The sequence below is a fragment of the Echiichthys vipera genome (assembly GCF_963691815.1).
Source record: "Echiichthys vipera genome assembly, chromosome: 22".
In the NCBI taxonomy this organism is placed as follows: domain Eukaryota; kingdom Metazoa; phylum Chordata; class Actinopteri; order Perciformes; family Trachinidae; genus Echiichthys; species Echiichthys vipera.
In genome coordinates, this window is record NC_139847.1 from 22,441,450 (window position 1) to 22,706,791 (window position 265,342).

The 265,342-nt window shown below is 42.2% G+C and overlaps 3 protein-coding genes across 5 annotated transcripts; 2 read left to right on the plus strand and 1 right to left on the minus strand.

The window, feature by feature from the left end:
• Positions 1-34,972: 34,972 nt before the first annotated feature.
• zcchc4 (zinc finger, CCHC domain containing 4) lies at positions 34,973-63,009 on the minus strand (the record flags this gene model as incomplete). Its single annotated transcript, XM_083936827.1, has 13 exons — positions 62,879-63,009; positions 61,821-61,939; positions 61,644-61,726; positions 59,781-60,053; positions 59,505-59,585; positions 50,597-50,669; positions 50,367-50,517; positions 49,785-49,885; positions 38,077-38,198; positions 35,653-35,728; positions 35,519-35,570; positions 35,216-35,363; positions 34,973-35,096 (listed from the first exon to the last, which is right to left on the minus strand). The coding sequence occupies exons 1-13, from the start codon at positions 62,964-62,966 to the stop codon at positions 34,973-34,975; spliced, it is 1,491 nt and encodes a 496-aa protein (XP_083792953.1). The 5' UTR covers positions 62,967-63,009.
• LOC310963875 (E3 ubiquitin-protein ligase TRIM62) lies at positions 51,070-59,359 on the plus strand. 3 transcript variants are annotated; one of them, XM_083936828.1, is made up of 7 exons: positions 51,070-51,151; positions 51,601-51,810; positions 56,706-56,801; positions 56,940-57,176; positions 57,265-57,284; positions 57,387-57,517; positions 58,294-59,359. In XM_083936828.1, exons 2-7 carry the CDS (start codon positions 51,610-51,612, stop codon positions 58,890-58,892), a joined length of 1,284 nt encoding a protein of 427 aa, XP_083792954.1. In that variant the 5' UTR covers positions 51,070-51,151; positions 51,601-51,609; the 3' UTR covers positions 58,893-59,359. The 3 variants fall into 3 exon arrangements, with proteins under 3 accessions (XP_083792954.1, XP_083792955.1, XP_083792956.1); XM_083936829.1 differs by lacking the exons at positions 51,070-51,151; positions 51,601-51,810 and adding an exon at positions 51,856-56,480 and having other exon boundaries at positions 56,631-56,801; XM_083936830.1 differs by lacking the exons at positions 51,070-51,151; positions 51,601-51,810 and adding an exon at positions 51,856-56,480.
• A 51,300-nt stretch (positions 63,010-114,309) lies between the features above and the next one.
• Positions 114,310-233,253, plus strand: ablim2 (actin binding LIM protein family, member 2). Its single transcript, XM_083937209.1, has 21 exons — positions 114,310-114,392; positions 136,463-136,624; positions 170,353-170,536; positions 174,911-175,023; positions 175,316-175,442; positions 183,207-183,300; positions 189,434-189,521; positions 190,477-190,535; positions 193,494-193,571; positions 193,756-193,899; positions 202,413-202,527; positions 204,023-204,307; positions 210,356-210,463; positions 212,662-212,715; positions 217,816-217,853; positions 218,132-218,240; positions 218,345-218,403; positions 224,082-224,142; positions 227,856-227,863; positions 228,000-228,080; positions 230,537-233,253. Exons 1-21 carry the CDS (start codon positions 114,377-114,379, stop codon positions 230,648-230,650), a joined length of 2,097 nt encoding a protein of 698 aa, XP_083793335.1. The 5' UTR covers positions 114,310-114,376; the 3' UTR covers positions 230,651-233,253.
• Positions 233,254-265,342: the final 32,089 nt, after the last annotated feature.

The window sequence follows — 265,342 nt, forward strand, 5'->3', positions numbered from 1 at the left end:
GATGCTTTAACACCAGCCTTATTTAGTTTGGTTGACTGTAACTTGACTGCGCTCCCTCCTTTGCTACGGTTCGTTTGTGCAGGTGGGAATGCAGACATCGTACTCGGGTGCGCACCAGAAATGGACCAAATAAGCGGACAGAGACCTGGTAGAAGAGGTGGTCTCAGTCCGCTTCAAACCGAACTCTGCTGTGGTTTGTTTGTGGTGAGAACGTGATCGGACCTGGGTCCGCACTAACTGCAGAAAACACTGCACATTTTTGGATCAACCTAGCTCCTGTAGGCAGCTACGTGATTTATGTCAAGATTAAGTACCTCCTCTGTCGCCACGACAACAACAACACGCCAGAGTGACCAAGGACAAACCTGGAGTAATGTAATAACCTAGGACGAACGCCAAAATCAGCCCCCACAGCTGTCTCTCTATTGTGACATCACTTGTGGTGGGTGTGTTGTCTGATGTCACTATGTTTGCATCAGCATTTGCCAGAATGGCAATTCTGACCAATCAGAGAGCAGTTCAGAATCTATCTATTCTATCTATTGCGCCTGCCCCAGTGTGTGTGAATGTGTCAGGTGTGAAAGCGCCCTTAGATGCAAAAGCATGAGACTAAACGTCCTGCTGTATTATTTTTTATATATATCATCACTAGCTGTAGGATAGATAAATGTATAACATTTATAACTTGAATGCTTGTCTGTACAGTGTTGTAGAGACTACAGCTTACAGCTTCACTCCTACTGAGTAGGTCCTGTGACAGACACAAAACAGTGCAACAGTACACAGAATGCTCTCTGTAGAGAAATTTGTTTAGTGTGTGTGTGTGTGTGTGTGTGTGTGTGTGTGTGTGTGTGTGTGTGTGTGTGTGTGTGTGTGTGTGTTCGTGTCTGGCCACCTGCTGTGATGAGTGGGTACACTCTGTGCACACTGCCTTTGTTCTCAGCAGACTAAAGCAGATGAGAAAAAGCTGCTTCAAAGGTCAGCGAAGGTTCAGACAGGATGGAAATAGAACTGACATCTTTCAGTGTGGCTCCTTTGAGCTTTTTTAACCAAACACGTATATTCAGCAGGAATAAAACAACTGGTCTCTTTGACCCATCCTCTTTAATAACATTTATTGAGCTGTTTCAGTAATATTTATGCAACCCATAATGCTCAACGCATTTAAGTTTATGGATGAGTGGTATGAGTAAATTTCTAAAAGACAGACATTTAAATTTGGGATTAAGCAGGCTGCAGTATGGTGAAAGCAGAGCATTAATTAAGGCAGCATTACTGATTATTAAACCTTAAACCACAGACTATGCGGCCTTAGGAGGCCTGTATGAAACCCAGAAGCCTGCCACTGAGTTAGACACCGCCAAACTGCATCACCACAGTGACTGTTACCAATAGGAGACACAAAAAACAAACTGGCAGGATCAAGGGGAGGAGACCAGCGACAATGCCACGTGGGGGAATTTCGCCCCCGGGAAATTATATAATAATAATACAAAATAGAAATAAATAGAAAAAGGCAACACAGGTTCATTGACACACAGGACAAAGAATGGGTTCTATGTTACAAAATATACGGTATGTTTTATTTATTCAAATATATTGTTTGTTAAAATGTTAATTCAGTAAAAACAGGCTCTCAACAGCCACTTCCAGTGGACAACCATGAAACAGGGCTGGGGCTTACCACGGCGGCAGAAAATCAAAACACCAACAAAACACCACCCGTGAACACAACACACCAAGCAACATATCTTGTGAGAAGACACCACCACCAGGGAATAGTGTCGGCCATTAGCACCTGGGGTCCGTTTCACAAAGCAGGTTAAAAAAACACTGAGTTTAACCCGGAACTCTGAGTTGATCTACTCTGAGATAGGAAACTCTGAGTTTTCAGTTCCAGAACAGCAGATTTGCGTTAGGTTGATCAACTCAGAGTAGTTTGACCTGGAGTTAAGCGCGTGCACCACAAGTATAAAAAGACAGCATCAATGGAGCTCTGATTCGACGAGTCACCATAGCAAGGGGGAAGCGGAGGGCTACGCTACGACTGGAACTGTAAATATGAATGCGCTCATACGGTGAGTTTGAGCAGGTTTACACCGCTGCAGCGGCAAAAGAGAGGGAGACGGTGCGGGAGAACATTGCTGCTCGGGTCAGTGCGTAAGTTTAAATGTAGTCCTGTTGCAATCACAGTAACATCACAGGGAAACTGCTTGAGTGGGAGCCTATTAATGTATTTAATTTAAGTGCAACCCCGCGGGGGAGAAGCGCACTTTGCAGCAACTTAAGATGAAAAATAAAAACATACAGGTATTCAAACAGGTAAAACATCGGCAAAATCTCATGGTGACGTCTCATTTTGATCATGTTTTACATGGTAAAGTAAATATTACCGTAAGTGGCTGTTTTATATGTTGATTAAAAACTCCCGTTTGCAAAAAAACGCAGCGCAACACAATATCTGCTGGGATATAAGAGCATGACTGGTTGTTAATGTTGGAAATGTAAGGACGGATGAGATGGACAGTGACGTGAAACGGTGTTGTGCGTATTCAGCACCCCTGTCGTGAAATTCACCCCTTCGCATTATAGATGAAATTCTGGATCAGAAGGCTGTTGTTTCCATTTATAGGGGTAGTTTATTTACCGATAACCTGACTAAAAGCACACACTTTTGAACCTATGAATTGCAAGAAAAGCTGGGATTATATTTAGGAAACGCTTAGTCAAATACATTCAACTTGCTCAAAAGATCCATTTCATTCATTTTGTAATTATGGCTGCAGTATATTAAGGACGTCTATGCGCGGTCTGATAATCATCTCCCGACGAATATTTAATTCTCTTTGCGGTAATGCGTCACCTTCATCCACGGGATCGTTATCAAAAGGACATGCCATGGTAGTGGAAATATTCACCACCTAATATAACTTCTATATAGGCCTACTGAATGATTTTTATACGTTGTTTAAAAAAAAACTCCCGTTTGCAAAAAAACGCAGCGCAACACACAATATCCGCTGTGATATGAAACTGTACCGCTCAAAAAGATAATTGCCTGGAAATGCAAGAACATCTATAATCAATAGTTTGATAATCATCTCCCGACCAATATTTAATTCTCTGCGCAGTATTTCTGCAGCTTCATCCACGGGATCGTTATCAAAAGAACATGCAATGGTAGTGAAATAGTCGCCACCTAACATAACTTATAATGTCTGATGTTTGCAGTGATTTTCTTAAAAAACAGACGGAACTATACTACGCCAAAACTCGCGTGCTGACTGAATGAATGAGGAAACCATACACCGTGTGTGGCTGAAAGAGGGCGGAGACAGAGAGAAACTCAAGGTTTGCTGGGAAAAACCTTGTCCCGACCAGGTTAGGTTCAGAGAGCATGTTACCATGGTAACTGACCGAGAGGTTAAGTTACCTCTCTTTGTGAAACAGGCTAGAGTTACCCCTCTGTCTCTGGTTTGAGTTACCTCCCTTTGTGAAACGGAAAACTCAGAGTTTCCCTAATTTCAGGGTTAACAGACTCAGAGTTTTCAATAAACCTGCTTTGTGAAACAGGCCCCAGGTCCCGACCAGGTTAGTTTCAGAGAGCATGTTACTATGGTAACTGACCGAGAGGTTAAGTTACCTCCCTTTGTGAAACAGGCTAGAGTTACCCCTCTGTCTCTGGTTTGAGTTACCTCCCTTTGTGAAATGGAAAACTCAGAGTTTCCCTCATTTCAGGGTTAACAGACTCAGAGTTTTCACTAAACCTGCTTTGTGAAACAGGCCCCTGTTCAACAAAAGAAGAAAATAAACAAATTACTCAACCATAATACTGGGCCAAGAGTAACACAAACAAACAAAAAAAACGAAACCCAAATGCACAGACACTTAAATCTCAAAACACAAATATAACCAAGCTTAATTAACATCCAAAGTAATCGTATAATAACAGAAGATGATGACTACAAACTAATAATGAACAAAATACTAAGAATATCAGGGGTCCGTTTCACAAAGCAGGTTCAAAAAACTCTGAGTCTAACCCTGAACTCTGAGTTTTCTACTCTGAGATAGGAAACTCTGAGTTTTCGGTTCCAGAACAGCAGATTTGCGTTAGGTTGATCAACTCAGAGTAGTTTGACATGGAGTTAAGCGCGTGCACCACAAGTAAAAAAAGACAGCATCAATGGAGCCCTGATTCGACGAGTCACCATGGCAACGGGGAAGCGAAGCGCTACAACTGGAATTGGAAATATTAATGCGCTCATACGGTGAGTTTGAGCAGGTTTACACCGCTGCTGCAGCAAAAGAGAGGGAGACGGTGCGGGAGGACATTGCGGCTCGGGTCCGTGCATAAGTTTAAATGTAGTCCTGTTGCAATCACAATAATATCACAGGGGAAACTGCTTGAGTGGTAGTCTATTAATTTATTTCATTTAAGTGCAACCCCGCGGGGGAGAAGCCCACTTGGCAGCAGCTTAAGATGAAACATAAAAACATTATTCAAACAGGTAAAACATCGGCACAATCTCATGGTGATGCCTCATTTTGAGCATGTTTTACATGGTAAAGTAAATATTACCGTAAGTGGCTGTTTTTTATTCAACATATAAATGTTATATAAAAAACTCCCATTTGCAAGAAAACGCAGCGCAACACACAATATCTGCTGTGATATGAGAGCATGACTGGTTGTTAATGTTGGAAATGTAAGGAGGGATGAGATGGACTGTGACATGAAAGGGTGTTGTGCCATATTCAGAACCCCTGCCGTGAAATGCACCCCTCGCATTATAGGTGATATTCTGGATCAGAAGGCTATATAGGAGTAGTTTATATACCGGTAACCCAATTAAAAGCACACACTTTTGAACCTATGAATTGCAAGAAAAGCTGGGATTATATTTAGGAAACGCTGAGTCAAATACATTCAACTTGCTCAAAAGATCCATTTCATTCATTTTGTAATTATGGCTGCAGTATATTAAGGACGTCTATGCGCGGTCTGATAATCATCTCCGGACGAATAATTAATTCTCTTTGCGAAATGCGTTACCTTCATCCACGGGATCATTATCAAAAAGACACGCCATGGTAGTGTAAATATTCACCACCTAATATAACTTCTAATGTAGGCCTACTGAATGATTTTTCAAAAACTCCCGTTTGCAAAAAAACGCAGCGCAACACAGAATATCTGCTGTGATATGAAACGGTACCGCTCAAAAAGAGAATTGCCTGGAAATGCAAGAACATCTATAATCAATAGTTTGATAATCATCTCCCGACCAATATTTAATTCTCTGCGCAGTAATTCTGCACCTTCATCCACGGGATCGTTATCAAAAGGACACGCCATGGTAGTGAAATAGTCGCCACCTAATATAACTCATAATGTCTGATTTTTGCAATGATTTTCTGAAAAAACAGACGGAACTATAGCAGAACTATACTACGCCAAAACTCGACCGCTGACTGAATTAATGAGGAAATCAAACACTGTGTGAGGCTGAAAGAGGGCGGAGACAGAGAGAAACTCAAGGTTTTCTGAGAAAAACCTGGTCCCGACCAGGTTAGTTTCAGAGAGCATGTTACCATGGTAACTGACCGAGAGGTTAGGTTACCTCTCTTTGTGCAACAGGCTAGAGTTACCCCTCTGTCTCTGGTTTGAGTTACCTCCCTTTGTGAAACGGAAAACTCAGAGTTTCCCTAATTTCAGGGTTAACAGACACAGAGTTTTCACTACACCTGCTTTGTGAAACAGGCCCCAGGTGACCTAAAAAAAACGACCCAGTTAATCTAAAGAAAAAAAGACAAAAATGGCCACCTCTATATATTTGCTGGCTACCCCACTAGCCAGTCACAGATATTGATAATGGTACTAATGATATGCTTCTATCGCCATGCACAAGGACTACATGTGCTCCCTAAAGTCCGTCATCACATCACTGCTTCTGCAACCTCCAATCACTGGTCCCCTAATCTATACACACACGCACGCACACAATGACTGAATCTGATCCGCACCGATCACCTGCACCGAGCTGCACTGATCTCAAAAGTCAAGAAGACCATATGTGAGTATGTAAGTTATGATTTCTTTAGTAAAAAATAAATGAGGGAGGGGTAATATGCATCTTGACATGGGATTTTTCCAGAAGGTGCTATAGCACCCCTAACCGTTACGGCACTGCTGTATGCTTTTATACTTAAAAAAAAAAATTTGGGTCATGAGTTACTGTACGTTGCTAACGCTGCTTAGCTGCTGCGCTGCTGCGCTGCTTGTGGTATATTTGCAGACAATAAAGAGAAATTCGACAGACATATCTTCCTTTTCTAAGAAGAAAATTAACACAGGAGGAGAGAGAGAGAGATGACAGGGGAGCAGCAGAGGCTCAATGAGGAGGAGACGGAGGAGGATTATGGTGGCCCAGAGGGTTCAGGCCAAATACAAAAGCGACAACACAAATAAATGGACTTGTACTTATATAGCGCCTTTCTAGTCTTCTGACTACTCAAGGCGCTTTCACAGTGTTTGTCACATTCACACATACATTCACACTGATGGCAGTGGACATCTAAATACCATCTAATCTAATTATTCACACCACATATACACACCCATGCGCAGCACGGGGAGCAATTCGGGGTTCAGTGTCTTGCCCAAGGACACTTCGACATGTGGACCGGGGGAGGTGGGGATCAAACCGCCAATCTCTTGAATGGAGGACGACCCACCGAGCCACAGTCGCAACAGAAGTCAAAACACAAATACAAAGGCCACAACACAAATACAAAAGTCACAACACAAATACAAATGTCACACCACAAATACAAAAGCCACAACACAAATACAAAAGCCACAACACAAAAACAAAAGCCACAACACAAATACAAAAGTCACAACACAAATACAGAAGCCACAACACAAATACAAAAGTAATCTCACAAATACAAAATCCACAACACAAATACAAAAGCCACAACAGAAGTGAATAGTAACGGATGCAGCTGACGGACTATTTTCATAGACTGTAGGAGGAAGAACACAAGACAGCAGCAGACGAGGGTCAGATAGCAACAGTGGTCACAGAGGCGAGGCAGGAGGCAGCAAAAGCAGGTGTCCAACTTGTTTTGGGACCAACAGGTAAGATTATGAATGTGTGGCCCTACTAATGAAATTGATTTCCAGGCTAGATATCATCTGGAGAAATTATGTGTTTAAAGTGTGTCCATTAAGTATCCATTATCATGATATAATCTCTTTAAAAAATTTGATTCATGTTTATGGTGGTGAGTTTAATAAGTCTGAATATAAATGCCTGGGTTATTATTAATTACTATAGAGGGGGGGGGGGGGTAAGTATTATATTACTATCCTTTTTATTATTGTAATGTCTGAATAATTGTTTGTGTCTCCTGTTTCTTAATAGATATATCCCACTCAAGACTAGAGCAGCCCAAGCAGCCACATCTCAAAGCCTTCCTTTGAACCCTTCAAATTGACAGAAGTCAGTGCCTCTCTAAAGACTGGTACAACAATGGCTGGAATACTCACAAAGTAAAGACTCAGCCTTCTGTTATGCCTGTCGGCATTTCAGTCTCCCTAATTCAGGTGGATTCACTCATCCAAAGAGAGGATCATGAATTGGAACAAGGCAACCATCAAAGATGGGAGACTTTTAGGCCATGCCAAATCTGAAGTGCATACTACTGCGATGTTAACATGGGCAGAATTTGAAAAGTCCACTGCAAGCACATCGTCTCTCTCTCTGCCTCCATAAATGCAGAATATAACAAATTAGCGAGGAAATAGTTGGAGAAACCCTGCTCCTCACAGCTACTCACAGATGAGAATAAAGGAAGTGTTCTCTCTATTGGGAACTGCTTGCCAAACACAACCCCATTGTAAAAATCAGAAAGATTATTCATCCCTGGTGGGAAATAGCAAATCTATGACTGTTTCTGAAACATATTGTATAGTCAAGTCAAGTATTTTTTTGTTTGTGTCTGCAAGTGCCTGCCTTTTCTGTTTTGATTACAATAAATGTGCAACTTTTTAAATTAAGCAGTACATTTGTCTTTTTAAAGTAAAGAATAATTAGCCTATTTTTAAAAATAATCACCTACAGTATCACACATAGCACAAAATGATTGTTGTGGGACTTAAAATGTTAACTGTACTATTATAAGTCTATGCACATTAGATCATTATTAATATTAAATGTAACACAATAAAAGTATATCAGTAGGTGTTTCCCCAAGTCTTTCTCATAGTTTTCTATTAGCCTATATACTCCAGTATAATAAAATAATATTAGTAATCTGCCACCCCAAGATTTTAAGTGGCCCCACCTGGCCACCCCTATGAAAAATTGGGCAGGCGCCACTGGCCAAGAGTGGAGGCAAAGAGTTAGAGACGATGGAGTGATTAGGCCCACTCCTCACATGGTCAAGGAGCCGAATTATTGCCATACACAGCCACGTTATCTTTACGTGGCTTAAACACTGAGGGCGAAACAGTGGTAAACCAAAAGTAGACGAAACAGCAGTAAATTGTCAATGACATTTATAATTATGATTCTGTGTAATTTATAATTATGACTCTGTTATACTCAAAGCACAGGTCACCATTGTGCTCTATAAACGTCATGCCAGCTGGGCTGTTTTGTATCTGTATTTAAACTCTACAGAACCTGACCTTGGACGCACTCTTCGAGACGGGGCCGTTTGTGCAGGCGTTTGAAGTGGCCTTCCTTGCAAGGAAATGATTTGGAATAAACTCACATGAAGAAAGCCGATCTTATTGTCATCATTTTCTTGATTGACCCTTATTGACTTGTTTTCCCACAACACCAAAACATCCAAATCAGCAGCTCTGTTCCAGGCAAGGCGCCAATGACCGGTAACACAACAGGCACTGCTGGCGAACGACGGACAGCCTCTAAGACAGCAGGAGGAACAGCGGCCAAGTCCACAGCTTTTATGAACAGCAAAACAAGACTTCTCAGGTAACAGTTATGGTGAAACAAACCATCGGCAGATTAACAACGAGCAGCTTACCTCAGCGGGGAATAGAAGAGAGTAACCTTACGTCACGTTAAAGGCCACATCCCCTCCCCGGTGAAAACAAAGGACAAGGCCGCAGAGTTCTATTCAGAATAATATGAAAAACAGGAGTGAGTACTATAAAAATAATAAATTATAAAAATAAATGTTATTACATTTGAGGAAATACGAGTAATAATTCCATATTTATGGATAGAATGATGGCAGAGAGATGACAAAATGATGTCAGAAAGATGCAGTGAGTGCGTGTGTCAGAGAGAGAAAGATTATTTAACCTTAGGTGGACAAAGCCTTGGCTGGTTGTTTTATTTCACAGAGCTAAACTAAAACGACAGGATATTAAGGACAGAGAAAGGAATTGTTGTCATAGGCCTGCATTACCTGGTGATTCAGTGAGGTAGAATAAATGTGTGGGGATGTCGACTCTGGCCACTGAGTGGGCTCCTTTACCCACTTCTCCTCTGGTAAACTGGACAAACTCTTTGATTTTATCCATTTAACGACCTAAAATATCTGTCTGCCTGACTAATGTTAGCCACTGCAGGAGGTTTCCAGGCCGGTTAACGTAAAATGGGCGAAATCAGGACAGATTACAGCGGGATTTGTATTTACCGCAGTTTGTTTTTCACCTGAATGGGGACATGGCCTCTTATGTTACTCTATTTAATACCCTGTCATCCGGGAAGCCCCCAACACAGAGCAATCTGCTCCCCAAGCCAGCAGCAGCACCAGTCGCGCTACATGAGGGCGAAACAATGCTCACTACATGTGCTGTGCGGATGTTTACAAACAAGGAAAGGCACCTGACACTAGCAGAGACAGGAAACAGAGGCGCAATGCACAAGCCACACCAAACAATTCACCACACCAACCACAGCCATACCAACCCCGATGTCAGACAGAGGAAGCGTAAAGGGGGGTCACTATTTACCTGGCCCTCTTTGTACGCCACCCAACGCCGCCCATCAATCATTTCAGGTAACCCTGCTTACAACGCCATGCATGAGTTTAAGAGAAGAAACCTATTTGGCTACAAATGTTTGTAGCAGTCCAACTCTTGGCCAAGTTAATAGACTTGACTGCCACAGTGACTTCACTGCCACAGGGATCTCAACTACCTGCAGGAAGAAGTCAGACCCCCTGTGACGAAGAGCACATCGTCACCAGTTTTGCACACATGGCACCACGCACTTTAGACAGAGTATGAATACATATGCACTTTAATAATTGCACAGACACTTTAAGAAGAGCAACAGCACTTTATTAGAGATTTGCACAATACATTTTAACACTATTTTTGGATTTGTAGCCATGTGATTGATGTTTGGCGGGTCTTGATCTGGCTGATAGGTCCTGTGTAGGCCACGCAGTTTACCTAGAGCAGAGGGACATGGGGTTAAATGTGCCTATTAAGTTGTTAATTGATCAAACAAGGAGCTAAGTTAAAAATGTGTATTGTGTTGCTTAATGAGTGTGCAGTGGATAAATCAAGAGTGTTGTGTACTCACCAGTCTTTTGTCTTCCGGGTGTGCAGGCAAAAGGCTTCCCCAGGAAACGGACGCCACTTATATAGTTCCGGGGGCAGCCAAGTGTAAATTGGTGTGGGGGTGGTAAATGTGTGCATTGTATTTTAGTGGAGGTAATATGAAGTGTATTGGTGTATTTTCTCTGTCAGTGGATGTAGAGTAGGATATATATAAGTCACAGATGATGGGGTGCAGATACAGAAATAAAAACAATGGTGGGTTAAAAATGTTTTAGGCCAGGGATCCTGGAGAATGGATTCTTCCAGTGTAATAGGTTGACACCCTATAAATAGGCGCCATTTTGGCAACCTGGGGTTCTCTTTTGTTTGGTGATCGTGATGTGCCTATACGGTTTGCCAAGGGCAATGAATAAAGAATCGCCTTGATGACCCACCTCAAACCTTGCCTATGGATCATTTTTTTGCTGTATCATCCGGCTGTAATTGTCGTCATTCTCACAAGTGGTGTCAGAAGTGGGATCCACGTTACAGTAAATGATGCCAAGGAAGGGGAAGAGCGATGGCCAAGAAGAACCAGATGAGGGGCCAAGCGGGCCAGACACCATGACAGATCCTAAGACAGAAGGCAAGCTGGATGAATTAGCAGGTCTGGTGAAATCACTCATGCGAGCACAAACAGAGAGAGACCACCAAAGAGAGAAAGAGTCCTCTCTTCAAGAACAGCGATGGAGACGCATGCAGTCTCAAGTCTCCCAAATGCAGCAACAAGTAAACATGAGGAGAGAAGAACAAAGAACAGAGCCGGACACTATGGATGGGAGTCGGCACCGACAAATAGATGACGAAAATTATGGTGATTTTGATGACCCAGATGAAATGATGAGCCAGGCAAGTTGGGTTGTCAGACAGAGGGAACCCAAACTACTTCCATTATCTCCAGATGATGACATTGAGCATTTCTTAACAACGTTTGAAAGGATGGCCCAGGTTTGTCACTGGCCTAAAGATGGATGGGCTGTGCGTCTGGTCCCTCTGCTCACTGGCAAAGCACGCAGTGCTTATGTTCTGATGGACATGAAAGAATCTGAAAGATATGAAAAAGTTAAAGCAGCAATTCTGGCAAAATATGAAATTACACCGGATACTTACCGAAGAAGATTCCGGTCCCTCAAGATTGAGTCTGTTGAAACTCCAAGAGAGCTGTATGTGCGTCTAAAAGACCTTTTTTGCAAATGGGTTAAGCCAGAGAAATCAACAGTTAAAGAACTAGTAGAGACTATGATACTTGAACAGTTCCTCAGGATGGTCCATCCAGAGCTGGAGATCTGGATCAGAGAGCATGACCCCAAGACAGCAGAGGAAGCTGCACGACTGGCCGACGTCTTCACATCAGCCAGAAACAGAAGCCGAGCTGCCACCTTTGGCTGGGAGAACCACCGGGACCATTCAAGTAAGTCCTCTGGGGGTGAACAGGGGTTTGGTCAGCCACGAGGTAGAGGGTTTTCAAGTGATAGGCAGTTTACTCCCCAGGCCACAAGCTATGCTAAAAAGTCTCCCCCCCGAGCCTCGAAAAATGATGTCAGGTGTTACCACTGTAATGGTTTAGGGCACACAAAACCATTTTGTCCGGTCTTGAGCCACACTAAACCATCTTTCCTTTGTTCTGCCCCGAGACCAGCCACAGTAGGTACAGTGAGGGATGCAGGCCGTACAGCCCCAGTTCTGGTCAATGGAAAGCGTGAAGTGGCATTACTTGACTCTGCATGTTTTCAGACTGTGGTTTTGTCAGGTTTAGTCCCCAGAGATAAATGGAGTGAAGACAGATCACGTATAAGCTGTATTCATGGAGATGAGCATGTTTATCCTACAGCTGAAGTTTATCGGACGGTGGCGGGACAGACTTTTCTGTTGTCTGTGGCATTAGCGCCAACATTGCCATATACTGTAATTTTAGGCAATGATGTACCCACACTCTATGACCTTATGACCCAGCCAATATGCAAACTTGACAGGAGCAGTGATGGTCAGAGTTCAGTAGCCGATTTCAGTGGGCCACTGAGTGATTCAGTCACGTTGCCTGTAAAACAATGTAATGTCACCACCAGAGCACAGAGTGCAGAGGGAGTCCTCAGAGAGCTGCCTTTCTTTGGGGTAGACTGGGAAGCAGGGCCAGTGAAACCTCACAAGTCAAGAGCACAGAGAAGGCAGGAGAAGCTAAAAGGTTCACTTAGACAAGGAGCACAAAGCCCTCCTAAACCACCAGAACCAGAACTGCTTGATTTTGAGTTTCCCCCAGATCTGAGCTCACTGCAAAAGCAAGATGTGACACTGAAGCACTGGTTTGAAAGGGTGACAGATGTAGAGGGTGTTCAGCAAAATAACCCAAGCTGTTTAGATGATGCCACCTACATGGTGAAGGAGGGTCTTCTCTATCAGAAAAAGGGAAAAACTGAGACTTTAGCGCTGCCACAACAGTTTAGGCAGAGAGTTATGGAGATGGGTCATTCAATTCCATGGGCAGGCCACATGGCTTTCCAGAAAACTCTATACAGGATTGCAAGCCGTTTTGTTTGGCCAGGGATGTACACTCAAGTCTCTAATTTCTGTGCTTCATGTGAAACCTGCCAACTAACCTCTGCTAAAGGAGTCGTACGTGCCCAATTACAGTCGTTACCCATCATTGATACACCCTTTGAGAGGATAGGCATGGACATTGTAGGCCCAATAGAGAAAAGTTCCTCAGGCCACCGTTATATTTTGGTTGTCTGCGACTATGCCACACGGTACCCTGAAGCCTTCCCCCTCAGATCTTTCAAAGCTAGACAAGTAGCAGATTGCCTTGTGCAACTTTTTTCTAGAGTGGGCATACCCAAGGAGATTTTAACAGACTGTGGGACTAATTTTTTGTCCAAACTGTTGCAGCAGGTTTATCAAGTGTTAGGAGTAAAGGGCATTAAGACCACCCCTTACCACCCCCAGACGGATGGACTGGTGGAGCGCTATAACCAGACACTGAAAAACATGCTGCGCAAGTTTGTATCCCACACAGGCTCCGACTGGGACCGCTGGCTGCCATACCTTCTGTTTGCCTACAGAGAGGTCCCACAGGCATCTACAGGTTTCTCTCCGTTTGAACTGTTGTATGGGCGCCAGGTGAGAGGACCACTGGACCTGCTGAAAGACTACTGGGAGAGTTCGCAGCCAGAAGGAGAAAATGTGGTGGCATATGTGGTAAAAATGAGGGAGAGACTGGAGGAGATGACGGCGCTTGCACATGAACACATGGAGTCAGCTCAACGAAACCAGAAGGTGTGGTATGATCAAAAGGCCAGAGAGCGGGTCTTTCACCCAGGTCAAAAAGTGCTGTTACTGCTGCCAACCAGTGAAAGCAAGTTACTGACTAAATGGCATGGGCCATATGAAATCAGCAAACGCGTGGGCAAGGTCACATATGAACTTTTTATGCAAAACAGGTTTAAAAAATATCAGACTTTTCATGTTAACCTGCTTAAGGAGTTCCAGGTGCGTTCAGAGCCTGTGCACCAGCAGCTTTTGGTCCGTGCGGTTCAGGAGGAGGATACTGTTGACAAGTTCTTCCCAGCTACTGCCACAACAGCCGAGGGCCCAGAAGTGGACCTGTCACATCTGTCCCTCACCCGGCAGGCAGAGGTGAAGCCCCTGCTTGACCCAGAGCTCTTCAGAGAGACACCAGGTTTCACCTCACTGGTGCAACATAGGATTCGGCTGAAGGGAGAGGCCCCAGTGCGTCAGAAAAGCTATAGGATTCCTGAGCGGTTGATTCCTCTGCTGCAGAAGGAAATTAAGCTGATGTTGGAGCTGGGAATAATAGAGATTTCCTGCAGTGAGTGGTGCAGTCCCATTGTGTTGGTCCCAAAGAAGGATGGTACACTCCGATTTTCCTCAGCAAGGGCTACTGGCAGGTCGCCTTGGCACCAGATGCCAAGGAGATGACAGCTTTCAGAACACCATTCGGTATGTATCAGTTTAAGGTCATGCCATTTGGTCTCCAGGGGGCGCCAGCCACATTTCAAAGACTAATGGACCATGTTTTGAGGGATTTGTCTGACTGTGTGGCTGCATATTTGGATGATGTAGTTATCTTCAGCCAATCATGGGAGGAGCATATGGTTCATCTGCACCAGGTGCTGCAGAAAATAGGGGCAGCCGGCCTCACCATTAACCCTCACAAGTGTGCTGTTGCCCAAAGAGAAGTGGAGTACTTGGGTTACATCATTGGTTTTGGACAAATTAGACCACAGCTTGGGAAAATGGAGGCCATCCAATCCTTTCCTGTTCCCACTACCAAAAAGAGGTTGAGGGGATTCCTTGGTCTGGTGGGCTGGTATCGTAAGTTTGTGCCTCATTTTGCGGATAAAGCTGTTTTGTTGAATGATCTAACCAAAGCCTCTGCTCCAAACAAGATTCAATGGACTGATGAATGTGACAGAGCCTTCAGGGACCTCAAGGAATCCATCTGCACTCACCCAGTCCTACACAGTCCTGATTTTGAGAAGCCTTTCATCCTGCAGACGGACGCTTCCGGAGTGGGCCTGGGAGCAGTGTTGCTGCAGGAGGTGGAAGGAGAGAGAAGACCCGTGGTGTTTCTAAGTCGGAAGCTGCTGGACAGAGAGACAAGGTACTCTACAGTGGAAAAGGAGTGCTTAGCGATGAAGTGGGCCATCGACACCCTCAGATATTATCTGCTGGGACGGCACTTCCTCCTGGAAACTGATCATCGGGCTCTACAGTGGCTGCATCGCATGAGGGATGCCAACATGCGCATCGCTGGATGGTATCTGGCTCTGCAGCCCTATGACTTCACGGTGCACTACAGGTCGGGGAAGTCAAATGTGGTGGCGGACTGTTTGTCCAGAGTGTCAGAGGAATGAGGTACTGTTCTCTTTGGGGAGAGGGAGGAGGAAATGTGACGAAGAGCACATCGTCACCAGTTTTGCACACATGGCACCACGCACTTTAGACAGAGTATGAATACATATGCACTTTAATAATTGCACAGACACTTTAAGAAGAGCAACAGCACTTTATTAGAGATTTGCACAATACATTTTAACACTATTTTTGGATTTGTAGCCATGTGATTGATGTTTGGCGGGTCTTGATCTGGCTGATAGGTCCTGTGTAGGCCACGCAGTTTACCTAGAGCAGAGGGACATGGGGTTAAATGTGCCTATTAAGTTGTTAATTGATCAAACAAGGAGCTAAGTTAAAAATGTGTATTGTGTTGCTTAATGAGTGTGCAGTGGATAAATCAAGAGTGTTGTGTACTCACCAGTCTTTTGTCTTCCGGGTGTGCAGGCAAAAGGCTTCCCCAGGAAACGGACGCCACTTATATAGTTCCGGGGGCAGCCAAGTGTAAATTGGTGTGGGGGTGGTAAATGTGTGCATTGTATTTTAGTGGAGGTAATATGAAGTGTATTGGTGTATTTTCTCTGTCAGTGGATGTAGAGTAGGATATATATAAGTCACAGATGATGGGGTGCAGATACAGAAATAAAAACAATGGTGGGTTAAAAATGTTTTAGGCCAGGGATCCTGGAGAATGGATTCTTCCAGTGTAATAGGTTGACACCCTATAAATAGGCGCCATTTTGGCAACCTGGGGTTCTCTTTTGTTTGGTGATCGTGATGTGCCTATACGGTTTGCCAAGGGCAATGAATAAAGAATCGCCTTGATGACCCACCTCAAACCTTGCCTATGGATCATTTTTTTGCTGTATCATCCGGCTGTAATTGTCGTCATTCTCACACCCTCGTTTCTTGAGAAAAGGAAGACTCCTTCTTTACACAAAGTCTTCTGCCATTGATTCTCCACAGCACCATGAGAGAGAAAACAGTCCACTACTTGAATGGTACCATCACAGCCCATCTTTGTCACAGCTTCGACCCTCTACTGGACACCACAGACGGACTGTTCCAAAAATGTATTCAAATAAGAGGCTTTGGCTTAGGTCTGGACAGAAATAGCTGAAAGTGTCCGTAAGATCTATTGCACTGTAAACCTAACTCCAAACAACCTAAAAAATTGGTCATTCAACAGTGGTGAAGGTAATCACCACTGTTGAATGACCAATTTTTTTTTTTTTTTTGAATGTAACTTTGTGCTAACCATGTATTATTAGACCTGAAAAGGGCACCACCGCTCAGCCTTCCAGGCAATTTTTTCCATTGGCCACTCGAGGTACTACAACCAAAAATCCCCCTGCAGCCTAAATAGGATTTCCTCCATAGACTCCTACTAAAAGCAAGAAGTATAAGAGTCAAACTGTTGACAAGACACCTCCAACTGCATACAAGGTCGATTATGACTCTTTCTTTTGTGAATTTTTTAACGATGGACTTATATTTGCAAAACTTTCTTTGAGCCCAGAAAACATATCAAGAAAGCTGTTACATCATCCAGATGCAAAGTCCACTAGCTTAGGTGGAACTTGTAGATTGGGCCAGCCAGAGAAACTGTGCATATTCAGCAGAAAGAAACCCAGCTGAAAGGCTTTTTTCGACGAATGTGCCAGGTGAGGAATTCTCACTGGAATGAATGGGGCGCTATTTTCAGTCTAGCATCCTGGTCTAATAATACATCCATGGTGTTAACATGTTACACTGGAGTGGTGGCTCAGAGGTATAGTTGGTTGTGGTCCATTTGGAAGAATACCCCGCAGTAGAGCGTCAGATATCTGCCGAAATCCACTGAATAATGTTAATTGACGGATTTCGCGTCATCACTCTCTGCCAAATGCTGCCATGGTCCTGCATGACCCTGTTAAAGGGAAGGTTTTCGTTGCCACTGTGCTCAAAGGGGTAACTGTTGGGTCTATGTAAATCATACATAAGTCATTGAGTATGGCCTATACCTACTTTGTAAAGTGTCCCAACTTTTATGATTTGGTACTATAAATAAAATTTAATTGAATTGAATTGAATTGCCACTGAGACAGGCACATCAACATCATATTAAAATAAAAACAAAATGCATAAAAAAGTGTCATCTCATCTCTCTCATCTCATCTTCATCCGCTTATCCGGGGTCGGGTTGCGGGGGCAGCAGCTTTAGCAGGGGACCCCAAACTTCCCTTTCCCGGGCCACATTAACCAGCTCTAACTGGGGGATCCCAAGGCGTTCTGACACAGCAGAGGCTGCAGCCCTTCTGGCCTGTCGGTACCTTGCAACTGCCTCCGGAGTCTTCTGGGATAACATATCCCGGAAGGCCTCCTTCTTCAGTCGGACAGCTTCCCTGACCACCGGTGTCCACCACGGTGTTCGAGGGTTAACTGTCCCTTGAGGCACCTAAGACCTTGAGGCCACAGCTCACCGCTGCAGCTTCAGCAATGGAAGCTTTGAACATTGCCCACTCCAGGTTCAATGCCCCCAACCTTCACAGGGATGCCAGAAAAGCTCCGCCGGAGGTGTGAGTTGAAGATCTCTCGGACAGGGGCGTCCTCCAGACGTTCCCAGTTCACCCGCACTACTCGTTTGGGCTTACCTGGTCTGTCCAGAATCTTCCCCCGTCCTCTGACCCAACTCATCACCAGATGGTGATCAGTTGACAGCTCTGCCCCTCTCTTCACTCGAGACACTGGCCTCGGGTGCTCTGGTACCACGTACACTTATGAGCATCCTTATGTTCGAACATGGTATTAGTTATAGACAATCCGTGACTAGCACAGAAGTCTGATAACTGATGACCGCTCGGATTTAGATCAGGGAGGCCGTTACTCCCAATCACGCCTCTCCAGGTGTCTCCATCATTGCCGAAGTGGGCGTTGAAGTCTCCCAGCAGAACTATGGAGTCCCCTACTGAAGCCCCATGCAGGACTCCATTCAGGGTCTCCAAGAAGGCCGAATACTCTGAACTGCTGTCCGGTGCATATGCACAAACAACAGTCAGAGTTTTCCCCCCTACCACCCGCTCCAGAGAAGAATAGGGTCCAACCCCTATCCAGTAGTACGGTTCCAGAACCGAGACTGTGTGTGGAGGTAAACCCCACCAGATCTAACTGGTAGCGCTCCACCTCCCGCACAAGCTCCGGCTCCTTCCCCGACAGAGATGTGACATTCCACGTCCCCAGAGCCAGCTTCTGCTGCCCGTGTCTGGTCCGTCGAGGCCCCCTCACCTTCACTGCCACCCGTGCAGCAGCGCACCTGACCCAAGTGGTTCCTCCTGCGAGTGGTGGGCCTACAGGATGGAGAGGAGGGAGGTGCCACGTCCCTTTTTCTGGCTGCTCCCGGCCGGGCTCCGTGGCAAACCCGGCCACCAGGCGCTTGCCGGCGAGCCCTCCGTCTGGGCCTGGCTCCAGACAGGGGCCCCGGGCTTCCTCCGGGCAGGGTCTCTCTTCCTCTTCCTCGTTTGTCCATTGAGTCTTTGTGAACCATTCTTAGTCCGGCCCCTCGCCTGAGACCACTTTGCCATGGGAGACCCTACCAGGAGCACTAGGCTCCAGACAACACAGCCCTCAGGTTCACAGGAACATGGTTCCCGGAAAGTGATCATCAAAAATCAACATGTCAAATTTAGTGTGAGGTGTGTGTTGTGTGCCAATAGGTGTATTTTAATGTGCCCGATGGCAGTATTTGTGTAATATTTTCGGATTTTTGGGTACATTTTATGCACCTAAAAATAAGATTATTGTCAAATGTATCCACAGACTGCCCTGCCACTGAAACCACTGATAATAACATACAAAACACAAGAAAGTGTTTTATCTGTTACGTTTCATCCAGTGTCTGAGTGGAGGACAGAGGCTGAGTGAGTGCAGGCTGCCAAGCTTGTTGACAACACATCCTCCAGACTGGCCAGGTTTAGTGTGAGGTGTGTGTTGTGTGCCAATAGGCGTATTTTAATGTGCCCGATGGCAGTATTTGTGTAATATTTTCGGATTTTTGGGTACATTTTATGCACCTAAAAATAAGGTTATTGTCAAATGTATCCACAGACTGCCCTACCACTGAAACCACTGATAATAACATACAAAACACAAGAAAGTGTTTTATCTGTTACGTTTCATCCAGTGTCTGAGTGGAGGACAGAGGCTGAGTGAGTGCAGGCTGCCAAGCTCGTTGACAACACATCCTCCAGACTGGCCAGGTTCTGCAAAATTAAGCACAATGGACCAAGTAATGCGTGAGGTAGCTCATATTGTCCTCCAGTCTGATCCAGCAACACAAATCCCACACAGTAACACATGAGAAACACCCATTTTAATTGTATAGCTATATGAAATTGGGGTTTCAGTGGGAGAAAGGGTTAAAATAAGGAGAACCTGCAAATAAATGTTCAGGTAGTTGGGCAGTAGGCAAAAGGGTATTGTTAGGAGTTTATGCAGATGCACAGTGTAAGTTGAAACATGCAACTATCCCTAGCTGAGTTCCACGAGCATGCATCTTCCCTCTCTTGGAGTGGAGAATGCTCCTTTCTTTCAGGTGTGGAGACTGCTCCTCTACCTGGAAGTGATGATAGCCAGTAGAGTTAGTTCTGGCTGAACGCATGGTTCAGCAGGGCAGCGGTCTGGCGATGTGGCTGAAAGGATACTGCATGGGGAAAAGTATTCCATTTGTGGACAACTTTACAGCTTTTTTAAACAGACCCAGGCTTTTTAAACACGACGGCCTGCACCCTAACCAGTAGGGGTCAAAACTTTTATCGGTCAACATTGACCTGACTGTCGGGTCCTGCACCACCACCACCTCCTGACGACAACCCAGTGTTGGGATCAGGATGCAGAGCCACATTTTAATACACCTCTCTGCTCACCACAGATGCACAGGAAGCAGAGTTGCAATCTTACACACCTCTCCATGCTCCCTGTGGAGCACTTTCCAGCTCAGCATCCTATACAAAAAAAACTTGATACAAATCAACACCAAATCTGAGATAATGCAACAAAATTGTAAAAAAAAAAAAAAAAAAGAAAAAGTGGACTTTCAAAAATCAGATCTCTGCCATCTAAAGCTGTATTAGTAAATGATCTGATATCAATCAACCCTAAACCTAAACTAAATTATAATTCATTGGAAAGTCTTGTTCTTTGTCTTTCACATTCAACCTGGAAAACTGTGCAGCCAGTTATACTTGTTATAGTGTACTGTGCTCCTGGTCTGTATTCTGAATTTCTATCTGAATTCTCAGAGTTCCTGTCAAATTTAGTCCTTAAATCTGATAAAGTACTCATTGTAGGAGATTTTAATATTCACATGGACGTTGATAAAAAAATACCCTTAGTATTGCGTTTATCTCTCTATTAGATTCGATTGGTTTTAGTCAGAGTGTACATAAACCTACTCACTGTTTTATTCACCCTCAACCTTGTTTTGGCTTATGGTGTGGAAATCAAATGATTTAAAAGTCTTTCTACAGAATCCTATTTTATCAGACCATTATTAAATGACTTTTGAATTCATATTACAGGACTACTTACCTCTGGGCAAAAGTTTCTACACTAGATGTTTATCTGATAGTGCTGTAGCTACATTTAAGGAAGCGATTCCATCTGCATTTAATTTAATGCCTTATCCTTAATATACTAGATTCCTGTACTAACGTTAGTTTCTCTGAAATGTGTTGCAGGCTCACTAGGAAAAACACTCGACTCTGTTGCACCTTTAAAACAGAAGATAAGGAAACAGAGGAAGTTAGCTCCGTGGTATATCTCACAAACCCTGAAGTTTTTCGCAAAAATTGGAAAGTAAATGGCGCTCCACTAAACTGGAGGAATCTCGCTTAGTTTGGCAAGAAAGTCTAAAAATAAATAGGAAGGCCCTCCGTAATGCCAGAGCAGCCTATTACTCATCTTTTATCGAAGAGAATAAGAACAATCCTAGATTTCTTTTACACACTGTAGCCAGGCTGACAGAAAGCCGAAAGCCGTCTATTGAGCTATGTATTCCTATAACCCTCAGTAGTAACGACTTCATGACCTTCTTTAATGACAAAATTATAACTATCAGAGACAAAATCAACTCACTTGGCACCAATTTTTCTTCAAACCCAAGAACCTTAGAAACAACTGTACGACCTGATATATTCTTGGACTGCTTTTCTACAGTTGACCTTAACAAATTAACCTCTACTATTTCACGCCCGATGTCAGCTGGGATCGGCTCCTGTCCTTGACCTGATTCTATTCACCTTATATATGCTTCCCTTAGAAAATATTATAAGGAAGCACTCCATAAATTCTCATTGTTATGCTGATGATACACAATTATATTTGTCGATCAAACCAGAAGAAACCAATCAGTTAGATAAACTTCAAATGTGCATTAAGGAAATAAAAAGCTGGATGACCTGCAATTTTCTGATGTTAAACTCAGATAAAACTGAAGTTATTGTACTTGGCCCTGAAGGCTTCCGAAACTCAATATCTAAAGATATTGTTACTCTGGATGATGCTGTGTTGTCCTACAGCACGACAGTAAGGAATATGGGTGTTATTTTTGATCAGGATATGTCCTTCAATTCTCACATAAAACTAACGACAAGGACTGCATACTTTCACCTGCGAATATTGCGATTAGGAACATTGTGTCTCATAAAAAAGCAGAAAAACTAGTCCATGCATTTGTTACTTCAAGGCTGGACTATTGTAACTCCTTATTATCAGGCTGCGCCAATAAGTCTGTTAAGATTCTCCAGTTCAGGAGTCCAGGTCCAAAATGCTGCAGCTCGAGTACTAACTACAAAAAACTAAAAGAACATATTTGCGGATTTTTTATCTTTAGACACCCTGCTGGGTCGGGCTGAGGGTTGTGGAAGATAGAGAAATGAGCTGCTCGGTCATATGGCTTTTGAAATGGCTAAACTGAAGTTGGTGCACAGTGGGGTCATGGTACATAAACCCCTGGAATGAGACTAGTCCTGGCTGGTTGAGCAGATAATAGCTTGCATCACAGAGCCTCACAGAAAAGAGAGTTCAGATCTGTGGAGTGTGCAAGATAGAAATCTCGTGCTCTCTCACACATCACCTCGTTATGATTCTAAAGAACAGAGGAATGCTCATTTCCTTATTTTAGGCACACACACACATACTCATTAACTAACAATTTTGTGTGTTGCAAACACAGACACATCTGTCTCTCTACATAGCCATATAGGGACATGCACTAATTTCCTTGACTCAGCTTTTAGTGTTATAATCTGTTGCCAGGCAGATTAATGCTCATTGCCGCCTTTTTTACCTTTAATGCGTTACCATCAGCCCACCAGGGTATTTAAAGCCGCTACCCTTAGACCACAACAGACTCGTCTGATGTATGACCTGGTTTGAGTTGTATAAGAACTTGTCTCCGCTTTGCAAAGTGCTCCAATAAAGATATTGGTGTGATCTCAAGCCATCGTCTCAAGATCTCTCCTTCTATCCTCCGATCAACGGACCCGGGGAGGTAACTGCAGGTTGATCTCAACAGGGTAGAGAGGGGAGAGAGTTCAGCAGCCTAACAGCCTGGTGGACAAAGCTGTTAGAGTCTAGTTCAGGCTCCTGTACCTTTTTCCAGAGGGCAGGAGGCTGAACAGTTTATGTGTGGGATAGGGAGGATGGATTTATTTTATGCTATTTTAATGTTTTAGTTTCTTGAAACACATTGAGTTCACGCTTGCCGTATGAACTCAACGCTTGCCATATAAAATGTGCTATATAAATTAATTTGACTTGACTTGACTTGACCTGGATTTGGTGTGTGACTGGACTAGCCGTTCGAAGCTCTTCATGATGATGGGTGTCAGTGCCACAGGACGGTAGTCCTTGTAGCAGGATGGGGATGATGTCTTTGGCACAGTTATAATGGTGGCAGCTTTGAAGCATGATGGGACAATCAGTTCAGTTCCTCTGCACAGTCTTTCAGCACCCTACCAGGGATGTTGTCTGGGCCTGTTGCTTTCCGGGTGTTGATGGTAGAGAATGTCCGCTTTACGCTGGCGGCAGACAGGCACAGGTCTGTTCATGGGGAGGTATTTGGGTTTTCTGTCGGCGAGTGTTGTTTTGTGCACCAAAGTGTGCAAAGAAGCTGTTCAGGTTGTTGAGCAGAGAGGTGTCACTCTCGCAGCTCTTTGGTGCGGGCTTATAGTCTGTGATAGCTTGAATGCCTTGCCATAGGCTCTGTGCATTTTTGCTGTCATTGAAGTGGTATGTTATTCTGTGTGTGTGATCCTGTTTTGCTTTTCTGATGCCCCGGGAAAGATTGGCTCTTGCTGTTCTCAAGCCAGATTCGTCTCCAGCTCTGAAGGCCTTTTCTCTGGCCCTCAACAGCCTGTGGATGTCCCCCGTCAACCATGGCTTCTGGTTTGCCCGAGTGACAATGTCCTTGGTGTGGGTCACATCACTATGTAGGAGGTCACAGTGTTTGTGTACTCCTCAATGTCTGTGTTGTTGTCATAAGTAGCTGCATATTTGAACATCTCCTGTGGTGTCAAAGCAGTCTTGTGAGCTGAGGAGGCTCCCTCTGGCCACACTCTCATCTGCTTCAGAACCAGTTTGGTGGCTTTCACTGTTTGTCTGGATGCTGGCATTAGCATAAAAGTGAGGTGGTCAGATAGGCCAATGTGGGGGAGGGGGTGGCTTTATACGCTCCTTTGTGTGTGGTGTAGACCAGATAAAAGGTGTTAACTCCCCTTGTTGGAAAGTTAACGTACTGGTGAAATTTTGGCAGTACAGATTTGAGATCAGTGTGGTTAAAATCTCCTGTGAGGATAGTGAAACCATCTGGATGTGCTGTTTGTTGTTCACTGATGGCTTGGTACAGTTCATTAAGTGCAGCGTTCCTGTCACTGTTGTTGTTAGTGGGAGGGATGTAGACTGCAGCTAGTAGCATCACAGTCTTTTCTCTGGGCAGATAGAAAGGACGACACTCTATGATCATAGACTCTGCCAATGGAGAACACTGTTTGCATACCACCGTCGCATCCCGGCACCACACATCTCGCATGTAAACACAGATCCCTCCGACCACGGGTCTTCCCTCCTTCCACGAGGGCTCTGTCCGCTCGGTAGTATGCTAACTGCTCCAGTTGTACAGCAGAGTTGGGAATGTTGTCATTTAGCCTTTTTTTAGTGAATACCAGCACACAGCAGTTACTCACTTTTCAATTCACTGATCTCAATAGTTGGATGTGGTCCATTTTATTGTCCAATGATCGTACGTTTGCCAGGAGGATAGATGGAATGGCTGGGGGAGTGAGACTAGCCTCTAGCCTGGCCCGGATACCTCCATGCTTGCCCCTCTTCGCTGTCCTCGCACACCGCTTCCGATGCCTCCTTTTTGTGTGAGAGCAGGCCGACGGAGCAGTCCGAGCTCTTTTAGGGCGTACTCACACTGTCCTTCCGCACCGCGACCAGGGCTTTAGGGTACTCCCTCCCTCTCCCCCCGCGCCCCAGCCCCGTTTGTACTCACACTGCCAGGGCCGGCCAATGCTTCTTGTTGTCAATACGCCATCACGCCGTAACACGTCACACGCATTGATCGCGTGTGTGTGGCTTTGTTTAGAAATCTTTCCACAGACCTCAGAGTTTTTGTGCGTCTTGTCGACTGTTTTTTAATATTTTCATCCGACCAAATCTGCAGTAAACACTCCACCTCCGCATCACATCAACGTGAACCTTTCACCGCCATTGTTGTTGTTGTTAAATGTCCGCGCATGGTCCGTCCTTCTATTTACATGTCCGAACAGGCTCACATAACGCTACCGCCGTAGGGCTTGTGCTCGTGCTCGTACACGTGCGCACGCTCGCGCCCGTACATGTGCAATCGGCTCCGCTAAAGCCCACCTCTTTCAAGCGGGCCGTGGACGGCCCGCTTGAAAGAGGTGGGCTTTAGCTGGCCGCAGTTATGCGCGGAACGGGTGCACTCACACTGCTTAAAGGTACTAGGCTTAGCTGAAAAAACGGTTTTGGCCCCGGCCAGAAGGACAGTGTGAGTGCGCCCTTAGCGTCTCTGTTGTTGGTTCCGAAACTTTGCAGCTCTTTTTCGGATGTCTAATAAAGCCTGTCGACTGCCTTGTATTCCAACGTAGATTGACAAGAAAAACGTTCAGACAAACATTCTTTAAACAAACAAAACATTGCATGATCGGGAGAGGGAGAGGTCGCTGCGTCTACACGCGCCACCATCTTAAATCGCCACATTTAACCCACATTTTAGATCACTGCGCTCTGAGAATACAGGGCTACTTGTCGTTCCTAGAGTCTCTAAAAGTAGAATGGGAGGCAGAGCCTTCAGCTACCAAGCTCCTCTCCTATGGAACCGACTCCGAAGTGCTCCATATTTATTTGTCCCCATATTTAAGAGTAAACTTGAAACTTTCCTCTTTGATAAAGCTTACACCTAGGGCTTACGAACCCTTAGCTATGTTGTTATTTTTAAGCTGATTTTGTCAACACAGATGGCCGTCCTCTATAGAGCTGGGTCTGTCCGACGTTCCTGCTTGTTATAGGGAAGGTTTTCGTTGCCACCGTACTCTATGGGGGAATTGTTGGGTCTATGTAAATCATAAATACGTCATAGAGTGTGGTCTATACCTACTCTTTTGTTATGATTTGGCACTATAAATAAAATTAAATTGGATTGAATTGAATTCATCATGTGCATGTCATGGGAAGCATAGGTGGCCCACTCTATGCTGGTTAGCAGAAAAACATTTGGAGACCAGTCAGTGCCAGTCTATCTGGCGGTGTGACCGAAAGAACGTGACCCTTCCCTCCCCGGTGGATGGATAAGGAGCATGGTTTAACGGGTGTCTGTGGGGACTCAACCAGTGTAAAGTCCAGAAGAGGGGCATGTTGAAACAAATGTTGTGGTGCAGGTCTTTAGACCAGGCTTCAAGTGTGTATGGAGTCACAATGGTGTTAATGTGTACTCCTCCGACTACACAGGGGCTATACTGTGTTGAGCCTGTGCTTTGAAACAACAGCAAACGAAAGACCTATGACAATGATGAAAATGGGGTTCATGAGAGTCATCCTCCCAAGAAAGATGTCTACCCAAGCACATCTTGTTGAGCAAAATATCCTGTGTGAAGCCGATAGTGCTAACATTGCAGGTCTCAATCTGTAAAGGCTTGCTTAATGGACTGTTGAGTGACTGTAATGGAGGCTACCTGCCCAACATCTAATCTCGGACCTGAGGAGCCAGGGATAGAACCGCTAATCTTCCGCATTGAGGATTAAGTGTCTTTTTTCAGAGCTTGATAAAGTGATGCTCTCCCTCAGCAAGCCTTTACACCATAAGACCTACAATTTGGCACCAGCTTCATGCTGGATATGTCGCTCAAGACATGCTTGGGTCGATATCTTTCTTACTTGGATAACCGATCAAGACCCCCTGAACTGACAAGTCCCACTTCTTGAAATACTTTTGTGATGTACATTTGACATGTTGACTTTTGATGATAACTTTTTGTATATTTTGTGGGCCTTTATTTTAATTTTTATGTTAGCTATATATTTAAGTCCAATTAAAAGTCATTTTACTTTAACATCCTTGTATTTACTCTATTTGTATGTAGGTTTATGATACCACAGATAATCTCCCTCTTTTTAACAACTTAATGTTTGCAGGTATGGTAGACCCTAAGAACCTTCAGTACTGTGCAAAAGGTTAAGGCAGGTGTGGAAAATTGCTGTAAACTAAGAGTGCATTCAAAATTGAAAGTCTTCATAGTTTAGTTGTCAATTATCAAAATGCAGTGACTGAACAGAAGATAAATCTAAATCAAATCAATATTTGCTCTGACCACCCTTTGCCTTCAAAACAGAATCAATTCTTCTAGGTTCACTTGCACACAGTTTTTGAAGGAATCCGGCTCATAGGTTGTTCCAAACATGTTGGAGAACTAACCACAGATCTTCTGTGGATGTAGACTTCCTCAAATCTTTGTGTCTCTTCATGTGATCACAGACAATATTTTAAAGTTGTCAATATTCCAGCGCACAAAACAATGACTCAAGAGCGATGTATTTGATTTCACACGCACAGATATTAACGATCGCGAGCAGATTTGAATCCGTTGAGCTCAACAGTATCTTCTCTCACTCGCGGGAGAGGCAGCTTTGCTGCTCGAGGGTTATTTCTGCGCGTGGGGCGCACAATATACACTCACCAGAGAGGCAGCTTCCGCTTGCTCGTGGAGTGCTTTGAGCTGGCTCCTGGAGTGCTTGCTACGCCTGTGAATAAAGATTTTGACACTTCGGGGGCTGAGCCAGTGGACTTTGATTAACAGCTCTCAGGGAGCCTGGGGTTGCCAGGTTGGAGAGTTTCAGCTTTAGGATACCGGCAAGAGGAGAGACAGTGGCCGTCATCAAAACATTATCGTTACAACAGGTATTAAATAAAGTAGTATTGTAATAATAGTACAGGCAGGAGTATTAACACTTACCAATAACACAAATAAATGTGTATGTGATTGTTAAAAGTCATATCTAGCATTACATTATATAACTTTGGACTTCTTGTTCTTCTTTACGCTGGAGATAGTTCTTACTGAAATTGGCTGTATGTTTGGGCTTGTTGTGCTGTCAAATACATTTGGGGCCAAGCACATGCTTCCCTGATGGTATTGCATGATGGATGAGTAACTGCCTGTATGTCTCAGCACTGAGGACACCATTAATCCTGACCAAATCTCTGAACCCATTTGCAGAAATGCAGCCCCAAACTTGCAAGGAACCTCCACCATGCTTCACTGTTTCCTGCTGATACTCTCTCGGCCTTGTTCCTACGTCGGAGGTTTCGATTTTTGACTCTTCCATGAAGATCACTTCTGTCCAGACATCCTCGGGTCCCACTGGTTTCCGACAGTTGTAAGCTGATGGCACTGCTGGACATCTTCAGATATTGAAGGGAAATAAGCTTGATGTGTCTTTCATCTGCTGCACTAAGTTTCCTTGGCTGACTACGATCCTCAATGTTGCCTGTTTCTTTGTTCTTCTTCAAAAGAGCTTGAGCAGCACATCTAGAAACCCCAGTCTGCTTTGAAATCTGGGTTTAGAGAGACTTTGCTGATGCAGTACAACTACCTTGTGTCTTGTTGCTGTGCTCAGTCTTGTCATAGTGTATGACCTGTGACATGAAAATGTATTTCACAACCTCCCCTTGGTAGCAGTGTTTGGCTGTTCCTCATCCAGTTTTAAGCCTCCTACACAGCTGTTTCTGTTTCATTTAATGACTGTTTCAACCTACAGTTGAAATTGATGATCACAAGCAACTGTTTGGTATGATTGGTTAATCATACACCTGACTCAAATCCTACAAAACCCCTGAATTTGTGCAAGTGTACCTATAAGAATTGATGCTGGTTTGAAGGCAACGCTAGTTGCTGGTTTCCACTGATGCAAAGTGGAAAGGTGTGCTGTGCTACCTGTTGGAAAGTAAAGTTTAATATCAAATAGCCAGTGGTCACCATATCTGCTCATTAAAGTACCAACAACATCATCTCACCATCTCAGCTTTGTAGAAGGGGGATTCAAGAGATAAGAGGTGTGTTTCAAAGCTGCAGAGCAGTCGTCCAGTGGTGCAGAACACCGGCAACCGAGGTGCAGGGCTGGCATAACCAGGTTGTCAGAGGATTCGTCAGAGACCAAGGAGTGGACGGGTTGTCCAACAGGGCGGCATGCGATAGCCTCTAGATAGGGGACGCTTCGCCGTGGCAACAGAAGTTCAGCATCAAGGGTCACTTTCGTTGTGAACCCTAAATCTTCAGCTTTAAGCCAAAAAGAGACTTTCTGGATTCTTCAGCTTCTGCAGCTTTGAGTTAGGTGAATTAGAGTCAGTTTGTCACTTTCAAGCTCTTGTGAAAACTGGACTTTGATATAAACTTCAAAAAGAGTAACTTTGCGCTCTACAGCCAAGATAAAATAAGCTTGTTTTCACAACTTAACACAACGTTTGACTGATTAATAAAATATTAATTAAAAAAAACATTGAACTTCGTTGAAACAAAGTCAGGCAGAAAGTTACAAATAAAGACAAAAATAAACTTGATGTTACAAAATAAAAGACTGTACAATAGACGAGACTAAGTGGAAGTGAAGAAGGAAGAAGTGAGAAGAAGGGAGTAGATGACTGAGGAGACAGCTTGGGTCTACTATCTTTAAGTCCAGTTCTAAGGTGGGGCCTGGATAATGAGATGCATTTATTTTCCTTCCTAAAGTAAGGGAAACGCCCTCTGTCCTTGGTCTCCAAAGACAATAGATCAGTTTTCATATACATATAAAAATCAGGCCAAGTGTACTCACAAACCCCCAGCTGAGCACCGTGTTGTTGGAGTTTACCCTGGTGGACGAGAGGGTCAACTCCTTAGGCCTGCGGTTGGTAGGGGGGAAAACTCTGACTGTTGTTTGTGAATATGCGCCAAACAGCACTTCAGAGTATTCAGCCTTCTTGGAGACCCTGAATGGAGTCCTGCATGGGGCTCCAGTAGGGGACTCCATAGTTCTGCTGGGAGACTTCAACGCCCACGTGGGCAATGATGGAGACACCTGGAGAGGCGTGATCGGGAGGAACGGCCTCCCTGATCTAAATCCGAGTGGTCGTCTGCTATTAGACTTTTTTGCTAGTCACGGATTGTCTATAACGAACACCATGTTCAACTCATAAGTGTACGTGGTACCAGAGCACCCTAGGCCAAAGGTCGATGATCGATTTTGTGATCGTATCATGTGATCTGAGGCCGTTTGTTTTGGACACTCGAGTGAAGAGAGGGGCAGAGCTGTCAACTGATCACCGTCTGGTGATGAGTTGGGTCAGAGGATGGGGGAAGATTCTGGACGGACCAGGTAAGCCCAAATGAGTATTGCGGGTGAACTGGGAACATCTGGAGGAGGCCCCTGTCCAAGAGATCTTCAACTCACACCTCCGGTGGAGCTTTTCTGGCATCCCTGTGGAGACTGGCGGCATTGAACCGGAGTGGGTAATGTTCAAAGCTTCCATTGCTGAAGCTGCAGCAGTGAGCAGTGGCCTCAAGGTCTTAGGTGCCTCAAGGGGCAGTAACCCTCGAACACCGTGGTGGACACCGGTGGTCAGGGAAGCTGTCCGACTGAAGAAGGAGGCCTTCCGGGATATGCTATCCAAGAAGACTCCTGAGGCAGTTGCAAGGCACCGATGAGCCAGAAAGGTGTGAGAGAAGTTCGGAGAAGTCATGGAGAAGGTATTTCTGGAAAACCATTCGACACATCAGGAGGAGGAAACAGGGAACCAAGCTGTTTACAGTAAGGACGGGAAGCTGGTGACCTCAGCCGATGAGGTTATCGGGCATTGGAAGGAGCACTTCAAGAAACTCCTTAATTTGACTAAAACGCCACGCTGTGACCTTCAGCACGCAGGCAAAGCTCTCGATCTACCGGTCAATCTTCGTTCCTACCCTCACCTATGGTCATGAAAGCTGGGTCATGACCGATAGAACGAGGTGCAAGCAGCCGAAATGTTTTTTTTCAGGAGGGTGGCTGGAGTCTCCCTTAGAGATAGGGTGAGAAGTTCAGCCATTCGTGAGGAACTCGGAATAGAGCTCCTGCTCCTTTGCGTTGAAAGGAGCCAGTTGAGGTGGTTCAGGCATCTAGTAAGGATGACCCCTGGGCGCCTCTCTAGGGAGGTGTTCCAGGCAAGTCCAGCTGGGAGGAGGCCTTGGGGAAGACCAAGACTAGGTGGAGAGATTATATCTCCACACTGGCCTAGGAGCGCCTCTGGATCCCCCAATTGGAGCTGGTTAATGTGGCCCGGGAAAGGGAAGTTTGGGGTCCCCTGTTAGAGCTGCTGCCCCTGCGACCCGACCCCGAATAGGGGTTGAAGATGAGAGATGAGATACTTAATGTCAATACTTAACATGATCAGGTTTAATATCATCGCATTTCTGTAACTTTGGCAATCTTGATCATAGAACGGCCAGAGTCATTCCAAACAACACTTATTTCTTTACAGATGAATAAAACACACATTTTATATAACGACAGTTTATATTTCTCATAATAGTTTTCTTTAAGAACATATTAAAGGGTGAGTCTCTGGTCTTCTTATCTGTGAGATAAGAATTCTGTGGGTTGCTCAGGACCATAAAAGTGTCACAAGTTTCTGTGAGAGGAATGCAGGGATCTCGAGTTAGAGTCGGGGTACTATAAAATGTATCTCTTAAAAAGGGTGTGGGGGGGGGGTGTATGTGTGTGTATATATATATATATATATATATATATATATATATATATGTATATATATATATACACAGTATACACATACACATGTGTATATGTTAGCACTGTTGCCTCACAGTAAGAGGGTTCCTGTATATATATTCCTATATATGTATATATACAGTGGAGATCAAAAGTAAGTGAACAAAATATAAATACTTGATTTATTATGAAATATTGTTTTTAATTTAATAGAATATCTGCTGTGGCAATACTGTGCTGTACTAGCATGTGGTTGTTTTTTTTTTTTTAAATAACCAAGGCACCTTAACAAAAACTTTTATTTTGTGAAAAAACATTGATCAAAATTCTCCCAGTTATTGGTGTTAATTTGCACCTGGTGACAATTGACTTCATTGTTGGACACACACTATTTATCTGCAGCTCTCCTGGTAACTTTGAAGGATGACGAGCTGCTCTAAGGTGACTGAAACCCTGAGACAGCAGGTTGTCCAGGTGAAGGCCAAAGGGATGACCCTCTCAGCCATCAGAGAGAGGTTGGGCGTTCACAGTCTGTGATTTCAAGAATATTGAAACTTTACAAGGACACCGATTCATTTAAGTCCCTCACGAGAGGACTATTATGAGAAGACTCTCAATGGGGAATCAGTTCAACACTGCAGCTGGAGTTGGTCTCCAGTTCAGTGCTGAACAGGGCAAGGATCTGCCTCTGTACACAGCTTTCAGACTTTTTGGAGTGAAAGCCCACTCTGCAGTGACTAAACCTCTCATCAGCAGAAAGAATAAAAAGGCTAGACTCACCTTTGTTGAGGAGCATGTTGTGTGGACAGAGGAGAACTGGTCCAGAGTGACTACAGTGATGAGAGGACGTTCAGTTTACTTGTATCTGATGGAATCATTATGTTGGGTGTAGGGCTAGGGAAAGACTGAACACCAAGTGTGTAATGAAGTCAGTTAAATTTGGAGGAGGAAGTGTCATTGTTTGAGGGATGTTTTCTGCAGCAGGAGTTGGGCTTCTTGTACAGCTACATGGCAGGGTGAATGCAAAGGTTTATGTGAACCTCCTTCAGCAACATGCAATACCTTTACTGCAATTGTTCTCCCAATCAGCTGAAATTTTAATGCAAGACAATGTCCGCTGTCACACTGTTAAACAGGTGAAGCAGTTCCTTAAAGCTAAGAATATTGAAAAAATGAAATGGCCAGCCCAGAGTCCAGATCTAAACCCTATAGAGAATCTCTGGAAAATACTTGGCAACAGAGAAACCCACTACAGTTAATGAACGGTGGAAGAGACTGCAAGAAGAATGGACCAAGATCAAACCAGAGCAGTGTGAGAAACTAGTGATGTCCTGTGGGCGCAGATGTGCTGAAGTCATTCAAAGCAAGGGCCTCTACACTTCAATGGTTTCCTGTGGAAAACAAATCTTTTTTGAGCCGAGGCCGTGTTGATGGAAAACCTTTTAAGAACTACGGAGAGAAAAAAAAAGCTTGTTTTTGATCGTGTAGACGTACCCAGAGTGTTCGCACACGGTACAACACATGCCCTTATATAGTGTTTAGGGGTAGTTTGTTAATGAACACTTATGAAGTGTGAATTGTGTACAAGTTTATGTTCACATAATTTATTGTTATTTTGTTTTGTGTTTCTATTATTATTATTATTATTTTTGTAATTGTTTTTAATCTGTGTTTGTTTCATGTATTTACATGTTTGAAATATATAATAAAGAAAGATCATGATCAAGTGGGTAAGAGCAAATTTGGATGGTTAAAAGGTTTGGAGAACATTTCAGAGAATGTTGCTGCATGAGGCCCAAACAGAGGACAGAGTAGACCTGAACAATACTGCCATCATGTGGCCAAAGCTAAACTCACTTAGTGTAATCATGAAGCAACACTGCATGCTGTTTTGAGTTCAGCTCAAAATCAGGAATCTTTTGACATTTGTGAGTCATCTGGAATATACTTTGAATTCAAAAACCAAGACTTTTTTTTTTTGCTCACTTATTACAAGTTAAAATAATATTGTATTTTTTTGGACACAGTGCAGCAAACTATAATCCCAAAAACTGCCACACCGTTATGGTTTAAAGTTAAAGCTACATGACTTCTTTACAAGACTGCTGAATAGATGTGAAGAACTGGATGTCCAACTCATTTCTTCAATTGAACCAAAACAGAAAATCTTGTATTTAGCGATATAAACACTAATATACTGCCCATCTACAGGTATTTGTCTGTCCACGTTAAGCCTGTTGGAAGAAATCTTGGCATCTGGTTGAGTTTAATTTAAGTTCTTGACAACATTTTACTAAACTTGCACAAATCAACTAAGAAACAAAACCAAATTTTGACCTCTTTCAAGCTTTAGAGAAACCATTTTACATGCTTTTATATCATCATCATGCCTGGACAACTATAACAGCCTTTTGACATGCCTAAATAGAAAGTGTAGACCAGCTACAGACAATACAGAATCAGAGGAACCCTTGCTGAGGAAATACAACAGACTGAGTCAGTGTCTCCATTTACACAGTGTCTTCAAATCGAAGTTCAAAACATATTTTTATCACATTTCTGTACCTGATTTTTCATTCATGTTTTTATTCTGTTTTACGATTTGTATGTTGCTCTTTTAGCACAGTTATTTTGTTACTGCTCTGTTGTTCTTTTTCCTGTAACTTTGTGTGGATAAGTGCTATATAAATAGAGACATTATTAATTTCATTTGGAGTTGTGTTTTTGTCCATCTGATAAATGCAGGTTCAATATTTATTTTAGCTGTTTTGTTCCATACCAACTACTGTGAAACAGATCTTTCTCTTTAGCCCAGGGATTCCTAATTCCGGCCCTGGAGGGCCACTATCCATCAGGATTAGGCCCCCTTGCTTTAGCCAGTAAATGCTCCACTGTGTTCACCAGCTAGCTGCTAACCTTCTGTTAGGTGCTGAGCGGGTAGTGTAGAGTGGGTTTATAAGAGCGTTGTTGCTGTTAACAGCTGCCTTTAGCAGTGAGAGGCTGAACCAAAACATTACATCTTAAGATCAAAATGGCTTCCATACCACCTTTGAATGTCTATGCATTTCAATGAAAAATACAAGGCAAGTTCTCTTGTTATATTACTTTTTATTCTACTACAACAACTGCTAACACTGTCACTGTCACAGTCATCACAGTCATTTGAGTTATAATAAAATAAGCAACTGCTTGTGATTGCACACCTGACGACATACTGCATGAAGGCTGAGGTCACTTAGACAGAATGGCCATCTTCTTTGCTCTGCGAGCAGCTCCGGACTTCCTCTTAGCTTTAGGCTTCGGGGGGGGATGATGGGATACATCTTTGCCTCCGCTCTTGGCACTGGGCCGATGCCTGGAGAGGCAAAACACAGATTGATCGACCGATACAGAAGAACAAGTTAAGACATGAAAATATGGACTCTTATTAGTTCAAAGACTGAGCCCTCGACAGGGGCAGTTCTGTAAACTCACCTGCTCGTCCTATGTGTGTTTTTAAGAGGGCAACCTTTGCGTTTGTGCTCCAGGCTGCCACAGTTGAAGCAGCCCTCCTTTCCTTGACCTTGTCCACATGGGTGGTCTGGGAGGGCACAGCGGCCACAGGCCGGGCAGTGTTTCCAGGCTTAGAGGGAAAAGATGAAATAGATATGCACATTAATAAAAGGTTCAGGCTAAAGTAGTGATGCCAAGATTTCTGCGTATCTTGACAAGCAGTAACCACATATCCATGTACATCTTACTACTATATCTGATGTGATTATGTTTACTTTTACGTACATGGTTTCACACATCTCTCACATGTTGAGCAGTGCTTCCATTCTCTGCCGTCCTGGAGACACACAGAGAAAGCAGAAGTTGTAACATTTGATTTGATTAGAGTACATATAATGGATGTAGTTGTGGTTTTATACCTTGGAAGGGCAGACATTGCATTTAGCACAGTGCTTGTTGAAGGAGGAGACAAATCTCTGACATATAGCGCAAAACCTGAAGTGGAAGAGAAGGAGAGAAGATACACGACCTTTTAACACAACTTCAAAATAACTGATATTGACTGCATGGTTGTTCCAGTTTGGTATGACTTTGAGTTCCATCCCAAATGTGTTCCTAATATTCAATGCTTTGTCAGATTTATATATTTTTTGATCACATACCTCCTGATTGACAGTTACTCACAACTTACTGTAACTTATTCCTGTAGTTTCCTTATGTTAGAATACACTTTAATTCTAAAGTTTGACTAGTTTTATTTAATAAACATAGCTATGGAATAATAGTTTAATAACAATAATATTAATATAAATTCCTCAAAGTACAGTATGGTACAGTATTATTTTGGCAGTGAAATTAAAATTAATAGTTTTGTACAGAAAATGTCTAGAGATACCCAGGCCAAATAAATATTTCCATTTTAATATCAGAAGGATAAAGGATATGCTGTATTACAGACGGGCTTTTGAGACTTACAGCATTATCAGTTTAAAAAGTCTGATAGTAAAACATCAGATAATATTCTGTTTTTAACACAAATACCTAACAACATTAATAACATAATAACAACTGTGTATGATACAAATTAAATTAAAGGGAACCCTTTATGCTTTTCCATATTTTCTGTCATGTATATCTTGTAATAATGTGGGATGTTTATGCTAAACATGACCAGACCTTCAAAAAATAAGGTAAACGTGTTTATGGGTTTATGGGTTTTAAAGAATTGGGTTGATTATGGAATACTTCTTCTCTGTCAACCGCTGAACAAGTAGGGTCATTTGTTTACATATAATGATTTTTTATCAGAGAATAACATTCCTGTGCTTCCTTCCATGTCTTTTCTGCAATCAGAGATACTATCCAGCAAACCTCTCTACCAGGGAGGAAAGGAGTCAACGATGCATTTTAAAATGCACGACAAACACTTAGCTCTACGTGAGAAAGGACACAGTGCTGTGATGTTAGTCTTTTTTACCACGAGTATGATAAGTGTTTCATCATAGTTATGTTTATATTTACATTACATTTTTTCACAAATGGGTACTTAAGATGGGCTTTTGAGACTTACAGCATTATCACTTTAAAAAGTCTGATAATAAAACAGCTGATATTCTGTTTTTAACACAAACACCCAACATAACAGTGTATGATTGGAGTAAATTAAAGGGAACCTATTAAGCTAAGAATCTATTTTCCTTAGATTCTGTCATATATATATAATGTTATAATGTTTGGATGTTCATGCCAAACATGAACTGCTCAAACAGCTCTGGTTGCTTGTGTTGTTCATTGCTCCTTAATTCCATATCACACTACTGCTGCAATATGTGCAAAACAACATTCTCTGTTGTGTTTGGTTTATAAAGCATAATTTCAGATTTTTGACAGTAGAAAGTGCTGCTATATTCCCCCACAGTCCACTACTAACAACTTGTAGCTACAGGCCAACAGCAGACAAAGCTGTAATATTGGTTGCTTGTGTTGTCCTTACTCCATATTTTGACCATGGACCACCGTTTGGGAGAGGTGGGCTTTTTGTAAAGCACATGTACGAGCACGAGCGTGCGCACGTGAACGAGTACAAGCACAAGGCCTACGGCGGTTCTGACGTCATTTTATGTGCGTCTGTTCGGATATAGAAAAAAGAAGGACCGACCATGCGCGGACATTTAAAACAATTGCGGCAAAAGGTTCACGTTGGTGTGATGCGGAGGTGGGGTGTTTACTGCAGATTTGAACAGATGAAAATATTCAAAAACAAATGGACAAGACGCACAAAAACTCGGAGGTCTATGGAAAGATTTAAAAAACAATGCGACGCATCGCGATGATGTCAATCAATGCGTGTTACGCGTTACTGCGTGATGACGTATAGGCAGGCAAGAAGCATTCCGCCGAGGCCCAGGTAGTGTGAGTACAAACGGGCCTGGCCCGCGGGGGGGACAAGTACCCTAAAGCACAGGGCAAGTGCACCCTTAGACAGACAGGTGCTGCAACAGAGCAGCAGCCATGAGCAGTATGAGAAAAACAGTGTTTTTTTTGTTTTTTTAACATTAAAGCATGTTAAAATGTTCTAGTAGAAAAAAAAAAGCACATGTATGAAGCTGAAAAAGAGTATAATAGGACCCCAGTAAACTTAATTATTATAGAATTGGGACCAAGATATGAAAACAAACAGTGTTCTCTGCTGGTCAGACTACAGCATGTAATGGTGACACTGCTTCTATATCGAACACATATTTGGCATTGTGTACAGAACATTTGCTGTCATTTTAGTCGACACATTGATAGTGATACATCTGTGATTAGATTCTATCAACCAATCACACAGCTGTTGATACCTGTAGCCCTCCTCTTTGGGCAGGACAACATCTCTGGGTGAAATATTAGTGAAGAGTCTGACAGGAGACTGCTTCCGGCCTGTCTTCATGTGTTTATACAGAGGATGGTTGTCATAATCCACCTGGAAACAAAGCAAATATTGACTTTATTCTTTATGGTTCACAAGGAAAATGGTGGTTTACGTATAGCATATTCTATAAAAGAAGCTGCTTGCCATGGGATTGTGCCTTGATCTGAGTCACTGTGCTGTAGCTCCAGCTTTGAAAAAGGACATTTACACCCAACAATTAAAAATCTCAGTCAGTTGGAGACCTACAGTCAGGGTTCTAAATTAACACCCGCCAACTGCGCATTCAAATTCATTTTATTTTCACATTTTTTTAATTGAGGTTTGCAGATAGTCAAAAAAGAAAAAGTGCAACAGTTGTAAATAATAGTTAAAATAACTTACTAGCCAGTTAAACCGGTGATGTAGAATATGAGGCGTTACATGCATGAGACAAGCCTCTGTTCTCGGTCATTTATCGCTGTTGCTGTACTTCCCACAGTTCCCATGCACGCTGTGTCATAATGCTACGTTATGACGTTTCATACGCCCATTGGCTGTGCGCAGTTTGCAGTGAAACCAGCGTGAGAAACCATGGAAACATGTACAACAGAAGACACAAGGAAGAAGGAAAGAAGGAAAGGAGCCGAAGAAGGAAATTGGACTCAAAGAGAAGGGAGTTAGCTAACATTAGTGAAGTCAAAAATTCAGATTAAACTAAATAACTAAAGAGGAGGGAGTTAGCTAATGTTAGTAAAGTAAAGTCAAAAGTTCAGATGAAACTTAATGATTAAAGGGGAGGGAGTTAGCTAACGTAAGTCAAGTCAAAACTTCAGATTAAACTAAATGACTAAAGAGGAGGGACTTACCTAACGTTAGTAAAGTAAAGTCAAAAGCTCAGATTACACTAAATGACTACTGAGGAGGGAGTTAGCTAACGTTAGTAGGGATGCTCGATATTGGCTTTTCTGCCGATATCCGATATTTCGATATTGTCCAACTCTTAATTTATGATACCGACATAACCCGATACCGATATATGCAGTCTTTTTACACCAAAATTGTTAGATAACAACATGACATATCACCTATTATGGAATTAACACATTATGCCTTATTTTATTGTGATGCCCACTGGATGCATACATAAAGGCAACACGGCTTTTCAAATGTAAACACTGTCTGTGCAAAATAAAAAGGTGAAAAAAGTGCAAGTCATTTATTTGTTTGTGTTTTTAGAGAGAATATTTTGCCTCAAATAACACTACAGACAATATCAAAACAAGGAAGATGTATATCTTCAGTCCAGAGTAGTAAACAAACACAGTCCTTTTTTTCCAGACTGAGTAACTGGCCATTCTTCTTGAGGTGGGTGATCAAATTTGATGTATTAAAGGAAGACGTGTCTAGCGTGTTGTTGTTGTTATACGTCATCAACCACGCGCCTGTAAACGTCCCATGTTGCATTAATGCAGACTCGTAAATGCTGAAGCCTACAGACAAACATCGGTTGTAAAAACCCAATACCAATAATTCCAGACACACGTTTATAAAGTAAAGTCAAAAATTCAGATGAAACTAAATGACTAAAGAGGGAGTTAATTTATGTTAGTAAAGTAAAATAAAAAGTTCAGATTAAACTAAATGACTGAAGGAGGGAGTGAGCTACAGCAGTAAATTCAAAAATTCAGATTAAACTAAATGCCTAAAGAGGAGAGAGTACGCTAACGTTAGTAAAGTCAAAAATTCAGATTAAACTAAATGACTAATGATGAGGGAGTTAGCGAACGTTAGTAAAGTAAGGTCAAAAATTCAGATTAAACTAAATGACTAAAGATGAGGGAGTAAGTTAATGTTAGTAAAGTCAAAGGTTCAAATTAAACTAAATGACTAATGAGGAGGGAGTTAGCTAACGTTAGTAAAGTAAAAAATTCTGATTAAACTAAATCACAAATGAGGAGGGAGTTAGCTAACGTTAGTAAAATCAAAAATTCTGATTAAACGAAATGACTAAAAAGGAGGGAGTTAGTTGACGTAAGTAAAGTCAAAATTACAGCTTAAACTAAATGTCTAATGAGGAGGGAGTTAGCTAACGTTAGTAAAGTAAAGTTAAAAATTCAGATTAAACTAAATAACTAGTAACGTTAGCTCACTCCCTTTAAAGTCAAAAATTCTGATTAAACAAAATCCAGAATGAGGAGGGAGTTAGCCAACGTTAAAATAAAGTCAAACATTCAGATTAAACTAAATGACTAAAGAGGATGGAGTTAGCTAATGTTAGTTAAGTCAAAAGTTCAGATTAAACTAAATGACTAAAGAGGAGGGAGTTAGCTAACGTTAGTAAAGTAAAGTCAAAAATTCAGATTAAACCAAATGACTAAAGGAGGGAGTTAATTTATGTTAGTAAAGTAAAATAAAAAGTTCAGATTAAACTAAATGACTGAAGGAGGGAGTGAGCTACAGCAGTAAAGTCAAAAATTCAGATTAAACTAAATGCCTAAAGAGGTGGGAGTTAGCTAACGTTACTCAAGTCAAAAATTCTGATTAAACTAAATCACTTATGAGAAGGGAGTTAGCTAACGTCAGTAAAGTAAGGTCAAAAATTCAGATTAAACTAAATGACTAAAGATGAGGGAGTTAGCCAACGTTAGTAAAGTAAAGTCAAAAATTCAGATTAAACTAAATGACTAAAAGAGGGAGTTAAATAAGGTTAGTAGAGTCAAAAATCAGATTAAACTAAATGACTAAAGAGGAGGGAGTTAGCGAACATTAGTAAAGTAAAGTCAAAAGTTCAGATCAAACTAAATCACTAATGAGGAGGGAGTTAGCTAATGTTAGTAAAGTCAAAAATTCAGATCAAACTAAATCACTAATGAGGAGGGAGTTAGCTAATGTAAGTAAAGTCAAAAATTCAGATTAAACTAAATGCAGCAGGTTGGGACAGACTTAGAATTTATGAATTAATTTTAAACATGTCAATATACAAAATTAAATTAGTGTTACAAATAAGAGAAAAAAAAAACAAAAAACCAGTGACATATACAATTTATTCTGTCTGAAAAGGAGTGGGAAGAATTTTTCACTTATCCAGTCCTACCCATTTTCTTCAGGGGGGAGAGAAGAGGAAAGAGGCAGGGGATGAGGATATCGACAAGAAACGAAGAAAAGAAAATTGAATAGCTCACGGGTCGAGAATGGCTTGGATGGATGGATGGATGGATGGATGGATGGATGGATGGATGGATGGATGGATGGATGGATGGATGGATGGGTGGATGGATGGATGGATAGATGGATAGATGGATAGATGGATAGATGGATAGATGGATAGATAGATAGATAGATATACACAGATAGATAGATATACACAGACAGATGGATATACACACAGACAGATAGATAGATACTCAACTCAAACTTTATTTATAGAGCACATTTTAAATGACCAACGGACGACTAAAGTGCTGTACAGTTCAGTAAACAGTACAATACAATAAGAATATAAAATACACATAACAATGAGTCCTTACTATTGGACTTTAAAAGGGATATACCAGCAAAACAGTGGAAAGAAACGGTGTGTTTAGCTAAGATGGATCCCAAGGGCAGCAAGTACAGTAAAAATAGGATAGGGCCCAAAATGGAGCCTTGAGAGACTCCACAGGTGAGAGGGGCAGCATATAGATATAGATAGGGAGAGATGGAGAGATAGATAGAGAGATAGAGAGATCGATCGCAAGCCTCAAATTAAATGTTTGCACTTTCTGTGTATATTTCGTTGTATGTATTGTACTTTATATGTGTTTTTCATGCCAACAATGTTGATAAAACCTCTTATCAAGTGGAAATTCTGATTGTCTGGTCACTTTCTAAAGTTTTTTCTTTTCTAAAAATACCAGCCATTGAGGGAGGGTCACGTGATGCGCTTGCACTGAGAGGATCGCTTTTGCCGACCTCCCGCTCCGTCAGCCGATAAAATTAATTTTTGACTGATAAACCTTAACATTTCCTGACTATACTTGCTGGGGAACATGTCCAACACTAAAGGGAATACTTCTCGAGTTGTCCCCGCGTCACAAATACCCGAGCGAACCGTAACTCGTAAAGACAAAAAAAAGTTACTCGCGGCTAACACAGAAGCTAACATGGAAGATGGCAGCAGCACGTCGTTTGAGGAAAACGTAGCTAACACCGTTTCCAACACAGTTACCAAAGAGATTAGCGCTCTCATGGAACGGAAGTTTACAGAGCTGCATTCTACTCTGGACAAACTAAGCCGATGTGTGGAAGACAACACAAAGCGGATCGCTGAGACTGAAGCCCGCGTTTCCGACGGCGAGGACCGCACAGCTTCTCTGGAGAACAAGCTAGCTGAACTTGAAAAAAAAGTGAAGATATTAACCGACCGAGCCGAGGACAGCGAAAACAGGAGCCGCAGAGATAACATACGAATCATGGGCCTCAAGGAAGGCACAGAGGGGAACCAGGCTGTCAGGTTTTTTGAGACCTGGCTTCCAGATACACTGGGTCTGGAGACCAAACGAGGCTCCATTTAGATTGACCGAGCACACAGAGCCTTAGGTCCGCCGAAGAAAAATTACAATCGACCTGTCATCATAAAGTTACACACTTTAGTGACAAACAACGGATCCTTTCTGCTGTCCGGGAGAAACGAGAAGTCACCTACCAAGGAGACAAGATCTACATCCGTCAGGACCTATCACCCCAGGTGAGGGAAGCCCGACGTCAGTTCAACAGTGTTTGTGACCGTCTCATCCAGAAAGGGCTGCGGTTCCAGATGCGCTACCCGGCCAACTTATGCTTCACCCTGGACGGCGAGGACCACTCCTTCAAAAACCCACGTGAAGCTGAGGTTTTTCTGAGCAGAAGCGTCTAACCCCGGCCACAAGATATTGATGACACTTAAGTGTTTAACACGGTCTACACAGCAGACAGAAATTAAACTCTTGCCGAATGGAAGATGAACAGTTCATAATCCACCCCGGTGTGGACCTCATCGCTTGGAGTTTACTTTCAGAGCAACAATACATGCTCAGGTAATTTGCCTACGTTCTTTTTTCTCTTTTTTTTTTCTTCTCTCTCCCAGTATTGAATTATTTCTTGAGACTATATGCTTCAATCACAGGACGTGATTCATGATCAGCTGTCGGCTGCGGGGCGGGGGGGTTGCGGAGAACAGGCATCAGTAGTGGGATGCATGTGTACATTCCTGCGGCTGGTGTGTTCGTTTCTCTCACAGGTGGGAGGATACCTCTCTGCTTCACCTGCCCTAAGACTCTTAACGCCTTTTTAAGGATGTTCTTTGTTATTGTTTTTTCGTTTGGGGGGCTCTATTTTGTTCAGAGTTTCGAGCCTCAATTTTGGGAGGGGTTTTTACAGACAGCAGTAACTATTGTATTCTTTTCTTGTATGTTTGGCTTCAGTCCTTTATTAACTACCATATCAGACACTGCCTTTTTCTTCTCTGTTTCATGGATAGCTGCATAGAACACTTACTGTATAGAGGTAACCCTACATGAGTGATCTTAAGATTGTTTCACTTAATGTAAAGGGCATTAACCATGTCATCAAATGCCAGAAAATCCTATCCTTCCTTAAAAAAGAAAGATGCCAAATTGCCTTTCTCCAAGAGACCCACCTTATAGACCTAGAACATATAAAATTGAGGAGAAGCTGGGTGGGTCAGGTATTTTATTCGTCTTATAATTCTAAAAGCCGAGGTGTTGCAATTCTTCTACATCGCTCCCTGCCTTTTACTCTTGACAAAACATTATCAGATAAAGAGGGACGTTATGTAATTATATCTGGCTATCTTTATGGAGAACATGTAGTTTTTGGTTGTATATATGCACCAACAATATACGAGGCCTCTTTCATTCCACAGCTTATTTCAGATTTAGCAACATTTTCTTCTCCATATTTACTTCTAGGGGGCGACCTTAACTGTGCTTTTAACCCAAATATTGATTTACCCCCCCCCCCCCCCAATCTACTCTCTCTAAGAAAAGTGCAAAAATGGGTGACTTTTGTAAAGATTTAGATCTATATGATACTTGGAGGGTGCTACACCCCTTAGATAAAGACTACACATTCTTCTCAATCCCCCACCAGGTTTCTTCTAGAATAGATTACTTTTTATCTTCAAGAACAATTTTGAACAGAATACTGAACTGCACAATTGAGACCAAGTTTCTCTCTGACCACTCCCCCATCAGTGTAACTATCTCTCCTCCTTATAGAGATCCTGCTTGCAGACACTGGAGGCTTGACCCTACCCTTCTAAGTAACCACTCTGTTACAGAATATATTACATCTGAATGGCGACAGTACATCTCTATAAATAAAACCCCAGATATCAGTCCTTCTACGCTGTGGGAAGCCGGCAAAGCATATATACGTGGGGCTATTATATCGTATACGTCAGCACAGAAGAAAGACGCCCTTAAAAGACAGTTAGATTTAGAGAAGACAATAGATAATCTAGAAGCTCAGTTTAAGATATCTCATAGCAGCCCTCTTGCTAAACAGCTGGATGCAGCCCGCTCTGCTTTGAATCAGCTCTTAACCAGGAAGGCAGAGACACAGATTTTTTTTGCTAAACACAGACTATTTGAATCAGGCAACAAACCAGGCCGATTACTGGCCCGCCTTGCCCGAGGTAAAACCGATCCCAATGTAATCCCATCCCTTATAGACAAAAATGGGATGAGATGCCTCAAATCATCTGATATAAATGAAGTAATGAAACTGTTCTATAAAGACCTCTATAGCTCTGAATGTACATCCTCTTCTGAGGCTAGAACAACATTTCTTAACAAGATAAAATTACCGTCTCTTTCAGACGCACAGAAGGCAGAGCTATGCAAACCAATTACTAAAGAAGAAGTCTTACAAGCCATACACACTCTTAAGGGAGGCAAGGCTCCGGGACCGGACGGTTTCGGCCCAGAATTTTACAAAACATTCAGACAAGAAATAGTTGGTCCCTTAACGGACATGTATTCAGATTCCTTTAATAGGGGTTGTCTCCCCCCCCCCGTTAAACACAGCTAATATCTCGGTTACCTTAAAGAGGGATAAGCCATCTGACATATGTGGTTCCTATAGGCCGATCAGTCTGATTCCTGTAGACAGCAAAATACTGTCAAAACTCTTAGCCGGACGCCTAGAAAAATTACTCCCCACTCTTATAAATCCAGATCAGTCGGGCTTTGTTTATGGACGCTATTCAGCTAGCAATGTAAGAAGGTTCTTGAATATTGTACAATTTACCTCTCAATATAAACAGAAGGCTCTGGCCATTTCTCTAGATGCAGAAAAGGCTTTCGATAGGGTTGAGTGGGGCTATTTGTTTGACATCTTGGGGAGATTTGGCCTGGGGGGGGACTTCCTTAAATGGATCCAAACCATATATCACTCACCTACAGCTGTTGTTATAACTAACGGGCGACGTTCCGAACCCTTCCCAATAGCAAGGGGTGTACGCCAAGGGTGCCCCCTCAGCCCACTCCTCTTTGCCTTAGCTTTAGAACCTTTAGCTGAAACTATTCGACTCCATACCGATGTAAAGGGAATAACAATAGGACATGAGGAACATAAAATTGCATTATACGCAGACGATATCCTTTTGTTTTTATCCTCTCCTCAGCTTTCAACTTCCACAATTATAGATATCTTCAATAGGTTTAGTAATATATCTGGCTATAAAATACATTTTAATAAATCTGAAGCTATGCCACTGGGAACCCTAGTTATTACAGATGTTCAGGAAAACTTTCCTTTCAGGTGGTCAAGATCTGGCTTCACCTATTTAGGGATAAAGGTGTCCTCGGACCTGAGAGATCTGCAAAAACTGAACTTTACCCCTATATGTACCTCAGTCAAAAGAGACCTGGAGCGATGGCAGAATTTACCCCTATCCCTGTTCGGTCGAATCAGTCTCATTAAGATGAATGTGCTCCCTCGACTCCTATACCCTTTACAAATGCTCCCATTATATCTGTCCAAAAAAATTTACCTAGATTTAGAGAAGGCGTTATCCAAATTTATCTGGCAAGGCAAAAAACCTAGGCAGAGGCTTAAGATATTACAATTACCTACAGACACAGGTGGTCTCTCTATGCCCAATATGCTGTTTTATAATTGGGCCTGCCATGCACGCCACTTCTGGCGGTGGTTACATTCATATATTAAGAGAGAGACCTGTATTGATTCTTGGGCCCACCACCCTCATTCCCTATGGAGTTTAATCACTTGTGACGCAAATAAAATAAATCCAGAAATAAAATGTAATCCCATTATCTATAACAGTATTAGGATATGGCGTGATATATCCAAATACCTGGGAAGAAGAAGTACAAAATCTTTACTGTCTCCCATAACCAACAACCCTGACTTTCCTGCAGGTGTTAACTCACCTACATTCCTTTCTTGGAGGGACAAGGGAATCCACGTAATCGGCGATCTAATGAGGGATAACACTTTTCTATCTTTCCAACAGTTACAAGAAACATTCAATATCCCCAAACAGCACTTTTTTGGGTATCTACAGATTAGATATTTTGTATCCTCACGGACCGCCTCTTTTTCTACCAACATCTCTTATAGTGATGTCGAGAGATTTCTCCTAGAGCGCAAAAATAGAAAACATTTTATAGCATCATTTTGTTCGCTTCTGGGCTCTTCTGTCACTTACCTTTTACCAGACATCTCACATAGATGGGAAAAAGACTTGAACAACGAATATCTAGAAGATGACTGGCTGTCAGCTATACACCTGATCAAGTCTACATCTACCTGTAACCGGTTAAGAGAAACTCAGTACAAGATACTTCACAGGCTGCATATTACTCCTATTATTTTAAATAAAATTGACCACTCCATTTCTCCTCTATGTACCAAGTGGAGAGTACCAAGTACCAAGTACCAACTTGGAAAGGGGAACATACTTTCATTATTTTTGGGAATGTAAACTGATCTCCAGATTCTGGTCACTTATCTCAAAGGTACTCAGTGGTATATTTAAGATAAAAATTAAAAAAGATCCAGGGGTTTTCCTCCTAGGCCTGCCCTCTAGGGACCTACATCTCACTGCATCACATTATAAGCTTTTTGAAAAGCTCCTTCTTGCTGCCCGAAAATGTATCCTGCAAAACTGGACCAAACCTCTTCCACCTACTGTCACCTTTTGGTATAGAGAGATCTTTAATACCCTCCCTCATGAAAGGTTGGAAGCTGTTGTGAAGGGCAAAGATGAGTTATTTTTAAAAGTCTGGACACCCTTTTTAGATGATATACCTGTAGATCTGAAAATTCTGCTAATGATGGGCAGACAGTTTTCTGAGTGGAAAAGGACTCCCCCTGTGTGGGGACAATAGGCTACTGATGATTGTTTACTCTTAACTCGTAGTTAGGTACTGACTGGAATCAAACCAGAACTGTAATTATTTTTCATTTAAATTTAATTTCATCTAATTTAATTTACATGTATTTTAATTTATTTTTGGTATTTCTGATCATTTAATTATATATTTCATTTTATTTAGTTATTTTACTTACTTATTTTAATGTTATGAATATCACAGCACTGGTAAATGTAACTACTTTTTTTTTTCTTTTTCTCTTTTTTTTTTTTTTTTCTTTCTCTCTTCTTGTATAACTTTGTATTACATTTGCTGTCTGGTGGGTGGGATGGGGTTTTGTTTCTGTGTTTTGTATTGTTTATGTTTGAAAAACAATAAAATGTGTTTAAAAAAAAAAAAAAAAAAAAATACCAGCCAAATTGGCTGGAAATTACAAAAGTTAATTTAGAACCCTGCCTAAAGCCCTGTTAAACTCTTCCACATGAACAGTCTCCCGCTTGCGGAGGTGCACTACTCGTCCAGAATCTTCTCAGTTTGAGTGAAAACATGTGTTTGTGAAGTACTGAGCATACAAGTAGTGTTGCTTTCGTCAACGAAAATGATGACGAAATATCTTCGTCAACGAACCTCTATCACGTGACAAAAACTAGATGAGACAAAACGAAAATGCTGGGCATGTGACGATGACTAAGACTGAATATATAATGCAATTTCATTACCGAATAAAAACGAGACAAAATGTCTCTTCATTTTCGTTGACGAAAACGAGAAGAAATGTCTCTTCATTTTCGTTGACGAAAACGAGACGAAATAACGTTGTTTTAGGTTATTATTATTATTATTATTATTATTATTATTATTATTATTATTATTTTGTAGTTTTCTCCTAGTCTCGCGTCTGGGCGACGTCACTTCCTCAATCCCCACATGCGCATTATTTGGATTCTGAAGCTGCCGCTGCTATGGGTCAGCGTTAGCGTTAGGGTTAACGACAACTAAAGAAACATGAGAACAAAGTGTGGAACCAGCCGGGGGGCGTGTTTGGGAGCAAAAGAAGAAACACTTTCATAACATAGACGTGGAAAGCAAAACGGAATGTGTTGTGGAAAAAGAAAGGGGAAAATGCGACCACAAAATCACAGGAAAAAACACCACGGCTCTTAAGAGACACCCCAGGGCATCCCATAATGATATTTAGTTAAGTCAAGACATAGCGTAACGATACTTTCTGTTTTATTAAGCTCATGCTACATGAGGCTACGGTTAATGTGTCGGGTTTTAACCCTAGCTTTGGCGTTAGCCACTGGAGATGTGTGTGTGTGTGTGTGTGTGTGTGTGTGTGTGCGCGTTTGTGTGAGAGAGACTAGCGTGTGTGTGCGTGTGTGTGAGAGAGACTAGCGTGTTTGTGAGAGAGACTAGTGTGTGTGTGTGTGTGTGTGCGCGCACATGCGCGCGTGGCTAGCGTGTGTAGCGTGTGTACATGTATTTATTTGTGAGAGAGTGTAAAGTGTGTTTTTAGTTCCTACCTGACTGACTCACTCTATAAGTGCACTAAACTTCCCCTTGTTGGCCAAATACTTTCACTAGTTTTGTATTTCACAGAGCAAATCACACTGAACTGAATTTGGCATCAACATAAATTGGATTACTTATTCTAGACTTGTACATGCTGTAAACTAAAGATATCTGCATGGGTTTGGCTCAAGGAAATGTTGGTTTTTGTCAATACTACTAGGTACTTTTATCATATTAAATATAATTGCATCACTAAAAAGAGACTAATATACAATTTTCTTTGACTAAAACTAGACTAAAATGTCATAAGTTTTAGTCGACTAAAACTAGACTAAAATGCTCAGACTTTTAGTCGACTAAAACTAGACTAGACTAAAAGTAAAACAGGCCGCCAAAAACAACACTACATGCAAGTGGATAAACAAGACTACTGCACAAGTTTTGTTAGAGTTTGTAATTTGATGGTATATGTGGAGCCCTCTTTCTTTATGCATAAGACTTTGCTATTTTTTGGGGATTCTCCGTTCACCGGGGAAGCATGAGACAAAAAAGGTTTCCTCTATGAATTCAAGGCAACACTTGGTGAGTAACTGATATACAAATTATCATTATGAAGGTGAAGTATTCCTTTAAAATGAAACAAAATGGTCCCACACTGGTACTGTACTGCATGATTCCTGAAAGTAAAGCTCTTCAGCTCTTTTCAACAATATCCGTCTGGTAATTATTTCTCTCTAAACCAATGGCTATAAGTGATGCCTACCTGGTAGTCCAGCATCATGAATGAGGGGAGACACTCCAAGATGCGTGGCTCAAAGAAATATGGGAAGATCCACATCATGGGCATGTCAGCATCACTGCTGTCTGCTGACAAAAATACATGGGTGTTAGTGTCAAACACTGGAACATGACTTTTTTTAATACAAACAGACTAAAAGTAGCACAATCATTCAAATATTTTGTATCTTAATGGAACTTGTTGATATAAAAGGTTTAAGCTACACTGATCAATACTTTTAGATGGACAATGGATCAAATGTGTCATGTGAAAGGGGCCTGTTGTTTAATGAACCCACAGAGAATTATCAGCCGACAATTTGGGGTAAACGACTTCTTTTGTTGCCCTTAGTGGCCCGAAAATACATTCATATATAATTATTATATTTTAACATTATTTCACACTCACTATTAACCATTATTGACACTTAAATGTCCTGTCTTTTTGTTTTTATTTTTAAGATACCTTAATGCAAAAATAATTCCTCTTGTGGACCCACAAAGATCAGACGTACAGATAGCAGGGTGGTGAGCTATCATTGAGGATTATATGAAAAATGACATTGACCATAACTCTGCAGCTTCCTCCACGTCTGTGAGATCAGAGAGAAACTATTTGCCAGGGGCTTCACCAGGCCACCGAACGGAGGGTCGGCCACCATCACCACCTTCTGCCCGCCACACTCTCTGAGGAAGGCCAGCAGAACCGCACTGGAAGCCTGAGAACATGAGACAGAGCTTTATTTTATTAAAGTGGAAATCACATATATACTGTAGAATAATTGTTTGAACGCTTACCTCTCCATTGAAAAAGTGATGGTTGAACATGTTGTAGTGACAGAATTCATCCTGGCTGTAGAACTGAGCATATCTGAAACATGAAAACACTGTTGTTCAGCATTAAGGATTCAGAATTCAGACAACTTTCTTTTTTGCGCTGTTATTTCACCTTGCTACCTGTTCTGTTCATTCTGTGGAGTTCTGTCAAGCTTATGATGTTGTTCTTCTATCGATGACAGTAGACTACAGATATACATTCAACTTTTAGCTAATTCTGGCATTTTTAACCCATGTATGATCATGTGTCTTATTGCCCCCTTCCTTAAATAAACTGAATTGAATTTTTTTTTTTTGCTTTTCTTCTATTTCCCATTAACAGCAGGCCCAAAAAAAAGAGCAAGTTTGAACTTATCAACGGTACAGTATGAAAAGACAGGGGAGCGTCAAGTGTGTATCCAGGTAACAGTAAGGTGTGTGACTGTGTGCTGCAGGCTGAAGCTTGTAGGGAACATACCCTCGTTGCACATTATTTAAGGAATCCAACAGCAGAGACACAGCGCAAAGAGACCTCAGGTAAGAAACACTACAAAAACAGTATTAAATAAAGCGAAGAGAATACAGTTTACACTGTATTTGAATATGTATTATGAATATATTGCAGTTGTAGAGATGCAAAGGTCTAAAGATTGATTTCCCAGGGAACTGTTTGACTGAAAAACTTGCAAAATATGCCTAAATTGAATGCTTAACATGCAGAAAGCTGTGAGAAAGGTTTACTTTTTCAGTGGTTCTATTTTTTTTAGTAAAACTGCAGAGAAAACAAGATCATGTGTCCTGGACAGGGTTTTTGCAAAAAAAAAAAATGGCATGGGCTACAAGTTCTCACAGATTTTCCAAAAACCCGAAGAACAGGTTTACCCAGCAAACACAGCTATAACAAATATACAGAAAATGCTTTAGACGGTGCAAAGGGAGAACATGTATCAGGAAGAGGTTTTATACATGGCTGTTGTTTTGTTCAGTCCTCAGAAATGGCAGAAAAAGCAGCAGCATCGGTTTGTAAGGGCCAGTCAACAGTGGCTCAGGCAGCACCCTCTGCAGCCACCCAGACTGCACTGCAGGACGGACTGAGCTTCACTCCGCTGGACTCAAACAGCAGCAGGGTTGTTCAGCCTTTCCCTCGTTCTCCAAAACTACTGAAGAAGATGGCCAAAGCTGGACAGCTGTCTCAAGTAAACATGAGTGTGGTGAAGCACACTGCTACCATGCAGTAGTAATTAAAACAGGGGTTGAATCTTAATGATATATATACTTAAAAAGATGATAAAGAAAAGTTATTATGCACATGTGCACTCTGATAGGAGTACTTCAGAGATGGTCTAGGTCACAACATGTACATGAGGTCCTGTTAACGATTTCCTAACATTCATTGAAATGAAATTCATTATACTTTTTCATGCTGAAACTATGGTGGCCTGGACAGCTCAATGTATTACAACCAAAAGCAAACAAAACACACAAGTAGAATGGGCAGTAACTAGCACATGAAGAACCCAGCATCAAAACACATACATTGCATTTAGTAGAAAACACTGAAAATAAAACAGATACAGAAATTAATACAGAAGACAACAGAATAGATACAACGCCCCCACGCCCAGGCTTTTACTAATGACTTGTGTGTTCATCAGTTTTAGGTGTCTCCAGAAACATCTGTTGTGTTCTGTACACTCATGTGGTGTTGTGTTTTGTGTATTTGCTTGTTTTTTTCAGATGAAAAAAGAAATGACAAATTGAACGAAAGCCAATTGACAAAGCACTTGTTCGTTGTTTTAGTCTTTTTTGGGGGTTCCAGCTTCAAAACTTGAGTTTGATGCTTTTCTTTGGCTTACATCACAGGAATTTATATATCTTTGGGTTTTGTACTTTTGGACGAGGTCATGTGTGTACAATTATGAGGAAAAAAATCAACTAAAATGATTTTAGCAAATGGCTGCAAATTAACAAAGTGTGAACATTTTAAGGGGGTCTGAATACTTTCCGTACCCACTGTATATAGATGGGGAAAAAAGAGAATGAGGAGGAGTGGTTGCATTTCTATGGTATTAAATAGTTATGATGAATATAAATATTATTAAAAGTGGAACGATATTGCACATAGTAAACAGTAAATGGAATGATATTGCACATATATGATATAGCACATAGTAACGTACGAATACGGATAAAGACATGGCGGTACAGTGTCAGGTTTAAGAATGGCAGTTATGTGTGGATCTTATTTTGCGTGTTTATTGTGGAGATAGCACTGGGAAAGAAGCTACAGTGCCTTGCGAAAGTATTCGGCCCCCTTGAACCTTTTAACATTTCGCCACCTTTCAGGCTTCAAACATAAAGATATAAAAGTGTAATTTTTTTGTCAAGAATCAACAACAAGTAGGACACAATCGTGAAGTGGAACGAAATTTATTGGATACTTTAAACTTTTTTAACAAATAAAAAACTGAAAAGTGGGGCGTGCAATATTATTCGGCCCCCTTGCGCTAATACTTTGTAGCGCCACCTTTTGCTGCAATTACAGCTGCAAGTGGCTTGGGGTATGTCTCTATCAGTTTTGCACATCGAGAGACTGGAATTCTTGCCCATTCTTCCTTGCAAAACAGCTCGAGCTCAGTGAGGTTGGATGGAGAGCGTTTGTGAACAGCAGTCTTCAGCTCTTTCCACAGATTCTCGATTGGATTCAGGTCTGGACTTTGACTTGGCCATTCTAACACCTGGATATGTCTATTTGTGAACCATTCCATTGTAGATTTGGCTTTATGTTTTGGATCATTGTCCTGTTGGAAGATAAATCTCCGTCCCAGTCTCAGGTCTTTTGCAGACTCCAACAGGTTTTCTTCCAGAATGGTCCTGTATTTGGCTCCATCCATCTTCCCATCAATTGTAGCCATCTTCCCTGTCTGTGCTGAAGAAAAGCAGGCCCAAACCATGATGCTGCCACCACCATGTTTGACAGTGGGGATGGTGTGTTCAGGGTGATGAGCTGTGTTGCTTTTACGCCAAACATATCGTTTTGCATTGTGGCCAAAAAGTTCGACTTTGGTTTCATCTGACCAGAGCACCTTCTTCCACATGTTTGGTGTGTCTCCCAGGTGGCTTGTGGCAAACTTTAAATGAGACTTTTTATGGATATCTTTGAGAAATGGCTTTCTTCTTGCCACTCTTCCATAAAGGCCAGATTTGTGCAGTGCACGACTGACTGTTGTCCTATGGACAGACTCTCCCACCTCAGCTGTAGTTATCTGCAGTTCATCCAGAGTGATCATGGGCCTCTTGGCTGCATCTCTAATCGGTCTTCTCCTTGTTTGAGATGAAAGTTTGGAGGGACGGCCGGGTCTTGGTAGATTTGCAGTGGTCTGATACTCCTTCCATTTCAATATAATTGCTTGCACAGTGCTCCTAGAGATGTTTAAAGCTTGGGAAATCTTTTTGTATCCAAATCCGGCTTTAAACTTCTCCACAACAGTATCTCGGACCTGCCTGGTGTGTTCCTTTGTCTTCATGGTTCTCTCTGCGCTTTAAACAGAACCCTGAGACTATCAAAGAGCAGGTGCATTTATACGGAGACTTGATTACACACAGGTGCATTCTATTTATCATCATCAGTCATTTAGGACAACATTGGATCATTCAAAGATCCTCACTGAACTTCTGGAGTGAGTTTGCTGCACTGAAAGTAAAGGGGCCGAATAATATTGCACGCCCCACTTTTCAGTTTTTTATTTGTTAAAAAAGTTTAAAGTATCCAATCAATTTCGTTCCACTTCACGATTGTGTCCTACTTGTTGTTGATTCTTGACAAAAAATTTAACTTTTATATCTTTATGTTTGAAGCCTGAAATGTGGCGAAATGTTGAAAGGTTCAAGGGGGCCGAATACTTTCGCAAGGCACTGTATCCCAGAGACTTTTTGTCTGTGTTTTGTGTGACCTGTAACGCCGGTCGGAGGGCAGCACGTCATACAGGTAATGGGATTTGTCGTTAATAATGTTGCCAGCTCTGCTGAGGAAGCGGGAGCTGGCAATGTCCTCCAGACTGGGCAGAGAGCAGTCAGTGATCCTTTGGGAATGTGTTAATCCCTCCCTGCAGCGCTCTCTTGCCCCCTGCTGTGCAACTAGCAGAACACGCCAAAACGCAGTAAGTCAGTATCGTCTCGATGATAGCTCGGTAATAGGTGACATCAGCTTCTCCTTCAGGTTGTTTTTCCTAAGCACTCCCATGGAAGGGGCCTTTTTCACCACCGCCTTGGTGTTAGCAGTCCAGGAGAGGTCGTCAGAGATGTGCACCCCTAAGACTCTGAAAGAGTGCATTCGCACAGTCCACGTTGATGTAGAGCGGGGCTGGGTCTGCCCTGCCTTTTAAATTCCACAATTATTTCTGTTGTTTTTGTGGTGTTCAGTGTGAGACTGTTCGCTGAGCACCACGCTGTCAGTTCTTTGACCTCATCCCTATTGAGAATGATCAGACATGTGATAATTTGGGAGGGGTCTGAGCCTGGCCGCCATGTTGGAATCCTACGCTACTGGTTGCCAGGGCAACACTGCACCAGAAAGTGCTACAGTATGGAGTTTGAATCACAACTTGAAGCACATAGACGTAATCATTGCGTTTAAACTGAGATATGACGAGACAATTGTGAAGAAATGGAGAAGAATAAGGCAAAAGAAAAGGGTCATTACAGGGACAAGCTTACAACCAGCGCCGAGTAGAGGTATTTAGAATAAGGCAAAAGAAAAGGGTCCTTACAGGAACAAACTTGCAACCAGGGCCGAGCAGAGGTATTTAGAATAAGGCCAAAGAAAAGGGTCCTTACAGGGACAAACTTACAGCCAGGGCGAGCAGAGATATTAGAATAAGGCAAAAGAAAAGGGTCCTTACAGGGACAAATTTACAACCAGGGCCAGGCAGAGATATTTAGAGAAGCTGGCAGATAGACGGTGTTGATCCATACGAGCAGTGGGAGTCTGTTGTGGATTTCAAAGTTGATAAAATCAGTTCTGGTTAGGCTAGGGCTATGAACAGTGTGAGCAGGGGTGAAAGGAGTTTCTATTTCTATCATATTGACCAATAGTGCGCACACTATAATATATAATGTGTTTTTTTCAGTCTACTTATAAAGCATTCACTAGAAACTCTTATCACTCAAGTACTTTTTATCACACTGCTAGTGTGAAAGTCTCAGACTTTGCAGCAAACATCTGTCTGCTAAAACACTATGATTACCAGCTGAGCACATTGGCACAAGATCTGGTTGAGCAGTACATGTGCTGCTCGCTCACTGTCTGAATTTGCAACAACTGTATGTTCACTAAAACACTTTGGGAACCAGCTGCATGTTAGCAAAGGATGGTTAAGCAGTACGCGCACTATCTCGCTGTCTGTATTTCGAGTGAAACGCTGCACTGAAGGTTCAGACAATTCAGGGACAGTTCAGAACGAGTCACATGCAATGTATAGTGGGGAAAATGTGTTGCTTCTGGTTATTTGATGTTAGCAGGTGTGCTGTCATACTGAATATGCAATTTTTTTTAAGGCAGTATATTTTTCTTTCCGGTATGGAAAGAAATAATTTAGTTGTATGCCGTACTGGCCAGTATCGGCTTACCTTCACCCCTGAGTGTTAGACAGAGCAAGATGTAAATGTTCTTGTTAGGCTCAAGCTATTAATGTAGTGAATGCAAGGTGAGTTTGCAGGTCCCTGCCAAAATGGGGAATACTATGATGGGCGCTGTATCGTGATGACACATTCTCAATAGGCTGAATCATCTCCACCTGAGTTCAGCCCAACCAAGGTGGTGTTGTCTGCAAACTTAAGACTCAAGACAATTAAACTTGAGCTGGAGGTAATGATGAGGGACATTTTTCAGTTTTATGACATCTTATAAATCACAAATTCGTTGATTATCAGATAATTCTATCATTGATATTTGCTTAGGTTTCATAACATACAATACATTTTGTCAACAGACTGACATAACCGGTGTATTTTCTAGTCCACAGTTCACATCCATCAAAGCTGAAAAAAATCTATTTTCATGGCAACACATGAAGTGTTTGTAACTGTGCAGGAGCAGCTCTCCAAACAGATGGAGGAGCTGCAGGCAGAGAGGTATAAAACTGAAGCTCACATCCAGTCTTTGAAGAAACGCAAAGCAGATCTCTCTGTAAGTATGGAACTAGTGCTTCGAATACACACATATCAGACCACCAACAAGGAGGACTGCAGTAGGCTGATGACATAAATACAGTCCTTTGCTGTGTATTCAACATCTGTCACTCCTGCTTTTCTGTTCCCTCTGAAGAGGAGCACAGAGGTGATGAAGCAGCAGGTTCGAGAGCGCTTCGAGAACATGCAGTGTGTACTGAAGCAGGACGAGCAGGTCGTCCAGGACTGTCTGGAGCTGGACCTGAGGCAGACCAGGACCCGACTGGACCAGGTCCTGAAAAGTTGGAAACACCATCAGGACCACATCACTAAGGCCATCAGCAGCATCCAGAGAGCCCTGAGTGACAGCCCTGCGGCAGAGGAAGACGGGAGGGTCTGTGCCCTTAACGTGGTTTCAAAATATAAGAGCTGAAGGTATTTTTCTGCTGTTTAATCAGTATTTCTGTTTGTCTCATCTCCAGGGTCATTCTGAGAATGTGAGGTAAAACTACAATATACCATTCAATGAAAAGTTCCCAGCTCCTCCTGTACAGCTTTACTTCACACCTCTCTGTCTCATTTGTATCTCTGTGGTCACTCTCAGTCCTAAGAAGCCAGATGCCTCTGAGGAGCAAATTCAACTGAATGAAGAGAGATTTGAAAGGCTCCTAAAAACATTATCCTCCATCTCCAGACACCTAAAGGCTCAGCTGCAGAGAAAGACTCTACTGCTAGGTACTGAGGCCCTTAATTCTCCATTATAGCAATCTCACACACAAGCAAACTCATTTAGTAGGGTGGCTAAAAATATTAATTCATCAGTGCATTGCAATATAATATTTCCCACTTCAATATCGATTCAGAAGATCCTGAAATTGATTATTTCGGTGGTGTAGTGGTTAGCACTGTCGCCTCACAGCAAGAAGGTCACAGGTTCGCATCCCGACCTCAGCCTTTCTGTGCGGAGTTTGCATGTTCTCCCCGTGTCTGCGTGGGTTTTCTCCGGGTTCTCCGGTTTCCTCCCACAGTCCAAAGACATGCATGTGTTAGGTTAATTGATGAGTCTAAAATTGCCCGTAGGTGTGAATGGTTGTCTGTCTCTGTACGTCTCTATGTGCCCTGTGATAGACTGGCGTCCTGTCCAGGGTGTACCCCGCCTTACGCCCGATGTCAGCTGGGATGGGCTCGAGCACCCCCGCGACCCCGACCCCGGGATAAGCGGTTGAAGATGAATGAATGAATGAATGTTATAATGAAGCCTTATTTGATTGGGGGCTCTGTGGGCAGCTTTCTCTTTGTATGGAGGCCCTACTCAACCAAAAAAACGGTTATTCAAACACAGGACTTTGACCTAGACAAGATTGGGGGGTGGCCGTTCATTTCCAGGTGCATGTCTTGACACTACCCAGCGCTATAAGAATGACCTGCTGTGAACTTGTTTGCAGTCACACTGATGTATGGCCAAAGGTCAAAATCATCAACAAATCTAAGGATTCTATGTGTCATTTCAGATTCATACCCTATGGTGATTGACGGGCAGACGTGCCACAGCCAGATCTCGGTGACCTCAGAGGGGCGAGGCATGTCCTTCTCAGGCTCTGCCCATTCATCCCCGGAACATCCACTTCAGTTTGATAAAGTGTGCTGTGCTCTGGGCTCGTGTCCTGTCACATCTGGTCAGAGTTACTGGGAGGTGGATGTCCGCTGCTGCTCTGCCTGGGCGGTGGGCGTGGCCTATGCCAGCCTGGAGAGGAAGGGTCGAGACAAGGGCACCAAACTGGGCCGAAACAGGAACTCCTGGTGCGTGGAGCTTTGCAACGGCCATCTTTCTGCTTGGCACAATGACCGGCGCTTGGCGTGCCAGGGAGCTGGGCAAATGCCGCTGGGAAAGGTTGGAGTGTGGCTGAATTATGACAAGGGCCAGCTCATGTTTTACAACTCGGACACCATGGCTGCCCTGCAGAGGTTCTCCGCAGCTGTGACGCCCGTGTTTGACAGAGCTCATCACCAGTTCACTGAGCCTCTGTACCCTGCCATACGTTTCCTGAGACCACCAGAGAACCAGATGTGGCCAAATCACCTGGAGCTCTGTCACCTCAACACTCCATGATACTGCAGTCACTACACAGGCAGCCAGATGGACTCTATTTGAATGTCTTGCTAAAGATGATGTGTGCATGTCTTATCTGTGCATGTACCATATATATAGCATTACATGAGAGCAGCTGTACAGTAGAATACAACATGATACATGAGGTGCGTTTCCATTAGTTTCCGGAAAGGTGTCGAGTCTATCTCACCGAAACGCCCCTAATTTGCATGAGAGTTGCACAAGCGGCCGTTTGGGGGCAGGGCAGTTTTTTTCCCCTGAGGGAAGCCCGGTTGCTGATGTGACGTGTGGTAGAACAGACTCCACAACAACAGGGCGAAGTAGAGCAGGCACTTTTATACAGTGGTGTAGAAGAATGAAACACACACACAAGTCTGTATTTCTCACTTTGAGGAAGAGCGGCACACCGCTGTATTACTGATCAACAGCGATCCAAACCCATTCAGAATGATCCATCACCTCCAGAGTCTCCTAAATCCCTATGGGGCATTTTTTGTAATGGAAACATGGCAAGTGAACGAACATTTGAGAGGGCGTGGCCTGAAACTTTCTGAGCGGCCACATTTTACCCTGATAGAGACACACCTATGATAACAAATCAGACAAACTGACCTGAAGTCAATGTCCAGCAGCAGACTCTTTATTGGCTCGTGTTTCTGCTCCAAGTTTCGCAACTTGATCAGCTCCTGAAGTCTGGTACAAACAACAATCATCACTCACTAAAAATGAAATACATGCAGGACACGTGAGACATGACCTGTGTCACAGGACACGCACAAAAAAAAAATTTGGGTGAACTTTCCCATTAAAGACAGGATGGCCCACCATAATTGTGATGAAAATTGATGTTCTGGTATCTACAATTATCCACCTCAATATCTGCCTCACCTGGGGGTGCCCACACACAGCACCTTCATGTATCCCAGAGCAGCCAGTGTGTCCAGCAGAAAGTGGGAGCTGCGGTCGGTGAACAAATACTGGGCGTTGCTCTTTTTGTTGTCGAGAGGACGAAGCAGCACACTGGGCCTCCTCAGCTGGGCTGTGGAGACGGCTGTGGTTCTGTGAGAGGAGTGGGCCTCATGCACTCCTGGCAAGAGCAAAATCTGACAATCCTGACAGAACTTCTTCTCATCCAGCGGGAGGGAGGCAAACTTTCTAAAACTGAGGGACAAGTTACAGCCCTTTCAGAAAGTGTAAATTAATATGCTAATATTCTGATGGTGTGAATAGAGACAATAATAGCAAACTGTGTAAATAATCGGTGTGGCTTTTTTTTTAGTAATCAAGTACATGTACTCAACATACTTTCCAGACATCACACGTATTAAAGTTTAAAGTTAAAGCTTAAAGTTGTAGGGGGAGAGCCGGTACGATTGCAACATGGGACAAATGTAACACTGCGATTTCCTGGAAAACCATGCAAGTCGGACACATCAAATTTCATCAGTCCCTTCAGCACGCAAGACTGACCGACTCCATGAATTATCATGTAATGCCGTCATACCGTTCAAAAGTTATCCCCGCAAACCTGTTTGTGAATGAGGAAAGTCAAATCTTTTGTGTGGTGATTTTTTTTTATAAACAGTTGTGTTTTTTGTTTCATGTCATAATAATATGACTAAACAACAGATGAATTATTACTTAAACTTGTCCTAAAGTGTGCAGTGTCAGAGTTTTGAAGTTTAAAGGCAAGAAAGGTTTAAATGTCAGTGGTCCATGCATAATTGGAGTCAAATTGCGTGATCAAAATCACAGAATTAATAAATGAATTAATAAACAAATTAATGATTGTTTTGCAATGAATGACAACTGCTTTGAATAACATATTTTTAATGAAGAAAACATGTTTATAACATGCATCAACACATTAATCACCACAGAGAGAAAAAAAAAAGCCAATAAATAATTATAACTGTATCAATTAACATGACTTGGGAGGGAAATAAGTCAATAAAATGAAAATGTAGTCGTTCCAACATGTATAAAAAAAGAAAGGTAATTTTTAATTGAAATGAGCATCCAGACAATGATGCACAAGACAAAAATATTTTTTTGACCGGTTCATATTTTGAGAAATGATGTGAAATTTTAGCAGTGGCGAGTACACTAGTGTGTTGTCTGGTATGCTGTTTCATTCGTCCCGCATATCTGTTTTAAATGTGGGGCGTTTGAAACAAATGTCAACTGACGTTTAGTTAAAACAGCGTGATCATCTGACTTATAACTAAGAGAATACACATGTGAATCCTTAATCAAATGATACAATTATTTGTATACCTAAGGTCATCTTTGAAAAAGACGTTTAACTGAAAAGTGTTTTAATCGACCCAGCTCTCCCCTATTGCAGTGCGATTTGTTTGATAAGTTTCAGTTTTGTTTTTACTGTTAGGAGTGGAGCATCTTTCCAAACAATTTCACAGAGATCCTTTATTATTTTGTACGAGAAGATGATTCACTCCTACAAAAAACAGCCCCCCCCAACGCTGTAAACCTGGGGGAAACACTGTATTGACTATGATGACAATTCATGTTTTCTGTTACTCAACAGCTGCCTGAAAGCTTGTTTTATCAGCTTGTAAATAGCTAAGAAAATAAAAAATCCCTTAACATACCCTGAGTTTGTATTTTCATTCATTCATTTAATTCACATTTGCAGTAACACAAAAAAAAAGAATGATAAGAGGATCTGTGAGCATGTTATAGAAGACAGCTGTGCAGGACCGTGGTGTATGTTGGGAGCGGACATCTTACCTGCTACCGTTCTCCTGCTGGGAGAATGGGGGTGTCTTTGACTGATTCTCTGCTTCTCTGGCCAAAAGCCTGACCTCTGACACCTTCACAGCAAATGATTTCAAATCAAAGAGTCCACTGGATGAATCTGGTACTGGACGTTGTTGTAAGTGACAGTTAGAATCTCAGTGAGCCTACCTTTTCATCTCCCCACTGGAAGAAATTGCAGTCTTTTCTGTCTCTACAGGCAGAGCAGGCATAAAACGTCCTGCCCTTTTCACCTCCTTTACCAACTTTCTGAAACAGCAGGGTTGGACCTGGCAAAAAACACGGGACATGCATGTTATTCTGCCGGGAGGGACTTCATGAGGTGAGCTCAACTCTGTGGAAATCATGTCCAATTTGAATTTAGAACCCTAAACGCTGACATAAACACTCACAACAGAATGAGTAGACATTTTAGGTTAATGAGATGGGGTGTCAGCAACATAATTAAATATTAGGTTATGATACTAGTCCAGTCATTTTATGAAAACAATTTGAACAAACTGCAACAGAAGCAAACTCAACTGATTTTGTAACCTCAATGTGTCCTGAGTAAGGGACATGAAAAATCCCAAATAGAAGTCCCAATAATAGTCCTTCTTCCTGCAGCCTTTTATTAATGCTCATAGACTAAATGGGTTCATTCAGACATTAACATCAACTCTTTTACCCTTATATGTCAAGAATCCATTTTCACCAGGCTATACCCAATGTTAAGATATGTTGTGGTATTTATGAAAATTAACACATACGTAAATAGATTATGCCCCGTTGTCCCACTTGAAAAAAAATTGTAATACATTTTCTGTTTATCTTGATGTAAGTAATCAACGCGGTAATTCTCATGGTGATATCTGAAGGTTATTTTTCCCTATTCACGTGAGAAAAATGATGAATAGCCGACGAATGCATTTTTTTCCCTTACTGACTATTGAGGATACAAAATCAGCTGAGTTTGTTCCTGTTGTAATTTGTTCAACGTTGAACCCTATTTTGTCTTAAAACGACTGGACCATACGTTATTCACATGATCTATTTCTGTCAAATGACTTGGAGTAGAAAGCCATTGTCGGTGATATTTTACTGCAATACGAGCTTTTTTGTGTAGTGTGTCCATAGGCCACAGACTAACTGATCTAATGTGATAGGGTTTAACGTGTGTACACAGAGGACATGTTGTTTGGCTGCACTGTTGTGTCCTTAAGACTCACCGTGCGGACAACATGGAGCTGTTTTACCATCCTCTGGAAAAATGACCTCTATTCCAAAAGTTTCGTCGTTAGCCTCGGTCACATCCATGTCGTTGACCACACACAGTTAATAAACTTGTAAACTGTTCAACACATCCATACAAGCATGTGCGGAAGCCGCACTGCAGTCGCGCAGATTTGACGTCATGGGCATACTGTCGCATTAAAAAAAACCCTCATTGGTCATAAACAAACAGAGCAGAGTCTGTTATGCACAAACAGACTAAAAAAGACCAAATATATTTTTAACAATTGGCTTCAAAGGGACTTGTCTGTCATAGGTAGGGTTCTTCTCTCTAAAGCAGAAGGCTTGTCTTGCTTTGTATATCCAGCATTGTCTCTATTAAATGAACCAATTACCACATAAGTCAATACATTTGTTCAGACTTCATCTGGAAAAATAAACCACATAAACTCAAAAAAAGTTTACTCTCCAACAAAAAGGTCTTGAAGTCCTGGATTTTATCAACACTATCAATAGGCTACCTTTAAGGTAAACTAGTTAAGAAAGTGTCTCAGAAACCCTGACTCTATCTGGTTTTTAATCCCAAACTACATCTTTAATAAAATTGTAAGGTCTTTCCTTTCTTTAGCAATGCATTTTTACCCAATAGATTACCAATCAAACTATCAAAATTTCATCAACAAACCCTCCTAGCATGGAAGCTGGCTTTTGTCGACAGTTTCTCACCCCATAAGGCTTTCCTCTGGAATAATAGCAATATTCTTTTAAGAAACAAATCCCTATTCTTTCTAAAATGGTTTGAAAGAGATAGCATTCATATTCTCGATCTTTTTGATAATGCTGGTAATATGTTATCTTATAAACGTTTTATGTCTGTGAGCGGTTCTCTTGTTCCCTCCAGAGCATTTATATCTGTAACTCGTGCTATTCCAATAGAGTTCATTCAACTTAGAAAGAAACACTTGAGTTTCAGTGAATATAAAACAAGTCAGCCTGTTCTGAAAGGATCAAAGGATCAATAGAGTTTCAAAGGATCAATAGAGTTGGGCATATAGGCAAGTTTTACTCGAGGTCCTTAATAGAGGACATAAACTGCACCCCACAAATATACCAGTTAGTAGTATTATTGCTAAGTTAAAGGTGTAAATGATTCCTGCACTTTTTGTAAAATTAATCCAGAAACAGTCACATCTGTTTTTATTTTATTGTGATATATCTATGATGATGAAACTAACTCTGTCTACTCTCTGGCCCTTAAAATGTTTTTTGCTACTATGTTAACCCAGAAGATAATGCTCTTGAACACCTGTTGAACTTTGTTATCCTATACGTGAAATTCTTTATCCACAATCAAAAATTTGCAAAATCTGTACCTAAATTTGCTCCTTTCCTCCTGGAACTAAGCTCTTTGCTTAAATTTTATACATTACTGAGTCAGTATGAAAAGTTTGTTATTGTCTTTTTAACATGTTCAATAAAGATTGCATGTAAAAAAAAGTTTTAGAAAATGGTAAAATATATATATATATTGTTTAACAATTTAAACATATAAACATATATATATATATATATATATATATATATATATATATATATATATATATATATATATATATATACATATATATATATACATATAAAATGGTAAAAAATAAATGTATATTTACATATATATACATATATATGTATATATATATATATATATATATATATACATATATATGTATGCATAGCATCTGAATCAATTTCCGCTTGGAGCACTTAGTCGGACTGGCACACAGGGGTCGGGTTTTTGATTCCCACTCGGATGGAGATGTTCCATTTAGTCTTGAATTTTAAATTATTCCTAGACAAAATAGTGTTTAATTAAATTAGCACAATATTGGGGTTTGTTTTGGGGTCTTTTGGCATAAAGTTATTCCCTGTGTGATTTGACCAGATACTAAAACAAATGTACTCCTCCAGATAGAAATGCAGCTTCGACTTTTATTTTGAAATGTCACACCGGACATTACATACACTCTTCCGTGTATCTTGACTCTGGTCGCGTTTCTCCACCCTGCGCCCACACCCAACCTGCTCTGTCCGCCGTACAGTGAAGCAGCGCAGCCCCGCAGTGTAGGTGGGACATTGTCTTCTTAGTGCGGCTCTTTCGGGACATCTCTGCGGCATCAGCAGCCAGGGACAACCGGGCACTCTGCAGCACTCCCGTCTAAACATTTCCCTGCCTTCATTGTGCTGGCTGGCACTGAGGCGTGTGCGTTCTGCGACTGCTGGCAGCATCCATGTACTGTCAGTGTGGATGGTTCTTTACTGTGCATCATCTGACTAGAGAAGACATCTGACTGGCACCATGAGCAGCACTGGTAAGACCTCTTTATTGTAGATACGCAGGCTTTCCTCCTGCACTGGGTCCTTTTTAGTCCAAGAAACCATCCCAATAATACTTGAATATTCATATAGGGCCTTCAATAGGAGTCTTCAGTTTATATACACAATGTGTCAGCTGCTTTGGCAAAGTGTTCTATGCATGAAGCATGTAGGGCCTATTTAGAACTCTTCCTATGGGATCACAGCATCTAAATCAGGCCAGGGGCATAAAGATTGACCTTTATTTGGATCTGAACGAGCCTCCACACCACACACACACACACACACACACACACACACACACACACTTACACACACACACACACACACATACAAACACACACACACACACACACACACACACACACACACACACACACAGACAGACAGACAGACAGACAGACAGACAGACAGACAGACAGACAGACAGACAGACAGACAGACACTCACACACACACACACACACACACACACACACACACACACACATCTGGTAACAACTATATCTTATAATGTGCACCCTCATTTGTAATGGTAGTTCCAGTGCAGTTGTCTAATGTTAAGACACAGTTTCAAATGTGTCCATGTGAAAATCAATGTCACATGGGTTAATCAGACAGAGAGCCCACGTTTGGTTTGGTGACACGTCCTACTCAACACACTCACAGAAACAGTCACACACAATCGGTCAAACATAAGGGCAGGTCAAATCAAATCAGCTTCATTTATATAGCACCTTTCATACGTATAAAAATGCAGCCCAAACTCATTTACATTTAAAGAAAAAAAAAAGAAAACACACACAGGCTACACTGATACATACCCCCCCCCCCCCCCCCAAGATAAAATGGAGTGTGGCTGAGCACTAAGTGAGTGAGGAAACACCATCCTAAGGGGGCCATCCCCACCGAGAGCCGTCCAAGCCCACCACTACAGGGGACGCCGCCACAGAGACCACCCTGACAGATAGGGACCCATACCATGGCCATAAAGCCCTGGGTCAGAACCCAACTATCCAGGCCCAGGCAACCCCCCATCACGGCACCCCTGCAGGCAGGTGGAGGGTCCCCATGAGGAGAAAAATGGGAATCCATAGGCCCTGTGTCATCAGGAGACACGGCAATGTAGTGCTGTGTATCATCAGCGTAGCTGTGTTAATTGATGCCATGTCCATCCTGATGACGTCCTTAAGGGGGAGCATATATAAATTAAAAAGTACTGGACCTACATCAACCCCTGGGGCACCCCACACTTAAGTTCATGCGTTCCTGAGGAACATGTATCCATGCTTACAAGAAACTGACGATCTGTGAGGTAAGAATAAAACCAGCTAAGAACAGTACCAGAGAGGCCCACCAGGTGTCTGAGTCTATTTTACAATATCAGGTCAAGTCTTGCAGCAACAACACTGTTTTTTCGACAGATGTTCCTTCCTTCATTGGACCTGAGCTCTGCATGAAAGCTGTGATGTAATTACTGTAAGGGGGGTCAAATGGGATTTTTTTTCTGTTTATTTTACTGGCTGCAGTAGCTGCAGTGCCGCGTTACTGCAGCTACTGCAGTTTAAAGTCTTCTTCAATACAGAATGCCTTTCATTTAGTAACTTATGATCCTATTTAGAGTAAAATAGACCATAAAGCAGCGGATGCTTTAGGGCGGGGCTGCACGGCCACCTGTCAATCAGGATGTGTGTAAACATAGTTGTACAGTATGTGTATCCATGTCGCTGTGGACATTAAAATAGCCGTCACTTGTTTTTGGGTGTTGTCTGTGTTAAAGTCTCAGGACTTTGACCCTCTCACTGTGTTTTCACTTCATCACACTTCACTGGAACATTTTGACATCTGGAAATACAGCGTTCAGTTGCACTTTGCTCACCGAGCGGCAGCAGTTAGCACTAGAGTTACAGGGTCTGTATGTCTGCAGGTGAACAGAGCCGACAACTGGAGCACGCCGCTCACCCGCCGACTAAAGTATACTGTTGAAAATTATCAAAGTTTCCCTCTTTAGTGACTAAGCGTTTAATACAGCAGCACGGCTCAATGACACTGGTTTATGTTGTGTTTCAGTTCAACCTGGAACTCGTAACTTTTTCATGGTTGGATATTTCAAGTGGAGCGAGAATAAGATGAAGCACAGAGCCGCAGGTCGGAGTAGAACTTGTGCTGCTGAGGAGAAGTTTCAGCCTCTGTACATGGAGCCTGCTTTAACCGCTGGACCACCGTCAGTTACTGTAGCAAGGCCGTCTGCTCTGGACTAGTTCATGCTCCTGCACTTTTTTCTCCAAGTATAATCTGGTTGAAATTCAGGAACAGTAAATAGTTTGTCATCATTTGGATGTTTGAGTTGGCTCGATTGATTGTAGATGTCAACTCATGCACTAAAAAACACACAAAAAAAATACTCCACCTTAACATTTCCAGTTGCTGTCAAAGAGCGGTAAAAGACTGAACAATAGCGGGGAAGGACTGAATGACAGCGGCACTATTCATAGCGGCAGCAGTGCAAACGTGCGACACTAAAGGTTTGAACATTCATAGCAGCTCAGGAGGAGTCCTGTGCTGTTTCTGTTGCTGAGTGCAGTGACGGAGTTAACACCAGAGACTCTGTCCAGTAAACAAAATAAAAGCGTCTCCTCCTGTGATTTCTGAACAGTCAGGAAGCCGAAGCAGGAAAAGCTCAAACTGAGCTGCTGTAAGATATTTAATTGAGTTTTCTTTTAGTCAAATGCTCTGAATGAATTTAAGTTTTCCCTGGTAAACAGTTAACTGTTGTGTAGTGTGTGTCTAGAGCTTTTATTGTGAAAGGTCAGAACGGAAAAACTGAAGCTATCTCCGTTGCCTTTGTCGATGTTGAAAGTTAAATCGTTTTCCTGATCCAAAGATGAATGAGGTCTAGCAGCAGACCTTTGTGGTTTTATAATCCTAATAAGTAAACTAACAACCTGGTTGGCTGATGTTTTTATTTGCGGTGCGAAATAAAAATTGGAACTGCACAACTGCAACTCGTCACATTTAAACAATTCATTATCTTCATAAGTTACAACTCTAAGGGAGAGGGGGCACATGTTGCTCGTCCTTAAAACATGTTCTGTCTTTAAACAGATGAGCAGTTTCAGTTTTTGCACAGATACCGCTTTGGTGACTCGTCAGCAGTCACGCTTATCGGATTTCTTCTACCTGTAAAACAACTCTACACAAATTAGCTGTTCACACTAAGGTTAGATTATATGTAAAGGCAATTGGAGTAAATATGAGATTACTTTATGCACAATTATTCTTACATTTCCCTCCTGTTTATCACAAATTTGCTCAAATTCTCATATCACTTTTAGTCAGCCACTTTAGTCAGCTGTAGGATTATTTTCACGAGCACAAATACATTTACACTCAGACGTTTCTTAATACTTGTCAGAGTCATAGTCTGTTGGATCAGGATACAGTTCCGGCAAATCAAAAGGAGTTTCCTTGTCGTCGTCATCGTTGCTTTCATCATGAATGAATGAATGAATGAAGGTTTTATTTCAAACATATGAAAAAAATTAATTACACTTGAAGCACTAGTCATTAAAAACCCTTTGTATGTTTGAAAAGGAGCAGGAAGAAGCATTAGCTTATTAATTCCTACCCCTTCTCCACTTAGTACCTAGTACTATAGGTTTTCTTACTTCCTGTGTATCCTGTTTTTTTTTTGTTTTTGTTTTTTTGTTTTTTTTTAATACGCTTAACAAAACAAACAATAACCAACAAACAACACAATAACCGCTTGTGTTAAAAATAAATAAATGACAAGTATGGCAAAAAGTGAGAACCCTAGTGTTTGTCAGACCCCTCTTCTTCCCTGTACCTTGTGAACACCATCCGTTTGTACTGTTGTTTGAATATGCTCATGGTTGGACATTGTCTGAGCTCCTCCGCTAGTCTGTTCCACAGTTTCACTCCACATATTGAAATGCAAAAGGTTTTTAGGGCTGAGCGTGCATACAGATGTTTTAGATTCAGTTCCCCCCTCAGATTATAACCCCCTTCTCTCGGAAAAAAACATGCTTGAATATTTACTGGTAACGAGTTGTTTGTTGCTCTATACATGACTTGTGCTGTTTGGAAACTGACCAGATCAGTGAGTTTCAGTATTTTTGATTTTGAGAATAAGGGGTGAGTGTGTTCTCTGTACCCAGTGGGATGAATTATCCTGATTGCTCTTTTTTGCAGAATCGACAGTGGTTGTAGTGTAGATTTATAAGTATTGCCCCAAATCTCTGCACAGTAACTCAAATATGGTAATATTAGTGAGTTGTAAAGAATGTGGAGTGATTTGTGGTCCAGAAAGTGTTTAGCCTTACCTAGTACTGAGATGCTCCGTGACAGTTTACTTCGAACATGCTTTATGTGAGGTTTCCATGTTATTTTTTCATCTATAATTACACCCAGAAATTTATTTTCATGTACCCTTGCAATGTCCACCCCCCGTCTATCTGTATTATTGCTTGAGTGTTCATTTTACAGTTCCCAAATAACATGAATTTGGTTTTGTTTAAATTTAAAGATAATTTATTTCTATCAAACCACCTTTTAAATTTACATATTTCTTCAGCGATACACCCCAGAAGCCACTGAGCAAAACATGTTTGTGTCATCAGCAAATAGTACCAATTTCAACATATTTGAGACGTTACATATATCATTTATATATAGAATAAACAGTTTGGGACCCAGCACTGACCCCTGGGGGACGCCACAGGCAATGTCCAAGCAGGATGAGCTATAGTCTCCCAACTTCACAAATTGACTCCGGCCCTTTAAATAACTCTCAACCCAGGGCAAAACTATCCCCCTGATCCCCTGTTGTTCCAGTTTATTAATTAATATGTCTTGTTTATATGTGTCAAAGGCTTTTTTAAGATCAATGAATAATTCAATTGCATATTGTTTATTTTCTATGGCATTAGTGATTACTTCTAATGATTCCATTAATGCCAGTGATGTTGAACTGTTTGATCTGCATCCGTACTGATTGTCAGCGAGTTATTTATGTTTGACTATGAATTTGTCTAATCGATTATTGAATACTTTTTCTAAAATTTTTGAAAATTGTGGTAGTAATGAGACGGGTCTGTAATTTGTGAATTGGTGTCAATCTCCGGATTTATACAGCGGTACAACTTTTTGCCAGTTTGAAATGATAAATTTCAGATGAAAGTTAGCGGTTCTGAAATCCCCTCAATGACCTTTTTCACAATTTTCATATCAATGTTATTGCCATCAGTAGATGTTTTATCTTTACATTTATTTACAATATCAATTATTCTCTTTTCTACTTCTCTTCCACTGCTGTGAGGAACATTGAGTTAGTGTTTCTATCTATAAGATTATCATTCCAATCCCGTAATGCCGGGGCATCAGGAATTTTTTCAGCCAGGTTTGGTCCAACACTCAAAGAACTGGTTAAAGCTATTTACTACATCCTCCATGTTTTCCTTTTTGATATCATTATCTATGAAATACTGAGGGTAACATTGAACAGAGCCATTTTTGATAATGCTGTTTAGTATATCCCATATCCCTTTAATATTAATTTTATTTTTATTTAATATCTCATGATAGTATTCCTTTTTACTTTTCCTTAAAATACTGATTAATTTATTTTTATATTTTTTGTATTTATTTTCAGCTTCCTTAGTTCTTTCTTTTATAAATTCTCTATAGAGTGTATTTTTCTTTTTACAGGCATTCTGTAATCCCTTAGTGATCCATGGTCGATCTGAGTATTTATGTTTCCTACTATGTTGTTTAATAGGACAATTTTTTATTAACTAATGATGTAAATATGCTTAAAAATGTGTTGTATGCCTTATCAATATCATTTTCCTTATACACAGCATCCCACTTTTGTTCACATAGGTAATTTCTCAGTGCCTCAATAGTTCCTTCAAGATTCAAGATTCAAGATTCAAGAAGCTTTATTTATCCCGAGGGAAATTATTGTGCAACAGTTTCGATACAAAGGCGGAAAAGGATCAGAGTAACAATTAGCATAAACATAAATCAATCAAAATAAAGCTAACGTCAGATAAATCAAGCAATGAACCAAGTGTGACAGAGTGCAACAGACGTCGTGGTTAAGCGTAGGTATATACAATATACAACAATACGCAGCGTGCAGTTTAGCAGCAGATTGAAATAAAATAAGTACAAACTAAATAAGTGAGAAGGAGCGATAAGTTATAAGTGTTAAAAATGTTAAAAATGTAGCAGCATGTCCTACAGAACTAAGTGACAGTATGGCACAGTGGAGTGTAGCAGCATTTCGTACTTAAGTCAGTTACAGTAAACCACAGTGAAATGTAGCAGCATGTCCTAAAGCACAGTAAGTATATCAGCAGATAGTTACAGTAAACCATTAATAAAAAAATAAAGTGATGTAGTGGTGATATAAAGTGACAATGTAGTATAGCAGCATTACTTACTGAAGTAAGTGACAGTACAAATGAATAAAGTACAACTGAATAAAGTGATGCAGTGATGGTATATAGTGACAAAGTGACATTTTCAGGATACAGTGTCTCCACTGTTCCTTACCTGACTGGGGGGAGATGAATTATAAAGTTTGATGGCCGCCGGAAGAAAAGACTTCCTCCGGCGTTCAGTATTACACCGAGGGAGAATGAGTCTATGGCTGAATGTGCTTCTGCTGGAGGTCAGCAGCTGGTGGAGAGGGTGAGAGTTATTGTCCAGGATGCTGTGCAGTTTAGACAGCATCCTCCTCTCAGACACCGCCACCAAAGAGTCCAGTTTGACCCCCAGGACGGAGCCAGCCTTCCTGATGATCTTACTGATCCTCTTTGCGTCTGCTGCCCTCAGTCTGCTGCCCCAGCACACAACAGCAAAGAAGATGGCACTGGCTACCACTTACTGGTAGAACATCCTCAGCATGGTGTTACAAACATTGAATGACCGGAGCCTCCTCAGGAAATAGAGACGACTCTGGCCCTTCTTGTATACAGCCTCAGTGTTCTTGGAAAAGTCCAGTTTGTTGTACAGGTATACTCCAAGATATTTGTAATCCTGGACAACATCCACAGTCACGCCGTTGATGGAGATGGGTGTGGGGGCAGATTTACTACTGCGGAAATCCACCACTAGCTCCTTTGTCTTGGTGGCGTTTAGAATCAGGTGATTAGCTGCACACCAGTCGACAAAGGAGTCCACAACGCCCCTGTACTCCTCCTCCTTCCCCTCACTGACACAGCCAACAATTGCAGAATCGTCGGCAAACTTCTGCAGGTGGCAGGACTCAGAGAGGAACTGAAAGTCTGAGGTGTACAGGGTGAACAGAAATGGGGAAAGAACAGTACCCTGTGGAGCTCCAGTGCTGCAGACCACGGTGTCAGACACTCCGTCCTGCAGTCTGACATACTGTGGTCGACCCGTCAAGTAATCCGTAATCCAGGAAACCAGGGGAGGGTCCACCTGCATCGCCGTCAGTTTCCGTCCCAGCAGAGCAGGCCGGATGGTGTTGAACGCACTTGAGAAGTCCATGAACAAGATTCTCACTGTGGTCCCCGCTCTGTCCAGGTGGGCGCAGGCACGGTTGAGCAGGAAGATGATAGCATCCTCCACTCCTAGTCTCGGCTGGTAGGCAAACTGTAGAGGGTCCAGTGATGAGCTGACCAGGGGCCGAAGAAGTGAAAGAACCAGCCTCTCCAGGGACTTCATCAGGTGCGACGTCAGCGCCACCGGTCTGTAGTCTTCTGAGGTGCTGGGACGCACCTTCTTTGGTAATGGTACCAGGCAGGATGTCTTCCACAGCACACTGTCCTCAGCCGTCTATATGTTGTCTTTCATCAGTCCGATTTCCTTTAAATTCACCATCGTAAACTGTGAAGTTCTGCTGGGAGACTTCAACGCCCACGTGGGCAATGATGGAGACACCTGGAGAGGCTTGATTGGGAGGAACGGCCTCCCTGATCTAAATCCGAGTGGTCGTCAGTTATTAGACTTCTGTGCTAGTCACGGATTATCTATAACTAACACCATGTTCGAACATAAGGATGCTCATAAGTGTACGTGGTACCAGAGCACCCTAGGCCAAAGGTCGATGATCGATTTTGTAATCGTATCATCTGATCTGAGGCTGTATGTTTTGGACACTCGAGTGAAGAGAGGGGCAGAGCTGTCAACTGATCACCATCTGGTGATGAGTTGGATCAGAGGATGGGGGAAGATTCTGGACAGACAAGTTAAACCCAAACGAGTAGTGAGGGGGAACTGGTAACGTCTGGAGGAGGCCCCTGTCCGAGAGATCTTCAACTCACACCTCCAGCAGAGCTTTTCTGGCATCCCTGTGGAGGTTGGGGGCATTGAACCGGAGTGGGCAATGTACAAAGCTTCCATCGCTGAAGCTGCAGCGGTGAGCTGTGGCCTCAAGGTCTTAGGTGCCTCAAGGGGCAGTTACCCTCGAACACCGTGGTGAAGGGGGAAGCTGTCCGACTGAAGAAGGAGGCCTTCCGGGATATGTTATCCCGGAAGACTCCGGAGGCAGTTGCAAGGTACCGACAGGCCAGAAGGGCTGCAGCCTCTGCTGTGTCAGAGGCAAAGCAGCAGGTGTGGGAGGAGTTCAGAGAAGTCATGGAGAAGGACTTTGGGGCGGCACCAAGGTGCTTCTAGAAAACCATTCGACATCTCAGGAGGGGGAAACGGGGAACCGTTCAAGCTGTTTACATTAAGGACGGGACGCTGGTGACCTCAGCCGATGAGGTAATCGGCCGGTGGAAGGAGCACTTTGAGGAACTCCTTAATCCGACTAACACGCCCTCTTTTGTAGAGGCAGAGCTGGAGGCTGATGGGGAATCATTGTCAATATCCCTGGCGGAAGTCACTGAGGTAGTCAAACAACTCCACAGTGGCAAAGCCCCAGGGGTTGAAGAGATTCGTCCAGAAATGCTGAAAGCTTTGGGTTTGGAGGGGCTGTCTTGGTTGACACGTCTCTTCAACATTGCGTGGAAGTCTGGGACAGTGCCAAGGGAGTGGCAGACCGGGGTGGTGGTTTCTCTGTTTAAAAAGGGGGACCAGAGGGTGTGTGCCAATTACAGGGGTATCACACTACTCAGCCTCCCTGGTAAAGTCTACTCTAAGGTGCTGGAAAGGAGGGTTTGTCCTATAGTTGAACCTCAGATTGAAGAGGAACAATGTGGATTCCATCCTGGACGTGGAACAATGGACCAGCTCTTCATTCTTGCAAGGATCCTGGAGGGGGCCTGGGAGTATGCTCATCCAGTCTACATGTGTTTTGTGGATCTGGAGAAGGCATATGACCGGGTCCCTCGGGACCTACTGTGGGAGGTGCTGCGGGAGTATGGGGTGAGGGGGTCACTTCTGTGGGCCATCCAATCTCTGTACACCCAAAGCGAGAGCTGTGTCCGGATCCTCGGCAGTAAGTCGGATTCGTTCCCGGGGGGGGGGTTGGCCTCCGCCAGGGGTGCGCTTTGTCACCAATCCTGTGATTTTCATGGACAGGATATCGAGGCGTAGTCGTGGTGGGGAGGGGTTGCAGTTCGGTGGGCTGAGGATCTCGTCTCTGCTTTTTGCAGATGATGTGGTCCTGATGGCATCGTCAGTCAGTGACCTTCAGCACTCACTGGATCGGTTCGCAGCCGAGTGTGAAACGGCTGGGATGAGGATCAGCACCTCTAAATCTTAGGCCATGGCTCTCAGCAGGAAACCGGTGGATTGCTTACCTCAGGTAGTGAAGTAGTGGAGTCCTTGCCCCAAGTGAAGGAGTTCAAGTACCTCGGGATCATGTTCACGAGTGAGGGGACGATGGAGCGTGAGTTTGGCCGGAGCAGCGGGGGCGGTGTTGCAGTCGCTCTACCGCACCGTTGTGACGAAAAGAGAGCTGAGCCGGAAGGCAAATCTCTCGATCTACCGGTCAATCTTCGTTCCTACCCTCACCTATGGTCATGAAAGCTGGGTCATGACCGAAAGAGCGAGGTCGCGGGTACAAGCCGCCGAAATGGGCGCCTCCCTAGGGAGGTGTTCCAGGCACATCCAGCTGGGAGGAGGCCTCGGGGAAGACCCAGGACTAGGTGGAGAGATTATATCTCCATGCTGGCCTGGGAACGCCTTGGGATCCCCCAGTTAGAGCTGGTTAATGTGGCCCGGGAAAGGGAAGTTTGGGGTCCCATGCTAAAGCTGCTGCCCCCGCGACCCGACCCCGGATAAGCGGATGAAGATGAGATGAGATGAGATGAGAAACTGTGAAGACTGGCAAGTGGTCACTGATGTCAATGATTAGTAATCCACTGACAGTGTTGTCTTCAATATCATTTGTGAAGATGTTGTCGATTAATGTGGAACAGTGAGGTGTGATTCTGCTAGGTCTGGTGATTTTTGGATAAAGGCTCATGCTGTACATTGTACTAAGGGATTCGTCTGTTACTTTGTGCTTGTTTGGATTCAAAAGATCAATATTGAGGTTGCCACAGATGAAAATGACTTTTTGATTAACCTTTGAAAAAGATTCCTCCATCCAGTTATTAAATGATTCTATGCTATAACCTGATGCCCTATATATACAGCTGATTATTACATTTTAGTTTTTTTCTCTGCAGATTTCAATTGTTATACATTCAAACAGATTGTCCACAGCAGTTGACATATTTTCCACTACCCTATATTTCAAGTCTTTTTCCACATATACAGCCACACCTCCTCCGCTTTTTTTCTTTCTGTTAATGTGGTTGAGTTCATATCCATCCAGCTCAAAATCCATTCCTTTATCAGCTTTAATCCATGTTTCTGATATGGCAATAATCTTGAATGGTTTTGTAAATTTATTCACGCAATCCTCAATGTTACTAAAATTTGCGTACATGCTTCTGCTATTGAAATGGATTATGGATAGTTTGTTATCCGTTTTAATGGTCTGATTGTACTGTTCATCCGTGTAGTAACAGCAATTATCCGTAATATTGGAAAATAAATTATTGTCTGGATCTATATCGTTTTCTATGTCCAGTACATTATGATCTGTATACTGAAAAGTTTTCAGTTCCATATTGTGGAGATCAAAAGTCCTTTGAGTTGTGTCGTCATAGTTCCCAGATGTGTATGATATATTTCGGACGGTGTCATGATCGTGTGTGGAATGGATCATACCTGACAGTCCAGTTCATGATGCTCACTGGTACCTGTCCAGCTCTTCCATGTTCCTGATGACGACGATTTTTGCTTGTTCTGGCGTTCCGTTCAGCTTGATCAGTACTTTTCAATTGCTTGTCCATGTGCTTTGAATTTTCCCTTGTTTTCTCAGAATGCGTGCTTTTTCAACAATGTCGGCGTTTCGTTTAATGAGGTGCTCGTTAATGAATACATTAGTTCCTTTCAATTTCCTTCCCTGCTTCAACAGTGCCGACTTGTGTTTTCTGTTTACAAATCTCATGATAATGGTTGATGCATTTCCGTCACTTGTCCGGGGCAGAGGGTGGCAAGCCTCTATGTTGCAACAGGTGGTGGCCACCTGCTGCTCTGCCGATCTGTCATCCTGCACACCGGGCTCCCCCCCGTTGTCAGTGGTCACCGACCGGGCGTATGACCGGGGTTTGATGCGGAGCCCAGTCACAATTACATCATTGATCCTGGAGTATTGCTCCAGGTCTGCCACTCTGTTCTCCAGCTCCACCAGACGCCGGTCCTTCTCGGCGTTCTGGATCCTGAGAGCCTTCACCTCTTCCAACAGCCCCAGGAGGCCTTTCTGCTGCTGTTTAACAGCAGAAATCTCTTCAGCCAAAAACTCCAGGGTTCTTAAGTTCGCCTACAAGTTGTCTACTTGATTCTGTTAGTTATTTTTTAATTTATGGTATTAATGCACTACTCCACTTTATTCTGTCTATCAGGTCTTATATTGTATCCATCATAGCACTATGGTCACTTTATTTTTCAGTATTCATCTGTTACACAGAGCTAGCATATACTTAGACTGCTGTTTTCCTGCCATGCACCACTATCACTTTATTATTTAGTATCTGCTCATAGCTTATAGTTATATATTATACTTATTTATACTCTATTACTGCACTATAGTTCTGTTTACGTCTGCTCATTACACACATGTATCATGTCTAACCTCATCTGAATCCGATCACTGTCCACTTATATCTTTTCTGCACTACAGTTCTGTTCATACCTGTTTTAACAGTCTACGGCATGTTTACATTGTTCACATCATATACACCCGTTCACATGTGTGCTTACATCTGATACACGCATGTCTTTCTACATCTCACGCCGACGATGTTCTCCGTATCTAACCTAACACACTAACATCCTGACACTTATTCTACCTGTACTAACACACTAACATCCTGACACTTATTCTTCTTCTACACTTTATTCTTGTTAGGTTAAAATGTTTTTGTATAGTTGCACTGTCATTATTTGCTGCTCTGTGTGCCCTGAATTGCCCCCCGGGGACAAATAAAGTTTTTTGAATTGAATTGAATTGCCTCCCTCCTCAGCTGTCATTGCCTTCTTCGGTGGCATGCTGCTGCTAGGTAACGCCAACAATCAGCTGTTAGCCTAGCCACCGGCTAGGTGATTTGCGAATTTTGTGTTCCAAAATCAGCGTCGTAACCAAGCAGTGTCCAAAGGCAGAGGTATCAATAGTAAGGCCAATGTCCGTAATCCAGGATCAGTTAGCAAAAGTAGAAAAAAAATAGTCAAAAACCGAGCACCAAACACAGAACGAGCGAGCGAAGAAACAGGACACAGGAAGTCCTTGTTGACTCCAGACCATTATCACTTTGGGGATCGCTGCCAAGCAAAGGATACATTTGCTCCACTTTGTTCTCCATGGGTGAAATAGCTGTAGTAATGAAATGGTTAAGCAAAGCACACAAACAGGGAACACAACAGCATCCACACAAGGTTAAAATAGCAGCAAAATGGAGACTAGGACAGAGGACACCAAAGTTCTATACTTCCCAAAAGCATCCAGGAGTCCCACATAGTGGTATTGACTCCAGAGTGTTCTTTCATCTTACTGTTGAGAGTAAGATATTGGCAAGAGCAATGTTATGAGAGCACAGTATCCCGTCACATTTCTTGGCAATTTATCAAACTATCTTTCGTCCCCACACCATCATCAGATGTCACTTTGTGACACAGGTTTAAATTGTCCATCTATGGGCACAAGTACTTGACACCATTCTTTTGAGAGATTGCCGAGTCGTTTTTCTCCTTCAGTCATGTTAATACATGTAAAGTTGCCTGGTAATATTTTTTTTAGAAAACATTATTTTCTTAAGGTCGATCGCAGTAATCAGGAAAATAGGATCCCAGTAACTACAATTTGCCCTAGGATTTGTGTTATTCATTATATCAGCTACACATGTTTGGGGAATTATAGCTGGGATTATCTGTAAGAGGGGTCTAGGACCCATACACACAACACAATTCTGTTTAGACATGTTAGCAGCTTGTTCAACCATTGAATACCAATTGTTATTATGTCCTGATACTCCTGTTGCCGCCTGGAACCATTCATCTGGAGTATACGCTGCTCTAGGTTCTCCAAATGCAAAAAACTGCTTGTTCACTACAATTATACATGCATAGATATTAGGAATGAAGGATCATTATTATTAAACAGATAGATGTCACCCAGCAACGGATGGCATCTCCTAACCATCTTTGGGTCATTTTGGCTAAATTTATCTCCTCTACTTGGTTTGGTGTCTTATAAAAGCTTCACTGACTGTCAGGTCTATCCAGCCTCTAAACGTCTGAATCCACCCTATTATCAGATTTTGGCTCACCTCCCCTAGCGGAGTCTTCAACCGAAATGACCCTTTTGCAGTGTGTTAAATGGATCCACGTTAATCATTCTGCTATCTTTACTGCTGTGGGAGTTGTCAGCAATACCTGATACGGCCCTCCCCACTTAGGTGAATACCAATGTTTCTTTTTTATGATTCTTATTAGCACCCAGTCTCCCAGTTCCACTAGTTGGAGTTTTCATTAGTTTGTTTCTGTTTTTGTTTTTCCAACATGGACCTCATAATTAGCTAAATTAGCCTCATCATCCGTTTCCCATTAATTTTTAAATTGGGGTATTCTATATGGTTTTTCAAACAATGTTTCATAAGGTGTCAATTTCAGAAGTACAGGTGATGTTTATGTATAATTTTACTAAATCTTAACATTGCGTCCATGTCTGCCTTTTTCTTTTTTTTTCTTCAATGCACTTTTTTAAATCTTTTTTTAATCGTTCAGTTCATTCTTTCTACTAGGCCAGCACTTTGTGGTTGGTAAGCGCAATGATTATTATTTTTTACTATCTGGTTTACAACATGAGTTCCATTATTACTATAGATTTTCTCAGGTATCCCGTACCTGGGAATAAGGTCTTTACAGAGTGCCTTTGCCACCGTCAAAGCGTCTAGATGTTTGGTTGGAAAAAGTTCAATCCATTTTGAAAATGCATCTATTATGAATCGACTACTTTTTACTACTTTTTCCCTTCACTTTGGTTTAATTCCATAAAATCCATGTGGATTATTTGGAATGGATATTTAGTTGTAGGAAACTTTCCTCTACGCGGTCTTAGATTACCTTGTGGATTGTGCCTGGCACACGTCAGACATGCTCTACATCATTTTCAGTCCATAGGTGACTGGGCTGGGAACCGGAGGGTTGCTGGTTCGAGTCCCTGTGTGGACCATGAATGGAGTGTGGACTGGTGGCTGGAGAGGTGCCAGTTCATCTCCTGGGCACTGCCGATGTGCTGATGAGCAAGGCACCGAACCCCCAACTGCTCGGGGCGCCGGTCACTGGCAGCCCCCTCGCTCTAACATCTCTCCACTGGTTGCATGTATATAGGTCCTGTCTGTGCATGTGTGTGTATTTCGGGCCTGTGTGTGTGTAAAATGAAAAATAATAGAGTGAAAATTGAATAAAGGAATTCTTCTTCGTCTTCTTCTTCTTCTTCTTCTTTGTTTTTCATTAATTCACATGCTTCAGTTAGGGCTATTAATTCAGCAGCCTGTGCTGAATAATGTTATGGCAGTTTTTCTGCTTTTAGCACCGTCGTGTGAGTTACAACTGCATCTCCTGTCAGGGTTTTACCTAGTTCATTCTTTTTAAGTAACCATCTACAAATATCACTTCTCCTCTTTGTAATGGTTGGTCTCTCAGATCGCCTCTGATCTCACACATTGAGGCAGTGCACATGCTACACTGTCTAGTTTAGATGAAAAATATGCTATAGGTTTCAATTTGTCTCCATGTTGTTTTTCTAATACAAAGGTCATAAAATATCATTTGCAATGCTAGTGCTGTGCTACATACCAAAACTTGTTTTAGTTAACAAAATGCTTTTTCAGCCTCTGCATTCCAGCATAATGGGGATGTCATTTTTAGATCTTCTTTATACATTAACTTACTCAAAGGTGCTGTTATTTCTGCATAATTAGGCACCATAGTTCTACAGTAATTTGTCAATCCTAAAATTGACATCGTCTGTTTTTTAGTCACTGGTTTAGGAGCTTGGAGGATTGCAGCTTTCCTATCTTCCACAATTTTTTGTCCTGCTGCACTAAGATTTTGTTCCAAGTATTTTATCTATTTTTTGCACATCTGCAGCTTATTCTTACTTGCTTTGTGACCTTCTTCAGCTAAATGTTTTAGGAGTGCTATTGTGTCTTTTTTACATGTCTCCATATCAGGGGAGGCTAGTAAAATATCATTTACATACAGGAGCACTTGGCTTCCCCCTAGAGGTGGGAATTTAGCCATACTTGCACTCATCACTTGAGAGTAAATAGTTGGACTCTCACAATAGTCTGGTATATGTGTATCTTTTCCCCCCAAAGGTGAAAGCGAACCAGAACTGACTATTTTTATTTAGTTTTTTTTTTTTATTTTTTGTCTACTTTTTTGTTTTTCTGTCACCGAAAAGAATGCGTTACTGATATCTACTACAGTGAACACTTTTGCATCTGGTCCTAAAGTATTTAGCAGTGTATGAGAGTCAGGAACACACAGAGCTCTTTGAGCTACAGCATTATTTACTGCTTGTAAATCTTGCACCATGCGCCATCCTTCAGATGGTGCTTGCTTTTTTAGTGGAAAAATATGATGCAGGGGCAGTCTTCTTTAATTATTATTCCTGCAGCAATTAAATCCTCAATTACAGGTTTTATTCCCTCTTGTGCATCCTGTTTTAATGGATATTGTTTCACACATGGTCTGTACTCAGTTTTAGGTCTTATTTGCACTGATAATGCTCCTTTTACTTATCCCACATCAGTTGGTCCTTTAGACCATAATTTATCTGTAACACTTTTTAGCAGTTCTTCCTCATTTTCCGTTAAAATAATGTTTCACTGAGCTCTTTGGTCCAGATGAGTACCTCCCTGCACTTGGACTGTCCAAAACTATGCTTTTCTGGTCAGACCTGTATTTGAGCTGTACCACGTGTTCACTGATGTGGCAACCCAGTCTGTTGCACTCTCCCCCATTTGCACTATTTTACCCAGATCTTTCCATTGTTGATTTTTTCTTTTATACAGGGAGATGTGAGGTAGGGTCCACATCCGATACAGCTTGGAGTTTTCACCAGACTGCTGTACTTTCTGAATCTCCATACAAATAAGTTACAGTGATTTTAGCAGGAGTTGTTTTCTCTAGCTTAGTTTCGTATTCTCTATCTGGTCCAGGTGTAGGTATTAGTGCTAGTCATAACAACAACAAGCGTCTCTGCCCAAAAGGTTGACTGGACATTCTGGAAACATTAAGATGGACAGCTGACAAGACAGTCCAGATGGATCTGGGTCTCTTATCCACACGGGTTATGTCTCTGGCACCTGAGTCAGCTTTCCACTGGCAGATCTCACAGTGACACTTGTTTGATTTGGTTTAAACCCTGGTATCCACATAGTATATTGTAATATAGTGTTTATCTGCGATACAGTACTCTTATTGTAGTTCATATTTTGTATTTTATATTGTATGTTTTTTTGTTTTTTTACTGCTGATTGTTTTTTCCTGCTGCTACGATGACCTAATTTCCCTTCTGGGATCAATAAAGTTATCTATCTATCTATCTATCTATCCATCTATCTATCCATCTATCTATCTATTTATCTATCTATCTATCTATCTATCTATTAGTTATCTGCAGGTAGTCCTTGAGGCACCTATGTCACATAAAAAGGTAATAGGTTTACTGTTCACAAACAAAATTACCTCTGGTTTTATACTATCCATAGAGAGCAGGTCCTGATAATTTAACAGCACCTCCCCTGTGTCCCTGTCTGTTTTGCTCTCTCTGAAACCTCCTCTACCCCTACCTTCTTGGTAGTAAATCTCCTCTTCCTCGTCCTTAAAGAAAGTACTAACATAATCCCTGCACTACGACCTTTTGGCCCTGCAGCAACCACTGGCTTTGCAGCAGCTCCTCTTCTTCACTTTCCTCATCCCTATGTCTCTCCTGTCTTCTTGTCACTGGCCCTGTCTCATCATCCTCCTTCCTATGAAACAGCACCTCTTTGGCATTAGCTTTCTCTGCACTTTCAAGTATCTGTCTTTTACTTTTTCTTTTCTCCACCGCCTTCATCCAATACTCCGTATCCTCATACCCTTCTAGTTTCATCTTTTTTGGATTCTTTTTGGTCTTTGTTTTTTATTGCATCTTGTAGTGCAGTTATTTTTTTGTGTTCAGCCGGCCTTCAAATTTGTACTGTTTTATCCATTTATTTATTTAATTTTATCCGGATCCTGTTTTTCTATAGACTTCCAATCTTTACTTAACAGTTCATCTTTGGTTCGATTTTGCTTCCCCCTTTTCCCATTTTTGAGATTTTGGTCCAGTCCTGTTAACACCTAGGGTGTTCTAAAAACTGGTTTTAATCAGTAGGGAAGCAATTAAAATACCTTTTGTAGTAACTCTCACTTCAACTCTTTCGAGTGGAGAATTCTTGCCTTTGCATCCACAATAGGTTCGCTACTTGTAGTCCTACTGTTTTTCATGGTATTTTGATCTCCAATCACACTCACAATCACACTTTCATTCACACAATTTTACCGGTTTTTACTTCTGAACTTTTAAGACGTCCGGACCTCACTTGTCCTTTTACACAGAGCTTTTGGGTCTCCCAGTGGGTTTAACGTCACAGGACCCCGCCGTCCTTTACACAGAGTTTTTCATTTTCATTTATTAACATTTAAAAAAAAAAAAAAAAAAAAATTCGGACCTCCGTTGCCTCTACGTGATTTAAGTGATCGCTTTTCCTAGTGTCTAAAATTGTCAGGGCTTTACACACACAATGACCCTCAGTCATTCGTCATCTTTTTAAGTGAAACTTCACTCACCACTGTGGCACCACTTTCCCCTTTACGGATTACCGTCAGCCGTCGGATCCCAGCGGGTGGGCTGATTTCCAGTCCTGGAAAAGGATCTTAAAGGACTCACTCTATGGAGTCTGCCGTGGCCACGGTCTTTCCTGGAGTCCCCCACACCCGCCGGAATCCTTCAGTTGGTATCCAGCTCGAAGGACGAAGTAAATGTCAGGTTCAAGCCAGCTAAAACATCCAAAACATAACAAAACAGAGAAAGACAAGAGTTATATGTTTTACTTGCAAGGAGAACGGACAGAGATGCGTTCAGTTACAATCTCCTACCGCTCTGAAACACACTTTGCAGAGCCCTTTCTTTTTATTTCCTTTAATCCCTAGTTACAATATGAGTTATAGCTCTAAAGGTGAGGGGGCACACAACTGCAACTCGTCACATTTAAACAATTCATTATCTTCATGAGTTACAACTCTAAGGGAGAGGGGGCACATGTTGCTTGTCCTTAAAACATGTTCTGTCTTTAAACAGATGAGCAGTTTCTGTTTTTGCACAGATACCTCTTTGGTAGCTCATCAGCAGTCACGCTTATCTGTCTTCTACCTGTAAAACAACTCTACACAAATTAGCTGTTCACACACACCAAGTAAGGTTAGATTATATTTAAAGGCAATTGGAGTAAATATGAGATTACTTTATGTACAATTATTCTAACAACTTTATAAAGTTGACTCATATTAGGTCTATATAGACTTGTCACAGTAGCAGTGGCGGAGCTAGACTTTTATCCTTGGGGTGGCCAAGGCTATTTCGGGAGGTCCACAGACTATAACAATGAATTTGTTTCTAGACCAATGAATTTGCAATCTGAGTCTCTTAATGTTAAAATGTACATAGCTAAGCACACAGGAGATCACATTTGTGTGTATAATTTACAGTTTATTAACAATGCACAAAATTTAAAACACAATTTGGCAACATTTTTTTAAAATGACATAACTCTTGCAGAAGTGCAAAAAAGTCATCAACCTCAGGCACTGCTTTTGTAGCATCAAAAAGGACTAAATTCAAGCAATGCGCATTACACTGAATGTAAAATGCAAATCTGGCATTGCTTTGAATTCTTGCATATACTCCAGAATGTTTCCCGCTAATGACGGGTGCACCGTCTTACCCTTGTCCCACAAAGTTATTTCGGTAGTCCAGACCATGTCTCTCTAGACAACTGACAATCATTTTACTGAGACCTGCTGCATCAAGGCTTTCAGCTGCCTGGAAGCATAGGAAGCTTTCATGGATGGCACCATCGTAATAATACCGTACAACCAACATTTGTTCCTTTTTTTGCAATGATACTGAACACTTCATTTTCTTTCACCTCTTTTTTGATTTCACTCTGTACCATCTCAGCTAAGCCCTGAAGAATTTCATTTTGGATTTGGTGACTTGTGTACTTAGCATTCCCACATGCATCCAGCCTTTTTTCAATAAATTGGTAATGGTTTGCTTTCTCATCTAGTATGGCCAAAAAGTACCCCTTTTTTCTGAGAGTCTGAGGACTCTAGATGGCCCCTCTGTGCTATATTTTGGGTTGTCGTCAAAAGAAGCACATTTGCTATTGTTTTGACAATAATGTTGATTTTCTTCCACTTTTTTCATCGGTTTCAAGAGTTTAACATGAATGTGTTCATCTCAGTAGCTTTTTTACACTATTTCCATGCATACATTGCATTGACATGCATCTCTGATTTCTGATGTCAGACACGGCTGAACTGGACCCTCCTCTTTGCCTCTTTAAATATCTGCAATACAAAAATAAAAAGGTCATGGAAACACAGTAAAGAGATCCAGGAGATTATTAGATGATAACTGCAGCTAACTAGTAGGTCAGGTAAGTAGACCTACCATTGGGTCCTCTTAGATGAGCAAAAGCAGTGCTCCACACAGCTGGCTCTGGGTCTGGCTCTTCTGGCTCACCAACATCTTCTTTAGAATCAGAGGCCTCTGTGTCCTCCTTTGATGGAACTACATTGTATAAAAATTTTTATTAATATAAAAAATGCAACCACCATTGAAAAAACAACACACATCAGTAACCAACATTTCTAATATCTAAACCTTAACTTAAAATGACTGCACTAAGGATGTGATTGTGACTGCTTCTGTAGATGCTTCTGTAGATGCTCTGATGATGGAACGTGTTGTGCCTCACATTCTCTCTCCTGACAAGTCCCGGGATGGGAGCTACCAGGACTGAGTTCTGTCTGCCTGTCTGTCTGTCTGCCTCATCTTTGCCTGACTTGCTTCTCTTTAAAAATAATTCATATATCTTGTCCCCCTGTCTTTTCATTCTAACTGACCCTATGAAAAAATAAGCCAGTCTTGTTACTCCTAGCATCACTTATAATTGCACAATGTAATAAAATCCTCACTTCAAGCCTAAAAAATGGTTAATATTTAAAGTTCAATATTCAAACTTTTCAGCTAGTTGACAGGCTGGCTACCTACCATCTTCATATTACATTTTTAATAAATTTTCAGTTTTATATACGTTATGTCTACAAACATATCATTATACCAACAGTATAGGGACATAACAAAGGGCAAGATGTGAAGGATAAACAGCCTAGCTGGCTGATTGTCTGCTAGTTCCATTACTCTAAAATTATCGGAGAAACATGTAAATGCATCCTAAGCAGAGACCCGAATTAAATGTAACGTTAGACGTTAATGTGGAGCAGCTGTTGGAAGCTGACACTGGTCATCTGTAGACGCCATGAGATTTAGCGTTATAGGTGCGCTTCAGTAGTAAAACATATAGTACTACAGCCCTGCAGTAGACTATCAACAGAAGCACTTTAACAGCAGATCTCACTGTGTTTTCACTTCATCACACTTCAGCAATCCTTTTTTGGTGATTGTTCATCTTGTTGGGTCCGGAATTTGGTTTTGTGGGATTGTTTCCCTGGGTTCATTTTTCAGTGGGACATGGGAATGAACTTTGCAGCCTTTTCCGGTCCTGACCATCACTGTCCTGTGTCTACATGGTTCTGTGACCCTGTCCTGTCCCAAACTTATCTCTTTGATTCCACATATCTCTTTCCATCTTCAGTAAATATGTATTATATACCTTTATATTGTTAAAGCTGGATATGCTAGAATATGTGTTTGTGTTTTGTGGGCTGTTCTTTGTCTGGTATGATGGTATACTGTTTGTGTTTACATGCGTGTAGTTTGTACGTGATTAAGTTTTTGTAGAGGGGAGAAGGTAGACAGGGAGGGAAAATACTGGTGCATCTGCAAGATGTAGAGCGGGTCATCCACTAACCGGATGATCAGCAGTTTGATACTCCAGTCTACATGTCAAAGGTTCCTTGGGCAAGACACTGAACCACAAATTGCCCCCAAAGGCTGTATCATCAGTGTGGGAATGTGCCTCTGAATGATTAGATTTGTAGTCTCAGCCATCAGTGTGAAACAGTTTACTGTGACACAAAATGTCTGAGTACATCCCTTTTTTTCATTTCATTTTAATTTCTAAATGTTGTGTTTTCTCTGGCTGTTTAGGTCATGTTATCAATGCTGTGGTACTGATGAGTCAGACACCATAGCTCTTCTTACTTGGATAAATACTGGCTGACCTCACTCGTGCTAAGCCCCTGCACAGGCGCTAGACAAACTCACACACACACACACAAGCACACACACATATATGCACACACACATATACGCACACACACACACACACACACACACACACACACACACACACACACACACACACACACACACACACACACACACACACACACACACACACACACACACACACACACGTGCACACAGTAGTAATTAAGCCTGCAATGTGGTGTGGGCTTGTGACATATCACTGCAGCCTGCTGTTTTTCATGGGCCTTTGATGAAGGCAGGAAGGGCTTTTTGTTTATTTGACGTGTCTCCACAAACTAAATAGTTGGGTGAACATAGCTGAAATGTTTGGAGCTAACCCTAACAATGGTCAATGGAAATCAAAATGATTATCTAACTGATGTAGGGCTGTGTGATATGAGGATATGTATCGTATGATGATAGAAGACGTCTATTGTTTCATATTTTGCTCCGTCATTTATCTTGCGGTGTCATGAATCATGCACTTTACAGGCTGAGGGGTGTGTGAAGATGAAAGAAAAAATTAAGCCTGAATCTGAAAGGAGTCACTCTGTGTGTTACTACAGGTGGTGTTTCTCTATTCATTAAATAGCCAGCCAACAACTGTAACACACATAAAGACCAGTCTACACACACCAGACGCACGACTAACACTCTATGTGTGACTCTGACACAGGCTGCAGCGTTTCAGTGGAATTGATAAATGGTCAGTTAATTACGATCAACAAATACTTTTAATAAGATTCCAATATCAGAAATCACAACACCCATTAACCGACTGCGTAAATGCACAGCACTGGATCAACGTGCACCCGCCACAATCGTGTGTCAGATGCTCACCGCCCAGAATCAGAGGGTTTATTACGTACACTGTGAAAAATAATAAATAGTCAAAGAATGTACTGGGAATGTTAGAATCTGTTACTGGGAAACACAGAGGACTGGGACCCAAATACAGACACGAACACAGAGTCAGGTTTAAGAAATTTAATAGTGAAATACTGTATACAAAGTGCACAGTGCACGAGGGGAAAAGGAGTGGGGGCTTAGTCAATGTTGTAGTGCTCTCCTAAAGGTGTCCAGTGTCGGTAAATGTTCTCACTTCCAGATGGGGCGTCTCTCCATGTGGCAATGGTGTCCTTCAGGTTGCAAACAATTGCGAGATGGCCACAGGGAGAGCACAAGTTGGTGGTAGGCAGGCAGGCAGGCAGACAGGTCGACAGGATAAGGGGTGACTGAAGCAAAAAAGCACAGGAGCATCTATGCACAGATTCACAGAGACGTAGAGAAAAAACTTGAGTACATAAGGAGCCAAGGTTCACAACTCGCTACCGCTCTGCTGATGAAACGATCTGGCAATGAATGAGTCTCAGGTCCTTCTTAATATATAGGAAGGGAGGTGGTTAGTGCCAATGAGTTCCACCTGGATCAGCCTGCCTGGAAAACCACTCCTCCAGCTCACAACAGACAAACACAGAGAGGGGAGAAACATACAGGGAGACACAGACAGAGGGAGGCAAAACACAGGAACAAAAGAGGAGAGAAGGGCTGCCAGGATGGAATCCTGACAGGGAAAATGTAGCCTACATCAAGCAAAAATATTATTATTATTATTTATAGAAACATTAAGTGTTGGATTGTGACAGAAAAAAACAAACATGCAAGAAAGTCACATGCTATGCATATTCTCCACCCAGACCTCCTTTTCACTTTGTCAAGTAAAGGATACATTTTTTTCATTAACTGGCATTTAATGTTGGCATTGGATGTAAAGTGTACGTCTCGGGAACTCTAGTGATTGAGTGTCATTTGGTGATTGTCTATCAAGATGCTCCAAAAAAGTTTTGTTTATAGTGTGGAAACAAGCACCTTCAAGATGGCGACATTCAGAGCCACCAGGTGCCACCCACTTATTTTACATTCTTCAGAAACCTATGGGTGACATCATGAAGACTATCTCCATAGTCTCCAGTCTGGGCCATTAGGGTCTATGTCCGCATGTGTTTTTTTCTGAGCGCCACCATCTTTTTTTCAATTGTTTCCAATGAGGACAGAGTGTATGCAGCCTAGAGAAAAGCTGTTGGACCCAGCGGCTTTTTTTGTGGCCGCTCTGAGCTGCTTGAGTTGAAAACCTGTCACGAGACAGAAAACCCTTTTTTCGTGAGAGCAGATTAACCAGACACTGATTGCGTCCGGTTAGTGTTGTGCATTTATCACTGTACTCATTGTAAGCTTGTTGTAAGCTTGTTGTTATCATTCGTGTACCCACCTAGCTCACATAAAATCCGTTGTCAGAAACAACACCCCCTGGAAGCGCTTCGAGGAGCTGGGAAGATGCTCTCCTCAGCCAGCGCCTTTCTGCCAGAAAAAGATATTATGTGGATACACTCCCATAGTTATGTTTCTCCATTCATTTATTTAAGTTTTCCTTAAATTTGTCAGCTGTCTGTTTCTTTCAGTGAAAGTTTGGGTGTACAATGATATCTAAATGTTGTTTCAAGAAGAGAGTTTGCCTTTTGTAACTTACTCGAGAGTTGACCTAGAAATCTCACAAATCTTCATATAGCATTCATGATGCCCAGCAGAGGGTTTAAGAAACTAATGTATGCACACACACACACACACACACACACACACACACACACACACACACACACACACACACACACACACACACACACACACACACACACACACACACACACACACACACACACACACACACACACACACACACACACAATTCTGTCACATGTCTTATTCAGTTTACCGAGTTCCACATTTGACACCATTATAAATAACTAACAATGTTCCTTTTACCAATGATCAAATGAAATCTATTTGTATCCCCAGGTAGCACAAAAGGACAAAGTTAGTGTTTGATCTAACAGATTCTAAAGCTCCTCACAATCTTTCAGCATGGCTGGAACTCTGTACTTTCAGAATCAGAATCAGATATATTGCCAAGTAAATTGCATTACAAGGAATTTGCCTTGATTTGACAATGCTTACATGGAAACAGACATAAACATAGGCATAAAAATAAACCTAAGCATAATCAGCTTTTAACCATAAAAATAGAAAGTATATACATATATGTATTTACACGAGTAGTGCAGGAGGTAGTGTGCAGTTGGTAGGGGGTTGGTGCAACGCATATGTCCACAAGTTTTAGTCAGAGTCTTAAGCTGTGTTCCAAAGCCTGATGGCAGAGGGGTAGAAACTGTGCTTGTGGCGGGAGGTTTTGATCCTGATAGATCGCAGCCTTCGGCCGGAGGAAAGAGGTTCAACAACCAGTGTCCGGGCTGAGAGGGCAGCTATTTTCTTAGCTCTCTTCAGGGTCCTGCAGGAGTAAAGATCCTGTAGAGAAGGGTGGTTACAGCCAATCACCCTTTCTGCTGAGCGAATGATACACTGCAGTCTACACCTGTACTTGGCCTCCTGGTACTCTGCTCTCTTGCCACTCTTAAAAGCCTTTTCCTTATCCAACCTCAGCTGCCGGAGTCTTTGTGTAAACCAGGGCTTGTCATTATTATAAACCATCCTGGTGCGTGATTGCACACAGCAGTCCTCATATAAGTGGATATATTCAATTCAATTCAATTCAATTTTATTTATAGTGTCAAATCATAACAAAAGTTATCTCAGGACACTTTACAGAGTAGGTAAAGACCACACTCAATGACTTATTTATGATTTACATAGACCCAACAATTCCTCTGTAGAGTACAGTGGCAACAAAAACCTTCCCTATAACAGGCAGGAACGTCAGACAGACCCAGCTCTGTGGAGGACGGCCATCTGTCTTGACCGGTTGGGGAGGAAGAAAAGGAGAGAGAAAGAGAGAAAAGACACACAGATGGACAGGGAGAGACAGACAGACACACTTCCAGAGATGCAAGCAAAGCCTAACAGTAACTATATTATTTATAGTAATGTGAATATAACGTATATGTTAAGGCAGTTAATACAACAGAATAGTAGAAACAAGCACAGCTAAGGTGACAGAATATGAAAATGATAATAATTATGGTGGCAAACATGATCAATGATGAGTAGTGGCAATAGCAGCTACGATACAGCTACAAATTTTATAGTTTATTAAACTAGTGATAGTATATATGAGTAACAGTGACAATAGCAGCAGGAAGCGTCATGTAGGACCATGGCAGCAAGCACCACCACGATCAGCAGAGACCTGCGAGACGACAAAGCACAAACAGCTCCGGGGAAGAAGCTGAATCAGTAACATGCATTGATGGGACATGAATGATTCAGACAGAGAGGAGAGAAGCTCAGAGTATCAGGAAAAGTATTATCCCCCGGCAGACTAGGCCTATAGCAGCATAATTAAGCAGAATAAAGTCTCATCGTATGAGGTTACAGCTTCTGTGTACTCATCCAGACTGATGGAAGCAGTCCTGAAAACATCCCAGTCGGTGCAGTCCAAACACGCCTTCAGATCCTCCGCAGCCTCCCTGGTAGTGTTGCTTTTGTCAACGAAAATGATGACGAAATATTGTCGTCAACAAACCTTTATCACGTGACGAAAACTAGACGAGACGAAACGAAAATGCTGGTCATGTGCCGTTAACTAAGACTAAATATGTAATGCAATGTTGTTGACGAATAAAAACGAGACAAAATGTGGTTTACAAAATAAAAACTATGCTAAAATGTCTCTTCATTTTCGTTGCCGAAAACGAATAATAATAACGTTTAGTCACATTATTATTATTATTATTATTATTATTTTGTGTCTCGCGTATGGACGATGTCACTTCCTCAATCCCCACACACAGCATTATTTAGATTCTGAAGATGTCACTGCTATGGGTTAGCGTTAGCGTTAATGAAAACTAAAGAACAATGAGAAAAATCAAGACATTAACGTAATGATACTTTCTGTTTTATTTAGCTCATGCGACATGATGCTACGGTTAATGTATCAGGTTTTAACGCTAGCTTTAGCGTTAGCCACTGGAGCTGAGAACAAGTGTGTGTGTGTGTGTGTGTGTGTGTGTGTGTGTGTGTGTGTGTGTGTGTGTGTGTGTGTGTGTGTGTGTGTGTGTGTGTGTGTGTGTGTGTGTGTGTGTGTGTGTGTGTGTGTGTGTGTGTGTGTGTGTGTGTGTGTGTGTGTGTGTGTGTGTGTGTGTGTGTGTGTGTGTCTGCCTGTCTGTCTGTCTGTCTGTGAGACTAGCGTGTGTGTCTGTGTGTGAGACTAGCGTGTGTGTCTGTGTGTGAGACTAGCGTGTGTGTGAGACTAGCCTGTGTGTCTGTGTGTGAGACTAGCGTGTGTGTGAGACTAGCCTGTGTGTCTGTGTGTGAGACTAGCGTGTGTGTGTGTGTGTGTCTGTGTGTGAGACTAGTGTGTGTGTGTGTGTGTGAGTCTGTGTGTGACTAGACCCGTACATGCATGTAAACTAAAGATATCTGCATGGGTTTGGCTAAAAGAAAATGTTGGTCTCGTCAATACTACTAGGTACTTTTGTTATATTGATTAAATATAATTGCATTACTAAAAAGAGACTAATATACAATTTTCTTTGACTAAAACTAGACTGAAATGTCATACGTTTTTCGTCGAAAAAAACGTCTAAAATGCTTAGACTTTTAGTCGACTAAAACTTGACCAGACTAAAAAGAATATAACCGTGACTAAAACTAAAAAAGACTAAAATGACAGCTTGACACAAAGACTAGACTAAAACTAAAAGCAGAACAGGCCGCCAAAAACAAAACTACTCCCTGGTCCACTTCTTTCATGTCCTCATCACAGGTAGACAGGAATCAGGTGGACCATGTCATGGTCAGAGTGACCCAGTGCAGCGCGGGTGACGGCGTAATAGGCGTTACTGTTACGTGACTGTAGTGTACAGTGATCCAGAGTGTTCCCCTCCCTGGTCGCACATTTTATAAACTGTCTGTATTTGGGAAGTTCGTGGCCATGGTTTCCTTTGTTAAAGTACTAAGGAGTCCGTATAGGTCCGCTCCACCTCCAGTATCTGGTCGGTGAGTGCGCACTGTGCGCCCTGCACGTTGGCCTCCGGCGGAATGTAAACACCGACCAGAATGAACGAAGCGAACTCTCTGGGAGAGTAGAATGGCTTGCAGTTAATAATAAAAGTTTCAAGGAAGGGAGAACAGTGCTGCTTCATCACCGTTATATCATTGCACCAGCCATTGTTGATATAGAAACAAATACCTCCACCCTTTGTTTTGCCGGAGAGCCGCACTCCACGCGGTTAAGTTGGAATCCGTCCAGAGCTTGCGAGTTTGGGATGTTCCCACACAGCCATGTCTCCGTGAAGCACAGAACAGAGGATGCATAAAAGTCCTTATTTCTCCCCAACAAAAGCTGGAGTTCGTCCATATTATGCCCAGTGAGCGAACGTTTGAGAGAAATATTCTGGGTAGCGGCATAAGTCTTCCTGGTTGGCGAAGGCACACGTAAGCACCAGCTTGTTTCCCCCTGCATTGGCGTGAGGCCATAAAGGTGAGCACACCTTTGGTTAGAATATCCATTAAAATAGCCATGGGTGCAAGAAACTCAAAGCAAACATTTCTAAAGCAAACATTTCTAAAGCCTGAAAACAGAACCAAGAGGAGGTGCAAAAGTCTAGTTCTCTCTCAGAACACCTGAATTACAACATGATGTCCTGTGACATGTGACCATGAAAAACACACTTGTACTTCACGGTTTGGGTTACGGTCTGTGAGAGCCGTGTGGAGGCAATCCCAGGCCACTGTTTTTTTTCTTCAGTATTTTGGATACAGCCATTTTAAAGCTATGATCTTAATTCTGAAAATCTGTTGAGCCTCTGAGAAAGATTTGAAAAAAACATCCTGCCATCCACAACCAAACCCCTCCCCTCAGTGTTCCACGATTCCTCCCACCGAGCTCATATCGCCCTCCCTCGCCTCCTAACGACACACAGAGCAAGAAGCTGTCTTTGTTTAATCCTGAGAACAGCTGATCGCGCTAATGCCGGCTGGCATAGCGGCCAGACCAGCTGAGATTTCACCCGAACTCTGGAGAAAATCACCCCGGGGATGCAGAGGTGGGAAGCAACATCGGGGCTATAGAGGAGGGCCAAGACAGGACAGGCATAAGGAGAGGAGAAGATTTAAGCCGTGTCTCCCCTCTGTTGTTATAGGCAATGTACGGTCTCTGTACAATAAAACGGAGGCACTGACGGCGCTACCGCGGAGCCACCCGGAGTACCATGAGTGCAGTCTGATGTGTTTCACTGAGACATGGCTACACAGGGACATTACGGACCAGAACGTCTCCGTGAATGGCTTCCACACCATTTGGGCTTACCAGGACTGAACCGAGAGCGGTAAGCGGAAAGGAGGGGGGCTTGCCCTTCTAGTAAACAGCAGATGGTGTAATCCTGGTCATATCACCGTTAAAGAACAGCTCTGTAGCTGTTCTTTAACAGGCCAGCATGTTGAACTGCTGGCCGTTGGACTACATCCATAACATCTGCCTAGAGAGATCCAACATGTCATCACTGTTGTTCTGTACATCCCTCCCTCTGCAAACCCGACATCTGCCTGCAGCATCATACACACCACCATCTCCAGACTCAACATCCCAGTGCCCTCATCATCATGTCGGGAGACTTTGACCTTGTCACTTTGGATAGAGTTCTTCCGACCTTCCAACAGTATGTGAGCTGTCCTACCAGAGAGGAGAGGACTCTGAACCTGATGTATGCTAACATTAAAGATGCATACATCTCCTGTTCTCTCCCCCCTCGCGGCAGGTCAGATCATAACCTGGTTCACCTCAAACCCTGCTATGTGCCTCTGGTGAAGAGGAAGCCTACGACCACAAGGGCTGTGAGGAGGTGGTGTGAGGAGGCTTATGAGAAACTGCAGGACTGCTTTGAATAACTGACTAGCCTGCACTTTGTGTAGCCAACTACATTCATTTTTGTGTGGACTGCAATGTCCCAGCTCGGACTGTAACCTGCTACGCCAACAATAAACCCTGGATCACCAAGGACATTAAGGCCATCCTGAATGAAAAGAAGAAAGCATTCAGAGATGGCAACGGTGATGAGGTGAGGAGAGTGCAAGGGGTTCTCAGACTTAAAATCAGGGAGGCTATTGACAATTATAGGAGACAATAAACTCCAGCGAAACAACATGAGGGATGTGTGGAGCGGCATGAGAACCATCATCGGGTTCCAGAAGATTGGTAGCAGAGGGTTGGAGGACTGTGTGGAACAGGCTAACAAATTGAACCCATTTTTCAATAGGTTTGATACTGCAGCCCATCCCCAACATGACTCTGCTGCTTGTCCTTACAGACCCCTTAGCTTCCCCTCACCACCTCACTTCACACCTACCTATTCCACCTCTACCCCCTGCTCTACATCATATCCTCCACAACCTGACGACCTCAGCCCTCCCCCCAATTATCACACGCTAGAAGGCCTTCATATTTTTTTCAGAATCAGCTACCTATCACAGGTAACCGGCGCAACTTCCTTCTAATTCGCACAGCGCTTTACACAGTCTTAAATGGGGAAGTGTAGAGCATGTTGTTCCACTGCAGCCAAACGAGACAGTCATTGGATAAATGCTGGGCTTTGTCCCGCCCATCGGATGCTCAGCGTCTCTGGGAGTCTATGGGACGTCAGGTTGGCCCGGACGCTTGGCTTCTGCGTGAGGATTGGATGAGCTGTCTGAGGTGGAATCCTTTTTTGATTGACAGCTAAATGAGCAAATCAGCAATTTTAAAGAATAAACATCCAGCGGAGCGTTTTCCAAGTTTTTCATTCCGTGTTCTGAACTGCTCCGGAGACTTCACCGATCCCCTGCAACTTTGTCTTTGTTAAAAACGACTAGTGTTGTGTTTGGCAACTCTGTTCTGTCACTCTACGGTGGCTTCCCCAACGAGCAGCGGCACCTGCAGAGCTTCTCCCCCCGTCACGATCACTCACACTCACAGGCGGTCACACTTCACGGTAGCCTGGCGCAGCAGCTCCAGCTGGGCCAAGGCTGTTTAAACAGCTTAGCTCTGCTAGCCATTGAGATGACACTGGTCAAGTCCCTGGAAAAGACGCCTAGTTGGTACAACAAGGTCACAGATAATTTTCTGGCAAAGTAAGGAAGGGTAGAATTTACACATAAATAAACAAACACATTTATGATGTAGGCCGGAAAAATGAGCATCCCCTCCTTGAAAGACTAGCAGCAGCTACTGCTTTAAACAGAGGGAGGACTTCACCATTGCAACTAACATCACTACCAAAAAGAGACCCGTTTCTGTGGTATTTCTGTCCAAAAGTCGGCCGTTTTCCCACGCTTGTGATTTTGACAAAGTTGAACCAGAAAATACAGCCGTATTCCAACCAGCTTTATGTCGGCTGAGCGCCACCTACTGTACTGGAGGAAGAGTTATTCCGTCATTTTCCCATTCAACCCCCTTTCATGTATACATGGGGAACTTCAATAATCCGATTATTCCCTCAACTGGGGAAAGACCATTTTCGGGTTACTGATTTTCATGTAAACGCACTGACTGACTTATTCCTCCCATCTCCTTTTCCTCCTTTAATCCGTTTCCTCCATTCCTTTCTTTTTCTTCCCTTAGTCTCCTGGAGCCCCCCCCCCCCAGGTCGCAAGTGAATGAACCAACTAACCAGATTAATACACTTGTGTGTTTTTATTATATAGTAGGAATGTTAATGTAGGTCAGACTAGTCATTTCTGGCTGTAAATTCTCTGCTTAAGACTGGAGATAAAATGTAGTGTAAACAGAAAATATTTTCTCTGTCTGAAGCGCCACTATCAGTGTGTGTTGTATATGTGTCTGTACTAGGGATGTAACGATACACTGAATTCTTGGTTCGAGAGCACAATTTTCGATTTAATTTTTTTAGACAAAATTATGATTGATTGATTTATTTATGTTCATTTTAGGGGCTTGTTATTTCGGTTTGGTGAACCAAACCTGACCTGTTCTGCCACACCAAACTATTTAGTCTCTTTAAATATTTTAGTTAATTATAAGTAACTTTTCAAAATCCACATGATAACCAGTTCTGACAACATTATGTTCACTCTGTGATGTTCACTTCACCTGTCTCTGCTCTGCTCTGTGTGGCGCTATCACACAGCGCAGCGCGGCGTCTGTACAGCAGCTGTTGATTATAATGGACTGCTATGCCACAGGAGCAGAGAGTGCTGCTGCGGGAGCTGGAATGTACAGTATTCAACTGTCCGGAAAAAAAAGGATATTCTCAAGGCTGGCGGGGCTCGAAATAGGACAGTGGCGTGAAGAGTCAAGCTGCCGCCGGTGTGGTACATGTAAAATCATAGGGGCGGCCATTTTGACATGCTACATACTAGGGATGCACCAATCTATTTTTTTCTGATCCAAAACAATACCTATACCTGGGCTGAGCGTATTGATCGATACCCTATACTGATCCAATCCTACTGTTGAATGAATGAAGCGTCTACTGATCTGATCCTACTGTTGAATGAATGAAGCATATTCTGATCTGATCTTACTTTTGAACGAATGAAGCGTATACTGATCTGATCCTACTGTTGAATGAATGAAACGTATACTGATCCGATCCTACTGTTGAATGAATGAACCGATACTGATCTGATCCTACTGTTGAATGAATTAAGTGTATACTCCTCTGATCCTACTGTTGACTGAATGAACAGATACTGATCTGATCCTACTGTTGAAGGAATGAAGCGTATACTGATCTGATCCTACTGTTGACTGAATGAACAGATACTGATCTGATCCTACTGTTGAAGGAATGAAGCGTATACTGATCTGATCCTACTGTTGAATGAATGGAGCGTATATTAATCTGATCCTACTGTTGAAGGAATGAAGCGTATACTGGTCTGATCCTACTGTTGAATGAAGGAACAGAAACTGATCTGATCCTACTGTTGAAGAAATGAAGCGTATAATGATCTGATCCTACTGTTGAAAGAATGAACAGATACTGATCTGATCCTACTGTTGAAGGAATGAACCCTATACTGATCTGATCCTACTGTTGAAGGAATGAACCGTATACCTGTCCATGTGAGTTAAGGGCTTGACATAAACATTTAGCCTTGTTAAAAAAAAGGTAACAAATTAACACGCATATAAATGTACTTAATAACATTTATTAACAAAAAACAAAGTGGACATCAGCAGTAAAAAGAAAAGGAAAAACACATGTAAAGTTTACTGCAAACAGATGTTTTAAAATGGAATATAAAAATAGCTGCTGCCTGAAACCCAACGAACAATGACTTAATTAACTTGCTGTGTATGATAATAATAAAAAATAAATGACTGACTCGGAATGCTGGATCGGCCTCATTCATCCGATATCTGATCCACCTGATTAGTCAATATCAGAGCCAATATCTGAACCGGGTATCGGATCGGTGCATCTCTACTCAGTACACAGGGGGTTTGGCCTTCAGTAAATATAATCTTGTAGATCACAGTGTTGAAATTGAGGGGCCGTCCATAGGAATGCGGGTATTATTGAAACCGTGTGTTTCTCTGCATGGTTTGGCAGTGTCATGTGGCCAGGATTTTTTATAACCAGCGACCATAAAAGTTTGGTTTAAAAAAATATCTGTATTCGTGTCCACTAGGCCTGAATCTCATGCCAGTAAAAGCTATTTACATTTGAATTAGTGAGAGGGAGAAAGGGATAGAGAAGGTTAATGAGTGTAAGAATATGATGGAGGAGAAGGAAAGAGCTGAAAGTCATTCCATGCTGGCATCCTCTCCTATTTTGCCACTGATCCATACATCCCTCCTTTACTGGTTGCCATTGGTTACGGCCTCATTTATCCTCTTGCTGGAGCTAACTTTGTATGTGTGTGTGTGTGTGTGTGTGTGTGTGTGTGTGTGTGTGTGTGTGTGTGTGTGTGTGTGTGTGTGTGTGTGTGTGTGTGTGTGTGTGTGTGTGTGTGTGTGTGTGTGTGTGTGTGTGTGTGTGTGTGTGTGTGTGTGTGTGTGTGTGTGTGTGTGTGTGTGTGTGTGTGTGTGTGCGTGTGTGCGTGTGATTTGTGCTATGTTGCACAATAAAACTGAACCAAATAACACTGGTACAATTGCCACCCATTTCATTTTGTACTTCACACACAAATCCATTCACACACCCACATACAGACTAAAGAAGCACAGTTAGGGAAGCATAGTACAGATTTCTTTAAATTGCATATTTTGACCGCATTTTCAACATTTTCTGAACCTAAACTGCTGAAACAGCTCAACAGCAAGAAGAACAATATAATAAGAATATAACAAAATTAACTGGGCTAAGCTAGAGCTGCAAAAATATAATATCAACACAGAAGCACTGGCTACAAGAAAACAAGGGCATTTTGCAGTTGGTCCATTTCAGCCCTCTAAGCGAACTCAGATCGATGAGTCAGCATTTTTTGTGAGCACTCCAAAAGAACTCAGACCCCTCTGAAGCAAACCAAACTGGTCTGAGCATGGTTCACTTCAAGTCCACAGTGCTGTTCTCTTCGCCCGTGCATTGTGAACACAAAGCACTCCAGGTTCACTTTGACCTTTGCTGTTGTATTTCAGTTCTCTAGGCTTGCCATAGATGAGCGCTCAGAAAAATAAATAGACAGAACTGTCCGCTAATAACACCAGCAGGACTAGTGGATGAGAAAAAGTTTGGTCCACTTTTGTTTTGTACAATGTTCATGTCCTACAGAAGCACATGAATCCTCTACCAGTCATTCAGTTAGAGTATGTGTTCGCCACTGGTTTACTAATGCGCCATGATAAGCAGTGATGAAACTGCTTCAGAAGGGTCTGCGTTCTTTTGGAGTGTTTACATATATGCAGTTTGAGTTTGTTTAGAGTGCTGAAACGGACCAGGTGTGAAATCACCCTAAAAGCCCCAGACTACATTAACATGAACATGACGCTCCTCAATCTCCGACTGAAGTTTTGGTAGTTGATCAATCACTCATCTTATTGGCCACATGAAATTGTCCAAGGTACAACTCTAGTGAAATGTACAGTATCTCAACATCCTGCTGGAATCCAACATGGCAGCCGTCCCGCTCATCGTCCAACCCTGCCCAGCGGAGAAGATCTGTGATTTGTAGCCGCTCATTAATTCCTCTACGTGTGCTCACTCTAAAGTAGAGATGAACATGGACACAGAGATATGGTCAGGAATTGTACCTTCTCCACCTCTGTGTTTACTCTAATGCTTACATTTGAAAAGCAGTAGCAGAGTTGGCGAGGGAAATCTCCCCAAGTGGGGTGTTCATTTCAAGATGGCAGCACACGTCTCCTCCTGTCTCTAACTGTGTCTGTTTGTTTTACTTATATGACTGAGTGATTTTCTGTAAGTCATCTGGGAACATTGTCATTCGAAACATATTACCATTCAAGACTTCTTTTTAAAGTGAGGTAGTAGCTTACTTCCTCATTATCTCAGGAAGACCTGGATCGCCTTTCCTTGGATTGTCAGAGCCTGTTGCCTCACGGAGCTGGGACGACACGCCGTTGATCTGTCTAGAGGGGGAGTAGGCTTCATATTCCTGCTTCTTCCTGGGCTGACTGGCTGTTTCTGGGATCCCTGCTGGTCCAGAGTTTTCATTTTATTCTAAGCAATGTAATGGCATCTTTCATTAGTTTTTCCATAGACAACCATACTATTGATCAGTTATTCAACTTAATATCAGACTCAATCATATCTGCAACAAGGTCAGAGTTATCATTTATACTGCATATGCCCTATATAGTGGCAGAACAGTGTATGCACATTGTGAATATACCCTGTACCTCTTGTAGTACATTAGAGGTTCAGTTCAAGTTCGTGAAAGGGAATTATTAAACTTTTTGGATTGAGTACCATTTTGTTCCCCTTAAATCAGGGGGGCCCAATCCTGCTCCTGGAGGACCACTGTCCTGTGTGTTTTGGGATTTTCTCACTGCCCTTATACTGATTCTAATGATGTGCTCGTAATCAAGCAGCTGAAGCTTGTCATATTTTTGAAAATCGTTAGAATCAGATGTGTTAAAGCGGGGTAGACCTAAAACATGCAGGATAGTGTCCCTCCAGGACCGGACTTGGGACTTGGGTCCTTTTGAAGGACTAAAGGTAAGCTCATTTTTACTCAGTTTGGTATTCACACCTATATTCTTTGAACTCAACATACTGACCTGGATTTCAGATTGGGATGGTGATCCATTGCATACACACACACACACACACACACACACACACACACACACACACACACACACACACACACACACACACACACACACACACACACACACACACACACACACACACACACACACACACACACACACACACACACACACACACACACACACACACACACACACAATCACACTCACGTCACCAGCCTTTTTGATCCTTCTATGGGCTCTTTGGGCTCCCGTATCACTCCTTTATCCATTACCCACCAGTATTGTCAGTAGTGATATGGTCATCTGAGCCTTTGAAGTGAAGCTCTTTATGGTAGTCCTGTTCCCTTTAGTTAAAGTGCTATATAATGAGCCAGTCATTTCCCATTGGAGTTAGAAAAGTCCAGAGTGCTAGTGCATATGCGACATGGTTGGCAATGACTGTTGGAAAAAGCTGGGAGAGGTGAGTGATTTAGATAAGGTCAAGGTCACAATAAGTCCTCTGTCTTCATTTGGTGGTCTTCATGGTTTTGTCTATAACTTCTCACAGCAATAATACAATTGTACTAACAAAGTGCATTGGCATATTATTATGCAGAGTGAACCCGGTTCTGAGCTGAATGCACAGTTAATGGGTAATGGAGCTTAAAGGTTGGAGAAGCTTTGTTATTCACCCTGAACTGAGTGGTAATGTAAAGTTTGATATAAAAACAAAACAGTAATCTGTATGTATATACACTGGAAATTAAAATAAGAGAACAAAGTATTAATACTTGATTTATTCTTAAATGTTTTTATTGTTCAGAATTTGATAGAATATCAGCTGCTGTACTAGTTTTTTTTTTTTTTTAAATAACCAAGGCATTTCAACAAAAATCCATCGATTTCTTTTTCCAAAAACAGATGACTTGTATTGATCTATCGGAGCATAGTGGCAGTTCCAGTGAATATGATAAAAATAAAATGTTGCTGACTGCAGCGTTAAGTTTCAATATTCTTGAAATCACAGACTGTGAACGCCCAACCTCTCTCTGATGGCTGAGAAGGTCATCCCTTTGGCTTTCATCTAGACAACCTGCTGATTCAGGGTTCCAGTCACCTTAGCTTGGTATCTTACAAAGTAACCAGGAGAGCTGCCAGATGAATAGGGTGTGTCCAACAATGAAGTCAATTGTCAGCAGGTGCCAGATTAACACCCAAAACTGTGAGGGATCTGAAAATGATCTCCACTGTATATATATTAACTGGAGATCGTGCGCTTTGAGAGGTTTTGTACATTCACAAGAACTTTGAAATAGACCTGGCTTCTAACGTTAATTGAGACCGGCTTCAAACCTGGAGTCAGATCCGGCCCAGTAGCCTACAGGAGACCGGAGTCTGTTTGGGTCTGTTTGAACCCATCCCCTCCGACAAATCACAGCATAAAAACAAGTATTGCAGCAGAGTTTGACTGACAGTTACCGTTAGCCGTTACCATTAGCCGCTACAGCTAAGTAAAGATCAAAGTCTGAATAAAGTCTGTAGAGATTCCTATGACAGTAGCCCAAAGTGGCATATTTATGATCATATTTGGCATTTTGATCCTTGTAAATGTCATTATGCAGCTTTCAAATTCATCCATCCATCCATCTTCAACCGCTTGTCCCTATCGGGGTCGCGGGGGGTATGGACCCGCTCCCAGCTGACATCGGGCGGGGGTACACATACACAGGACACAAAGAGACAAACAGAGACACGAAACAGAAACCATTCACACCCACGAGCAAGGGGAGTCATCAATTAACCTAACACGTGCATGTCTTTGGACCGTGGGAGGAAGCCGGAGAGCCCGGAGAGAACCCATGCAGACACGGGGAGAACATGCAAACTCCACACAGAAGAGCCCCAGCCCGGATTCGAACCAACAACCCTCTTGCTGTGAGGCGACAGTGCAAACACCACATTACCGTGCCATCCAGCTGTCAAATTGTGTTATGGAATTATTATTTTGGCTCTGCAGCGCTTTGTTGTAGTCCCGCTTTTGGATTTGGCGATGTCGGCAGCTCTGGTGCTGGATGATTTGCAATGCAGATGCTGTATTGTTTTCTTCCCTCACACCACACCCACACAAACATACACACAAGCGGTGCCTGCTGCTGAGTCATAGAAAAGGCAACCGTGCATGCTGTTTTCCTGAAGCTTCCTCCCATTTACTGAGCACTTGCTTTGGTTTATGTTCCAGTGATGATCCCTCACAGCTTCAGACGACGGAAAGAAATAAGCGAGTAACTGAGGATATGTTAGAAAGAAGGAGAAAGAAGGGGATGGTGTCAGAGATGAAATGAGGCCATACCGCTGGTCAGTCCCTCTGGCACTCTGATCGCTGACAATCAGCTCATTCTTTATACACTTCTCTGGTACATCCTGTCTGTTATTTTTCTGAGTATTTAATAACATCCTTTATGTACTAGGAGAAACCATCCACCATGTCATGGCACCCTCTGCTTAGCCTGTCCTCTATCTGCCAGGGTTGAAATTACATCCTTTGTTTTTAGGTCAATCCTGACACCTTCAAAAGCTGATTTATTGTTGCCTGGTAGGTAATACGACTACAGGTCTACAGCCATGCTAGCATCTCTGAGAGGCTGTACTTAGTCACAGTGGCGCTTTGAGCTAAATGCTGATGACACCCAACATGCTCACAATGTTAACATGCTGATGATAGTAAAGAGCATGTTCACCATGTGACCTTAGCTTGTAAGCATGCTATCATTTGCTAATTAGCACTAAACAAAGTACAGCTGAGGCTGATGGGGATGTCATAAAGGTATTCAGTCATAGACCAAAATACTGGAAGACATATGCTAGAGATCAAATTAGAGAACACTTTCAGATACCACCCAGTTATCGGTGGTAATCTGGCACCTAGTGAGAATTGACTTCATTGCTTGACACACCCTATTTATCTGCAGCTCTCCTGGTTACTTACACAAGATGGCAAGCTGCTCTAAGGAGACTGAAACCCAGAGACAGCAGGTTGTCCAGATGAAACCCAAAGGGATGACCCTCTCAGCCACCAGAGAGAGGTTGGATGTTCACAGTCTGTGATTTCAAGAATATTGAAACTTTACAAGGACACAGATTCATTTAAGTCTCTCAAAAAGGCAGGTCGTCCATGTAAAACAAGTGCACTTATACATATTTATATATATTTTTTAAAGATTTTTTGGGTAATTTTCAAGCCTTTAGTTAGTAGGACAGACAGGAATAGGCTGAGATAGAGTGGAGGAAACATGCAGCAGAGGATTCGAAATCCGGCCGCTGAGTCGAAGACCTTCAGTCTCATCGCCACATTTTCTGTTTGCAGAAAAAACAGTAAATTAAGTACAATGCTTTAATTTCTCAACCAGTCTGAAAGTAAATGAACCAGTCTCTGCCAAAACTCCACTGCACAGTGCATACTGGCAACATACAGCTCAAGTTTCCATTCTATTCCTTTTTTCCACTGGATTAAACCTCCTGAGAAACATCTCCTTTCACTCACCTCTGAATTCTGCTGAATTACCGTTGTATTGAATGTTAAAAACGTTTTGCAGTGTTGGTATCAAGTGCATGTTTGGGTGCCGTCAGCACACTTCTATTTATTTATCTATACTTCTAATTATTTGATTAGTTTACTTTCCATGTGCTGCTCCCCCATCTCTCATCAGACCACAATAATGCCATTGAAGTACAGCCTGCAGAGCTCCGTTTCCTCATTAATATCATGTTTTTTTCAGTCACTATGAGTTTGTAAAAGATTTTTTTTTTTACAAACAAAACAACAGGGTATCATTGCAAAAGTTTTTCAGTGCACAAATCATCTAGGCCATGAGTTGTGGTAGTTAGGAGCTTGAGTTTATGGTCCTCTTGGAGATGTTCATGGCTAAAATAGTATAGCTGCAAGGGCTACTGACAGTTATTACTGCTGATTGCTCTATCTTTGTATGTTCTGTCTTTTGTAGCCATTTTCAAGTATCCATGACAGCATTTGCATTACCTTTTCAGCTTTTTTCTCAGGCTAGCGGCTACAGTAGCTTAAATATATGTAGTATCTGCCTACATCCTCAAGCTCACGCAGCGGCTCTCAATCATATTGTAACAATTTCTAAACTTTTTTTGTACATGTTGGACTTATTATGCAACAAATTATTTTGATCATTTTCAGGCAGCAAGAGTGGGTTGGGGTCTAGATGCAGTGGGCAGGGGGGTCATCCAGGGTAGGCCATTGAAGTCGAGGCCCAACTATTTGACATTGCTGTTCCTAAAACTCTGTCATCAGCATGGTTAATAAAACTAAGTAATATGTAGGCTGATCCATAGGAGTGGCTCTTACTTCGTCATTGTAGCAGAATATTCTCCCTCAGGTCATTCAGTTTAGTCGTGTTCTGAAAGCTTGGCGCAGCGCCTAATGAATCTGCCTGCTTACTTCACCATTGTGGAAGTGGCTATTGTTTTATTGGGGCCCAAAATATGGAGAAGGTCCAACATCATTACCATTACCCTAAGGTGACCCACACCAGCTGAATGAAGAATGACCTCATTGTTTCTCTACACTGTACATACAGTGTTCAGTCACAACATGCAACCATTTGCTGTATGCTTTGGCCGTAGAGATTGTTTTAGTAGTGAATTTCCCATGAAACACTCCCAACTGTTGATTAATAAGTCAAGTCACATAACAGTATCTTATGCAGGAAGACATTTAAACCATCATGTCGCAATTACAAAATGATTTACAGACAACCAAAAGCAAACTCCATCACTATTGATCTCCCCATAAAGATTAAGTACCATACTGCTTCTGAGTTCTCCTTTCATTTGTATGACTTCAAGTCCTTTTTCCCCCATGTCCATCCCTTCCTGTCACAATATGTTAACTCTGTCCCAGTCTCGGCAGCCATCATCTATCCGTCTGCCAAGACTGCAAAGACTTCCTCTTCTGAGTGACAGTCATTGTTTACGGTCCGATTAGTAACTTGAGTGGCGAGGATGGAGTTAGTTGAGCAATGGTGTCTATACGAACAGATAACAACAAAAAGATAGCAAAATCGCCTTCACATATGAGCTGATGGGTTCGGTGATGGCATTTAAACCGATGTGTTGTGCGTTGTTTGCTCCTCACATGGACTGTTTACCTGCATGCATATATTGATTAGACATCAGCTCAGGCCAATGGTGGGAGGTAAAGTATCACAGCAGCTTGATATTAAGTCACCTTGAACGTAAATCAGATGAGCTGCTCCGTAGGGACTTGGTTCGGGGAGCGGAGGGTAACTGGTTCATGTCCTGTGTCAACAGTATACTTTGGACTGGTAGCTGGAGAGGTGCCAGTTCTTTCCTGGGCACTGCTCAGGTTCCGTTGAGCAAGGCACCTAATCCCTAACTGCTTGGAGTAGCAACTATGTGGCAGCTCCCTCACTCTGACACCCCTCATTAATGTGTTTGCATGTATGTGTATTTAAACACTAAAAGTGTTGAAATGTAATATCCCCATTGTGGGATTAATAAAGTGCTGATACTTCTTTGTGTTTTAAAATTCATTCAAAACACGGCTTAGTCAATGAGTGGCTCAATCTTCTTTAGGACAGAAAGGAAAAATGGAAAATCGGTCTCAGTTTCTTGCAGCAGTTCCACAAGTAGTTAATTTCAAGGTTGAGGGATTACATTAATTCCTCGAGGGCCAGTGGAGTACTCTTTTTTCCAAATCTATTTTTTAGAAGTCAACGCACCATCCTGCAGGAATAATGATGTACAGCAATACAGCCTAACAACACCTGATGCTTATTTTCAGTCAAACAGTCACAGTTTCCCTTTAAGGATTTATTTTTCACAACCACAACTTAAAAAAAATCAAAGCTGGTTGTGTCTCGGGTCAGTGCAAAATCAAGAGGTGCTGCACGCACACAAAAAAACCTCGAGTGCCATGACCAATTGAGTTAATTTGAAATGAGGAATACTCAAGGAATCGGTCACTCACACCCGTCACTAGTTAGAATATAGCTTCATACAGCAGGCCACCTTTCTCATTTCCCGTAGCTCATAGTTTAGCAAGCTACATTTCTCTTAATGACAGCTAAGGGATATAGACTTAGACTCCTGCAAGGAAATTGGGTTTCCAGCAGCTTACAAAAGCACAAGGGACGTATAAAAAATACAGTATAGGATAACCAATAAACTCTTAGCTAAATAAATACAGAAAGTATTAAAAAAAACAGTAAGCAATAAACTCTAAGAAAAATATAAATGAGGTAGATGTAAGAATGCAGGTCAAATAAAATTCACAGAGAGTTAAATCAGATAAGTTAAATGCAGAGGAAACGTATGAGATCAAATATGTATGACTGTATATGACAGAAATGAGCAGCAAGATTAAATTATTGCACTTAAGTGGTGGATAAAGTTATTGCACAAAAAAGAAGAAGATAAGTGTCCAGGTGTGTAAGAGTAGATTATTAATTGCACAGTGAGTGGCTCCCACTCCGTCCCTTTTCTCCTCTTTATTTCCTCCTCCGCCCGAGTAAGGCGTTGTAGAGTGTGATGGCCTGAGGGACAAAGGAGTTCTTGAGTCTGCTGGTCCTAAACTTGGGCAGGAACAGGCTTCCACTGAATAGGCTCCTCTTGTTGCTGATGACGGTGTGCAGGGGATGGCTGGCAATGTCCAGCAGTTTCTCCCTCTAGCAGGCCTGGTTGCGGTCTTGGTCTGGACCTCCCAAAATCATTGACCAGTTCCTTCGTCTTTGAGGTGTTGAGCTGTAGGTGGTTTGTGAGTCCCCCACCAGACTCCGATACTCCTCCTCTCTGTCACCCCTGATATATCCCACAATGACGCAACTCCGAGTTGTAGCAGAAGTCTGAGGTGTACAGGGTGAAGAGAAGAAGGGCCAGCACTGTGCCCTGAGGGGCTCCAGTGCTGCTGACCACAGTGTCAGACGTGGTGTGCTTCAGCCTGACATACTGGCCTGTCAGTGAGGTAGTCTCTCTTCCCCGACACCTGACATAGAACGGTCTCCAACATCCTAAAAAGGCGGGGGCAAGGTGCGGGTCCCTGGACGAGCTGATTCATGGCTGGCTGGTCGGGGTGTTGCAGATGAAAAATTAGTTATGAGGGTGGGGTCTACAATATGGCGAGCAGGAACCCAGGACCTTTCCTCTGGACCGTAACCCTAACAGTCCCCAAGGTACTGAAGACCTCTAACCCGCCGATAAGAGCGAATCAGGCACCGCACTGTGTACACCGATAATACCGGCGATACGTGGAGGGGGAGGTGGTGGTGCCTGAGGGACCAAGGGAACTGGCTTAACCCTGGATACATGGAAGGTGGGGTGAACTCTCATGGAACACGGGAGCTTCAAACGGACTGCCACTGGACTGACGACTCTCTGGATCGTGAAAGGCCCGATGAACTTAGTTGCCATCTTTCTGGACTCCACTCGAAGAGGTAAGTCTCGGGTGGAATGCCACTTGCTGTCCTGCTTGGTAGGTAGGTGCAGGTGTACGGCGTCGGTTGGCAGCGGCAGTGTAGCAACCCACGGAACGAAGGAGGGTGGAGCGAGCTTGGAGCCATGTTCTGCGGCAGCGGCGGATGAAGGCTTGGACAGAAGGGCAGAAAATCTCCTTCTCATGGGCTGGGAACAGTGGTGGTTGATAGCCGTATACACACTGAAATGGAGAGAGGCCAGTGGCAGAGCAGAGAATGGAATTGTGGGCATATTCAACCCACAGTAGTACTGTACACAGTACATTGTAGCACATCTGACCTCAAGGCTCGAGGGACAAAAGGCAGTTAGATGGGCAGGAGCTGGGATCCGGCTGTCCTTCTGTGGCCGCTCTCACTCTCTCCTCTATGTCCCAGGTCAATGTGACAACAAGGCAAGATGTAGGTGGGATGGACTCAGGTTTCTCAACAGAATCCTCTGTCCTTTGGAACTGGCGGGAAAGGGCATCAGGCTTAACATTGCGGGACCCTGGACAGTAAGAGATGGTGTAGTTGAAACGGGCAAAAAACAGGGACCAGCGAGCCTGGCGAGAATTTAGTCTTTTTTCGGAGCATATATACTCCAAATTCTTGTGATCCTTGGCGCCCTCCAACCAATGGCGCCACTCTTCTAGGGCCATCGTCACCGCCAACAGCTCCCTGTTGCCAATGTCATAATTTCTCTCAGCAGTGGACAGGCGGCGAGAGAAGAAGGCACAGGGATGGAGCTTATGGTCAGTGCCAGAGCGCTGAGACAGGACGGCCCCCACCCCAACATCCGAGGTGTCCACTTCGACCATTCAGAGTCAGGCATCAGGAGGATGGGTGATGAGGTGAACCGATCCTTGAGGATCAGGGCGGTGAGAGGCTGCCACGGAGCTGTACTTGCGGATGAAGCAACGGGAAAAGTTTGCAAACCCCAGGAAACGCTGAAGCTGTTTGCGATTTTCAGGAACAGGCCAGAAAATGTGACAGCAGATACTTTGGCTGGGTCCATCTGGATGTTGCCTTGTGCCACAGTGTTCCCCAGGAAAGACACTGAAGAAACATGGAACTCGCAATTCTCTGCTTTCACATACAGGGAATTCTCCAGGAGGCGCTGATGGACAGACTGGACATGATGAATGTGTTGCTCATTGGACCGAGAGAAGATGAGGATGTCATCGAGATAAACAAAGACATATCGATTCAGCATGTCTCTGAGCTAGTGTTGCTTTCGTCAACGAAAAAGATGACGAAATATCTTCGTCAACGAATCTTTATCACGAGACGAAACGAAAATGCTGGGCATGTGACAATGACTAAGACTAAATATATAATGCAATTTCTCTTCATTTTCGTTGACGAAAACGAGACGAAATAACGTTGTTTCGTCTCATTTAGTCACGTTATTATTATTATTATTTTGAAGTTAATGTGTCGGGTTTTAACGCTAGCTTTAGGGTTAGCCACTGGAGGTGTGTGTGTGTGTGTGTGTGTATTTGTTTGTGAGAGTGTAAAGTGTGTTTTTAGTTCCTACCTGACTGACTCACTCTATAAGTGCACTAAACTTCCCCTTGTTGGCCAAATACTTTCACTAGGTTTGTATTTCACAGAGCAAATCACACTGAACTGAATTTGGCATCAACATAAATTGGATTACTTATTCTAGGCCCGTACATGCATGTAAACTAAAGATATCTGCATGGGTTTGGCTAAAATAAAATGTTGGTTTCGTCAATACTACTAACAACTTTTATTATATTGATTAAATATAATTGCATTACTAAAAAGAGACTAATATGCAATCCAAGTTTTTTGGTCGACTAAAATGCTCAGACTTTTAGTCGAATAAAACTAGACTAAAATGCTCAGACTTTTAGTCGACTAAAACTAGACTAAAATGCTCAGACTTTTAGTCGAATAAAACTAGACTGAAATGCTAAGACTTTTAGTCGACTAAAACTAGACTAAAATGCTCAGACTTTTAGTCGACTAAAACTAGACTAGATTAAAAGTAAAACAGGCCGCCAAAAACAACACTACTCTGAGCACATCGTTTATCATTGCCTGGAAGACGGCAGGGGCTATGGTCAGGCCGAACGGCGTTATGAGATACTCACAGTGTCCAGTTGGGGTGTTGAATGCCGTCCTTCACTCATCTCCTTCTCTGATGCGGACGAGATGGTAGGCGTTGCGCAGGTCAACTTTGGAGAAAATGGTGGCCCCCTGGAGCAGTTAGAAGGCAGTGGAGATGAGTGGCAGTGGGTAACGGTTCTTAATAGTGATATCATTCAGTCCTCTGTAGTCGATGCAGGGACTCAAAGTCTTGTCCTTCTTTATGACAAAGAAAAAATCCGCTCCAGCAGGAGATGAAGAAGGACGAATGAGCCCGCAGCCAGGGAGTCATTGATGTAAGTCTCCATTACTTTTCTCTCGGGCTGGCCTCATGCTGCTGCAGGACACCCTCAATTGTCTCCAGGCGACTAAGGGGTGTGGGATTGTCTGCTGGGTTCATAGCTGGCCAGATTGTACTGTAACGGGTGTGGAGTGAACCCAATTGCAGCACAGATGAACCAGGTATTCGTTTTAAAACAGTCTTTATTCAGCTGGTAGAAGCAGGTACACGGCTGACCAGGGGAGAGAGAGGGAACAGGCCAGGCGCCAACCAGCCACAGGCAGATGAGGAACAGAAAACAGACAGGGTATACTCGTGGTCAGGGACAGTAGGCTAGTGGATTTAACGGCGCTTAGACGAGAGGCGAAGGTCAGAGGCAAGTCGTGTCGATACCAGGTAAGCAATCTGGGAACAAGTGCTAGAGAATCAGGCATGAGAGCGAAGACAATCTGGCAAAGAGTGATTGGAGTGAGGCTGCATAAATACTGGCTTGATTGGAGATGGTGAGCAGGTGAGAGCAGCAGGTGAAAGCTGTAGACTGATCAGGGGTGTGGCTGAGCAGCAGAGCAGGGGAGGAGTCGAGCAAACTGTGACACATACAGGAGATCAATGGTCCTGTTGTTTCTGGTGGGACAGTCCTGGTGAAGTAAAACCTGGTGAAAAACCGCCAAAGTAGAATCCAAAGTTGCACGATTAAAGTTCCCAGAGATTATCATAAATGCCTCAGGGTGCTGTTTCTGCAGCCTTGCACTGACTGAGTGACAGGCAGTGGCTGCATCCACTCTCGGAGGGATGTAAACACAGACGGTGATCAAGTGACTGAACTCCATCGGCAGATAATATGACCGCAGGCAAACAGCTAGCAGCTTGAGGTCCTGGACACATGAGACTTTCTTTTTGGAGATGTGTCCTGGGTTACACCAGCGGTTGTTCACATACATGATGAGTCCCCCACCTGTGTCGGCTAGTGAATCCTGGCAGGTCCATATTAGCATCCGGTACGAGGTGGTTTAGCTATGTCTCCGTAAAGATGAACAAGCTGCTTTCACGGTAGATCCGCTGGTTGTTCAGCGCGGACAGCTCGTCGATCTTGTTCTGCAGCGAGTTCACATTCCCCATGATTAAGGAGGAAATTGATGGCTTGTAGCGCCTTCGATTCTCAGCTCGCTTGGCCTTTACTCTCGCCCTGGCCTTGCAGCCCCTGGGTCTCCTCCTCAGCTCCGCCAGGATGGGGTGTCGCATCCCCGCTCGTCCCTTTATGCGTGAAGCCAGCAGTTCCTCTCTTGAGTAATTGAGAAAACTTGCTCTCTGTTGCATTTCAAGGTTAGAAATATCCATAGGATATATGTAAAACACACAATCTCTTCACAAGAAGAGTCAAAAAAGTAGAAAAAAGAGGTCAGCAAGGAAAAAGAGCTAAAAACCTGAGAGCTACTGGAGAGGCAGTCGTCCCCTACAGCGCCAGCTATGATACATACAGGTCTCCCCTGCCAAGACTGTCCACTGTTACCCTAATAACAAGCCATGGGTAACACGGGAAGTTAGGGCTGTCCTCATCTAGTCCCGAACCTTTGAAATACAAAGACAGATTGTAATGTGACACACACCTTCAGAGTCACTGAAGACAGTGATCTTTGGCAGTCAGCAGGAGTAATAAAAGTTTGGTGGAGAGTAGTAGAGATGAGCCGGCTACTCGGCTGAAGAAGTATCTGGTACGGATAATGCTCTTTTGCCGAGTACGAGTATGATACGAGTAATATGCGTCAATATCCGTGCTCGGATTGAATGAAAATCCTCATTAGCGGACTGTGTCTGCGTTCTGTGATGTGTTCTGGTGAAGACAGGACAACTTGAAAGCAGTTGAACAACCGATCTGTTTGGTTACCGATGAAGATAGAATTCCATTATGGCCTTTTGAACATTTTATTCTTCACAGTCTGTGGCAAGCCAGTGAAGAAACATGGGCCTATATTTCAGACTTATCACAAAATTAAAATAATGACTAGAAGCAGATATTAATACATTGAAAATATTTTTACATTGTGTTAGGTAAATCAGGTGTAAGGGGTTTTGGCTTTCATTTTTCATTTTTTATTTAAAATGGATATATTTCAAGATAGGGACCATTCACAATAAGAAATTAATATTTTACAACAAGAGGGTATACTGTATATCATGCTAGGTTGTAGCTGTTTGCTATTTTCCACCCACATTAATGGAAAACGGATTCCACCACCTTAAAATCATAGATTTTATAAAAGCATATACCCAAAGTTGTCATTCAACATGAACTGTGACATTTTCCATTTTAAACTCTTCCTCAAATCTTGTGAAAATCATCTGGTGTCAGGAGGAGGCCTTAGTTTGGGGGAATTGTCTGATACCTGTTTATTACAGCTGATTTTATGGATGTTCTTGATCCCAGCTACTTTGATCATCATTCCTTTGCAATTTAGGAAACATATGGTGAGATAAGCTGCTTTATGAATTCTAAGGGCAGTGTCCCTATTTAAATTTTTCAAAAACAAAAACACTACATGTTTTTTTTAGGTTTTTACGCCTCTGAACTGAAAATGTCACCTGCTTTTGTCTCAGAAATCTGGTCACCTTAAATGAGATGTCAGAGTTGAGTTTGTTTAGTGTGGACTGGATAGAGTGGGACTGATAGACTACCAGGAGGAGGTGTCATTCTCTTTGAGCTGCACATACTGCTATTTATAACAGATAGCTGCAATAACTCATAGAGGTGAGAGAGAGAGAGAGAGAGAGAGAGAGAGAGAGAGAGAGAGAGAGAGAGAGAGAGAGAGAGAGAGAGAGAGAGAGAGAGAGAGAGAGAGAGAGAGAGAGAGAGAGAGAGAGAGAGAGAGAGAGAGAGAGAGAGCGAGAGCGAGAGCGAGAGCGAGAGCGAGAGCGAGAGAGAGAGAGAGAGAGAGAGAGAGAGAGAGAGAGAGACACACATTGGGAGTCATATGACCTACAGCTCATTCCAGAGATAGTGGCAGACAGAGTGCTCACTCTGCTCACTTTGGAAAACAGCTGAGTGAAAATGCCAGAGGAGAAAGGTAAAAAGACCTTTATTAACCTTTAATAAGCTATCTGTGATGTGTTCACCTGTCTGTTAGTGTAGAGTCTGTAGCTAAGGATTTGATTGTATTAACCAGGACTTACCTTTTACTCTTTCACTCCTATCTTAAGGAGACAGCTCAGACGTATACAAATGACTCAAAAGTTCTAGGTCATATGACTGTGTTTGAGTTTACAGCATGTATGTGTGTCTATGTAAGAGGCACTTCACCTGAAGCTAAACAGGCCTCCAATTATGTAACCCCGGTCAGGAGTGTATAGCTTTCTGTTTGAAAATGGTGTGCAAATGTGAATAACAACAATAAGCCTGTTGTAGCAGGCTGGATGCTTTTGCTGCAGGTTGATATGCTGCCTACTTTACTGCAACATCCCTGGCAACACAAGTGTTGTATTGGTCCACTGCCTGCACACTGGGAGCTCAGCCATTTGGGGATGAAGGCTAGTTGCTAAGAAGAAATCACTATAGTTCTATATTCTATAGAGAGCCCATGTGACAACAGGGTCTGATCACAGACTGTATATAAAGATGATCCCACTGTACAAAAGTCAGCCAAAATATCCTGGGTATGGGCACTGCTTTCTTGTCATTTTAGAGCCAGAGTAGTAATCAATCCCAGTCAATAGTGGCGTTTGACCACGTTTTTATAGCATCAAATAACTAATTAAAACCAAACTTATCAGAAAATGTAATGAACACTTGAACAAACTGGGACTTTATGAGTGACTCAAGTTGAGCCTTGTTTTTAGGCAATGTACTTCAATACTGACCCCTCCCCGGTTGCTTGTAAAAAGTAGCCTAATTGTTGGTCTTCATAATACAGCACAAATATGTCCTCTCCTCTCCTCCTCGGTGTCTTGTGCTCAGCAGCCTTGTTAAAGCTGATCCAGTGATCAGTCTGAGGCTGTGTGTGTTGTCTAAATGTGGAGCTAGAACTGTGGTGAGGCCATACAGGTGACACACCCACACAGGCCACGTGCTTCTACACACATACACACATACTGTACATTGATATACTGGACAGAAACACATCCTACAAGAAGGAGCCTTGACTGTTTTACATTTAGGGATTCATATTATTGTATATTACATACATTTATATTTTCTTGTTCTAATTCAATTAAAACTAACAACAATCAAATATAAATATGGACATGCTGTTATGCAGGGCTGCCCAACCCTGCTCCTGGAGGGCCACTGTCCTGCATGTTTTAGGTTTCTCTCTGCTCCAACACACCTGAATCTAATGATGTGCTCCTTATCAAGCAGCTGAAACTTGTCACAGGTTTGAAAAGCGTTAGACTCAAGTGTGTAAGAGCAGGGAGAAACCTAAAACATGCAGTACAGTGGCCCTCCAGGAGCAGGATTGGGCAGCCCTGCTGTTATGCATGTACACGTGCAGCATACACAATTACAGGTGTGTAGTCTTGAAGTCTTAATATTGAGTCAATAGGCACACACACAAACACTTTAGACCCTAGGCTGTGTCCCAGTATTAGCCAAGGACAGTGTATCCTGGGTGTGTGATGTGATATCTGGCTGTTTTTCAGCAGTCACAGCGACGCCCGTCATTATTCTGGACCTGTCAGTAAACAAACCATCTGTGTGTGCCTCAGTTTGCTAGCATTACCCTGTTGACATTTTATCTTTCTTATAGTTGAAATAAAAAGGTATTTTATTCAATTCAATTCAATTTAATTAATAGTGCCAAATCATAACAAAAGTTATCTCAGGACACTTTACAGAGTAGGTATAGACCACACTCTTATTTATGATTTACATAGACCCAACAATTCCCCCATAGAGTACGGTGGCAACGAAAACCTTCCCTATAACAGGTAGGAACGCCGGACAGACCCAGCTCTATGGAGGACGGCCATCGGTCTTGACAAAATCATCTTAAAAATAACAACATAGCTAAGGGCTTGTAAGCCCCAGCTGTAAGCTTTATCAAAGAGGAAAGTTTTGAGCGTACTCTTAAATATGGGGACAGTGTCTGCCGCCCGAATAACACTTGGGAGTTGGTTCCACAGGAGAGGAGCTTGGTAGCTGAAGGCTCTGCCTCCCATTCTGCTTTTGGAGACTCTAGGAACGACAAGTAGCCCTGCATTCTCAGAGCACAGCGATCTAGTCGGGTAACACGGTACTATGAGCTCTTTAAGATACGACAGAGCCTGACCAATAAGAGCTTTGTAGGTAAGAAGAGGGATTTTAAATTCTATTATAGATTTTACAGGTAGCCAGTGCAAAAAAGCGAATACAGTAGAAATATGTTCTCTTCAATTTGTTTTAGTATATTACCTTTTGAGAATCGAAGGACATATCCTGATCAAAAGTAACACCATGATTTCTTACTCTGGTGTTAGAGGACAACACAACATCATACAGAGTTACAATATCTTTAGCTATTGAGTTTCGGAGGCCTTCTGGGCCAAGTACAATAACTTCAGTTATATTTGAGTTTAACATCAGAAAATTGCAGGTCATCCAGCATTTATTTCCTTAATGCACATTTGAAGTTTATCTAACTGATCGGTTTATTCTGGTTTGATCGACAAATACAATTGTGTATCATCAGCATAACAATGAAAATGTATGGAGTACTTCCTTATAATATTTCCTAAGGGAAGCATATATAAGGTGAACAGAATCGGTCCAAGGACAGAACCCTTTGGGACTCTGTGACTGACTTCAGTGTGCATGGAGGATTTGTCCTTAACATGTACAAACTGAGATCTATCTGATAAATAAGACTTAAACCAGCTTAATGCGGTTCCTTTAATGCCAATTAGATGCTCCAGTCTCTGTAGCAAGATGCGATGGTCAATAGTGTCGAAGGCCGAACTAAGATCTAGTAAAACAAGTACAGAGACAAGTCCTTTGTCTGAAGCTATAAGAAGGTCATTGGTAATTTTTACCAGTTCTATGCTGTCTCAGTGCTATGATTCATTCTAAATCCTGACTGGGATAACTCATTATTATGTAAAAAGTCACACAGCTGATTGGTGACTAATGTCTTGAGGATCTTAGAGAGAAAAGGAAGATTAGATATAGGTCTATAGTTGGCTAGTACGTCAGGCTCAAGACTGGGCTTTTTGAGAAGAGGTTTAATTGCAGCTAATTTAAAAGACTGTGGTACATAACCTGCTGATAAAGACATATTAATCATATCTAATACAGGACTGCTAACTAAAGTAACACTTCAATAACCTAGTTGGAATAAAGTCCAGGAGACTAGTAGAAGGCTTTGATGCCGAAATAAAGATGAGTAATAGGCTGCTCTGGCATAACCGAGGGCCTTCCTATATGTTTTTAGACTTTCTTGCCAAACTAAGCGAGATTCCTCCAATTTAGTGGAACGCCATTTACTTTCCAATTTTTGCAATATTTTTTTTGAATTCACGGGTTTGTGAGTTATACCATGGAGCTAACTTCCTCTGTTTCATTATCTCCTTTTTTAAGGAGCAACAGAGTCGAGTGTTCTTCGTATTGAGCCTGCAACACTGTCAATAAGGTGATCAATTTCAGAGAAACTAACATTAGTACAGGAATCTTGAATATTAGGATAATTAAATTAAATGCAGATGTAATTGCTTCCTTAAATTTAGTTACAGCACTATCAGATAAACATCTAGTGTAGAAACTTTTGCCCAGAGGTGAGTAGTCCTGTAATACGAATTCAAAAGTTATTAAATAATGGTCTAATGAAATAGGATTCTGTAAAATGACTATTAAGTCATTGATTTCCACACCATAAGCCAAAACAAGGTTGAGGGTGTGATTAAAACAGTGAGTAGGTTTATGTACACTCTGACTAAAACCAATCGAATCTAATAGAGAGATAAACGCAATAATAAGTCAAATCAAAGTCCACGTGAATATTAAAATCTCCTGCAATGCTTACTTTATCAGATTTAAGGACTAAATTTGACAGAAACTCTGAGAACTCAGATAGAAATTCAGAGTACGGACCAGGAGCATTGTGAAAGACAAAGAACAAGAATTTCAAATGAATTATAGTTTAGTTTAGGTTTAGGGTTGATTAATAGGCCTGAGTCAGAAATAGCTGCAACGCCTGCTCCTCGACCACTGCCTTGTGGAATATGAGTACTAATATGACTGGGAGGAGTGGATTTATTTAGGCTTACATATTCCTCATGACACAGCCAGGTTTCAGTCAGACAGAGTAAATCAATATGGTTGGTTATCTGATATCAGATCATTAACTAATACAGCTTTAGATAGCATAGATCTGATGTTTAAAAGTCCACATTTTATTTTCTGATTTTGTTGCATTATCGCAGATTTGGTTTAGATTTGTATCACATTTTTCTGTATAGCTCCTCTTCTGTTAATTTTTGATGCAACTCTGCTTCCTGTGCATCTGTGGTAAGGGAAGCGCAGAGAGGTGTATTAAACTGTTACTCTGCATCCTGATCCCTACACTGGGTTGTTGTCAGGAGGTGGTGGTGGTGCAGGACCGGACAGCCAGGTCAATGTTGACAGATAAAAGTCTTAACCCCTCCTGGTAAGGGTGCAGGCATTTCGTGTTTAAAATGCATGGATCTGTTTCAGTAAGCCGTAAAGTTGTCCACAAATGGAATACTTTCCCCCAGGCTGTATCCTTTAAGCCACAGGTGCAGCTGTCCCTCTCCATGAGGTCAGCCTTCAGGCCAAAGACGTTCTTCCTCAGTTTTGGGAGCGTGGGGTGACAGGACTCGAACACAGCCATCATATCGCACCCTGTGCTGGGGATCCGTCACCCCGGGACACAGAACTTATTAATTCCGGCCCTGAAGCCGAATGTCCAGGGAGACCTTCTTCACTCCTGGGCAGGGAGCCCACTTCACCAGTTGTTTTTAGATCCCATCCCACTGAGTTATAGAAATTCTTAAAAATGAGCGCCTCACTAGTGTGATTCGGCGTCACGACTTACATGTTTTACTTCTCCGGTGTAATCAGAGGCAACTACAGGCCCGATGGTTAAAAGCTTTGGTCCATGGTTTGAAGAAATATGTCATGAACGGTGTGGGGAATAACTCCGAGGAGCGGGACCCAAATGCAGACACAGACACCGAGTAAGATTTAAACGAATATTTAATAGGAAAACAAATAACAAACAGTGTGCAGGGAACGAGGAAAACAGGTACGGTGTACGGGTGTAGACAATGAAGGACAAACGCGGGGTCGAGGAGACAAACATGAACGAGTGGTGGACGAACAGGAACTCGGGAAACTAAAACAAAAGAAACAAAGAAACAATTAACAATGAACAGCCCAAAACGGATTGAGAACACGAGCATAGGAAAATGGGAGCCAACCAAGACAGACACGATACCACGTAAATGCAAAAACGGTCTGGCGCCAAATGTGAGCCACATCCGGCTTTTTATCCCTCCAGTGCTGATGAGCTGATGAGCCACAGCTGGGCAGGACCACGCCTACCAGCAACAACAGACAAACACAAAGGGAAAGACAGAAGCAGGGAGAAACAGACATAGGGAGACAAACTCACACAAAAGAAAGGGGGGAAGGGCCTGACAGGACATGAATCCTGACAATATAAATACAATAAAAGCTGGGCACGAGTGATTCCAAATATAGAAACAATAAACTTAGTTAAAAACAAATATTTTCCGGAGCCGAAGTGGGAAGTCCAGTGAAATCAAGTGACGCTGTGCATGCGCATGCGTATGCACATGCGTATGCGTAGATGACGTAGACAGAAGACATAGACAGTACAATACATTTTTTTGTGTCTATACTGTTAGTCAGGGTTTTTAATCCTTTATATTACATTAACCTTTTGCTATTTCTCAGGTAGTCTAAGTAATTGGGGTCACTCTATGGCCACTTAGTGACTGTATAATGTATCTTTGAGCACTTCATGGTAGTAATGTCCTATGGATGTTGATAATGGTGTGTGTGTGTTTGAAGCCACATAGCAGCCTTTCTCCCCCCTTGGTGCTATATGTTCTTGGCATATGCCAGTGTTTGTGCACCAGCTCTGATTAAACAGCTGACACAATGCTTTCTACAGAGAGGCTCTATTCATGAGTCATGCTGTTTCTCTCTGGATTCAAACGAATGGTTAGCAAATGCTCAGATCCCTTACTGTCTTTTTACTTCAACGCTTGCTTCCCATTCTGCTGTCTTGCTGTTAGATTACATGTGCAAACACACATGCACTGTAGCATGCTCAGATGTTCACTAAGTTTCTGCTGCATCAGTTGTCAAGATTCAGTTCTGTCAGTCCCTCCTCTTTCCTTTTTGTGTGAGTTTGTCTCCCTCTGTCTGTTTTCCCTGCATGTTTCTTCCCTGTGTGTTGTTTGTCCAGGAACGGGTAGGCGTGGTTCCACCTCAGCTGCAGCGTGTTACGCTAATCACCTCATGGATTATAAGAAGCCAGAGGTGACAGGCATGCAGCGCCGGACCGTTGTTCTCATTTACTTGGTAACTCTTCGCTGGTTGGCTCCCGTTTCTCTTTCGTTGGTTTTTGCGCTCCGTGTTTATTGTTTTTAATAATTGTTTCTTTGTTTCCCTCCGTAGTTTCCCCCGTTCCTGTTTTCCTGTCCTGATCCCTGACCGTACGTTGTTTCCTCGTTCCTGTTTCCCCCGACCGTCTAGTCTTTAGGGTTCTTGTTTTCCCTGTAGTTATTCCCGTTTGTTTGTTTGTATTAAATATTTGTTTGTACTTTTACCCCGTGTCCTTGTCTGCATTTGGGTCCAGTCCCTTTGTAATATTTCTCCGCACCGTTCATGACATCAGTGTCTATATCACAGTCACATGATCCCTGCTGTTATACAGCACTTTCACCACATACGTTATATGGTGAGAGCACGGTCTGGGGAATGACATGGTCCCTGCGGACATGGAAGTTGAACCTCCGGGTTTTTACGTTCGTCGAGCAGTTTCCTCCTAGGGCGTGCTGCTTGGTCAACATTCGCAGACGCTGCAAGGAATCCTGGAAAGTCTGAGTCAGCTGACTGCCTGTGTTTCTCGTTGGGAGGGAAGACAGGTTGGGCCTCTCCTTGCTACATCTGTGAATGCTGAGTCACCCGCTACCACCCCGAGTACCCTCCTGCCTCCTGAGCCCTAATGTCCCGGCACCCGAGCGCTATAATGGGAAATTAAGAGAATGTAAGATTTTCTTATTTCAGTGGTCTCTTATGTTCGGTCAGCAGCCTCTCACCTACGCTAGTGATAGCTCCAAGACAGCTTACGTGCTAGGTGTACTATCCGGTAGGGCCTGGAGTCTGGGGGAGCTGCTTTTTGGAACAATCCCCTCACACAACATGCTACGTTACAACAGTTCTCTAACGACATTCTGTCTGTGTTTGACAGTCCAGTCTCTAATTGAGACACCAGCAATCGGTTGCTTGACCTGCCTCAGGGCTCTGCCTGTGCCGCGGATTATTCAGTGGAGTTTCGTACTTTAGCAGCTGAATTAGGCCGGGATGATAGGGCTCTCCAGAGCATATATTTTAAGGGGTTAAACGATGAGGTTAAGGACTGCTTAGTGGGTAGATCTGAGACTACTAACCTTCAGGAGCTTATTGGCTTTGCCATAAAAATAGATAACCGTCTACGTGAAAGGCGCCGTGAGAGTCGGTCATCACCCTTCGTAACGACAGGCCCACTCACTGTTTCCCCTGATTCCGCTCCTTGTGCAATCGTGTTACTTTGTCTCCCGCTCCTGTCCAGGAGAAACCCATGCAGTTAGGTTGCAGCCGTTTTCCGCCGAACGTCAACGTCTTTTTCGGGGTAGACTTTGTATTTACTGTGGATCTCCCAATCACCAGTTGGTAAACTGTCCGCTTCGGTTAAACGATCAGACTCACTAGTCACAGACGGGGTTCTGGTGAGTTGGTCTGTTGTTCCTGCTATTCCTCGTAAGCGTGTTAATTTAGACATTGTGTTGAGCTGTGAGGGTAGAGATTTCTCCTTATAGCTCTAATTGACTCAGGGGCAGACACCAACATTATCGACTTGAAGTTGGTGGAAACCAGTCTGTTCCCAACTATTCAACTAGACACTCCGTTAGTGGTTAATGGCCTCAGTTGTGGGGAACTCGCACAGATCTCTGCGGAGACTTTACCTTCAACCATGTCCCTTGCTGGTAACCATTCCGAGTCTATTGCCTTTCACATCATGCCGTCCACTAATGCTCACGTGGTTCTTGGTCTACCCTGGCTTATCACTCACAACCCGGTTATTGACTGGGTAACAGGCAGGGTTGTAAGTTGGAGCAGCAATTGCCATTCCTCCTGCCTTCGTTCTGCTCCTCCTAGATGCTCCAGTGACTTCAGACCCTCATTGCCAGAACCTCCAGATTTGTCTTCTGTGCCACCAGTTTACCATGATCTCGCCAAGGTATTTAGCAAGGCTAAGGCGTTATCCCTACCACATCACTATCCTTATGACTGCCCCAATGAGTTGTTGCCCGGGTCTACTTTTCCTACTAGTCTTCTCTATAACCTGTCAGGGCCCGAACGTGAGGCTATCACAGGGATTATTTGTCCTTCTTCTTCCCCTCTGGGAGCAGGGTTTTTCTTTGTGGCCAAGAAAGACAAGTCGTTACGTCCCTGTATTGATTACCGCGGTCTTAACAACATTACGGTCAAGAACAAGTACCCCCTTCCTTTGATTAATTCCGCATTCGAACCGTTGCATGGGGTAACGGTCTTTTCCAAATTAGATCTTCGCAACGCATATCATCTTATGAGGCTAAAGGAGGGGACGAATGAAAGACCGCCTTCAACACTCCACTCGGACACTTCGAGTACCTCGTTATGCCATTTGGTTTAACTAATGCCCCAGCTGTCTTTCAGGCTTTAGTTAACGACGTTCTCCGTGATATGCTGAAATGATCAGTCTTCGTGTACCTGGATGACATTTTGATTTTTTCAAAAACTTGTGTGGTTCACGTCCGCCAGGAGAATCGCTTGTTCGTCAAAGCGGAGAAATGCGAATTCCAGGTGTCCTCTGTGACAGTTTTAGGGTACATCGTGGAGAGTGGACAGGTTAGGGCGGATCCTGCTAAGGTTACAGCGGTGTCAGAATGGCTGACGCCTACCTCCAGGAAGCAACTACAGCGGTTTCTGGGTTTTGCCAAGTTTTACCGTCGCTTTATCCGTAACTACAGCCAGGTTGACGTCCCCCACAACTCCCTTTGTCTGGTCTTCAGCCGCCAACGACACGTTTCTGACCCTGAAGAAACGTTTCTCGTCCTCTCCTGTGTTGGTTCAGCCAGATTCTGCTTGTCAGTTCATTGTGGAGGGGGATGCCTCGGATCTGGGAGTGGGGGCGGTTCTGTCCCAGCGGGCAGTTTCTGACAACAAGGTGCACCCGTGCGCTTTCATCTCTACTGTCAAGATTTGGTTCTGTCAGTCCCTCCTCTCTCCCTTTTGTGTGAGTTTGTCTCCCTCTGTCTGTTTTTCCATGCATGTTTCTCCCCTGTGTGTTTTTTGTGTTAGAACGGGTAGGCGTGGTTCCACCTCAGCTGCAGCGTGTTACGCTAATCACCTCATGGAGTATAAGAAGCCAGAGGTGACAGGCATGCATCGCGGTGAGAGCATCATATCGAATTTTTTCCTTTCTTTTATCGAACTTTTTCTTTCTTTTTTTGACAAATGTTTTTATTGTCTTTTTAGTTACAATACAAAGATACAGAACAAAACATATCAATAGGCACATCAATAAATATAAAAATAAAAAGGCATTTGATTTCAAAATGTGAAGAAATTGGTGGTATATTCCTGATTTGGCAACTGAACTCATTCATTTAAAAAGAAAAGGAAAGAATAAAAAGAATTTTCACATAAGTGTTCCCTAATTTCACATTGTGATCAGAAAGCAAAAACAAAACAAAACAAAGCCGAAATTCCATAAATTAGCCCCATAACTCTACAAATGAGTTATACTTCCCTTTAATAGCATATGTACGTTTTTCTAAGGCAAGGCAACGCAGTAGCCCCTCAACACAGGTTTGCTTGCTTGGTCAGTGAACAGACTTCCACGATAGTGCAACTTTATGTTTCGCTTCAAGGAGACAGAATATGATCATCTTCTGACTGATATTGCTACAAAAAATACAATGTTTGGGACAAAGTGGAAGTTGTTCCTTAATAAAGATGGGTACAATTGCATAACCTCTTTCCAAAAATCTTGAATGAGGGTGCATCCCCAGTGGCAGTGAAACAGACTGCCTTTATGTATACCACAGTTGACACAAGTATCTGGTGTGTTCAGGTAAATGCAATGCAATAAATCTGGAGTAAAGTTTGTTCTCATCAACCATTTGTACTGGAGGATTTTGAACCTTGAATTTATTGTTTGCAACTGGCATTGGAAACACATATCCTGGCACTCTTCTACAGCGATATCTTCTTTGAGGTCTGAACACCATGCTAATCTTTTATCTCGTTGGTTTTTCTTCTTGGACTATTTTGTCATTCTATCTCTATCTACCAAACCTGACGAGTTCAATAATTGACAGTGCTCAACTAACATAATCACATAAGAAGAAAGTGCTGTGAATCAACTTTTTACCTTCTGGGGGCCTGGCCAGGGCTGCACAATATGGCCGCAATCTTCTATCCTGTTGAGATCAACCTGCAGTTACCTCCCCGGGTCCGTTGATCGGAGGATAGAAGGAGAGATCTTGAGCCGATGGCTTGAGATCACACCAATATCTTTATTGGAGCACTTTGCAAAGCGGAGACAAGTTCTGATACAACTCAAACCAACCAACTCAAAGCGGCTTTAAATACCCTTCTGTCGATGGTAACGCCTTAAAGGTAAAAAAGGCGGCAATGGGCGTTAATCTGCCTGGCAACACATTATAACACTAAAAGCTGAGTGAAGGAAATTAGTGCATGTCCCTATATGGCTATCTAGAGAGAACAGATGTGTCTGTGTTTGCACCACACGAAATTGTTAGTTAATGAGTATGTGTGTGTGCCTAAAATGAGGAAATGAGCATTCCTCTGTTTCTTTAGGATCATAACGAGGTGATGTGTGAGAGAGCACGAGATCTCTATCTTCCTCTCTTTTCTGTGAGGCTCTGTGATGCAAGTTATTATCTGCTCAACCAGCCAGGACTAGTCTCATACCAGGGGTTTATGTACCATGACCCCACTGTGCACCAACTTCAGTTTAGCCATTTCAAAAGCCACATGACCGAGCAGCTCATTTCTCTATCTTCCACAATCCCCATAAGGTTAATTTCATATATCAGGATATAGCATGTACTCTGGTTATTCAATAAATAAATAGTCTATATGAAATGAACACGTGGTAAAGCCTATATTTGTATACTCCTGTGTGAATTTCATATGGAAAAATATGTAGTATGTGTAGTAAGTGAGTATTTTATCTATTTTATTAAGAACTTTAGTGTAATCAGATTTTCTTAACATTTTGAGTTGGTATGTGTTTGTTATCAATTCAGATGATGTAATTGTGTATCACATTATCTCGATATATGATTCCATCAGGTTATGATTCCATTAAAATGATCTGTGAGAGAAGTGGGCTCTGTGTACATGGGCAATGTAATGTTCAAACTGGAAAGGGACAAACACAAACTGCTGACACAAAGTTGGGAGAAAATATTGTCTTAAATGTCACTTAATGCTGTAGCACTGAGATTTCCCATAAGACAAACTTAGGGCGCACTCACACTGTCTTTCCGTCCCGGGCCAAAACCGTTTTTTCAGCTAAAGCCTAGTGCGTTTGAGCAGTGTGATACACCCGCTCCGCGCATAACTGTGGTCGTCCACGGCCCGCCTGAGAGAGGTGGGCTTTTGTAGAGCCCGTTTGCACATGTACGAGCACGAGCGTGCGCACGTGTACGAGCACGAGGCCTATGGCGGTTCTGATGTCCTTTATGTGCGCCTGTTCGGACATAGAAAATAGAAGAAGGGACCATGCGCGGACATTTAACAACAACAACAATGGCAGCGAAAGGTTCACGTTGGTGTGATGCGGAGGTGGAGTGTTTACTGCAGATTTTGGTCGGATGAAAATATTAAAAAACAGTCAGACAAGACGCACAAAAACTCTGAGGTCTATGGAAAGATTTGTAAACAAAGCGACGCATCGCGATGACGTCAATCAATGCATGTGACGTGTTACGGCGTGATGACGTATGGACAGCAAGAAGCATTTGCGCATGGCCCAGGCAGTGTGAGTACAAGCGGGCCTGGGGCGCGAGGGGAGAGGGAGGGGGAACAAGTACCCTAAAGCCTGGGGCACGGTGTGGAAGGACAGTGTGAGTGCGCCCTAAGGCCCTGTTTACACGACAATGCTCAGGGTGAAGACGTCAAAATATTTTATCAGATGTGGTATCAGATCTCCCAGCTTAGAAACGCAAAAAAGTGAGTCGCCTTTCCTTTCTAGATCATCTTCGTCTAAACAGGGCATAAGTGGCCCCTCCAGAGCAGAAGAACAAACACAAGTATGGCAACAGTATGTCCATATTTGAGGTCAAATAGTGCAGGGTCCTATTGGAGTTTTGATGTAGCAGAGATACTGATCCAATTCCTCTTCCATCTGAACTCAAGAGAGGAATAATATGGTGTTCATGCTGATTTGACCTCATAGTATTTTGACTTGAGGCAAGTACATGGAAATGTTCTAGAAGATCCAGCTGCAGTCGCACGTGGGATCGTATCTGAAGGCTGTGTTTGTCATCCCCGTAGAAGAAATATTCCTCATCTGAGACTTCTGTCACAGGAATGGCAGCGATCATATGTCTTCACACAAAGACCATATTCATTAGAAAGCACATTAGTTGACCTGTCATGTCATTTTGGGCCACAATTGAAAATTATGACTGACTAAATCATGTTCTTTTTACTGTTGTTTTAAATAGTTAATAGTGTTACTAATATAAGACAATAACAAAACATGCTTAATAAACTTGGTTCATTTCCTAAACCTCTCTGTTTATATGCCATGCCCTTGTCTTTATAAGGGCTGAGCCAACCAGGCGTCACTGGTTGCATTTGCCAGAAAGGTCAGAGGTCAGCTTTCTGTAGTGCTTGACCACAGGGTCAGAGATCAAATGCTGTCGGGGTCTGATTGCAGGCGTGACTGTAACAGCACAGGTGGATGCCAGGGCTTTAGAAAAACAGGAAAAACCAAAACTCATAATGTTAATGTCTATTCTGTGTGTATCTACAGTATAATCATATACCGTACTGTAAGTAATTCATCTTAGCTGTGAGTGATTTCTCTGCTCTTTTCCTCTGTTTGTACTACAGAACTTGTATTCTGTGAACCTGGCCTTTATGTAGTCTCTGTTCAGGTCTTTTCTTGGCATCTAGAAAGGGTGACATAATGAAGTGAGTTTTCTGTTGGGGTAACGGACAGGAAACTCTTAAGCAGTGAAGTAATGGCTATGCAAAGGAAAGGCCAAAAAAAGGCTGTCAATCCTTTTATTTAGGTGCAATACCTAAAAAAGGCTGTAAATGCAGACAGTAAAAGAGTTTTAACTTTTTAACTTGCTTTTCTGTTGCCATTTTGGACAGACATTCGATAACTTAAATTGAAAGAGCCTTAAAACTTTAAACAAAATACAATGTAAATGGAAAGGATAAGTCTATATAGAAGTCCAGTATCTTAGATGGGCAATGTTGCATTCTTATTTAATTATATGCAAGAATTTTCCAAATTAATATGAAATTTAGAATATTTGGTGTTCATTTTTTTGTTAATTTTTGGTGTTAATGAGAAATTAAACAAAAAAAGTGGATTACCTTGTTTTTGTGGGCAAATGGACCATTGGCCAATGGATTCATTTATTGTCTTCAGTTGTTGATCCAGTTTTGTTAATAATAATTGTAATTAGAAACAAATAACTTGTAGGCTATTTTTTTATGTTAATCAATGAAGTGAAAGTATTCAATTGAACAGAGCAGCGTTTTCAGGAAATCACACTGCAATTCCCTCTGACTACACAGATTCCAAGTAAAGAAAATGATTTCTTTCATGGTATTGTGAAGGACTAACCTGACTCCACCAGATGGGTTGATTCTCATTGGCTCAGCATATCCATCTGGGAACTATCGTTTGGAGATATTTTGGGAAAGGGCTAAAATACTGGTTGCTGAGTGGATTAACTAACCAACATACGGGCCAAATCAACCAATCAAATCAACGAAGCGTATGACGTGCTAATAGCGTCAAGGCAAAGCTCAGAAAGTAAAGAGGAAGGATATTTTCCGTTTGTGTAACGTGAATTTAGGGATAAAAGGCCCAATTTCAGAACAGAAGGATCCAAGAGAAAAAAGAGTTGGTGAGCGACTTGCTCCATAGCTGCGCTCATCTCATCCGTTGAAGCCTCCAAGTTGTTTACACTGTTGCTTCTCGTTTCGTCACACTTAAATCCACCTCAAAACCAACGCTGATTGGTTCGATCACTTGGCAAACGTCTCCAAATTTTCTCTGCCCCATGTTACCAGACTGATCTGTGAGAAAAATACAATGGAGCTTGCAAGGTCAGGATGGTCTCCTGAGGCTAATGAAGGACCCCTGAAGACCGGTTCTCTTAAGTAACACTTAAATCTAGGTTCCTGCTGTATGAGCTGGGCTTTCTTCCAACATGTATATATACCTTTAAAGCCTTAAACGTACTCACTAAGTTGTAACAGATACTTTAGAATGTTGTTTCTGTACTTTCTTCAGTGTCATGTGAACTAGAGAGGTTTTGGGAGGTTCTCGGTTTCAATCCCAGCAGCGAACATGTTCTGTTTAAGTGTCATTTATTGTCGGTGGCCTAACAGGATAACTGTATGGGTTCTTCTACAGTTCTTCTTCTGCTATATATCTATGTTTGGGGCAGTTGTATGGTGTATGTATGCGGGCAGTAAGCTGCAAACCTCCGTATCAGTGTGTGTTCCCAGAGGCTTCCAGTGATGTGACTGTATGCAGCACATACATGTAGTGTTGCATTGCTCAGATGGCTGCCTGCGTGGCTGCAACCTTTGGGACAACAAGATCAGTCGTGGCTGTTAGCCAGAGAACAGACACCAAAGCCTGATTGATGACATGGACAACTGGTCCTGGAGAGGACAGGGCATGAGTAGGGGGGACAGGAGGGGAAGGACTGTATATGCTGCTACACATGGCACAATCACTTTGTTTTCTCAATCATCGATTGGGAATTCATTTTTAGCAAAACTTTCTTTATTCTTTACAAGCACAGAAATGTCAGGGAACTGAGTTCTTAAAGATATGCCTACAGATTTCAAGCAGCTCTGTATCATGGCAATGTGTGCGGTGTGTTCAAATAATCAGAATGCAGATTTTGGGAGATTGATGCATCATCCAGCAGATCTAAATGGACCTCCAATGCTCTGAGCTCCGCCACAGTGTGTGCTGATAAACACTGTCATGACACAGAGTTGGTTGTACAGTTTAATCAGTAAAATATCGCATCATAAAAACAAGTATTGCAGAGGAGTTTGACTGACAGTTACCGTTACCGTAAAGATGAAAGTGATCTTAGTGTTCAAGGAGAAATGTAGCCATTTTGGCGTGTGTCGTTGAACTCCTTTATCTCAGTCCACGGAGTAAATGCTTTGCCTATATTGACTTTGGTTTTTACCTGTCTCCGGTCACTCAGCTGCTGGGAAAAATAACGCCCTCTTCACTTTGGCTCCAAAGCAGCTGCAGGATGGCAAACTCCATTTCACCCAGTGCCAGCCTACAGCAGTGACGTGCAGTTAGGGGAGGCAGGTGAGGCTGTGCCTCCCCTGTCATCATGAGAGGAAAAAGAAACGAAAGTATTAGTATTAATATTTGTCCTCTGTACTATGATTTTGGTGTGGTTCTTAATGTATTTTGACCATTTTTATAGTAAAAATGGCAGAAAATTTTGTGTTTCCTGCTTAAATAAACGGAGTCTCTTCGGAGACGAGAGGTGAGGCACAGACAGCCGAGCCTCCCTCCAGATTGCGCAATCACTCACAAACTGGATTGAGCGCGTGCAAATGCCGCATGCTTGTTCCCATTTCTGTGTATGTTTCCAATATGATGGTTGAGGACACTTTTATGTAAGAAAAGCATACGTCTTCTTTCCCATGGTGTTCAGTAATGTATTTTACGTATTTGTGTAATATTTACATCTTATTGATAAGACATAAATCCACAGGGAAAATGCTTGCTTCCTTCCTTGAGGCAGAGGTACTGCCTGCCTCAAGGAAGGCGGCGATAGTGAGCAGCCTGCCAGCAGTCAGTTCACGTTGAACTCTAACCTGTGTGCAGAAAGTAAACACAAGAAGTGTGCTGTGCGACGCTGTAGAGCTTAGCGACAAGCTGTCCTTTCTCCCCCTGAAAATGGAGGATTTGATTTCTAAACTAAGAAATTTTTCAAAGCTGCAATATACAGTTGCACTGGTGTTTTAAAATGGTTTTCAGCATCCTATTCGGACCTATTCTCTCCTATTCTCTCATCCTATCCTATTGGCATCCTACTGTATGTTTGTAAATCTGACTTGTGAGTCAGTGCCTCCCCAACCCTCACTGCACGTCACTGGCCTACAGTAGCTGCGCCCAACAACAGACAACCCGGGCAACCAGCAACGTCCAATGCTACGGCTGCTACAATGGAAACAAAACATGACAGAAAGTAATTGTTAATCCCGTCACAAAAAATTTAAACATAAATTCAGACTAAATATATTTTTTTTAAGGAAAAGTAATATTTGTTCATTCTGTACCCCTCAAAACACCCTGTGGGGCTTTTACAATAGATTCTACATATTCAACCTTTAAATAACTATCCAGACTGAAGCAGGGCAACATGTGGTCACAATGACACCACCAGCTTAACTAAAGAAATTATGGACTTGGGGACACAAAAGGGAAAGTGGTACCATCCTAGTCAGACCAAGAGGAAAAAATAAATATACTTATGGTTAAAAAATTTGAAATGCTTGAAACATTATCATGCAAATTACTGCCCCGCCAAAACCCCTGCAAAGGACATGATATCATTATTTTAACATGGACGAGAAGACCACTCATTATTCATTTAGTCAACTAAGTGTATCAAATATAAACAGCAAACTGCTCACCACTCCCCCACACTGACAGATGATTTGACCTTTATCAAAGACTACTACAACTGTCTTGTTACTGAACTTGCTGGATTCTACACCTAGTCCAAAAGACCATCTCCTGTCTCCATCTCCTCCCCACCCTCCTCTTCTATTTGGTCTTGAAGAGGAAGTAAAGACACTGGATCCCCTCCAACAGATGCAAGGGTACACCACTGCATATTGGCTCAACTTGGGAGGAAAAAGCCCTCCCTGCTCCCTGCCACTACCAGTCCCTGCTGCCTACCCTCCTCCCAACCCTTTCTTGCTTTTGGACTGTTGTCTTTTCCAGATAGTTGCAATCAACCTGGCCTCAGACCTTTTTAACGAGGACTCAAGACTTTCCCCTCTAAATTCTTGTGTTTATTGGTTTGCATGACCACATGTATGCTCAATAAAGCCCAACCTCCTACTGACAATAGAATCTAGGCAACACTGTCCAAAATCCCTACTCTTGTCTTCAATTTGGAAGTCAGCAGGCTTTCAAGTCAGAGATCAGATTTTAGTCTTGACATATGGGTTGAATGAAAGCAGCTCTCTGGATTTTAGCACCATCCAAAGAAAGCCTCATGGATATGTTTTGATTTTATTTGCTGATCTCAAGAATGTTCAGTGTCACCAAGGTACATTTTCACTTTATATTTAAATACAATTTTTATTTGGGACTTGGACTTTGGAAAACTAGGCCTTAGGCCTAATCAAATAAAATGGTGGAAGGCTATTATCTTAAAGATATCTAAAGAGGTTTGGGAGGCTATGTTTGTCTTGGATACACAGATATACACACTAAAGCTGGAATATGGCTTAGTTCCTAGTGGTTGGTGAGAGGGCCTTGTAAAACTTGCTGAGGAATGTGTTGCTCCTGTAGGTCTGGATTTGCTGCTGGCTGTTTGTACACTCATGACAAGAAACTTCCAGAAAACATCAGAAAACACCAGGGACAGCCTTTCACCATGAGAATAGCTGATAATTCTTGTTGACAGGTGTTAAGCTCAAGATCTCGCGATATTAAAATATGATGTTTCTCATTAATGCGAAAAGTTGTCGTGAGATATCGATACATACGTGGCTGAAGGGCAACAGAGTGACGGATAAGACAGGAACAGTATGTAAGCACTGTAAGAAGAAAGTGCCGTCAGCACAGTCACACAAACACATAACAAGTGGCCCCCCCAACTTCTTTAACTTTAGGCTGCACGGTCTAGGTTCAGTGTCAGTACCTGACAGAACTGAAGCCTTCGTATGAGATGAGACAGATGGTCTGTCTGCAGCTCCTTTTGGGGATGTGAATGCTGTACACTGCGGTTTATACAAGCACTTTGCAAAAACACCTACAGCACCACTACAAGATCAACCGCACCTTTAAAGAAAATACTGAAAGTTAAAAATAGTGTTAAAATATTGCATCGATCTCTTGAACCCAATGTTGTGTATAGTCTCTTGAGCTAAGGTTCTCCTCACACCCCTACTGATTCAACAATTTAACAAACTTATGACCAGCTGACAGCCTGTAAGTGACTTGACCAGTGGACTTTTCTACAAGCTAATTTTCTGCTGGTGCAGTGTTGTGCCTTGAATATGGAAAATGAGCAGAACACAACCATCTAGTGTCTCAAGATCGTCGCAATAACAAAAAATTATTCAATCGGCCAAGTTGCCAGGTTGGTCAGATCTGGCCCAGTAGCCTACATGAGATTGGCCAGATTAACCCCAATAAATGGGAGGGATCTGAAAGTGATCGTGGGCTTTGAGAGGTTTTGTACATTCACAAGAACTTTGAAATAGACCCAGTTTCTAACGTTAATTGAGGCCGGCTTCAATACTGAAGACAGACCCGGCCCAGTAGCCTACAGGAGACCCAGTCTGTTTGAGCCTGTTTGAACCCATCCCCTCCGGCAAAGCGCACCATAAAAACAAGTATTGCAGAGGAGTTTGACTGACCGTTAGCCATTACTGTTCGTTACAGTTAAGTAAACATGAAAGTTAGCTTACTAATCAAAGAGAAACATAGCCATTTGGGCATGTTTTTTAATGCCGTTGAACTCCTTTATCTCAGTCCATAGAGTGAATGCTTGGCCTATATTGACTCTGGGTACAATCTTTTTTAAAATATTAATTCAGACTAAATATATTTTTTTATGGAAAAGCAATACTTTCATTCTGTACCCCTCAAACTCCCTGTGGGTGTATGATAGCTTTTAATAAAGATTCTACATATTCAACCTTTAACTTCTAAAACCAGCCATTGGCGACTTGACAAGCAGGCGACAGCTGCAGCTCTTCACTTGGAATGGATATAAAAAATAAGCATATTTTCCAAAATGTTGTGCTAATACTTCAAAGGTGTTTTTTTTTATACAGTATGTGTTTCAAATCCAACTAAAATTGTTGGAGTGGCCACTTTGACAAAAAAGGAAGTGACTCACTTTGATGAAACAAGTTAAACCCAAAGTTCAACAGTCTCTACGGTCTAATTAAAGTGTCTCTTACTTGTCTCTACTAATACATTGTAGCTCTAACTTAATTCAAAGCGCCGAAGAATGTTCTCATTTGTCAAGGTCATCGTTATCCCCAAAGCAATTTCAGTCAAAAGCAACTGGACTTGGTTATATGTCTAGGAAGACGTTTTACCTCTCATCCAAGAGGCTTCATCAGCTCATGTACGCATCTGACCAGGCTTGGACTGGTCCAACTATCCTGTGTGGAGATCCAGGTATTTAACCTTTCACAAGGCCAATTATGTCACTGGAACCCTTTGTGCTCCAAGTCCCAACGACCGTTGTTAGAGGGACATTCGTTGGTGGGAAGTTGGTTTCGACGTTAGTGCTCCATTAGGTCTTAACGACAGTCGTTGGAGTCACAGGAAGCCATTTGTGAACAGTTGTTCTTTGAGGTTAGATTGTTGAATCTCCTGGGAAGAGATGAAAGGGCAGCATTGTATATTGGAGATAAGTGATGTTTCAGACCTGTTTAGCTGTTTAGCTGTTTAGCGATGGTTTCTCTACTTTAACATGGATGGCTTCTTTTACTCCTCTTTTAAACCATCTGTCCTCTCTGTCCAGGATGTGGACATTGTTGTCATCAAAGGAGTGGGCTTTCTCCTTGAGATGTAAGTGGACAGCAGAGTTCAGGCCTGAGGAGTTAGCTCTCCTGTGTTGGGCAATCCGTTTATGCAGTGGTTGTTTTGTTTCTCTAATGTAGCGATCTTTGCATTCCTCATTGCATTGAACAGCATAAACCAGATTGCTTTTGTGGGTGTGTGGTGTTCTGTCCTTGGGTTGTACTTGTCTCTGTCTGAGTGTGTTACTGGATTTAAAATACACAGGGATGCAGTATTGTTGAAGATCCTCCTGAGTTTCTCTGGTACCCTAGCCACAGTCATTGGTCTGATGCCCCAGTGGGCATTGAAAGGTCGATCAGTATTTGAGCATATTGTGCCAGGGTTAAGATGAAAGTGGAAAAGCGTGAGCTGTGATGGTGCTTTTAGGATGGAGATGTCAGGCTCTAACAGTGTGTGTAAATTTGCCTCATGGATGTTGTTGTGCTTTGGTTTATGTTTTCTATTGCTGGTGTTATCATTTTCTTTGCCACAAACACCCTGTCCTGTTTGGAACATCGGAGAGTAACTGCTTGGAAAGTGTGTGAACTGCATCCAACATCAGTGTTTATGTACTGTAGGCTTTCTGTGCTTATGCTTGTGCATGTGTGTGTGTGTGTGTGTGTGTGTGTGTGTGTGTGTGTGTGTGTGTGTGTGTGCGTGTGCGTGTGCGTGTGCGTGTGCGTGTGTGTGTGTGTGTGTTTGTGTTTGTTACATACATTGTTGGGACATCAACCTGTCTTCTCAGTCACATTGTGGGACCTTGCCTCCCTTATGGGAACAAAAAACAAAAATGGCAACATAAATCATTAAATTATACACTTAAGACTGGATTTAAGGCTTATTGTATGTTAGGGTTAGTTAGTAATCATGACAGTGAGGGAAGTCTCGAAGAAGAAGAATCAGAATTTGTTTTTATTTATCCCGCAAGGGAAATTAAATTTTTTCACTCTGTTATTATTATTATACAGGTTACACACACACAGGCCCGAAATACACACCTGCACAAACAAGACCTATGTACATGCAATTAATGGACAGATGTCAGAGCGAGGGGGCTGCCAATAGCTCAGCGCCCCGAGTAGTTGGGGGTTCGGTGCCTTGCTCAACAGCATCTTGGCAGTGCCCAGGAGATGAACTGGCATCTCTCCAGGCACCAGTCCACACTCGAGCGGCGACCCTCTGGTTCCCAGCCGAGTCACCTATGGATTGAGCCACTGCCGTCCACGATTAAAGGTCTGAATTTTCCAATTGGTCCGGATTTCATTCACAAAGGCCTTATTCAAACAATCCAGAAATTGCAGTTTAAAGAAAGTAGGGCTGCAAGATTAGATTAGTTTAGATAGTGAGAGGCAAGCAGAGGTATGGCAGGAAAATGTTTATTTAATTAACACTTAAAAGCAAGTACATAGGTTTCATTTCAGCATTGTGGGCGACCCATATTAAGTGGTTGGCCTTGTGGTCTACCCCCAGAAAGTTTTAAGCGTTAAACACTTTATTTCCTGCATTCTGGAGAATTTAATTTGTTTAAAATTAAATGTTTCCCTGTCATCACACATGATTTGAAAACTGTAAACAGCACCACTGTTTTGACTGGGCCTGGACATTAAAGCTAATGCTACCAATGGGAGTTCCTGTGATCATGACATATATAGTCAGAATCAGTATCAGAATCAGAATCAAATGTTTGGACACACTTTCTCATTCACTTGAATGGGAAATGGTTTCACCAAATTATACCAAAGGTTCTCTTCATTATTTGTGTGTAGCTTCTATATGTTGTCCTGTATATACTAGAATAAGCTTTAAAATACTGCTCTTCCCTTTTTTTTGTCTGTCCCCTGCAGTGTTTCAGCAGCAGGCTGTCCACAGCCCTCTGGAGCAGCAGAAGCAGAAACAAAAGCAAGGAGGAGGACCTATCCCCTGTCAGAACTGTGGCAAACCATGCAAAGGGGAGGCACTCCGGGTCCAGAATAAACATTTCCACATCAAGTGCTTCTCCTGTAAAGGTATGTGACAGCCAGGTATAACCTCTGACCTTAACACAGTCACTGAAACAGAAACAGAGCCTTTCAGTCAAAGTAAGCTGGACTCTTTCTGAATGTCCAACTGGAAAAAAAAAACAATATCTACCAGATTAGACAAAATACTTCCCGAGGTAAAAGCAAATCAAATATTTACATAAACTTTACATAAAAACTCAATATAAAATACATTAATGTGGCTTATCTTCTTGAGGAAGTATACTGTAAAGAGAGCAAAAGATGACTTGTTCAAATCACCAGCTGTCTTAACCCGTTCAGAGTGATACGTCAGCTCCGGAGTCTCCTAAATCCCTCTGGGGCCTTTTTTTCTTATGGAAACACGGCAAGTGAACGGCCAGTTGAGAGGGCGTTAGACTCCAGTAACCGTATGTAGTAGCAGACTAGTATGATTGAATGTTTTTTTTTCTGGTGTCCTGTTTGACGTCATGAACTTGAAAACAGGGTAAGTTAACATTAGAAAATATCATGGAGGCTTGTGATAATGTTACGGGGGTCACTCCTTTTTTATATCTCTCTGTCTCTTTCAAACTCGGTGCTGACTCATTTGGAAGGATGTTCTTGAGCTGCTTGAGAGGGACGGACGGAATTTGTATAGGGGTAGGAAGTAAGGAAGGGGCCCCCCGTCACTTAATGTCCCTGGCCTGATTTAGTGTCACTGATGGTGTGATCCCAGGGGTCTTTTTTAAAGTGGATTCACACCATTGGCCAACATGAGGTGTGTTTCCACTATTGTCGACTACCCGGAATGAGGGGGTCTATCTAGCCGAAGCGCAATAATTTCCATTTGAGTCGCTCAAGTGGCCGTTTGTTGGCCCTGTGGGAGAGCAGGTCCCATTCAGAGTCATACGTCACCTCTGGAGTCTGGTAAATCCCTCTGGGGCCTTTTTTTGTAATGGGAACATGGCAAGTGAATGGACATTTGAGAGGGCGTGGCCTGAACTTTTCTGAGCGGACACATTTTACCCTTATGGAAACATGACTATGCTCACCTTTGAGTGGAAAGAAAGAGCTCTAGAGTCCAGAGTAGGAAATGCTAGTGTCCCCTATTATCAGTTATCAGTTATCATTATCATGATACTGTTATTGAAAATCAATACTGAAGGGTCAGCCAGTCCAATCAGCTACAGAGGTAGGTGTGGGTTACATTGTGTGTGCATACATTTGTGTATAATTGAGTGTGTATGAGAGAGGGAATTGGAATGTGTGTGTATTTTGGGTTGGTTGGCTCCAAGGGTCTGATATTTGAGACTTGTATTCTTGAGATTCTTGAGACTGTGTGTGTGTGTGTGTGTGTGTGTGTGTGTGTGTGTGTGTGTGTGTGTGTGTGTGTGTGTGTGTGTGTGTGTGTGTGTGTGTGTGTGTGTGTGTGTGTGTGTGTGTGTGTGTGTGTGTGTGTGTGTGTGTGTGTGTGTGTGTGTGTTTACGACCCTCCCAGCCCAGACTTTAAGCAAAGGCCTCGTGTCAGACTGCTGTTGTTGTCAACACATACTGCAGTTGCTAGGCTACCATTGGTGTCACTACATTGTCGGCAGCTTCCTGAGTTTATCACCGTTAGCAGACTCCTTGTCTGTACACCCTACACCCCTAGTCCTCCTCCTCCTCCTCCTCCTCCTCAATCTTTGACTGCATGGAACAAGGCATGAAATAAGTGTGTGTGCAGACCATGACATTGGTGATGGCATAACTCAACTGCAGCTAATGATCATCCTATTTGAGCGTGACCTTATATTTCCATTTTTATCACAGCTTGGATTTTGATTTGTTTTCTTGGTTTGGGCCATAATTTCATGCAAAAACATAAACATTATTACTCACCAAGTTAATATAGAAGATGTAGAAACATGTGGGTCAGAAACCGTTTCACCACTAAGCACAGCACATCTGATAACACCACAAAGCACTTTATTACAGAGTGATGCAGAATTTTAAGTATCATTTCATAACTCAGATGATAGTCCCATGAAGTTGGGACATTGTGTTAAATGTCAGATATTTAATGTTTAATTTAATATTTAATATTTAATGTTCAAACTGATATACTTTATTCACTCACTCACATCTTCAACTTCTTATCCGGGGTCGTGTTGCGGGGGCAGCAGCTCTAGCAGGGGACCCCAAACTTCCCTTTCCCGGGCCACATTAACCAGCTCTAACTGGGGGATCAGGAGGCGTTCCCAGGCCAGTGTGGAGATATAATCTCTCCACCTAGTCCTGGGTCATCCCCGAGGCCTCCCCCAAGCTGGACGTGCCTGAACACCTCCCTAGGGAGGCGCCCAGGGGGCATCCTTACTAGATGCCCGAACCACCTCAACTGGCTCCTTTCAACGCAAAGGAGCAGCGGCTCTACCCGGAGTTCCTCACGGATGGCTTACCTTCTCACCCTATCTCTAAGGGAGACTCCCGCCACCCTCCTGAGAAAACCCATTTCGGCTGTTTGTACCCGCAACCTCGTTCTTTCAGTCATGACCCAGCTTTCATGACCATAGGTGAGGGTAGGAACGAAGATTGATCGGTAGATCGAGAGCTTTGCCTCCGGCCAAACTCACGCTCCATCGTCCCCTCACTCGTGAACAAGATCTGGAGGTACTTGAGCTCCTTCACTTGGGGTAAGGACTTATTCCCTACCTGGAGTAAGCAATCCACCGGTTTCCTGCTGAGAGCCATGGCCTCAGATTTAGAGGTGCTGATCCTCATCCCTGGCCTCAGATTTAGAGGTGCTGATCCTCATCCCAGCCGTTTCACACTCGGCTGCGGATCGATCCAGTGAGTGCTGAAGGTCACTGACCGACGATGCTATCAGGACCACATCATCTGCGAAAAGCAGAAACGAGATCCTCAGCCCACCGAACTGCAACCCCTCCCCACCACGAATATGCCTCGATATCCTGTCCATGAAAATCACAAACAGGATTGTTAACAAAGCGCACCCCTGGCGGAGGCCAACCTCCCCTGGAACGAATCCGACTCACTGCCGAGGATCCGGACACAGCTCTCGCTTTGGGTGTACAGAGATAGGATGGCCCACAGAAGTGATCTCCTGACCCCGAACTCCCGCAGCACCTCCCACAGTATCTCCGGGGGGACCCGGTCATATGCCTTCTCCAGATCTACAAAGCACATGTAGAACAGATGAGCATACTCCCAGGCCCCCTCCAGGATCCTTGCGTGAGTGAAGAGCTGGTCCGTTGTTCCACGTCCAGGACCGAATCTGCATTGATCCTCTTCAATATGAGGTTTGACTATAGGACGAACCCTTCTTTCCAGCACCTTGGAATAGACTTTACCAAGGAGGCTGAGTAGTGTGATACCCCTGTAATTGGCACACACTGTCTGGTCCCCTTTTTTAACTAACAGGGGAACTACTACCCGGTCTGCCACTCCCTTGGCACTTTCCCAGACTTCCACACAATGTTGAAGAGACATGTCAACTAAGACAGCCCCTCCCAACCCAAAGCTTTCAGCATTTCTGGACGAATATCATCAATCACTGGGACTTTGCCACTGTGGAGTTGTTTGACTACCTCAGTGACTTCCACCAGAGAAATTGACAATGGCTGATCAGCCTCCAGCTCTGCCTCTACAAAAGAGGGCGTGTTAGTCGGATTAAGGAGTTCCTCAAAGTGCTCCTTCCACCGCCCGATTACCTCATCAGCCGAGGTCACCAGCGTCCCGTCCTTACTGTAAACAGCTTGGATGGTTCCCCATTTCCCCTCCTGAGGTGCCGAATGGTTTTCCAGAAGGTCTGGCTCTTTCCCCCACAGAGAGGTGACATTCCATGTCCTCAGATGCAGCCTCTGCTGCCTGGGTCTGGCCAGTCGAGGCCCCTCACCTTCACTGCCACACGACCTCAGTGGTTCCTCCTGTGAGTGATGGGCTCACAGGATGGAGAGGGGGGAGGTGCCACGTCACTTTTTCATGCTGTGCTCACCTGTGAGCCTTCCATCTGTTTGGATAATTCCACAGGTGAGCTGGAAACAGGTGAGTGTCATGATTGGGCATAAGAGGAGCAATAATGATGATTTTACCACCACATAGTCTCAGCTGCAGTAAAACTAATAGAACTAAAGTAATCAGTACAACCCTAGAGCAGCATTGCGATGATCACTAGATCCAAAAGACTAAAACTTCCAGAACACATGATGCACAGTTGCATACTGTAAATTTATTACTCTCCTAGCTCTTACAAATTAGCATCTGTAATGATAGCATACATCCAAGTGGTCAAAGATCAAACAAGGTTCACTCAGGTTAGTAATAATAGATTGGCCTTTCATCAGTCCCATCGAATTTTTCCTCTTATTCCATTGTGCACCAACAAATAAGATAAAATAAAAAATAATTAATGCATGAGGCCCTTTGTATTACAGTAGACTGACATTTGTCTAATAAATGTACCTTCTTTATTTATTTTCTAATATTCCAAGATGAACACTGTTCTGCAGACAGTAGGCTGATAGGATAATCTCTAGCTCATGTAAAGTGTTTCTGCTCTTAGACCAGAGCCCACGATGCCTACCCCAACAAAAGCATTATCCTATAAACATTAAACTTGTGCTAGAATTGGATGATATATGTACAATTTTCCATTTTTAATTCCCTAGGAGTATCATTAAGCCAAGGATAAGAGAAACACATGGAAAACTGCAAGATGTATTGCACTACTTCACTTTACTAGGTTTCAGGGGAAAATATTATAGATATACTCCATCACATGGAGCTATAGTTACTTGTTACTTTACAGATTTAGATTTAAAACACAAACCTATAATTATTTCATGAGCCGGCTCAGGAGGTAGAGCGGTCCGCATGTTAAATTGTCATTGTACCCTAAGGCTGTGCCATCAGTGTGTGAATGTGCTAAAATAAAATGCATATTAGTCTGGAACCTCTTAATATATATTCAATTTCCTAAGGGCCTAATCAACAGGTGCAATTGGATAGACCTACCAACAAATAAAAGAGTAAAAAAAATTCTGGATTAACGTGAAGTTTGAGTTTGATTATGAGAAGGCCTCAGCCTGCTCAGACAAAGGGGAAAGACTAGGCCCGAAAGCCTGGAAGCCTTTGTCCCTGAGTGCATGGTCACAGCTCTCCCCCACAGGTCACATCCAGGTGTGAATTCTCCAAGGGTCCCCCTCTGGTGATGACATCATCGGTGTCTATAAAACTATAGGACACCCACCTCCTCTCTCTCTTGGACTGTCCTCTTGCACTAAACTCCATGCTCTCCCGCTTGATCCAGGGATCAGCTGCCTCTGTCCCTAGGCCTTGAACATGGCCTGTATTGAGTAGGATCATCAACCGGTTACCAACTCAACCGAGCAGAACAAAGAGCTATCTGAGTCCTCTTTTGTCTAAGAGCAGCAACCAAGACAAGAACCTTACTTCAACCAGCCACTGGCATCAAGCAACGCAAAACATCTCCCATCTCATGGACTGGTAACTAATCACCAACTGGGCATTACTACATGTTATAGGACTGTATGAACGGCTAGATAGAACTGTAACTTTGTTATAACCTGATTCTAACTTCTGAGGTCTTCAGCCTGCTGGTCTTTGTGTGTCTTAAATGTTCAAACCATCCCTGCAGGGGTCCAAGCCAAACCTCTCCTCTTTGTTTCACACACACACACACACACACACGTACACACACACACACACACACACACACACACACACACACACACACACACACACACACACACACACCTGTGTTTTGTTTGTTGCATTTATTAATTTGTTAATAAATGTTTGTGTTTAACATATGTCTGTTTATTTAATATTACACAAAGATGAATGAGCCAGCCTCTACTAAGAAAATTACTTTTAAATCCTTAAACTGATTGAACTATTACATTTATCAGTGTTCAACCCTTAATTAGTAGTTTAATATATTTAATGAGACTTTTATATTAGTTGTCACTCCGTCTATGACGGTGGTGCCCAGAGGAACTCTGGTTTAACCAGAGTAATTTTTTATTATTATCTTTGATAATTATTGGTGATAACGATAAGTTTATTACTCAATCTCATAATCTGAACGTGAGTCAAGGCCCTACATTTAATTGGTTCTCCGGGTGAAGTTTTTAATAAATTAAAGTTATTAATTTTTAGTAATTTTTCTTTATTAATTTCCTTTTTCAAATATTTCATTTGATAGTCACACTTTTGATCCAATTAATCCTAAAGCACCTACAACAGCAATGAAAGGAAGTAGCTCAGTGTGACACATGCTAGTTGGTGCCATGCGTGGTCTGTTTTGAAGCAGGAAAAAATTGCTGCCTGGTTAAAATTTCAACTATACCAATTCATACTTGATCAGCACTGCCTAGTTTGACAGTTTGATCAGTTCAGTCAGCCTGGTAAATTGTGAAAAACGTAGAATGCCAGTTGCATTCAGTAACTACATTCGGTAGGGAACATTCTAGCTCCTTTCTCAGTTATCGCCATTCACCAGCCTCTATACACTTGTGATTAGTCTACCAGGGGCCTGGCTGGCTGGACAGGAGAGTGAACAGACGTATCAGGCAGATCAGATGACACATGGGCTTGGCAGATTCGTCTGGTTCCCAGGCTATTAAACTAGTGTGTGGTGGATTAATATTATGCCTCATTTATGGTCATGAAAGCTGGGTCATGAACAAAAGAACGAGGTCGCGGGTACAAGCGGCTGAAATGGGTTTTCTCAGGAGGGTGGCTGGAGTCTCCCTTAGAGATAGGGTGAGCAGTTCAGCCATTCGTAAGGAACTCAGAGTAGAGCCGCTGCTCCTTTGCGTTGAAAGGAGCCAGTTGAGGTGGTTCGGGCATCTAGTGAGGATGCCCCCTGGGCGCCTCCCTAGGGAGGTGTTCCAGGCACGTCCAGCTTGGAGGAGGCCTCGGGGAAAACCCAGGGCTAGGTGGAGAGATTATATATCCACACTGGCCTGGGAACGCCTCGGGATCCCTCAGTTAGAGCTGGTTAATGTGGCCCGGGAAAGGGAAGTTTGGGGTCCCCTGCTGAAGCTGCTGCCCCGCGACCCGACCCTGGATAAGCGGTTGAAGATTAGATGAGATAAGCCAGGGGTGTCAAACTGATCAAGTAAAGGGCCGCTGTGCTCACCTGAACTGCCGTCACACAGTTGATTTGTTGGACCAGGTGTGTTCTTGGATGGAATGAAAACCTGCCGTCACAGCGGCCCTTTACTGGATTAGTTTGACACGTGTAAGACTCTCCTACCTTAGTTACTGGGCTAAGTTTTTTTTTCATACTTAGCTTTTATTTTATTTTTGAAATTGTGACAATTACACGCCTCAGGTCACACAAATTACTCATACAAATCAATTCGATGTAAATAGTTAAAATTCATTCATTATTCATTATTTTGAAGTTATGGGAGGTCACGATTAAAGGAGAGCATGTTTTCTTCACTGGGGAAAGTTCTAAAGAGCTTAATTAGGAAGCATTGGGCTGGATAATTAAATGTCAGGCATTCAGAAGTTGTATTAATACCATGTAGACACGTCAATCAGAAAAACTAGATTAGAGCACTACTCACTCCACCCACTTCACATAGAACATGCCTTTGCCACTCATCCTATCAATTAAATTAAAAACATGACGGCAGTCACTCAGTGCGTTTACATGCAGTTTAAAAACCTGATTATTTTCGGATTAAGAGCAAACTCCGGTTTCCCAAACACCAAGTAAACACTGTACCCTAGGTAAAATCGGAGTTCTCATACCCAGGTTAACAGACCTAGAAAACTCCTCCAGTACACTGATTAATCATGCATGTAAACATCTTATACGGAGTATTATTTGGTTTTACGTCTGCCCTTGCTCCGTCGGTTATAACTCCCTCTCCCCACTCCGTGGCGGTGGCTTTTGACCCGTAAATAGAATAAACCAGGAAGCAGCAGCGCCAAAAACCACGTGAAAAAACAACATCAACAATAAAGCGTTACCTTTAAACAGAGGGAGGAGTTCACCATGGCAACTAACATCACTACCAAGAAGACCTGTTTCTGTCGTAATTCCGTCCAAAAGTTGGCCGTTTTCCCCACGCTTGTGATTTTGACAAAGGTGAACCAGAAAAAAGCCATATTCCGACCAGCTGTTGGCGGAGTGCCACCTACTGCACTGGAGGAAGAGTTACTCCATCATTTTCCCATTCAAATCCCTTTCATGTATATGTGGGGAACTTTAATAATCTGATTATTACATTAACCGGAGAAAGACCATTTTTGGGTTAATGATATGCATGTAAACTCACTGATTGAGTAGCCAACTAATCTGGGTTATTAAATGTGCTAATCATCAAAGGGTTGGATGGGTGTAGGCAGTTTGCTATTAAAACTTTCAGATGTGGACTGACAAAAGTGAGGGGTAGAAATGAATTACACCATAGCAGCAGAGTGGGGCTCTTCTCTTTTATTCTTTAATTTACAGACCACACACACACACACACACACACACACACACACACATACATACACACACACACACACACACACACACACACACACACACACACACACACACACACACACACACACACACACACACACACACACACACACACACACACACACACACAGTAATGCACACTATCAAGGCCTACATCAACTCTGCCCCACTGCACTCTAGATATCCAGATTAACCTGGAAGAGAATCAAGCCAGTGAGCCCTGACTATATTGTTGTATTATTGCCAATTACAACCAGTCTGGGTGTTAGCCAGCCGGCTAGCAGTGCCAGGTCTGAAGTGAGGAACCATCAAAGACCACCTCTGCTCGCCATGTGTAATTAACACCAAGCAGAGAGGGGTACTGGATTAATGTGAGGTAATGTTAGCCTCTTTAGCACTGGCCTGATATCAACATAGCTCTCAGGTGCTAATAGTAAACACAGACTCAGTGTTTTCTAGCAAAATATACACCTAAGTGCATTGTTTAAAAGGGTCCTACCATTCTCTTTTTCAGGTTCATACATGCATTTTGTGTTTCTACTAGAACTAGACTAGAACTTTAATTAACACTAGTTTTCTCACACTGCTCATGGCTGCTGCACCTGTTTTCACCCTCTGTCATCAGTCGCAGCTCAAGTTCTCTGTTCATGCTCCAATTCCAAGCGCCCGGATGTGACTTGCTCCACCCACATTACCAGGATACATTGGAGGTGACTTGTGTGACTTCACACAATAATGGCCGCACAGCGTCCTCCCATCCTCCGAAGTCTGGACTTCTGAGTCGAACTTGCAAAATCTGAACTACTGAGCCCACAAGTTGGAACTTGGCATCCTTGGTATTGAGAAACACCTTCTTTCTGAGATGTTCTCTTGCAGCGCAAGACCCCCTCCTTCTCCTCCTTCTGAAACCCAATCTGCTCTGATTGGTCAGGCTACTGCTGGTCTCCTCCCCGCTGTTCCATATTACTCCTGCTGTTCCATATTACTCCCACTGTTCTATATTACTCCTGCTGTTCTATATTGCTCCCACTAGCACGTTGCTAACGTTTTTAGCAATATAATAGGGCAATAAATCAAGGATTTCTACTGTCAGAAATCACAAATAACGCTTTATAAACCTAACACTACAGAACTGAACATGTTGTAGCAGGCGTGTGCTATTAATTTAGGGATTAATGGACAATGCAAGCATCAAATATTACAGCTTTCTCTGGCACTAGCGTGATTCATGTAGTAGCCTAATCAACAGCGCATCCCTTTCAGAGCTGTCCGTAGCTGTACTTTGTGGGTGTGCCCAGCTTGCCATGCTGGAGCAGTTAACCTTATTTGAAAATCCTATAGAATTTACGTCAGACTGTCGAGAAAGTAGAAAAAACTGCTCAAATTCAAAGAAATTCAAGATCTGCTCATGGGGGGTAAGACCAGTTACCCCAAAACACGTTTATCTCATTATTTGAAGCTTTGGTCATGTTTAACATAAACATCTGACATTATAGCAAGTTATATATGACAGAAACTAAGGAAAAAGCATAATAAATTTAATAAATTTAAACATGGCTGGATTAGCCTGCTGGAGTACCCAACATACAGTAAGATCAGGACCCCATTTGACTCTCTGCTTGTGGTAATTTAAACCACAAATGTATCTAGGTAATGAACTGTAAAAATGCAAGACTCAGCTTACCGACTCTATGTAATGGTAGGGGGGCCAGCGGAGTGACTAGGCCTATGAGTCCAAGGCTACTGCCCCGAATATTTCATGAATAGCTAGACAACCGATATACCTGTAGATAGATAGCTTACAGAAAGATAGATAGCTTATTAAAGATATAATTGGCTTATGATAGTCAATGTTACTTACTGTCCATCTCTGACTCCTCTTTTTGATCATCACACGATGGGTTGTGTTAGTGAAAGCGTCTGTATATTGGATGTATGAATGGACTGTGTCTAGGCCTATATAAGACTATTATTTATTTGAAGAATATTTTACTACATTTTACTTTTTGTTTTTGGGTATTGACAATCCATAATGGATTAATCCAACAAACACAGTGATGTTCTCTTGTGCTGTGTAAATAAATTCCATTTGGTCACTACATTTGCCTTTGTGTATTTATATTATGACAATCATTTGATACCTTTTTCAACAAATAAAGTATAATGTTATGCTTTCATGCCATAATTAGAGTACATCCTGAAGCATGTACTAATTCAAAAATTGATTTCAACCGAGAATCATTTGAATCGAAAATCGATTCCGAATCGAATTGACACACCAAGAATCGGAATCGAATCGAATCTTGAGACACCCAAAGATTCCCACTCCTTGTAGATGGTGCTAGTTAAATGACAGCTGTGTGTGCGGTGTGTGTGTGTGTGTGTGTGTGTGTGTGTGTGTGTGTGTGTGTGTGTGTGTGTGTGTGTGTGTGTGTGTGTGTGTGTGTGTGTGTGTGTGTGTGTGTGTGTGTGTGTGTGTGTCTGTGTGCAATGCTCACAGGGTGTTGTGACGCGTCTAGTGCAGCTTGCTAGGTAGACGTTGCATGTAGAGATGCATGTGACTTCCCTCCCTTAGTCCCTGCCGCTGGCCAACCCAGTCCTGGGTAAAGGAAGCTGAGTGCGTAAGTCTTCTCAGGTCAGTACATAGCCTCTCCTTCACCAAGACCCCTGCTGTGCCTCCTCGTGGCCACACACGGTAACTGGTGTCCTGCGGCTCCAGGCTGAACCAGCAGGGGATCTGGGAGCAGCAGTGGGCCCCGGAGATGCTGTGTCAGGTCCACCATGCAGTGGACACACCCTGGCACCCATCAACCACTGACCCAGCTATGGGCAAATAGCCTCACTGCCTTATGGGATAGTCTTTTGAGACAAAGGCTAAGGGAGCAGACCCCAACAGAAAAGCGTGTGCTGGCAGGTGCGCAACAGAAGGGTCAATAAAGACCTCGGACGACCCTCAGCCTGTCTAGGGGAGCAAACCCCGAAGACAAACCTGCACCTGGGGACAGGCACAGGCGGAGTCCGACTGACCGTACCACCGGCAGCCCACCTGCAGCTCCTGCCAGACGAAGGTCGTCATGGGTTGTCTCATGCCACTGGAGGTTAATCTGGTAGGAGTGAAGCTGGTGGGAGTGAGGTCGGTGCACCCTCACCTTAATCCTGACCTACGCGCAAGCTTTCTTGCCCCCCCCCCTTCCCCCTCCCTATCCCCTCCCCCAAAAAAGTCCTGTGGCGTTGTGGAATGACGGTGGGTAGAGGCCAAGGATGTGGCTGGGAGTGTCTAGCCAAACCATGCACGCAGGTGGCAATGGAGTGATGGTCGTTAGGACTGTGGGATGGAGCAGCGCATCCTTTCGGCAGCTTCCATTGCGACTGAGCAGCCCCGCACTGCTCACCCCTGAGATGGGGAAGGACCTAGAAAAGGTGGTCCAAAAACTGCCTGCTCTCCATACTCCGGACGGTAAACCGCAACCGTCGGAGCATCCCCCCTCGCGGTCGAAAAATTAAAGTAAAAAATATGCTAAGAATAGCATCATGGAATGTTCGCACACTACTTGACCTGACTGCAACTCCTGACAGGCCCCACCGCAGGACAGCAGTGGTGGCCCTGGAGCTTGCGAGATACAATATCGACATTGCAGCTCTCAGTGAGACCAGACTACATGGAGAGGAGTCCCTGTCAGAGGTTGGTGCTGGGTACACCTTCTTCTGGAGGGGGGTCCCCGAAGGCACTCGACGCAACCATGGAGTCGGCTTTGCTGCGCATTCCAGAATCCCCCATCGGCATCAATGTAAGGCTGATGACGTGGCGCATTCCCCTGGCAAAGGAACGATTCGCCACCCTCATCAGTGCATATGCACCAACTCTTGATGCCGATCACAACACCAAAGAGGATTTCTACCGAGCTCTTGATGCCATCCTACAGAAAACCCTGGCTACGGACAGGCTCATACTCATGGGAGATTTCAATGCTAGAGTGGGCACAGAGCACCTGGTATGGAATAAGGTTCTTGGCCAGCATGGAGTGGGGAAAATGAACCACAACGGGCTCAGACTCCTCTCCCTCTGTGCAGAGCACCAGCTGGTCATCACCAACACCATCTTCCAGATGAAGAACAAGCTCAAGACCACCTGGCAACACCCCCGCTCAAAACATTGGCATCTCCTTGACTACGTGATTGTCCGTCAAAAGGACAGAAGAGATGACCTCATCACCTGTGTCATGCGTGGAGCCGAGTGCTCGACTGACCACCTCATGGCTCACTCCTCATGAGCATTCAACCCCGTGGCCCGAGGGCAGCTCCACACAAGAGACTCAACCGCACAGCTCTCAACAGCCCCACCACCACAGACAATCTGTGACGGCTCCTTGCTGAAAACCTCAACAACATCCCGGAGGAATCAGCCGACTGGCCAGCCCTGCGCCAGGCTATTCACAGCTCAGCCTTAGAGGCGCTCGGCCAGTCAAGGAAACGTCACCAGGACTGGTTTGACTGTAACTCAGATAAAGTCACTCCTAAAAAACAAGCATGAGGCCCTCAAAGCTCTCCTGTCCTGCCCTGGATCTCCCACCCTCAAATCCACCTTCGCTGCAGCAAAAACAGCAGTCCAGCGAGCCCTCCTGACTATGGAGGACACCTGGTGGGTGCAAAAGGCGCAAGAGATCCAAAATCTGGCAGACTGCAACAACACCCAAGGCTTTTATGATGCCATAAAAGCCTTGTACAGCCCCAGGAAGCGGGCGATTGCCCCGGTTCGATCAACTGATGGGACCACGCTTTTCAAGGACCGGCACCAGATTCTTGCCCGTTGGGCAAATCACTTTGAGAATCTCCTCAACCACACCAACCCAGTCGACCTACATATCCTGGATAATCTCCCAGACCTGCCAACAACCACACACCTGGACACCCCACCACTCTACTCGGAAATCCAGCAAGCCATTGCAGGGCTGAAGAACAACAAAAGCGCTGGACCCAATGGAATCCCTGCAGAGGTGTTCAAACACGGAGGATACATCCTCAAACGTCACCTGCACCTCCTGATCCACAACATCTGGGAACATGGGACAATCCCACAGGACTGGAAGGATGCAAACATTGTGCTAATTTATAATAAGAAAGGAGACAGAGCAGTATGCGGCAACAGCCGCGGAATATCTCTCCTCTCCATCGCAGGGAAGGTCCTGACCAAGGTCATGCTCAGAAGACTGGTTGAGCACATATCAGAAGCTGTGCTCCCAGAAACACAGTGTGGCTTCCGGAAGATCAGATCAACATCAGTCATGGTATTTGTCTTGAGGCAGCTGTTGGAGAAGAGCAGGGAACACCACAAAGACCTCTACATAGCCTTCATCGACCTCAGCAAAGCCTTCGACACTGTCAACCGTGAGTTGCTCTGGCAACATCTCACCAAACTTGGGGTTCCACCCAGGTTCCTCAGCATCCTAAAACAGCTGCACGATGGGATGCAAGCCAGAGTGCTCACAGGAGAACTCCAATCAGAGTCCTTCAAGGTGAACGTTGGGGTAAAGCAAGGCTGTGTCTTGGCTCCGGTGCTCTTTAACATCCTCCTCTCTGCCGTAACCTGCCTCTTCCACCGGGTCATGGGACAAGAAGACGGTGTCCATGTGGAATACCGCCTTGACGGAAGCCTCTTTAACATCTGCAGGCTCCAGGCCCACACCAAGACAAAAACCCGCCAAATCTGTAAGCTTCAATATGCTGATGACTGTGCCGTCATAGCTCACAGCCCAGACTCTATGCAACATGCCCTCAACACAATATCCAGTCTGTATCAATCCTTTGGCCTACAGGTTAACACTCAAAAGACCGAGGTCATGTCCCATCTCACCACTCCCGCCCCCACACCCCCCAGTTTTCACATACACGGTGTCCCACTTAAAACAGTGGATCACTTCACCTAACTTGGGTCCACTCTGTCCTCATGCTGCTCCCTTGACAAAGAAATACACACCCGGATCAATAAAGCCTCATCTTCATTTGGACGCCTGCGCAGCAGGGTTTTTGAAAACCGCAACCTGAAGGTCAGCACCAAGGTTGCTGTGTATAATGCTGCCGTTTACCTGCCAGCTGCAGTGCATTTCCCACTCACCACCTCCAGCATAAAGAGTCCTGCTTTTCAGCTCAGCCTTGTCAGACCATCTGCGAAGTTGCTTCAGTATCGTGCTTCACTGGCTTTACTCCCTGACTCCTGTACAACCCGGACCTGCCTGTAAACCTGCCTGATCTTCTGCCCCGGAAAACCCGACCTGCCTTCGCCCCTGAACCTGCCTGATCTTCTGCCCTGGTAAACCCGACCTGTCTTCGCCCCTGAACCTGCCTGATCGTCTGCCCCGGAAAACCCAACCTGCCTTCGCCCCTGAACCTGCCTGATCGTCTGCCCTGGAGAACCCGACCTGCCTTCTCCTCTGGACCTGTATGATCTTCTGCCCCGGTAAACCGACCTGCCTTTCTGCCTGACTACGATCACTGCCTCACCCTGAACTGCACTCACTTTCCCTCTCTGGAACCCTCAATAAAACTCTTAAAACGTGACGCACTTGTGGTCCTCATCTGTCTGGTCCGTGACACCACTCTGCTCTACGGGGCAGAGTCATGGACCCCATACCGTCAGCACATCACCAACCTAGAGGCCTTCCACATCCGCTGCCTACAGAAGGTCCAGGGTCTTTCCTGGGAGGATCAAACGCCCCATACAGACATCCTCCACAACACTGGCTCTGTCTGTATGGAAGCAGCTGTGGCCAAAAGACACCTGCGCTGGATAGGGCACATTATACGCATGCCTGAACACCGCCTGCCCCGCCAAGTCCTCTATAGCCAACTATTGGGCGCAAAACGCTCCGCTGGAGGGCAAAAGCGGCGCTTTACTGACTACACCAGGGACATCCTTAAGCGAGCGAATATCCCCCTCACTCAGCTTGAAAACCTGGCCACCAACAGATCTGCCTGGCAGGGAACCTGTGCCACGGCAGTGTCTCAGATACACAAAACAAACCAAGACAGAAGATCTGAGAGGCGCACCAAGCGACACCAGCGACACCAGCGGGCGGCTGGTGTTCCCCTGGCATCTGGGTTCACGTGTTCCATCTGCGGGCGAGTGTGCGGCTTAAGGATCGGACTCTTCGCCCACGAGAAGTGGCACCAGCTGCAACGTCGCTGACCCACCCTTCCCCAACCTTCCCCAACCCAATCCCTGAAGCAAGCGTCATCTTCGGAAACGATGGACAGCTAAGAGAGTGTGTGTGTGTGTGTGTGTGTGTGTGTGTGTGTGTGTGTGTGTGTGTGTGTGTGTGTGTGTGTGTGTGTGTGTGTGTGTGTGTGTGTGTGTGTGTGTGTGTGTGTGTGTGTGTGTGTGTGTGTGTGTGTGTGTGTGTGTGTGTGTGTGTGTGTGTGTGTGTAAAAGGAAACATTTCTCCAGTTCCCTAGTACAAAGAGTTTTTAATCTCAGAGTGAGCTCTTGTGTGAATACAGTCAATCATGAAATACTCAGAACTATCCCGGAAATGGAACACAATCCACTTCTTTAGGAAACATGTGTATTGTTGGGTTTAACCAGGTGTTTCAGTGTAGCAGCTCACATATTTGATCCAAGATATTGGTCTTTTATCAGTCATCAGTCAAAAGTCCCACCTCTGGTTACCTGAGATTCATCAGTAATATTCTTCCTTCGATCATCAGTATTATTAGAGAATTGTTGCCCAAAAAATGTTTTCTTCCAGAGTGATGTAGACAGTTTACCTGAAAAGATTACAATTGTAGAACAGTAGTAATCACACATGGAGCAGGTAGAATGGTTGGTGTGTGTGTGTGTGTGTGTGTGTGTGTGTGTGTGTGTGTGTGTGTGTGTGTGTGTGTGTGTGTGTGTGTGTGTGTGTGTGTGTGTGTGTGTGTGTGTGTGTGTGTGTGTGTGTGTGTGTGTGTGTGTGTGTGTGTGTGTGTGTGTGTGTGTGTGATTGTGTGTGTGTGTGTGTGTGTGTGTACTGTGAAATTGCAGCTTGACACATTTATGAATGCATCGTTTTTGTACCATTACACAGCCTGAATGTGTTTCTTTCTGGAAGTCGGCTTGGTAAATGGACACTGTTGGCTGCATGTTGACCTAATGGTGGGATCAGTGGTGCTATAACAGATGGTTGTGATGTTCTCAGTAGGGTGTTGGCTATTGGATTGTCTCCTACTTGGAAGCAGGCGGCAGACCAGAACAGAGCCGGGGGTGGGGGGTACGTGCGTGCGGGTATGTTCGTCACTAGGCCAGGGGTGCTGGCCTCACGTGTACATGACATATTGTGCTTATGATACATGCAGATCATTTTATTTCATTTTAGAAAGTTCTTGAAATTGTCAGATTATTAACCTTTTGCCCCTGTCTAAAGTTCCCACTGCCCATCCCAGTGATCACCTGATGATAAAACACTGTGGTGTCTTTGTACAATTAAGGACAGTTGTACAGCTGCCCACTGCTCCTTAGGATGGGTTAAAAGCAGTAGATCTAACAATTGTATGTGACCACTGATCAATAAAGTTTTATTTAATATACAACTTGAGATATGTTTTCATAGTTTTGGACATAATTTCTAACAAGACAAGAAACATCATCACATGATTTTCGACATTTTAAACTCTGTCAGGGTGGAAGTTCAAATTAAGACCAGTGGCATTTTTTTGTTTTTTTACAATAAAATATTCTCAGTTCAAAGGCAAATTAAACTTTTTAAACTTTTTTGCATTCAAACAGAAATATTACTCTGTATTGGCCTATTAATAAGAGGCTTAAGACGCTTTAACTTCATTGTGTCCTTAAATTGGGTATAAATGTAGTCATAATGTTTTATAGTCATGTTTGATAATACTAAAGCGGCAATTAATGAAGTACTTTAGCATTTAGACGTGAGCCCTGCTGACCGTCTGTATTGGCTGTGCTCAGCTCTGAACGCTAGGGTGGCGGTCGCTATTAGAGATTTCTTTGAATTTCCAGAATTTGTGTCCGTAGAAGAATCCTGCCTTCTCTATTGGTCATACTGCTACACAGCTACCCAGTTTAACTCCAACCTGTGGCCCTCTGACTGTTGCCCCCTTTCCCTCTCCCATTTCCTGTCAATGCTCCAGCTGTCCTGTACAGATAAATGCATTAAAAGCCAAAAAAAAGTTACATTTCTTCAATCATTAAAATTTCTTATTAATGAACCGGCTCCGAGCAACCGTCGACTGAAAATCAAGTTAGTGGGACAAATACATTAATCGTTATTGATTGGTTAGAGCAAAAGAAAACAAAAAAATATGCACATATAGGGCTCAGCAATATATAAATATTATATTGATATTGTGATGAGTGTAGATATTGTCTTTTTCATATGCCAATATCCTTATCTGGCATTGGTGTATTTTTCTGGTTTTAAAGGCTCCATTACAGTGAAGTGATGTCATTTTACCAGACTGTTCTAGCTGTTCAATTATATTAGTCAACCCTACAATATCATCACAATATCAATATACAGTATTTGGTTAAAAACATTTTGATATGTGATTTTCCCATATCGCCCAGCCCTATATACGTATGTGGTTTCTGGGTTAAAAAATGACGCTTGGGCAACTCCAAATTGCCTGTAGGTGTGAATGTTTATGAATGCATGAATGATTGTCAGAGCAGACTGAATGTCCTCATTCTTGTTCCTCCCTCTCTAAAGGAATATTAGCAACAGTTTGAACAAGCTCATTTTCAGGTTAACCTCCATACAAGGTGGTTCAACAATCTCCGTAGTGCTCAGCCTGTTTACAACTTGACCACACCCTGTCTCAATCTCCAAAGAAAATTAATCAGAATCAACTTTAATGGCAAAGTAAGTGTGAACACATAAAAGGATTTGACTCTGGCCTTTTGGTTCCCTCAATGTACATGCACAGAAATAGACCTGCAGCTTAAACAAGAACAACAAAGCGGAACAAAGGTAAACGAAACATTTAGCTAACATTTACAGATACAAATAGTATGGAACTGTAAACAGTATGACATCATTATTCACAAGATGCACTTCTTGCTGAAAATCTAGTTCTCATAAGATAACGTGTAGCCCAGTGATTTAGACAACATACAGACCCACCCCTGCCTATTGCCCCATTAGATGCCTGCTTGCAGATGAGGCCAGTAGAGTGAGAGTTTGGATCACTGTGAGACCATTTAATGTGTCAGTAATTGAATTTTTTTCTTTTAAGTACAGTCCCATATATGGTCAGATCAATGCCAGCAGGCTGAGGAATGTCCAGCCGATAGACTAGTGAATGACAACGACCCACACACACCCCGATTCCACCACACACACATACAGATAATGAGTCATTGTAAAACATGAGGTGCAGTCAAGGTCGCACATTCGTAGCAGAAAGTCCATAGCACATGTATTTTTAACCCCTCTCACACTCACACGTGCACAGTGGAAGTCATTTTAAAACATGAGGTAGAGTCAAGGTCACACTCATGCCCGGCCTCGGTTCGCCATTGTTGTTTTTCCAGTATGAATTCTTCCAGCCTTGTGATTGGTTAAAATGGCTTTCCTGTTAGGAGTGCTATTGCCACCTAATGCTTTGGCATGTGCATGACATTGTTTGACGTGGATTTTGTGGTTTCATGTGGACAGAGATATTTTTTTATCACACCGGTGGCATGAACAGGAATTTTTTTTTAAACTCTGACATGAAGGTTAACATTTTACTGTCATTCTTTCTCACTGCAGTATTAAATTAAATTTTAATGGCACTTTTATTTTTGACGTCACTGAGAATACTAAAGAAATGTGAATAATTTCATTCTATAATTAGGACTGGAGTAGATCCTGAAGCATGTACTAATTCAAAAATTGATTTTAACCGAAAATCATTTAAATCAAAAACCGATTCTGAATCGAATTGGATCGAGAGACACCAAAAGATTCCCACCCCTAGTAGACGGTGCTAGACACATATTTGGGTTGCTACCAAAAGATTTAGTTTCAACTAGATAGCTTGCATCATGTCTAAACCACTGGATCCATTTCCTTTTTCTACTTAGACCTTGTTTGTGCACGACTCAATGGGATGCATCATATTTATTTACAAATCATGCCAGGGCAAATGTGTTGCACATCCATCCATCAATTCAAGCATGGAGCTTGTTCACTAGTTTTACATGCTGAATTGAAAAGGAGAACGGTCTGTGGTTCTGAGACTCTCCTGTGCAGAGGAGGCAGATTCAACAGCACACTCCATTCCTCTGGGAGCCTCTGAGTGCATTCACATTGTGTAAGTGGCGTCATAGTGCATGAGATAAGCCTTCAGAGATGTAAGTTATCAGTTTCCTGTGAATTAATCTGCTTTTCAGCCTTGGAAAATGTTGAAATCAAGTTCCTACTGCAGTGTAACCTTTGGTAACCTGAGAAGTACTGTATATCCCTGTTAGCACTGGTGATGCTTGTAATTATTTTAAGTTATTGATTTTATTGATTCTGTCACTGAGATTACAGAATGCTTTCCTCACATGTGTGATTCTCGTAACTGTTAACACTACTTTGTCCGTTTTTAACATTAATCGCATTACAGATAGCAAAGTTCAAATACTTCTAAACTCCCTCAAACCTTCCACCACACCACAAGACATATATGGTACGAATTCAGTTATGCTGAAACACCTTAAAGATGTATTGGTGCCCCCCATTACACAGATCATCAATATGTCACCTTCACAAGGGGTATTCCCAAATGTTTGGAAGACAGTCGATATAACACCTGTTTTTAAGTCAGGCGATTTTCAGGATATTTGTAATTACAGACCAATCAGCATCTTGCCCATAGTATCCAAGGTCGCAGAGATGTGGGTAGCAGAACAACTTATATCCCATTTAAATAACAGCCCTTCTCATTACATCCCATGCAATTTGGCTTCAGAGCCAATCATTCAACAGATACTGCCAATTGCCTCTTACTTGAAAAGTCTATGATGGACAAGGGAGGTACTGTTGGGGCTTTATTCTTGGACCTGATAAAAGCCTTTGACACTGTAAATCATTTGGTACTTCTTGCTAAATTTCTGCCATCTGTGTGCTCTGATGTCGAGATTCAGCTTTATGCTGATGATGCTGTGATTTATAAACATGGCAGCAACAAACATCAGGCCGCAGCAAAACTTATTAATGTACTGAACCGTATCACAACTTGCCTTCAACTAAATACATCAAAAACAGTCTGCATGTTCTTCTCAAAAAAGCAATGCTGCACTCCTGATCCGGACATAATGCTTTCTGGAGAAAAGTTAGAAGTTGTCTTTGAGTTTAAGTACCTAGGCCAGGGGTGTCAAACTGATCCAGTAAAGGGCTGAAAACCTGCAGCCACACGACCCTTTACTGGATCAGTTTGACACCCTTGACCTAGGCCTTCTGATTGACTCTCAAGTGTCCTTTAAATCCCATGTTAAAAAGTAAGTCACTGGGTTAATGAAATGATAATGTCACATTTCACATACTGTCTTATCAGTTTTGCACAAGCCAATAAAACAACACTAAAACCACTTGAAACACTATATAAACAAACCCTCAAAGTCCTAGACCGGCAGTCAAACACCTACCAACCATTGTCTTATTTTAAAGTAGTATAAACTTCTGAGTTGGGACAACCTGATAAAGTATGCCAATATTTGCCTTATTTTTTTAATTTTACATAATAAAGCCCCCCCCCCCCCCCCCCCCCCCCCCCACACACACACACACACACCTATTCAACAGCGTATCATCGAGGTTAGATACAAGCAGAGGAGACTGTGTTGTACCATTTAGTAAAAGTGCCTTTAGCCACTCAGCATTTTCAGTTACAGCATCTCAGGAATGGAATTCACTACCAGGTGACATCAGAAACATTAGTTCTTACCTTTCCTTTTCAGGACAGCTGAAAATGTGGCTTATTGATAAAAAGTCATGTGGACATTGGGACTGCAAATGCTTCCCCTGAAGACTTCTTGGTTACAGTCGTGTCCTGCCTGTAAATTGATGTGTTGGTGATGCGTGTTTGTGCCTTATGCTGATATATATGTTTGTCCTGCTTGTTTGTGCTTTATGCTTCTGTATATGTGCTTTTATGTAGGTGTGTTTGTCCTGTTTTAATCTGCTGCATAATGATATAATGTCCACAGGGTATAATGTCTTATGTATGCTTGCTGTTTATTTTATTATCTATTTGCCTCTGTCTGTCAATTTGTTCTTACTATGTTGTTTGTTTTGGGTTTATTTCGTTTTTTGTATTTACTCATACATGCTTTTTATCACTGTTATTCTAGGTTGCCTTTTCAATATCTGGCAGGGGACTACAGATGCAAACTAGCCTCTTCGGCTAACTCTGGCTCACTTTCAGCTTGACTGTTGATTAGTGTGCAATGTCCCTGAAATAAACAAATTAATTAAATAAAAATAAATAAAATAAATATAGAATTAGAGTAGAGCTGAAGTGATTTAAATAATTCCCCCTCTGGAATGAATAAAGTATAATTGATTGATTGATGCTTCATTTTTTTCATGTTCTGAAGATCTCTATACTACTGGGCTGTTCTTAACCGAATATTACACTGCCCTCAAAGAGCCACTCAAACAAACACTGATTTATTCAATCACATACTCCCTACCACCACACAGCCAGAATTCAAAAGGTCACACAGGTTCAATCATACTGTAGGCGTGTAGCTAACACATTCTGTTTTAGGAAAAAATAATTAATAAGCTGCATCATGATCTCAGCCCAAGCGCGCACACACACCCTCTGTTGTAATGGAGATGGGATGTTTTCAAAATGATGAAATTACTGCTTGAACATAACATCAAAAATTATTTAGGGTCATGGCGCATTCTGATACTTTTGTGTTTGGCTAATACAGATTATAGTTTCTGTAATTGTATTATATCTTTGTTGAATTGATAATTTGATTTTATCGTGGTGGGGCTGGATGGGCCTTCAGACATCAAAACTCCATTAAAACCAAATTAGTTGAAATTCTTCTTGAGTTTTTTGGATTCTAACATTTATAGCTATCTTTTTACTTTTGACTGGAGCATGTCATAGCTCATAGCATTTTGATTTATATTGCAAATGTTGAAATTCTATACTCCATATAACCACAAGCAGGGGTTTCCTAGCGCACCTTCCAAATATGAGTGCAGTTAAATTTGTATTTCCCTTGGAAAGTGGAAACTAGAAAGCAAGGTTAACTAGCTTACACTCAAAAATAGAAAGGTAGTTAGTCTTGCTTGCTGTCTAGCACTTAGTACCACTAGATGTTATTTCAGCAGCTGAGTTATCAGCAGTTCCTGCACACAAGTAGAGGAGGATACCTAGCATTGGCTGATTCTCTTTCAATAATCTCCACAGCGCTGTGTCAGTGCAATATAGCAAGATTGGTATTTTGTTATCGTCTTGGTTTTTTGAAACCACACATGACCGTATTTGGAGTTGGGAGGAGGACTAAGTAGCTTCAAGCTGTGCTCTGCTGTCATTTCAGTGGCACTGCTACAGAGGGAAACTGACCATTTTTAAACTCAGGTTGCATGGCTCCATCTGCTGCAGTGACACAGAGCCAGTTGAAAATCAGCAATTTCCCTTCACGACCACAATGTTACAATTAACTTTGATGAAATGAAAACACACAGGAAGGAGAATTTCACAACAACACACAAAAACAAGGTCACAGCTACTTTACTATTCATAGTGCATTGTAGCCTATATGCATCACTAAGCCTGTTGTCGCTGCCACTGCAACCTGTCATTCACACTGTATAACATACCCTGTTTTATCTTCTATTTGACTCTAAATGTGACCATAATTAACAAGTTGAACATCATGCTGTAGTGAAGAAGACTTGAAACTAGCAGTTAAGACCATCATCTCATTAGGAAAATGTTTACTGAGATAATAAATAAAGTGGGAAGTAGGCTCATTTTCTGCTTAGGCGTGTTTACACTGAGGTAAAATGTTGCCGCTGTGAAAGTTTCAGCGCACGCCCTTTCAAAAGTCCTCTCACTGAGTCTGTCTCCATGACTTTACTAAAAAAAAAGACCTCACAGGGATTTACCAGACTCCAGAGGTGTTGTATCCCTCTGAAGGGCTTTTTATTGTCGGATGATCAGTGATAGACCTGAACGGATCTGACCGTTAAAATGTATGTCGTTCAAGAAAGACGTGAAAACAAAGAGTTTGTTGTCATTTTGATATTTAAGGTGGCTCAAAGAGTTGCAGGTTGGAATCTGCTGCAGTACTCATTTCAACAAATGCATGCACAGATCATTTTCTCTGCTCGGGTTATAAAAAAAAAATAGCACTACACCACTGGATAAAAGTGTCTACTCTTTATTTCAGAGGCTTTTAAAAATGGAGCGTGTGGTTGTGTAGTCGAGTACTACCTAAGACAAATCCTGCTTAGAGTTTTATGTAATCAGAGACCAGGCTTTTTACAGGTGAAGAAAAAAGGTCCTTCTCTTCTGCAGGGCCAACAGAATCCCGGTCAAACAGCTTTAGGGGCGGCTCACATTCAAATTAGGGGTGATTCAGCGAGGGAGACCCGCCTTATACTGGGTATTTAACTGTAATGGAAGCACCACTATAGACTTAGATACTATAAGACTGCTTTTTGGAGCCAGTCGAAACGCCTCCTGGACATTAGAATAAATGCATGTTCAAAGCACTTTTGCATTTTTAGCAAAACAATAGGGTTCCAAGCCCGAGGGGGCTGGGGCCACGCGATGCAAAGAGCAGCGTAGCTCCCAGTACCACTGGTGCTGGGAACCCTATTGTTTTCGCAAGGATTTTTATTTTTTATTTATTTATTTTATTTTTCCATCGGGAAACTCATACTGCAGCCTACACCATACAAGTTATGGAGGTAAAACTAACAAGTACCCTAAAGCACGGGGCACGGTACGAACAGACATTGTGAGTGCGCCCTTAAATGTCCAGACTATTGAAGCAGCAAATTTACTGTAAGACTGGAACCTATCTTTGTCAATCCGACCCCTGTCCCCAAGCTAGTTGACTGCTTCCTGGAGAAGACTAATGTAGGGGGCACTACGTATCTTGGCAGAAAAGTTAAACTTACATTTTATTCTTTATGATAATTACAATTTTGACAAAATAATTCAAAACAAACACCAAGGTTATTAGCAAAAATACATTTATAATTCAGTTTGACCGTAATTCTATGGTAGAAGATAGGATACATAACTAAGAGTAAAGAAAAAATCTCTTTTAAGTAGTGAATTTCATTTTCATAATTTTCTTTGGTTGCCATCTGTACAACAATTGTTTCTCTCAGCGGAAACTTGAAAGTCCCCATTCGATTAAACCCACATTTTCTGACTTCCACATCCTGCTCTGCTCTACTTCACCCTTTCCTTACTTTTTAGCAAGTTGACACATGGATGAGGGATTAGGGAGAGAGGGTAGGAAAGATGAGAGCAAAAAGAAAGGGATGAGAGGAAGACAGCCTTGACATATCCATTAGCGATGAGGGACAAAACTGAAAGAGCATCTGCTGTCTTCCTCTCACTAATGTAATGCACTCAAACACACACTTTATGGTCTGCACTTGGGTAGATGAAAACATTTGTATAAAATGGTTGGGTTTGCTGTCTCTTTTAAAAAGAGGTAATACTTTCTGGTACTGTTAGTTCTATAAATGATTACATTACATTTCATTTAACTGACACTTTCATCCAAAGCGACTTTCATTCACACCCATGCACAGCACAGGGAGCAGTTTAGGGTTCAGAATCTTGCTCAAGGACACTTCAACATGTGGACCAGAGGAGCCGGGGATCGAACAGCTGAGGTTTGGTATGGGGAAAACCCCCTCTACCCCCTGCGCTACAGCCGATCAATGGGTTCCAACTTGAGCTCATGTGGGCTACACTGCTTAACTGCTTAAGCAAAGTTACTGTAGTTATAATACATAAGGAGAGGATTCTGTGTCAACTGGCAACGCAGGTTTAAATATACAATGATTGAAAAACAAGCTGCACCCTGAGTGTGGGTTTCTGTCTCCATCTCTCCCAGCCCTCTATTTCTCGTTTTTTGCAATAAAGCTGTTTTTAATTCTATAGGGACATGTCAAAGTCAACTCTAAAGTCTGTCAAAGTAAATTCAAGACAATTACAAATCTGTTCGCAAGTCTGAAGACAGTCATGTCAGGTCAATCAAAACAAGTCTATGTACTGTATGTAACCAGTCTAAGCAAGTCTCAAATGATTTAGGGCGCACTCACACTGTCCTTCCGCACCGCGCCCGGGCTTTAGGGTACTTGCCCCCCCTCCCTCTCCTCCCGCGCCCCAGCCCCGTTTGTACTCACACTGCTTGGCCTCGCGCAAATACTTCTTGCTGTCCATACGTCATCACGCCGTAACACGTCACACGCATTGATCGTGTGTGTGTGACTTTGTATACAAATCTTTCCATAGACCTTGGAGTTTTTGTGCGTCTTGTCGACTGTTTTTGAATATTTTCATCCGACCAAATCTGCAGTAAACACTCCACCTCCGCATCACACCAATGTGAACCTTTCACCGCCATTGTTGTTGTTGTTAAATGTCCGCGCATGGTCTGTCGTTCTATTTTCTATGTCTGATCAGGCGCACATACCGCTTCCGCCGTAGGGCTCGTGCTCGTGCTCGTACATGTGCAAACGGCTCTACAAATGCCCACCTCTTTCAAGCGGGCCGTGGACGGTCCGCTGTTCACAGTTATGCGCGGAACGGTTTCACTCACACTGCTTAAACGTACTAGGCTTTAGCTGAAAAACCAGTTTTGGCCCGGTACAGAAGGACAGTGTGAGTGCGCCCTTAGAGAGAAACACAAGTCAGGTCTATGGTCTATCAGAGCAAGTGTTATGTCTGTTAAAGTCAAACACTGCTTTTAAGTCTTAAGTAAGTCAGGTCTCACAGAAGTCAAGTCCACATTAAGTCTCAAGTCCTTATTTTTGTGAGTTTGACTCGAGGTCAAGTCCCAAGACTAGGGTCGGCTTTATAAGCCAGTTCAATTACTGACTTGTTAAAACGTAAACAGCTACAAGTATGTTTGAATTTTTCTAGTCCAGTTCTGGCAGAATCTACTTCTCCTTGGTATTTGGCTCCCATCATTGTAAAGAGGGGGTTAAAAAGATCTATACTCAAATGGAGCATTGTTGAAAAAGTGTTGTTAAGAGTGCTTTAAAGCTAACCATTCAACCTTTTATTTTGGATTACTCAAGAAGATGAAGAGAGAAAGGTCAGGCAATTAAAAAAGAGTCCTTAGAATCCCCCGTTTTTCTTATGTGTCTCATCCATCCATCTTTCCACTCTGCTAGTGTTTACTCCATCGGCCCAGAGCATGGTCTCATTCTAAACAGGCTGCCGGACATCTGAACCGGATGTAAGGGAGTCGGTAGCAGCTGCTGGAAAGTATGTCGTCCATTTCCTGAGAAAACATTCCTGCTCAGATGGTTGTGGTGGTTTCATAAACATGCTGTGACCCCTTTGAGGGGTAATGAGTGGGTAATAAAAAGGGAAATGATGCAAATACTGGATTAAGGTTGTGTCGGTTTGAGTTTTTATGAAGGGATAAAAGGGTGGGATAACTTGAATGTTACACAACTATTAGGAAAATGTTGAAGGTTCACTTTAGTAGCCTATAATTTAATCTGAAGAATGACAACACAAATCTTGATTCTTGTACATCAGTGCACTCTATGTATAAATTTGATTAATGTAGCCCCAAGATTGATCTCACACCGCACGCATTTAGCAGTTTTAAAGAAAATATCCCAACTTCATTCATCACTTGGCATGGATCAGGCTAATCGCTTGACACAGTTGGCAACGAACCTGGCAACCTGACTGCTGGAATTATTTTTTGTTGTTGCAACTACGATCTTGAGACACTAGATGGTGGTGTTCTGCTCATTCTCCATATTCAACCTTTAAACGCCATTACATTGTGAATGGTTGTTATTTGGATCATATTAAACTCTAAATGTGTAAACAGTAAATAAAGTCAACTAAATCCATATCAATGAGCCTGATGTAAACATAATAAAAGGATTCTGTGTGGGAACAACACGTACATCAGTGTCTGTGTCAGGCTTGGCAGAAAGAGAGGACTCAGATGCAGAAAGGCGACAGTAATGACAGGTTTTATTTTCTGCGTAGCAACTCTTCAGACAGAATGACAAACAACAGACTATGAAAATCTCAAAACACGGAAGACTAGACAACACAGAAGAAAAAAGGACGCTCCCAAAGGAGGAAAGAAGAACTACTCTAATCTCAAAATCTAAATCTATGAAAATGAATCGAACAGAAAATCACTTCTGAAGGAAGGCTCGTGGGCTATAAAAATTAAGCTACTCTCACTGGGTACAAACTTTAAAGGAAAGAAAAGCGCTCCAAACGAAGGGAGGGACAAAAGCTATAAAATTACTTAACTAGAACCAAAAGACTGATCAAAAATATTGTTAACAAAAAATCACTCTTCTTCAGAGGCAAACTAGACAGAAAACAAAACTTGGCAATATTTAACTGGACAATGATCAAGACTGTGAACAAGGCTGTGAAGAAGGCTGGAGGTACTCGACGAGCCGCACGAAATACTCTGGCAATGCAGACAGGGGAAGACAAAGACTATATACACAAGGAGGGCTGACACAGGTGGAAACAATCAGGGATCAGGGGAGACTCCAGACCGGTGACACAAGAGAAAGGGCAAGTGACCTGAAATGAGAGGAGAGTTACTTTTCAAAATAAAACATGAATTTCAGAAGACAAAAAACCCCAGACAGGACACTCCTCACCGCGATGTGACAGTCTGTGACTCACAGCTCATGGAAGCATATTGAAACCAGCAAAAATGAAGCATGTTTTGATAACAAGAACACACAGCCTAAAGGAGAAGCTACCCTTGGACATTAAGTGACATTGAAGTGTAATTCCGGCGCAAAATCATCCCATGGTCTTTTCTTCACTTACATACATCAAATAAGCCATCAAGAAAGTTTTTTTTTTTTTCTTGTATGAACTATTAACAGAGACATCTGGGAGAGTCGCTAACAGCCAGACGTGGCTAACCCTGATTAGCTCTGGGCAGTATGGTGAAGACATTAAAACGTCTCTTTTGACCACTAATACTGCTCAAAATAACACCAAACCTCTGCAGTAGCATGAGAAGGGACCCTACACAGAAAACAAAGCACCAATGGGCTCCTTCCTTTGGGATTGACTTTGGTAATTGACTTGAATGGACTTTACTATGATAGGAGCTGGTACAGGGGCCAGTAGGTAAGTCTTTAAAACACTCTTTTAATAAACTCTGGGTTTACTAACTACGTTGTTGGTGCTTCATTTTATGTGTAGGGACTCTTATCATGCTACTGCAGAGTAGAGGTCGACCGATTAATTGTTTAGGCCGATAGTGTTACAGTTTTTTTCTACAGCGTCATAAACTGCTTCTTCCCTGCCCTGCTCTCTGTCTCTCTGATTACTGGTCTTCACACACACACACATACACACACACACACACTCACACACACACGGCGTGTGCAGCCGCAGAGAGGAGAGAAGTGACCCAGGTGGAGACGATGACACGCGTTATTGTGTGTTAAGTTTATTAAAACCTCCACGAGTTGCAAGTCAACAAACATAAACCCCTTGGCAGAGGCAATAAGTACCACTTGTACACAAACGTGCATGATATTTTTAACAGAAACTGAGATGTTTCCACCGGCACGTTTTACACGACCACAGTGCTTGTTAAGCTGATGATTAAGGACACGCTAAAATGAAAGCTATCCCTGTGTAGTCTGTTCATCGTAGTTTGCTATGAATCTTAAAATTTGGCATTTTCTTGTAAACATTAGCTGCTGGCTACGAGCTCCCCCTCGATTTGTTTCCAGATATTATGTAATTTATATAGTTACTTTGCGGTTGGAAACGTTACTGCTGCTGCAGTGGAAACAATATGTAGTTATATTTGAGATGAATTCTTGTTCTGAATTTATTCTTTAAAAGATAAAGCTCAATTCCTAACATACCATCCCTAGCTGGTTAGTGGTTACAGCCTGACTATGGGAGGATGAGAAAATCACAGTTCAAATCCGTTCACTATACGCCTTGTTTAACCAGTGTTATTTTGTGTCATCACTCACAAGATGTGAAGGATCACTTACCCCCCCCCCCCCCCCCATATTAAAGTGCAAAAATCATCTATGTAGATTTTAATAGATATTGAATACATACACGTTTAAATTAAATATTATATAATATTAATTATATATTAATCACATATAATAACATATACTGTAGCTGTAGGTACTTTAGGTTTAATTGGATCAATAGTGTGACTATCAAATTAAATATTTGATATGGAAAATTATTAAAAATTAATAACTTTAATTTATTAAAAACTTCACACGGAGAACCAATTAAATGTAGGGCCTTGACTCACGTTCAGATTATGAGATTGAGTATTCTCAATAAACTTATCGTTAATCAAGAAAATATTAGTTATCACCTATAATTATCAAATAAAAATTACTCTAGTTAAACCAGAGTTCCTCGGGGCACCACCGTCATAGACGGAGTGACAACTAATATTCAAGTCTCATTAAATATATTAAACTACTAATTAAGGGTTGAACACCGATAAATGTAATAGTTTAATTAGTTGAAGGATTTAGAAGTTATTTTCTTAGTAGAGGCTGGCTTATTCATCTTTGTGTAATATTAAATAAACAGACATATGGTAAACACAAACATTTATTAAAAAATTAATAAACGCACAAACAAAACACACAATAAACTAATTAAAGCTAACAGCAAGAGGTGGGGGCTTGGACCCCTGCAGAGAAGGTGTGAACATTTAAGTTACACACAGGCCAGCAGGCCAACTTTTAATCAAACTGAAAGTTTGAGTTAATCAAGAAATTAACAATCATCTTTGGGGTGCCGGTTGCACCTACATAGCAATAAAAAAATCTATTAATCTATCCATTAGCTATATTGAATTAATTTACATTAATTCACATCTTGTTTCTTACATTACAGATGACAGCTGGCGGATTCATATATTTGGATATTTATTAGCTGTTCAGCTGCTAATAAAGGCAGAGATTGTTCATTTCCAATAGTGTTGAATTTTTTCGCGCGCGTGTGTGTGTGTCTGTGTGTGTATGGGGGGGGGGGGTGTCCCTACTCTAAACTATAGTTATTATATTGGCCTTTAAAAAAATACTATTGGTCGATCTCTACTGCAGAGGTTTGGTGTTATTTTGAGCAGTATTATTGGTTAAAAAAGACGTTTAAATGCCTTTACCGTACTGCCTGAGCTAATCAGTGTTAGCCACGTCCGGCTGTTAGCGACTCTCCCGGATTTCTCTGTTAATAGTTGTTACATGAAAAAAAACTGTCTCGATGGCTTATTTGATGTACAGTATATATGTGCAGAAAAATACCATTTTACGCCAGAATAACACTGTAATGCACGGCTTGTAAAGTGCTAGTTAATGATACAGAGAGAGTAGCATTTAGTGTGGTGAACCTTAGGACAACCCAGGCCTTAAAAATGACACTGCACACAGCAAAGGCAGGAGAGATCGATTCAAAAGTCAGCGGGTTTAGCTCAAAGCACTGTTGTACATTAGTAGAGCCTCTGCAAGCCTGGCTGTGGTGTGGTATAAGAGTTTAGCAGCTACAGTATTTGTATGGCTAGGTTGCAACCGAAAACCAACTCTTTAATTGTACACTCCCAAAATTCTTCCTTGACTTTGTCATGCTATGCAATATTTGTTTGATCATTTCTCATTGTATTCTAACATCAATATGCTCCACCTCTTTCACTACTCTAAAGTTTACACATCTGATACCTTCATAGTCTATGTGTGTGTGTATGTGTACTGTACGTGTGTGTGTGTGTGTGTGTGTGTGTGTGTGTGTGTGTGTGTGTGTGTGTGTGTGTGTGTGTGTGTGTGTGTGTGTGTGTGTGTGTGTGTGTGTGTGTGTGTGTCTGCGCGTGTCTGTGCATGCGTGCGTGAAAGGTCACAGAACGTGACAGAAATTAATTCAAACATCTCTCATTTATCTTTGCATATGTTTTTTCATTAAAGAATGGAGAGAAGAGAAAGGAGTGGTAATGTTTTTGTAAAAGGATTGGAAAAAGAGAGCTAGGTTTCCCCTGAGGGTGTGGCTGCTCTGTGATGTCATGTGTTTGCCATGGTTACTGTGTGTAATCATGGCATGTTCATGAGAGGCATTGATTTTGAGTTCCTGTTGTTGTTGTTGTTAAGAGCCAGACAATAGACACAGTGCAGCTTTTACATACACACACGCATGCACGCACGCACGCGCACACACGCACGCACGCACGCACGCACACACATGCATAATAACACCCATTCTGAAAGTGGGATGTTCTTAAAGTTGGTTGAGGAATACAATCACATGTGTCTCCTCTGTGTGTGTGTGTGATATTTATAGGGACCATGCACAGTAAATATATTGCACCAGAGACAGCTAAGAGCTCATTTGCAACTGTAGTCCCTGGGTGGGCACAAACACAAGGTAAACAAAATCACTGTAAAAAAAAAAAAAAAAAAAACACCTGCCATGACATAGTAATTTGCTAAAATTAAATTAAATTTGATTTATCCTGTCGAATCATAAAAAAAGTTTACTCAAGACCCTTCACATATAGAGTAGGTTTAGACCACACTCTATGACTTATTTGTGATTTACAGAGACCCAACAGTGGCGATGAAAACGTTCCCTTAACAGGCAGGAACGTCGTTTGAATTTGCTACTGTGCTCAGAACTCCTTTACGGAGTACAGGTGTTCTGGTAAACAGAAGTCCTAATTCAGCTTGTGTCCTGGTTTAGGAGTTATGGACCAGAGGATATGTTTTTTTTAAATTTCATTTCATTCAGGCAGACACAAAATCCCCTTGCTGGAGATGAAGGTAGCATTATTCTTTTTTTTAAATTCTAAAAATAAGGAAAATTTCAAACACTTCTGTATTACACTGTACGAACATGGAACAAACACTTTCCCGAGACGTAACAGGTCACAGCAGGCTGAAATTGAAAATACCAAAATACACTGAAGAATACAAAGTTTCATTTGTGTGTCAGTTCCACCTTGACTATATTTAAACATCAATACATGAAAAGACACAGCATGGTAAATGGACTTGTCGTTTGTAGTCTTCTGACCACTCAAGATACTTTTTCACTACTTGTCACATTCACCTATTCAATCATATAAACCACATTGACACACCCATGCACCTGCACGGGTTCAGTGTCTTGCCCAAGGACACTTCAACATGCTGGGGATTGAACCACAAATCTTCTGAATGGAGGACAACCTGCTCTACCTCTTGGCTACAGCTTCCCCATCACTATAGTCAACGTGTGGCAACATTGACACCATATTTCAATGTATTGTTATTAAAAAACTTGATCCAATCGTACTCGCCTACCGGAGTCCCCATCTTGTCAGACGTTGACTCCGCCTCATTTCCTCTTACCAAAAAAGGGCATGTATGTGACGTTGGGGGGAGGGAGATACGTCCATCTGGCTGAGGTATAACTCTGAGGAGAAGTGAGGGCCAGAGGCTAGTTGTCACCCAAGAGACCACAAACCTAATTATTCATAACTTGAACCTCTAATAAAATAAAAACTAGCCTGGTTCAAAAAATTCAGATATATGACCTAAACATACAGACTAGAATGTTTTTTTTTTGTCCCAGGCCTTACAAAGGTTTAATTATGCTGTGAAAACAGCCTGTTTAACATGGGGGTCAATGAGAAACTGCTTTATTATGAAACCTGCCCCTAGTGGACACTCAGAGAACTGCAGTTTTTGGCACTTCCATATTGGATCAACCAGGGAGTCTATCCTCTTTCTCTATCTGCTATCCTTCAATTTGGATTAGAGTGGAGGCTGAGTGTGGGGCAAAACAGCTTAACAAAACAACCTAGTATATCCTGTGATCAGTTAGCTGCATTAAGATAGGTACATGATGTCCGATTTCTGTCCTGACTTTTTTCACATTTTGCACAAAGGCTTTGATTTTGTAATAAATTTGACGACTTTCATGTTGCAGGGGAAGCATTTGTATTTTAAAACGATCAATTTTGTCTCATGTCTCCCTGTTCTTCTTTCCCTATATCCCTTTATCCTTCTTCTGTTCCTCATTGCAGTATGTGGTTGTGAACTGGCCCAGGGAGGCTTCTTTGTGCGGCAGGGTGAATACATCTGTACTCTGGACTACCAGCGACTGTACGGGACTCGCTGCTTCAGCTGCCAGGACTTTATTGAGGGGGAGGTGGTGTCCGCCCTGGGAAAGACCTACCACCCCCACTGCTTCGTCTGCGCATCCTGCAAGTAAGAAACGGGGATGTGGGAAATAAGGACCAGAACCATATGTAATTCATGTGTATGATAGTTTCTTCAGCGACACGTAGATATGTGTCAATGAACTTTGAACCTTAAAGGTTCAATATGGAGTATGAGCAGAACACCGCCATCAAGTGTCTCAAGTTGCAACAACAAGAAAATAACTCTAGCAGTCGGGTTGCCAGGTGTGGAGACAGACCCGGCCAAGTAGCCTACAGGAGACCAGGGTCTGTTTGAGCCTGTTTGAATCCATCCCCTCCGGAAAATCACATCATAAAAACAAGTATTGCACAGGAGTTTGACTGACAGTTACCGTTACAGCTAAGTAAACAAGAAAGTGATGTTAGCGATCAAGGAGAAACGTAGACATTTGGACGTGCGTTTTACTGCTGTTGAACACCTTTCTCTCAGTCCATGGAGTAAATAGTTGGCCTATATTGACTCTGGTTTTTGTCCGTCTCCGCTCACTCAGCTGCTGGGACAAAAAACGCCCCCTTCTCTGAGGCTCCGAAGCAGCCGCAGGATTGGCAAACTCCATTACACCGATATTTATACTAAATATGTTTTTTTATGGAAAAGCAATACATTCATTCTGTACCCCTCAAAATGGCCCGTGGGTGTATTATTGTTTTTTTTTTTTTTTTAAAAGCTTTTAATAAAGATTCTACATAGTCTTTAAATTCTAAGCCAACATGGACAATAGGTCCATAACCCTCACCCTTCCAACTGGGGTACCCTCAGACACCAGAGGTGTTCTGTCTGTCATTTGTTTATAATGACTTCATATATTTGTTTCTGTTTCTGTTTTGTGATTTTTAAGAATACCAATGTATTGGATTGAGTCTTTCACTCTCAGTTTGGTTTCGACTTCCAAGGGGCGTTATCACTGGTGTAGACAAAGATTCTCTATACTAAATATAGCCCATTTCAGGCTGCAACAATGGAATTATATGGTTTATACTTCCTGTCTGTTACAGCCTCATTTGAAAGTGTACTGACATGTGGATGGATGGAAAGTTATATATGCATAATTAATTTAAATATTATTTTTCTGAAGACAAACACTGATAAATAATGTTTATATCTAAGATTCAGAAGAGAAACAATGATATATGATGTTTATATCTGAGATTCAGAAGAGAAACACTGATATATAAAGTTTATATCTGAGATGATGGTAACCAGCACTAGAAACTAGTCAGGCCCAGGAGAAGAGCAACTCCAAAGAGACCAGACTTGTAAAAAAGAGGGGAAATTCTGTTGCAGCAGCACAAAGTCAAAAACAAGTACAGAGATATAGAAAGAGTTTTAAAAAGCCCATCAAATTAGAGGTGGAAAAATGCTAAAAATGAAAGCAACGTATCTAGAAGAACACTGCGTAACTGACAGTTTTCTGAAAGTTATTGTACTGTTGGCGAGATGGATTGCTGAATGATCTCTGTTTTATGTTAGATGGTTAATAAAATATACAAAAAGAACTGGAATATGAGCACAAAGTACATTCAGACATTAAGACTCCTTGGAGAGCCACTCTCATTTTGCACGAGTGTAGGTCCTGTTTGTGCAGTTTCAGGCTGTGTGTGTGTGTGTGTGTGTGTGCGTGCTTGCGCGTGTGTGTGTGTGTGTGTGTGTGTGTGTGTGTATGAAGTGTGTAAAATCACAACATGGATCTGTATCCTTCCAACTTATCTAATTTACATTACATTAATTTAGCACACTTTTATCCAAAGTGACTTACAATAAGTCCAGTCAATCATTTGGGTACAACAACGATAGGTGCAAGAATCAAATTCATCAAATATGCTGACCTACTTCAAGTTCTACATTCAGAAACAACATTTTAGTCTGTGATGAAAGATGTGTAGTTTCTGCTGTCCTGATGTCAGTGTGAGACTTTGTAGAGCGGTAGCCAAGCCTCCTTTGTATAGAGAGAGTAACCAGCTGATTGGCAGTAGCAGAGCGTAGTGGTTGGGCTGGGGAGGATGGTTTGTCTTGAATTCTCATTTGAGCTTCCACCAGGAAACAGTGCAGGGTGCAGAGTAGTGGTGTAGTGTGGGAGAACATGGGTAGAATAAAGAGCGCTCCACGAGATGCCTTTCCTTAAAGGAAGAGCAGCTCAGTCCGGTCAAGTTTTAGCTTCAGGTGGTTTATAGACATCCACTGAGAGATATCATAATCATAGTCCAGTTGCTTTTGACTGAAATTGCTTTGGGGATGACTTGTACTTATATAGCGCCTTTCTAGTCTTCTGACCACTCAAGGTGCTTTTACACTACTTACATTCACAGATTCATACTGATGGTAGAGGTTACCTGTCCATCAACTTATCTAATCATTCAAAGCACATTCACACACACTGTTTTGCCTATGGACAATTTAACATGTGGACTGGAGAGCTGGAGAACGACCCACTCTGAGCCACAGCCGCCCCATAAAACAATTATAGTTTAAACACTGCATTAAGGACAGTCCAAGCTACATGCTTTTTCCATGAATAACTTTCTTCTCAGACCTCCTGTCTACCTCGATGCATTTCTCTCTCAGTAGATGGCTGTCACAGTGTGGCAGCAGCTCTAATATCACATTTCTGATCTGTAGGAAGCAGCATGTGGCAGCAAGTCAGAGTCCTGCTCTGCCAAGGCATCGTCACTGCTTCTGTACTTGACTCAGTGACATATATTTACATTTCTCTCTAAAGGGATTTGGTTGCTGAATGAAAATACAATGAATTAATAAATTTTTGTTGGCACGGTTGACCAATCCATAACACACTGATTTGCATTTCCATTACCAGTTTTAGCGCAACGGGTCGCGCCTTGTCCGAGATGGACCTTCTCTTACCCTTCTTCTTCCCCTCAAAGAAAATGTGTTGTGCACAGGACAGCAGAGAGAAAAACTTCTTTAAAAGTCTCTGTGTTCAGCTCTCAGGACTGTAGCTTAAAAAAGAAAGTTTAACAATGCAACAAGCCTTAGCAGCCGGCTACATCTATATTGACAATCAGCTCAAAACAGTCGATTACCTATTGCACAGGAGTTCAGTTCAGTACTTTTCTCCTTGAACTGAACTCCAGTGCATTCGGTAATCGACTTGTATGGATGTAGCCGGCAGCTAAGGCATGTAGCATTGTAAAACAGACTTTTTAATTGACTCTGGGTACGCTATGTTGTTAGTGCTTCATTTATGTGTAGGGTCTCCAATCGTGCTACTGCAGAGGTTTGGTGTTATTTTGAGCAGTATTAGTGGTTAAAAAGCCGTTTTGGATGCTTCAGCGCCCCACCCGAGCGACTCTCCGGGATATCTCTGTTAACAGGTGATCAAGGGAAAAAAAATGTCTCAATGGCTGTATATTCATGCTGAAAAAGACAGTAGGGTCCATTTATGCCGGAGGTACACATTGAAGGTTGAACATGTAGAATCTATATTAAAAGTGATTTAAAAAAAATAATACACCCACGGGGCGTTTTGAGGGGTACAGTTTGAAAGTATTTCTTTTCCATAAAAAAAAATATATTTAGTCTGAATAAATATATTTTTTTAAATTGACGGGTTTGATAATGACTTTCTGTCACATTCTGTTTCCATTGTAGCAGCCAATAGTGTTGGGCAGTGCGAGTTGCCACGGTTATCTGTTGTTCTGTGCAGCTACTGTAGGTGAAGCGAAGGGGGCGTTATTTGTCCCAGCAGCTGAGTGACTGGAGAAGGGCAAAAACCGCACTTAGCTGTAACAGCTAATGGTACCGGCTAACATTAATGGCTAACGCTAACTGTCAGTCAAACTCCTCTGCAATACTTGTTTTTATGGTGTGATTTGCTGGAGGGGATGGGCTCAAACAGGCTCAAACACACTCAGGTCTCCTGCAGGCTACTGGGCCGGATCTGACCAACCTGGCAACCCGACTGCTTTTAATTATTTTTTGTTGTTGCGACTATGATCTTGAGACACTGGATGGTGGTGTTCTGCTCTTTCTCCATATTCAACCTTTAAGTTACTGCCAATGAACCCCAACATTTTCCTGATTATGTTGCTTCGCAATAAAAGCTTTTGAATAACAGCATACAGTAAAGGGGGACTTTTATAGTGAAGAATTTGAATAAATTAAATTGAACAACATATTAAAATAAATTCAATTGACTAACCAAACAAACTGTTTAGTGTGGACCGTGCCCTGCTGTCTGCACTGTGCCGACCACAAGAAGCATGAAACGGACATTATAAAGCTGCTGAGCCACCTGAAACAGTTTTGTCTGACGATGGTCTAAATGTTGTTTCAGAGCCGTAGAATAACTTTGTAACCTTTGGGAGGTACAGTCTGTATCAGTCAAAGCCCTCTTCTGATGTTCTATCTATTTTCTGTTTGCAGACAGCCATTCCCTGCCGGCGACCGAGTAACATTTAATGGGAAGGAGTGTATCTGCCAAAAGTGTACCCAGCCTCTTCCTGCCAGCAGCCCTGCACCCATACAGGCTGTCCACAGTCAGTACTTTGTTTGTGTCTCTGGCTCTCTGTGACCAACTCTCTGCAGAGAAATCATGTCAAAAGTAGACTTTTGCGCTCTGCAAACTATAATTTGTCACACTGCTCATTATCATGATTTTCTGTTCCATCCCTTTAATTAGCACTTTCTTAAATTGTGTCAAAGTCATTTTGATCTCAGGAAAGGACTCTCAAAATGTCCAATCTTCATTTCTTCCTTTTGCCTAATGAAATCAAAATACAGTGGCAGAGAGATTCAATTCTCAGCTATTGTTCTGTCATCTCTGTGCAGACTGCTGCGGCTGTGGGAAGGAGTTCAAGAATGAACAATCTCTTGTAGCGCTGGACAAGCACTGGCACCTGGGCTGCTTTAAATGTAAAGTGTGCAACAAGGTGCTCAATGCCGAGTACATCAGCAAGTAAGTCAGTATGGCTCCTATAGTATCATATTTCTGGTATTTTGATTGGTGGAATAGCTGCGCCGTAGAATATTGTTTTCCCTTCGCCAGAGGCAGCTACAGAAATGCAATTCTTTCATGAATTCATTCATCCATTCATCCAGCTATAGTACACACAGCAGAAATATCACTGATTGAATAGGCGAACCAAAGGTGTTCTGGTAAGTGTTACTGTTTATCATCTATGTTATATGTTATTTAACCTTTGATTTATATGTGTATTTATTAGCAGGTATGCAACTAACAACTGTTTAGTTCTACTCTACGACACACAGTTTTCTTATTATGACATTTCAGTGTCACTCTAGCTCCTTAGACGTAGTTGGTAACTTGTCATTAAATAAAACTTATTATAAACCTTTCATCACAAACTTGTTTCAGCCTGTCAGTGTCAGTGATGACCAGTGATGCCACTAACACGTTAGCCTACTTAGTAACACTACTCTAATCTGACACCTTTTTTTTCAGTAACCAGTACGCTGGTCTAACGTGTTACTATTTCCAAATCAGTAGTCAGATTAAAGTCACTTATCTAAGTCACTGTGTGTTACTGTGGTGACAGACCCACCTCTTCATTGTTTATATTCTTGAGCTACAGTATTTGCTCTGACAAGACGTCTTCCTCCAGTCGCGTTAGCATGGTTCAAATGCTTAAAGCTAAACAATCTTTAGAACAATATTCCAATAGCAGCAAGATGTACCAAAATTTTTAAAAGTCTTCCGTTCAAAATGGGTAGGCTACATATTATATCCAGTTTACTTTGGCTCTGTGGAAGACAAGGAAACTTGAAAGCAGATGAACAACAGATTTGTTTGGTTATCGATAAAGACAGATTCTTGTCTTTCAGGGCCCTCCGCGCCTCTGCATACTCCTTTCTCATGGCCATGATCTCCAGAGGATAGTCGCGGTTGAGTTTTATCTTATTGTTGTTCCACATAAAAACTTTCTTCTGCCATGCCAGCCTAAGCACTTCTTCTTTAACGGTGAAGCACAGGAACTTTATCAGGATCGACCTGGGCTGGGACTCGTCTGGTGGGGGTGATTATAACGCTCTGGATCTGTAGTGCTGTTGATGAGGGAATGTTGAGATTCTCCAGAAGTAGCTTCTCCACAAAATGGGTCATAGACTGCGACCCCGATTCCGCTTCCTCCAGTTTTAATTGAAGCTTTCTTGTGATGTTATCATCTCGGATAAAATCTCATCCATACTTTGGAGCTTATCTTCATGTCCAGCGACCCTGGTTTCCACATCGTTGAGCCTAACGTTGGTTTTGTGCAGCTCTCCTCTGATGTCCTGTAGTTGTGTTTTCATGTCTTTTATCAAAATTCTTTAACCGCTTTCCCAACGCCTCTTAGTTCTTCCAGTCTATACATCAAGCTTACCGTTCTCTGTCCCAGCACCATAGTTGCTGAGGGCGGGGGAGCTAACGTTAGCTTCTTGTGTTAGCTGCTCCTCGTCGTCTACAACTTGATCGATAACTGACTTTTTACTTCTCCTGTTCTTTTTGGACGTCATTTGTGCCCCTTCTCCCTTGTTTTTATGTACTTCGCTGGTTTGTTAATTCACCTCGGTGCAGTTTTAATTCATTCTTGTAGAGAGCTCTCTTTCTAAGTTACCATCCCCTCCAGACAGAAACCGTATGTCCTACTTCCTATTACTTTATCATCTTTTTTTATGTGGTCACTAAAATTCCATCTTCATTCAAGCTCGAGTCTTTGCCCACTTATGTCAAGCATTCCACATTTTCTTAGGGTCTGCTCACATTGTCCTCCCGGACCACGACCCGGACTTTAGGGTACTTGTCCCCCCTCCCTCTCCCCCCCGCGCCCCAGCCCCGTTTGTACTCACACTGCCTGGGCCTCGGCCAATGCTTCTTGCTGTCCATACGCCATCAAGCCGTAACACGTCACACGCATTGATCGCGTGTGTGTGGCTTTGTTTACAAATCTTTCCACAGACCTCGGAGTTTTTGTGCTTCTTGTCGACTGTTTTTGAATATTTTCATCCGACCAAATTTGCAGTAAATACTCCACCTCCGCACCACACCAACGTGAACCTTTCACCACCATTGTTGTTGTTGTTAAATGTCCGCGCATGGTCCGTCCTTCTATTTACATGTCCGAACAGGCGGACATAACGCTACTGCTGTAGGGCTCGTGCTCGTGCTCGTACACGTGCGCACGCATGTGCTCGTACATGTGCAAACGGCTCCACTAAAGCCCACCTCTTTCAAGCGGGCCGTGGACGGTCCGCTGGCCGCAGTTGAGCGCGGAGCGGGTGCACTCACATGGCTTAAAGGTACTAGGCTTTAGCTGAAAAACCGGTTTTGGCCGCGGCCAAAGGACAGTGTGATCACGCCCTTAGACTGACTGTCAGGCAGGGCTCTGGTCGGACCAACAATGTTTAAAGAAGGTAATTAAGGCATTAAATAAATGAATACTGCACTGAACTAGGGCTGCAGCTATCAAATCTTTTTGTAATTGAGTATTCCACCAAATATTCCATCGATTAATCAAGTAATCTGATAAAAAAAATGCATAAAATAAAATAAAAATTATAATTTTGCCTTATCACTAACCATAATTAACAAATAATATATTATGTCTTGGGTATTCCTATTTGGTTTGGTAACCTAACGGGTGGGTGTGTGTGTTTGTCTGTGTTTGAATGTGCGAGTGTAGTGTGAAAGAGAGACGAGATGTCTGTGTGTTGAAGGCAATACACTCGCAATTTACCATGAATAATTTTACTATTTAAACAATTCAAAGTGGTGCATAAAATTCTACGTGACACACGTGTTTACTCAAACAGGTTTCAAAGATAAATAGATTAATTTAGAAAATGAATTAGAGATAGATATTATCAGAAACAGCGACTCGCTCTCTTCCTGTTACCGGCACAACAAACAACGAACAAAACTCCACTGAAACATTTTCTCAAGCAAAACTATAAAGACGGATCAGGGAGGTGATGTACTTTTTAACATTCATGAAAAACTAAACATAGAGGCATTCACAAGGACAGCTACGCATTCTCTTCCTGTTTTTAGGAACTGCAGTCACTACGGCAACCACAGATGCACTTGCCAGTTAACAGTGTCACTTCTTAAACCGAAAAAGCGATGCTCAGTGAAGTGGCGTTAACAACTGGCTGCTTTGGGCCCAGATGCTGAGTCATCAATGGCATTGTTGTCTTCTTTTTAAGTGTGAAATGATCCCAAACTTTGGACATTCTCTGCCTTTTCCGGGCTGTTTCTTCACCATTCGTTATCGCACCAACTGAAATCCAGATGTAGTGGTGTGCATCTGCAAAAACAGTCTGTGTGGAACAATAATTTCTGCGCAGATTTCTGCGGGCTGCATAGCGCGCAAGATAGGAATCTAAGTAATTGTTTCAGCCCTGCACTGCACTGAACTGAACATGATGATTATGGATGATTGGATTATATGTATTTATTTATTCACATTTCTCCAGCAATTTCAACAAAGGTGATGTGATATTTTGTTATTGATTAAAAGGAAATCCTCCTCCAGGGGGCCGACCACATCTGGAGTTGTCTCTGGTCCACTAATGTGGGTGCTGTCCCGTACACAGCCCTGGCCCGGGTGGCTTGAGAGCTCTACACCGTGGTGTGTAGCCTCCTGTCTGCCTGAGCTGGGGGGGACCCTGGGGTCCGCGCCCCCTGCAGTCATGGACCATGATTCCTCTCTGTGTGCGTGGCCCCCAAAGGTAGATTCTTCCTCACCTGAGATCTCGATGCCCAGCCATGTCTTCCCAGCAACAGCTAGTGTATGTGTGTGGTTGTGTATATCTGTGTGTATGGCTATGTGTGTGCATGAGTGTGTATCTCTTTGTGTAACTCTGTGTGTATATTTTTGGGGTTGGAAGGTTTGGGTTTTCATGGTGTTTCTTTGTTGGTCATGTTTTGTTTCGTTTTTGTCTTGCTTTTATTTTCTGTGAGGCACTTTGCGCTACTGTCAAAGTAGGAAAAGTGCCATATAAATAAAGTTGATTTGATTTGATTTGAAATTCACAGGGGCACCCAGTGTCTAAGATGCACGCCATATACTCTGCTCTCTGCTGTTACCTACTGTATATCTGAGTTCAACTGATCCAACTGGATTCTAAAAGAAACATTCTGCTCCTAGGGCTGCTAACAAACCCTTGCATATAATAATAACTGTGAAATAATTTCTCTGGAGTCCTCAGTGTTTCTCAAATCATGTCTTTACTAAGCTTCATGCATACAGGAGAGATGCTACAACAACCGGGTCCGAAATGTTCTCTCCCGTTCTCCAGATAGCTTCAGCATATATACAGTCACATCAAAGCACCTTACAAACACAAGGACATCAAAGTAACAAAAAACACACTACCCGATGTTTATGACCCCAGTAGATGTTATCAATGTTTTGCGACCACCAAATGTCACCATTTGCAACCCCTGTGTGACTCCTCTCTGCAATCCCACCGGCACTCATTCACAGCTTGACTGTTATGTTGTTCAAAATACAGAAACCCAGGATTTACATCATAGACTAAGGGCGCACTCACACTGTCCATCCGTACCGTGCTCCGCGCTTTAGGGTACTCCCTCTCCCCCCGCGCCCCAGGCCCGTTTTCATTCTTGCCTGCCTATACGTCCACACTGTCCATCCATACCGATGGACAGTGTGAGTGCGCCCTCAGAACACTTACAAAGAAAGAAGGAAAACCCTGGTTATTTCCCACATAACTCTAAAACTTGTGAACATATTATACCAACTACTGCTTACTTTGCTTCTGTCTGCCCTAGTTACCTTTAATGTCAATTCTGACTGATAATACAATTTAGTAATCAATGAGATGTTATCTGAACCTAAGGGTTTGCATTCTATGTCCAGCTTGTGCTTAGTTTTATGCTACAACGGTTTGGGAAAGAATCTGATCTTTATTTAAGTTTTTATCTCTTCTGTCTACCTTCTGTCTTTTATCCTTAACGATTTATTTTTGCTTTTGATAGTATTCTGTAGCATTGGGACTAATGCAGAAACATTCTCTTAAATGTCTCTTAAATTATCTCTTAGTTTCCTTAGTTTTATCTCCTGAATTGAGGACTATCCAGGCTATCTCTGAGCCACATCTGCCTACAAAAGTAAACACTGGGGAATCCAAGAAACCAATGGGTAATAACAAAATAAGAACGAATCATGGCTAGGCCTACAGAAGTGTGGACAGAGTCCTGTACAACACGGCCAGGAACACACTGACAAAAGAGAACAAGGTGGCAAAAAGGTGCTACACTGAGAAGCTGAAGAGCAGTTTCTCAGCTAATGACCCTGCGTCAGTGTGGAGAGGTCTACAGGACATAACCAACTACAGAAGACCATCCCCCCACACTGCAGTGAACCGTCAACTGGCTGACGACCTGAATGTCTTCAACTGCAGGTTTGAGACGCCAACTTTCACACCCATCACCCACTCCACCATCACACAACCCTCATCACCCCTACCTCCCCCCCCCCCACCGTCACTCAGGATCTGTGAAGAGGATGTGTGTCAACTCTTCAAGAAACTAAAGACCAAGAAAGCTCCAGGCCCAGACGGTGTGTCACCCTCCTGTCTGAAGGTCTGTGCTGACCAGCTGACCCCCATCTTCACCCAGATCTTCAACAGATCCCTGGAGCTGTGTGAAGTCCCCTCCGGCTTCAAACGCTCCACAATAATCCCGGTCCCAAAGAAACCAGCAATCACAGAACTAAATGACTACAGGCCTGTGGCCCTGACATCTGTGGTCATGAAGTCCTTTGAGAGACTGGTGTTTGGCCACTTGAAGGACATCACAGGACCCCTGCTGGACCCCCTGCAGTTTGCATATCGGGCAAACAGGTCAGCGGATGATGCAGTCAACATGGGACTGCACCACATCCTGCAACACCTTGACACCCCGGGGGCTTATGCAAGGATCCTGTTTGTAGACTTTAGCTCGGCTTTCAACACAATCATCCCGGACATCCTCCACTACAAACTCTCCCAGCTCACCGTCCCAGCCTCAACCTGTCAGTGGATTACTAACTTTTTGACTGACAGGAGACAGCAGGTGAGGCTGGGGCGGATCACATCCAGCACCCGGACCATCAGCACAGGCGCTCCCCAGGGGTGTGTGCTCTCTCCATTGCTCTTCTCCCTTTATACAAATGACTGCACCTCGAGTGACCCATCTGTCAAACTCCTGAAGTTTGCAGACGACACAACCGTCATCGGTCTCATCCGGGACGGTGACGAGTCTGCTTACAGACGGGAGGTGGGACAGCTGGCCCTCTGGTGCGGTCAGAACCATCTGGAGCTAAACACGCTCAAAACTGTGGAGATGACAGTGGACTTCAGGAGCCGCCCCCCCACACTGCCCCCCATCACCATCCTCAACAACACCGTGTCTGCTGTGGAAACCTTCAGGTTCCTGGGATCCATCCTCTCCCAGGATCTGAAGTGGAGCCACAACGTGGACTCCATAATCAAAAAGGCCCAGCAGAGGATGTACTTCCTTCGTCAGCTGAGGAAGTTCAACCTGCCCCAAGAACTGCTGATCCAGTTCTACACGGCAATAGTTCAGTCTGTTCTCTGCACCTCCATCATTGTTTGGTTTGGATCGGCCACCAAACAGGACAAGAACAGACTGACACGGACAATCAGGACTGCAGAGAGAATCATTGGTGTCAAACTGCCCACTATCCAGGACCTGCACTCATCCAGAGTCAGGAAAAGGGCAGTTCACATCTCTGCAGACCCTTCACACCCTGCACATCACCTCTTTGAACTTCTCCCCTCTGGCAGGCGTTACAGAACTCTGTACACAAAAACAGCCAGACATAAAAACAGTCTCTACCCCCAGGCCGTCACACTGCTGAACAATTGACCCCACCCGACACATCACACACACATGCCAAAGACAAATGCACCTTATGCACCTTATGTATATCATTGTAAATAACATAACAAAGATATTTATAACAGCCTGGTCACTTTACTTTGCACAATTATTTTATCTTTCTATTTTAAATTTCTCATATTTACTTGTTAACCTATTTTTAATATTACCACTATTTTTTATCTTAAATTATTGTTCTGTTATTGTTCTGTTATTGTTCTGTAAATGTTATTGTTATTGTTATGTTTAGGTTTGTCCTGTTAAATGTTTGGAAACTGTGAGCAAAGCATAAGCCGGAGTCAAATTCTCTGTATGTCCAACATACTTAGCAATAAACCTGATTCTGATTCTGATTCTGATTAGGAACAGAAATAGGAGAACATTTGTTGGAATATCACTTCTTGTTTTGGTTCAGCGCTAAATCTACATTTTTATATGAAGTATGGAAGAAACTTTATAGAAAATCAAAATGTTGTTCTCTTTCACAGTTTCAGTTTCAGAGCTTTATAGAGCCGATTGGAGTACTAATAGAGAACGGAGTAGATGCTGCTTACAACGTAATAATAGTCTCGACTAATAAATTATTGCGGTTATATTTGGTGTGAAATGCTTACAAGTGATAGAAATGTTGTCACCGTAGTCAGGATGGCTGCAGCAGGAGCTCCACCAAGCACATCCCCCACCACCTGCTGAGTGCTGTCAGCTCAGACAGGCTCTGTGGAGGATTCTGAGGCCCAGATCTGTCTACTGAGACATATTGAGTGTATTTGGTGTTCTGTCACTGATCTGCCAACTTCTCCTGTGTTGTTCCATTAGGGATGGAATCCCCTTCTGTGAGATGGACTACCATGCCATGTTTGGCATCCAGTGTGAGAGCTGCAAGAAGTACATCACTGGAAAGGTCCTGGAGGTAACATCACAGCACCAATGGGTTACATTTGGAAGACATACTACAGTATGTGGTAGCTGTTTGCATGTACAAGTGCTATATGGTTAAACTTAAACAACCTGGTTTCTCTGACAATCTTAAACCACAAGGGCACTCAGAGAGTTCAGACACAATATTTTGGATGCGCCCCTTGATTTGGATCCATTTCAAATTGGAATGGGTTCTTCTTTGGCCTATTCACCGCAACATTCCAACAAGTTTTTCAGACAAACAAACAAACAAACCCAACTGAAAACACACCCTCCTTGGCAGAGGTAACAATCACTCTAGATTGAACAGGCGAGGTATGGGAAGGAAAATGTATGAAATGTGAATATGTGAATAGAATAATGATGGCCTCTGCCAAGGCCATATCCTATCTTGCAATGTTAATGCATGATTCAGATCCACTCCAAAATCTATTGGGTTCTTCCTTTGTCTATGCTACGCCCTCCCAACAAGTTTCATTAAAATCAGGCATGATTTTTTCCCGTAATCCTGCAGACACAGACACATAGCCTTAAGGATAATTTCTGCTCTACATTAGATACGCTAACGGATATGGACACAACCTTCTGTTCATACTCTACGTATATTTTGTCGATATTTGTGCACGTATCCTGCAAGCTTGCGGATGCTTACTGATACGGACCAAACGTTGCAGTACCACCTGAAATCACGGGGGCAGGGTCGGGCACTGTACACAATGAGTGCTGTGAATATCAGGAAAGAGCAAGTCATCAAAAGCCCCAACGGACAACCTGAAATACTGAAAGTGACGTTGGCCGTCAATTTCTCCGGGAATTCTCCGTTCACACTCTGGGATGTCTTTAGTGTCTAACAGACCACTGCCGTCTACATTTTGCCTCCTTCTCAACAGATGCAGGATCGTTATGTCCTCCATCGTCTCTATGTTTGTTATTATCATAATCATCAATCAAACTTTATTGGATGCGCTACTCCGCTTTATAAACAGTATAACCAGACAGTAAAATGCTTGAGATGACAGATTTGCAAAGATGGAGGGGTCATTTCAGGGTTCTTGATGTAAAAGTCACATTCATTTTTCAGAGGGAACTTCCGACACTTGGATGGAAATGAAAGTTCCTGTTGAGTCATCTGTACAAAATAGTAGAAGCTGCAATACAAAAAAGACAAGAGACGCTAATGAGTTGTATCATTAAGGAGTAGGATCCAGGAATTCTGGGGCTTTATCCATAGCAAGGACTAAAAGTCTGGATAACACTAAATCATTGGTGTACCCCTTGAAATGGCATTGTTTTATTTTTTTTCTTCTTCCTTTTATTTGAGTAGTTTCTCTTATCTGAGTTTTAAGTCAACACACACACACACACACACACACACACACACTCTATGCATTAAAAGGGCATTGGCAACAACATCTACCGCTTTTGAGAAGGGGATAATCTGACTGATCACTGATAGCAGATGTAAAGCCAATGGGGAAGCTTCAACTCGACCAACCTCTTCACTCACTCCAACCAATAGAGTAACTCTATCACTCACTCACTCACTCACTCACTCACTCACTCACTCACTCACTCACTCACTCACTTACTCAGTGACATACTTTTGCAAGAGGAAGAAGAAGAAGAAGAAGAAGAAGAAGAAGAATTCCTGTATTAATCCCGCAAGGGAAATTACATTTTTTTTCACTCTGTTATTATTATTATTCAGGTTACACATACACAGGCCCAAATACACACACAAACAGGACCTATATACATGTAATTAATGGAGAGATGTCAGACTGAGGGGGCTGCCAATGGATCGGCGCCCCGAGCAGTGGGGGGTTCGGTGCCTTGCTCAACAGCACCTCTGCAGTGCCCAGGAGATGAACTGGCACCTCTCCAGCCACCAGTCCACACTCCAGAAAGTGCATTCTCTTTTGCAGTAAGGGTGCCCTTCATGGTGCTGAATGTCCTCTCACACTCACTAGTGGAAACGGACAGCTTTAGTATAGTACCTCTAACACAGCATGTGAGGAATATCTTGATATCATTGAATTCATAAAACCTGTGAGCCCACTCAATTCTCTCCACTTAGAGCACTTAAATCCACTTTCATATCATACATCACCGGTGTCTCATGTTGTCTGCCAGACTGCTGAAGAACTGACCTGCATGAATTTGTCGAAGTCTGCTGTTCACACGCAGGGTGACGCCCGTAAAACTGTTTTCTTCCACAGCTGCGCTAGCTGTAGTCACATGACATAGACTCAAAAAGTTGAGTAGTAACTTGAGTCAGCAGCCGTCTGCTCCTGGCTGTGTCATCTCTCTGTTTTGTAGGTCTCTCAGCTCTGTCAGCCAATCACACATCAGTCCCAGATTGTTGACAAATGCTACAGATGTGATCGCATCATCAGCGTTTATTAGTTTCCGACGAAAGATGTGGTGATGTCAATTTCTTACAACCTCTGTTATGAAAAGTCAAATCCTCTTTTAACTCACAGGGACCTCTGTTGACAAACTGTTCACCTTATCTGAAAGGACTGGCCCATCAGCAGCGGAGAGTTCTATTTCTATACAGCGCCAGATCACAGCAGACTCAATTTAAGGATCCATTTCCTATAGAACAGGTCTATACCTTGTCCTTTTATTAAACAAAGTATCTTTATTGCTTAGTTAAGTTACTGTTATTGCACACAGAACATCGTACAGCTGCAACTTAACATTAAAAGCTTTCAACTGGCCAAACGTGAGAAAGAATTTGTAAGGCAGAAATAGGATGCAGACACATTGACCAGCGGGAGCGTGAAGCTTGAGCGTAACGTTAGCTTAGCATTAGCCTGAAGCTGTGCTTTTCCATACACCATGGCCTCTGCCGTAGTCTTCTCTAAAGTCACCAGTGTGGAAATATGTTTGCCTTCTCCGTGAGTTATGTAAACAAACAAGGAACAGCAGGGCCCTGATGGGACTTAATGGTGCATTCAGGTGCACCTTCTGACCTGCGACAAGCGGATCCCACAATAACGATAAACAGAAACAGGTAGACTATCCACCACTGAACTGTTTATGGACTTAAAGTCACAATCCATAAGATTTAAGTTAGGTTGTTTCTTGCAACCTCTTTGGTGGTAAGATGTAAGTGCAGGTGAGTCTGTTCTGTCCATGGACAAAGAAAAAAGGATGGATGGCGCCCATTCATTCCTATGGAAAGTTGCTCAGTGGTGCAGGCTTCCTTTAGTACGGACTAGTAGTTTGGCTGCTAAGCCTATGGTGGCATGCGACGAGAGAGCCTGTCCTGGAGACAAGGGGCTTCATTAACAAACCTGTGCGTAGAATCCTTCCCAAAACATTGCGTTACCACAAAACCATGAATGTGCTGCGCAAAAGAAATTGAGATTATTAAAACTGTACGATGCACATTTGCACTCTTTCTTTCCTTTATAACTACTGATAAATTCCCACCTGTGGTGAATTGTGATGATCTCCGTCCAGTGTGATCACTTTTCTTCCCACTATCTTCCATAAATGGCATAATGTTAAACAGCTCCTGAATATGGACGCTATCTTAATGAGGAGATTACATTGACTGATGTGAGGAAAATTACACAGAAGAAGGCGGAAAAAGCAAGGAGGAAATGGAGGTGCTTTACGGAGGTTGAGCTCCGCAAAAAGGTGTTGTTTTGAAGCCTGAGTAGAGGCATTTCAAATAAATATACAGAGCGAGTGTCAACATTTCACCACAGCTGTGAATCAAGTTAACTTAACTTGACTTGTTGTTATTTGTAAGGAAGTCCATCTTGTCACGTTCACGGTCACTATATGTGTTCATTTTATTTTATTTTTTGCTCTTTTGTAAGATTTGTTGAAACACATTCACCTCTCAACTTCCAGTCTGTCCCCTATATGTTACCCTCTTATATCCATGCACACACACAAGTTCACGATGTCCGATTAATAGTGAATGCAGCAAAACGGTTAGTGACGAGTTACACCGCTAGTTGGCAATTTTCTGCATTTGCACGATATGGATAGGACATTAAAGAGAGGGTAATTTGGAGTTTCCATGTAATTGGGTAAATAAAGAGGTTGAGCAGCAGTTTGTTGTAACCTCACCTTTCACCTCTTGGTTGTCATGATCTCTCCCATTTGTTTCAAACATCCTAAACTCTGCAAGAGTCTCAGCCACAAACCTCAACCAGCCACCATCAGTTTGTTCATCAGTTTGCAGTGTTTGCAGTTAACGTGTCACTCCAGAGTAACATTAAATTCCACTGCTCACTTTTAAGATGATGATTCTATTTTTTCTTCATTTTCTGTTAATGAGTGAAAAAATAAGGGAAGTCAACTCCTGATGTTCTTCAAGGACCTGTACTTGAAGTACTTTAAAAGAAAAAAAAAAAGATTAATTAAATAAATGATGGGTTGGGGTGATTTTTCAAAGCCACATGCAATAACGTGCTCACACAGCCAGACCAGCTATCACAACAAACAACAGAGAAACTCTGATTCCAACACACAGAGGGAGAGTGACTTTGTTCTCTGCTCAGGACACCATTACTCCACTATATCTTTAGAAAAAAGTTGTTTTAATGTTCTTAATGAAGAGTACAATTCATGTAACAATCCAAATGTCCTGTTGGTTCCAGGTGAATGATGAATCCCACTTGATCTTAATTGTTTATTAGCATATGCTAACGCCCACTAAACACTATACATGACATCACAACATTGTCATTTTCAAAAAAGAAAGCCACACCTCCAGTATGTATTAGGCAATCACAGCTATCAGAATTTTCTAGGTAAATATATTAGGCAAAGAAAGTAAGTAAATACAGGGATTTTTTTCTTCAGGTTCTGCTGGCCCATCGCTTTAAGATGCCACAATGAGACAGGCATTTTACCGTCAACAAGTGTGTGGGTACTGCGAAACATCTCCAGTCTATTCATACAGGAGCAGTTTTTGCAATAGTAAGTTCGTAGACACATTGCTGTTAACTATATGAATGTATGCCATGGGCTGGGAAGTGCCTCAGTCCAGTGAACTTGGACTCATTATTCATTCACAGCTTAATCAGCTGCTCGCTTTGTTGATAACTCCCTGTATGTGAAATTACATTTTTAGCAAGCCACCAAATATCAGTTAAGCCATGATTGTATTTTACGATTTGATTGAAAATACAAACAGCTCCACAAACACAAACCTAAAAACACTGTGCAGATATAGGGACTCACAGAAAGGGTGCTTAGCGTTGTTGAAAGGCCTGCATCAGAGCCCTCATGGGATTGATGGTTTGGCAGTGGGACAGCCTTCAAACTAGAGGCAGAACTTTGGTTCCAGCCGGCCGTTTCCTCTTCCACTTATCTTTTCTTGTCTCTTTCTTTCTCATCCTTTTCTTGGTTGTGACACATCTGAGTTCTGATTCAACACTGGCCTACATTAAAACTGATGTCTCTGCATCATTCTATGGCTGATTGGACCATTATGAACTCTTTAAACATTATTTCTTTAGAATGTTGAACACATGGCTGTGAAATGATCCACTGCACCTGGAGTGGGGTTTATTTTTTTATTTTATTTTTTCTGGGTCTCATCACTTTGTCTTCATTGTCACAACTGTACATGAGCCAGATTATGCTGATACATTAAAATGTCTCCGAACAACTGCTAATGAGGCAGAGCAGCTAACAGTGTGTGAGTGAATGACTGTGTGGAATAAATAATACCACTGTCTTATGTGGCTTTGGAGGAGCGTCTGATAAAAATATCCCCAGATTGGGCGGCCCAGTGGTAAGAGCAGTCGCCCCATATAAAGAGGCTGAAGGTCCTCGAGGCAGCGGCTGCGGGTTCGACTCCGACCTGCGGCCCTTTGCTGCATGTCTCCCCCTCTCTCTCTCACCCCATTTCCTGTCTGTTCAATATGATAAAGACTTGGAAAGCTGCCAAAAAAATATATTTGAGAAAAACAAATGCTCCAGATAATGTCATCAGGGTTATCCGAGTTGGAATTTGGACTAAAGCTAAATGTGAGGCACAAACAGAAAAACACAAACTGGTGGTGGGCATTAATGTGGCACCCGCAAAGATGTTATTGAGTTGCATTAAGGTGCTACATGGTCATTATGTGTTCTTGTTTAATGCTCAACAGGCTGGAGAAAAGCACTACCACCCCACATGTGCCCGCTGTGCCCGCTGTGAGCAGATGTTTGCAGAGGGAGAAGAAATGTACCTGCAAGGTAAAACAACAAACCTTAAAATCTCTTGTCTATCTTTCTTTTAATATAGCTTTAAACATCAAACTCTCGACACCTGTCTTCAGTCTTTTTTTTCCTCTCGCTCATGGAGAACAGTATAAACTCAGAGTACTGTAGATCATTGTTCCTAATGGGCTGGGTTAGCAGCTTGGTGAATTCTGCATATATATGGAGATATCCAGATATTTTTACTGCTGCACTGGCACTAACACAAAGTAGCAGCCGGTGCTTTACCATGGGTCCTCAATTTACTTCAACTCTTATTGGACTGATAATTGTCACTGTAGGGTGAAGTGAAGTAGTGGAAAAAAGTTTTCTGAAATAACCATAAAAATGTAGTCCTGCAACAGATGTGGATGTCATGTATATAGTTTGTAGTTTTAGAAGAAAGTAAAAAAAAACAACATTTTTTTTCAGCTGCATTTCATTCATACTGCGTTATCACTTTAAATTAACAAGTACTTTCTTTTCTAATGCCAGAATGTTAATTTGTTTTTCGCAGCAGAAAAATAGTTGTGTTAAACTAGCTACCATAACCTTAGACACTGAGAAGAACAAAACATACAAGCTAACAGACAACAGGCAAGAACAATGGGACATTACACAAACACTAGCAATAATAAAACATGTTCACCAGTCTTTGAACTTCTAGTATAATATAGAATAAAATGTAATAAATGCTATTTGTATATTTGGTGTGCAAAATGTGCCAGATCGTGAGAACTGGGTCTGTGTGTTTGCGATTGTGTCTGACCAATCCAAATGAATGGGACCAAATGAGTTATTCTAATATTACGATTAATTGTGTGAGGATTAAGAATGTCTGAACAAATTCCAGTGTTGGTGAGATAGATCAGTCTGGACAACGTGCATGTAAACAAGAATGTTGTTTACAATTACAATCTCACAGTTCCTGTCTTTGTCTCTGTGTCTTCAGGGTCTTCTATCTGGCATCCTCCATGCAGACAAGCAGCCAAGCAGGAGGAGAAGAGTAAGGTGGGTGGAAGGACAGCAAGGCCACAGCTGTATACTTGTCAAATGAGATATTGAGACTATTTGTCACAAATCCTCAAATAAAACCAAACACATCCACGTACTTTGGGGACCACATTTGACAATAGAGCCCCATTTCTTGTTACTTGGAAGTCATTTGGGAAGATTTGTGATGTTTTTGGTTTCTTAATTGTACAGCTGTAAATAAGGAGATAAGACTGGTTAAACTGGTCATGTAGGTGAGACAGAGAGGTGTTTTACCTTCTACATAGTCTCTGTCTCTATAGCCTGGGGCTGCTGCTAGCTTTACTGTGTGCATATTGAGTTTTACCAAGTGATAATGCAGTTGTTTCAACAGGGTTTGGAAGTGTATATTTACCGCTACTGAATGAATGAACTGGTTTTAACTACAGGATCATGGATACACATTGATTTGATTTAGAGTATGTTGTAATTCTGTTAAAATACATGAGGTGGCTCCGCTCAGTTACCTGTTATAATGAGGTCTTTATTTTTAACTGCTGAAAGACACTGCTGCTGAAGGACACCGTAGGCACATGTAGAGAAAAAATAAATTGACAGGCCACATGAAAATAGAGATGAGTCGTATCAGAATCAGAATCAGAAATACTTTGATAATCAGAAATACTTAAATAATCCCAGGGGGAAATTATTTTAATTGCAAACTCCAGCTATACAAACAACATATTTAACAACAACAATATATACAGGGCGACACGGTGGGGTAGTGGTTAGCACTACCCCACCGAGAGAAGGTTCCAGGTTTGCATCCCGGCTGGGGCCTTTCTGTATGGAGTTTGCATGTTCTCCCCGTGTCTGCGTGGGTTTCCTCTCGCAATCCAAAAGACATGCACGTGTTAGGTTAATTGATGACTAAAATTGCCCGTAGGTGTGAATGGTTGTCTGTCTCTGTGTGTCTCTATGTGCCCTGCGAGAGACTGGCGTCCTGTCCGGGGTGTACCCCGCCTCACGCCCGATGTCAGCTGGGATCGGCTCCAGCCCCCCGCGACCCCGACAGGGACAAGCTGTTGAAGATGAATGAATATATACAGACAACATACTATATATTTGGAAAAACAGAAATATAAGGGCCTGTGAATATTCTCATTTTTTCCAGGTCATTGTTATCCCCAAAGCAATTTCAGTCAAAAGCAACTGGACTTGGTTATTTGTCTTGGAAGACGTTTCCCCTCTCATCCAAGAGGCTTCATCAGTTCATGTACGCATCTGACCAGGCTGGGACTGGTCCAACTATCTGGTGTGGAGATCCAGGCTTTCATGAGGCCAATGATGTCACTGGAACCCTTTGTGCTCCAAATGCCAACAACCATCGTAGAGTGACAGTCGTTGGTGGGATTTGGGTTTCGACTTCGTTAGTGCTCTATTGAGTCTTAACGACAGTCGTTGGAGTCACAGGAGGCCATTTGTGAACAGTTGTTCTTTGAGGTTAGATTGTTGAATCTGCTGAGAAGGGATGAAAGGGCTGCATTGTAAATTGGAGATAAGTGGTGTCTCAGACCTCCTCCTCTGTTTAGCTATGGTTTCTCTACTTTTGCATAGATGGCTTCTTTTACAGACAAAAACACGGCTGTGCCATGGGTTCACCAGTATCCCCTTTTGTACCGAAACTATACATGGAGGAGGTAGAGGACAAGACTTTGAACTCCTTCAAAGAAGTAACCCCGAGCCATTGTTTCGGATATGTGGACGACACATGGGTTAAAATCAAATCCAAAGAGGTGCAAACTTTTACCGAACATATAAACTCAGTGGACAGAAACGTAAAGTTGACCAGAGAAGAAGTCAAGGACAATAAACTCTGCAGGCATTGTGGTGGCGGCGGCCTCGGAGGCTGAAGGCTCGAAGCAGCCCTGTAAAGCTTCATCGGTCTCTGGTGGTCACAGAGGACTTGGCTTATACACAGCTGGAATTGGGGCTTATATAGGGGCAGCAGATGGATGAGGTTGTGGTCCGATCTTCCAAGAGGAGGAAGGGCAGTGGTGCTGCCTTCAGGCTGCAGTTCATTCAAAGGTTTCTTTCTCCCGGTGCATCCTGAGACATTTTAACAGCCTGGGTCTTGATTTTAATTAGTTTTTAATGGATGACAGAAAGGTAATTGCATCGTCTTTTCCTGATTTTTTTAAAAGTGTTTTTGTTGTTTGGAACCTGCTTAAAAAAGCAGCTTCACTGGCTGCTGCAGGAGCCCGTCCTGTACGGGTCAGTATTGGACCACCCAGGCTGGGTAGGACCCTCACTGACCAGGCTGCTGCATACTGCAGGCGTCTCCATGACCTGACAGGCTGAAACAGTGTTATGCCTTTTTATTACAGATAGTGTTCCCATTAGAGTGTGTCATCTAAGAAGACGGTTAACGTTAGTTAGTTAGTTAGCAAGGCTTCAGCTTTATCAGAGGCCTGAGTGAGCCTGATGTCCTCATTAACTATTGTTACGTAACTTTATTGTCAACAATATTATATCACAACAACATAAATACCAGTACAGGGAAGAGTTTTACAATCTTCACATAAATATAGTTTAATTTCATAACAGTAAATAACAGGAAAACGGAGAAAATTAAATATATATGTTATGTATGACCCTTTAGGGCTTCCGTACACTGCAACCAAAACTACATATAGCGTTATTAAAATCAAACCAAATGGCACACACTTTCATTTTACCAGATTTTTGTTAACTACACACTGTTGAGCATCCTCATTTTTGGTATGCTTTGCCAAAATACTAAAACAGTTCAAAAAAGGTGCTCACCTGTGGTATTTTAATGCTTACTTCCTGATTGAAGTGTTACAATTAACAATTGTTTGGCCAGGTGGCACATATAATGGCCAATTATCTTATGTAGTGTCATATTGAATGGCAGCGTTTTGAAATGGCAAACGTGTATTTATGTCAGATTGTTGTTTGTTATGTGTGTTTCAGGTGACCAGGACTTCATCTGAGAGCATCACTTCAGTCCCAGCATCCAGCGCCTCGGGCTCTCCCAGCAGAGTCATCTATGTAAGGCTGTGCCACCTCCTCACCACCAGGGGCAGACACATGACATTTTTTTAGCTTTTTCATGCAGCATTTTGTATCAAAATGATCTGTAGTAATTGTTTCATATGTCTTTGCTCAAGAAAACATCTTAGTACCAGTACATGATGGATAAATGATGAATATTTGTTTTTCTCTCTGCTGCCAGGCCAAACTAGGAGAGGAGATGCTGGACTACAAGGACCTGGCAGCCCTTCCAAAGACCAAGGCTATCTATAACATAGACAGGCCTGACATGCTGTCCTACTCTCCATATGTCAGCTACCCATCAGAGGAAAGGCACTATGGAGAGGTAGACCAGCCTCAATGCTCTCTCTCTTTAACGTCTTTTTCCTCTTAACTGCACACTGCTCTTATCCAGTGGTGAAAATTAACCCGCCACTCTCCATAAAATGGTTAGTGACTGACTTAAACAGTTCAGAAGTTGAGGTACTTCTCTTGGTAGTGAATGCCAAAAGAGCTGTCACGTTTAGTAGTGACAGTATTTGATATAGAGGAGTATAGACAAAACCCAAGTAAGGGGTCAGTGTTGTCCATAACCATTCAGCAGAGTGGATTGTCCGGCACTGTAGGAGATGGCTGCCTCTCCAGTAGCTCTCCGGTTTTTAGCTCTTTTACCCTATTTTAACCTCTTTCTTTCTACTTTTTTTATTCCTCTCGTGAAGAGATAGTGTGTTTACTATATATCCTATGGATATTTTTAATTTTAAAATGCAACCAATAGCCAGTCTTCTCAATTACTCAAGAGAGGAACTGCTGGCTCTACGCACAAAGGGACGAGCTGGGATATGACACCCCGTCCCAGCAGAGATGAGGAGGAGACCCAGGGGCCGCAAGGCGGGGGCGAAGCTAAAGGCAGAGCGAGCTGAGAATCGGAGCGCTACAAGCCATCTATTCCCTCGGTAATCATGGGGAATGTGAACTCGCTGCCGAACAAGATCGAGAGCTGTCCGCGCTGAACAACCTGCGGATCTACCGTGAGAGTAGCTTGTTCATCTTTACGGAGACATGGCTAAACCACCTTGCACCGGACGCTAATGTGGACCTGCCGAGATTCACTGCCGTGAGAGCCCCCAGAGACACAGAAGCGAGCGGAAAAGCAAAGGTGGGGGACTCATCATGTATGTGATAACCACTGATGTAACCCAGGACATATCTCTGTAAAGAAAGTCTCCTGCTGCTAGCTGTTAGCCTACGGCCATATTATCTGCCGAGGGAGTTCAGTCACGTGATCACCGTCTGTGTTTACATCCTTCAGAGAGCGGACGCAGCCACTGCCTGTGACAAGATCCACTCAGTCACTGCAGGTGCAAACAACAGCACCCTGAGGCATTTATGATCATCTCTAGGGACTTTAATCATGCAACTTTGGATTCTACCTCCTGTATGCTAATGTAGGGATGCATACAGAGCACAACCTGGTTCACCTACAGCCACTGTATACCCCCCTGGTTCAAAAACAGCCGTTGACAACTCGCACCATCAGGAGGTGGTCTCCTGAGATGGAAAGTGCCCTGAGAGACTGTTACAACACCACAGTCTGGGATGTGCCGATCGACCACCATGGTTAGGACATAGAGGGGGTGACACATTGTCTGACGGAGTACCTGAACTTCTGTGCAGACGTGGTCTCCCCTGTCAAGACTGTCCGCTGTTACCCTAATAACAAGCCATGGGTAACGCATCAAGTTAAGGCTGTCCTAAACAAGAAGAAGACTGCCTTCAGGAGCAGGGACAGGGAGGCCATAAGGGCAGCACAGCGGGAGGTGAAACACTGTGTGAGGGAAGCTAAGGAAAGCTACAGGAGAAAGGTGGAGGAGAAGCTGAGGGAGAACAACATAAGGGAGGTCTTGGAAGGTGGGAGGACCATCAAAGGTCACAACACATAGACCAGAGCTACAGGGGGGACAATGGAGAGGGCGAATGAGCTGAATAACTTCTTCAACAGGTTTAACCAGCCATTTCCCCCCCACCCCCACCCTCACTGCAGCAATCTCTCCTTCTTCCCTCTACACACCTCCCCCCTGAAACCACAACACCCCCCCCCCCTCCTCCTCCTCCTCCTCCATCTTAACACAATCCCGCCTCACATCACCACGGACCAGGTCAGAGGACAGCTGAGGAAGCTCCAGCCCAGGAAAGCAGCAGGCCCGGATAAATTGTGTCCGAGAATACTAAAGACCTGCACTGCAGAACTTGGGGAACCACTACAACGGCTCTTGAACCTTAGCCTGCAGCTAGGGAGAGTGCCTACCTTCTGGAAGACATTCTGCATCGTTCTGGTTCCCAAGAACAGGCCCAGTGAGCTGAATGACTTCCGACCGGTGGCACTCACCTCACACTTGATGAAGATGTTGGAGGGCCACTGTCTTGCATTTTTTAGGTTTCTCTCTGCTCTAACACACCTGAATCTAATGATGTGCTCATTATCAAGCAGCTGAAGCTTGTCACAGGTTTGAAAATTGTTAGACTCAAGTGTGTTAGAGCAGGGAGAAACCTAAAACATGCAGGACAGTGGCCCTCCAGGAGCAGGATTGGGCAGCCCTTGGTGTGGAGGATGCCATCCTCTACATGGCCTGTGAATGTTATCATTTGTCCAGGTCATCGTTATCCCCAAAGCAATTTCAGTCAAAAACAACTGGTCCCAGCCTGGTTAGATGCATACATGAACTGATGAAGCCACTTGATGAGAGGTGAAACATCTTCCTATACAAATAACCAAGTCCAGTTGCTTTTGACTGAAATTGCTTTGGGGACACCCTCTACATGCTGCACCGAGTCCATTTGGATAAGGGAAGCGGCACAGTGAGGATTCTCTTCTTTGACTTCTCCAGTGCCTTTAATACCATCCAGCCCCCTATACAAACTGAACAGGATGGGAGTGGACCCCTATCTGGTGGACTGGGTCAAAAGACTACCTCACTGACTGGCCACAGTACGTCAGGCTGAAAGACACCACATCTGACACACCACCTACACTCAACATCTCCAAGACAAAGGAGCTGGTCATTTTGCGAGGTCCAGACCAAGTCTGTGACCAGTCCTGCTAGAGGGAGCTGAGGTTGGGGCGGTGGACTCTTCAGGCTGTGGCTGGACAATAAACTGGACTGTACAAAACACAAAGCAGGTTTTACTTTGTGAGGAGACTGTGGTCCTTCAACATCTGCAGCAAACTGCTGTGGACGTTTTACCAGTCTTTGGTCACCAGTGTCCTCTTCTACACTGTGGTGTGCTGGGGGGGCAGTATATCCAAGAAGGACACCTCCAGACTGGATAAACTGATCAGGCGGGCCGGCTCTGTGGTCGGCATGAAACTGGACTCACTGGTGACGGTGGCAGAGAGGAGGACACTGGAAAAACTTCTGGACATTATTGATAATGCCAGCCACCCCCTTCACACCGTCATCAGCAACCAGAGGAGCCTGTTTAGTGGAAGGCTGTTCCTGCCCAAGTGTAGGACCAGCAGGCTCGAAATCTCCTTTGTCCCTCAGGCCATCATCTACTACTCTACATCTCTCATTTTTGTGCAATAACTTTATCCACCACTTAAGTGCAATAATTTAATCTTGCTGCTCATTTCTGTCATCTACAGTCATACATATTTTATCTTTAACATTTCCTCTACATTTAACTTATCTGATTTCATTTTCCGTGAATTTTATTTTACCTATATTCTTACATCTGCCTCATATAGTATATTTGACTAAGAGTTTATTGTTTACTGTATATACTTTATACTTTCTGTATCTATTTAGCTAAGAGTTTATTGGTTATCCTATACTGTATTTTTTTTATACCTCGTGTTTTTGTAAGCTGCTGGAAATTAAATTTTCTTGCGGGAGTCATCCCAAAGGGATCAATAAAGAGAAGTCTAAGTCGAACCGTGCATTCACACCAAAGGTGATGGAGGTGATGAAAGCGTCAAGCTGCCATTCAATATCAATGTAAAAGACGCAATGACACGCGATGTCGCTTCAGGCGACGCATTCTGAGAGATAAGAGCAAGGCAATGATGCGTCCATCGTGTCTATCACGTCATCGCGTATGTCGCTGGAAGTTGAAAAACTTGAACTTTTCAAGTGACATCGGGTGAATCTGTGCCGCGACAGCCAGACAGCGTTGAGATTGCGGTAAGCGTCATCGAAGTTCTCCGTGACATGTCCAGGGGCTCACCGGGCTTACCGAAGCCGCTATTGTTACAGTCCTGGGGGAAACCAGACTGTTCCTATGGATATAATATAATGGATATAACTATGGACTGTGGATGGCAATGACGTGCCTTTTGGCATCTAGTCTGCCATAAATCCAGAAGAAGAAGAAAGCCGTCAGTGCAGAGTGAGGCTGAGGAGGAGACCCGGCAGCAGCCTGTACAGCTTTGGAGGTTAAATCACTGACGGCCTGATCTCACTACAACACAACGGCTCTTTTAAGAACGACACACTCAATCTGAGAGCTCATTTCTGTTCTTTTAAAAGCATTCAGACCCCTGGTTAGCACTAGCATCACTTCCATTTAGCACAACAGCAGAGTTGGCTGAGCCAGGGGTTAGCTTCAGTTAGCTAGCCGCCTTGGCTGCTACATGAAGCAATGATCAAAAATGTGAAAAATGTGAGAAAGCGGCGTGATACTCGTGTTCCAGGCGATTTAATCACCACCATCGCTTTTGGTGTGAATGCACGGTAATTCTCTAAGCTCAGCTGGTGAAGCCTGCACCTAAGTGTGAAGGTGGTAATTTTAATGCTGCGTAGAAGGTTTGAGTCCAGGCCACTGCTGCATCTTGTCCTCAAAATCTCAAAAAACAGAACTATTCTGGGTAGGATTTATTTCATTTCAAAGACCATATTTCTTTGTAAAATAATGAAAATAATTATGTTAAATATTATAAATGACTATTGCTTTGTAAAATAATGAAATATATATTATAAAAGACCATAATGCTTTGTAATATAATGAAAGTAATTATGTAAAATATTATAAAGACCATATTGCTTTGTAAAATAATGAAATAAGTATGTAATATATTATAAAGGACACTCTTGCTTTGTAAAATAATGAAATAAGTATGTAATCTAATTAATTAGAGGCTTTGTAATTAATGAATCATGATTAATAGCATATCAATATTGGACACAAGTAGCAAGATTTTTCAATTTAGATTGATTTTGATATATTACTTAATACAGACTTAAATACAGTGCTTAGTACGATATATTCAAGAAAAGTGGAAACCTAACATTGCAAAAATATTTAGGATAACATCCTTTGCATAAAAATAAACAGTTTAACATAGAGTGCTTTTTCTCCCATGTTTTCAAAAACACAGAAACAAAAATGATACATGACAGTTCCACCTAGGAGTGTTGTCTGTGCTAACGTTAGCTGCAGCATGTTCAGCATTGGCGTGGAGCAGTTCAGACTAAAGAATCACAACGCAACTGTTTTCGAACTTTGCAGGTGAAAGTTGCAGCTATGTGAACTGACCCGTCTCGTGACTCTAACGGCTGATGTCGTCACCAGAGATTCAACTTGTCAAATCTCCAGCAGCTGGTTTTAGAACGAAACACACGTCACCTGTTTCAACAGCCAATCAAGTCTTAGCAAAGTCCGCTGGTCAAGTTGCTGACAAACTGTCAGCTGGTTGAAAAGGCCATTATGAACAGAGGCTCAAGAGCGAGAGAGAGAGAGAGAGCAAGAGAGGGTCGAGCGAGCAATACAATGAATAAGTAGAGCGAGCGCAGTAATCCAGAACAAAGCAGTGAACCTGTGAAATAAAACGGTATTTTCTTTGTTTCATCTCTCAAGTATATTTTATAATGCTACAGAGTATATCCAGCTAAGCCAAAGCCTGAAAAATTGGAGGTCAGAACGGAAGTAAAGAGATGCTACGGAGATGATACACCGTCTCGTCTCCTTGGTTTGAACGGGCAGGTTTCAGAACGTTGCAGACCTACACATTGCAAGTTTCAACTGGTTGGTTTGGTCTGAACTGAACTTTAAAACTCAAATGTTCGCCTACTGAACCCATCAACAACTCATCATCTCGCTTCTCATCGGTTTAATTTCTCTCATGTTGCGTCCTGTGCGTCAGTATTACTGGTTGGGCGTGAACTTGTGCAATGAGCAACATTCTGCACTGAATGCAAAATAAATTTGAGATTAATTGCGTTATTTTTTTTGTCGCATTATTTTTTCCGTGATTAATAAATCGTAATTAATGTTTTAAAGTCCCAGCCCTAAAAAATATTATAAAGGCCATATTTCTTTGTAAAATTATTATGTAAAATATTATAAAAGACCATATTGGCTTGTAAAATAATAAAAAATAATTATGTAACACATGCTAAAGATATTATTGTATTCAATTCCTATAATATACTGTATTACAATTGTATAATTGCACAAATATGTTGGCACGCAAATGTGCTCTTAAGTGTGTGAGATTTAGAACAAATTCAAAATAAGAAAACATTAGTGAGTGTCAGTCTGTGAAAACTGTGAGCTGATTTTAAGAAAAAAAGCGGTTGGTGAATGAGTCATTGATATTATACAGCTGCATACGGTGCAGCGCCATCGCACAGAAAGCTTTTTAGCATGTAGGGTACCCAACATGGTGCTGCATCACATTTTTTCCATTAAAACGGCCCTTTACTCATTTTTCTGACCTTTTGATGAGGATCTCTTAAATCCTTAAATTTGCATTTAAAGTTCAAACATGTCCGGACAAGTATAAGTGGAAACACTGTTTTTAAATAACCTCAAACATTTATTTGCCATTTTTAGTTTTTAGTGTGTGTGACTTTGTTTTAGTTAAAGGTTGAACATGGACAGTGAGCAGAACAGCTCCATCTAGTATCTCAAGATTGTAGTCGCAACAAGAAAAAATTATTAAAAGCAGTCGGGTTGCCAGGTCTAGAGAAAGACCCGGCCCGGTAGCCTACAGGAGACCAGAGTCTGTTTGAGCCTGTTTGAACCCATCTCCTCCGGAAAATTGCACCATAAAAACAAGTATTAGATAACTAAACATTTTGTTGACTTTTTGTTTTTGCAGTTCCGTTAAAACTACTTGCTAAGGGTTAGGCAAAAAAATTGGGTGAAAACAGCAATGTTGGTTACCGACACCTGAGTACAAATAGCTTACATTGATATTTGTACCAGGGTGAAAGCCTTTGTCAGACAGTACTCTGATACCAATATATCTGCACTTGATCCATTAACTAATATTGGCTGATATTTTTAATATACTATTGTATACAATTTGAAGACATACAACCTATACTGTATTCTAATCTGAATATACAGTATGGGGCAAAAACAAAAGCGATGCCAATGGCTGTTTCCCAAGCAATGAATGTGAGGTCAGGTTCCATTGTGTTTCTATCTCACACTGATGAAAACCTGACTTGATTGAGTACACTTTTGTCACCCCTTGTTGCCACTTTCTTCTTCATTTTTAACCTTGCTGGCCCTCCATCATCATCCCTCGCTCTGACAGTGGAGACAGTAACATTCATTCATCAATGCCATGCTTGCTTCTCTCTCACAGATTCTCATTCTTCGGCAGTGCAGTCACAGTCTCACAGCCCTGAGTGTGTAGTGACCCGTTTACTTTAGACCCACTTCATTCAGCTCATCCATCCATTGAGAGTGTCTTCACAGTGGACATGCTGACTCACTGACACTGAATGATCATTCTCATGGGTGGATGATGGACTCACATATGAGTTTGTCCTAATCATTGGCTTTCTCCTCCTCTTCATTTGCAGTCCCCCCAGCTGCTTTCTCCCACTCCTACTGAGGTAATATAATGCGTCACTGTGGAGAACACACACCCTTCATCTGTGTAACACGCCTTCCTGTGTGTGTGTGTGTGTGTGTGTGTGTGTGTGTGTGTGTGTGTGTGTGTGTGTGTGTGTGTGTGTGTGTGTGTGTGTGTGTGTGTGTGTGTGTGTGTGTGTGTGTGTGTGTGTGTGTGTTGTCTTCTTATACAGAATATACAAAATAAATTAAATAAAGGTCTTTTTCAGGGGACTTGAGGGCCATGGCCATGGATGTTTGATGTGTTTCACTGTTTCAGTTAAAGCAGCTGAAATGTTCATATTTATATTAATTACAACTTGGGTCTTGTGTTCTTCGTTTGATCCATAATTTCTCTCCGTTATGATAACATTGTACCTACCAAAGTATAATATAACTAAGATATAGCAACATGTTGACATTTCAATGAAGCCTGATGGGACAAGAAACATGATCAGATCATACAGTGGAGAGAAATTATTCAAACCACTTAATTTGACGGTTAAACTTAAAGTGATATTGTCTAGTAGTGGCATGCACTCTAGAACGCGTTTTTCAACAATTGGGTAATATCATTAGATTACAATAATAATAATAATAATATCGATATGTTGATATGTTTAACTCACAGTGAGAAATTGAAATTGAAACTCATTTTTACTGAAGAAATAATCCAGAGTAACAGGGTCGTAGTTTGGCACATACTGTATATTAAATACCACTTTTCACTTCAAAAACATTGTTGTTTCATGTTTTGAATCAGCCTGATCTACCCTTGAACCTAACAATATGCATACTTCCACTGGCATCTGTGTTATCTTGACATTAGTCGTATATTTTCATAGATCTTTTGTATGCCTTGTACAACATGACTGATGCGTCTTGTGAAGAATATACTGGAAATGGAGTCATGCCCATTCCTTTCTGATACTGTGACTACAGAGTGAGTGAGGTAATGTTTGTTTCTCAATAGAACTGACTTCTTTTTACTTTATGTGTCTGTGCGTCCAGGGCAATGGGGAGAAATCGCCCCGACAGCGGCGGCCCTCCAGCCCCAGCTCTAACAGCTCCCTGGGGGGCTATGGACGGTACACCCCGTGTCGTTCCCCCCAGAATTACCGACCAGGTAAGGTATCAGCCTCATACACACATACAGCACACAGCCCATTATCCATACATTGCCGTTGTTTATGTGATAAGTTAAGAATGAGTTTGTATTTCTGAATTTTTAAAGGATCACAGCACTCATGATCATAGGTGTAGGTTTCAGGACTGTTTGTCCTCTGATTGGCAGCTCTGTGTTGCTGTCTCTGTGTCCCCCTACGTTCACACTGCAGGTCTAAATGCACCATTCCGATTTATTCAAATCAAATCTTTTGGTTTGTCTGTTCACATTATGTCTTTAAATGTGGCCTGTCTACAGTGTGAACAGCTCACACTCCTGAAGTGACCCGCATGCGCAGTTGATCATTGAGGCATTCACGCCACAACGGTGTTCCCGGAAGCAAACATGGCAACCAAGTCCTTCTATGGCCCCGTTCGGACATTTCTCTCAAAATGCTATCGTAAACAGATTGGTTACAATTAGACCCTTCAAGTCTAGCTTGCACCGAAGTATCACCCCAAATACTAATGAGGTCTAAAACTTCACTGTCCCTCCACTGGCCACCTGCTTCGCTGCTGCCCTCCATGTTTGTTTTGATTCTGTTCCTGGCTCCCGCCTGTGGCATACTTTTTTTTCAATGGACTTTATTTGTCATTCATTTACAAAACATTGCAGTGCGGTTCAGAATGACGTCAATGCTGCATTAAATGCGATCTGACTGTTCAGATTGCGGTCGCATTGAAAGACATCTGTTACGTATCCGATTCAGTATGACATTTAAAAGTGGCCTGATTCTTCAGAAAAATGAGATTCAGGTCACTTGGAATTGCAGTGTGAACGGAGACGCCTTCGCTCTGTTTGAGACTGTCTCCAGACTGAGAAGGTGAGCTAGGCTGCAAATTATCAGAGGTGGTAAAGTTAACATTTGTGTGGACACTTTAAGACATTTATGCCTGATCATAAGCATTTTCAGTTAGTTTTGGCTTTCCACCTCTGATGAAGAGCAGCGCACAGCTGCTTCTCTGTCTTCTCCGTCTCATCCAGAGGGGTCTCACACGGGGTTATATGCACAGCAGACTATAGGGCAGTTTGATTTTTTTTTCAGAATTATTATTATTTTATTATTATTTTCTCAAAATATTAGGACTTTATTCTTGACTTCTTAGAGAACACAGATATGTTGGACATGTTTTGAACATGCAGAAAGCTTTGGATAAGTCCAGTCCCTTTATAAATGAAGCCAAATTAAACAGGGGCCACATGCACATTTGAAGAGGTTACTTCCCCAAACAAAAGAGGAGTGAAGGGTAAATTGTGTGTGTGTTGACTCAACAGGGATACCATTAAATGAGAAATGTTGACAGGAAAATAAATATTTGAAAGCAATATAGGATGCCTGAGAGTCAAACAGCATTATATTATATTATATTTTATTTTATTGTATTATATTATATTTTGAATTCTCTCCTCACGCCTGAATTTCTCAACATTTCCTGTGATCTGATTGGACATTCAGGGCCAGAGATATACCTTGGTGGTAGACACAGCAGCATGGCTCGTGACTCCAGTTCTCTCCCTTTGCCTCCAACCCTCATGGGTGCGATTAAGTACCCCTCCACCTGGGCCAGGGACTCATCTTCCCCCCCTGTGTACTGTTCTGCTCGGACTGAAGGGAGTGGTGGTGGTGGGAGTGGAAAGTACTCGCCAACGCCAGTAGGTGGCAATGCAGGCTTGTCTTTTCACCTAAACCCCACTACCCTGGCCATGCTGCAGCAACACAACTACATCCCTTACTTCAGAGGTATCAGAGCACACTGCGATCAAGACAGGGTCCAATACAGACAACGGACAACTTGTTGGAATCATTAATGTTGAATTTCTGGTGTAAAATCATCCCAGGGTCTTTTTCGACAAATAATCTCATCAAATAAGCCATTGAGACAATTTTTTATTATTATTTGTGTGTAGGGACTCTTATCATGCTACTGCAGAGGTTTGGTGTTATTTTGAGCAGTATTAGTGGTTAAAAAAGACATTTTAATGCCCTCACCGTACTGCCCTGTGCGAATCAGTGTTAGCCGCATTCAGCTGTTAGCGACTCTCTGGGATATCTCTGTTAATAGTTGTTACACAAACAAAAATTGTCTCGATAACTTATTTGACGAATGTATTTGCCATAAAGGACCCTGGGATGATTTTATACCAGAATTTCACGCAAAAGCAGGGTTTCCAATGTGTTCCCTAGCCAGAACAGAAGAATAGAACAGAATAATAGAAATAGAATAGAAATATTTTATTGATCCCAGCCTGGGAAATTGCAGAAGCATGCCAACCTTGGATTTAGGATCAAAAACATGAAACTACTTAACAGGTATCATAGCAGCAAAGTGCCCGTCCTCTCTGTATTTGACTTTGGCCGCCGGTCGTAAAGAATGGAGTGCTGTGATATGACCACTGAATTGACTTCACTTGGCATGAGCTGCATTTAAGCACCAAATTAACTGTGTTTTGGTAACTCACACTCTGGTTCACTCAGTTCAATGTAGACCCATGGGTCCCAGTCATAATGGGAAACAAAATTCCTGACCTGAGGTGCACCACATTTTGGTCTGTAACGACTGTTACATGAAGATTTATTTTCCTTAATTCTTGGAGCAAAGCCATGAAACTGCTAATGCTATTCACAATACCACACATCCCTGTAATCAACATCACAAAGCAGGACTGTATACATTCCCCTTGCACTCTGTAAACCCTGTAGGAAGGCTTATCCAACCACCTCCTTTTGCTTCATCTTCTCCCCATCCTCTGATCTTCCTCACCCCTCAGGGTTCACACAGGACCAAATACCTAACCCTATACCTAGGACAACCCTGCATCTCAGTTTACCTCCTCCTAACGGTAAAAACACCAGTAATATTTCTGTTCTCTGTGTCTCCCCTCCCCCAATGAAATGAAAAGCAGGTTTTGTGATGTTGTTGTTTGATATCGTGGTGTTGTCTGGTTTCATAGGATACATCAAGGTCCATTGGTAGGGCCACTCAGAGTTATCATTATGCTTGCCCTGTTCACTTGTGTCTGTGGACGTGGTTGGTGCAGTGCATGGTTTAACTTGACCCTGATACATTTGGCATTAGGAGAACGGTTAGGGGTGATTTCATTTTTGTGCTTGTCTGTTCAGTTTGTTGACTAAATTGTTTGCCTGCCTTTGACTTCTAATCTTCCTTGTTCAAGATTGCAGAGTTTCTGTGACTCATAAAAGGCACATTAAGGTTTGCATGCGATTAGTCTTGTCTACCGTTTGTGGTGAAAATCTGATGTGACTCAGTCAGAAATAATGTTTATTGATGATGTATTAAAGTTGTATGCATGTCATGTTAGTAATGTTTATTCATATAACGTCATTCGAATTAAATAGCCGCAGTGTTGCAGATTATTTTTGAGTTGGTAGCTGACCAGTTAGCGAGCAAGCAAGTGTGCTAACGTTACCCAGCAGACAGCTTGCATCCTAGCAGCTAGGATCTGGCATTAGTTGCCTCGTTACGTTACCCGATAAAGTAATTTTTGATTTACCAACCAGATCAGCCCCGGGAGTCTGAATGAAATAGTTTGACGTTATGCACTTAAGATAGTATTTTGCTACATTAGCTAACTAGCATTTCATCTGCATTAGCAAGCAAGCTAACATTAGCCAGCTATGACGATAATATCACAATATTTCACAGTGTCTCCTCTAGGATTTTTACAGCACCGGGGGAATGGGTTTTGTTACTCCCATAGACTGTATATAAAGTCAGGCAGACAGCAGCTCTGGAGACGGACCTGAGAGCTTCATTTAGCCACGGGAAGCAGCTCATAAAGCCAGGCACAAGCTTCAGTGATCTGATCCTAGAGCGCCTTCCCTCTGCTCTGAATCAGCTAACTTAGTAGCCTGCCATTGTTGTTCCTAGACAAAACAATCATTCAAAAAATGTATTTATGAGCATGTTGAACGCTGTTACATACTGTAACATTACTGCATGGTTTAGCCAGCAAGAATTAGCATTTAGCTTATCGCCGAAGTAAAGTGGATGAAATATTCCATCAATAAATGAGGATTAATTTTACCATGTCACGAAATAGCCGAAGGTAATGCAAAAAAGGCTGTGTGGTAGGAAAAATGATTCATTACCTTTACTGAAATTGTGATTTACACTCAAAACATATAGGCAGTATTTCCTGTTCCCATTTGGTTTTCTAATAGAGAGGGGTTAAAAGTTATAGGACGCCACTGTCAAGCAACAAAAGAAGTGTCTTGGAATAAAATTACAGATTTCTCTGGGTTTTCATATTGTTGGAAACATTTAGGATAATGTAAGTACACATCTAAAGAAAATATATAACATAGGCGTTTTCAACATTTTAATACGAAAATGTTACATTTTATACCTCTAACCTCTAATTTTTAAACAGATTGCACTTGGTTTTTACATGGTGCTGTGTATTTTTTTTACCTGTTAGGGGGCCCCATAGCCGTGCAAAGAGAGAAAAAATAAACCAGCTGCGTAACAATAGAGATGGGCAGGGTTTCCATGGTCAACGTAGCAGCTTCAGTTTATTAAAAATGTACGTGCTCTGCTATGGACATGCTGCAGCAGACTTGCTATGCAACATCCGTGCCTCATGTACTTTGACAGTTAGACAGCATCTTTCATTGAAGATTGAAGTAGTGTCATTACCAAGATTGTATATCTGGATGTGTCATCATCATTTCATTTTACAACAGATACATTAAGAGTAATTAAAAAATTCACTGTGACACAGTTAAGAGGGAGCTATGAATGTTATATTTGTTACTAAAGGTGTTATGTTTTTATAGCAGCATAAACTGAAAAAAGTTTAGTAAGTGTGGCTTTCAAAAAATCTTATGATTATTTGATCGATGTTTCTTTTCAACATTTTAACAAGAGCTGTCACTTTTAAAAAATGTTTTAACGCTTTTTAAAACATCTGAATTAATTAATTTAAACTATGCAATGGAATTGCCATTGTATCTTTCATTCGAGGTGTCTGCCTTAGGTTATACACATTGTTTCAAGTGGCCGCTGCCTCACTTAAGTGACAAGCCAAATGTTACAGTAATACACTTTTACAGCGTCAGCAAACAGCCTTACCCTTAAACATTATTTCTCCATGAGTAGTGTCCAATCTAAACTGCTTCCAAGCATTACTTTTAGAGTTGATGTCAAGATGTTGTGTTCAGTGCGGCTCACTATTTTTCTCATTTTATGATAGATAGCATTCAAAAGAAGTGACAGCCCTACAGTGATTTAAAGACATCCCTCTGCACCAAGAAGTTTGATGTAGGGTGAGAACTTTGCCTCAACTAGGCATGTCCATTTGTATTATACAATAAAAAATGCTCAGACCAAGCAGTAATTTTAGAGTCTAGTGGGGTCCAGTGGCAGTGGCATGAAACACAGTGTGCTGCTGGCCTTATTTGGGCCCTAGAAGTCCCTAACAAAACATGAAATAACTATCTCTTTGGATGGAGCTAGGCTAGCAGTTTTCATGAACTATATGAAACATATACAAAAGTCATCATAGGAAAAGACATTGTCCAGGCACTGGCTAGCAGTGAGCATAAAACTGTGACTCTCACTACAGTCGCTGTCTTAAACACAGGAGAACATGTGGTTAATGTTGTGAATTCAAAGATAATTATGTGGTTAGGTTTAGGGAACAAAAACACTTGATTAGGGTTAGGAAAAGATGGTGGGTGGAGTGAAAATAAGGGCTTTTGTATGTTACGACAGTGACGCACAGGGCAAAAGTGGTTTATGATCCACTGTCTCCTGAGTGAAAGTCCAGTGTTTGTTTGACCCATCTTCCACCTCCTCCCTACATGGACTTGTTGCATTTAGTCCTGGAGCACTTCCTCTGAGTGTCTCCTATTGTCGTTGATGGGTTTATAGTAGAAAGCCTGGGAAAAGGTGAGAAGTTCAGCCATCCGTGAGGAACTCGGAGTAGAGCCGCTGCTCCTTTGTGTTGAAAGGAGCCAGTTGAGGGGGTTCGAGCATCTAGTAAGGATGCCCCCTGGGCGGCTCCCTAGGGAGGTGTTCCAGGCACGTCCAGCTGGGAGGAGGCCTCAGGGAAGACCCAGGACTAGGTGGAGAGATTATATCTCCACACTTGCCCCGGGATCCCCCAGTTAGAGCTGGTTAATGTGGCCTGGGAAAGGGAGGTTTGGGATCCCCTGCTAGAGCTGCTGCCCCCGCGACCCGACCCCGGATGATCGGTTGAAGATGAATGAATTAATGTTTTGGGGGCGGCCGGTGGAACAGTGGTTAGAGCAGTCGCCCCATGTAAAGAGGCTGAAGGTCCCTGAGGCAGCGGCTGCATGTTCGACCTGCGGCCCTTTGCTGCATGTCTTCCCCTCTCTCTCTCACCCCATTTCTTGTCTGTCCTATATAATAAAGGCTTGGAAAACTGCCAAAAAAATAATCTTTAAGAAAAAAAAAAGTGTTTTGAAAGACTAACCAACTGGCCCCGGTACCAGCTCCTCTCATAGTAAAGTCCATTCAAGTCAATTACCAAATGCAATCCAAAAGGAATGAGCCCATTGGTGCTTTGTTTTCTGTGTAGGGACTCTTATCATGCAACTGCTGAGGTTTGGTGTAATTTTGAGCAGTATTATTGGTTAAAAAAAGACGCTTTAATGCATTCACAGTGCTACCCCAAGCTAATCAGTGTTAGCCACGATTTCTCGGTTAATAGTTCATACACAAAAAAAACTCTTGATGGCTTATTTGATGTGTGAGAGTGTCGTAAAAGACCATGGAAAGATTTTATGCCGCAATTACACTTTGAGCTCTGGTATTGTCTGGAGCAGGTTGACAAGGGTAGCACTCCAGACAAAACGGTAATGCTCAAGGAGAGCAGAATAACAGAGCAATGCATTAACAATGTACATTGTAAATTGTCTTTATTGTCATTGTACCAGTACAACGAAATTTACAGTACAATCCCTTAAAGTGCAGGAATAATTTAACAATAAAAGCATCAAAAAGAATAGGCTAGACCTTTAAAAGAACGAAAAGCTTACACACCAACACGCACACACGCACATGCACACCGTAGCAGCTTAAGGAGACAAAAGAAAAAGCAGTAGGTTGCAGAGACCCTGAGCATCATGTACCATCATAGGTAAAGGTATTTGTGGTGTTAAGCACTGTTATAGCTTTTGGATAAAAACTGTTCTTAAGTCTATTAGTCCGAGCATTTAGAGACCTGAAACGTATGCCAAATGTATGTATTGTCTCTAACCCTACAATTTAAATTCATCTGCAGTTCGCATCTCCGCAGAAGTGTCACACAGCCAAGATCTGCATCTCGAAGTATCAGACCATTAAGCACCTCAAAAGGTGGGCTGCTCAATCCAAATGAAGGGTAGTAGTAGTAGTTCTCATGGCCGTAGGGTCTCATTCACAAGTGTGGGTAAAACATGGACATTGACTACAATTTAGAAGCGTCATCAGATGTAATGGAACTGTGGTTGGCTGTGAAGTAAAGTTATCAATTTACTGGCCAATCTTTATTCCAGGTTGGCAGGAGACCACAGGGCAAACCAAGGTTTGTGATGTAATTTGTTCAAGACAATGTCTCAGAACAATAAAAATAAATACAATAAATGGCTGGGTTATCAAGTTACCTGCATCCCTATAATAATGACAGCTTCATATTTGAGCATCATTAATGTGCTAACCATAACACTGCCTGTTTGCTCCCCCAACACCCTTTGTTTTCTCCCAATCACTTTCCCTTTTTCCTTTCATACCCAATGTCCACCCAACTCTGTCCTCAACTGGAGGTAGTGAAAGTGGTCGGAGTACCCCCAGCTTATCCACCTATTCTGATGGCAAATCCCCTTCCTCTACTTCTACGTATGTGGCTGCTCCCCGGCATTTCCACGTACCAGGTAGGCCATAAATGCACCACGTGGCTCGCAACTCAAGTTTTCTTTTTTCCTTTATCTTTACACATTCATTTGGTTATTGATGACACAGAGGTGAATCACAGGGTAAGCTATGAGATGTAACAAATCCCAGTTAAAAAACAAGGTTTCCAAAAAGAATTGGTGGACACGGTTCTGTTTACTATTAGAATGATTTGATTCTAAGGTTTAGATTAGGTTACCAACCAGTTCCTTAATAATTAAAGCATTGTTTCACTGAAATCCTGTGGCTGAAAGTTGAAACTCTGTTCTCTAACTCTAAGTCATTTCTAACTCATCTAACAGTAGTGATGTCCAAATGAGGCTTCATGAACCATTTTCATTATTTCCACTAGACGGATCTCTCTGTTCAACAAAGGGTTGAAAACACACGAAATCACCACTTATTGAGCCCTTTTCCTTATCAGAATCCGAATCTGAAATACTTAAATAACCCCAGGGGGAAAATATTTTTGCTACAAAACTCCAGATATACAAACAACAAATTTTATACAGACAAGAGCTCCATCTAGTGGGCTTAACAAATATAACTAATGCTTTATGAAGCTTCATTTGGACATCACTACTGTACAGTTAACACTTAACTTCTTGCCTTCCGGTATGGATTGTATTCTAAAAATTGTTGGACTCTTTTATTCCCAGTGTTTGCTCATTTCAAAGCAGTTTCTTTTTGACACAGCAATGATCCGACATGAAACTATATCATTTTGAATTCATTTTACACTAAATCTGGACAGGAGTTAACAAACATTAGATCCTCCATTACTGTCAGTGTCTCACAAAATGAAAATGTGTTTAATCCAACATATTGGTCCCATTGACGATGGCAGTGTCATTCATGCAGAGGGGGAAAACAGTTGATAATCCACTTAATGGCCTTCATAGTCACTGTCATTATTGCTTTTATATGTATATTATTCTGATTGTTTCAAATACTGACAGGCACTGGAACAAGCCAGGGAAATAACTCAGACGAGTTATTTTATTGTGAGTAATGTCTCTGCTGTGGCTTAATATGTGACAGTTGTTATAGTTGTAATCTTTGTCAGAGGCCTGTCTGGGTCCACTGACACTTAGATGGAGACACTCAAGCTTACTCTCCACATTATCCTCCAGAGGCACGTCACCTAGCAGCATAGTAGAGTCTGTTTGAACCCACCCCTTCCAGCAAATCGCACCATAAAAACAAGTATTGCAGAGGAGTTTGACTGACAGTTACGGTTAGCAGTTATCCATTAGCATTAGCCATTACATCTAAGTAAACATGAAAGTGATGTTAGCGATCAAGGAGTAACGTAGCCATTTGGGCGTGCGTTTTAATGCCGTTGAACTCCTTTATCTCAGTTCATGGCGTGAATGCTTGGCCTATATTGTTTCTGGTTCTTGCCCGTCTCCGGTCACTCAGCTGCTGGGACAAATAACGCCCCCTTCACTGAGTCTCCGAAGCCGCTGCAGGATTGACAAACTCCATTTCACCCAATGCCAGCCTAGAGTAGCTGCATCCAACAACAGACAACCCTGGCAACCCGCAATGCCCAACACTATTGGCTGCTACAATGGATACAGAACGGGACAGAAAGTCAATGTCAAATCGTCAAAAAAATTTCAGACTAAATATTTTTTTTTATGGAAAAGCAATACTTTCATTCTGTATCCCTCAAAACGCCCCATGGGTGTATTATTTAAAAATATATATTTATAGCTTTTAATAAAGATTCTACATATTCAACCTTTAATGCATTATCTTTCAACTTTCCTTCTGTGGTCCTGAAATTCATATTACTAATCTAGGTTGCCTTTTTTTCTTTGAAAATGTCCAAAGAAGGCTTATATAATTACTGTGTGGTTTCTGATAGTATATTATTTGGGTGTCACTGAATTGTTCTGCATCAAATAACCTCCCATTCAGCAAAGACCAATATATTGATATGATTTGAATATGTTGCACGAATAATATTAAAATGTTAAATGTTATAATTTAAAGGACAATTGTCTTGTGTTGCATTAAACTATACTGCAGCACCCTTTTGTTTCGTCAAAATATCTCATCCCTCAATAACTGCTAACTCATGCTTCTTTTTCTCCATTTTCTCTCCTTCTTTCTCTCCCTCCCATGTTGGCTTCTTTCGTTTTCTTTCTTCTGCATCTGCTCACATCTTCAGAGACTCTGGTCAAAGATAATATCTATAGAAAGCCCCCCATCTACAAACAGCATGGTACAGTCCTCTTAACAATCCCTTCTCTGGTCTGGTCTCTGCACAATGTGTCGCATGTCGCCTGCAGGTCATCTCATTATCCCAGTTCTTCTCCTTGTTCTCTCATCTAGTAGACTAGTAGTACTGCACCCATTCTATGTAAAATCAACTTGTGCAGACAAGTGCAGAATCTACCAGGGTAAAACAATAGGATGGTGGGCAATGTTAGGACATAACAAACCCAAAATAATGTAATTTTGCAACCCAGTTGCTTTTTTTGATGAGAGAAAGCAGACTATTGACCCTGACTTCTACAGGTTAAAACATTTAAGTATGTTGCATTTAACCAAACTCTCCATAATGTCACAGGAGATGTCTTTCATTTGGTGGCAATTGCAAAAAACCTCCTGTGAAATCTGGGATTGGGTGGAAGTTTCAACTTCTAGAGACTGGTGCAGCAGCTGTTTTTGGCTTCTTGTGATGATGTAATTAAAGGGAATAGAGAGCTCTTCCCACTGCTTAAAATTCAATAGCTCATTATTTAATTGCAACACAGCGACACTTAATTATTCATTTTCTAACTGAACCCGTTTGGCACTAATTTTTGGAATGGGGACTGTTGGGTGTTGATTTGCTCAGCCCCTTCATGCATGTCTGCACTCATCTCAACAGCTCATTTGTTGGTTCTGGTGCTGTGACAATGTTTTCAACTGTGAATGATTGGTATGATTCACTTTGTATAATGGCACTAGTGTTGTACTGATCCAACCTCTATGTCTCTTCCCTAACCATTGTTTTTGCGTTCTAATCTAGGATGTACGGTTTTCAGTAGTTGCCCCAAGATCTACTATGTGCATTTGACAGGCTCACCTCAAACACAGTGACATGGGAGTCTGAGGAGCTCTCAGCTCTATCAACCAAGGAAATATGAATTCATCTTTATAGAGTATGATAGGTAAATAAGCTGCACATGGCATACTCCTACAGATCTATAAACAGGCTCTCAGTATATTGTATACAGTGTTTCCCAAAGACCAGGTAGCAATGTGTGGTGCAGGGCTGTACGGAGACCTTTTAAGGCATACAGGCTCTGACCTCTACCCTGTATAGAATCTGACAACAGATGATACTGTAGATAGCACACTCTCTGGCCCCCCTTTTTTGACAGGGGAACCACCACCCGGGTGTGCCACTCCCTTGGCACTGTGCCAGACTTCCACGCAATGTTAAAGAGAAGTGTCAACTCCCAACCCAGAGCTTTCAGCACAGTCCTTCGGGCTTTGCCACTGTGGAGTTGTTTGACTACCTCAGTGACTTCCGCCAGAGATATTGATCCCCCATCTGCCTCCAACTCGGCCTCTACAAAAGAGGGCATGTTAGTCGGATTAGGAAGTTCCTCAAATTGCTCCTGCCATCGCCCGATTTCCTCATCAGCTGAGGTCACCAGCGTCCCGTCCTTACTGTAAAAAGCTTTGACGGTACCCCGTTTCCCCCTCCTGAGGTGTCGAATGGTTTTCCAGAAGCACCTTGGTGCCGCCCGAAAGTCCTTCTCCATGACTTCTCTGAACGTCTCCCACACCTGCTGCTTTTTCTCTGACATGACAGAGGCTACAGCCCTTCTGGCCCGCCGGTACCTTGCAACTGCCTCCTGGATAACATATCCTGGAAGGACTCCTTCTTGAGTCGGACAGCTTCCCTGACCACCGGTGTCCACCAGGGTGTTCGAGGGTTACCGCCCGTTGTGCCACCTAAAACCTCACCTCTGCAGCTTCAGCAATGGAAGCTTTGAACATTGCCCACTCCGGTTCAATGCCCCCAACCTCCACAGGGATGCCAGAAAAGCTCCGCCAGAGGTGTGAGTTGAAGATCTCTCAGACAGGGGCCTCCTCCAGACGTTCCCAGTTTACCAGCACTACTTGTCCAGATTTTTCCCCCATCCTCTGACCCAACTCATCACCAGATGGTGATCAGTTGACAGCTCTGCTCCTCTCTTGACTCGAGTGTCCAAAACATACGGCCTTAAATCAGATGACCCTTTGGCCTAGGGTGCTCTTGTACCACGTACACTTATGAGCATCCTTATGTTCTAACATGGTGTTTGTTATAGACAATCTGTGACAGCACAGAAATCTCATAACAGACGACCGCTCGGATTTAGATCAGGGAGGCCGTTAATACCAGTCACGCCTCTCCAGTTGTCTCCATCATTGCCCACGTGGGCGTTGAAGTCTCCCAACAGAACTATGGAATCCCTCACTGGAGCCCCATGCAGGACTTAATGTCTCGCCGGAGACCACTCTGCCATGGGAAACCCTACAGGAGCACCAGGCTCCAGACAACACAGCCCTCAGGTTCACAGGGACACACAAACCTCTCCACCACAATAAGGTGATGGTTCTCGGAGAGGGAGACTGGTGTTGTTATTCAGCTCAATCTTAATTCTTTAAAGCAGGGGTTGACACTAAGGTTTCAAAAGCATGCGCCTATAGGGCAAGTTAATTTTTTACTTGCCCAAATATCATGTTAATTTGCCCGAATAGAAAAAAAAACCTGTTAAACAATAATTAGTATAATTTAATTACACTGAGTTACTGAGTTAGAACCACCAATAAAACAGGCTGGTGCAACCGCCGCCATCGTTGCACAGCTGTCAACAAACAAAGTCAAAAGTAGATAGCGCCCTCCTATTCATGTTCCATCTCAACCAATTTGAATCGTCACACATTTGAATCGATTTTTAACTTTCTCAAGATGCATCTTTTAATCCCTAGCTCAGATTTCAGCACCAACCAGAAGTTAGAGCAAAACTGTGCACACACACAGACGCGCACCTTAGTGCAACCTGTGTGTGTGTGTGTGTGTGTGTGTGTGTGTGTGTGTGTGTGCGTGCGTGTGTGTGTGTGTGTGTGTGTGTGTGTGTGTGTGTGTGTGTGTGTGTGTGTGTGTGTGTGTGTGTGTGTGTGTGTGTGTGTGTGTGTGTGTGTGTGTGTGTGTGTGTGTGTGTGTGTGTGTGTGTGTGTGTGTGTGTGTGAGAATGACAGATAGAAAGAGTGCTATTCGAAGATGAATAAACGGAACAATATTTATTTTTCAATATCGCGTTAAAAAAAAAAGAATCAATCTGTGGTGCTCAGTTTTGATTCTGCAGCTCAACACCACACATTAGTCTTTGAATGGGAAACATTGATATGCGTACAAGCAGACATGTGGTCAATGACAAGGTTTGTGCAAGTAAGGACTGCTTCTGGATGGCGCGTCTCCACTTCATCCAGCTGTACAAAAGTGAAGCCACCATGTTGTGATATTTTTCAACCAGAGACTGCACAGTAGAGATCGGGCAGTAGAGTCACGTCATCAAAATCGATCATAACTTGGGGGAGCCGTCAAGCCATGCACCTTTGTTAAGGGCGCACTCACACTGTCCATCTGTACCATGCCCCATGCTTTAGGGTACTTGTCCCCCCCCCCCTCTCCCCCCACTGACCAGGCCCGTTTGTACTCACACTACCTGGGCCTCAGCGGAATGCTTCTTGCTTCTTGCCTGCCTATACGTCATCACGGCGTAACACGTCACACGCATTGATTGACGTCATCGCGATGTGCCACTTTGTTTACAAGTCTTTCCATACACCTCAGAGTTTTTGTGCGTCTTGTCCAACTGTTTTTGAATAATTTTCATCTGACCAAATCTGCAGTAAACACTCCACCTCTGCATCGCCACCATCTTTTTAAATGTCTGCGCATGGTCCCTCCTTCTTTTTTCTGTGTCGAAACAGGCGCACATAAAATGATGTCAGAATCGCCATAGGCCTCGCGCTCGTACACGTGCGCATGCGCATGCTCGTACATGTGCAAACGTGCTTTACAAAAGCCCACCTCTCCCAAACGGTCCGTGGCCGGCAAGCATACTGCGCCTATGTGCGGTATGGTTGCACTCACACTGGTCCAACGAACTAGACTTTACCCGTGAAACGTGCATGGGCACGGTACAGATGGTCAGTGTGAGTGTGCCCTAAGTGCCATTACTTAGAAAATGGACTGCACTTACTTTTGTTGGAATATGGCCCATTGGTCAAGTTATCTGACACATGATACAAGGGTAAACTTTCACCAAAGTTATCTGGATTAAATAGTATCATTTGAATATGATTAATATGAATTTTTATTTATTTAAAAAGCAACCTAGATAATTGTGCAGCATACATTCTAATGCTTTAGCATGCATTATGTGAGATAAGTGTATTTCACATTGGACAGAAGAGAGGAAACCAAAGGCATTTTGCACACAAATTTCTTCATGTTGTCCAATTCATTTGTTATTTTGGATTTTTAATTGATATGCACAAATTCACAAAACATAATGTTAAACACTAGTTGGTATTTTAATATATAGTATGTTGAAGTGATGGCAAAGGTAACACAATATTGTTGTGTAAACACATAAACAGGCTAACTTTGAAGTATATCCAAGTATATCTAAATTCTGGACGAAACTGCATGAAATCCAAGAAGTTAATTTAGAGAAGTGTTCAGCAGACAGGGCAGACTCTGTTAACACAGCCTAGTTGAGGTCTACACTGTGCTCTTACCCTGTGAGTGTATTTTTAAGTTTATATCTTAGATAAGAATCCAAACTTTTTTTTTTGTTTTCTTAACAGAAATAATGACGCATTGGGATATAGGCCAACCATAGTTATATATGAGGACCCAATGAGTAAAGGGCAGGAGGTCATGGGGGAAAAAAGGAACCATGATTATTCAAATTTCATAGAAATCCAGCCATTTGTTATGGAAACCAAAGGATGATCAATCAAAGTACTGTATTTGTCAAGGAGAAGTTTTGAATCAAAACCTCTGCAATTAACCTCATGGGTCCATGGATGTCCTCACCAACCTTCATTATAATCAGGTCTGTGGTTGTGCAGATGTCTTGCTCTAGTAAATAAATGTCAGTGCAGTCCTTTCAGTACGATGTTGACAGAAATGTTAGTGGCTTCCTGTAGATGGTTTCTGCAGCTGATGATGTTGCAGGGAGGATATACAGTACTGTTGAGTTAATAGTGCAGTACAGAAGAGCTGAGAGGCAGACCATCCAGCACATTAACATCTTTTTTTTTACAGCTTCTAGAACATCCTGGCAGGGTGGGGAGGATAGCAAGGTGGGTCTGTGTGTGTGTGTGTGTGTGTGTGTGTGTGTGTGTGTGTGTGTGTGTGTGTGTGAGAATGACTCTCTTCCAGTTATTTTTTTAAACTTTACATATACTGTACATCCATTTAATAATTTACTAACTCATACTTTCCATCATCCATTCCTCCCTCCCTCCCTCCCATCTCTCTCTCTCTCTCTCTCTCTCTCTCTCTCTCTCTCGCTCACTCTCTCTCTCTCTCTCTCTCTCTCTCTCTCTCTCTCTCTCTCTCTTTCTCTCTCTCTGTGTAGAGGACCAGTTGGATGATCTTGAAGAGTGAAATTGATGGTCAGATGTATCCAGAAGACCTGGACCCCTGCAAATCCACCTGCAGTCTGCCCACTGACACCTCCCAGCCTAGTGAGTAGCAGTCTGGTGTGAGTGACATGAATCAAACTATATATATTGACAGGTAGCGTGCGAATGAGAATGAATAGCCTATAGATGTTTTTTTTTCCTGACAGATTTCCCCTACAATAAGTCTGCTTCTTTACCCGGCTATGGAAGGAATGATATCTACAAGGTGAGCTGCCAAGTCTGTGTGCACACAATGTAGCAGAAATGAACACACTTTAAACAATCAATGGTGCTTCTCTAGACAGACCAGCCAAAGACTAGCATTGCACAAGTGAGTACTGTAGGGGTGCCTACTGGCTCAGTGAAAAGCGAATATCATTAATCCAGCCACGATGATGTAAAAGCAAAAACAATCATCTCTGGATTAGGTTGTAATAAAACGGTCTAGTAAAAGTGTAGACCACACTCTATGATTTATTTATGATTAACAGAGACTCAACAATTCCCAGATGAGCAGCAGCAAAGTGATCCACTGTCAAAAACTGACAAACTATATTGCAACAATTTTTGGGGTTTGTATGCCTTTTTTGAAAGGACAGCTGGAGCTTGCTATGAGGTAATTTGCATACATAAGGTCTCCAGCTGTGACAGAACACAACACATTTTGAAAACACCAGAGATCTTTAAAAGAGTCCAGGTCACCTGCAGTTTTATAAAAACTAAAATCCACCAACTGTCTGGCCTTTATCATATTTACACAGACAGGGACCGACTACACATGGAGGTTTTCCTCCACCCTTCCCTTCCTGCTCACATACACCGCCATCTTAGCCTGCCCCAAAACAAAGTTTAAAAGCTGGCTCTTGTGTTTGTGCTGGCGAGTGTATCTAAAATGACAAAAAAAAAAACTTGCTTTCTAAAACTCTATTTAAAAATTGTAAAAACAACTTGTAAAAACAGAAACAGTGCTGACAGATGGTGACAAACAGTGGGAAATTATCTCTCGTAAACCACAGAATGGGCATTTGTCCTCCACATTTTCTTTTATCATGGACACAAAATAGTTCACTGCCATGATGCTATATAGCAGCACTGTAAGTCCCCATGTCTCTTGCACAGTGGAGGCTTTTAGAGTGACCTCCACTAAGGCCTGGATCCCAGGTCCAGCCCTAAAAACCTGGAGTGTCTGTCTGTCCATTCAGTTTCTTTCTGTTCTGTTTTTACCAGTTTGTGGTCAAGCACTTTTTAAATTACCCTGGTGGATCTCACACCCAGCTTATCAGCCAGCTCAGGATGGTTCTCCAGCTGGGGCGGGGACGGGCTCCTGCAGCAGCCTGTGAAGGGAGACCCCTGCTGCTGCCTCTCTTTTTTTAAGGCAAGGCAAGGCATCTTTATTTATATAGCGTATTTCATACCAAGGCAACTCAATGTGATGACATAAAGGCAAAACCTTTTTTTAAAAACAGCAAAAAAGACAAAAAACACAGTTAAAAGCAGGAGCAAAGAAGAATCAAATATTAAAAGAAAAGTAAATAGATACTGTTTAAAGTTCTTAAAAAGAACTCAGCTATAAGCACATGAAAAGAGAAATGTTTTTAACATGGATTTAAAAGTGCTCACAGGTAGTTTGTTCCAGTTGTGTGCAGCATAACAGCTAAATGCTGCTTCAAAATGTCTAGTTTGACCTCTGTGCTCCACTATCTGACCTGAGTCTGTAGATCTTAGAGCTTTACTGGTTAATACTCTACTAACATGTCATTCATGCATTCTGGACCAGAACCATTCAGTGATTTGTAAACCAGTAGCAGAACTTTGAAAAATATTCTGTAAAAATTTTGAAGTTTTGTTTTTCTCCATTTACGCTCTGATTTCCTGCATTCTGTTTTTAGAGCCTTTACCATTATAGTGTTCCTCCATGGTGTTCTGTGTCTGGTCAAGGTCATCTTAGTTTTAATCCGTGCAATAGTATCAATGCCATTTGAGATTTTGCAGTTGAAATTATCCAGGAGTTAATCAAATGTCTCTGCACTCACATTTGGTGTCATTGCTATAGCTTCCCTAAACTTAACACTGGTATTTTCATTTATGTAACTTTTCTTAACAGACACAGAGGTTAACTGAAAGATTGAAATCATCTGTAAATCAAAGAACACACAGAAATGATCAGAAAGAGCCAAGTCCTTGATGTCAACAGAAGTAATGTCAACACCTATATTATAACCTACATAAGAGCTAAAATCACCAAATATTGTTTCCTTGCACTGAAATACAGAATTAAAAAGGGCTGCAACTCCCCTGCCTTTTTTATCACTTCGACACTTATTCATAAAACTGAAATTTGTTGGTGCTGCCTCATTGAGAACGTCACTACAGCTACATTCAGTCAGCCATGTATCACTAAGGATTTGTTGGCTAGTAATATGATATTGAGTAAAGCTAACCTTGTGGAGATAACAGGAGACACTGGTGAGTTTCGAGGTTTACAAGCTATACTCAATAGATTGGTAGATTTAATCGAACCCTTTTTATTTCTCACCAGTTTGAACACTTTTCTGTTACCCTTCATCATCATTGATGAGAAGGATTGAGAAGGCTGCCTGAACTCTATAGGGCCCTGACTTTTCCTGGGGAAGAACATTCTTGATATCAGTATTGCAGCCTGGACCCGGCACGATCAGTCAGACTCAATGGTATGATGATTCAGAGGAGGTGGGGGGACTCTGTGACTTCTGGTCAAGGATTGTTTCCGACAATTCATTCATTCATCTTCAACCGCTTGTCCCTATCGGGGTCGCGGGGGGCTGGACCTTCACCAGAGCACCGTCTAATGTTTTGTTTCGGATTTTCTAGTCCCCTGTCCTTGACAGGGACTGATGGTGTCCGATGCAAAAATAAAAATGTTGGAACTTAGCAGCTGTGCTCCTGACTTGTTAAGGCAAAATCCATCTGCCTTAAAGAAGTGCCTGTGTTCCCAAAATATGTTGAAATTGTCAATTGATTAAGCAGTACACTAAGCTGCTGTGTCTTTGAGCCATCTTTTCAGCATCATCAGCCTGCTGAATCTCTCATCTCCTTGCTGAAGAGTTGGTAGAGGTTCACTGAAAAACACTTCAGCATTTAAACACTGAAATCAAATTCAAAACGTTGTTTATCAGATCAATGAAGTCTTGTTTTAATACCTCCGATTTCTGCTTCACAACATCAAGGGCTCCTGTGTGGATGATAAGAGACTTCACTGTCGGATGCTCAGCAGCAATCTTAAGGATCTTCTTTGAGACATCAGACACCATGTCATTGGGAAAACAGAGTACCTTTGATGTTTTTCTTGCTGCAAAAGCGTTTTATCTCATTCACAGCTCCGTTACCCATTATCAGAGTTTGAGGTCCAGTGGTTAGCTCTTTCTGTAGCCCTTTAGCATATGGTTTAGCCTCATACCTTTCTCTGGTCCTGGGAGATGTGCCTTCTTTTGGGGAGTCTTGTGAAAGTGGAGCAAATCTGCTCTCTAGTAGAATCCCTGTGTCTTGGGGCAGTTTGCTCTTAGATTTTGTAGTAGCCTTGGTCCGTGGTTGCTTTCTCCGTGGCATTTAGGTTGAATAGACATTCCTGTTCGATGGCAGTGCAGGCCACTCTGTGTCATGATGAGTCTCTGGGTGCTAGGTTCTGCCTGATAACTGTCTCCCCATATTTAAGGGAGGAAATTTGTAGCGCTTTGGCTTTGCACCAAGAGAGTTCCAGGGAGGTTTGATTTAATTCCATTTTACCAGGCTTCTGCCGCCTCTTGGTGGTGCTAGTTAGCTTTCTATAAGCCTTCTCCCTTTCAGTGTTTTGGGTTATCAGCAGAGTAGTTTCAGTCCCATATTGAATCTCCATGTTTACTTTGAGCCCTTCTGTTAGCTGAGCTCCTCAATCACAGTTGGTGTGTAGCGTTTTGGTAGGCCAAGGTCGAACAGTACTCGTAAAAATATTTAATTATGGCAGTGGTCTGCTACCTACAGAAAGTGTATAGTCCCAGTGTCCAGGAACCGCTGCTTGTAATTTATCATTGAAGAAAGCAAGAATATCAGCTAGAATTGTAAGCAGAGGCGAGAGCAGAGAGAAAAGTGTCTCTCAGTAGCATGATAAGTATCCCTAAGCAGATTCCAAACAATAAAAACACTTTTATAAAAATCAGGAAGAGGTGATGCAATTACCTTTCTGCCATCCATTAAAAACTAAATAAAATCAAGACCCAGGCTGTTAAAATGTCTTAGGATACACCGGGAGTAAGGTCTCCACAGTGTGTCCTCTGGCCCAGTCAGTAACCTTTGAATGAACTGCAGCCTGAAGGCAGCACCCCTGCTGGCCAGATGGACTAGGCCCTGGCCACCCTCCTCCTTAGGAAGGAAGAGGACACTCTGTGGGGCTCAGTGCATCCTGTCCCAAAAGAAATCAACTAAAACCCGTTGTACCTCTGCACAGAGAGAAACTGGAGGATCGACATAGGACAGCCCGTGCAATAGGGCGGACGAGATCAAGTTGTTAGGATTAGGGTGCAACCTCTGTATGAAAGTTTTGGTAACAGCCATTTCCACTTGGCGTCCATTCACCTTCTCAACAACATTCTCCCAGTTTTTCTTTTCATGAGTCTCGTCCCCCAGAAATACCACAAGATATTTGAGTCCTCCTTTTTTCCAATGAAGGCCACCGGGCTGTCTGAGCCGATCCCCCAGCTCCTCCCCAACCATCAGAGCCTCGCTCTTCCCCCAGTTCACCTTTGACAAAGAAATAAAACAAAAGTCCATCACAGTATCAGTTCAAACATCAATGTCTCTTTGTGTATTGACCAGCACAATAAGGTCATCAGCATACACAGACAGTTTAAAAGACACATCACAATGGGGGAAACACACACCATTAAAATTATTCCTAGGTTTATGGAGCAGAGGCTCGATGGCCAGAGAGTACAACATGCCAGAGAGAGAGCAGCCCTGCCTCACCCCTATACATATATGGTTGTTTGAGAGTAACTAAGATTAAACAGTGAGGCTCATAATTTTTCCGCAATAGCCAAACTATATATATACTGTATGATGGCAACTATAGAAAGTCTGATATGATATAAGGAAAAAATATTGTTTCTTTGAAAAACCTATGGGTATATTATAAGGACATCTACAGTTTATTATAACAAGGGTGCGATTTTAATAGCTTTGCCCTCCAGTTCTATCCCTAATGTTAACATTTTCTTCGCTTAAGTTACTGTTAACTCATCAACATTGCGAGAAACACAAGGAACCAGTCAAACGATCTGAACCAGGGGTTTCAAACTGATCCAGTAAAGGGCCGCTGTGGCTGCAGGTTTTCATTCAAACCGAGCAAGAACACACCTGACTCGACTTATTCAATCACCTGAACACAGTTGATTTGTCTGATCAGGTGTGACCCAAATGAAGAGCCAAGCTGAAACAGTTGGTCTGACATTAAAGTTATTGTGTACAAGTGTTTAACCAAGTGTTTTGTGACTTGTAATGGGAAATGAGTTGTGCCTGTCACACTTAACACTTTATAATGACCATCAGTCTCAAGTCATTTATAAGCCTTTAGTTAATAATAAACTAATCATTGCATAAAGATTAATCCATTTTTGTAAATAAGCTAAAGACTGATTATTATTTGCAATTTGATTGATTGATATACATTGACAATCCCTAATGGATGATATGATGTTATGAGTTTTTGTGTCATCGTCCTTGTGGTTGAAATGAACTAGGTCTATGTGTGTGTGTGTGTGTGTGTGTGTGTGTGTGTGTGTGTGTGTGTGTGTGTGTGTGTGTGTGTGTGTGTGTGTGTGTGTGTGTGTGTGTGTGTGTGTGTGTGTGTGTGTGTGTGTGTGTGTGTGTGTGTGTGTGTGTGTGTTCCTATAGGCTGCTGAGATGGGGGAGGCTGAAGTGGACCCACAATCCCAGAACTGGGGAGGTATGAGAGGTGAGGCTGAATATGAAGGAACAGTGTTTATCTCCTATTCTTTGTTCTGTTCCTCTTGGTGTAATGGTAATGGTGGATAAGTGCATCAGCTAAATGCCTAGAATACATACAATACATATTTGGATGATAAGACTCATCCTTTTGGCTCTTCTAGCATTATGTCTGGGGCTAGAGTTCTGACTGTGGGTGTTCACAGTTATATTTGGGTTATAATAGTTTTCATGCACTGATTCTGAATGACTTTCAAGAAATATATGAGTAAACCTCTGGAAACACAAAATTTAAAGTGGTGTGTTTGCATGAATATTTGTGGAGAAACTCAGTTTTATTGATCTGTCGATTAAATCAACAATTAATTAGTCGGCAAAATCGCACAAGTGTTAGTGGACTTAGCCGTAGGTAACAATGCAGGTCTTGTAGCCCTTTTTTGGACATTTATCTTAAATATACCAGGGTTACTGGTTTAATGATAAATGACAGGAAAAAAAAAAGTTACCCCATTCTGACCCCATTTTTGAGCCACATGACTCATTTTAGAGTGGGACCAAATATCTGTTTTTTCAGGTGTTGTTTGTGGCTCCTGTGCAAAGTGTCAAAAAGAGCATGTGAAAGTGCCGTACCACGTTAAATACTGTTTCTAAAAGCAGAAACTGGTGTCGCCAGTCTGTTAGATCTTTACTGTACAGTAATGTATCATGTTACATGATGTCAGAAGTTATGATTACTGTGAACCATTGGTATATTACCGACCTCTGCCACCTACACTAGCAAACCTTCCTCAGAGCTTTCAAACAAATCTTCAAAGCCAGAATGGAAACAACAGGCTTGTGATCACATGACGTGTAAGCTTTGTCTTTACATCACCAAAGTTAGTGACAGTCTTCCAGATACAGGCATGCAGGTGTATTATGCAATGACAGCTATCCAGAGTATTTTTTAAAGCTGCAGTTGGCAACATTTGTATGATCATATATACATAAATCATCCGGTTTTAGAAAAAAACGTGCCTCTATGTGCACCTAGAGAATGTTGTTTGTTGTGCAAAAATCCACTCCGCCTTAGTCATCCTGTCCACTCAGCACAGGGCTGTGTGAGAGGTGACTGTCGTTTACAGTTCGTGCACACGCTACAGATCCCCCCTTCCCTCCTCACACATGTTACAATATCACAGACACACGCCTCAAGGTGGGCATACGCTAAATGACGTTAGCAGTTGCTATCTATGAGTAAGTTAGACAGCCTACCTCCATGTAGCGTGTACTCCATACTGATGAGCACTCAGTTTCACATTTGAAATTTGACTGAGTCAACTCCATCTGACAGACTTGCCGACTGCAGCTTTAACCTTAAATCTGAAACAATGTAGTAAAGTCCCTACAGATGCATCCAGACTAGGACACACCCTGTTTTTCCCTGTTCAGAATATGATACTATACTACGTCCTCCACAAAGCTTCATACTACACGGGGAGCTTTTCAGAAGCAGAGCGAAAAACATTAAAGCCGCCTACACATGATCAGCTGGGAAAACACCCTGAAACCAGAAATAGCTGGCTACTCACTAATCTAGTCATCATTTATACACTGATGGCAGAGCCGGCAATTTAAGGATCGGTAATAAATAAAGATAGAGATTTCCCTATTAGTGATCAACACGCTCTACCTCTTGAGCCACTGCATTATGGTGTGTTATGTTAGTGTATTGTGATGAATTATGTAAATATACATTTTTTTTATAGTCCTTTTTTTTTTTTTTTACAAATTTTCCAAAGTATACAAAGCATTACAGCTGTACAATGTGTCTGCACTAGGAAGTGTCGTCACTTCAGCATCGTCAGGAGTAACAGTAAGACTATTATTAGAGCCAGCAGTGGGTTCCAAGGTTTGTGGCATGCAAAGATCCCGTCCGTGAAAACCTTAACTTCTCTAACCGTAGACATTGTAAAATTTCACGTATCCAACTATTATGAGTCGGTGGAGAAACATGTTTCCATTTAAGGACAATATTACGTCTGGCGAGCAGGGTGTGTTAAGAGCCTGTTTGAGGGTTTGAAATATATCTGACTAAAATTGAGCAAGCTTTGGGCACGTCAAGAACATGTGTGCGTGGTCGGCTGGGGACTGCTTCCAACGGTTACAAGCATCACTGTGACTGGGGTATATCTTAGCCAGTTTAGCGTTGGTGAAATGGGTTCTATGAGGCACCTTCCACTGTAATAGGCCATGCCTGGCATAAATCGAGGATGAGTGAACCAGTTTTAAAATGTTCCTTCAATGTTGATGATGTGCTCTGGGTGGATCTTTTTTTTAAAAATCTCTTTTTTGCAGTATGCGCAGAAAGTGGTCAGCTTTTCTTGGTAGTCTTTTAGCAGTTGCTGTGAAACAGTAGTTCGTGTGTGGATGGATAGATGACGTCTTTTCATAAACCGAAAGCACCAAGAAGGACTGCCTCTAAATTCATTGATGTTAAGTTTGCGTGCTAGCGCTGTTGCCTTCAGTCGTAGTGATTGTACTGACACTTCTACTCGCTGCTCTCTGTTCAGCAACCCACTGTTCGAGTTTGTCCTCCAACTGTGGCCATCTCGCGTTGTTCCCTCGGAAACTCTGTTTAGTCTTCTTTACTTGGCGCAGGTCGTCTTGTTGCTTCCTTCACTTCCGCACCATTGATTCGTTAATGTTAAATTATCTGGCTGCTGCTCTATTCCCGTGTTCTACTGCGTGACCAATGGCCTTGAGTTTAAACTCTGCGTCGTAGGCGTGTCTCTAAATAGGAGCCATTTTGGGGTCTTTAAACACCAATGGAAATGAAACGGCTCGCCTCGCGCAGTCATATATCCCAGCATGCACCGCACGTTACTTCTTCTGCGGGGGAAAATAGAGTCGGCGGCTGCTTACCGTAGTTGCGAGAGCTGTTGCGGCTCAATATTGATCCATATATAAGGCGTACCTGATTATAAGGCGCACTGTCGGCTTTTGAGAAAATTGAAGGTTTTTAGGTGCGCCTTATAGTGCGGAAAATACGGTATTCAAAACTGAGGCAAGGATCCAAACCCTTTGCAAGCCCTACTGCTTCCTGAACTGGATCCAAATTTTAATGGTATTGACAACAACCAGATTGGTGAGACCTTGTGGGCAGTTATGGGGAGCTGTGAGCAAATCGTAGAATGCAGAGAGCAGGAGAAAGATGTCATCTCAGTATGAGCCCAGGGTTGGCAAAAGTCTATAACTCCACCGCGGAGCCAATATAAAAATGTATTAATGTTGCAGACCCAGAAGTAGTGGCGGAAGTTAGGGAGTACAAGCTCCCCTTCAGGTTTAGGGAGTTAAAGAATACGTTTTTTGATACGGGCTGGTTTATTCTGAAATAAAGGCGTTAAGTTGTTGGTCTAGAATTAGTAAAAAATGTTTTGTTAAGACAAATTGGGAGGTGCTGAAAAAGATACAGAAACTTTGGTAAAATGACCATAAGATTAACCCGGCCTTCAAGGGGCAGGGTGTGTGTGTGTGTGTGTGTGTGTGTGTGTGTGTGTGTGTGTGTGTGTGTGTGTGTGTGTGTGTGTGTGTGTGTGTGTGTGTGTGTGTGTGTGTGGGTGTGGGTGTGTGTGTGTGTGTGTGTGTGTGTGTGTGTGTGTGGGTGTGTGTGTCTGCTAGTCAAATTAAAAACGGATTGTTCTAATAAATTAATGCTTTCTTTCTCTCTTTCCTCCTGCCCAGAATACAAGGTAAATTCTCCCCATTTATCCATTCATCCCCACTAAATACTTTACCTATCACATTCTTTGTTGCTTTGTTTATGCATTTGGATTATAATTGTATTCCCTAATAAATATCATACAATGCTTACTTTTTGTGTGCCAGATCTACCCTTATGAAATTCTGGCAGTGACACATAGAGTGAAAGTGAAGCTTCCCAGAGAAGTAGATCGCACCAGACTGGAGGTGAGTTCTGATATTTTTCTCCCTGCTCTGTTGTTTACCCCTTTATATATACGGGTCATTGAAAAAGAAGACCTCCTCTCAGATTTGTTTTACTAAAACACACCTTTTCAAATATTTAAACCTTAGGTAACCCTAATATGAGAACTGTGTACCTGTGGAGAGAAAGATTCCAACCTCTGTTTTAGACCAAGACGGTGTGCTTATATGCATCCTCCCCTGCCTGTGTTACACCAGATGGGGTACATATTGTAAAGGAAGGATAAGGATGAAAAGAATCGATCAGTTTGTTGTAGTGATGTCCAAATGAAGCTTCATGAACCATGTTCACTAGATGGAGTACTCTGTTCAACAAAGGGTTGAAAACACACTGAATCACCATTCATTGAGCCCTTTCCTTTAAACCAAGAGCTCCATCTAGAGGGGTTAACAAATACAACTACTTCATGAAGCTTCCTTTGGACATCACTAGTTTGTTGGTCTGCAGTGGCAGTGGCAGTCCAGTAAGTTGGAACAATATAAATACATAATTCCAAATACAATCTCAAAATGACAACATCTCAAAATAATATTAGATACAATAATAATAATAATATATTTCATATCAGAATCACAATTAAAAAAAAACATTGTGTATTATGTAAACTATAGGCTACAAAAGAATTATATCAAAATCACAATACGGGATGACAGGTGAAACATTAAAGGGATCTGGATGTTTATCCCTCAGTAACTAAATTAATACCATGCATGTTTTTGTTCCAATCTGGGTTTTCCTGGGGCATATGTAGGATACGTTGTTAAACCTCAATACAGAAGGCATTCTAAAACCTGCTTATGTGGGGAACACAGAAATGATTTTAAGATTGGATGATTTTATTCTGTGTGACTCCAATCTGAGAGAAAACTGCTACTGACTCCCATTGGTTTGGGAGTATATCTTTGTTCCCAGGGTCCTATATTCCCTTGCTCTTCCTCTTACTATAGCACTTTAAAGAGTTTTATGTTCTTAGCAGTGTTTTTCCAAAGGTGAGTTGATCGATGGATGGTTCAATATGTTCAAATTACCCACCTACAGCTTATAACCTTATACTCCTTGAAACATACACTCTCCAATATGTGGGTAAGACAGGTTTCTTGACTCTCACGCCGACGATGTTCTCTGTATCTAACCTGTACTAACACACTAACATCCTGACACTTATTCTACCTGTACTAACACACTAACATCCTGACACTTACTCTTCTTTTACACTTTATTCTTGTGTTAGGTTAAAATGTTTTTTGTATAATTGCACTGTCCTGATTTGCTGCTCTGTGTGCCCTGAATTGCCCCCCGGGGACAAATAAAGTTTTTTGAATTGAATTGAATTGAATTGAATTTAGTCTTTTGCAATTATAACTACTAAGCTAGCCATGACCAAACTCTTACAATGTTAGGTTATCAAAAGACATAGGAGCCTGGGAACATAGGACTGTTTGATTGACAGAGAAGAAGCACAGAAGAATGTGTTTCATTAGTATTAGCATTCATCAGTGAAGCCCAGTGTGAATGTTTTTGTTTTTCTCTTTGTATCCATTTTGCCATGACTAAAACTATTCACAACCGATGTTAGCCAATGGTACAACTAAGTTACCAAGCCTTTAGCACCACCCGTTTCCATAGGAAAAGAAAAATTAATTACTAATGTGACCAGGCACTAAGACAGTCCTACTTTCTGAAAACATTGAATCTTTCTAGCCTAGTTTTCTTGGTTATTCAGTTAGCCTAGCTAAGAGTCTTAGTTTATACTACCCATTCGCCTACTAGCACACAACATATACGTATTAATGTAAGCTAGCTAGCCTTCCTGTTGCCCTTCAAAAATAATGACTTAAATGGATTAAAGGTGATTGTTCTGGTATGGGCAGTAGCTCATGGTTGCTTCATGTAATATTAGCTAAAGCTTTTAGACTTTGGATTGATATTGCTGTGTAACTAACAGTCATTGCACTGCACTCTTAGGCTCTTACACATTCATGTTACTGTTAAATCATGTTCAAGCATGTCAACAATAATAATTTCCAATGGTTTTATCACAAAAGTCAAAGTGCACAAGAGGTTGGACCATCATGCCAGTTTCTGTAATGTAACTGCCACAATAAAAGTGTTATTTTAACAGTTATTTAATGACCCTCTGGCCTCCCTGGAGCTTTTATTTTTTATTATCTACCATAATATTTAACATACCTAAAGAACAAAAGTGCTGTCTATATAATCATAATAACCAAATAGCCATTGTGAGCATTGTGTTGATCTGGTACCCTCTTTAGTAGGACAAAGACAGTTTATTTTCATCGTCAAAACACCAAATAACTAATCCGGACAGTTTTTTAACACTGCCTCATGTCCAGTAGGACTATTGAAGTCAGTGAGTGTAAATTAAGCACATTTTCCAAGCTGTGTTTTGCCTTTTCAGAGACACCTTTCTCCTGAGGACTTCCAACTGGTTTTCGGCATGACCCTGGAGCAATTTGACCGCCTGGCCCTCTGGAAGAAGAATGACATGAAGAAGAAGGCACGCCTATTTTAGAAAGTAAAAAAAGCATCTTAACGAGCATCTGTCCCGTGTGGAAAAAACAATCGTTTTGAAATAACTATATATGCTCCACCATGATACCCCTACTTTCCAGCTGTAAAATGCCATGCCATCTGCCTGTGATGCCACGAGATGGCGCCACATGCAGGAACATTTTCACAATGTGGAGGTCAATCCATTGTCACTCCCAACTTGTCAAATATGGCAGTTTGGTGTCCCTCAACATCTTGACAAGCAAGGCACCCTTTAGCTTCTGTATGAGGGCTTCCACTTCGGTTTTGTGAGATAACATGATACAAAGAGCACCAAAATTTGGGTAGGGAAGAGGTACGGGTGGATGGATGAGTCAAAGAAACACAGGACTTTCAACCAGGAGAACGCTGTTAATATCCTGCGTGACACCAAAAGTCAACGTTGAAACATTTTAACTTTTATATGTAACTTGACTTACTTATGTAACATACTTAAAGGTTGAATATGTAGAATCTTTAAAAGCTTTATTTTTTTTTTAAACAATACACCCACTTGGTGTTTTGAGGGAACAGAATAAAAGTTGCTTTTCCATAAAAAATAATATTTAGCCTGAATTAATATTTCAAAACAATTTGACAATGACTTGCTGTCACATTCTGTTTACAATGTACCAGCCAATAGCAGCCGGTATTGCGGGTTGCCAGGGTTGTGTTGTTCAGCGCAGCTACTGTAGGCTGGCACTGGGTGAAGGGCAGGGCTATATTTGGCGTTATAAACGCACGCCCAAATGGCTAAGTAACAGTAAAGTTATGCTCATTCTCTATATTCAACCTTTAATATTATTAAGAATTAAACTTCTGCATAATTAAGGACATGGCTGCTTTGAGTGACATGTCTAGAGGGTACAGGGGGTAAGAATCCAAACCAAGATTTTTTCCTAAACATAGCCCTACCCCGCACATGAAAAAGTTATGCCAAAAACGTTAAGTATTTAAGACGTGACACCAAGGGTTCCTGACCAAGCCTCTGTACGTGATGAGTTGAGAGGGAGAATATTTTGGCAGCATCTAAAGCTTTTTGTATGTAATGTGTCCCAAATGTTTGACTTACAACTTTACAGAAGAGGACAAGGAGCTGCGTTTGCATGGCCTGTGTTGATGCTCCTTGTTTCGCATATGGTTCCTGCATCCTTCTCTGCCCATCTCAACACTTTCATTCACCCTGGCAAAACAATGACTCACTAATTAGAAACTAATTCTCATGCAGGCTTTCCCCCAGGTTCTGATGGTTTTATTTGTGCCTTCTTCTACTCTGTCAATCTTGACCTATCTCACCTTATCTGTTTCTATCTTGAGTTTTTCCTCAGCAACTAGTTTGTTTTCACCATCTTATCCGTCTCTACATATCATCTGTTTGCTGCAATAGCTTTTCTCTCTTGTGTCTCTCAATCATTTTAAGTTTTGAGAGTGACTGTTACATTGTCAAGTCAGTTTAATTTTTACACCCCTGCCAATACTTTAGGCCAGGGAAGTGACTGCAGACCTGTTCAAGCATGTGAAGGCCAAGAGAAACAACTCCAGTTTCTGCGATCTCTTGCTTAAAAAAAGAGCACCTTGTTCTACACTTTTGTTTTAAATCTCTCTTTTAGTATGATTGACCATCATCATCATAAATCAGCACTAGGTTGGATAGGGTCCACAGAATGGCAGTGAGTCACAGATGTGCAGGGGCTGAGGAGGGGCCCTGCAGAAAACAGTATAGTAGTTTCCAGGGGTACAAATGTGTCAAATGTTAAGGATTGCCAGTCACATGCCCTCACATCAAACAAAGAAAATTATTTTTATAACCTATTTTTGACTTGTGGAAAGGTTCATTAAGCGAATAATGCCACGCAGCTTAGAGAAATTGTGATTTTATTACCAGAAAAAAGCTCCTGCTGACTTTAAGCTTCACAGACCTGCAACAGTCCAAACGCATAGCAAGTGGACTCTTGCTTTTTTGATTTAAAATACAATACTCTAGCTATGTTATATCTGCTCAGATATAGATTGAACTCTTTATTTATTGGTTGGTAGAAAGCATCGTCGCTTAAAGTAAAAACTCCACATTTAATCCTCCATCAGCTTTGCGTGATGATTTCTGGACCGTGATCAACTCACCAACTAACATATTGTAAGATTTATGTGAACATATACTGTACATATACCAGATATATGTGTCTGTGTACAAGCCATGGTGTATCCCTCTAAAGGCATGCATGTGGACGGGGTAATGGTTTTGGGAATTGGTTTGTCCACTGACTTCAGAATAGAAGTGTATGAAAACATTGATTACTGTAATTATTTTTTGGTTAAATTGCATCAAGTGAGATGCTAGGTCAGCTGCTTGAATTAGCCTGTAAGGTATTTATTTACTTGCATTAAGGAAGGGATTTTATTTTCCGGTGTAGTTGAATGAATAGCATGACAGAGAAGAGAGCTTTTGAAGAGAAACATATCAATTTTTGAGTTTAATCTGAGTGTGAAATTAATTTTACTCCTTTAAGTAACACACATATTGTTGTCATAAAGCATCATGTCCTCTTTCTAATATTCATCTGCTATTAAAGTGCTTTATCCAAACTACAGTCACTATGGTGTGCTTGAATTTGTGACAGTACCTTGAAGTAAAGTGTTTAAAATATGTGTGTGGATGTTTTGATGGAGAGTTGTGTTGACCTTGAACTCCACAATGTTGTCCAATAGTGATAGCAGGGGACAACACATGTTAGGCTAGAGAAGGCACACTAAAGAAAAGAAGATTTATAGAAACACTGTGGCTGGTGATACAAACTGTGGGCAGGGTGGGTTAGCGTCTCATTTATACAGCTGTAGAAACATTAACGGGACACTTTGCTGATTTTTAAACCAGCTTCGTGTCATGGAAGTGTGTGTAATGTGTGGAGATGAACGGTGTTTGGCTTCCCTCCATGGTGGAAACCCCAGCAGAGCAGAGCATCAGTCGACCTCCATTGCTCTGAGTTGGGTGCTCTGCAGCCTATTGTGAAACCCGTTCATCGGCTCACACTGCCCACACTGCCATGAGACAGCAAATATCCAGTACATACAGTGACATAAAGGCAAAGTTCTATATACATAAATTAGCTAAATCAGGTTGCCAAACTCAAATCGAATACTCAGAATTAGCTTTTGCTTGGCAATTACAGCTTTTACCCTTGCATCTGCCTCCCATTATATAGCCCTGCACTCATACTGGATTAAGCGTACAGAAGGTTATAACGACTCATCATCTTCTGTCTTCTTCCCCCTTGGTTTCTGTCTGATGAGCGGCAGCTAATCAAAGCTGTCACAAATTAGTGCCCGGATCTTGGTTGCCTGCGCCACATCTGGGTTTTGGGCGTAGCATCTATCTACTGTCTTTGTGTCACATGAAGGCACATGAAGTCAGAGATCTTCTTCCTGCACACGATGTTCTAGCTTTCTTTGGTCTGAAAAAAACATGTAGACAGTGCAGAAAGCTGAATAACTTTCCATTACATGCACTGTATTTGTTTTGCACAAAAATAAGTGAGGTAATACCTCTGACAAGCAACACCCTCAAATTATCATTCTCTTACATCTGAGATCTGACATTCTACTTACATGATACAATTAAAAAATAGGGCCCCCTTATAATTAAAAGCAGATAGATTCTGACTCAGTCACTGCAAGTCAAAGTGACATCTAAGTCTCATCTGGATCGAAGTCATTTGAATCATCCTGGTATTATTGAGGGTGGACTGATACCCTCTTGGTCAGCTCAGCAGGTTCATTTTCCTTCAGCAGTTCATTAATTTTGTGGGTTGCCTCGTAACGAGTTGCTAGAAAACAAAGGAAGAAAGAAGATAGACAAAAAGCTTTAATGACAATCTGCTTAATACTCAAGAGCAGTTTTTGTGTCACCATGTTATGTTATGACACTGTCAGCATCACAACATAGTATGTGTTGTGTAGAGCTGTTGTTCACACAGTGAGGTGTGAAAATACTAACAATAACTATTCTATTCTCAATCCATATGAAACTTTGGCTACTGTGTAAGAGACTTATGTACTAAAATATCTATTTAAAAATCTTTTCAGACGGGTTTGTTTACCAATTTGTGTCAGGTTCGGGGTACTTAAAAGTAAGAATCACTGCTATAGAATACTGCAACTATGGCTGACATCAACGGATGACTGTCGTGTTGTTCATGCATTAACTTAGAGACGAGGGAAGTTGATAAGCATTTTGTAGGGCAGTAACACGTTTAAAATGGTGACATTTTAAATCAAGAGTTGTTTTATTTAAATACAGCTCATATTTTGACTTGACTTTCCCACCAATTTCACTATAAGCTAATTAATCATGTATACTGCAAAACATTTGTCGGAAAGTATACACAATAAGCATACAAATTCAGACAGGTTAAAATTTTCCTTGTCTAACTTGACACTAAAATATTTAAGTTACATAGAGAGGACAATGATCACTTTGAACCAGTGGTGTAGACTAGGTGATACGCAGGTATACGCCATCCACTGGAAAAGGTCAGTGATTTGCGTCAGTGGTTTAGTGTGGTGATACGCCAGTAGGCCAATGCCTTCCTATATATCCACGTGATGCGTAAGCATACAGAACAACATTATTCTGTGACAGCCTTCAAACATCGATTTATTGATTAAATGAACCCAGTCTGTGTTTACGTGGTTTTTGGACCTCTGAGTTTTCCGTTGCCTGTGACGTCAACAGCAACACATTTATTTTGTGGGCATTCGGCCGCTTCGGGTGACACTGCAGCTTCAGCAGAGGATGAAGAGGAGCCTGAGGCTACTGTAACAGCGGAGGAGAAGCCCGACACTACCATAACGCCAACCCGTAAGTGAAATTATTAGTGTGTGTGTGTGTGTGTGTGTGTGTGTGTGTGTGTGTGTGTGTGTGTGTGTGTGTGTGTGTGTGTGTGTGTGTGTGTGTGTGTGTGTGTGTGTGTGCGTGCGTGTGCGTGCGTGCGTGCGTGCGTGCGTGTGTGCCTGCGTGTGTGTGTGTGTGTGTTGACATAAACAGAACATCATTTTTTCCTTCTCCTTGTTTTAGATGATGAGACAGATGAGAGTCCTTGTGGAATGAAAGTCAGGCTAGGGAATTTAAGAGCAGGCATCCCTGATTCGATTGGAGGGACCGAAAGTTAAGTAAATGTCACCACGTGCAAAGAGGATCTTAATATCTGATTTTAATCATTATGTAAATACAGTCAAGTCATGGCCATGTTTGAAGTGCATTCCTTAAAATTTTAATATACCTTTAAATAACTGGTAATGCTAGTTATGAATAGAGTTAGATATCATGCAAGAGTAGAATATTTTCCACCTTTTGTCTATATTTCATGCATGCTTTACCCATGATGTGAATATTGTTAACAGTTCATTTAATGCTTTTTAGTATTTTTAGCCTGCTTCTGCAGATGTTGTTGCTAATGTCAATACAAAACTTTTATGATGATTCTGTTTACTTCCAGGTTGTGCTGTTTGCAACTCCACAAAATCAACTGGCAGCCTCACTGAGGAAAAGGTTACTGTATCTGAGGAGTGGGCATTCTTTAGTATCCAGTCCAAACCCAAACAGATCAACATCATTTACTGCTTTGAGGAACACGATTCGACGACATGAGATTTCCAGGCAACACAAAATATCCCAGGAGCTGACTGAAAAGGGTGGACAGGATGTACTGGGGAATTTGGTGAGAGCTGTGTCAGAGACTGTGTTTGCTTGAGACAGATGCTGTTTTCAGAACAGCATACTATCTTGCTAAGATGAATCAACCTTTCTCTGATGATGACAGTCTTATTGAGCTTCAGGGGAAAGATTGTGTCAACATGGGCACAAATCTTCACTCAAGGTACAGTTCCACAAAAATTGTTTAACACATATTAAAAGAGATGAAGAATAAAATAGTTCACAGTATTGTTATTTCTTCAAGCAAGTTGTCTGTCCTCATTGATGAGACTACGTCTCTTAGCCACAAATCTGCCATGATGGTGAACCTGAAAGCCTCAGTAGATGGAGCTATACCTGAATTTGTGTTCCTGGAGCTGGTTGAGCTGGAGAGCCAAAGGGCAGAGGACATAGAAAAAGTGCTCCTAAACTGTTTGGACACTGCAGGCTTCAGTGATGAGTGGCTTCAAAAGAACCGGGTCTCATTTGTTTAACATGGAGCCAGTGTTATGTTAGGGAAGAACTCTGGTGTGGCAACGAAGCTCACTGCAAGGTACCCTAACCTGTTCCCATGGTACTGTATCTGAGGCAATCAACCACTTCAAAGTGTTCATTGAGAAGATCCAGTCTGTACAGTCAGTCTAATAAAAATTCACAGGAACTTCTGAAAGCAGGTCAAAAAGTGGGTGCACAAGTCCTGAGAATTGGCAGAGTTTTAAGTACACGATGGGTGGCCAGCAGCTTCCATTCTGTAAAGGCTGTGTGGAGGTCATACGAAGCACTAAACAGACACTTTGAAAATGCAGCAGGTGACCAAACAAGAAACAGCAAAGAGAGACAAACTTATAGAGGCCTGGCACGTTGAATGCAGAGCAACGAATTTCTGTGTGACCTTGGACTCCTGTATGATGCACTGTTTGAGATTGCAAACCTGTCTGAGCAACTCCAGGCCCATTCAGTCACACTCTTAAGAGCAGAACAGCTTCTGAAGTGCACCATCAGAGTGCTGGCATCATTCAAAGGCACCCCAGGGGAGAAAACAGAGGAAGCACTAACAGCACAAGCTTTGGGACATTTCGGATCTGTCCCCCTGGAGTCAAGTGAATGCTCACACTGATCAATGCAAAACAGTTCCTAAAGAGTCTGATAAACACCCGGGAGAAGCGCCTCTCATTTGAGGGTGAAATGCTTAATGATCTCAGTATTCTTGATACAGGCAACTGGCCATCAACACCTGGCATACAGCCTGGTGAGGCACAAGTCAAAAGGCTGCACAGGCAGTTCAACCTTTGTGAAGACCAAGCAGTCAATGGTATGAGAGATTGCCTGGAGCACCCACACAGTGAGCCTGAAAGCCTAACACCACTCCTACTATGCATGCAGACTATCCCTTGCAGCAGTGCTGAATGTAAAAGGGGCTTCAGTCTAATGAACAATATTTGCACAGATAAGAGATCTACACTGTTGTTGTCAAACGTAAGTAATCTAATGATGATTAGCATCAATGGGCCACCTGTATCACTTTTTGAGCCAAGAAAGCCATGTGACAACATGGCTGAAAAACCATTGCTCTGCCACACAAACAAGAAGGCAATGAACACCTCAGTTGCCTTAGTACAAACGTATTTGGAATGTTTTGTAGGCTACCAGGCTATCGACCCTCCCCATGCAGTGACTTAGACACCCTGCTTCTAAGCTCCTTCCCCACAACAGTGACACTGCCTGCAAACCAGGTTAAACCGGTGCTTGGCTCTCTCTGAGTGTCACATCCTGTTTTTTTTCCAGGACTTGTGGAATAACAAAGTGAATCCAGTGTAAATAATTTTTCTTTTGTACTTCAATTTATTCAAAATAATATGTTCTTTGCAACTACTACTGATAAGTCTAAATTATCATCGTTCATTCATTCATTTTATTGACTGTTAAAAGTATTGTATAGTGTTACATACAATGCTAACATAATAATAATACATTTTATTTATAGGCGCCTTTCTAATCACTCAAGGACACCGTATATTTGTTAAAAACAGTGCAACACAAACAATAATAAAAATGTGGAGTAAACAAAATGATCAAATCAGGTTAAAATAACAACAACACAGTGCAAATAAGATCAAAGGGAAAATGCAGTTTTGAACAGATGGGTTTTCAGTTTGGATTTGAAGTGAGGGAGTGAGGTAGTGTTCCTGAGTTCCGGAGGCAGGCAGTTGCACAGACGGGGAGCAGAGCGGCTGAATGCTCTGAGAGTGTGCGGGAGGGCGAGGCAACATGGCTGAGGTCAGACTGGTGTGGGGGGGGGGACTGTGGATGGACTTAAATGCTAAGAGGAGGATTTTGAATTCAATGCGGAACTTGATTGGGAGCCAGTGGAGCTGTTGTATTACGGGGGTGATGTGGTGGATGGATGGGGTCCTTGTGAAGACGTGGGCAGAGAATTGCAGTCGAGACGAGAAGTGACGAGGCTATGAACAAGAATAGAAGTGGTATGAGGGCTAGGGAGGGGCGGTAAAAATAAGCAGACCGAGTTCGTTATTGATATGAGAGTGAAAAGATACCAGTACTGTCGAGGATGACACCCAGACTCTTGACCTGTTGGGAGGGGGAGACGGTGGTGTTGTCGATGGCTATTGAGAAACTGTCGGTTTTGGATAGTGTTGATTTGGAACCAATGTTGGAGAACCTCGGTTTTGGCACTGTTTACTTTGAGAAAATTATAGGAAAACCAGGATTTTATGTCTGTTAGGCAGTCAGCCATGGATGAGGGTGGGAGGGTGGAGGTGGGTTTACTGGAGCAATAGAGTTGGGTGTCATCCGCATAATAGTGAAAACTGATGTTGTACTTACAAATTATATTACCGAGGGGAAGAAGGTAAATGATGAAAAGGAGGGTCCCCAGGACAGAGCCCTGGGGCACACCTGAAAAGAGTGTGGCCTGAGAGGTAGAATCTGATCCAGTTTAGTGGAGTGTGGGTGATGCCGATGGAACGTAATCTATTGAGGAGGGTTGGGTTGGCTGATGGTATCAAAGGCTGCACTCAGGTCGAGGAGGATGAGGGTAATGAGTAGACCAGAATCAACTGCCATGTGGGGATCATTGGTAATTTTTACAGGTGCGGTTTCGGTACTGTGGAGGGGACGGAAACCAGACTGGAACTGTTCATACAGGTTGTTATTTGATAAGTGAGAGTGGAGTTGAGTAGAGACTATTTTCTTGAGGATTTTGGAAATAAAGGGCAGATTTGAAATAGGACGGAAATGATTGTAGTTGGTAGGATCTGCACCAGATTCTTTCAGGATTGGGGTTATTGCAGCAGTTTTGAAAGATGTAGGAACAGTTCCAGTGGTGAGAGAGGAGTGGATGATGGGAGAAATGAGGGGGACCAGAGAGGGGAGACAGGATTTAACCAGAACTGTGGGGAGGGGTCCAGCTGAATTGTGGTGGGCTTGGACTTATGGATGAGGTCAGAGATCTCTGAGAGGGTGGGGAGCTCGAAAGTGTCACGCCGTATTGAGGTTTGTCCTTTCTTTGGGTTTTTGTCTTGTGAATTTCCTTTTTTGTTTTGAAAGATAACTCTTCTCTCGTTCCAGGTCACTTGCCCTTCCTCTTGTGTCACTGGTCTGACGTCATTCCCTGATTCACATTTGTTTCCACCTGTGGTTCCCCTTCCCTCATGTGTATAAAGTCTGTGTCTTCCCCTTGTTCCGTGCCAGATTATTTCATACCTTGTGTCGAATGTATCCAGCGTTTTTTCACACAGTCTTGTTCATGCCATCAAGCTTATTGTTTCCAGATTCAGGTGATAGTATTTCTTGTTTTTTTAAAGTAAGTGTAGTGTTTTTGAATTCTTGTTTATCCATTGTTTTCCCTCCTGGTTGGAGCGTACTTGTTTAATTAATTATTTTGTTCACTTTGCCTTTTGTTATTCCTACCGTACGGAGCGACCTGTGACACTGGAGGAGTTAGAACCAAGATCCTGGTGGATTGTCTGGACTTTGGTCTTGAAGAAAGACATAAGAGAGTTACAGAAGGCGGTTGAGTACAAGTGGGGTGGTATAGAAACTGGGGATCGGGTGATATTGTTGAACAGTCAAAAGAGTGTCTTGGTGTTACCTACTGTACATTTGAACAGATTATGCTGGAGTAATTGATTTGGATTTAGTAATACAGCCATTGTAGTGTGCTTTGTCGTCTCGCAGGTCTCTGCTGATCGTGGTGGTGCCTGCTGCCGTGGTCCTGCATGACGCTTCCTGCTACTACTGTAACTTTTAGTCATATATACTAATATATACTATCACTAGTCTATTAAACTATAAAATTTGTAGCCATAAAAACACCATCAGTGGTATGGCTCGCTGTATCGTAGATGCTATTGCCGCTACTCATCATTGATCATGTTTGCCACCATAATTATTATCATTGTCATATTCTATCACCTTAGCTGTGCTTGTTTCTACTATTCTGCTATGTTAACTGCCATAATATATAAGTTATATTCACATTACTATAGATATTATAGTTACTGTTACTCTTTGGTTGCTTGCATCTCTGGAAGTGTGTCTCTGTCTGTCTGTCTTCGTGTCTGTCCTTGTCTCTCTCTGTCCATCTGTCCGTCTTTTCTCTCTTTCTCTCTCCCTTCCTTCCTCCCCAACAGGTCAAGATAGATGGCCGTCCTCCACAGAGCTGGGTCTGTCCGACGTTCCTGCCTGTTATAGGGAAGGTTTTGTTGCCACCGTACTCAATGGGGGAATTGTTGGGTGAATTTAAATCACACATAAGTCATAGAGTGTGGTCTATACTTACTTTGTAAAGTGTCCTGAGATAACTTTTTTTATGATTTGGCACTATAAATAAAATTGAATTGAAATTGAATAGTGCAGAAAATGATTTTTTGTACATTTCTTTGTGAACAGTCAATCCAGTTTTACAGTGAAGCCGTTCAAGCTGCCTGCCTTTGGCTTTCATAAGCCGGAGTTCAGGCGTAAATTAGGGAGCAAAGAGGGAGATAGAGACAGATCTGTTTTTTAGTGGAGCAAGGGGGGTTGAGGATATCAAGAAGTCCGGTGTCATAGTAGGAAACCAGCTGTTCAGGGGTCGTTAAGTCTTCAACGTCCATGAAATTGTCAATACTAGAGGAGAGAGAGGGTGTGTTTATGTCCTTAATATTGTGAAAGGAGATGAGATGAGGGCACTTAGTGATGGAGAGAGTGAGGTCGACGTTGAATGAGAGGAGGAAGTGGTCGGTGATGGGGAGTTCAGCCGCTGCACAGTCAATAGGAGTGACAACAGAGCAGCATATTAAATCCAGGATGTGCAGACTGGCTGAGGAGAAACGTGCCTACAGGGACTTTGACGAGATGGAAAAAAAGGTATTTGCGCTCCCTGCAGCACATAAGTGACCTTAATTTTACAGTTATCGTTACTAGTTACTGTCCATTGTTTCATTAGCAAAATCAACAGAGCTTTGAGTTACAGCTGTAAGCACACAACGCAACAAAATGTACATGCAATTAATTTCTTGTCCTCTCTGTTTTATCAGCTAATAATAGTCAATGTAAAGTGAACTGCCCACCTCACCATAAGAACTGAATCAAGGTTATGTGTACCAAATGTGAGCTGAATTGTTGATTTTATTACAAAAGCATGAATAGTACGAAACTTGTAGACAATGCATCGATTATGTTTTGATGGGCATGAATTATAGTGGTAGGCTTTATGTAACAAAATACATGATGTTGGCCACATAAATGTTGAAACCTGTGCATTTGCTGTGAGATTCTCAAATAGCAGTATTTGAGAATCTAGATTGCACTTAATAATATTTCTGCTGTACAAGTTATCCAAAATGTTACTTGAGTAAATGTAAAACATTTTAGACAGCTTTTAACTTATAAACAAAACACTATGTTACTGTGTAGTTCAAAAATAACCAATCAACACTAAGAAAAGGGAGAAAAACTGTATTGTGATTGTAATGAATCTGTCTCAAACAAGTTCTTGATCTACCTTTTAAGGAAAGAGATGAAGATGATACCCAGAGAGACGAGCAGAGAACAGGACCTCTGACAGTACCACAGTCTCTGAGAAAAAATTTACACGATTATTACACAACCTCCTCTCCCTCACACACACTGTCAGACTAAACTACTGCCGTTCTCTATGTCCCTATGTTTTCAGTTCTGATCTGATTCTGACATCTCTCTTTTATCTTGAATAATATTGTTATTAACATGAACATTACGGTTTGGTTACATATTAATTAATCTAACCTTTTTCACCTTGCTTTCAAAATCTGCATATAGACGACCACCCTAAGTTGCCATTGTCTCTTCATTATATTGTTCTGTTACTGTTCTGTTACTGCTACATCACAGTGTAGAATAAAGAGATGTAGAGCTCATAGATGTCTTCACGTGAGGTCTGTTTCTCTTCTACCACCCATAGTGGTTCGATGCCATCATTCCAAATTCCATGAAGAAGCCCATTGATGATTTATTTAGGAATTGGTTGCATCTTCCAATATATTCTGGGGACATGGGGAAAAAAGTGTCCAGTACGGTTTGGTTGATGAGGGATGGGGAACCCTCCATAGCAGTCACACAGCTTGTTGCGGTATTCAATGATTCAAGGCCACGGCGAAAAATGTCACTCTCTTGGCAGCATAAACGTTCTTCTTCGGTGCACATGGGCTCACAGGACCCACAGGCACACAAAAGAGAATGATAATGCTACCTCTACCTGTAGGCCCTTCCAGCAATAGACGCCCTCGCGTTATATTTGATGCTGCAGGTAAAGTTGCTGTCTGGGACTTTTCCAATCTATAATTAACTTATATTTCACCAAACTGCCACAAACCACAAAGTTTACATGTTTCTCTGGGATAAATCATCAATGGGCTCCTTCCTTTTGGACTGCATTTGTTCATTGACTTGAATGGACTTTACTATGAGAGGAGCTGGTACCGGGGCCAGTAAGTAGGATTTTCAAAAATACTCTTAATAATCTCCTGGTTCTCATACTACACGTTCTACGTTGCTGGTGCTTCGTTTTATGTGCAGGGACCCTTATAATGTTACTGCAGAGGTTTGATGTTATTTGGAGCTTTATTAGTAGTTAAAAAAGCCGTTTTAATGCCTTCACCGTACTGCCCCAAGCTAATCGTCCGGCTGTTAGCACCTCTCCCGGATTTCTCCGTTAATAGTTCATACACCGAAAAAAACTGTCTAGATGGCTTATTTGATGTATGTATGTACAGAAAAAGACCATTGAATGATTTTGCGCCGGAATTACACTTTAATATTCATGTCAATGGATGACGTGATCATGATGCCTGCAGGCAGTGTACACCTACCTAATTTACCTACCAACGTCTTAATTATAATTCATTAAAGTTGCATTAGCTTTATATTATTTCATTTAATATGACTAAAATGTTGCTTTTATTTTGAAGTCTCTTGTGCCACTTTTGTCTGCCTGTGCTTCGAGGGAGCTATATAATGTGTATATGATGCATGTGGATGCAAGAAATGCAATATGTAAAATAAATGTAACAAAAAAGCAAGTTAAGTACATACCTGGACATTATTTGTTCATCACATCTGGACATGGCTGTTACACAGGAGGTCTGTGTGTTTGAACTGTAGCAGGCTGCTGTTGTTTTCAGATGATTTAAGAAGATAAACACAACAAAATCTACAGAACCAGTCAAAAGTTTGGAAACTCTTGATTCACCTTTGACTTGTGAAAAAATCTTCTTGCACTTGTTGCATGTGGACTTGATTGCAGGACAATGTTCTTCAATCTTGTGCATCCATTTCCCACAGCTACCTGTTCGCTGTTTCTGTGTTGTTAGGTTTCATTATATTTCCATTCAGCTTCAAATTCAATTCTGAATTTGTAGAAGCTGGGACACATCCACGCCAGGGTGTCCTACCACGCTCAGAAGATAGGCTCCCTCGAGGAAAATTTACAAGACGAGCGTCTGCTAACGCTGGAGGCTCCTGTGCCACGCTAACAGAGAGAAACGCTAAGCTGCTGGCTAAAGTCAGCGACCTGGAATCCTGCAGCAGGCACAATAATATCGGTGTGATTGGCGTACTTGAATCAGTGGAGGCTCCGTGGCCAATGACCTAATTCTAAATATGACAGGGCCCACTACACACTCTCTAAGAAATCAAAGCCAGGGCAGAAACCACATCATCAGAGAAAATCATACGCGAAGCCCACGCCAGGAGAGGGGAACTGAAGTACAGAGGCTCTACCATCGCCATCTACGAGGACTATGCACCGAATGTGATTGCAGAGCGCCAGAAATACAGCGAGGTGATCTCGGAGCTGGGCTTCAGACCCACGCTGCCATTCCCCGTGAGGCTTGTCATCACAATGAAGGATGGAGGGAGGAAAAGGCTCTCCCCGGTCACGGAGGCAAAAGCCTTCATAACATCGAACCACACGGAGGATAGCTGCTGATTTCAACGCAGACAAGCCTCTGCCATGTTATCTGGATAACCGTGTGTGTTGGTGACTGTAGAGCTGTGCTCTATCCAGCCCCGGTCTGACCTGAGTTTATTATCAAGCTGCTGATATTCTGTATGTTAAAGAGTTCGAACAGAAATCGCTAAATGGACATTTTAACACACTGTGGACATGTTGACTTGAGATCCAGTGATTTCTGATGTTGTTTGATTCCCGTTCCTCATCTTTCTTTCCGTGCCTGCTTACACTGTTATGTGAATTCATATTATCTTTAATCGGCCTTCGTGCCAAGCACTGGAAGCTCATCCACGTGTGGATTTCAGTTTGCTTATCACCCACCGCCATAAGGTTATCTGAAGTATTTTATTTTTCTGTGACCCGTTCAGTTGAAGTGTTTTACTGCAGCCTGGCACTATCATGGGCTGATGTGCAGAGGCGACCTGCACCAGTGCAGTGTATGCATTCTGGCCCAGGTTGGACTTGCTTGATGTGGAGAAATGCCTCCATGGCCTGCCCTGAGGCATCTTGGCACCCTTTGTTGGCTAATTTAATTTAATTTATTTTACATGACTGTCACTGTTCAGAATTATCACTATTAATTTTTTTTTATCATTATTGTTATTATTCTCATGTGATTCAAGGGGTCAAACACTGTTAGTCAAGGGAGGAGACCCGAGAAGCTCAGCTTAGCTGTTAGCTGCAAGCTGCAGAGCTCAGATGGTGTAACATTGAAGAGCAGTTCTTTGAGTTCACCATCCAGAACGCAACTGCAGACACCATCGCTAAAGCGCTTCAGGAGAGGCTTAGCACCATACTGCCAAATGGACAGAAGGCCAAACTTATTGCTCAGGCTTATGATGGAGCTAGTGTAATGCGGGCATCCACTGGTGGCTTAAGATCATTGATATATTCGAAAATGCTCATTACATCCACTGTTATGCACATCAGCTGAACCTCATCATGCAGCAGGCCAGGACACATATCCCCAGGATCTGCAATTTTTTTTCCGACCTTGCAGGTTTTTCTGCATTTTTCTCCAGGTCACTGAAGCGAACCAAATTGCTGGACCAAGTGGTTTCTCATAGACTCCCCAGAGCTGCTACAACATGGTGGAACTTCCACAGTCGCAATGTTAATACTGTGCACGATCAGAGGGATGACCTCCTAAAGTGTTTCCAGACCATCTGAGACTCTGGGAACTTTGATCCTGCAACTGTCAGAGAGGCTGGGGGCTTTTTAAGGATGATTGAAGACAGGGCTTTCTGTTATTTCCTTGCATTGTTTTGCAAGATCATGCCAAATGTGGACATGCTTTTCAATCAGCTGCAGAAGAGGAACATCGACCCTGTCCTCATTAAAGCACTTGTCCAGAGGTTCACAGACAGCATACAAACAATCTTCATTCAAAAATAACTTTATTTACTACTATATTACTATTGGTCGATAAAGCTGTTGTTTTTTATAAAGATGAGTTGCTAACTTTCAATAGTGTAAAATACTAAATAAGCCTTGTCATCAAAGTGAATGATTATCATAGAGCACATTAAATGTATTTGTATTAGTATTTGAGAAGGAAAGAGAATCGACATTTTTTGATAACAATGCAGGTGAAGTAGTTATTAAACATTGCTTGTAATAACACTTATTTCACCAGGCCAAGTAGCTGCCGATATGAAGAGGGGGGTTACTGGGAGTTAAGCAGTCTGATGGCATGTTAGCAACTAAAACTTTATTTTTCGAGCAGATCCTCCATTTCCTCTCTGTGTGGGGACAGTGCATCCGACCAGCAGCACCAGCCCACAAAGCGACGGAGGATGCTGGGACCAAGAGAACAACAGAGGTTGGCCACAGAGATAAGATGTGATGTTATTTTCAGTGTTTCTGAGGATCACTTTAATCAAATGGCTTTATTGTAAACTTAACCCCATAATGTAACTTTCACAGGTATGTGATACCATCCTGACCAATGCCATGGAGCGGTTCTCCTTCACCCAGCAGCTCGTCAGCACAACATTGCTGCATGGAGAGTTGTTCACTCAACACAGTGTGAACTTCCCTGATACAGTGCTTGAAACCACAGTGGAAGCGTACCCCATACTGAACAAGGCCAAACTCTAAACAGAACTGTCGCTCATCTATGAGAACACTGAGTTCAAGGCTTGCGATGGTGCAGTGCCTCTGTTCCAGTTTTTTATGGAGAACAACCTTCAGAGCACATTCACAGAGACAGTCTTTTCAAGATCCAAATCACCACGCCCATGACAACAGCTGAATCCAAAAGATGCTTCTTGAGAAACACCATGACACAGTATCGTCTGAATGCTCTGGCTATGCTCTCCATGGAGAAGACACTTGTCAGAGACATTCCTGACTTTAATAAGAAGGTCATTGAGAGGTTTGCCACCCAGAAGGAAAGAATTCCTACATAAATAAGGTCTCTCACACACACACACACACACACACACACACACACACACACACCACAGCCTGGACCCTGGACCCCATATGTCTATGTATATAGATGCCCTTAGCAAAAGACATTTTCCAGCAATATATGGCACTCTTGGAATTTTTAATATATTGTCTTTAATAGTATGTTAGCTAATATAAATGTTTATGTAAGATTTGAGTGCAACCACTTGATATACATTTCTATATTATATATCCTTTATAGAAGACCTAATATCAACATTTTTTGATCTATATAATTTGACGTTATTGTAAATTGTCCACTTTCCAGTGTCTTGACAGTATGCCTCTTGTGTTGCACCGTTTCATGCGCTCAACAACGCAGCTAGTCACTTCTGTCATAAGGGGGCATTGGTGTATAAGTCAGCCTATCCAACATGTTATGCTTGGTTAGAAATTGATAGGATTGTTTACAAGTTCTGTTTTACATGTAAAGCTTGTGATTGTACAGTGTTTGTTTTTGTAGAAGAATGCCTCAGGTTTTTTATATTGGCATTAAATAATTACTTTACAGAGCACTTCTATCTTGCAGTTTGTGTTAGATTGTATCGGTATGGGGTGGTTTCTGAAATTGACTGAATATGGCACAGCCCTACCTACAATATTTTTCACCAGCCGCCACTGTCGGTAGACCCATCTCTCTGTTGGAGGTGCATGAAGCGATCAAGCCTATGCAAAACAGGAAATCTTCTGGTCTCGATGGTTTTACAGTTGAGTTCTTTAAGGCATAGTCAATGCTATTAGCCCCCATCCTTGTGAGAATGTTCAATGAATCCTTTGCTAAAGGCATACTGCCAGCGACCTTGTATGAGGTGTAGTTGCAACCGGCATCCCAAAGATGATTGTTTCTGGATTAATGGGACCCTTCACTTTGATTATGAGAAGGCCTCACCCTGATCAAACAAAGGAAAAGACTTGGCCCAAAAGCCTGGTAGCCTTTGTCCCTGAGCACATGGTCACAGTCAAAGGCCTGCCATGCAACCCTTCCCCAACAGGTAACACCCAGGTGTGAACTCTCCAAAAGACCCCCAGACTGTCAGTCCATTGGCTGACCTGACCTCTGGTCTATAAAACTGTAGGACACGCTACTCCTCGCTCTCTTTCTTGGACTTTATTTGCTTGGATTCACTCAACTCGACGATCTCCTGCTGGATCCAGGGACCAGCTACCCATTGTCCCTAGGCCCTGAACATTCAATTAAATTCAATTAAATTTTATTTATAGTGTCAAATCATAACAAAAGTTATCTCAGGACACTTTACAGAGTAGGTAAAGACCACACTCAATGACTTATTTATGATTTACATAGACCCAACAATTCCTCTGTAGAGTACGGTGGCAACGAAAACCTTCCCTATAACAGGCAGGAACGTCGGACAGACCCAGCTCTGTGGAGGACGGCCATCTGTATTGATCGGTTGGGGAGGAAGAAAAGGAGAGAGAAAGAGAGAAAAGACACACAGATGGACAGAGAGAGACAGACAGACACACTTCCAGAGATGCAAGCAACCAAAGCGTAACAGTAACTATAATAATATCTATAGTAATGTGAATATGACGTATATGTTAAGGCAGTTAATACAACAGAATAGTAGAAACAAGCACAGATAAGGTGATAAAATATGAAAATGAGAGTAATTATGGTGGCAAACAATGATGAGTAGTGGCAATAGCAGCTACGATACAGCGAGACATACCACTGGTGGGTTTTTTATGGCTACAAATTTTATAGTTTATTAAACTAGTGATAGTATATATGAGTAACAGTGATAATAGCAGCAGGAAGCGTCATGTACGACCACGGCAGCAGGCACCACCACGATCAGCAGAGACCTACGAGACGACAAAGCACAAAAAACTCCGGGGAAGAAGCTGAATTAGTAACATGCATTGATGAGACATGAATGGTACAGACCGAGAGGAGAGAAGCTCAGAGTATCAGGAAAAGTATTATCCCCCGGCAGACTAGGCCTATAGCAGCATAATTAAGCAGAAGAAAATCGTATCGTAAGTCCTAGCTGTAAGCTTTATCAAAAAGGAAAGTTTTAAGTTTACTCTTAAATATGGGGACAGTGTCTGCCTCCCGAATAACACTTGGGAGTTTGTTCCACAGGAGAGGAGCTTGGTAGCTGGAGGCTCTGCCTCCATTTCTACTTTTGGAGACTCTAGGAACGACGAGTAGCCCTGCATTCTCAGAGCGCAGAGATCTAGTCGGGTGATACGGTACTATGAGCTCTTTAAGATACGACGGAGCCTGACCAATAAGAGCTTTGTACGTAAGGAGAAGGATTTTATTTTCTATTCTAGATTTTACAGGTAGCCAGTGCAAAGAGGCTAATACAGGAGAAATATGTTCTCCACCAGCAGAACTACTTCAAGGGAGAAAGCTGTGTTTCACACTGGATATAATCCATCTAGATCTGAACAGGAAAGTGCTGAAGAAACAAGAGCAACAAACCAGAGATCATGACACCAAGGCAAAGTGTTAATTTATGAGTGAGGAAGAGTTGTTTCTAGGTCACAAGGTGGATGCAACTGGACTACACCCTGTCAATGAAACGTTGCAAGCAATCCAGGAGGCATCTACACCTTCAAATGGTACAGAGCTGAAGGCTTATCTTGGACTGTTATACTAATATAACAAATTTTTACAAAGTCTGTCCACTGTACTTGAAAGGAACAAAAGGCTGCATTTGAGAAGCCAAAATAGATGATGCACAACACAACACAACACACAACACTACAACAATGCAGACGCCCTGGGCTGCCTGCCCTTATCCGAGAAATCCGACCAAGAGGGACTGGAAGACAGGGTTCTCATGATTGAGAGTTCTGACATCAGTCTAGTTACTGCAGACCAAGTGAAAGTATGTATTGTGGGGGGCAGCCACCGGCAGGCAAAGACAGTGTTTTGAGACAGAATAAAAGCTCTGGCCAGGAGTTATGTGTGGTGGCTAAAGCTGGGCAAGGAAGTGGAGGATACAGTCAAAGCCTGCACAGTATGTAAAGAGCACCAAAATGTTCCGGCCCCAGCCCCTTTACACCCGTAAACACAGCCGTATCTGTGTGAATTATGTGGGACCATTCATGGGAAAGATGTTTTTTGTGCACATAGATGCACATTCCAAGTGGATACAGTGCCTGCCCGCCAGTTTTAGCAACCATGGACTCTCAGAGTTGTTTGTGTCAGATAATGGTACTTGTTTTGTAAGCAGAGAGTTCAAGGACTTTTTAAACAAAAATGGTGTTTGCCATGTAACCTTTGCACCCTACCATGCCTCCAGTAACGGGTTAGCAGAGAGGGGTGTACAGACATTTAAAATATGATAAAAAAAAATGTAAGGAAGGCACACTGACGGAAAAAGGTGGCCAGGGTTATTTGGCGACAGAGTAAGCCCTCAGACTACAACAGGTCTATCACCAGCAGAACTACTTCAAGGGAGAAAGCTGTGTTTCACACTGGATATAATCCATCTAGATCTGAACAGGAAAGTGCTGAAGAAACAAGAGCAACAAACCAGAGATCATGACACCAAGGCAAAAGCACGCTGGTTCAAAATGGGAGACTCAGTGCGGACCCAGAACTTCAGTTTTGGCCCCAAGTGGATTCTGGCATCATGGAGTCAGTGACAGGACCTATATCCTATATGTGTACCCTGCCTCCTTTTCCCCTGTAAAGTTGAAGTTAACATGTTAATACTGAGATACGATGACTCCGGTGTGAGTTGCTATAATGATTTGAAGGAATTTTCTTTTCTTTAATTTGTTTGAAGTGTTAGTTTTGGTGTGCAAGTAAAAATGGAGTATTTATGTTTGATAAGTGATTTATTTTGATTTGATTTGTGAGAATGTTTAAGTGTTATTGTTATAGTGGGTTAAAAGAACAGATGGGAAGTTAAAGTGAACATGAGAGGGGTGAGTTATATTTTATTTCTATTTTTATTTTGTGCTGTGTGAGAGAGAGTTTAGTATGAGGTCTATGGAGTGTGAAAAATGTATCTGAGTTAGTGTGAGTGACCGGTTCGGTTTTGAGAGTTGTTTTTTTGTGTTTTGGTTAATTAAGTGAGAAAAAAGAATGGATGGCTGGGTTGGATGGAGTCTGGTGTGTGAAAGCGACGGAATGACTGGTACGAATGGGACATATGCATATGGGTTTTGAGATTTTATTATTTTGTTTTCTTTTGATCAAGACTAGAAAGGTAAGCACTGCAGAGCAATATGCCGAGTTTATGTATGGGAATGTTTTAAGGTATGTTAAAAAGAATGTACTTAATATGTGTTGGAAAGAAAAAACTACCTACGGTGAAATCAAATCATTTGTCCATTTTTTGTTAATAAAAGATAAAAAACGTGAGTTGGGAGTAGCTGCAGATTTTGGGAGAGTTTTTTGTCCCTGATGCCAACCACAATTCTGTCCCTTCACAGGTAACTCTGAAAGTGCTCAGAAAGTTAATACAGAGCGCGGATAAAAATCTTCACCTTCTCATCTGCATGTTGCACATGTGGATAAAAACAATGACATTCCGTTTCGGTATAAAGTAAGCCTCAAATGTGTCCATCACTACTTCAAAATCCTCATTGTCATCCTCTCCATCAAAATGTAAGGTCCCAAAAGTGTTCTCTGCTTCCCCGCCTAAGACGTAGATAAGGTTGCTAACCTGAACAGTACCATCCTTTTGATCCATATGCTATATCAAGATTCAAGAAGCTTTATTTATCCCGAGGGAAATTATTGTGCAACAATTTCAATACAAAGATGGGAAAGGATCAGAGTGACAATAAGCTAACATAATCAAATAAAATAAAGCTAACATAAAATAAATCAAACAATAACTAAGTGTGACAGAGTGCAACAGACATTGTGGTTAAGCGTAGGTATATACAATATACAACAATACGCACTGTGCAGTTTAGCAGCATATTGAAATAAAATAAGTACAAACTAAATAAGTGATAAGGAGCGATAATTGAAACAGTGTTAAAAATGTAGCCGCATTTCCTTAAAAATGTAGCAGCATTTCCTACAGAACTAAGTTACAGTAAAGTACAGTGAAGTCTAGCAGCCTTTCTTACTGAAATAAGTTACAGTAAAGTACAGTGAAGTGTAGCAGCGTTTCCTACAGAACTAAGTTACAGTAAAGTACAGTGAAGTGTAGCAGCATCTTACTGAAGTAAGTTACAGTAAAGTACAGTGAAGTGTAGCAGCATTTCTTACTGAAGTAGGTTACAGTAAAGTACAGTGAAGTGTAGCAGCCTTTCTTACTGAAGTAAGTTACAGTAAAGTACAGTGAAGTGTAGCAGCCTTACAACACAACTAAATAAAGTGATGCAGTGGTGTTATAAAGTGACAAAGTGACATATGGTAATGCATGAAGCATTTGAGTATTTTTGGCAGAGTTAAATCATGGGTCAAATTTGACCCACTAACAATAAAGTTGTCGGCAGCTCAGTAACACATTACAAGGGTTAACAAAGCCATTCATAAACAAGATATTCCTAAATGATGTGTACTATGCTGCCAACTAGTTCCACAACTAAATAGTTAAGTTCAGATATAAAATTAATTTGCTGCATTTTAGTATCTTTAATCAATATATACAGTACAGACCCAGTATGAGCAGACTGACTCTAGGAAATTTAAAGTCATCCCATCATAGTTGCAAAGAAGCTTGATTATTGCGATTCATTGAATCTGATTTGTTTTTAACACTGGCTTGTGCAAGTTTTTGAAATAGATGAATTCACACAGTAAGTAGTGAAGGTTCTCACACAGGCCTCATAGACTGTATACAAAGGAGATCTGTTTTACTACACCAGGGTGACGTGGCTGGTGGTGCACCAAGTTAATCTCTTAACTTTTATTTATTTTCCTACAACGGCATGACTACAAACCTCCCAAAAAAGTTTTGTTTTTTGAAGTGGTGAATAAAATTCTACGCACACGTGTTTACACAGGCAGGTTTCAAAGATAAATAGATTTATTCAGAAAATTAATTAGACTTAGATATTATTAGGAAGAACATCTCGCTCTCCTCCTGATTAATGTAACAACAAGCAACATATAAACGCCACTTTTGGAATAAATGGGCATAAAGTAATCTCATATTAACTCAAATTGCCTTTACATATAATCTAACCTTACTTGGTGTGTGTGTATAGCCAATTCTTGCTGAGTGGATGCAGGTCAAGGAAATCAGATAAGCCTGACTGTTAATGAGTCACCAAAAGGGGGGTCTGTGGAAACACAGACCCTGCTCAACTGATTAAGGACAGGATATGTCTTGAGTTGCAGCTATGTGACCCTCACCTTAAAAATGGTAATTCATTGTAAACATTGTAACCACCAAAAGCCAATAAAACAGGCAGCTCGGCAGTGTGTGCTTCAGATCGGTAGGAGATTTGTAACTGAGCAGATCTCTGTCCGTTCTCCTTGCAAGTAAAATAACTCGTCTTTCTCTCTTTTGTTAAGTTTTGGGTGTTTTAGGTTGCTTAAACCTGACATTTATTTGGTCCTTCGAGCCGGATACCAACACGCCTGAAGGATTCCAGCAGGTTCGGGGACTCCAGGAAAGACCGTGGCCACGGCAGACTCCATAGAGTGAGTCTTTTAAGATCCTTTTCCAGGACTGGAAATCAGCTCACCCGCTGGGATCCGACGGCTGACGGTAATCCGTGAAGGGGAAAGACAACAGTGGTGCCACAGTGGTGAGTGAAGTTTCACTTAAAAAGATGACGAATGACTCAGGATCATTGCGTGTATAAAGCCCTGACAATTCTAGACACTATCAGGTAAAAGCGATCACTTAAATCCCGTAGAGGCAACGGAGGTCCGCAAAAAAATAAATTAAAATAAAATAAAAAATGATAATAAATGAAAATGAAAAACTCTGTGTAAAGGACGGCGGGGTCCTGTGATGCTAAACCCACTGGGAGACAGAGACCCGAAAGCTCTGTGTAAAAGGACAATTGGGGTCCGGACGTCTTAAAAGTTCAGAAGAAAAAAACGGTAAAATTGTGTGAATGAAAGTGTGATTGTGAGTGTAATTGGAGATCAAAATACCACTAGGTAATTTACCTCATGCAAAACAGTAGGAATACAAGTAGCGAGCCTATTGTGGATGCAAAGGCAAGAATTCTCCACTCGAAAGAGTTGAAGTGAGAGTTACCACAAAAGGTAGTTTAATCGCTACCCTACTGACTAAAACCAGTCTTTAGAACACCCTATGTGTTAATAGGACTGGACCAAAATCTCAAAAATGGGAAAAGGGGGAAGCAAAATCGAACTAAAAGATGAACTGTTAATTAAAGATTGGAATTTTATAGAAAAACAGGATCCTGTTAAAATTAAATAAATAAATGGATAAAACAGTAAAAATTTGAAGGCCGGCCGAACACACAACAAATAACTGCACTACAAGAATCCAAAAAAGATGAAAAAAGAAGGGTGTGAGGATACGAAGTATTGGATGAAGGCTGTGGAGAAAAGAAAAAGTAAAAGACAGATACTTGAAAGTGTAGAGAAAGCTCAAGCAAAAGAGGTGCTGTTTTATAGGAAGGAGGATGATGAGACAGGGCCGGTGACAGGAAGAAAGGAGAGACATAGGGATGAGGAAAGTGAAGAAAAAGGAGCTGCTGCAAAGCCAATGGTTGCTGCAGGGCCAAAGGTCGTAGTGCAGGGATTATGTTAAGTATTTTCTTTTAGGACAGGAAGAGGAGATTTACTACCAAGAGGTTTCAGAGAGAGCAGAACAGACAGGGACACAGGGGAAGTGCTGTTAAATGATCAGGACCTGCTCTATATGCATAGTATAAAACCAGAGGTAATTTTGTATGTGAATGGTAAACCTTTTACCTTTTTATGTGACATAGGTGCCTGCAGGACTACCTGCAGATAACAGATAGACAGACAGACAGACAGACAGACAGACAGACAGACAGATAGATAGATAGACAGATAGATGGATAACTTTATTTATCCCAGAGGGGAAATAAGGTCATCGTAGCAGCGGTACAAAAAAATCAGAAGTAACATAAATAAAAAATAATAATAAAGAATGAATAAAATACAATATAAAATACAAAATATGAACTATAATAAGAGTACTATATCGCAGATACATACTATATTACAATATACTATGTGGATACCAGGGTTTAAACCAAATCAAACAAGTGTCACTGTGAGATCTGCCAGTGGAAAGCTGACTCAGGTGCCAGAGACAGAACCCATGTGGATAAGAGACCCAGATCCATCTGGACTGTCTTGTCAGCTGTCCATCTTCATGTTTCCAGAATGTCCAGTCAACCTTTTGGGCAGAGACACTTGTTGTTGTTAGGACTAGCACGAATACCTACACCTGGACCAGATAGAGAATACGAAGCTAAACTAGGGAAAGACACTCCTGCTAAAATCACTGTAACGTATTTGTATGGAGATTCAGAAAGTACAGCAGTCTGGTGAAAATTCCAAGCTGTATCGGATGTGGACCCCACCTCACATCTCCCTATATGAAATTAAAAATCAACAATGGAATGATTTGGGTAAAATAGTGCAAATGGGGGAGAGTGCAACAGACTGGGTTGCCACATCAGTGAACACGTGGTATAACTCAAATACAGGTCTGACCAGAAAAGCAGTGTTTTGGACAGTACAAGTACAGGGAGGTACTCATCTGGACCAAAGAGCTCAGTGAAACATTATGTTAGTGGAAGAACTGCTCAAAAGTGTCCCAGATAAATTATGGTCTAAAGGACCAACTGATGTGGTAAAAGGAGCATTATCAGTGCAAATAAGACCTAAAACTGAGTACAGACCATGTGTGAGACAATATCCATTAAAACAGGATGCACAAGAGAGAATAAAACCTGTAATTGAGGATTTAATTGCTGCAGGAGTAATAATTAAATGCGAAGACACCCCCTGCAACACTCCGAAGGATGGCGCATGGTGTAAGATTTACAAGCAGTAAATAATGCTGTAGCTCAAAGAGCTCTGTGTGTTCCTGACTCTCATACGCTGCTAAATACTTTAAGACCAGATGCAAAAGTGTTCACTGTAGTAGATATCAGTAACGCATTCTTTTCGGTGCCAGTAGAAAAAAAAATCAATTCTGGTTCGCCTTCACCTTTGAGGGGAAAAGATACACATATACCAGACTTCCCCAAGGCTATTGTGAAAGTTCAATTCAATTCAATTCAATTCAATTTTATTTATAGTGTCAAATCATAACAAAAGTTATCTCAGGACACTTTACAGAGTAGGTAAAGACCACACTCAATGACTTATTTATGATTTACATAGACCCAACAATTCCTCTGTAGAGTACAGTGGCAACGAAAACCTTCCCTATAACAGGCAGGAACGTCAGACAGACCCAGCTCTGTGGAGGACGGCCATCTGTCTTGACCGGTTGGGGAGGAAGAAAAGGAGAGAGAAAGAGAGAAAAGACACACAGATGGACAGAGAGAGACAGACAGACACACTTCCAGAGATGCAAGCCAAGCCTAACAGTAACTATAATATTTCTATAATATATATATATATATATAATATAATATAATTGTAAAGTCCAACTATTTACTCTCAAGTGATGAGTGCAAGTATGGCTAAATTCCAACCTCCAGGGGGAAGCCAAGTGCCCCTGTATGTAAATGATATTTTACTAGCCTCCCCTGATATGGAGACATGTAAAAAGACACTATAGCACTCCTAAAATATTTAGCTGAAGAAGGTCACAAAGCAAGTAAAGAATGAGCTGCAGATGTGCAAAGAATAGATAAAATACTTGGGACACAATCTTAGTGCAGGAGGACGAATAATAGTGGAAGACAGAAGAAACTGCAATCCTCCAAGCTCCCAAACTAGTGACTAAAAAAATAGATGACGTCATTTTTAGGATTGACAAATTATTGTAGAACTTGGGTGCCTAACTATGCAGAAATAACAGCACCCTTGAGTAAATTAATGTATGAAGAAGATCTAAAAATGACATCCCCATTATGCTGGAATGCAGAGGCTGAAGAAGCATTCTGCAAAATAAAACAAGTTTTGGTATCTAGCACAGCACTAGCATTACCAGATTATGGGAAACCTTTTGTTCAAATGGTAGATTGCAAAGGATATTTTGTAACCTCTGTATTAGCTCAACAACATGGAGACAAATTGAAACCTAAAGCATATTTTTCATCTAAACTAGACAGTGTAGGAAGTGCACTGCCTCACTGTGTAAGAGCAGTCAAAGCAGCCTCTGTGGCTGTAGTGCAACAATAGTTTTGTTTAATCCACTGGTTTTGAAAGTACCACATGCTGTGTTTGTGTTACTACTACAAACAAATATGACATTCCTGTCACCAGCTAGACATCTGTCTTGCATGTCTACTTTGCTGTCACAACCCCATCTGACCATTGAAAGATGTACAACTCTGAATCCTGCTACATTGTTACCCCTCCCAGAGGATGGTATACAACATGATTGCCAGGAACTAGCAAAACAGACAGCTAAAAGCAGAGCCGATCTGAGAGACCAACCATTACAAAAAGGAGAAGTGATATTTGTAGATGGTTACTCTAAAAAGAATGAACTACATAAAACCCTGACAGGAGATGCAGTTGTAACTCACACAACGGTGCTAAAAGCAGAACAACTGCCATCACATTATTCAGCACAGGCTGCTGAATAAATAGCACTAACTGAAGCATGTAAATTAATGAAAAACAAAGAAGTAACTATCTATACTGATAGTCAATATGCATATGCTATAGTTTATACTTTTGCACAATATTGGAAGAACAGAGGCATGATAACAGGGAAACTAGTAACACATGTTACAAATCTATTGCAAGCGGTGCAACTTCCAAAAGCATTAGCAATATGTAAATGTGCAGCACATACGTCCGGCACAGATACTGTTTCCCTAGGAAATGCATTTGCAGACGAAACAGCAAAAGCGTCAGCAACAGGTGACACAACTGTGTTGACAGTGCAAGAATGCACAACTCTAGATCAAACTACCTTAAAAGAAATGCGAGAACAAAGTCCACAAACTAAAAGAGAAGTTTGGATAAAAAATGGAGCAAAATTACAAGGCAACATATATATGACTAGAATACTAACCTATCCTACCAAGAAACTTGTGTAAATGGGCAGCAATATTGAGCCATGGGTTAACACATGTCTCAACAGGAGGGATGGTAGGACAGAAACACCAATATTATACAACCTATGGATTCAACTCTTATTAAAAAAAAAAAAATTCTGTAGAGCATGTCTGACGTGTGCCAGGCACAATCCACAAGGTAATCTAGGACCGCGTAGAGGAACGTTTCCTACACCTAAATATCCATTCCAAATAATCCACATGGATTTTATAGAACTAAACCAAAGTGAAGGGAAAAAGTGGGAAAAAGTAGTCCATTCATAATAGATGCATTTTCTAAATGGATTGAACTTTTTCCAACCAAACATCCAGATGCTTTGACAGTGGCAAAGGCACTCTGTAAAGACATCATCCCTAGGTACAGGATACCTGAGAAAATCTATAGTAATAATGGAACTCATGTTGTAAACCAGATACACTCAAAAAAATGATTCAAGCCCTTCTTAGATGTGACAAATAAATATTCTATTTGTCTAATGAAATATATATCAATTCAAATAAAAACCAAATAGTTTAAGACGTTAAACTTAAAATGTATTCATCGTCTCCGCTGACGCTGCTGAGCTATCCGTTCAACCCAAATATTGAGGTAAGCATGGTAAGCACGGAATCATGCGCACGTGAGGTGACCACGCCCCTCTTTCCATTCCCTGAAGCAACGCACCATTTTGTTCATCTTCTGCCTGCAACTCTACTACTCTCGGGAAGTTTTAGTTTTTTTTTCAGTAGTCCAAAAGTGTGAGATATTGTGCATGCTGTTTTATAAATTGGCATCTGTAAAGTTGCGGTGATAATGTAAAGAACAGACGAATTTCACAAGGTTTTTTAAAGGTTGAGTTAGCAGGCAGTGGCTGTGTGAGGCCTCATTTCAGTTTTGAGCTAGCTTAATATAGTAGTAAAGAAGCGTTCAATCAGGCGTGCACCGACATAAGCACACTGTCTTGTAATGTTGATTTTTTTGTGATAGATTGACCTAGTTTTTACGGGGCTCTCGTTGATTTAAAGCTTTAAAGGCCAATTTATGTATCCTGAATAATGGGCGCGAACGTCGCGGAGTCTACAGACATGCTGGACATGCTCAGTGTCAGTCAGCACATGGCTCAGGGAAAATAAAAGGAGTTACCTCTGCAGGAATAGAACGGTTTAACGTGTAGCCTACTTTCCGTTACCTGTGCACGAAGGTGAGAATCGCTCGTTTTTTCACTGTAGAGCAATTTTATTACAATTCCGGTATTTTGTTCATTTACAAAGTGCGATAGATGTGCAATAAAACACGACAGAAACTGTATTTCGCTACGATACTTGATTTGGAACATCAACGAACACCACTAACAACAACGAGGCATTGATAACTTTGTACGTGTACAGATTGTTTATTAGAAATTACATTTATACACACAATACCATCAGTAGTTCATCCCTCAACACCGTTTTTTTTTTTTTTAAAACTCGATAAGTATCTTGGCGAACATATAGAGCTTGAGTGTTGTTCACGGATGTCACAAGCTCTGTGTTCGTCAATCTACCGATACATGATGGCGTCGACGGGTGAACTACTAATGGTATTGTGTGTATAAAATGTCATTTTTAATAAACAATCTGTGCACTTACAAAATTATAAATGCCTCGTTTTATATTTTAAGATCCTTATTATACTACCAAAGAAGTGCCATGAGACGATGACTCCATGGTTCCAAGTTTATAGCGTTTTGGTTGAATGGGCTAAAAACAGCCAATTTAAGAATGCGTCTACGTTAGGGTGACCAGACGTCCCGGATTTTCGGGGACAGTCCCCGATTTGGCCGACCTGTCCCCGGTTAAAGCTGTCCCAGAAAATGTCCCCGATTTGAATGGGAGAAAAAAAAAGTTGCGCGCCGACGAAAACTTCAGTTATTACGGTAGCCAGTAAAAAGTTGCGCACCGACGCAAACTCCAGTTATTACGGTAGCCAGTGAAACTAACGTATGCAATGAGCCAGTCATTGGAATTAAAAAGGCCTGAGTAGACAGGATTGAAATATTGTTGCTCCGCAAAATGAATTCACAGCATTCACAATTTTTCTATAACTTTGAGAAGACCTCTTTCAAAGTCAGTTGTCTGCACTGTGGTTCTTCATGTGTGCACCATCAAATGTGTTCTTGTTTTCTCCATAAAGCTTGTGAACTGAAAAAAAAAATCATCAGCTAAATAATAAATAAGTTGAATAAGATGAGAATCTGTTTTGTTGTTTTTGTTTCATCGCTGGTTTTTACAGCTCTAATGTTATTTGCTGCAGACTGCTTTTACAGATTAAAATTAACATGTAATTGCTCCTGTTATTTATTTCATAATGATAACATTGGAATTTTGACCACCGCGCTGGAAATGTCCCCGATTTTCATTTCAGAAATCTGGTCACCTTAGTCTACGTGCGCTTTTTTGCTCCCAAACGAACATCCCAGCTCGTTATCATATTAAACATATCCCAGCTCCATTTTAAACCGGTTTTCTCCTTTAAATTGAAGTCCTGAAGAAGGGCAATGTAAACAAATGAAACTGTTTTAATTTTCGGTTTTATAAGTTATAATTACCATAAAAAGTGGTTTACTTTTTAAAAGCTGTGGTATCACAAGTTATTCTTCATTTGTCTGGCCTAGTTGAACACGTGTTACACTGATTTGATGAAATGTGACACTGACAATGGAACAGTATTTCCAGTATTGAGATTCATACCCCTGATACATGTATCTCATCTTTTGCAGTTATCTCATCATTTGCAGTTTTCCAGTCTTACCATTTTGGCAACCTCTTAGTGATAGTAAGTTATGAACTAATTGTTGATTGATGACACAAGCTTATTTTATTGTCATTTGTTCAATATCTAATGTTTTTCTTTTTCTTTACAGGATTATGAATGTGGACGTGTAAGGAGTGCAGTTTGGAGTTAGCTACCAGGTACTTATTGCTGCAGCATTTTAGGCAGGCACATGGGCATCTTCGAGGAAGTTATAGATATCCCTGTCAATACACAGATTGCCCATGTACATTTAATACGTGGAGTAAACTATTAAATCACACTTATAAAAATCATCCTAATCAGCAACCTTTGAATGCAGTAGAAGGACATGCATTTAAATGTCATGTGTGCTCATGTAAAGGACTCTCAACAGTGAGAGATTTTTTTCAACACATAAATGGACATCTCAGGCATTATGAAACCGTTCCATGTGTGTTTCAAGAATGCACATTTCAAACAAACATTTATAGTACATTCAACACACACAAAAACAGGAAACACAACCAGCATTCACTAAAAGACTTTAAAGCTAATGTCCTTGATACAAGCACTCAGTTAGATCATTCAGACAATTCAGAAGATGTGCCAACCGGTTCTGAGGACATAAATCCCGAATATGAAACTTTAACTTCTGGCAAGGCTGCAGAGTTACATCTGCCACATGTTATTGAGGACAAAACTGCTTGTATTTTGTTGAAGTTGGAAAATATTATTCATATTCCAAAGGCGGTTGTTGATGAGGTCCTTTCTGAGCTTCACTTCATATTAAGTAAACTAGCTGTACCTGTCACAAAAGCTACTGTTCTTGATGTATTTCAGAGTCATAAACTGCCAGTTGAAGAGTCAGTAGCTGACGAGCTTGCTGCGGTTTTATGCAAAACTAATCCGTTGGCCTTAGCGATTGCAAAGGATGGCCCTCTAGCAACTGCATATAAACGTAGACAGTTTTATATCTCTCATTTTGGTGTTATACAACCAGTTGAGTATATCCTAGATGCTCAGAGAAATAGGTCATTTCAGTACATCCCTCTTTTACAGTCTTTGCAGCAGTTGCTCTCCCATGAAGACGTGTTTGAACATCTCAAAATTCAGAATACGCAAGACCAGATATTAGCTAGTTTCCAAGAATACAGAACTGCAAGAGATGGTCAGTACTTTAAACAAAATAATTTTCTGTCCAGTGAAGGTTTGAGAATAGCATTAAATCTTTATGTTGATGATTTTGAAATTTGCAATCCACTTGGCACGTCTCGGAAGAAGCACAAACTTTGCGCTGTCTATTGGGTTTTGGGTAATTTGCCACCAGGGTCCACCTCAAGACTCACTTCGATCTATTTAGCTCTTCTGTGCAAATCGGATGATTTAAAAGTCTATGGGTATGACAAAGTGTTTGAGCCTCTCTTGCAAGAGTTGAAGACATTAGAGCAGCACGGTGTTTTTCTTTCTCAGTTGGGCCAGTTTGTTAAAGGTTCTGTACAGTGTGTAATAGCCGACAATCTTGGAGCCCATGGGATAGGTGGATTTGTTGAGAGTTTTTGTAGCGGGTCAGTCTGCAGGTTTTGTACAGGAGACAAATCAGAATTTCAGACTAAAGATGTCAAGTCGGGTGCTTTTCAACTTAGAACCAGAGATGACCATGATGTTCATGTCCAGTCAGCTCAGGAGAATAAAACCATCTGCCATGGTGTCAAAAGACATTGTGTTTTAACCAAGCACCTTTCACATTTTCATGTTAGCACTGGTTATCCGCCTGACCTTTTACATGATCTCTTCGAAGGTGTTGTGCCAGTGGAACTTGCTCGCTGTATTTCTGTGTTGATCTCCAAAAAATATTTTACTTTCAATCACCTCAACACATTGATCCAGACATTTCCGTACAAATGGGGGGACAAAACAAATCGCCCCCATGCTATACCACAGTCTTTCACTTCACACAACAGTATAGGTGGCAATGCACACGAAAATTGGAATGTACTGAGACTGCTTCCATTCATTATTAGACAAATTGTGCCAGAAAATGAGCCAGCATGGCAGGTAATTCTTCATCTGAAGGACATAGTTGAGTTGGTTGTGGCACCTGTTCACACGGAAGAGACCATTGCATATTTAGAGGTCAAAATCTTCGATCACAGACAGCGCTATCTTGAACTCTTTCCACATGTTAAACTCCTTCCAAAACATCACTATCTAGAGCACTATCCTCAAATAATACGTTGCTTCGGACCTCTAATTTCACTGTGGACAATGAGATTTGAGGCTAAACATAGCTTCTTTAAACAGGTTGCCCGCCATTCAAACTGCTTTAAGAACATACCTCGTTCACTAGCTATTAAACACCAGTTCATGCTCTCCTATCACACTCATTCTTCCATTCTTAAGAGGTCCTCCTTGGAGGTCACAGATGTCTCACGTATACCGGTTATCCTTAATGAGGGAGTTGTGTCTGTACTGAAGCAGAGATACCCAGATACGACTGAGATTAATATGGCAAAGAATGTGTCCTGCAGAGGTATACATTACAGTGAGGGGATGCATATTGTACATGGATCAGCAGATGGACTGCCTGCATTTCACAAGATCAGTCAACTGTGCATTCTTAAAGAGCAGTTGTGTTTTCTTGTAAAGGAAGAATGTGCCTGGTATAGGGAACATTTTGGTGCATTTGAACTTTCTGCTTCAACCACTACAGAGGTTGGCCTCATTGAGCTTGGTAACTTGGAAGACCCATATCCCCTTGTGGAGTATATGGTCGGAGGTTTGCGCATGGTAACTCTGAAAAGATTTGTCATTATCAAAGGTTAGTGCCACTGTCTAAACCCTTTCTGAACACTGAGTCTTAGAAACCTCTGAAATATAGCACACTTGTAGGATTGCTTGATTATGGGAAAAATCCTAATCACGATTATTTTGGTCAATATTAAAATCATGATTATTTTTTGAGTTTGGAAACATGATGTATTTATTCAGCATGTCTCCCCCAAAAAACACCTTGTAACTGAGAGACCTTTTAAATTTTGTTCAAATTTAAAGTAATGTACAGATATGTATCGAGTATATCAAAATCACGATCTAAATTTGATTAATCGCCCAGCCCTACACACATGTATTGATTTTACTCTCCCTTGTTTCTCCTAGATTAAAGGTGTTCCGTAATGGAAGCTCCTGCTGTCCTGCGGATCATTTTTGCGGATGAGTCTGACTCACGAAAATTGCCCCTGGTGACTGGAATTCCATCGACAGTCGAAGAGCTCCATGCAACCATAAAGACTTTCTTTCAGTTGAAGGAAGAATTTCGTTTGCAGTATATGGATACTGACTTTAATGTGTTCATGAACCTCAGTTCAGTTTCAGAAATTCAAAACAAAAGCACAGTCAAAGTAATATGCACTGCAATCCTGGAACCTGAGGAGCCCTATGTTACCCTATATCCTGCAAACTTACCTGGTGAAACCTCAAGTTCTACTTTCCCAGATCTTCAAAAAACATTTTCGTCCTTAGAGTCATCCTGCAGTGACGATACCCTGTACACGTCAACACCATGCTCATCCCCGGAAGTTCAGTTGTCAGGATTGTCCTCCTGGCCTAGGATTTTTTTTGTCCCTAAGTTTACATTTGAGGCTGAATTTGAATTACAGCAAAAGAATGCAGAGTTTGAGACGAATGGCACTTGCTTCAACCCTGGCCCAAAGCTAAAATCCGTCATTCTTGATGGCCTAGCTGAAGAAATGATGAAGTACACAAAATACCCGAAAGACTATCACTGTGAAGAAGTAGCAGAAGCTTTGACAAAGGCTCATCCTTGTTTGGGACAGCTGGGATCCAGGACGGGTTTTTGGGGTTGGAAACAATCACTTAAGTATAAAGCGCAAAACTATCGAACAAAACTGGGGCGACTGGGACATCCTGAAATTCGTGTGAATTCTTTGAAGCACAAAAGAAAAGGCAAGGACAAAGCTGCAGCCAACATAAAAAAAACAAGAAAGGCTGAGGTGAACTACATACCTCTGCACCCAAAAGGTGAAACTGCAGAAAGCTTGGAGAGAGAGAGAATAGCTTTATTATCAGAGCTGAAAAAGCGTGACAATGAAGTGGTAATAAAAGCAAAAATGGA

What these genes read in the sequence shown, in the direction of transcription:
- ablim2 (XM_083937209.1), top strand. An exon ending in AATGCCGAGTACATCAGCAA is followed by an intron (nt 175,443 to 183,206) that starts GTAAGTCAGTAT and finishes TTGTTCCATTAG; the next exon opens with GGATGGAATCCCCTTCTGTG. An exon ending in AGAAGAAATGTACCTGCAAG is followed by an intron (nt 189,522 to 190,476) that starts GTAAAACAACAA and finishes CTGTGTCTTCAG; the next exon opens with GGTCTTCTATCTGGCATCCT.
- LOC310963875 (XM_083936828.1), top strand. Translation starts at nt 51,610, where the DNA reads ATGGCAGAAAAAGCAGCAGCATCGGTTTGTAAGGGCCAGTCAACAGTG. An exon ending in AAGCTGGACAGCTGTCTCAA is followed by an intron (nt 51,811 to 56,705) that starts GTAAACATGAGT and finishes GTAACTGTGCAG; the next exon opens with GAGCAGCTCTCCAAACAGAT. An exon ending in CGGCAGAGGAAGACGGGAGG is followed by an intron (nt 57,177 to 57,264) that starts GTCTGTGCCCTT and finishes TCTCATCTCCAG; the next exon opens with GGTCATTCTGAGAATGTGAG.